The following is a 251507-nucleotide window of genomic DNA, read 5'->3' on the forward strand; positions in this document are numbered from 1 at the left end:
ACTGGCTGCCTGCGGGGGCGAGGACTGGACCCGAGGGAGGCTGGAGTGCTGACTCGGTGGGGGTGCAGCTGGGAGGGGGCCTGGGGGCAGTGTCCACGGTGCTCCCCACAGGGGGACTTGCTCACGGGCCCGTCCTCTCCTGGTGGCCTGGGTTCCTGGACTCTCCCCGGAAAGAGTGGCCCAGACAGAGCGGCCCAGCAGACGGACGCTCGGTCAGCGCTCGGGGAGGAAGCTGACACTTTCAAAGCGAAAGGAGGAGAATGAAGAAAGTGACACGCACGTCTTCCCCAAGGCCCGGCACATGGGGCTTCCCGGGAGGCTTGAGATTCGAGCCCCATGGGGTGCACGCAGCCTGGGCTGGGCTCACTACCCCACCCCCCCCAGGACGGCCTGGAAGCACGCGGAATGCGCAGGAACGACGTGTTCGAGGGTCCGGCTCTATGCAGCCAGGCCGGACCGGGCCTCTCTCGTGACTGCCCAAGACGTGCCTGCCAGGGAGTCCCGGCTCTGTCCTGCACCCGGTTCCTAGCGCCGCCCCCTTTCCATGCTCACAGGCATCCTGGTTGGGCCCCTGTGGCACCACTATCCTCGGAGGTCTACCTACTGGGTCTGTATGTCCGTACAGGGGTCTCTAAGGCCGCGTACTCGAGCCACGGTCGCCTAAAGGTGCGAGCAACAGAGCGGAGCGTGCGAGGTCCCGGCGTAGGAGGCTGTGCGGGCGCGTGGCTGAGCGGGGCCCCCCGGGGAGGCGCGCATCGGCCACGGGCGGCCGGGAGGAGCTCTGGGGGCGAGGGCCTTGGCGGCCCTTCCGTGTCTCCCGGGAGGCCCCTCTAGCTGTCCTGCCAGGATGGCCACACGCCTTGTGACGGAGTCTGGTGGCTTGGCGGCGCCTGCGGGGCCAGCACGTGCGGGGCAGACTGTGCTGCGTGGGGCGAGGCCACCGCGGGGGCGGCTCAGGCTCCCGTCCTGCTGGCTCGGCGCCCGCGGCCCCACAGGGGCTGAGGAATCCCGGGAACGCGCGGGGCCGCCGCCAGGGCCTCATGCTCTGCGTGTGACCGGCCGCGTGCCTCCCGCGGGAGCCGGGTGGGGGAGGCGCGCAGGGTGGGCCTCAGCACCCTCGCCTGACTCCCCGGCGCCCTCCGAGCCGGCTCTGAGAAACCCAGAGCACAGATTCGAAGCGGGGAGCGGTCGCCAGGGGCCGCCCCCTCTGTCTTGGGGACGCAGGACAAAGCCGCCAGGGTGGTGAGGACCGTGGTGGCAGCGAGCCGGGGAGCGGGTGCTGCGTGCAGGCACCCTCCCTCTTGGTCTCCGGGGCAGCCCCACCCGTGGGCGCTGTGGTCACACCCGATTCAGGGGCTGGAGTCACTCGCACGGCTGGTGGTTGGTGCAGCCGGGATTCGAGCCGAGGGCGTCCCGCAGGCCTCCACAGCCCGGGGGCTGTCCTAAGTACTCGCCTACTGGTTTCTACCCCCAGTGGCCCAGACCCACGGTTCACCGCGGCCACAGGACAAAACCCCCCCACACCTTGCCACGGCGCTTCTCACCTTGATTTCTCCTCCTCCTCCTCCTCCTTCTTGTTATTATTTAGTAGCATCATTTTAGATGTTATGAGCCGCAACCAAATGAAGCTTCTGGAAGCCGAAGCCTGACGCCAAGGGACTGCCCGGAGTCCCCCTGTCGGTAAGGACACCGGTTACACTGGGTTTCAGGACCCACCCTAAGGACCTCACTCATCCTTGTTATCTCTCCAAGACCCTATCTCCAAACAAGGTAATCCCAAGTACCGGGGTTTGGGACTCCAGCAGGACCGTGGCAAGGGCGTGGGGCAAGTCAGTTTCCAGCCTCAGTTTCCTCGTCTATGAAACGAGGTTGGGAGCAATCCGTCCCTCCCACCACGAGGAAGAGACACGCTGCTGCTCCGACCAGCTCGTCGCCGGCGCCCAGGGACACAGCGGCCGTCACCCCCCACGGCCGTCCTGGACGAGCTCAGCCAAGGTCAGGAAGTTCCTCTGGGAGATTCTGGCGTCGTCTGGCCTTTCCAGGGGCTTCTGGTGCGGGGGGGTGGCAGGCCCTGGGCTCCCAGACAGAGCCGGACTCGGCGTTTGCATCTCTGGGCGAGGGATCAGACGCCTCGCCCGTCCAATGATTTTGGGCTGAACATTCTTTGTTGGGGGGGGGTGTCTTGTGCATCTTGTGCAGCTTCCCTGGCTGCCACCCACCGAGGCGGGTAGCGCCCCCTCCCCGGTTACGACCCCCAGTGAGGTCTTGGACGTTACCCCGTGCCGTCCAGGGGTTGGGACCCTGCTGGGTTACCGGGTGCCTTAGGAGGGGCCCTGGTGCTGTTGCATTTGGAATCCCACACCCGCCTCTCTCTAACCACCGCCCCCTGCCCGGCAACCAAGGAAGATTCTGGAAACCAGGCCTGGGCCTGCACTTGGGGCAGAAAACATCTGGCACCGTCGCCCCCTCCGTGTCCTCAATGAGCTGTCCTTCCCGATCCTGCTACTGCAAGCCTGGCCGCCTGGGGTCACCTCAAGGTGACCGTGGCCTGGCCTAGGCACGGTGGCCAGGGCTTGGCTGTACACAGGCCACAGGAAGTGAGAGCAGGCCAGGCCCAGGCGGGCAGGGCCAGGAGCAGGTGTGGACAAGGCCGCTGACAGGCCGGACTTATCAGGCCCAGAGGCCCAGGCTGCAGACGAGCAGGTTGTGGGGCTTTATCAGCCGTGACAGTGATGGAGCCTGCAGCCGTCCCGCGGGCCCATGGCGCTGACAGCGGGAGCTGGCGGGGGTGGAGGTGGGGGGTGGGGGGCTCCCGGTCCCAGCCCAGGGCGCAGGCGGAGGGCACAGGATGGCGGTGCCCAGAGAGGGGCTCAGCCTTGCTTTTTTCCCCACTTGCTTCAAAGATTGAAGCCTGTGTTTATAGTTTCAAAGCTGATGCTGCTTTGCTGCAACAAGTTATGTTTATTAAAAAGGGGCGGGGGCGCTGGGGTGCACTGGGGAGAAAGGAGGAGGTGTGGGGGGAGCAGAGCTGAGTCAGGGGCCGACTCCCGGCTCCCTCCCGCTGCCCCGTCACCGTCTCCATTCAGCTGCTGGAACCAACGACCAAGGTCCCGCAGGCTCGGAGCAGGGCAAGCCTCACAGCTCCGGAGGCCAGAGTCCCTATGAGGCCAACATCAGGTGTGGGAGGCCCACGGTCCCCTCTGTGTGGGGAGAGCCCGGCTCCCGGCTTGTGGCCCCAACCCGCCCACCTCTGCCCCCGTCTCCTCCCATCGCCTGGGCCAAGCCTCCCTCCGCCTCCTCTTCTAAGGGCGCCCGGGACCCTTATAAGGTCACCCGATGATCCAAGCTGATGTCCCCACCTCAAGACCCGTCTTTGGGTCATAGCCACAAAGTCCTCCAGTGGCCGTGGACCGCGACGCTCTCTGGGTGCAGGGAGGAGGCCGCGGACATCTTCCGGAGGCTTCCGTTAGCCCCTCTCACCCTCGCTGCTGCCCCAGCTCGTGGCCCTTCTGCTGGTCCTCAAACGCGTCACCTCCTCCCTCCTCAAGCCCTGGGCTCCCCCTGGACTCCTGGGTCCTCCTGCTTCGGGGCTCGGGCCACTGTCACCTCTGGGGAGAGAGCCGTTCTCGTCCCTGCCTGGCATGCAGTGGGCGCTCACGGCACAATAGTGAACGGAAGGGCCCAGAGAAACCCCATTCTGAGCACCCAAGAGTCCTGGGGGGGGCCTGGCTCCCTGAGCCTCCCCTGCCTTTGTCGTCCCACATCCGGGCACAGGCTCAGCCCCAGCCCCAGCCTCCCCACCGGTGACCAGGCCCGTGTAGCTCCGAGCCTCATCTCCGGGGCCAGGGCCTTGGCCTTCCCTGGCCAGTGCCTCCAGGCAGGGTAGGTGGGTGGGTGGGGAGGGGCCACACCCGGGTCCCCTTAGGCACCCCCAGCACCGCTTCCCCACGGCAGTGTCTCCGGCTCAGCCCAGCACACCTGTCGTCCACCCACCGTGTTGCTCAGGCCTGTGTTCCCTGCTTGTCCCACAGGCCCCCGAGCACTGGGCGGGGTGACGCAGGCACGTTGCCACCACCCACCCACCGGGGCCTCTGGGCAAGGCATCCGCCTTTTCCATAGTAAAACTCAGAGCCAGCGACGATGGATGGAGCTGGATGGAGCCTGCCAGGACGCCAGGCCCTGCCGGCTTCTTCCTCCCCGGGGACCTGGGATTCCCTCCAGGGTGTGGAACTGCTCGTGCACTCGGTGTGCTCAGTAACACAGCGTGGCTCCCAGGGTCTGTTCGGGGCTCCTGGTGTGCATCGCTGAGCACAAAGAGGTGGCGGGGGGAGGGAGGGAAGGATGGAGGGAGGGGAGGGGAGGGGATGGAGGCAGGGAGGCAGGGAGGCCAGAAGCTGGCGTCAGAACCTGGAGTGGTGGCTTTCCGCGTCTGGGCCTCAGGTTCTCTTTCTCCTTAGATGTGGGGCTGGGAGCGCATGGCTTTCCAGGTCCTCTTCATCGGTGCTTCTCCTTGAGGCCGAGGGCTGAGCCGTCCTGGTAGCCGAGGCCCAGGGCACATGCTTCCGCCCGCAGAGGGGTGTGGGCCCCCGAGCTGTGCTCTCGGCGCACAAGCAGGCACCTGCGTGCCCCTGGGACCCCCGGGGACCAAGGCCCATGCGATTCTCGAAGCACAGACCTGTCTACGGCCCTCGCCTTGGAGCTGGGAATAGCCGAGCCCCCCGGTGGGTCCCCGAGAGCACGAGTCACCTGTCACTGACCACGAACAAACAGTGTTCGAGAGGGTCCTTAACCGGTTTGCCGTTCTGTCTGCAGCTACTTGGCGTCACACAACGGAAGCCGTCCTGAGGAGACGAGCGCAGGGGCCGCTGTTGGTCGGCTCTGCTCCGCAAGTGCTCCCACCCCGGGGATGTTCTTGTCGCTCTCCTCCCTCACTAGAGTTTCCTCTTGGGTGGCAAGTGCCTGACCCCCTCACCCCCACCAGGTCCCCCAGCAGAGCAACGGGGGTGCAGCCCTGTTCACAGGTTGCTCCCCTGGATGGATCCGCACTTCCACGGGGAGCTGTCCCTCGGGCCTCCACTTCGGGGGTGGGCGGTGGGAGGTGAGCACAGTGGCCTCCAGGGAATGACGTGGGTGGGGAGCTCTGGGTATCGGGGGGTCACAGACTCAGAGACGGAAGGATAAAAGTCGGACCTTGGTTGTGCCTCTTTGCTGTGAGTCGAGACCCCGTGACTCAGCGTGTTGGTGTCTCGTGCTCTGGGAGGACGGGAGCCCTGTAGCCCTGGTTCCTGTTTGGTCCTGGTGCTGAGCAGGTGCTGCATGTCATAGACACTCAGCAAACAGCTGCAGAAGGGGTGGATGAGTTCCTCACTGTCCTCAGCTCCAGAATGGAGATTAAAATGCCCACTTGTATTATGCTGTGCTGGGTTAGTTGTCCGTTGCTATGTGATGAAGCAGCCCAAACTTAATGACCTAAAAAAAGTAGGTATCGGACCCACAGGTTATCTGCGGGTGAGGAATCTGGGGTGGCTGAGCCTGGCTGGGGGTTGTGGCACGGGGCCCCTCACGTGATTACTGTCAGGCTGTCCACAGAGGCTGCAATCTGAAGGCCCGACTGGGGCTGGAGGATCCGGTTTCCTGTTCACCAACATGGGCTCGACAGATTTCTCGGTGGAAATTACATATAACAACCACGTGTTATATAGTCATATACAGTAATTCTAAAAATAACGGGCCTGATTGCTCTTGAATTGCGTGTCTATTTTGCGCAGGTCCTGAGACAAACGTCTCACACATCTTATTCCATTTAATCTTTCAACCATCTCGAGAGGTAGGTGCTGTTACTACAGACGAGGCAAGGGGAGGCTAAAGTTGCTTGCCCCAGGTATTCAGCTAGCATTCGGTCATCAGTCGCTGCGTGACAAATCGCCCCAACATTTAGCAGCTTGAAGGGACAATAGTCATTTTGTTCTCTCATGGTTTTGTGGGTCAAGAGTTTGGGAAGGGCTCATGGGGTTTCGGTTCAGGGTCTTTTTTTTTTTTTTTAAGATTGATTTTATTTATTTATTCATGACAGAGAGAGAGAGAGAGAGGCAGAGACACAGGTAGAGGGAGAAGCAGGCTCCATGCAGGGAGCCCGATGTGGGATTCGATCCCAGGACCCGGGGTCACACCCTGGGCCGAAGGCAGACGCTCAACCGCTGAGCCACCCAGGCGTCCCTCAGTTCAGGGTCTTTGATGCCACTGCAGACAGACGGTGGCTGGGGCTAGAGCGGGTGGGGCTGGGCAGGCATTTCTGTCTCTTCATGTGGCTTCGGGCTCCTCCAGGTGGGGCCACGTTGGGCCTCCACGGCTCAGGCCTCCAGCCCCAGGATTCTGGACAGCAAAGCGGAAGCTTCTTCACCGCCACGGCCCCGCCTGAGAGCGCGGTGTCGCTCCTGCATAATCACAAGCCTGCCCAGATTCCAGAGGGGGAAGCGTGGGCTCCGGTTCGACGGGAGGGAGAGTTCAAGTCCCTTTGTAGGAAGAGCGTGCCGCGGGGGAGACCTCGTGCCCCACTAAAGGTTAAGTCCTCCAGGGACCTGAGCATAAACCGAAGGACACGGGGGCCCAGACCAAAGAGCCCTCGCAAATGCAAGGGGCCTGTGGCTGCCCCAACACAGCACCGCAAACTGCAAACTGCGCGGCTTAACGCAGCAGAAACGGATTCTCTCCCGGCTCCGGAAGCGGAAGCCCGAGAGCGAGGTGGTGGCAGGGCCCTGAGGGCCCTGCTCTCTCTGCAGGCTCCGGCGACCTCTCCTTGCCTCTTGGGGCTGCTGGTGGCCGCTGGAACTCCTTGGCTTGAGGACGCACTGCTCCCAGCTCTGTGCCCCTGGGTGTCCCTACCTGTGACTCTTCTCGTCTTCTAAGGAGACCAGTCATGTTGGATTTAGGGCTCACGCTACTCCAGTGTGATCTCGTCTGAACTAATTACATCGGCAAAGATCCTATTTCCTAATAAAGTCATATTCTGAGGTGCTGGGTGGACATGAATTCTGGGGGGACACTGTCCCAGTACGATGTCCCTGTCTGATTCTCCTGTCCCTCTTATCATTCTCTCTTTTTTTAAAATGTGTTTATTTATTTTTTTATTCATGATAGAGAGAGAGAGAAAGAGAGAGAGAGAGAGAGAGAGGCAGAGACATAGGCAGAGGGAGAAGCAGAGGGAGAAGCAGGCTCCATGCACCGGGAGCCCGACGTGGGATTCGATCCCGGGTCTCCAGGATCACGCTCTGGGCCAAAGGCAGGCACCAAACCGCTGCGCCACCCAGGGATCCCCTTATCATTCTCTTTTTAATGAGGGAACACGGCTCCAACCATGGGGACAGGTCCCCAGATGTGTGCCGGAGGATGCGACTGGCTTCGGAGGGCCCAGGGCTCTGAGCCTGCCAGGGACAGGCCCCTTCACCGGGGAGTAATGTCAGGGGACAAAAGCCAGCCCGAGGCCGAGGCCGTTGGCTTGGCGCCTCGCCAGCGCCTCCCCCACTTCCCACGGGGGGTGGCAGTGTCCCAGAGCCACCTCCCGCACACCGGCCGGCCCTGCTCCCTCCCGCCTGACCGTCCCCAAGCACAGAGTGTCCTCTCCTCCGACAGCTCTATTAATATCCCCCACGAGGATGTTCCGGGACGGCCATTCATGATCTCGGCCTCCGGGTACCCCCCCTCCGTACCCCCCACTCCAAGCCATTCATGAGCGTGACCTCGGGCCTGGCCGGCTCCCTGCGTCTCTCCTGTGCCCTCCCTCTGTTTTCTGCTCGCTCACTCTCTCCCCTCTCCACTTCCAGAGCCTGCAGGGTCTAAGCCACTGTGTGCTGGTCCCCCAGGTGACCCCCCGAGCTAGAGGGAGATGCGCACTGTCCAGCCCTTTCCAGGGGCTGCGGTGTGAGCAGCGCCCCCTGCGGGTGTGCGAGCGGCAGCAGGAAGCCATGCTGTCCCTGTGTGTCAGGTCCCTGCTTCCACGATGGTCCCTGACTCATTCTCCTGACGCTCGTGACAAAGACTGTCAGCTGCTGTAGTCCTCTGGGGGGGGGCCAGTCACTCAGCATCGAGACCCCTGAACATGCTCATGCCTTCAATTCAGCCAGTCTTTCTTGGGCACGTATCCTGAGCAAACTATCTCGAGAAGTGGTTCTCAACCAAGGGCGATTTCGCCCCCATCCGAGGACACTTGACAACGTCTGGAGACGCCTTTGGGCTTCGCAGTTTGGGTGAGAAGGACGCTACTGCATGTCGGGAGACCGGAGGCTGCTAAGGATCCTGTATGCAGGACAGCTCCCCTCACCCCAACGAGGAGTGATCTGGCCCCGACACTGATGGGGTGGACATTGAGGAACCCACACCTAAAAGGACAAAAAGCCTACACATATAAAGATTTTTACAGCAGCGTTATTTTTTGAAGTTTATTTATGCTTTTAGTAATCTCTATACCCAACGTGGGGCTCAAACTCACGACTCTGAGATCACTCCTGTTCTTCCGACTGAGCCAGCCACGTGTCCCTATAGCAGTATTACTTAAACTAACAGCAACAGGGCAGCCCGGGTGGCGCAGCGGTTTAGCGCCGCCTTCAGCCCAGGGCCTGATCCTGGAGACCCGGGATCAAGTCCCACGTCGGGCTCCCTGCATGGAGCCTGCTTCTCCCTCTGCCTGTGTCTCTGCCTCTCTCTCTGTGTGTGTCTCTCAGGAATAAATAAATAAAATCTTTAAAAATAATTGGCAACAACAAAAACTTCTAGGTGTTATCTATCAAATTAAAAAGTAATTATATTAAGAATATCAAATTCAGTGGATTATAAAATGACCACTTAAAAAGATAAATGATAGCTCTTTAGCAACACTGAGAACTATATTAAAACTTATATATAAATATTGTATATAATTATACATATACAAATTCCTCAAATGATTGAACGTACAGTTGCTATATGACCCGTCCATTCCACTCCGAGGTGTACACGCCCAAGAGAGATGAAAGCGCGTGTCCTCGCAGAGACCGCCTGAGTGTTCATTCTGGTGTTATTCGTAACAACCTAAAGGTGGGAGTAACTTAAAAGGTGGATGAATGGATAAACACAATGTGGTTTGTCCACGCAGTGGGATAGTATTTGGCTGTAGAAGGAATGTAGTTCTCACCCATGCTGCAACGTGGATGGACCTTGCAAACATTATGCTAAGTGAAAGAAGCCAAACACAGAAGGTTACAAATCTATGACCCCGATTTATATGAAATATCCAGAATAGGCAAATCTATGGAGATGGAAAGAAGAGTGGTTGCTTAGGGCTGGTGATGAGGGTGAGGGATTATAGCAAAAGGGCCTTGGGTTTCTTTGAGGTGATGCAAATGTTCTAAAATTGTCTATGAGGATGGGTGCATGTATCTGTGACTATAATAAAAGCCACTGAATTGTACACTTTATTTTTTATAAAGATTTTATTTATTTATTTGAGAAAGAGAGAGAATGAGCAGAGGGAGAGGGGGAAGCAGACGTCCCGTTGAGCAGGGACCTGACGTGGGGCTCGATCCCATGACCTGGGGTCATGACCTCAGTGGAAAGCAGATGCTTAACCAGCTGAGCTGTCCAGGCGCCCCAAATCATACACTTTAAATGGATGAATTGTATCTCAATAGAAATGTTTCAAAAAATACATGTGTATATGCATTAAGTGATGTAAATGCAAAAAGGAAGGTAAACACATTCACCTATTACTCAGTCAACACGTGTCTAAGGAGGCCGCTTCCGTGCGTCTGGCCCTGCGACAGCCATTCCAGGTACAAAATGGGCCAGCCTGACTCGTGCCCTGCACAGCTTCCACCCCAGCAGGGAAAACTGACAGCCGCTGGATAGTTATGCTAGTTATACAGGTTCGGGAGACTGTCAGTGCAAGTCCATATACCTGATGCACTGGGGAAGGGTCTTCTGGGATGGCCATTGATGACCTGGGCCTATGTGCATCCTCCACTTCAAGCCATTCACGATGGCGGAGCCGGGTGGTGTGTGGTTGGCAAGGTCGATGCCGGCGTCCCAGCATCAAGCAAACGTGACACCAAGCTGAGCAGAGCTTCCCAGATGGAGGCAGCAGACACACTGTGAAGGGCCTAGGGTCTCAAGGACTGTTGGTCCGTTGGCTCGGGGGAGCTCAGGTGTAAAGCTTGTGCCCAGAGAAGTGGAAACGAGGTGCAGCGCCCTGTGAGGGCACTTGTGAGGGAGGCTAGGAGGTTTGGGTGAAGGTGAGCAGAGAGCTTGGTACAGTGAGACCAGCATTTGGCAGTGGGGTGGGGGTTGCATTATGGTGAGTGATGGCCTCCAAAAAGGTAGTCCATGTCCTCACCCCTGGCACCTGTGAATGTAACCCTCCTTGGAAAGAAGGTCTTTGGAGATGTAATGAAATTAAAGATTTTTTTTTAGGGGGGGGCGGGCTGAGTGGCTCAGCTGGTTAAGCATCTGCCTTTGGCTCAGGTCATGATCCCAGGGTCCTGGGATTGAGCCCAGCATTGGGCTTCTTTCTCAGTGAGGAGCCTGCTTCTCCCTCTCCACCCATCACCCCAGCTTGTGCTCTCTCTTTCTCCCTTGCTGTCTCTCTCTCAGTCTGTCAAATAAATAAAATCTTAAAAAACGAGAGGGAAATTAAAGGTCTTGAGATGAAGTCATCCTGGATAAGAAGCAGGCCCTATGTCCAATGACAGGTGTCCTTATGAAAGAAAAGGAGAAGGGGATTTGAGACACAGACGCAGAGGAGCCTCGATGACCTGAAGACAGAGGCAGAGTTTGGAATGGTGCACCCGGAGCCACCAGGAGCTGGAAGAGGCCTGGAAGGATCCTCCCCTGGAGTCTTCCGAGGGATGGAGGCCTAGCCAACAACTTTGGTCCTGGACTTCCAGCCGCCGGAAGAGTGAGAGAATTTCTGCCGTTTTAAGCCGCTGAGCGTTTGGTAATTTGTTATAGTGTATGCGACATCCCAGGACCCCGACGGATGGGACTTCCCTTCCTACCACCGTACAGCTTGTCCTTGAGCCTGGAGACCAGGCCTCGTTCCCAGGAAGACTCACTGCCGGGTGTACCGCTGAGGGTCCGTTAGAGACAGGAACCACACCAGTTATTTCAACAGAGGGAATTTAATATGTAAATCTGTTAATTAAGCAACGAAAATCTGAAAAAGCAGAAAAGAGAACGCTAGGTATCAGGGTGGGGGGAGAAGCAAAGCACGAAGTAGCTATTCACCCCCTTCCCTATTGGGGTAACACAGGGGAAAGGTGGGAATTATTCAAGTTTGGCAGCTTGAAGGAGGAGCCCCCGGGGGACCCAGCCCCGGGAGGTCAGTGCAGAGGCAGCAGAGGTACCTGGTGTCAGCGGAGCACGAGCCTCTTTGACCTTAGACACGCCGGTGGCCTCCGCTGTGCACGAGGTAACGTTAGCCAAAGTCCTAAGAAGAAGGCTGTGCTCTGTGGAGCCCTCACTGCGTGTCCGAGCCCATTTCCCACCGCTGCCCCCACTCCCAGGGCTGGCCTCTTTGCCGCGCTCCGACACGCCGGATTCACCGTGGGGCCTTGGCGCCGCCTGGTCCCTTCGTCGGGCCCATGTTTGCTGGAGACCGTCAACACTTTGCCGTGCTGGCCCTGTAGGTCTCCACGAGGATACTGTCGTCGACTCTAGCGACAGGGTCACTCACACGGTGCCCGTCAGTGAGGGCTACCCCCGGCCACACCAGCCGGCATCCAGACCCGGCTGGCTGACCCTAAAGGACCGCCGCGAGATGTTCAGGGAGCCTGGCTGCAGCTCCAGCACCACGGGGGAGCGGAAATCCTGTGTGACATCATCAGGGAGAAGCTGGGCTAGGGTGCCTTGGACTGGGAGCAGGAGATGACCGCCACGGCGCTGTCCCCCTCCCTGGAGAAGAGCTACGAGCAGCTCGTCAGGGGGTGATCACCACTGGCCATGAGCAGCTCCATGCCCCCAAGCATTCTTGCACTCCTGGCGCCTGGGTATGGAGTCTGTGGGATCCTCGAGGCCACCTTCAACTCCACCATGAAGTGTGACGCTGACATCCAGAAGGACCTCTACACTGTCACGGTGCGGTCTGCGGGGACCATCACGTACCCCCTTGTCATTTCTGTCTTGCTCATCTGACAGGGTTGGGAAAGTCTGAGCCTCAAGGACTCCCTCCCTCCCTTCCTTCCTTCCTTCCTTCCTTCCTTCCTTCCTTCCTTCCTTCCTTCTTTTTACTTATTTTTAAAAAAATTATTTATTCATGAGAGACACAGAGAGAGGCAGAGACACAGGCAGAGGGAGGAGCAGGCTCTCCGTGGGGAGCCCGATGTGGGACTCGATCCCAGGACCCCGGGGTCACACCCTGAGCTGAAGGCAGACGCTCTACCCCTGAGCCCCCCAGGCGTCCCTCTTTCTTTCTTTTTTAAAATAAGATTTTATTTTTTAAGTAATCTCTACACTCAATGTGGGGCTCGAACTTACAACTCTGAGATCAAGAGTCACATGCTCTACCGACCAAACCAGCCAGGATCGCCTTTCTCTGTTTTCCTTTCTTAACTGATGTTTTCCTGTCAGAATACAGTGGGTTGTTACTTGCCTTGAGTTGAGAAATGGTTTGCATTAACACCTGTAAATTTATTCCTCCTTTTAATTTATGTGAGGTTTTCGCATGCGACTCTCAATTCTTGAAGAGATGACAAATTTTGGTTTTTTACTGTCATGCGAGAACATTAGGCCCTGGCAATGCATCACTGTGGGAGGGAAATAAAGTGCTGCAGTAAACCGGAAAAAAAAAAATTAGGCAGCTGTCTGCACAGGCTCCAGACCTTGGGCTTTTACTAATGGCTGCAATGTCTTGTCCTCAAGAAACATCTCTAAAAAGTTTTAAAAATATTTTTTAATTTATTCATTTGAGAGATGCAGAGAGCACAATCAGTGGGAAAGGCAGAGGGGGTGCAGCCCGGGGGGCTCAGCCTTCAACCCAGGGCGTGATCCTGGGGTCCCAGGATTGAGTCCCACGTCGGGCTCCCTGCATGGAGCCTGCTTCTCCTTCTGCCTGTGTCTCTCCCTCTCTCTCTCTCTGTGTCTCTCATGAACAAATAGATAAAATCTTTAAAAAAAAAAAAAAAAGAAAAGAAAGAAAGGCAGAGGAAGAAGCAGACTTCCCGCTGAGCTGGGAGCCCGATGACGTAGGACTCGATCTCGGGACCTGGAGATCATGACCCGAGCCAAAGGCAGACGCTCAACCATCTGAGCCACCCAGGTGCCCCTCAAGAAATATTTCTAAGAAAAAAGCGTGCAGTTTCTTTTGGGGACTGGGTCAGTTAAATAGCTTCGGGATGGAAGTGACAGAAATCTAACTTAAATTGGTCTGGGCGGAAAAGGGAGGGAGATTTATCAGCAGCCATGACAGCAAAGGCCAAAGTAGATTAACTTCAGGCGTTTATGGGTCCGGGAGCTCTGATGATGCCACTGATGCTGGCTATAGAGGCAATATGAGCACAGGCCTTTGTGGAGGTGGTGGGAACACGCACACAGGCGCACTCACACACACACACACACACACACACACACACACACACGACTCTGCAGCCTCGGAATCTTCGCAGGACTGGCGTGGCACCTCTACAGAGCCCTTACCCCTCCTCCATCCTCATCTGCAAAATGGTCATCTTGGCCACGCTTTACATCCTTCTCCTTGCACACACAGCCACCAATTTACGCATCCCTCACGCCACAGCTTTCTGTACCTTCAGAGACGACAGTGGATTAATCTAATTCTGTCTTGCCGTCACCCTGGCAGTGATTAAGAGCATGAGGTCTGGAGTCAGACTGCCTGGGTTGCAACCCAAGCTTTACCACTTGTCAACTGAGAAAGCAGATCAATTCCTCTGAGAATCAGTTTCCCTCATTTGAAAAATGAAAACCGGTAACAGTATTTTTTCTCACATGTTTGGCAGATGCTATTTTTCTAAGGAAAGATTTGCTTTGAGGCCATAGCTTCTGCCTCTTGCTGCCTTTTCTCCGTCACCCATATCTCACTCTCTCATCCTGCTGCTTGTCAACACAAGGCATCTGGAAGGGGTGGTGACATCAGTCATGCATGCTTTAGGGGAGATTTAATCTGCTGTGTCTCTTCCCAGGGCCATTTTTCTTTGCAGCCTCATTTGTGATCACAGACAGGAGGCCGGGACCATCTGCTAACAGGAATTAGGTCATGGATGGTCAGATGAAGGAGGCACCGGGGAGGGGTGCTCCCCACACTTCTAGTGTCCTGCCAAATAGATAACCATCTTCCGGTCATCTTTGCCCTTTTTCCTGTCCTATGTTGGCTTGGTGGGGGTGGGGGGGTGAGAGGAGGTGTTGGCACCTGGAGGAGGTTTGATAGACGGCATTCCTGGGTGACTTCATCTCTGGGCTTTGCCTCTCAAAATTCCAGCCAAATCAAGCCCTACCGTGTAAGGGATGGAAGCAGGGTCAGCATTCCAGAAGTTCCTTGTCATGCTCAGGCTTTTAATCAGATGACATTGGAAAATGAGCATCCTTGTGCAGGCGGCGGGTGCGGGGGGGGGGGGTGGCGGTGTCTCAGGGTCTCGTCCCTACTCCATGCTTGTCTTCCTGGCTGGACCTGAGTGGGGAACTAGGCCTGAGGGGAGAAGAGCCAAGACCTTTTGGGTTGAGTTTGCTCAGATGGCTCAGCACCACGGACAGCGGCCGGGCCCGGGGAGCGGGGAGCGCAGCGCAGAGGAGGCGAGGGGGGGACGCGGAGGGGGGCGCGCCGCGGGTGGGCTGCGGGCTGGGGCTCCTCAGCTCTGAGTCACCCCGGCGCCCCGCACTGGTGGAGCTGTCTCTCCGCACTCCAGGGATGCTTGGGGGCGGAGGAAAGGCAGGGAAGGAGGGAGCGGAGGAGGCCGAGGACCTGTTGGTGTCCCCCTCCTGCCCCCCCCCCCGGGGGCCAGGCCCACTTCTATACAAGGCCTGCTCTCCAGCCTCCACCCCGGCGGGTATGGTCGCAGGCGCGGAGGGGCGCATTCCCCCGCCCTGAGCTCAGCCGGCCGGAATGCGGCCGATAAATCAGAGATAACCCCAGGCGCGGGATAAGGGATAAAAAGCCCCCGTTGCCGCGGGATCCAGGAGAGCACCCGCCGCCCCAAGCGGTGACACTCGACCCCGGTCGCAGCGCAGCAGCTCAGCAGCCGGACGTCTCTTTCCCCACTTCTCTCCAGCGACATGGAGCCCTGCACAGCGCTGCCCCGGGCCCTCCTGCTCCTCCTGTTCTTGCACCTGTCGCCACTCGGAGGCCGCCCCCACCCGCTGGGCGGCCGCAGCCCCACCTCGGAAGCCTCGGAAGCCTCGGAAGCCTCGGGGTTGTGGGCCATGCAGGTGAGCGCTCAGCCTGCCTGAAGGCCGCGGCGGGTGGCAGCAGGTCACGGGGGCTTAGCCACTGTCCCAAGTCCTCAGTCTCCCTTGGGAATTAGTGATAAGGGAATCAGAAAGTGACGAGATTGGGTGCCAGGACTCCATACCCAAGGCGGCGGCTTCACTTGGGTGCAAGGGTGGTTCCGCCCCGGCGTGGGTTCCTGAGGCTCAGGCCGTCCATTGCAGGAGCTGCTGGGCCGTCTGAAGGACGCAGTTTCAGAGCTGCAGGCAGAGCAGTTGGCCCTGGAACCCCTGCACCGGAGCCACAGCCCCGCAGAAGCCCCGGAGGCCGGGGAGGAACGCCCCGTGGGGGTCCTTGCACCCCATGACAATGTCCTCCAGGCCCTGAGAAGACTACGCAGCCCCAAGATGATGCACAAGTCAGGGTGCTTTGGCCGGAGGCTGGACCGGATCGGCTCCCTCAGTGGCCTGGGCTGCAATGGTAAGCCGCCTCCCTGCCGCCTTGGCTCCCCCTCCCCAGCCCCCTGGGTTCGACCCTTGGAACCCCTTCTGGGTTTGTTGTCTCGGGGGATCACACTCTGAGGAAAGGACATCTGGACATCGCTCCTTCTTGCTGACAGTCCTAAGGGCCAAGGAGTACGTTTCTGGAAATACTACGTGTGGACATCGTTGTCCAGGGTCCCTACCCACCTCCTAGCCCCCTCCTGCCTCTCGCACCCAAAGGGGCAGAATCATCTTAGGATGGAATCCAGTCGTTGTCTGGAAGCATCTCCTTGGAGCAGAAAGAGTCCTAAACATCGTCCTCGTAGCTCTCTCTGTCTGTCTGTAGCCACAAAGGCAGAGGTCAGGGTCACCAGGGCAGTGATGATTCCCAGTTAACAGAGGAGGAGACTGAGGTCTAGAGAGATGGATTATTCCAAAGCCTCAAACATCCAGATCGGCTGAGGGTGGGGGTTGGTGGCAGGGATGGCTCCTGGGCTTGGGAAGCTCGGATCCTGCCTCAGTCTCCCACCTGACGCCATCATCCCTCTCTCTCTCCTCCCACAGTGCTGAGAAAGTATTAAGAGGAAGTCCCGGCTGCAGACATCTGCATCGGATTCTTCAGCAGCCCCCTGAGCCCCTTGGAAGCAGATCTTATTTATTCGTATTTATTTATTTATTTATTTCGATTGTTTTATATAAGATGATTCTGATCCCCGAGCACGGATTTTCCACGGTGAAATAAAGTCAACCTTAGAGCTTCTTTTGAAACCGATTTGTCCCTGTGCATTAAAAGTAACACATCATTTAAAAAAACAAAACCCCCAAACCACAAACCCTTTTGTTTTCTTGAAGCTTCCAAGGATGTCTTAATGGCGGGGTGGGGACACGGCGGCGTCAGGGCTGGTCAAGCAGGAGCGGGGGCGCCTTCCTTCTCCTGAAGAGTTTTTCATGCTCTGGAACGTCTATAAATACCCCAAGCACTCAAGACACTTTGCAGGAACTGCTCTTCAAAGTGGTGGTTTCTGCCTGGGAGTGGAAATGGGCCCTGATACGTTCGTTGGTGCAAGCGAGGGTGTGTGTCGGCCTTTGCTTTACTAGTTTCCCCTCTGCCCGGAATTGTGCGATCGATCAATTGATCGGACGCGCTCTCCTCGGTCGGTGGTTTTGTTTCCAGGAAGGCTAAGCGGAAATCTCAGAGATTAGGGGCCGTGTGTGTGGGTGCGAGGCACGCTGGCTTGCTCGCACCTCTAAATGGGGGTGAGCTCTCCACTCTGCCCCAAACCTCAGCCTCCAGTCTTCGATCCCTGATGTCATCCTGGGATAAAACCCTGAGATTAATTGTATTTCCATGTCTCAAGCCCAGAGGTGTAGACATGTCCGACAAAGGCCCAGCGTTCCAGGGCGCCCCTCTCTGCGGGCTCCGCATCTTTATTTCTCTGCCTTGGAGAGAGAAACCTCTCCTTCTAGGGCAGGAAAGGAGCAGCCACCAGAATCCTACTGTGTCGCCTTATTCAGCAGGGAGTCCGCGGGGGTCACTGTCCTGTCCTCTGTAGCCCCCCCCACCCCCGTTCCCATGCAACCTGCCTCCCAGGCATCCGGGGCCACGCTCCCCTGCTTTCGGGCTTCCAGGACTCGGCTCACGCAGCCCGTCTGCGCAGAATGCCTTTTGTGACCCTAGCTCTGCAGAGGGCACAGGACCATTCTTATCTCCATTTGGCGGGTGAGAAAACGGGGACCCAGAAAACCGAAGCCTCCCACCCGGCAGCGGGTGGCCACGAACACCAGCCCCGAGATGTGCGTGGAGAGGCAGAGACTCTGGAGCCTGTGTTCTTTGCTGCGCTCCTGGCCTTGACCTTCACCTCCTGACCTCTCTGCTGCTCTCAGCAGATGTTTCTCCGAGAGCGAGTGAGGGGAACCCCGAGTGGCGTGGGCTCTGTTAGTTCTCATTTCAACGCAGCGCGTGCCAGAGGGTATGGATAGCCAACGACATCAGCTAAGATTTTTCAAATGAGGTTTAGGAGTGAGTTACTTTCTAATAAGACCGTGAGCCACCGTTGCCTGGCGTCTCTGACCCGGGGAAGGCGACGAGTGCTCGGTGTAGTTGACTTTCACAGGGGCCTCGGTATGCCACAGGTACAGTTCTGCTAACTCGTATAGTCCCTTTTTAAAAAATTTTAATTTATTTATTTATTCATGAGAGGCAGAGACACAGGCAGAGGGAGAAGCAGGCTCCCTGTGGGGAACCTGATCCCGGGACCCCAGGATCATGACCTGAGCCAAAGGCCGACAGATGCTCAACCGCTGAGCCTCCCAGGCCTCCCTAGGCTTTTTGCAACAAATCTCTGAAGAACTCTCCCTCTCCCTCATTTTAACAGAAGGGGAAACTGAGGTACAGGGAGGTGATGCAACTTGCTCAAGACCATGCAGTGAGCAAGTGGCAGAGCCAGGGTTCAAGGCCACACAGCCCGGCTCAGCACCCAGGCCCCTAATCCCTGCACCCCCGGCCCCTCCCAGGTCAGTGAATCAGGCTTGCGGGTGGGAGGGCAAACTGCCCTCCTAAGGGCCTCATTCAGGGCAGCGTTTGGCGCCCCTGCCTGCGGGCAGCCTCTCCCCTTGCTCAGGGGATGAGGGCGACCTTGCCCAGAACACCCGCGCCCCCGATCCACCCAGCACGTCACAATCCTTGCCGTCGAGTTTGGCTCATCCAGGTGGGAGCGTCTGTTGTTTGTACCTTTTCCCCAAGCAAAGGTCTAGGGAAGAGGACCCCAGAGAGAACTGCGAGGGAGCCAAATGTGTGTGCCTGAGATGCTGGGAGCCTGCGGTGCCCGTGGCGTCACAGCTCACCGAGCTCCCCAGGTGTCTGGTGTTTGTGGGAAGCCTGGCACACGTGCACCGTCTACAGATGCCCTTAAACCCCGCCCTCCCTCACCGTGATCCTGGCCCTTCAATGTTCCCCAGCACAGCCACAGCCATGGCCTCGACCTCCCTGGCTTCCCTATTACCAGTGTCGCCCAACGAAGCTGCCAGAGTTCGTCTCTCCGCAGATGCTCGTCGCTATAAGCGTCCCAGAAAGATGGGCCGGTGAAAATAGAGCCCAGGGGGCCCAACCCCAGGCCTCAGAGCCGGAGGGACTCTCCGCGGAGGGTGGACGAGCTTTCCCGGGGGCCAACTGTTGAGGCTACAGGAGTCAGGACAGCGCTGGGACTGAATGTCTTCTTGTGCCACCGAATCTGCACCTGTGACATCCTCAAAGGATGCTGAGCCTGCTCCATCCCTCTTGTGGCAGCTTCGACCCTCGGAGAAACTCTGACTCTCCCCCCACAGAGCCAGACGTGACCAAGACCACAGACTCGGCCTCCTGGCTTGGTTCCCGTGGCAGGTCTCAGGCTTCCACCTCGGCCTCGGGAGGACTTCTCACGCGCTCCCTTAGCTTGCACAACCAGGCCTGTGTCACTAGGTGACCCATTTCTCCCATCGGGGCAGGGACCAGCCCCCTGGACCTGCCTGGATGTTCCGGAACGTTTCCCGGGTGCTGGCTCCCACCCTCACCGAGAGACCCTGGTGGCCTGCGTCTTCCACCTCTCCTGGGGGTTCTCTGTGGGACGAGGGCTCGAGCCCGCTTGGCCATGGTGGTCATTTCCTCCTCCTCCTGCCCATGTCTCCTGGGGTTGTGTCCAAAGTAAACTACTTGTGCTTGGATCCTTGTCTCTGGTTCAGGAGAACCCAAACCCAGACACTCCCCAGTGATTAAAGCTCCTCCGGGAGCTCCACCCTGGGTGATTAGAGCCCCTGGACTCTTCCTCGACGTCCTTCCTGCCGGACCACCCAGGCAGGCGCCGGGTCCACTCCGCCTCGTTCCTAGCATCTCCTACACACAGCCCTTCACTTCCATTCCTGGCTTGTGTCCTCATCACTCACGTTGACGTCCACTCACCAGCCTTCTAACTGGCCTCTCCACTCCAGGCTCCCTCATCTGGTTCTTCCTGCATCAGGGGAGAAGCGGAACCTTCATGTTTTGGCCAGAGAGTGACGACTCCTCTCCGTGAAGGCCCCGGGGTGGGCGAGGTTCAGTCGTGGGCACTCAGGCATGTACCGCGGAGGGCTGGGTGCGTAGGAGAGGCGCTGAAGGCACACGCGTGGATTCCACCATTCGGAAAATATTTTCTTAAGAATCCGGATGCGGGGATCCCTGGGTGGCGCAGCGGTTTGGCGCCTGCCTTTGGCCCAGGGCGCGATCCTGGAGACCTGGGATCGAATCCCACGTCGGGCTCCCAGTGCATGGAGCCTGCTTCTCCCTCTGCCTCTCTCTCTCTCTCTCTCTCTCTCTCTCTCTCTCTCTGTGTGTGACTATCATAAATAAATAAAAATTAAAAAAAAAAAAAAAGAATCCGGATGCGTCAGCTCCGCGCTCGGCGCTGGAACAGCACGGCAGGGGCGTCCTGCGGTGACAAGTGCACTGCCGCGTACTCGGCCTGTGTCTCTGGCCTCCCAGAAATGCAGCCTAGGCATAGGCGGCCCGGTTCCCCGAGCTGCGGTCTGACCACCTCTCCGCCTCCGTGTGCCACCAATCCCCGTCCCCCAGCAGGCAGGATCACCCGGAGAGATTGCCAAACCAGTTCCCGAATGGATGGAATCTCGGGTCCCCCCACCCGCTACCACCTGAAGGAGCTGGGTAGTGCAGCCCAGAGGGAAGGGGAGTTCCTGGCCTTGGGGCAGCGGTGGGGTGCGGGTACGGAGTTAGAAAGGAGCCCATGGATACAGTGTTTGCAATGGGCTGAATCCCATCTCCCTAAAAGACATGTTGAAGTCCTGAACCCCCAGAACCTCAGAATGTGACCTCATTGCAAAGTAGGCTCATCGTAGACGGGATGAGTTAACGCGACGTCAGACCGGAGCCGTGTGGGCTCCTAATCCAGTAGGACTGGTGTCCTTATACGAAGAGGACAGAAAAACACAGAGAGAGGATGGCCTCTGAGGGCGGAGGCCGAGCCTGGGGGCTGCATCCACAAGGCGAGGACGCCGAGGGCCGGCAGGTGCCGGAGGTGGGAGGAGGCAAGGAAGTCTCCCCGTCACAGGGTTCGGGGGGAGTGTGGCCTCCCCGACACCTCGATTCTGGACTTCTGGCCTCCAGCACCGGGAGACAACCAACAGGCTTCGGGCGCCGGAAGGCCTCCAGTCTGCGGCACTTCGTTAGAGCCGCCCTGGGGACCTAACGCACTGCCCTCACCCTGCTCTCCCCTCAGGCTCCCCCGGGCGCCGGGCTTCAGGAAGCTCCGTGGGGATGTCCGGCCGGACCCTCCGAACACTAAGGTGGCCAGCTTGGGAGCGTATCACCTTCTGTTTGCTCTCCCTCTTCTTCCGTGATGGGCAGCCTCTGAGGGGGCCCCGCAGCCCCCCACCTCCTGGACCCCAAGCCCTTGTGTAATCCCCGCGCAGCACGACAAAGATGTTGGGATGCCGCTTCCAAGGCGAGGTTACCGAGACTTTCCATAACCTCTGTCTCTACCAGAGGAAGTCAGCTGCACGGCTCCAGAGGGGCCCCGACTGCTGAGTAACGGGCGTCTCTGGCCAGTGGTCACCCCGGAGCTGAGGTCCGTCAGTGGACGGAGGGGTGACCCCGAGAGAGATCGTCCAGCCGAGCCTCGCGCTCACTGCAGCCCCAGCCAACATCTTCCCGCAGCCCGTGAGAGCCCCGAGCCGGGGGCCGGCAGCTGGGCGGGCCTGATTCCTCACCCACAGAACTGTCAGGTAAAGGGCGTGTGTCCTTTCAGGTTGCCAAGGTTCGGGGTAACTTGTTACACAGCAGTAGTTAAATAATACCCTGCCTTGTTTCTCTTTTCTCCTCGCTCTCGCTTTCCTTGAACTTTAGCAACTGAACTTTGGCCTTGAGCCTTGCTTTCTAGGGAACCTGCCGCCAACTTCCAGTCCCGGTGACCTCCACGCTGTGCCAAAGAAACAGAACATCGTTTTCAAAGTCAGAGACAACTATCCCTAAGTATGCACCGGGGCCTTACCGACTTCTCCCAACTGGGGCTTCTGCTTTAGACCACTTGTGTCCGACGGCATCACGCCGTGCCCGTGCCGGGTTTCTCACACCAGCCTTGTGCAAGTGTTACACTGCTGGGGTCTCACGGCTCCGGAAGCAGCCTGCGGCATCCCCACGGAGGATCCTAAAACAGAAACCCTGAGATGGAAACTAGAGACGCCCCAATTCTGGGCTCCCCCACCCATTTGCAGGGCTCATCCCATCCTATGACTAAGACAACTTCTTTCCAGTGATCGGGAAATAAAGGCTCTTGACTTTTTGGCTAATGAGGGACGTGGGGGTGGGAGGTGGATCTGGTTTTCTCTGCTTTTTGCTTTTCTTCTGTCTCACTCCTCCAGGCTGGCTTCCCAACGCTCTGTTATAGATCGACCCCTCCCAGCTGAGGAGGGGCGTGGGAAAGAAGGGAAACTTGACGTCAGGCCATTTTCGGTTACAGGCACAAAGCAAAGCTTTGCGAGGGTCGGGGTAATAAGGGTATTTGAGGATTGTCTTCCTACTAAGCCTTGTCAGGGTAGGAGCTGCTGTTGGTTCTGCGTGAAGTCCTCGGGGCAGCAAAACCAAATATTCTTTTTCTCGCCACCCCCCTTCCACACACACACAAAACCCCAAAACCAAAGCAAACAAAAACCCTAGCTAATAGAAGAAAGTCAACCACTGGGGCACCTGGGTGGTACAGTCGGTTGAGTGTCTGCCTTGGGCTCAGGTCACGATCCCTGGTCCTGGGATCGAGCCCCGTGTTGGGGAGTCCGCTTCTTCCTTCGCCCCTCCTCACCCCCCACCCCGTGCTCCCTCGCTCTCTTACACAAAAGTAAATCAATAAAATCTTTAAAAAAGAAAGAAGAAAGAAAGAAAGAGAAAAAAGAAAGAAAGAAAGAAAGAAAGAAAGAAAGAAAGAAAGAAAGAAAGAAAGAAAGAAAGAAAGAAAGAAAGAAAGAAAGAAAGAAAGAAGAAAAGAAAGAAAGAAAGAAAGAAAGAAAGAAAAAAAGAAAGAAAGAAAGAAAGAAAGAAAGAAAGAAAGAAAGAAAGAAAGAAAGAAAGAAAGAAACTCAACAACTGGTACTAATGCCCTGCTCAGGATTCCGTCTGGAAGAGGATCATAAAAGGAGCTGGGAAAATTCTGATTTCTCCTCCTGGAGCCCTGAACAGCATTTCCGCTTCCCTCGGGCCGCCGCCAGCCTTCAGAAGAGGCTCGGGGCAGAGGAGCCACAGCGGCCCCCGGGGCCCAGCCTCCCCGGAGCCCACCTGCCCCGCCGCCCTTCCGGAAGCCGCCGCCCGCAGCCAGGCCTGTCGGAAAGGGCATCTCCAGGAGCCGGGCCGCGTGACGCACCCAGCAAGGAGCGTCAGTCCCCCCAGGAGGCTGCTCATGAATCCTCTTTGCTAATAATAACCCTGCCAACCGCGCCATTAAGCTGTGAGCACATTCCAGGGACTCCTCTGCATCCAGGGGTTTGGCCCCCAGAGCTCCTCTTCGGCCTTGCACCCACTTTGGATTTCAAGCTGAGGTCAGCTGACCCGGATAAGGTTACCGGACAGGGCTCCTTTCTCCTTCTGCGTTAGAGTAACGTCACCCTGGGTGCCTCTCGTGACCCCTGGCTGCGTGCTGCCCCGACATCCTGCCCCCCCCTGCCCTCACTGCCCTGGGGAACAGCCTGTGCACCTGATCGGCCAGCGGGGGTCTGGCTGGGGCAGAGCAGGTCATTCCACACACTTTCCTGAGTTCCGTGGGGTACGCCGAGGCACGGCAAGTGCCGTCAACAGGTTGTGGGGCTTGGACGACCCCCTCCTTGGGGTGGTCCACACACACTCACACACACGCTTGCCAAGCACCCGAAGCTACAGCCCCTAGGAAGGGGGCAGGTGAAGGAGCTTCTTCGAGGCCACCCGGGACAGGGGGTTCAGGGGTGTGTTGAATCAGGAACCGCCCTGAAAGGGCTGGTAAGGAACCATCATGCTAAGAGGCAGCAGCAGCAGCAGCATCTGCGAAATGGGTAGGAGTGTGGGCATTGGCGTCAGACCTGGGGTTTGAGCCCTGGCTCTGCCACTTGGGAGCTGAGTGACCTTGGGCAGGGGACATAACCTCTGCCTCAGTCTGCGCCCCCCTGAACGGGCGGTGATGGCAGTTAGGTCATCCACACGGAGCTCTCGGTACAGCGTCTGGCACATACAGCTGCTCAATAAAGGCAACCGTCAGTACCATCTTGCAAACAGATGGCCCTTCATGGTGCGTTCACGCCTTAGTTCACCTGACAACCTTGGTGGGGGGAGCAGGTTTTTACAAATGGGGAAAATGAGGCGGTGATGATGTGTGTAACCCGGTTTGTCTGGGGCTACGATGCAGGCCTCTCCACCCTTCACACTTAGCATTTGCCCCCCGGTACCTGGTGCATCGAGTAGGAAGCAATCAATCCATCAATGTGGAGTTCGGTGCTCAGTGAATGGAAGCCACTCGTTACACGTGGACAGGACAGTCTTGCTGCCTGTAAATTCTCTTTGGGGCCAGGAAAGCAGAGGCCTTGGTGGCTCATCACTCGTGTGGCCTCGCAGCAGGACGCAGGAGGCATTAAGGGAAACCGTGTGCCACTTCCCCACCCGCCGACTCGCCAAGGGAGGTTTCCCGGGAGGGTTGGGGGCGTCGGAAGCCTCACATTCAGAGCCTGGGGTTCTATGGGCAGCGAGGTGATGGGATGAAAATGTTGGCATCTCTACAAACCCACCTCCCTCCACACTGCAGAGGGGAAGGAGGAGGGGCTTGGCGGAGGGATGGCTGTGTTTCCAAAACTTTGCTTGGTGTTTATGTCTGGGAGCTGAATTCTTGGGACACTCATCACATTTGGTTCCAGGCTGACTATTTAATACTCTAAAAAATAACTCCCTCTTCACCTGACCGCTGAGAGCGAGTGCCAGGAGCGAGGGCGGCCCAGCTGGAGGGGAGGTCTGCCCCCACGGCCGATGAGTCAGGTGTGAGGCCAGCGTGAGCATCTGGACTAATTTGTCCCGAGCTGCAGGCTTCCTGCCACTTCCTCCCCTCCCGCCCTTATTTGGAGCCCCTGACAGCTGAGCAGAAAACCAACCGGGGGAGCTGGGCGCCGGCCAACCGTCACCCTCTGCCTCCCTGCGTGGGTCCCGTTGCTGAGGAGAAAGAAGCCCCAGGCATCGCTGTAAGATAACCAAGGACTCTTTTTTGCTCTTCTCACACCTTTGAAGTGGGAACCTCTTGAGGCAAATCAACAAGAATGTGGCTCTTGCCGCTGAGGGTCCGGGGCTGTTGGGCTGCTCAAGGTGGAGGGGTAGTGACAGGCTCTGCGGGCCTGATAGCTTTAAAAGGCCATCTTCTGCTGCTCCTCATTCAGCTGCTTTATCGCTGCAAGTGACAGAATGGGGAGGGTTCCGTCCCTCTTGTGCTCTTGGAGAGCCGGGGGGCTATAAAAAGAGGAGGCGCAGGGCAGCTGGGAGACAGAGGCAGACGGAGGCTGAGAGAGGGAGGCGAGAGGACAGGGGAGCAGCAAGCACCGGGCCACTCCTCGAGCGACGCCAGCATGGGCTCCCCCATCGCCGCAAGCTTCCTCCTCTTCCTGGCAGTTCAGCTCCTGGGGCAGACGGGCGCTAACCCCGTGTATGGCTCTGTGTCCAACGCAGACCTGCTGGATTTCAAGGTAGGGCCAGAACAGGGGCCACAGTGTGGGGCCAGGGGGCCTTGTGACGCTGTGCCGGTCAGTGAGACCTCTCCCTTTCCCTGTGTGTTCCTTTTGTAAAGAACTTGCTGGACCGCTTGGAGGACAAGATGCCTTTAGAAGATGAAGCCGAGTCTCCCCAAGCCCTGAGTGAGCAGAATGCGGAAGCTGGGGCAGCTCTCAGCCCCCTGCCTGAGGTGCCTCCCTGGACGGGGGAGGTCAGCCCAGCCCAGAGAGATGGGGGTGCCCTTGGGCGCAGCCCCTGGGACTCCTCCGATAGATCTGCCCTCCTGAAGAGCAAGCTGAGAGCCCTGCTTGCTGCCCCTCGGAGCCTGCGGAGGTCCAGCTGCTTCGGAGGCAGGATGGATAGGATTGGAGCCCAGAGCGGACTGGGCTGCAACAGCTTCCGGGTAAGAGATGCTGGGGATGGATACAGGATGGGGAGGAAGTTAGTTGTGGTTTCACCCTGTCAAAAAGTCCGGCCAGGGCATGCCTCCTGCAGTAGAGACCAGGGTGGAAGCTTACTTCCTTTGAAATGCTTGCCCCAACTTGGGGCAATGACCTCATCCTCAGCTACAGGCTGCCAAGGATACTCTAAGGGAAAAAAAAGGTACTGCCATGAACACTGGGAACTTAAAATGTTCATGGGGCCAAATCACCTTCATCCTGCTGATCGGTAGTTCATGTTTCTCCCCAGAATTGCCAGATCCCAAAGGATGAAATGATCATGACCAGGTTGGGGTGCTTGGGTGGCTCAGTAGGTTGAGCGCCCGACTCTTGATTTCCGCTTGGGTCATGCTCTCATGGGTTGTGGGATCGAGCTCCAGGTGGGGCTCCAGCCCCATGTCCATCTCCATGCTTGGCGGGGAGTCTGTTTGAGATTTCTCCCCCTGCCCCTCCCCTCACGCACACATGGATGTGCTGGTGCTCTTCTCTTTCTCTCAAATAAATAAATCTTAAAAAGAAAAAAAGCAAGCAAGCAAGCAAGCAAGCCATCGGGGTTGACTTCTAACTTTTACCGAGCAACTTGTGCACCCATTCGTGAAACTCCTGGCGTTGTCAGGCTGGGGTGGGGGGTGCTGGTGGGAAGTGAACACAGTCCTGTGAGATTGACCTTTCCAAAAGAGCCAGGTCACCAAGTCAAACTTGTGTCTGTTCTCTTTGTAGTACTGAAGATAATGGCCAGGGAGGAAAAGGAGGCCCTGGCCCGGGGGCAGACTCTGAGAGACCCTCGTCCCTTGGGGTCTCTCACTCAACTTTGTCCCAGCTCATTGCCATCAAGTTGAGCCGTGACGAGCACCGAGACCGTATTCAAGCTGCAGCCTCTTGGCGATGTTTCTCACGTTCTATGCTAAACGTAGATAACTTGGCTGAATTGTGGCTTTCCCACCCCTCCCACCCCACGCGTTAACAGTTTAGCATAGACACTCACCTGTTACTGAAAGGGGTTTGAAAACCAATAAACTTCAGCACCACGGACAGCAGCCAAGTCTGGGTTGGCGTGGTTGGCGTGCGGGTGGCGTGGTTGGCGTGGTCTTTCTTCTCCCAGTCTGAGGACCCGGTTACCTTTTGCCAGAGAGGAGAGCGCTCAGTTTCTTTCTTCTTCCTTTTAAACACAGTACGCTCTATTTCGGGGAGCAGTTTCAGGTTCGCTGCCAAATTAAGCAGAAAGTACAGAGGTCTCCCACAACCGCCTGCTGCACACACGCAGGGCCTCCCTCCCGCACGGCCAGAGCCGTGCCCTTGCTACACACCATGACTCTACACCAGCACATTCTTACCACCCGGAGCCCACACTTGACATTAGGGTCAAGCCTTGGTGTTGAGCATTCTGTGGGTTTGGACAACTTTTTTTCTCCTTTCATTCCCTCCCCAGCCCTCACCCCCAGCTTTTTCCTTGGTTGGAGGTGTGGGTGGGGCTCAAATTGCAGTTCACAATCTTGTTTCTTCACTCTGGCCTCATCACAGATCCCGAAAATGCCCCAGGAGATGGACGGAGAGGGCACTTATTTTTCAGATTTTGCTCACACTCGGGGCACTTATTTATTGAAGAGGAAACTTAACAAACATCTGGACTTTTTTCATGGTGGCGTCAAATGTCGCTTGTACTCCATGGACAATTTTTTGTACGACCAAGTTCTTTTTTTTTTTTTTCCAGAGACATATTTATAAAGTGAGGACACTAATGAAATGTTTTTCTTTCTTTTTTTTTTTTTAAGATTTTATTTATTCATGAGAGACATAGAGAGACAGGTAGAGGGAGAAGCAGGCTCCATGCCTGACGTGGGGCTCGATCCCGGGTCTCCAGGATCATGCCCCGGGCTGAAGGCGGCGCTAAACCGCTGAGCCACCCGGGCTGCCCACAAAATGTTTTCTGATGCATTTTGAGAGAGTTCATGGCTGCGGCTGAGTGAGTTGCACTTGAAGGTTTAGGAAGAGTAGTCACCGTGTTTGGGTTTGAGAGCTGAGCAAGGTGTAAAGAAACGTTTGCTTTGTTGACCAATGGCATGTTTGCGTGCCTTTTGCGTAGTAACACATAATTAAAAAGTAGCCACCAGCTTGCTCTAATTCAGGTCCCAGGTGCCTCGGCTGAGGGGGAGGCACTGGGGAAGACACCATTTCTTTGTATCTGCTTCTGAAAAGCAGAGAATACCGGCCACCAAGTTAATCTGTTTTCCCTCCCTGCACGTCCCCCTCTCCACAGCAGAATCTAGGACATTCCTCCAACCGCCCTCCCCCACCCGACGCATTCACTTCTCCAGCCCTCATTCATCCTGTCCCTTCCTCTTGTAATGCCATTTATCCAGGGTTCCCGGGAACATTCTACACATTCAAGGCCCGTGGAGAATGCCACGTTGTCCCTGAAGCCTTCCCTGATACCACGTGCCTGGCACGAATTGAGCTCTGCCCCAGCAGCATTTTCCATATAACAGTTATAATACAACACAACTTGCCTGGGTTTGCCATCGCGTCTGTGCCTCTGGATTGCAAACTCCCTGAAGGCAAATGCCTGTTCAGAGCCACTGCGGCGCACGGCGTAGCCCGAGCTCTGTAAACGTCGCTGGAGATGTCTTGGTCTTGAGCAGAAATTAGGAAAAGGGGGAATAAAGTATTAATTCACTCTTTGCAGGAGGGAGGCCGCAAGTGAATTGACGGATAGGGAGTGGAGGTGGGGAAAGACCTCTGATCTACTTCCTTTTTTTAAAAAAATATTTTATTTATTCATGAGATAGAAGAGAGAGGCAGAGACACAGGCAGAAGGAGAAGCAGGCTCCATGCAGGGAGCCTGATGCAGGACTTGATCCTGGGTCTGCAGGATCACACCCTGGGCCAAAAGCAGGCGCTAAACTGCTGAGCCACCCGAGCTGCCCTAATCTAACTACTTTCAATAAAAATATTCTTCACGTGGACTTTGAACACAGGTGGGCAGAAAACCAGGAGGCAGAGAGGAACCAAGAAGGACCAGGGCAGGGACAGGATAAAGTGTCCAAACTGGGCTCCTGAGGCCCGGGGACTGGGAGCTGAAAGGAGGCAAGTGTGGTGGCCTGGGCACACTCCCAGGGTGTCAGTGGGACACGGGGGCACAGAACCTACTGAGAGCACTTCTAGTGCTGGTGGGATGGTGGCAACTTGAAGCAGATCGACCAGAGACAAAGAAAATCCTATTTCCGGCAAAAACAGGGAGCAATGGCAGACGGCACCACGGAAGCTAGTCCCGAGGCCTAAAGGCCTGTGGACTCGGCACGGACTTTCCGGGAACCCGTGAGCGGGGCAGATTCCTACGCACAGTGCTGTCGGGACAGTCGGGCCACCCGAGCCCCACTGCGGCAGCAGCCCCTGAAGGAGCAGGTGGGTTCTTACAAGCAGGAGCACAGGAAACGGGGTCGCACAGCGTCTGGAGGAGACCGAGGCCTGGGAACCTCGTGAGGTTTGCGAAGGACTAAGCTGGTAGCAGGTGGACCCCTGGGAATGAAGTCTTGCTGGCAGAGCTCTGAGACCATGAATCTACTCTCCCGCTTTCCGATTGTTACACATTAGAGAGAAAGAGAAGCGAGTCTCTCTAAAGCAAGCACCGTGGAGACATTGAGACGGAGGTTAAAGGAGACAGATGAAGACATTTTATTCCGACAGGTTACGGTTACAGTGAGAACTTCCAAGTTCCAAAAGTTCAAATAAAAATAGAACTTTACAAATTAAAAAAAATACAATGTATGTACACCATAGAATTAGCTAGTGTTACTATATAAACCAACAGTGCAAACAGAACGAGGGAAGCCTGCGACTGTCGGGGTGGCCGTGTCCACGGAGCCGTGGGTAATACTGCACGTCAACGCCACAGGGCCCGGGACGGGGCTTCTGGCCTTTCCAGAGGCTTTCTAGTCTCCAGCGGCTGCGTCAGTACAACTCTGCGTCAGCAATGTCATATAGTTGGTTGGGTCAAGCAAGCGAGCGTCCGTCCCAGCCAGGAACCGTTAGTTGAACAAGGTCATGAGCAAATCACTCCCGAGTGCCGAGGCCCCACGGTGGGGAGGGACCTCCCAGTCACCCCAGCTGGGAGCCCGACACCGCAGGCAGGAGACCAGCACGCGGAGAACTGTCCCCAGCCAGCCCCAGGGCCCCTGTGCCTTGTGTGTGTGGACGTACCCTATTGCCAGGGGGCGACGGGGCTGGAAATAGGTGGGACGTGGACACCGTGGGTTTCTAACTATCAAGGGGGTGAGGCTTCCAGTTATTTTGTTACAAGTGGGGCAGTGGTTGTCTTTGGGCTTATCTGGTAAGGGCAGACACCCACGGAGGACAAGAAGCCACGTGCCTTTCCAGAGGGGCCTGAGTTTGGGTCCTCGGTGGCTGTGCGGCCGGTTCATGCGGAGGGAGGCGCCTGCCAAGCCAGCTACCTGTGGGCCGCACCAGAGGGAACGAGCATCTGGGGACTGCATGTGCACGAGGGGAAAGTCCGACCACACTCACCCGGGGCCGCCTGGAGGCAGGCCGCTGCTGACCCAGACCCCGGAGGACTTTCCTTCTGCCAGTTTCAGGGAGGGGTGGGAAGAGGGCTTCAGTTTGTGGGACGGGCAATCCCGGTGTTCCCTGACCTGGGCGACTGGAAGGAGCAGCGCGGCCAGGCTCCGAGTGCCGCCGCAAGTGGCAGCTGGCGGAACACGAGCACGCCGAGCAGGGCTTGCCTTTTTGGTCCTTGTGATCTCCCCAACTACTTGCCGGGGGGTCCCATCCACATTTCACAGGCCAAACGCATTCAAGGAAGCTGAGACATTTAGAAGTCGAAGTATTTTTGGTCAGAGAGATGAGAAAATGGGAAGAATAGAGGCGGCCAGTCAGGAGGCAAAGAGCCTGAAGCAGCCCCTCACTGAGCTAAGCACACCGAGCATGAGACCTGGGCGGCCGCGCCGGGACGGGCGCCCACCCCCAGGCTGCGTGCCAGACTCTGCGACGAAGTCAGCCCGAGGCAGAGGGCGAGGGGACGGAGAGGCCGGGTGCCCAGGCTCTCAGGCGACTGCCAACAGTTTACACAAAAAAGCCCAACAGGAACTTAAATGCAGACGGATGCCGTCTTGGTGCCCCGGGCGCATCTGCCACGGGCTGTGCCGGGCCCAAGGTGCGGCTGCAGGTGGGGGGAGAGCACAGAGCTTGAGAGAGTGAGTGCAAAACACCCGACACCGCATGTTCACTTTGGGGGTCTAGTCAGAGGGCCTCCCGCCTGGAGACACAGGTCACGGACACACAGGGGCTTCCTTCCTGGGGTCAGTGCCAGGGCTTGGGCACGTGCGGCCAGCTCTCCCCCAGCCCAGGGCCCCGGCGGCACAGTTTCCAGGTCTGGGCCCCTCGGCGGGCTGGGGACAGCCAGGACGGGCACACCCCCTCCCCTCCTGGAATAAGCCATCTGCTCCATCCTGACCCGGGCTTCTCAGGCCGCGTCACGTTCCTACAGTGGCCACTGGCTCAGGACTCGCTTCTGCCCACCTTAGAGGTAATGGTACCGTTTCCCAGAGTTGGGTGGAGCAGTTTTATCATGGGATGCTTAGCTTGTAGCTAACTTGGTCGGGGGGTGGGGGGGACATACGAATACCCTCTGGGCCGTGGCTGCTTCGCCAGGAAGACACGTGTAAGAACTCAAGGGAAGTTACTAACTCGGCGCAGAGGGTGGGAGGAAGGACGGACCTCGGGAAACTGGAATCACCAGGAGAGAAGCTGAGATGCTCAAGACTAGGGCGGCTGTGAACCGGACGTCTCGTCAGACTTATCCTTCAGGGCCGGTCAGGGGGACGTGTGCTTCTGGAGGGTGGCGCTTCCGAGGAGGCTGTGCCCACGGCGGCAAGCCTGAGCAGCAGCGCCCCCCAGAAGCAGTGTTTCCCTTCAGATGAACCGCTGAGCATGGCAACAGCCCAGCGAGGGAAGGCCTCCCCGACACACGGGCAACCGTCTCAGTGCTCGGTCCCTAAATTTGGTGATTCACTTCAGTTCACAACTGGCCTTCGCCCCAGCGCTTGCCTTGGCAAAGCCTCCCCCGTCGCGGTTTAAGGCAACAGCTGGGTTCCCTAGGAAAGCAGCAGGAGGGGCATGAAAAGTGCTCCAGGTGTCCCCCCCGCCCCCTGCCCCCCCCCGGTGGCTGAGGCCTGGTGCCCCCTCTGATCCTGGCACGTGTGGGGTGGAGGGGCCTGGGGCCTGAGCCCATGCTGGACGGCAGGAAAGCAGGGAGCAGGAAACAGGAAGATACTTGCTGAGAAAGTCAGACAAGTCCAAGCTCTTGCGGTTCAACACCATCCCCGGGATCTCTGACCGGCGGAGTGTTGGATGATTGTAGGCTTTCCGAGCGAGTGGGTGAGTGGGAATCTTCCGTGTCCTGGAACAGCCCCAGCCAGCCGTGGCGGCGGAGCACGAGCGAGCTGCCTCCCCGGGCAGCTCCGGGACAGGGCGGTCCGGCGTGTGGCAGTGAGGCCACGCCGGGCCGTCAGATGGTCTGGTAGTGCTGCCGCAGCCGGGCCTGCAGAAATTCGTAGGTCAGGTTGTGCCGAGTGATGATCCCCACGATCTAGGACAAGAAGAAAGAGATCCACGTCACCTGCAGGGTAAACCCGCTGGGGCAAGAAGGGGAGTGGGCTCAGCTTGCCTCATCCACCACAGTAAACGCTGGGGACGGACGCCCGGCCCACAGAGCGCCGTGACAGACGCCGACAAGCTGGTCACGCTATGCATGTCCAGGCCACCCCGGTTTCCAGAGGAGGAGGAGATCCACAGGGAACTAGGGCTCCTAGAGGCCAATGGGACAAATCCAGCTCCAAGAGAAAGTTCAGGAAGGCCAGCTAACTCCGCATCGGAGTGTCTTTTTCAGCAGGCACATGCTCTCTAGGCTTCTCCGTTCCCACCACCTGCCCCCTGCTTCACACATGTGTGCAAGAGACAGACAGCCCAGTGCAGGCTCCGAGCCGCTGAGACCCCAGAACCTTGCTGTGGTTCACAAACACCGTCTCTCCGCACTACCTGGGTCCTTGTGTCACGGTGACTTTTAACAGGAAATATATATGTGATCTTCACCCTCGTTCTGGCACAAGGTCCTAAGAACTCTTGGGATTAAGTGATAAAGAGCGAGAAGGGTGTCCTTTGCCGTTCATGACAAGCCCCTTTCAGCTACATGAATGACAAACTTCTACAAAGCCCCTAAAGATGGAGGCTAGTTACCAGGGCAACCAACCATGTGAGCAGAGGCCTGGCTGTTCCAGCCCCGAGCCCCATCTGGGGGTGGGGAGCGGCCGGAGGTTGAATCAATCACCAATGGCCGCGATGTCCTCAATCACGTGTTCGTACGTAATGAAGCTACCAACACTGGAGAACGTCTGTGCTGGCGAGCACGTAAGGTGCCAGGAGCAGAGTGTGCGGGAGACGGTGTGGAAGCTTGGCATCCCTTCCCCATACCTGCCCCAGGCCTCTTCCACCTGGCCGTTCCTGGGCACACTGGGAACCTGCTAAGGAAACTGCTCTCCTGAGTTCCAGGAGCAGAAGAGCACGGGAACCTCCAATTTACTGCCACCTGCCCAGAAACACAGGCGACAACCTGGACTTTTGATTGACGTCTGAAGTGACGGCAGCGGAGGTGGGGGTGGGGGGTGGCCCAGTCCTGTCAGGCCGAGCCCCGAACGTGTGGGGTCTGGTGCCGTCTGCAGGTGGATGGTGTCAGCGTGGGGTCCTGTTGCCGGGCGCCCACCGACGTGCAGTCAGAACCGCTGGCGCAGGGAGCAGCCCGGCCCCTCTGGTGACAGTGCCGGTGTGCGCAGAAGCTGAGCTGCTCACGGCGGCCACTGACTTGGCGCTTCATGCCACAGCCTGTTGGAACCGTCAGCGGGCTCGTGTTTCGAGGAACCAAGTTTGATCAGTGCAACCACACACCCCGGAGAGCAGGGCAGGCTGCGCTGTGCCCGCGTCCTGCTGGGCGGCGCTCCTTTACCGAGGTTTCACTGCCCGGAGGGGAGACTGGCAACGTAAGGGCATCAAAAGCCTCACGAGGGGGATGGCGACCCTTAAATACCGCCCACCAGAGGGCTGTGGCCAGCGGGACGCCGGCGAGCCCACTAAGACACCATCAGGGACCGCTTCCTGCCGCGGAGAGGCATCTCCCGCAGCTCGCCCAGACCAGGACGGTCTCCGTGCACACAGCGGTGACGCTCTCGTTAGGTCCTGATCCGTAAAATCTCTCCTCGACGCAGAGGGAAAAACACCAAAGGATCTACCTTAGGAGGACTGTGGCTACCTCTGTGCGGTGGGCGCTTGGTACTGCTCTTTTGTTCATATTATCCTGCCCTGTATTTTCTTTTTCTTCTTTTTTAACAACTAAACAGCCGTGTGATGAGGAAAAAAAGAAGTTCTAAGAAAAAAAACCGGGATCCCTGGGTGGCGCAGCGGTTTAGCGCCTGCCTTTGGCCCAGGGTGCAATCCTGGAGACCCGGGATCAAATCCCATGTCGGGCTCCCGGTGCATGGAGCCTGTTTCTCCCTCTGCCTGTGTCTCTGCCTCTCTCTCTCTCTCTCTCTGTGACTATCATAAATAAATAAAAAAAAAATAAAAATGTATTTAAAAAAAAAAAAAAAAACCAGGAAAGTCTGTAGCACTGATTACTAGTCGTATCTAATTGGATCTTCTACAATTCTGAGCGCCCTGCTGGAAATGCCCTCATTTACTGTCCTAAGTGCCCAGGACGGGCGGGGAGCAGCCCCTTCCTCCTCCAGGAGGTGCAGGCTGGGCGAGGCCGGCGAGGCCTGGGGGGAAGAGCAGGAGCTGGCGGAGGACAGGAGGACAGGAGGACGGAGGACGGAGGACGCCCCGGACGCCCCGCACTCGCGACACTGGCGACACCTGCTGGCCGAGCTGAGGGCGTGCAGGGGGCAGCGGCGGACCGGGCCTCCGGGGTTCTCCGGGGTCCTCCTGGGTGGGAAGCCCTGACTCACACAGTGGGGACGGGGTCCTTCCAGAAGCAGGCACAGCCGCGGGCACGACTGGAAACCAGACTCACCTCTCCCACGGCATTCACCACGGGCAGGTGCCGCAGGCCCATCGTTCTGAACAGGTTGAAGACTTGGGAGACGTGGGTGTTGGGTGAAACGGTGAAGGGCGAAGGGTTCATGTATGGGGTGACATCCTGCAGAGAAGACAACACAAGTCACCTGTGGCCACTCACGCCCTGCCCTGGACGAGGCGCGAACACGCGGACGAGCAGCGGTCGGCTCCGTGCAGGACAGGCTGCTGGCCACCTCCAGGGGCCCGGCCCCACGGGGACAGCCCTGCTCACCACAATCATGCGCGGGTTTAGGAGCGTCAGGTCCAGGTCGTGGATGTCGGGGTACCGCGGGTAATCCTCAGCCATCTCGGCGTAGGACAGGCGCGGCTGGCTGGCGCTCTGCAATCCCAACCAAGACACATCCTTGTACCCAGTACAGCCACCGTCGGGGACATTCACAGCCCCTCCCTCTCCACGTCCACAGCCCCACCTGGTGCGAGGTGGTACAGAACGGGGGCTCTGCCGTGAGAGGCCCGGGGCCCGAGGCCAGCTCCCAGCCTCGCTGTGCCCCTCGGCGAACCTCCTACTCTCTCTGAACCTGCTTCTCTCCGTCTGTGAGGTGCACACGGCTTGCCCTGGAGTCTACGTGAGAGCAGAGCTACCTACCAGCTCCCGTGGGTTGACGTGTCTCTCAAAAGACACGCCTGACTAGCGCTAACTCCTGCTACCCTGTGGGTGTGGCCATGTCAGAAGCAGGGTCTCTGCAGACAGAAGCCAGTTCAGAAGAGGGCAGGCAGGATTGGGGTGAGCCCCAGTCCACTGACAATATCAAGAGGAGAGGCGCACAGGGAGCACACCACGTGACACGGGAGCAGAGGCTGCAGTGGCAGATCCACGGTCAAGGAGAGCCAGGCATGGCTGGCAGCCTCCACGCACGAGGAAGCCAAGGCCCCGCTGACGTGCGGGCTTTGTACTCCGGCCTTGACAACTACGGAAGAACGCGTTCCTCCTGCTTGCAGCCACCTGGTCTGTGGCAGTTGGACACAGCGGCTCTGTTCCCACCCCTGCATCCCGCGTCTCCCGCATTTGCCCTCAGCCCTCCAAGGGCACCTGGGCCACACCAACAGGGTCTCAGGCTGGGCGCAGTGGCCACAAGTGCTGGTCACTGCTCTGCCCTGGTCACTCTCCCCGCGGCTCCACTCTGCACGCTGCATTCTCCGCCCACCGCCCGCCCAGCGGCACGCAGCTCCCGCTGCTCCATCAGGCCAGCACTGGCTGGTTTCTGCCTTTAGACAAGGCCTCTAACGCAGCCCACCTCGGCCCTCCTGTGCTCCTGTGGGCAAGAGCTCAAGCAGGACAGTCAGTCTGGAAAGCAGGCCTCTGGGCAACCTCTGCAGGCTTTGTCTACAGGGGGTGACGTGTGTGGGGATGGCCAGGCCTTCAGGGCACGAGAGGGACCACTTTGAACAACACACCCCACCCACCCCCACTTGTCTCTACAAAACCCAAATGAAAGAAAAAAAAAATTAGTGGGAAGAACAGCATTTTAAAAAAACTCAAAGTCTATTAAAAGTCTACAGGCTACAAGGGCAGCAGTTGTCAGGGGGCCTGGGGGAGCCCCCCACCGCGTGTCACCTGACAGGCGCCGGCCACGGCCGAGGGGACCACGGGGCTGGCTGCACAAGCACGGGACAGCAGCCCGCCGGCACACAGACTCCCAAAGGTCCACTTCTGTTCCCCGTGCTCCTACCACCCTGTGCCTTCCAGAATCCCAGCGCAGACCAGAGAGACTCACTGATTGATTTTCAGAGTAACAAACTCCTCGGACGAGCAGGGTGACAAGCTGTGACCGCAGGATCAGGCCGTGGAAGGTCAGAGGGCGGAAGCGCTCCTCCATGGTCCAGTCTTCGCTCGGGGACTGGTCAGGGTATAGGTTGGGGTAGGGGGTGTATCTGTTATATAAAAACCAGACGCTGCCTAGCACACCCTCAGCAGGATTGCTTCTTGCTTTGCCCCCACGTCCCTGACCAGCTCCCCGAATCCCCAAGGAGCTCGGGAGCTGCCTCAGAGCAAAGCGCCGGCCCTTCCTGAGCCCCGCGAGCAGGTGCCCACGCAGCGGGGGGCCGTGCTCTCACCTTCGCTCCAGCATCTGCTGCAGGAGGTCCTCCTTCTCGGCGGGCTCCTCGGAGGCGAGGTGCTCATCACACACGTTTCGTAGCTCACTCGACGGGTATGACTTCATGGACTGGCTCCGTCTGCGCTGCTCGCCAGCCCGGGTGAGGATGCTGGATTTCTGTGCGTGGGAACGGGTGATGGGAACAGAGGTTTCTACCAGGGAGGCCACGGATTGCTGGGCCCGGCACGCCACCATGACACCTCCGTAGCTTAAGGATGCGGGTCCAGTGGGGCCAAGCTTATGCCGACACAGCAATGGCAAGATGTCTTCTCCATGGCTCACGGGCCGGGGCTGCAGGGAGCCTCTCCGCTCTCAGGGCGTGCAGACCAGCCCAACGTCCCCCCTCCTTTGATTTGAGAACAGCACCTCGACTCTCCAGGGGGAGCCCTTTCCCATGTGATGTCATGGTGGGACCGTCCGTGTGCCTGGCCCCCAGAGCCAACGGTGGGCACACGGGACTCTTCCTCTGCCTAGATTTCAAATCAGGAGCAAAGGCTGGTGGCCACGCCTCCCAACACCCTCCGGGGTCTGCCAGCCGCCTGCACACCCAGCGCACCGCTTCTGGTCCCCCAGCTCCCCGGTCAGCCCTGCAGCTTCCAGCTGATTTGTCTTTGTCTTAAGAAGGCCAAAGTCCATTTCTGCCTAGGCAACTCTAGAAAGCTCCTGAAACCACTCACACACCACAAACAATGCCGACTAGGACAAAAAATTCCATCCATGCATTTACTTGGGTGAGAATGGACACGTGTCCTGATGGCCAGCAAAGTCCACACTTGCGGTCACGTCTACACTCACTGCCACAAGAACAAGGAGGCTGATGCTCCCTGAGAGCCCACCGGCGCCCCCATCTACGGGGTGTGGCAAGCACTAGCAGGTGCGTGCGTCAGGGAGCACCTTATTTCTCGTCCACCGTTCCCTCCGGCTGCCGTACCTTGAACCTGATGTTGTTACTGATGAGCTGGTTGCCCTTCATGAACTCCTTCTCGTTGCCCCGGTTCTCCGTGACCACCGGGAAGGCGTGGTGGACCGTGGTGCGCAGGATGCTCACTAGAGACTGGATGCGGGTGTGTGGGTAGACGTAGGTGAGGTTGGGCTCCATGATGTCACTGGCTCTCAGTCTGGGGGAGGGAGAAAAGCCGTCCAGCCTCACAAGAGCCCACAGTGCCCCAGGAGCGAGTCCTGGCTCCCCCGCACACCTTCTGAGCCACCTCCAGCAGTTACTTGCACACGCGCATTCCTTGGTACTTCTATCCTTCGGCAAGTGCCCTTCCCCGTGCCTGGAATGCACTTCCCTGCTCTGCCAAGCCGGTGGGCCTTTCCTCACCCCTCAGCTCAACACAAAATATCCTCTCAGCACAAACCTCACCTACTTGCCCGGGTGACTGGCCATCCCTTCCTCAGCCCTCTGTGGCAATTCCTCATGTTATCACGGATTGCTAATGGTACTACCAGAATTTATCAAAAAAAAAAAAAAAAAAAAAAGGCGGGGGGGCTATCCCTTTAGACCAGGGGGCAACCGCAGGTCCCAGGTCAAATCTGGCCTCTCCCACTCATTTACCAATCATCCACGGCTCTGTCCGCACTGCGGTGACAGAGCTGAGGAGTTGTGACAGAGACCACGTGGCCTGCAAAGCTGAAAGGATTTACCAGCGGCCCCTTTACAGAAGTTTGCTGATCCCTCTGTTGGACTATAAGGGCCTTGTGGGATCCCCAGACACAGGAGGCCCAAACCATTTGCAGGCTGATGGATAAATCGGCGACTGTGCCCAGAATAATCACTGCTGATGGCATGACACTTCCTTGGGCACGCGTGGGGCAGGCTGGTTCTCACTCACAGGGCTCAGCAGACCCTTAGCGGAAACATCCGGTCCTAACGCAGACCTGATCAGAGACCTGCCTTCATGTTGAACCAGGAGGCCATGGGAGCCACACCAAACCATGCAGCAGCCGCCCGCCTCCGGCCCTCAGCTCCCACCACACCCCGCTGCTTCCGTAGTTACCTACCAGTTCACTGGACTCCCACCCCACTCCCCACCCTGATGACACCACTCCCCACCCTCGGGCCCGAGGTCATACATTCTGCAACCAGGACAGAAGAGAAGGGCGAGCCTCACTTGTCCATTTCCGCCTCTGTCTCCCATTCCAGGAGCGGCACGCCCCGCAAGCCCACGTGGATATCATAAATGCCTTTGTTGAAAAAGTCCCCTGTCCATTTGGCCACCTGAAACACAGAGGAAAGATCGAAAAGAGGCTGCTGGGGGGCTGAGCTCGGCCCTGCGCCTGAGAGAGGCCCAGAGGGGGAGTACTCACCATCAGAGTGATCATAATGGGGAGCCCGTATGTAATCTCGTTGGTAGATTCGATCAGGATGACCGTGAGACTGATGGTCATGCGGACCACCCCGCCCAGGAAAGCTGCGGCACCAATCAGGGCGAAGGTCCCCGAATAGATGTGGCCCAAGCCGATGTAGCTGGGCAAGAGAGAAACCAAGACCACGGCTTAGAGTGACAAGGTTTGCACACGTGTGCACATGCACACATGGCCATGCTCGCACACACACATGCACACACTTACCTTTTGAGGACATTGGCCACTAAACGTCCAAAAGCAGCTCCGCACAGCAGGGAAGGCACAAAAAGGCCACTTGGAACAGAAATGCCATAGGTCCAACATGCGAGCAGGAAGTAGAGCACGAAAAACAAGGCCAGAGTGACTGGGCTAAAAGTACCTGCGAGGCAAGAACCAACCTTAGTTCCACCACCAGGTGCCACCAGGTCCACCGGGCTGCCCTGGCCCATCCCAGGTCCTTCCACACCCCAACCAGTTCACTTCCAACACTGGAGGCAGAGACTCTAGCCTTGTCTGGGTTGCTAGTACAAAAGAAAAGTCCTATTTTGATCAGAATTGAGGGCAAGCCTGGCCGTGTCTATGGGCCAACAGAAGGTGTAGAGGAACCATCATCTGTTCCCTGCAGAAAGAAAACAATCACCCAAGAACGGGCAGGCTCCCAGATACTCACCATCCTGGTGGAAAAGCTGAAGGATGGCAGACTCCTGGGGATTGAAGAAGAGTGTGGCCATGTCATTGTAAGTCTCATTGGGACAGAAAAAGGTCTTGATACTTGAATTGACATCTTCTGACGAGACCTAAGACACAGGGATCAAAAAGTCAGTACAAGGGCAGTACAAAGTCCGCATACGTGACCAGGGCGCTCAAAGTCTTGGAGTGGCAGGTCTCTGCTGAGGTGGAGAAAGTCTGGCTTGCAAGCTTTACTGGGAGATGAGACAGGTGGCAAAAAAAACACATCTCTAGCCAAGAGCAGTCAACCATGAGACTATATTCCTTACACTTTGAGAAAGAAAGACCTGGGATGAGGGCCCTTGAGTTACGACAATGAAACACCATGGATCTGGCTCTGCTTCCCCTCCCAATGCTAATTCTGTAAGTGATACCACTGGAAGTCTGGCCCAACAGCCCTGTGCACTGTGGGGGAGACGAGGCAGGTGACAGGTGAGTAGCTGGGAGTTGACAGGTGATGGTGGAGGACAGGCCCGGGTACCGCCTGACCCCACACCCCAACTTTGGCTCCAAATGGAAAAGATCTCTGCCCTGAATTTTCTGCAGAAGAAAACACACTCCCACATGGGGCCTGGATGCTCCTGCCTCTCCCTCCAAGGCCCAGCTGGCTGAACAAAACCCAACCTGGGAAAAGAGGTTATTTCTCCATATCTCAGACCTCTTGCTCTCTCCACCATTTTGTGCAGGACAATGGAATCCTGATACTTGCCTGACTCATCAGGGGCAAAGGCGCTGGAGTAGGACAGTCCTTATTTTTATTTTTTGCAAACACACGAGGGTTTATTTACAAGCTCGAGCTTGGGTCCAAGTGTACCCGACACAGCAGAGCAGGACAGTCCTTATTTTGTAGCTGATAGTGTCCAACGGTGCAGCTGGTATACTTCACATTTACCCCAGCGCGTACACACACAGAGTGTTAGTACACGGTTCACTGAAAGGAATGGACTTTCCTGGATTCAAGTCTGTCGGCGATGCTGTAGAGATACCCTTATGTGGACACTATCACCACACTAGGTGATGGGGGTGCAGTCCTGCCAGGTGGGCCTGCCTGGGCAGGATGGCTGAAGACCGCCAAGAGAAGCAGGTCAGTACCCGCTCCTGGTGGAACCTGGCAGAGACGAGCAGCCAAAGGAGAAACGTGTGTGGCTCACAATGAGGCGACCACGGGATGATCCACACGTGCAGGGTTTCCCAAACCATGTCGGGGGGTACACCAGGCCCAGGGGCTCCCTGGAAAGAGTCCTGCGTCAAATGGGCGGAGATGCATCACAGCACTTGCTGGAGCTCAGAGGACCTGCTGAAGGCAGAGCAGAGGCTCCAGCATCAGACGGCCACTCTACAGCGACCGTGGGAGCAGCACTTCATTCTGTAACGCTCTGGCTGCCTCACCTGTGAAATACGTTAATGCTGACCTCATGGCATATACTATCCCCTGTGAGAGCAGGTCAAGACCTCACTTTGTGGGGCGCCTGGATGGCTCAGTCGGTTAAGCGTCTGCTTTTGGCTCAGGTCATGATCCTTGGGTCCTAGGATCGAGTCCCACATCGGGCTCCCTGCTCAGTGGGGAGCCTGCTTCACCTCTGCTGCTCTCTCACGGACTCTCAAATAAAGAAAATTTCAAGAAAAATAAAAAAAATAAAAAATAAAATAAAAAAATAAATAAATAAAAAGAGAGGCCTCAGGTTGTTTTCTCCTCTGTAAACGTGGATAATAACAGCAGCCAGCATGGCGGTGGTAAAGACCACACGAAGTCATGTATGTGAGTGCTTGGTGGGACAGCTGGCGCACAAGAAATACTCCAAACACTTGTAACACTTACAGAATTTTAAACGCCCTAGAATGTCCTGTATTAAAGCAATTCATTTAATTTTGGCTAACCCCTTAGACCACAGGATTTTTTTCCATTTGTTTTTGAATCATATGCATCAGGGTTCCACAGAATGCGTCTAGGAAATACTGCTCTGTAATGAGGTAGCCTCAGTATTAGCAAGTAACAGGGGTTGGTGAATTTTTTCCATAAATAGCCACATAGTAAGAATTTTAGATTTCATAGGCCACAGAGTCTCTGCTGTATATTCTTTTTTTCCTAAACACTCTTTAAAAATGTGAATACCATTCTTTAGCTAGAGGGCTACAGAAAAACAAGCAGTTGCCAAAGCCACATTTGGCCAATGGGCCACAGTTTGGCAACCTCCGATCTAACACTTGTTGCTCTTCATGGACATTCCTGGGGACACCAAAGGGGCAGCCATCCAAGACAAAGTCCCCACGATGCTCCGCAGGGGCAACAAGATGACAAGGAACTTAGGGACCGTTCCTGAGCCTCACCTCTAGGGGCCAGAACCACGCATCTGGCTGACCAAAGGCAGCTCTCAGAGCCACTAGCTTGGACCAGAGATTATCAGGGCAGAGTAAGCTGGAATGCCTCCCTCACTGCCTTTGCTCTTTCAAGAAAAGGTTCTAGAAAGTACTACATATTCCTAGAAGAGAGGAGAAATGGAAAAAGAGCATAGGCCAGAACCTAAGCCCAGTAAGAACAAGATGCCCAGAGAGCCAGAGCACCGATCACCCTGAGGCAGACATTCCTTTCTCCCTGTCTCAAGGGTGATGCTCACAACCATGGGGGTGAGGCTGGTGGGCACCTTTCAGGGGTGAAGTGGTAAGAGTAAACTGGGGTTTGGTGAAGAAGCGGTCGTCTGCTTCCTGAGCTTGTCTCCAGTTACTTTTGTTCAACAAAGAGAGAGAGAACGAGAGAGAGAGAAAGAGAGAGAGAGGAGCTTCCTTCTACGATGACCATGACTCTTCATAGAAGTGAAAAAGACAGAGAAAGACAAGAGGAAGACAGTCTTTTCTCTTCAGTGAAAAGGCTCCTGCGGACCGGATACAGGCATGGAGCAAGGAAACACCTCTCCCGGCTGCAAGCAGAGGCCAATCACACGTTTGTGGAATCATCGTCTTTGTGGGAATAGGGCAAAGGCGGGGTGCGCAGCGCTTACCTGGAGCTGGAAGGAGTCATTACCGATTTGACCCGAAGCAGACATTTGTCGGCACTCTCCTAACACCATCGAGGCCGTAAACACCACCACGGTGGTTACCACAGACACCAAGAGGCTCTCGAGGACTCTAGGAAGCAAAGCACAGCTGTTACTAAGGAATAGAAAGACCCCCCAGGCTCGGGAACTAAACAACACAGCCCTGTCTACCCCCAACCCTCATTTCCCCCAAAGAGCATGCACAGCAGCCCGAGTAAGAGAGCACACGTGCAGAATTTGCCAGCGACTTGCTCCATCCTGGCAATTTGTACATCAGCTGGGGGTACCAGTAACATGGGCTGCCACACCCACTTCCTCTCCCTCTGAGGAACACAACAGCCTTCCATTTTAGGTCCCGGGGCAAGAGTCTCATCAACCCTTCTGACTCTGCCGTGTGTCCTTGTGGCTGGGAGGCAACCAGCACCTCTGATATAAATTAAGCTCAGATTCAGACTTTTGGCCTGTCTGACAAATAGAGTAGATCTAGGACCCGGTCTACATTTTTAGGCTTAGACATGAAATCAAGCCGGTGTGGGAAGCAGAGTCAGCTCGCACGAGTGCCTTCCTGGGAGAGATGGCCTGGTCCACAGGAAGCTCAGGGAGCCACAGCAGGCTGGGGGAAGCGACCAGGTACCTGACGAGCTTAGGTTTCGGGTGCACGTTTCGCATACGGTACTTTGCAAGCCTCTTGTTCAGACAGTTGAATGTGGCTCCCAGGAGGCCCCCAATGACCCCCATCACGACGAAGAAACCCAAATCCATAGCTGTCCAGAGATGACATTTTTTATCAGAGTCAGAGCACTGAGAGAAGGGGCAAGGGAGGGAGAGAGAAAAACCAGAGTGCCCATGAGAACAGGAAGGGACAGAAGCAGAGAAGACAGAAATAAGAGGCGAGCTTTCCACCTACGAGAGCCAATGCAGTGCTGGAAGCCTGCCCGCACCGAGCACTGAGCATGCACAGGCGTCTAACGAGGCAGACAGGCCCCACTAGAAGCTCTACCTACCCTTCTGACAACTGCTCTCAGGTACTTTGCTTATTAATAAGAGCATTTTTCATGGGTCAAGTAAAACCAAAAAACCCCCCATGACCCCAAAAACTATGGAAGAAAGGATGAAACATACCTTAAACTCGCCAAAGTTCAGCAATCCGGGGAGCTGGAAGGAACCCCAACTTCCAAACTGAATCCCAGAACGAAAGAAGTTGAGGGTGAAGGTGGCAGACATGGAACAAAAGAGCTAGGAGACAGGTGACAAACACAGGAACACTCAGTAGAGACAAGTCCTACTTCCTCCTGGGCGCTCGGGGCCTCAGGAAACCTCCTGCTCCCCTGCAGAAACCCCGAAGAAACTCCAGGTCTGTGTGGAGACCTGGGACCCCCCCCGCCCAGCGGGCACACCGGAGGTGCGGAAAACTGCGAATCAGGCTGTGAGGGGTGTGCACTCAGCAGCCTACCAGGAGAGCCTATTTATCTAGAGCCTGTTACGGACTAGATCTTGTGGCCGAAAAGGAAGAGTAGCTACAAGAGGAGGAACAGGGTAGCCTCAGGTCAGGGACTGGGCAGGGCTCAAGTCCACCCCCTGCCACTGCCTGTCTGCCTCTGCCCCCAGCTGGTCTCCTGTTCTCATGCCACGTGGTTTCTCAAGAGACAACGGACAGGAGGCCTTAACATGAAAAGTACAGAAAAAGTACTATAGTTTGGACTTACTGGTCTAGAGCAAAAGAATTTCTTTTTTTTTTAATTTTTAAAATTCAAATTCAATTAATTAACATATAACGTATTAGTAGTGTCAGAGGTAGGCGAGACTCATCCGTCTTACAGAACACCCAGTGCTCCTTACATCTCGTGCCCTCCTTCATGCCCATCCCCCACTTACCCCAGCCCGCCCCCCCTGCAGTGACCCTGTTTCCGACGATTAAGAGTCTCCTGTGGTTTGTCTCTCGCTCTCTCATTTTTCCCTCCCTTCCTCTCTGATCCTGTTTTGTTTCTTAAATTCCACATATGAGTGAGATTGTATGGTAGTTGTCTTTCTCTGATGGACTTAATTTCACTTAGCATAATACCCCCTAGTTCCATCCACATCTTTGCAAGTTGCAAGATTTATTTTTTTTGATGGCTAAGTAGTATTCCACTGAACAAAGATATTTCTAACAAAGTCAACTCTCCTGGTTTCATCAAAACGACAGGTAACTGTACCACGTAAGAGATGTCCAGTTTCGTTTTGGAGGCAGTGGCTAATTTAGGAGAGGCTTCACTGCAAGTGCTCCTTACCACTTTCCACGTGAGCCCCTGGTTCCAGAAGGACGAGCCCTCTTCCAGACTGAACAGGGTACCCCCGATGGGAGCCCCGAAAGCTGCAGCAACTCCAGCAGCCGCCCCTGCTGATACAAAGTCTCGCTTGTCTCTGAGGGGAGAAGACGGAGAGGTGATTTACCCAGAAGAGCAAGAGTCCTCAGGAGGCAAAAGGCAGTTGTTCACTTCCTTGTCCACCAACACTGGGACCCGTGACCCACAGTCAGGGCTTACGAGGGGCAGGTGTCTGGCAGGCAGACTCACCAGCAAATATGGTTTACTCAAACCCTCCCCTTAGTCGGAGGGGCTCCCTGACGTCAGTCCGCTCTGAACGTGGGATCTCGTCACCAGAGCACAGACTTCTGGCCGTGTGAGCTGTGCTCTTACCAGATCTTTCTCCCGGAAAGCCACAGCATCAGTGACAACGTCAGAGTGCTGGTTACACGCAGAGGAGTGGGTAAGTGATCTACGGGAATCCCAGTATGAGTAGGAGGACAACTCTGAACTCGGGGCCGATTCCAAAGGCCGGGCAGGGTGCGCACGTCAGTACACATGCAAATCCCACCGGGCGAAAAAGTACCCAGACAAGCACTTTCTAACCCAGAAAGGCAGCTGACCAAGAACATCACTTTGGAATATAAAACACATTATTGATAATACGCCTGTGGACTTTCTTGGTCGTGTTTTCAATATTGGACCATCTTCACTGAGATGGTTCTAGGCCTTATGTCCTGACAAAATAGAAGCTACGATGTCAGCCTGGCCCTCGTGCTTATTTTCAGAAGCATCAAAGCCCCCCCTCCATTCTGACAGGTGGGTCTTGCACGCAGCCTGCCCAGCAGGGCAGCCGGTGAGCCAGCTACTGTGACTGTAGTCGGATCCGAGGAGCAGGAAATGAACTGGATTGAGTTTCCATACCTGTCACTTCGGAAGTAGGGGAAGTTAAACTGGATCTTCCGTAAGGAGATGCTCTGAAACTAGAGAAAGAGAAAACAAAGTGTGTGTGGGGAATGCCCACAGGGACCAGAGCTGCAGGAAGCCAAGGCACCAGAAGGTCCCCTTTGCTTCAGCACACCCAGGCAGATGTGTTGCAAGAAGGAAGAGGCCAGAACAGCAACGTGGAAAAAAAATCGTTACTTCTGGGAGGAACTTCTTTTCTTGCCCCTCAGATTTCTAGGATCTTTGGAAATTGCATGTGGTACACAGTCAACACATCAGACAGAAAAAGGGGAAACTGCTGGGTGGAAGGAGGAAATGAAAGCTGCTGCTGAAGATGAAGTGGGCTCTGATCAGGGGATGTGGGTGTGGAAGGGGCTCAAGGAGCCAGCGTCCAATGAGCCCAGCAAGTTCTCACGCTGCCACCCGTCCTCCCCTAGCCTCCCCTAGCCTCCTTCGGCCTCTCAGCCCACTTCTGGTAGGCCAGGTGCTTGACATAAAGGAGAGGATGCAGTCACAAAAGAGAGACAAACAGATGGACTCTGGACGAAAGAGTCTTCTCTCCTTTCCGTCAACGGCCCACAGCCACAGCGACTCCCTCCCATGACGGCCCGAGAACTAACCATCTACAAGGGGCGGTTCAAAGGAACAGAGACGTCTCAAACTTGCAGCCAGGGATCTGGAATAAGCCTTAAGAAGAGGCGCTCTGCAGGCCCGAGCCAGTGCTAAGCCCTGGTTTCCTCAACTGAGAATGGGGAGGATGAGGACAAGCAAACCCCTGCAGTGACTCCAAGAAAGAAAGAAGCTGCTACACAGAGACTCTGGCCCAGAAAGCACTTTAGCAAACAGCAGCAGCTAATATTCCTGTGCTCCTTCCAATGGCCTCACCACAGACCCGGGTCTGGAACCGGCCCGGTCCGCGTGTCCAACCCCTTGGGGTTCGGCAGCACGTTTTGGCAGCTGAGGTGATCTATCAACTGCCTGATGGGCCGGTGCTCAGTACTGGCCTGTGGTACCAGGTGACTTTCACTTGAACACTTTCTCAGTGTCCTGTCGCCGCTCCAAGTACTCAGCAGGGCCTTGTTAAAACCCAGGGGTACCGGTTACCCACTCTCCTGGGGGACCAGAGCAGTTTCACATCAACCCAAACCGACATCAGCTCCCGAGGCCATGTTAGGTGCTCCCGATGGATCTGTTACAAACTTAACTGTGGACCTGGCCCTGCCCAGGGGCCCTTGCCAAGGGACCTGTCCTCCCAGCCCACCAGCTCTTACCTGAGGGAGGCCAGCTCCCACCACTGCTCCACTGTGGATCATGGGGCCTTCCTTCCCCACAAAGAGCCCTGGGGACAGGTGGAAAACGGGGAGACCATCAAGTCAGCACAAAAAGCTCTCTTGGTTAGGAGACCTTTGCTAGGTAGACCTTTCTCTTGATCACTATACAACAGAGGTGATGACGTGACTTTGTAAGATAAAGAGTCAAATTCTCATCAAATCAGAAAAACTACTCTTTAAAATGAGGAGTCTGAAAACTCTAGTCCATGGGCCAAGACAGGCTCGATGCCTGTTTCTACAGCCTGGGAACTAAGAACGGCTTTTACGTCCTCACATGGATCTATTTCAAATGGTTATATACGTTTGAGTGCCTGCATCGTACCTCCCATTTTGCCTCTTGGCTCAAAAAGCCTAAGATATTTACTATCTGGTTGTTAACACAAAAATCTTGCTGACTTTGCTAAAAGCTAACTCCACCAACCAAACGGTCATTCCACTTCAAAGCTAAGTGTGTGTTGGTCAGATATCTCTGACCGGCAACTTACTAACATTGCCCACGTTTAAAAAATAACCCATCAATACGCAGGGCAGAGATCTGTTAGAAGGCAGGCCTTTCAAATCCAAATCTACTTAATTTATATACGCAGTACCTCTTGTCATCTTCACCTCTTGAATACTTGGAAGACTAAAGGTCAGAAAGACCCTCCTCACCTCCAGCCACACTGAACAGCACTCCAAAGACTTTGCAGAGCAGGGTCCGGAGACGGACGATCCCGGGCACCTTCACACCATTCAGATAGCACTTGATTTCGGGTATCCCGGAGCCTGCTGCCACCGGCTGATGGGGGAGAGAAGGATGCCCGTGAAGTCGAAATAGAAGTCCACCGGTTCTGTGGCTTGCCCACAACAACCCTGCTAACAAGGGGGAACTGCCCGTCTTCCTTAAGCATCAGCATCCCCCGGTGGGTCTGTTAGACGGATGCTGGGCCCCACCCTGGGTTTCTGACTCGGCAGGTCTGAGGGGCAACAGGAACAGCTGCACCCCTAACAAGTTCTGGTGATTCGGCATCACCTGGGGGCCGTGCATCTACTAATGCAGACACTCCTGCTTCCGGAGATTCTGATCTCACTCACTAGAGCTGTGCAGGAGCCATTTTTAAAAGTATTTTAAAGTTATTTAAAGTCACTTTTAAAGTTGCCCAGGTGATTCTAATGTGCTCCTGAGGTTGAGAACCACCCTCCTAATCCACTTTTCCTTTGTCATTTCACCAGAGGCCGAACTTCTACTTTCAGAAATAACTCTAAGTGTAGGAGGGGCCGCTTTCTGCAGAAATCTATATCCCAAGGCTAATTGAGTTTCCTGACATTCCAGAAGCGAAGATGGAGGAATCCCAAACCTCATCAGCCAAAAGGCAAAACCCACACCACCTCACCTCAATCAGGACAAGAAGGCTTGCCAAGAAGACAAAGGTCAAGTTGAAACCCAAGAGCTCAAGGAGGGACAGCGCAAGGCAGCCTTTCTGGCTGCATTCCTCCACCGCTACAGACCCGGGGTTAAGGAAAACACGCTTGCCAGTCAGGGGCATCCCTCCATCACTGGTAGGAAATAGTGCAGTGTCTCTTCTTCTAAAACATGTTGGCTGCTTACTGCACATCTTCCTGTTCTCCAATGTAAACTTGAATAAGAAAACCTGAGGGTGCCTGGGTGGCTCAGCTGAGTGTCAGGCATGACACTTGATTTCAGCTCAGGCCATGATCTCAGGGTGGGGAGACTGAGCCCCACAATGGCTCCATGCTCAGCGGGGAGTCTGCTTAAGATTCTCTCTCTCCCCCTTTCCCACCCCAGCTCTCAGTCAAATAAATAAATAAATGTTAAAAAAAAAAAAAAAAACTTATCTGAGAGTTCTTCTACATCAGGAACCATTTATGTTTATTTTTAAAAAGATTTGATTTGATGTTTTTTAAAGATTTTATTTTAAAATAATCTTTACACACCCAACACGGGGGTTGAACTCACAACCCCAAGATCAAGAGTTAACATGTTCTACTGGCTGAGTGTCTGCCTTTGGCTCGGGTCATGACCCCGGGTCCTGGGATCGAGTCCCACATCGGGCTCCCTGCAGGAAACCTGCTTCTCCCTCAGCCTGTGTCTCTGCCTCTCTGTCTCTCATGAATACGTCAAAATCTTAAAAAAAAAAAAAAATTATGAAATACTGATGTGGAGAATGAAGGCAAAAGAAATGTAGAAAAAAATTAAACTTCCTTACAACTTGCAGCCCACTGACAAATACTTAAGGCAGGCAGAGTGACCTTTCTTGAGGAGCTCGGTGGCCTCCATGCTAATGCTTTGCTAGAGGGGGAAAAGCAGCCTTAGCTTGAAGTTAGTGGATCCCCAGGATCCCATAAGTTGTCTTTAACATATGAAAATCCCTTGGAAACTTCCTTTATCTCTATCCACTGTGCCCCTCCCCCCCTCCCCACCTCATCAAGATACAGGTTAGCAATCATCCTCCAAGCACATGGCCCAAGTGATATCCATCTGACGAGGATTTTACTAGACAGTACTAAATAATCTTATCTTACCAGCTAGCCCCGCAAGGTCCTGCAGACCTTGCTTCTAAATTCCTTAAAGACTTAACGCTATCCCTAACCTCTCCCAAATTAAAAGAATATAATCAATCACTCTTCACAATCCTGGTACAGCTCTTTTTACCCACGGGTCCTGTCCCTGTGCTTTAATAAAACCACCATTTTTGCACCAAAAATGTCTCAAGAATCCTTTGACCATTTGCTCCTGGACCCCAACATTTCAAATCAATACTTCAAATGGTATAAAAAGCAACAAACACCCTTCCCCCTACATCCCTCTCTTTAACAAATCTTGACGTTATGCCATATTTGCCCCAGATTTTTTTAAAAAATTAAAATGTTAGATACCACAAAACAAATCCTGTTTCCCTCCCTCTCTTCCCTGGGAGAAACCACTAACCTAAAACTATTGTAGATCTTCCCTATATGTACTTAAAGTTTTAAGTAATTACTACACCCAACATGGGGCTCAAGCCCACAACCCCAAGATCAAGAGCTCCATGCTCTACCGACTAAGTCTCATTCCCTATGCATTTTTATACATAGCCGTATTGTTGTGTCTCTAAAACTAAAATGGGATTGCACTTTACACACATTCTACAATTTCCTTTTTTCTCCTTCAACATCAAGTTTCTGAGAATTAGCCATATTGAACTACACAGTTCTGGTCCATTCATTTTAACTTCTGCATAGGGGATCCCTGGATGGCTCAGTGGTTTAGCGCCTGCCTTTGGCCCAGGGCGTGAACCTGGAGACCCGGGATCGAGTCCCACGTCGGGTTCCCTGCGTGGAGCCTGCTACTCCCTCTGCCTGTGTCTCTGTGTCTCTCATGAATAAATAAATAAAATCGTTGAGAAAAAAAAATTATACTGTATGTGCACACTACAATTTTTCTGTTGTCCCATTTGGTGTGATTTCACCTTTCTGCAATCACAAAGCTGTAATGAACATCTTTGTATACGTCCAAGGTCCACATGGGAAAGAGGGTTGGGGAGTCAGAAGGGGTGTATCTTGCTATTTAATTTCCATCTCCTTGGTTAGTGGTAAGAGGGCTCCCCTTACCTCTTCTATAGGTTGATTTACTGACCATTCCATTTCCCTCCTCTGAGAATTGCCTGTTCACATCCTCCGCTTATTTTTCTATTGGGCTGTTTGGGCTTTTTTCTTACTGATCTGTAGTTCTTTTGGTGTTCTAGATACTAATTACTTGTCTCTTAAATATACAGTGAGTAACCTCTCCTAGGCCGTGGACTTGTATTTCACCTTCTTTATGGTGTTTTACTGCTGTGGTTTGGGTTTTTTGCTTGTATGAAAAACAAACTTAATTTGACATGGTCAAGTTTATTGATCTTTTCCCTTTCACTTTGTGCCTCCTGGAGTTTCTCTGAAAGTTTTATTTTGCCTATTTACATCTTCAATCCATCTGGAATTAATTTATAGTACAAAGTAGGAATCTATATTTTTCCAGATGGATCACCGAAACATCCCAGCATCTTTTATCACGCCCATCTCTTCCTCACCGACTTAATTCTGTCATTCACCCTACTTCTTCATATGCACAAGCCAATTTCTGCTCCTCTGTTATCTTCCATTGACCTAATTGACAATTCCTGCACCAATAGTGCAGTTTCAGTGACCATATCTTAAAGTACGCAGGCCTTGACATTGAGTAGGGCAAGCGCCCGTGCTTGTTCCAAACTGTCTCAACTACTTTTGGCCCTTTTACTCTTCCCGACAAATTTAGGAAGAGAATTTTCTGGTTCTACGAAAAACTCGATTGGGAGTTTTGATTGGAACCACACTGAGTTTATAGGTAATTGGCACAAACAGGCATTATTGTGGTATAATGTGAGTCTCTTTCTATTAAAGTCTTCCTCTTGTGTCTTTTTTTTTTTTTTTAAAGATTTTATTCATTTATTCATGAGAGACAGAGAGAGAGAGGGGCACAAACACAGGCAGATGGAGAAGCAGGCTCCATGCAAGGAGCCCAATGTGGGACTCAATCTCGGGACCCCAGGATCACGCCCTGGGCTGAAGGTGACGCTAAACTGCTGGGCCACCAGGGCTGCCCTTCTTGTGTCCTTCAATGGTAACTAAAAAATGAAACCAAATGATTAATAAATAGCTCTTCACTAGATCATGTCTACTAGTCTCTGGACAAGAAAGCAGAGGCAAAAACTGCTGACTTCTGGGAACACCAAGAGCCATTAAAAGGATACATGTCTGTACCACTCCAAACTTGAGCTGGGTGAAGAGGCGCACGAAAAAGTCCACAAAGAGACCCACCTGTGAAGAGCAAGTGAACCGTCACACAGCTTTTCCTCACCGTGGTGCAGACACTTCACTCAAAGGCTGTGATGTCCCCCTGGCCTTTCCTGGCTGGTACATGCACCCGTGTTACCAAGAGACAATGAGTGAACAGGTTTCTTGCTCATCACTCTGACTCACCAGGAGACTTCCTGCCAGCCTGGCCCCATCGCCCTCCAGAGGACAAAGGAAGAGGGCATAGCTAAGCTGAGAGAAGGAGAGTAAAACAAAAGGAAAGGATGCAGGAAAAGCTGTGAAAGCAAGGAAGACCATCCGGTGCCTAGGAAAATAATCTAGAATCAAGGGAGGAGCCGCTCAGCATTTTCCAAAGGCAGTTTCAGAAAAAGAACTCCAGTAATACCTTCAGTGATGCTTAGCTGATTAAGCATATAGCTTAGGATGTTACTTTGAAAGACAACATTTACTCAGGTGTATATGGCTTTTGCGTGTTTGTTATTACTATTTTATACTTTGTAGGGCACTATTCTGATTTGCAGCCAATGGTTACCCTGGTAACCACCCTGGTAAGTAGAGAAAACCACTCAGCCCACCTGCCCACTTTAAGACCCAAGTCTTTGCTCTGGGCTTAAGGGAGAACTGGACAAGCCCATGATTTGGTGGATTCAGGATCAAAGGCTTCAGGTCTTTAGCTCCAACCTTCCCTCAAGCCAATGCCCGGAGGCTTTTAAATACTGAATGAAGCAATAGGTTGTGACAGATGGAAGGATAAACGAGCCAGTAGCAAGAGGAGCTAGTTGCTAAGTAATAAAGGGAAGTCGGCCTTCCAGCAACGTGAGGGGATGATGTGAGAGGACTAGTGAAGTTGCTAGTATCGATAAATGGCAGTTCCAAGGAGTTTGGTATGAAAGTAGCAGAAAGACTAACAAGTAGACGGCTCGTGATTATGATTACAGGGAAATTTGCAACCAGAAACCTATATATAGCAAAACAGACACTGAAATTTCAATAAAACAATTAAACCAACCCAAGTTTTAACCCACAACAGAATGTTACCAAAGAGGCCTTCTGAATGCCATTTGTCTTAACTAGTAGAACGTTCCTTGACCTCTGAATTTACTACAGTAAAAATCTGACAAATGCCAGGAAAATAAAAACTGGTCAGCCTTTGTGGCTGTATTATACTAAATACGTGCTTACAGTTTATGGGTATTATCACACAGAATCAAGAATGAGACTTGTAGTCAGTTCCGGTGAGATAAACAGGCTGCTGCTTAGAAATACATATAACCTGTTACAGGCTGAACACTGTGTCTCCCTCAAATTCATCTGTTGAAATTCTAGCCCCCACTGTGATGGCATTAGGAGGTGGTACCTTTGGGGAGGTAATTAAGTCCTGAGCATGGAGCCCTCATGAATAAGATCAGTGGCCTTATGAAAGACCCCAGAGAGCTCTTGCCCCCTTCTGCCCTGTGAGCATATAGCCAGGAGCCAAGAAGCAGGCCCTCACCAGAAACAAATCTGTTGGCACCTTGATCTTGAACTTCTGGCTTCCAGGACTGGGAGACATAAACATCTGTTAAGTAAGCCATCTGCAAGTCTATGGTATTTTATTACAGTAGCTCGAATGGACGAAGACCGCAGAGTTGAACACTGTAATCATGGAAAATCAGATCTGACGTGGATCATTCTGACTGCTGACTTTTCCAGTTTCTCTTCCCCAGCTTTAAGTTTGGTTAGGTCAGCAGTGAGGACTCTGGGCCATGTGCTACTACAGAATTTGGCAGTATTTCATAATCTTTTCTTGTCTGTGATTCATCTGTGACCAAGCTGACCCCAGAACCCTGTGCATTCAGGCTATCCACAGCCACCAGCTCTACCTTCTAGATAAAACAAGCAATGTGCAGGAAGGCAGCCGAGGACATTACAGTAAATTGACATCTACGGTATCCTGTTTACTGGCATGCCATACTAAAGGAAAGGGTGTAATGGCTGGTTTTATCCCACAATTTTGTTTTTTCCCTACAGAATGACCTCATTTTCCATGAAGTGCTCCCCCCACTTTATTGTCCACCTGACAGGACCATACTATGTCATAAGAGCTAGGTCCTGACCAAGCCTTTGAGAGCTTAAGGAGTACCGGTGTTGTATGATTCACTTTCATAAAGCAAAAGTAAGGTAAATACAAAACAGTATCAGGATTATTACTTAAAAAAAAAAAAAAAAAAAAAAGGGAAAAAAGAAAAGGTGGTCCTGTTATTCAGGACAAATGACTTGCCCTCTGACTCACCAGGCCCCCACCCACCCATCATGCCTCCCGTGTGCCCTCTGCTCACCAGCCCAGTGCAGACTCCAATGGCAAACACCATCATCCACTTCACCGCCTCATACTTGCGACCTTTCTGTTCACATAGGGAAAGACAGACTCAGCTTGTTACACGGTTTTGTTGGCAGCAGGGAAGGAACACATCTCGGCCAAACAGTTTTAGACTAAATTCCACAGGGACAGCAAACACAGCAATGGTGTCTGGGATGGCAGGTGCTTTATAATGCCAAATGGATGAGCTCTAAGAGCCTGGGCTAGGTGCAGTGACAGTGGGTACTTTGGTTGGCAGGATGAAGATCTAAGGAATAAATGCTGATTATCTCATGAAACGGGTTAAAAGCCATGGGGTATGGCTATTTACAGGAGAATGTGGATGGGAAAAAGAAGCTGCTGGTAAGATCTATTCAGTCCCAAGAGATCAGTAAGGGACTCACCTTATTGTCCATCGTCTCCAAAACTTCCAGGTAAGGGTCATTGATACAACGATCATAATCCAAACTCTGAAAGAGAAATGGAAGAAAGTCACAACCAGATAGGAAGAATTATGGAAACCTAGAAAGCATTGAAACTTTAGGTTGCTGTTACTTGAAGTATGGATGGGCAGGGCAGTGGACCTGCAGCACCTGGGACGAGTTGGTTAGAAATGCACAATCCCAGACCTTCTGACCTGCCACATTGGCCTGCACTTGACACACATGAACATCCAGGCAGCAGTTCATGCTTTGGGAGAAGCTTTCAATTACCTAAGCCCTAAAGCTTCTGCAAAACATGAAAAGACTGGTGACCCCTGGGTGGCTCAGTGGTTGAGCACCTGCCCCTGGCTCAGGGCGTGATCCGCGATCTCAGGATCGAGTTCCACATCAGGCTCCCTGCCTGGAGCCTGCCTCTCCCTCTGCCTGTGTCTTGCCTTTCTCTCTCTGTGTCTTTCATGAATAAACAAATAAAATCTTGAAAAAAAATAAAACATGAAAAGACCTTCGGCTACCACCAGTGTTACCCAACCAACCCCATTACGGGAATAAAAGTTTCAATTATCCAGAACCAAATTAATTCAGAATATCAGTTAATCCTAAGTATCTTCTGTAGTCAGCTTCTATGAATAAGTGGTTAGTCACAAGACTAACCAACATGGACACTATCTTAAAAAGCAACTTTCAGTTTATGTTAGGAAGAGGCACGATGCAGCATAGCTCCGAAAACTACGTCTACAGCAGGGTTCCTTCAACTAGAACATAGAACATAGAACACAGCTACTCTGCAAAAAAATCTGCCTGTGTGCCAGAGACATCTTGAGAAATAATTCAAAGGAACTAATTTTATTTCTTCTATGTTTTGTAAGAGAAGCAGCAGTCTGGCAACAGAGGAAAATGGTCTGCTGTGTGCTCTCTCCTTCCTGAACCTGTTGCTACCTACATATCAGCTGGCAAACAAGCTAGACACTGGCCTGGTGGCCGCACTCCCATGCAGGAGCTAGCCGTCAGCCAAACACGGGTGGGATGCATGACAACTTATTCCATCTATATCTATACTCAAAGTCCAAATCCCTTTTGTAAAAGGGTCCAAGGAACATCAACAGGCAATTTATTAAATCAATGATCAGACATCTGAATATGGAAGACTATGTAATAATAAAATAATTACGACAAGTCCACATAGATAGATGTGGAACACATATAACTATTAAGTAAAAACAAAAAACAAAAAACAAAAAAAACGGGGTGCCTGGGTGGCTCAGTTGGTTAAGCATCTTACTCTTGGTTTTAGCTCAGGTCATAGTCTCAGAGTCATGGGACGGAGCCCTGTGTCAGGCTCTGTGCTCAGCAGGGGATCTGCTGCAGATTCTTTCTCCCTCTGCTCCCCTTCCCCCAGACTCTGTCTCTCTCCCTAAAATAAATCTTTAAAAAAAATAAGTAAAAAAAGATACAAAATAAAGCCAGATGCAAAATAAAATGTGTAATAGGATCCTATTTTGATTAAACAAAATTAAGATGATTTGGATGTCAGCATATAACGTAAAACATCTGGGAAAACTGTTAACAGTGCTTATCTCTGAAGTGATACTTAGGAGTTATTTGCGTCTGGGTGTTGTTTGAAATTCTTACAGCAAACATGGTGTACTTTTTATATTTTAAAAGAATGGGGTTTTTCTGATTATGAAACAAAATACCACAGTCAGTAATAAATACTTCTGCTGGAAAACTGGACTCATCCATGAATGATTAAAAATATATATGTATTTAGTGACTGCATACATATAACATACTGTCCATATGTTGAGCTTTTAATAACAGATTTGAACTGAGCAAGTTCACTTATAAATTTTTTTTAAATGAATACAGTACAGTACTGTATGTATTTTCTCTTACGATTTTCTTTTCTCTAAACTCACTTCATTGTAAGAATACAGACTACTACACATAATACAAAATATGGAATAATTGACTGTTCATGTTGTCAATAAGGCTTCTGGTCAACAGTTGGCCATTAATTCAGCTTTTGGAGGGGTCAAAGTCATATGCAGACTTTTGACTGTGCAGGGGTGCGGTATACAGTATATACACATAACACACATATATTTTACCTCTGTGCTTATAAAAATATACACATATTTTTATTTTTATTATTGGCATTGTATATACATTTTTTAATGTAAGCTCTACATCTAACGTGGAACTTGAACTCATAACTCTGAGATCAAGAGTCACTTGCTCTATGGACTGAGCCACATACACTTGTTAAATTATTAAAATGACATCACATTCTAGGAACGGGAAAAAAAATAAAAAGGTTGAAAAATATGAATCCTTCTTATCAAATACATAAAGAAATTACTGGTCAATTATTTGCTTGCTGGCTTTGTCCAATAATGCTACGGCTTCATAAACATTGAAGAGATGTTTAAGATGTCCAGAACAGGCAAACTCTAGAGACAGAAAGTAGATTAGTGGTTGCTTAGGGTAAATATACTAAAAAACCCCCACTGCACTGTATTCTTTAGATGGATATATTGTAGAGAATATGAACTACAGCTAAAAAAACTGTTAAAAGGGACATTTTGAAAACAATCCTAACACCAGAACATCAATCTATTCTTTTTTTAAAACTGAATTTGAGGGCAGCCCCGGTGGCTCAGCGGTTTAGTGCCACCTTCAGCCCGGGGCCTGATCCTGGAGACCCGGGATCGAGTCCCATGTTGAGCTCCCTGCGTGGAGCCTGCTTCTCCCTCTGCCTGCGTCTCTGCCTCTCTCTGTGTGCCTCTTGTGAATAAACAAATAAAATCTTAAAAAACAAAAAAAAACAAAAACTGAATTTGACACTTTGAAAATACGTACCAATCATATAATGTTCTTAAAACTGAATTTGACACTTTGTAACTATGTGCCAATGGAGTACATAACCTGTTTTTTTAAATTTATTTATTTATTTATTCATTCATTCATTCATTCATGATACTCACACACACACAGAGAGAGAGAGAGAGAGATAGAGACATAGGCAGAGGGAGAAGCAGGCTCCATGCACCGGGAGCCCGACATGGGATTCGATCCCGGGTCTCCAGGATCGCGCCCTGGGTCAAAGGCAGCCACCAAACCGCTGCGCCACCCAGGGATCCCCATAACCTGTTTTCAAATCCAGATATTGCTTACTTCTCCTATGTGAGGACTAACTTCCTTTTGTTTCTGCTGTATTCTGCTCTTTGGCTGGAGGGTGGCTAATAACGTTTTTTGTAAAATACAATTTGTGTAAGTGTCCCGCAGGCCTGCTGCCCAAGGTTATGAGCCAAACGGCATGTGGCCATAGGGGTAGGTGGGGCTGAAAGGCCACCCAAGTTCAACCAAGAAGGGGACCTCAGTGCTCTCATAAGCAGCACCTTCAATGGGCCCTGAACTAGCAGGATTGCAGATGCCCAGAGAGGCCTTTTATTCTGAGGGGTGCTGAGCAACACAGGCCTGAAAACATCACCGTTAACAGCCCCATCCCACAGATAGAGGGTTATTGTTATTCAAACCATTTAGAATGAGAATGGGAATCAAACCAGGAATTCTAACATCTTGTAAGAACCCAGACTTATCAAAGAAACAGTCAAGTAGGTGCAGTGAACTCTTAGTAAGGCAGGAAGGAGAAAGAGCACATTTCAGAAAGATTTTAACAGAACGGTTTTCTAGTTGACCCCTAGTAAAATCTGAGCAGACTTTTCTGAATAAGCGTCTAGCTAAATTTGCTCTTACATAAAGCAAATGTCCTGAAGCTCATACTTGAAGAATTGAGAAATATTAATGACTCACATGAAACATTAACACATAAAATTGACATAGATATGCATATCAGGTACAAGTAAATGCATTACAAATATAAGTACAATTTAGTAAAAGGAGTGAAGGATCCTTGGAACAGCAGGGTCAATGGAGCAGAGAAGCCATGGTGAGCTCCAGGGAGTAGATGAAGGCTGCCAGAAAGTTCCAGTCAAGGTGACATCACTGGGCTCAACAAGGGAGTATAAGGTGACAGCCCAGTATGGGGCTTCTTATACTAATTCTTGTAAACCCCTCAACTATGTGTAAGGAGACAGATATTTTAGAAATATGGGAAAATACATCAGTAGATAGCGTGCTTTTTAACTCTGATTCTTTAAAAGTATTCCCATTAGTGTAGTATATTAAACTATACCATGCTGGTACAATTGGCAAATCCCAGAATTCTGTTCTGTTAAGTAAATTGCAAGGGGAAAAAAATGATGAAGGCGGAATCTAAAGATTAAAAATGTTTTAAAGGGGGCACCTGGTGGGCTCAGTTGGTAGGACCTGCAACTTTGGCCTTGGAGTTGTGAGTCTGAGCCCCAGGCTGGGGGTAGAAATGACTTTAAAGGTAAAGGAATGCAATGTGGATTCAAACTGGATTCAAACTATTAAAAAATTATAGGACACTAAAAAATTGTATGACATAAGACAACTGGAAAATCTGAACATCAGATATTTAATATCAAGGCATTATTGTTAATTTCTTAGGTATGAAAATGGTATTGTGCTAAAAAAATCCTCATCCTCTGGAGATGCACGTTTAATTACTTATGGGTGAAATGATGTCATGTATAGAACTTTCTTCAAAATAACATGGGAAGGGGGAGGGGATGAGAGACAGATGAAAGCTGGGCATGAGTTGAATGACTGCTGAAACTGATGAATACAGGGGGTTTCCATATACTATTCTGTCCATTCATCTTTGAAATTCGCTATAATGAAAGTTTTAAAACAATTCCACGCTATACTAATAAATCCTAATAGCTCCACTAAATCTTACAGTGAAAAATAAAATAGTAAAAAGAAAATCAGCCTGAGTATGTTATTGCCCTAAAATACTGAATTTTTTAAGTCTACGTGACATTTTAAGAAAAGCATTAAACATACAAGATTAATCACACTTCTTGAGATTGCTTAAAGAAGCAATTAAGGATGAAGAAGGGAATGCCTGGGTGGCTCAGTGGCTGAGCATCTGCCTTTGGCTCAGGGTGTGTTCCCGGGGTCCTGGGATCAAGTCCTGCATCGGGCTCCCTGCAAGAGGCCTGCTTCTCCCTCTGCCTGTGTCTCTGCCTCTCTCTGTGTCTCTCATGAATAAACAAAAATCTTAAAAAAAAAAAAAAAAAAGGGATAAAGAATAAAGGATGGTCAAAACTAGTTCATCATATAGTAAAATCAAATAAAATAAATTGTAGCATAATAAAAGAGTATTCCTCTATTTAAAAAGATACCGTAGAAATATATTTAGCAATACAAAAATTGTTTTCAAGTTGAGAAGAAAACATGTTAAAATGGTTAATGTAGCTGAATCTCGCTTCTGTTATTTCAAAAAAGCAGGAATGTAAGCATGGAAAAGGATATTCAGTAAGGTTTATAGTTATCTTTTAATGAGTGAGGTTATAGATTTTTCTCTAGCTTCTTTTCATAAACGGTCTAAGAATTCTCCATCATAATCATGGCTTGTTTTTGTTATCTCAAAAGTCACAGAAACAGGGGCAGCCCGGGTGGCTCAGTGGTTGAGCGCTTGCCTTCGGCCCAGGGCCTGATCCTGGAGACCCGGGATCGAGTCCCACATCGATCCCTGCATGGAACCTGCTTCTCCCTCTGCCTGTGTCTCTGTCTCTCTCTCTCTGTGTCTCTCATTAATAAATAATAATAAAAAAAATCACAGAAACATTATCAGGAACTGATTAAATGATTAAAAAGGCATACTTGTTTGGTTTTAGTCCAGCATCACTGGCCTTACTGAACACACACTCCCTAGAATCCCATACTTGAACCAGAACTTGCAATCAAGAGCCCTTCAGAGAGAAGCTGCTTCAGCAGGAAACAATCATCTGAAAACTAAGTTCTCAAACAGGAGAAGGAGAGTCTCCTGTCCCACATCTGTTATGAGCACAGACTGTCAGCGGCTTTGACTCTGGGTCTCCAGCTGCAAAAGCAAATAGTTCAACGGTGAACATACCCTATCCAGGTTGCGGTGCCACAGATGTACGATCGCACATAGAGACACCAGACCCTGTTTGGGTGTCAGGATGAGAAAAGGGCTTGTTAAACAGCCCCTTTCGAGGGAAAGTACCTCTTACCCATTCATTCCCTGGGAGAGACATCACAGAGCATCTCCCGTTGGAACCCTAATGCTTTGGCCTGCAGTGACCGGGTCCCTTACTGCTCTTGTGAACCAAAGCAGCAAGTAAGAATCTCACCTCATAGTCTTTCCTAGGAAGGATCTCATCATCCTCCTCCTGGGTTTCTCCAAGGATGGTCTAGAAAAACAGATCCACAGAATGGTTAAATACTTACAAGGTTCAAAGCGGAAAGAGAAAGACATTTTTTTCTGAAATCTGTTGCTAATTTCCAAATCATCAGGAACGATGATCAAATGCGAACGAGATCTCGAAAATAAAAAACCGGGGGGATGGGGGTGATGGCGGCGGCTGTCTATGGTCATGCAGTTGAGCTCTTTGGTTCTACGGACACGTTCTCCAAACAATCAACTCTTGTCTTCAGGACACCTCAAGCATGTCCCACGCCAGATAAAGGAGGAGGAAAAAAAAAAAAAAAAAGGAAAAAAAAAAAAGCAGGCTCCACCTGACAATGTGCTGGATCTGAGAACAGAAGGGACCTATCAACTCTGGGTCACAGCAACTCAAGTTTTCCCAGGGTGCTTTGCAGGGAGAACCGGATTATCAATGACCCAGAAAAGGTGAGAAAGGGCTGCGGGAGCTGGACCAGCGGCTGGAGGAGCACGAAGTGCAGGGAAGAGGCTCATTCTGAAAACGCTCGTTTCGTGCAAAACTCCTTTCATATGGAAATAAAACACGGACGGGGTTCACTGCAGCGGGCCTGGCTTCTCCCTCGCATCCCACGGAGGGGTGATGAGGAAGGACCCCAGACTCGGGCCCGAGAGGCGGCGCGGATGCAGCGCGAGCCGAGGACGCGGTGCCCCGGCCCCACCCGCGGCCACCTGGGGCCCGAGCGCGGCCGGGCCCCACCCCCCGGCAACGCCTCTCGCCGCCCGGGCAACCGCCCCCCGCCCAGCTCCCAGCTCGGCTCCGCCCGCTGCTCACCAGCTCCTCGGGGGTGCGGGTCTCACGCTCGCCGCAGCAGCAGCACCACCTGCAGCAGCAGCACAGGGCCCCCCTGCACCCCGCCATCTCCCTCCTTTACTGCCGCCCCGGAGCCCTCCGCCGCCCCCTCCCACCAGACGCGCGCCTCACGTGACTGGCCCCGGCCGCGTCACGTGGTGCCCCGAGCTGGGGACGGAGACAGGGAGTGGCTGCGGGCGGGTGGGGCGAGGGCCCGCGTCACATGACGGTGGAGGGGCCGCTTCCAACGAGGCCTCTGGGCGCCGCCATGTTGGGGCGGGAGCTTCCGGTCGCCCGCCGTCTGGCCCCGCCCCCGCCGCGGCAACCCGACACCTGCGCCGCGCCCCGCCCCCCGCAGGTCTGGCCGCCGCTCGGGCGCGCGCGCTGAGCCCCCCGCGTCCGGAGGGTGAGTGCAGGCGAGGCGTGGGGTCGCCAGGAGGGAGGGACGTCCGGGAAGTGGGGGCCGCCCACCTGCAGCGCGGTTCGCCCCTGCAGGGGATGGGCTCATCAGCTCTCGGGGTGGGGGCACGGGGGGGCAGGTGCGACCCCCGGGGCTTCAGCCCTGAAGGGCCCCTCGGGGTCAGCCCCCGGCCTGGAAGCGGGGCGCCCCGGGGAAGAGGCGGCCCTGGGCCCCGTCTGCACCCCCACCTCGACCCCGTGACCCGGTGACTCGATTCGTGGCCCCGCCGCGCAGGTGTGCGCCGGGCTGCGCGCAGGTGTCCGCGGGGCTGCGCGCAGGTGTGCGCCGAGCTGCCGGGCCGAAGCCGCGGTCGGGATGGCGAGGGCTGCCTGCAGAGCGCAGTGCGGCCGGGGCCCGGGGACCTCGGGGCACCGGAGGACGCGAGACCTGCAGCCCCACGGCGACGCAGGTGGCGGGACGCGAAGGAGCAGGTGCACCGCGGGCGGTCGCGCTCCCTCCCGGCTGCGGCTGCGGGCTCTGTTCCAGCGGACGGTGGGCCAGCCCCGCTCCCAGGGAGGACCCGGCCGGCCGCCCCGAGTGCCCTCCCCGTCCTCACCGACAGCCCTGCGGAGAAGCTGCACTTTGAGGCCGGGATCGAAGCGGGCATCCCTGGGGAGGAAGACCACTGGTTCGGGTGTCATCGCTCTGGTCTTGGCTCCTCGACTCTGGATGTGCAAGTCTGTGTTGTGTGCACTTGTGTCTTGCGTGGGTTTCGGGCCAGCGGAGCAGCGGGAAGGTCATCAAGGTCATCAAGGTCTCGGCAGCGGAGGACCCCAGACGCGGTGGGGACACCGGCTCAGCCGCGGCGGTTGGAGTGAACTGGGCCTGGTTGCCCCTCTGATGCCCCATGTCCCCACGGGATGGATTTTTCACTACGAAAGAAGTGTGTTTGCACACTTGTAAAAGTGTGTTTTTAACTTATTTTTTGTCTTATTTTCCCCCACTGGACTGGCCGGCGGTGCCGTGGGCCTGCCCTCTGCCACGCGGGGGGGCTTCGGGCGTGGGGGCCCTGCGGTCTCGGGGGTTACTGTGAGCGACCTGCGTGGCCTGAGGGAAACAGCCTGCAAGGCAGGCGCGGACAGGACGGCTCTTGTTCCGAGGAGGACGTGAATTCGTGCCCTTACCGAATTTGAATCTGGTTACTCGCGGAAGCCAGCCAATGTCGCGTTCTAACCCACAACAGGGTCTATCTTGGAGTCGCGTGAACTCGGGAGAGACGTGGCTGCTTTGTCATGCCCACGCTCCTTCCATCCTGCGTGCAAGCTGTTCCGAGTAACAGATGTGCGGGCTGGGCCAAGGCCCAGCTCTGCCTTCTTTGGAAGGAATCCGGTGACCCCGAGCGTCTGCTGGCCTCCTACCCAGCGAGTCCTGCCGTCCCCTGTCAACGCCCCCCTCCTTCCATCCGGCTCCTGCAACTGGAGCCTCAGCCCTCCCTCTGGCCGGGCAGCCTTGCCCCCGCCCCCTTGCGCAGGGCCCCAGCCCTAGCTCTGGGCTCTTCCCGAGTCACTGCTCCCTCCGCCCAGATGAACACACCCGCTGGGGAAGTTTCCTCTCGTTTCTAACCCACCCACTCGGGGACCTAGCTGGCAGAGATGGACCAGCCACCACCTGGGGTTCTCCCAGCCACAGTCCGCTGCTCCCGCCTAGGACTGTGGACTCTGGAGGCCGGCAGGGTCGGGTTCTCAGTGCCACCCTCCATCAGGTAGCTGTCGCTGAGATGCCAGGGCCCCAAGGAGCGTGTTTCTGCGCCGGGTGGGGGCTGGTTGGTTTGGAGCCAGGAAGCGGTGGAGGGCAAAGCCTCGAGTGAGGCGGCGTAGACGGGCACAGCTGTGGTAGGTGGAGCCCCTGGCCGGGGGCACTGCCACCCAACCCCCGCCGGCCCTCGCCCTCTTCCTGCGTGGAAATGCCGCATCTCTCACTTGACCCTGCCCCCCGGGACTTGGCTGCCGGTCCTCTGACGCTCCTGCCCCCACTCTCTGCAGCAGGAGCCCGGCCATGGTGAAGGAGCCCAGAGGGGACGGGGACGGCGGTCCCACTCCCCGCTCGGAGGGCAGCAGCAGCGGCAGCGAGAGCTCCAAGGATAGTTCGAGATGTTCCACGCCGGGGCTGGACCCTGAGCGCCACGAGAGACTCAGGGAGAAGATGAGGCGGAGGATGGAATCCGGTGACAGGTGGTTCTCCTTGGAGTTCTTTCCTCCTCGGACTGCTGAGGGAGCGGTCAACCTCATCTCGAGGTGAGTCGGTGTAGTGAGGGAGCAGGCTCGGAATGAGGGGGCCCGGGGGAGGCAAATTGGCCGCTCTCCTGCAGAGCCACCCTTTGACCTGGGAGGAAAAGGCAGCCAGAGAGGGTGGAAAAGAGCAGGGTAGATCATTAGAGCTGCAGCTTCTCCGCTGTCGGTTAAAGTCCCTGCGAGCATCTGGAGTTTTTAGACACACTCTTCAACGGGTTAAAAGTGTTGATTCTCTCAGACTGCATTCTGTGGCGGAACTTGGGGCTGGACAGGAACACGGTTTAGGAAGTCATAAAGCAGCAGCTTGGAGAACATTTTCACATTTTCAGCGAGTTTAAGAATTTGACTTACGCCTCTCAGAATCTAAAAATGTCGAATGAATTTTGTTAGCACATTATGTGTTGTGGCCCCCCCCCCCCGGCTTTTTTTTTTTTTTTTAAAGATTTATTTGAGAGAATGAATGACAGAGAGAGAACACGTGGGGGTGGAGAAGGAGAAGCAGACTCTCTACTGAGCAGGGAGCCTGATGTGGGGCTCGATCCCAGGACCTGAACCGAAAGTCGACGCTTCACTGACTGAGCCACCCAGGCGCCCCCTTGGTTCCTTTTTTTATCTTTCCTAAGTTTATGCATTTTATCATTTGCATTTTTCGTGTGTCACCCTGAAGGTTTTGAAGTTGAAAGGCAGGAGGATGTTTAAATGCCCTGTTATAGCTGGTCAGACAGGCACGTGTGCGCACCTGTGGCTCTTGCGTCTCGTTCCGGAGCTGTGGCCATGTTCTGTGAGATTGCTGGCTGCTGCACCACAACCCCGGGGTGGGGGGGAGGGTGGCTGGAAAGTACCCTGTCTGCTGACCCTCCTTTTTCCTCTTCCTAGGGCGAGCCTCTGCTTGCCACTCTGAGAATTCCCTGTACCTTTGATCATCAAAATATCTTATCACCCAAGATAACAAACTGCAAGCACTTTGGAAAGGCTGCAGTGCTGCTCTCTCACAAAAGGGTTGCATTGTTGACATCAGGTATCTCTGCAATGATCATCGTCGTCATTGTCATCGTCAGCGTTCGGGGGGGGGGAGGCAGGGGGCTCAGTCGGTTAAGCATCTGACTTCAGCTGAGGTCATGATCCTGGGGTCCTGGGATCGAGCCCCACATCAGGCTCCCTGCTCAGTGGCGAGTCTGCTTCTCCTCCCTCCGCCCCCCCACCTCGATCTCTCGCTCACTCTCTCAAAATCTTTAAAAAAATCATCATCGTAATAGCAGCTCACACTGTGTACCGAGCGCTGCTCTAAGAGATGTGGAGCCGTCTATCATAGTATTTTTGGAGTCATTACTATAAAGTAAGTACTGTTCTCTGGCACATGTTTGAAATGAGGAAACTGAGGCTCAGACGCATTAAGTTACTTTCCCGAGAGCGGGCAGCTAATAAGTAGCAAAGCCAGGACGTGAACGTAGGTCGTCTGACTACAACCTGCGCGTGAGGTTTCCCTAACTCCCCAGGCCCATGGGAAGGTGGTGAAGGGCCGTGTGCTCTCAGGAGCCCCTCTTCAGAAAGAAATTACCTGCAGGTTTGATCGGATGGGGGCAGGTGGCCCCCTCTTCATAGATGTGACCTGGCACCCGGCAGGGGACCCTGGCTCAGACAAGGAGACGTCCTCCATGATGATTGCCAGCACCGCCGTGAACTACTGTGGCCTGGAGACCATCCTGCACATGACCTGCTGCTGTCAGAGCCGGGAGCAGATCACAGGCTATCTGCACAAGGCCAAGCGGCTGGGCCTGAAGAACATCTTGGCGCTGAGGGGAGGTGTGGAGCAAGCACTCTACTCCCTGGGACCTCGCTCCCTCGAAGGCCTCTTCTGCCCCTGGAAGGGTCCCACACTGAGCACGCTCAGGGTCCCCTCGCTGCCAGTAGTGTCAGTGGGCATTGTGGGTGGTGGGTGCCGCGGGGACCCCACAGGAGCCACTGCTCGACCTCCAGACCTCGAGGAGGAGTTCCATCAGGAGTGCGGCCGGTGCCTGGTGGCTCCACACGGCCTCATCGATTGCTGGCTGTACCCAGCTCTGGGTCCAGTCAAAGAGCATGGTTCTGGCGCTGATCCCAGGGCTGAGGCAGCTTCTGCGGCCTCTGGCACCTGCCGTCATCAGGCACCCGAGTGTGGGAAGAGGACCTGGATGGGTGGGATTCTGTGGCCTCGTGCTCCCTGCAAGGACTCCCGGGAGGGTGGGAGGGTGCGGGTGTGCGACACACCCAGATCTGGGTAGGGCAGGGATCTCAGATGCTCCGGCTAACTGAAGAGCAGCAGCTGTCCCCTGGTTAGACTGGCAGCTCGTTGCCCGTGGGGTCGGGGCTCAGTAAGTGTGTGACAGGACGGCCACCGCTGCCTGGCCACCCCTTGCCAAGTGCCCTGCGGAGGAGGAGGCACACGCTTGGAGAAGCTCAGGGCCCCGTCTCTGAGGAGCCCAGGGCACCGGGTATGGGGTAAGGACAAGGAGGAAGAAGGGCATCTGGAACGCGGGTGAGACCCAGGGACCGTGACCTCTACCACCCCCGCAGACCCCGTGGGCGACCAGTGGGAAGAGGAGGAAGGAGGCTTCAGCTATGCCGCGGACTTGGTGAGGCACATCCGAAGCGAGTTTGGGGACTACTTTGACATCTGTGTGGCAGGTGAGTGGCCGGGCCTTCCCCACGCGTGGGGACAGGGAAGAGAAGGCGGGACACACCTGGAGAGGCACAGGAGGCCCCCACCAGCGTTCAGTTCAGGCCCCGGTAACCCAGGCCACCTGCCAGGGAGGGAGCCTCAGAGGTGCGTCGTACAGCGCCCTTGTTCCCGTGGGTCATCTGCTCCCGGCTCGGCTGCCGTCACCCCATACGTTTCTGTCCCTCTGCCTTCTCGGGCTCCCAGCCTGCTTCCCAGTCCGATTCTTCTTTTTTAAACACAAAAGGGGTATTTGTTACGATGGCAGATGTGGGACCAGGGGATTTCCGGGCCCCTATCAGGAAATGGCACTGGGCCGGGCAGCAGTCCGAAAGGCCGGCCTCCCTCTCCTGTCTGGAGCCATGTAGGCCCTCAGCTCTGCGTCCACTGCACACGTGCTCCAGGCTTCCAGCACACCCGATCTGCTTTTCCCTCCACCTGACCGGCCGCCGGCCCCTGGTCCAGATGGTTGGCAGGTCTCAGTGTCAGTTGCAGCTTCTCCGGAGGGAGCGTTGGGCCGGCTCAGCTCCAGTGCCACGGGCCACCACCGAGAGGCCAGGTTCACCCGCTAGAAGGCGTGGGTGGCCTTCCCTCTTACCTCCACTCGCTGGGATCGGCCTCAGCTTCTCAAACCAAGCTTGGGCCTCAGACCAGCACATGCCAGGGACGCAGGAAGTCTGGGGATTAATTTGACACATCATCTTGGTGTGACAGTTTTTCTCAAGATTTTTTAGGGAAAGTCACATCATTTTTATATTAAGACAAACACGGCTGCGCTCTGGAGTAGCATGTCAAGGTGACCTGAATGCACCGCGGCCTCCTGGAAGGGAGTTGGTGGTGGTGGCGTTGAACTTAGTCCCAGCCCCCATGTACCTGTCCACTCTTCACAGTCAACGGGGGTGTTCAGGGGAGTCTGGGAGGCCCCGATGAGGCATTAGGAACAGAGCCAGCATTTCCACCTGTTCAGGTGTTCGCTGCTTGCTCGGGCCATTTGGTCAGTTAACCGGGGAACGTGCACAGGTGCAGTAGGCACTAGGTGGTTGTGCGTGGAGACTGGCCAAGCTGTGAGCTTGCAGCTGCTGGGGGACCTGGGGCTTGGCCTGTCATAAAACAGACAAGCAGGGCGATTGGGGTGGAGAGACAGCACGTTGGCTGAGACAGAAAATACAGTAATGGAGCGAACTCTATAAGCAAATGCTACGTTTGTTTGGTGATGTTGAGGACTCCTAGCCACGGGTTCAGCTGTTAAAGCCTCCTTGTGTTTGAAACTCCTGCTGGAAAAATAGCCTCGTTATTGAAAGTGAAATTGTGGTGCTCGGTCCTTCCTCCCCTCTGCCCCTTGGGACGAGAGTTTTTATATTCATTTTTGATGACTTGGGGTTTCTTCAGAACAGAAGTGCCTTATCACAGCCAAGCAGCTTGGCCTCCCAGCAGCCCCGCTCAGGGTCCTGCCCAGGGCGCAGGCCCAGGCAGCCGGCGCACCCCCATAGCTTCACGAAGGCCCACTGTCGTCCTTTGCAAGCACGGCTGCCCGGGAGTTCAGGCTCGGGGAAGCAGGCGGCCCCGGGGTTCACGGCACTGGTTAGGAGCCGAGGCGACACGTAGGCAGATCTGGAGCCCCGTCCTCAGCCTCCCCGGCACGTGCTCACCCCGCAGCCAGTGCCGCACGCTCCGGGAGCTTGGTACTTGGTGGGGCCGCTGCTTCCAGTGTTAGGCAGCTCCCCGGGACCGATCCTGCCTCTGTCATCAGAAGCAACACAGACTGTGACTAAGAAGGAACCTGATGAAGGTCAATCCCTTTCCCCTCCGCGACGCACCTCTGAGCTTTTGGAAGTAGTTCCGGTGTTCGCTCCACTCTCCCCTCGGGTGAAACATCCCCACTTTCTTCAGGTCTCCCCTGGGTAATGAGGTTTCTAACTGAGTCTCTTGGCTCCCTGAGTAATTTCCGTGTTAAATTAAGAGCCCGGTTTTGAATCCGGGGCCCAGACTCCAGCCCGGGACCCCAGATGCCGCCCGACCCACGCTGAGGGCAGCATTTTCTCTTTTCTGTGGCCACAGAGTGACCAGGCCTGATCTGCCCAGCTGCTTGCCAGGGACCTGAGGCAGGACAGCGTGGGGAGTTTGGTGCCACCCCCCGCCCCCAGCTCTTGGGCGGGTGGCCCTAAGCCACCTCTCACCAAAGGTCGTGTCCAGAGTGAGAAGCACATCATTGTGAGCTCAGCCACTCACTGCCTCGGCCTGCCCGTGCTGCGGTATTACAAGGGCCAAGTCCAGAACCCCCGAGGCAGAGAACTCTTGGCCCCCAGCTTTCTGGTCTCTTCGTCACTCACTTGAGCACGTGGGAGCCAGCCTCTCCCTACTGTCATCCCTGCCGGCAGGTTACCCCAAAGGCCACCCCGACGCAGGGAGCTTTGAGGCCGACCTGAAGTACTTGAAGGAGAAGGTATCCGCAGGAGCCGACTTCATCATCACCCAGCTTTTCTTTGAGGCTGACACATTCTTCCACTTTGTTAAGGCTTGCAGCGAGATAGGCATAACCTGCCCCATCCTCCCCGGAATCTTTCCTATTCAGGTGAGGGTCCCAGGAGGGCCGTGGACCCCCTCGCCCCCGTCCCAGTGCAGGCCAGGGCCCTGGGGCGAAATGCCAATCTCTGATGCTCAGTAGGTTTCCCTTCAGACAGATGCTCTAGTCCTTGCAAACGTGCCACCCCATTTTGGTCACCTTTAGTCCAACCCCCCCCCCCCAAACAGCAGCAGTGTGTGTTGGGCTTGCTGACAACTGTCACTAAAAGGGATTATGGCTCTCATTTTAAATCTTGGTTAAATCCATGTTTCCTAAACTTGACTGTTATCAAAATTGTTTGAAAAAGCTTTTTGAAAGTTAGATTTCCAGATCCCCTGTCTAGAGGTTCTGATTTAATAGGTCTGAGGTGAGGCCTGGGAGCTTACACATCACTTCTTAGGTTTTACAGTTGGTGCTGACGATCAGTGCACCTTGGGAACCACTGGCCTTGATGCTCACCAGGTTATCAGTAAACACACCGAGGGGCGGAAGGGCAGGAATGCTGTGGCAGCTGCTGTACTCTGTGGAGGGGAAGCAGCAGGACAAGGCGAGGGTCCTCCTACAATCTAGACTGACTTTCCCAAGTCACTCTGTGAGACTGCAGTTGGCCTGGAGGCGTGGTGGGGATGGAAAGGGCGGTAAGTATTTCAGGGGAGAGATGGGCTGGGAGGTGGCACCCCACAGCCCCCCGTGTCTCGTACAGGGCTACCACTCCCTTCGGCAGCTCGTGAAACTGTCCAAGCTGGAGGTACCGCAGCAGATCAAAGATGTGATTGAGCCAATCAAAGACAATGATGCTGCGATCCGTAACTATGGCATCGAGCAGGCTGTGAGCCTGTGCCAGGAGCTTCTGACCAGTGGCTTGGTGCCAGGCCTCCACTTCTACACCCTCAACCGCGAGATGGCCACCACAGAGGTGCTGAAGCGCCTGGGCATGTGGATCGAGGACCCCAGGTAAGGCCAGTGGTCCTGGATTTGGGCCCAGGAGGCACAGAGGAAAGTGAGATGGGCGGAGAAGTCAAAAAGAGGTCATAGAACAAGCACGCCGTAGCAGTGCTGGCCACCACGGTGGTACAGACAGATGTCTGCCGTGGCTAGCAGTACACTTGCGTTCTGTCTCAGTGGGAACTCCATGCAGAGAGTCTAATCAGAGAACTCAGGCTGAGTGGTGTCCCCACTCCTCCTGCTTCCTCTAGCTAATCCCTTACTCATCCTGTCTCCATTCTCACCCAGGCGTCCCCTACCCTGGGCTGTCAGTGCCCACCCCAAGCGCCGGGAGGAAGATGTACGCCCCATTTTCTGGGCCTCCAGACCAAAGAGTTACATCTACCGTACACAAGAGTGGGATGAGTTCCCCAATGGCCGCTGGTGAGCACCTGCTGGTGGCAGCCCGTTGCAAGGGTATTCTGTTGCTTGGGGTGGAGACGGAGGGAGTTTGCCTGCTTATTTATGTGCTTTTTGGGGAGCAGCCTGGGATAGGATTCACAGGAATGTCCCCTAAGTGGGTGGGTGCAACCGTCCCTCTGTCAGGAGCCCCAGGTCAGGAGTGTGCCTTGCCCTCTGGGCACCTCCTCTGCCAGGGGCAACTCCTCCTCTCCAGCCTTCGGGGAGCTGAAGGACTACTACCTCTTCTACCTGAAGAGCAAGTCCCCGAGGGAGGAGCTACTGAAGATGTGGGGGGAGGAGCTGACCAGTGAAGAAAGCGTCTTTGAAGTCTTTGCCCGCTACCTCTCGGGAGAGCCCAACCAGCACGGCTACAAGGTGAGTGATGCTGGGGTGGGCTCCTCGGTTATACTCCCCTGCCCTTTCTCCCTGTGGGCCCGACCTCAGGGCCGTGGCTCTCAGTGCTCCTGCTCACTCAGGCCTCCCCTCCTTCTGCTTGAATGTGACACCTCGACAGAGGGAAGGGTGAGCTGGGAAGATCCCACCTAGGGTGCCTAGAAGGGCTGACGTAGTTGTAGGCAGAGCCCTCGAGAGGGAGGAGCCTAGGATGCCCTGTGTGATCGCAGCTTCAGCCTGTCCTCTCTCCCAGGTGACTTGCCTGCCCTGGAATGACGAGCCCTTGGCGGCCGAGACCAGCCTGATGAAGGAGGAGCTGCTGCGAGTGAACCGGCAGGGCATCCTCACCATCAACTCCCAGCCCAACATCAACGGGAAACCATCCTCTGACCCCATCGTGGGCTGGGGCCCCAGCGGGGGCTATGTCTTCCAGAAGGTGCGGCAGGGACACACAGGGCTGCCCCACCTCCACCGGCACCCAGGGGTTCCCTAGAGATGGGGACAGAGAAGCCTTCCTCCCTGGGGTCTCTTCATTCTAAGGGGCAGAAGATCAGAGCGGCCAGGAGCCCACGCTTTGAGTCCCGCAGCCCTGGGGATGCAGGTCGCTTGCCCGCTCTGAGCTTCAGCTGGCTCTTCTGTAAAATGAGTTTAGGTCACATCCTGTCCTGGGGCCAAAACATGACAAAGCACATGCTTAGCAGGTGGGAGGAACGCAGGAAGCATTCACCTACTGGAGCCGTTACTGGTGTCCTGAGTTGGCACCTTTCTCCTGGGGCTGCTAGAGTTAAGATTACATTCTAGAATCGCAGCCTGTGGGCTTGAGTTTGAAAGGCCTGGCTTTGAGGACCAGCTCTGCTGCTTACCTTCAGCACAGCCAAGTTGCTCAGCCTCTCTGAACTTAGTTTCCACATCTGTGAAACGGGGATCAGTGCGCTCCCCCTGCAGTTTAACGCAGCCTACTCCCTGACAGGCAGTGGGTGCCCCGAGAAGCCCTTGGTGTCCGTGTTGGCCTCCAGCGAGTGGGGAGGATGGGATGTGTCAGGCCTCTCTCCCGGGTCTCCACTTACCAAACGGGGCCTCCCGTCCGGCTTCCAAAGGGGCTTCTCCCAGGAGCCTTCCCTGGTTGGAAGGGTGGCACAGGTGTCCCTCAGGCCTGTCCAGACAGAAACCTCACATAGCTGCTCCCTCCCCTCTGCTTGTATTCGCCCGCTCTGAGCTCCTGATCTATCCACGTGGCCACACCAGTCCCAGTGTGTCAAGTCCTGCCATGCTTGTCTGCGGGGCACCTCCCCGGGACGGTCGGAGGGCAAGGGTCTAGGGTCCGGGCGTGCAGGGACTGGGGTTGATGGGGCGGTGCCTGTCCTTGTCCCACAGGCCTACTTGGAGTTCTTCACTTCCCGCGAGACGGTGGGGGCGCTTCTGCAGGTGCTGAAGAAGTATGAGCTCCGGGTTAATTACCACATCGTGGACGTGAAGGTAGGCCGGCTCCCGGGGCTTAGACGGCGCTCCGTGGCCCAGGGTCCCAGGCCGCAGGCACCGCGTGTCCTGCTCTCCTCAGTGAGTGCTGAGCACCTGGCCCTGGCCAGCGTGGTGGAAATGGGTACACGTACCCAGAGCCAGGCCCCTGCCCCGGCTCAGAGCCCCCAGTGTAGTGAGGGGGCCCAGTCAGCGGGTAATTACCAATCCAGTTGCACTCTCAACAGTAAGGTTCATTAGAGGATGCTGGGGACCCAGGGACGGGACGTCTAACCTGGGAGGCCAGGGAAGGCTTGATGGGTCCCCTGTGGCTGGAATCTTTGAGGACAGAGGGCGTCACAGGGAAAGAGCAGGGGTGTGTGAATGCATTGTCTGCACGGCCTGTGGGGACATGCCGAGTGGGTTCAGAGGAAGGCTAACTTGGGATTGACTGTCCTGCTGGGCGTCTGGGTTTTCCCCTGAAGGCGAGAGGGAGCCTTTCCCAGCAGTGGTGACTAGGCGGTGGATGGCGGTGGGGAAAGAGCGCCAGGGAGGACTGGAATCAGAGGCCCTGCCGCAGGCCGAGTGGCAGAGAGAGGCCTGGCTGGGCAGACCCGAGGGCAGCCAGCAGGAGCCAGCAGGTGTGGGGGGTGTGGAGCTTGGGACACATGGGGGAGGAAGGAAATGGGCAGCCCCCGGGCTTTCACGGAGCTGCAGAGCGAGGAGGGCAACTGAAGCGGGTGAGCGGGTCCAGGCAGTGAGGGGGCTGCAGTGGCAGCACCCAGGTGTGCTCTGACCCCCTCCTGCCCTCAGGGTGAAAACATCACCAATGCGCCTGAGCTGCAGCCCAATGCCGTCACTTGGGGCATCTTCCCGGGGCGGGAGATCATCCAGCCTACAGTGGTAGACCCTGTCAGCTTCATGTTCTGGAAGGTAAGGGGGCGGGAAGGTGTCGTCGGGGCCACCCCGGGGCCGGTGGCTCCGCCTTCCTGGCTGGGCCCTGACTGGACTCTGGGTGGATTCCTGCGGTGGAGGATGGGAGGCGGCTTTGGCAGCTCGCCTTGTTCTATTCCTGGAAATGGCCTGCTGAGCAGCGGGGAGGCCCTGGGGCGCTGAGCATGGAGCCCTGCCCCAAGGGCAGCCCCGTTCACCTTGCCTGCGTGTCTGCTTGGGGGCAGGATGAAGCCTTCGCCCTGTGGATCGAGCAGTGGGGCAAGCTGTATGAGGAGGAGTCCCCGTCCCGCATGATCATCCAGTACATCCACGACAACTACTTCCTGGTCAACCTGGTGGACAATGAGTTTCCGCTGGACAACTGCCTGTGGCAAGTGGTGGAAGACACGTTTGAACTTCTCAAGGGGCCCTCACCAGAGCGAGAGGCAGAGGCCGTATGAGCCCGCACCCCGGTGTCCTTGGCTCGAGGCCACCCGTGTCCTGCCTTCCTTCTCCCCAGTCCTGGTTTTCTGGGGGACCCCTCCCCTCCATTTCTCCCGAGCCCTGGCCTCCACTCCTCATGTGACAGCAGCTAGACCGTGTGAGGCTTCCGGGCTCGGGCCGGACCGGAGTCGGCCCCACACGGGAGCCTGGTGTCCTTGCTCCGCCGAGACCTGTGCTCTTCGGTGAGGAGCCTCTCCCTGCTGGCGAGGACCACGCGGGTAGAACAGCGTCCTCCGCGAGGGGGAGAGGCGGGGTGTTGCCCACTGGGCCCTGGAACCAGAGCAGCCCCGGGGAGATGCTGGCCTGGGGCTGCCGGTGGCCTTGCGCTCCCGGTGCACACGCCGTCACGAAGGGCCGCCCGCTGGCCTCCGAGGCGGGGGCCGCCGGCCCTTCTACCTGTGACTGGAGGGGCAGAGCGCTGTCCTGCCCACCTGCTTGCACAGGCCGCGGGCCGGGCCTCCGGACAGGCCTTGGCTGAAGCCCGTCAGCGCGAGAAATCCCCGCCCCATCTGCCCGAGAGCCAGCTGGGCTTTCACCTTCCTACCGTGCTGCTCTTCGCAGGAACAGTTTCTGTGTTCCGGTGGCTCAGGAGGGAAGGTGCCCCAGAGAGGATGAAGGCCTCTGAGCCTTTATACCTTCCCTCCCCCACCCCCCCAAGCCCCCAGCCACAGACGGATTCCCTGCCTGTTCCTGTCAGGGCCAAGATAAGACTCTGAGCAGAACTTCTTTCTTCAGGCTTATTTTTTCTTATTAGGTGGGACCTCTTAGTACCAGCCACGTCCTCCCCTGTGCTCACCCTGTTCCTGACGCTCTGCCCGGCGCTGCTCCCTGGGAGTCAGCCCTCGAGCCTCCCTGCCTGCTGCTCTTCGCTAGCTCAGCAGGTGGGGGGGTGGGGGGTAGCTGTCCAAGGAGCAGCCTGATGGCAGAAGAGGCAGGCGCAGGCGCGGGTGTACCCTCTTCACTTCTCCCCAGGGTGACCAAGGGGGGCGCGGGGGGCAGTATTTAGAAGAGACGGAGCAAGGGAAGCAGCTAGGAGTAAGGAGGGTGTTTTATTGTCCTTCAGAGCTCAGAGAGCAGTCCCCTGTCACCAGGCTGTGCGATGAGTGCCTGGTGGCCTGAGCCTGCACTCCCCAGACGGGTGGGGCATGGTTTCCTCCTTCGGGAGGCTGGGCTCAGTGTTGTTTTTCTTTCCATGGGAACAAGTCACAGCTGCAGCTGGGTCCCCTGCTCCGCCCCAAGTCCACCGCACACATGGGCTCGGGCATCTTGCAGCTGCTCCCAGGGCTCCTGAGGCCTGCGGTTATCAGGCTGCTGGTGGCCCCTCTCTTCTGGCCCCTGGCTGCCAGGTGCTGGCACCACTTCTCAAAGGCCTGGAATCAGGGAGGAGGAAGGAAAGGCTATTTGGCTCCCTCCTGGGCCCACTGTATTTGCCAGGCCAACACCTGTGCCCAGCTCCTCCTGTGCCCAGAGGGAAGAGGAGACCCCTCCGTCCACCCCAGCCAGCCAGCCGGCTCTGCCCCAGGCCAGATGCACAGGCTCAGAACAGATCCGGACCTGGGAAGCTATGCCCAGAGTGGGGCAGATAAGGGAGGGGGCACTCAGGGACTTGCACCCATGGGCTAGTGTGAGTGGTAGCCGTGCTGTAGCCAAGCCTCATTCCCACACCAAGTGGCCAGGTAGGACTGGGCTGAGCACGTGATCACCAGCTAAATCAGGATCCAAGCGGTGTTTTCTGTAATGGGCCTGCCCCCTTCCCCTGAAAATGGAGGGGCCCTGGGGGTGGTGACAGGGAGGGCCCCCAGCTCAGATATGACCAGGTCTGGTGCTGGTTTGGGAAGAGCTGCTGCGGGGGTGGGGGTAGGAGAGGGGGACACCCTCCGTACCTGGGAAAGGACCCAGCCACCTTCTTGTTGCTGTAATCGCTGAGCCACCCGCAGCTGCAGGACCCGCCGCCGCCACACACGCCAGGCCCACTTCAGGTGCCACCGCCTCAGCTGTGGGGGCGGGTGGTGAGCGGGCCCACTGCTGCCCCCCGCCCCTCTGCAGCCTCAGGACGGAGGGGCTGTGAAGGGGCCCGGGCGGGGGTGGGGGTGGGGGTGGCGTCCCCTGAGGTGTGTTCATGCAGATGCCTGGGCCCGACCCCAAGTTTTCAGACTTGGTCCATACAGAGACCAAGGTGCTTTGAGAGACCTCATTCCTTGGGGTTAGGGCTGAGGACGAGAGGAGCTGCCCCCACTCACCAGCGTCCGTGCCAGCCGCTCCCCGCCCTGAGCATCTACCCAGCGCTGCCATGTCGCTGCCAGGCGCCTGGCCCGCTCCGAGCCCTGGAGCCGGCGAAGCAACGCCTCGTGGCGCCAGCGCTGCCCGTATTTCCTCCTGGCGGGGGGAGGCCCCGGCGTGCACCCCGATAGCCGAGAGCGTCAGGACCCCCAGGCCCCGGAGGAGGGCCGGAGCCAGGGATCCCCGGATCCTCCGGGAAGGAGCGCGGGCCGGAGACGGCCCCGCCCCCGCCTCGACCTGGCCCGGTTAGGGCCCCGCCCCCGGCCCGGTTAGAGCTCCGCCCCCAGCAGGCCCCGCCCCCAGCAGGCCCCGCCCCCGCCTCGACCTGGCCCGGTTAGAGCTCCGCCCTGGCTCAGGCCCCGCCCCCAGCAGGCCCCGCCCCCGCCGGCCCGCGCACGCGCACGCGCAGCCGCGCTTACCCCAGCCGCCTCCCCGCGGCGTCGCCCAGGACCTGGGAGCCCGAGGCCGCTGGGGGTCCTGCGGGCCGCCCTCCGCGGAGGGCCCGGCGGGCCGGGGGCTGGTCGCCGCCGCCTGGAGAGAGGGTGACAGAGCCCAGTGCAGAGGACGGCGGGCCGGGGCCGGGGCCGGGGTCGGTCTCCTTACTCCGCGCGCGGGTCGCCGGTGTCCGCTCCCGTCCGCCGATGCTCCGGGCGGGGCCGCGCCGCGTGCCGAGGCGGGGGGTCTGGGGAGCAGCGGGCGGTTGCCTGAGCCCGGGCCCGCCTCCCCGCCTCCCCGCCCCGCCGCCCCGCCTCGGCCCCGCCCCCACGGCCGCGGCCCCGCTGCCCCCGCTGCCCCCGCTGCCCCCGCTGCCCCCGCTGCCCCGACGAGGCCGCCGCCGCCGGCCGGTGCGGGTGCGGGTGCGGGTGCGCGTGCACCTGCCGCGCGTGGGGCCTGCAGCGGGTCAGCGGGCCTCGACCCCCCCAGCGCCCGGGAGCCCGCCTGCCTCGGCTGATGATGCGACGCTAACATCCTTAAACAGACCCCAAAAGTGAACTTGTCTCACGACACAGACCTGGGAGTAAAATGCCGAGCCCCCGGAATCGGCCGTTGCCGGGCCCCGTGTGCGAGTATGTGGGTTCTGCAAACGGCCCGAGCTCGTCCCTTGCACTTCCATTAAAAACAACAACAACAACGCAGGGCGCCGGGGTGGCTCAGCCTGTGAAGCGTCCGACTCTCCGTTTGGGCTCAGGTCGCGGTGTCGGGGTTGTGGGATCGCGCCCCGCGCTGGGCTCTGTGCTCAGGCCCGAGGCGGCTTGGGATTCCTGCCTCGCTCTCTGCGCCTCCCGCCCGGGCGCACGCGTGTGCATGCGTGCACCCCGACTCTCAATAAATGAGACCAAAACACCAAAACACAATGTCCTCTTTTTTCTTAGAGCCGTTCTAGAATCTACTACTCTATGCCTCCTCACATTCGGAAACAGGATTCTGAGTGATTCCAGCTCATCCTCAGGAACGCCGCGTGGCCTGCCAGTAACTCCGGGGCTGCGTGTCCCCCAAGGACGGTCGCTACACTGCTCTGCGGTGTCCCTTCTTGTGCCTGGCTTTCGTTGTGGCCTCAGCCCTGTTTGCCACCAAGCTCTTGTCACCATTTGCGGGTGTCAAAACTAACTGCTGCTGCTTTTTTTTTTCTTCTTCTTCTTCTTCTTTTAAAAAGATTTTTACTTTTAAGTACTCTCCACACCCAGTGTGGGGCTCGAGCTCACAACCCCGAGAGCAAGAGTTAACATGCTCCACCGACTGGGTCAGCCAGGCAGGCGCCCCAGAACTAACTGCTCGTGGTCCAGAGAGCGGCGGCGGGTGGTTGTCTTTGGGGAGAGGGGGTTACGAAAGAAACCTTCCATTATATTTCCCAATGTTCCTGTGGTGAGCATATTTAATTTTTCCAATAAGGAATAAAAAGGACTTGGCAAGCAGCTGCTGCTGCCCCCTGGGCCTGCCCCTAGGCTGCACCAGGACTCCTATATGAGTTCAGGTTGTCTGTGGCCCTAGTAGCCTATGACCCCAGCACTCATCTCCGTGGCAGACCTGTGCTGTGCTGGCACTCAGTAGTGCTCAGTACGTGTTTGCTGATGGGCCCAGGGATGGCAGTCCTCCAGAGCCAGCAGGCTGTCCTAGGCTGCCCTCGAGGCCACTGGGCCCCACGGATGAGTGTCCAGCCACTTGCCACCATCAGCCTAGGCAAGCTGATTCTGAGGCCACCCACCCTCGGGTCATTTGGGGACCTGGCACCCGACCTAGGCTGCCTCACCTGCTTCCGCGGGGCTGGAGTGTCCGGCAGCGCTGGGAGGCACCCCTTGTTGGCTACCCCTGGGTCCCCCGCAAGGGCCTCCTGGGTCTCTGCCTGCGGCTCCAAGTGCAGGGCCCTGTGGGTCCACAGGAGGCCTCTGGACCCAGCCTGGGGGAACTGGGTGACGGCGGCTCGCTGGATACGGCCCTTCACTGCCGCCTGGGCCCAGGCCCCCAGGCCCCTGGGAGGAGGGAGGGAGGGAGGAGCCCACATCTGTGCTGGGCTCTCGGGAGCCCTGCCCGGCTGCCCCTGCGCTCCTGCCCCCCTGCCCCCATCCCTCCTCTGGGGAATCTGGTGAGAACAGGCCCGGGAGCAGCAGCACATCACGCCAGGGGGACAAGCATCCTGTTGAGGGGACAGACGGTGTGCGGTCCTGCTGCCATACTTGGCCTCGCCCTCCCTCGCCAGGACAGTTTACGGCGCATCTGCCGTGTGTCTGACCCCCAAGCTGAGTGCTCGCAGGCCTCATCTCTGTAAGGCAGGCCTCTCATTGTCCTCTGGCCTCTAGAGACTTGCTCAGAGAGGAGTCACACTGCTGGAAAGTGCAGGTCTGGAATGTGGCCCTGGGACCAGCTGCAGGGCCTGGGATCGCGCCCCTTTGACCCCAGCCTCCTGAGCCCTGGCACCAGCCAGAGAGAGCTCAAGGCCTCAGAAGCAGCCTCAGCTGGGGGCACAGTGGGGCTGCCCTCGGGCCACGGGCACCCACCTGGCGCTCAGCTTCCGGGCAGCCTGGGCTCGGCTGCCCCGGTGCAGGCGGGACTCCCGTGCGTGCGGTGCCTGGCACAGGGTGGCTCTCTCTTCTGCCAGCTGGCGGACCCTGCAGCGCTGGCCCAGAGCCGTGCGCCACGCCGCAAAGGCCTGCTGGGCCTGGGCCCTCCAGAGCTGTCTGTCTGCCCAGCGCTCCTGCACGCGCTTCCTCCAGCGGCCCACGGAGGCCCGGGCCACACGCCGCTCCCGTGCCCAGGCTTCGGCTGCTCGGGCACCCTGCCACACGGCCCACGCCGCCCCGCGGGCCTCTCCCGGGCCACCCCGAAAGGCTCCTGTGGTTGGGAGTGCCCCTGTGTCTCTCATGACTGCACACCAGGCCGGGGAGTGGCTGCAAAACAGGGACAGAGGAGGGGCCTCAGATGCAAAAGTCACATTTCTTCAAAATCGCACCCGCAAATCCCCTGCAGAGTACCATAGGTTCTACGTGGCTTGGCACACACGCCCCCCTGAAGAATGCATGACCCGCATGGAGAACGCCCGAGCCGGTGTGTATCGGGTCCAGGCGCTGGCTCTGCGGGCCTCGGCAGGGGCGGCCGGCCTGGTCTCCCCTCGCAAGCCCAGTCTGGGGCCGGAGGTCCGCCCAGGAGTCGGAGGCGCAGGGCTCCCCGGGGCACCAGGTGGGGTTGAAGGATTGCCACCCCCACCACTCCAACGAAGCAGGTCATGGAAGGTCGGCGGTCATGGCCCTGGGGCTCCGTCCTGAGGTCCCCTGGGCTCTCTCTCTGCTTTTTTCAGATTGGGGATGACCCTCACCCCCCTACCCCCAGGCCCACCCACCTGTGCAGAAGCTGCTCCGGCGGGGCCCCTGGGCGTCTCCGACGAGCTGCTGCCCGCCGCCAGCGCTGGAACACCGACCTCCTCAAGCTCTGGCGGTGGACCTGCACCCACCTCTGGTACTTTCCATGCAGGAACTGCTGCCCTGTGGCCAGAGAGATGCTGAGATGCCCCCCAGGCATCCATCCCAGCCTCGCCGCTCGGCCCGGGGTAACTGGGGGCCCCTCCTCAGCCACAAGTAGGGGACAAAGGAAGCCCCCCAACCATCTGGGTTTAATCGCTTCGGTTACAAGTGTCCTGTGATGACCGGGCCAACCCCGCTCATTGTTTTTAATTTCTTGGAAATGTTTACGAATTAGGAGAATTTGCACAAAAATCTAGATTTCCAGCTTTTTTTTTTTTAAAACTAGGTCTGACAACACTGGGTCAGCTTCACTGGGCAGTGATGGGCTGGAGAAGCAGCTGTCCCCAGAGGACGAGGATAGGAACTTTCCAGAACAACGAGGTCCTCGCCTGCCAGCTCACTGATCCGATGTGTTGGTGTAGTGGGAAGCCTCTAACACGGCCCCCAGCGATTCCCCACCTCCCACGCGGGGCTTTGAGGGCACCATAACTCAGAGCTCGGGCTCGGGCCCAGGGCTCCTGAAGGCCAGGTGAGGGTGAGGAGGATGAGGATGAAGATGATGCTGGTGACAGGCACACGCGCTAGGAGCTGGGCTGTGAGCCAAGATGGGTGGCATGGATGGTGGCATGGACGCCCTACAATCACCCTATGAGGCGCGTGCAGCACGATCCCCATCTTACAGACGAGTAAGCTGAGCCTCAGGGAGGTTCTGTAGGCTGCGTAAGGTCCTCACGGCCGGGACCGCACGGGCAGTGTCCCGCCCCGCTTCTGCTCCGTCCCGCCCCGTCCTGGCGCGCCCTGCCCCTGCGGAGGTCCCCGCCCCCCGCCGCCCGGCTCACCCTGCCAGCGCCCAGGCCCAGGCTCACTCTGCCAGCAGGTGCGCCAGCGCTGCAGGGCGCCTCGAGCCAGTGCGCGACCCCGAGCCCGGACCCGCTGCTCCACCTCCAGCCGCTGCGCCAGCCGCCGCCGCCACCAGCGCAGCGCAGCCCGGCCGCACCGGCCCCGGGCCCAGCCGACGGCCAGCTCTCTCTGGGCCCCTTGGGCTGAGGCCCAGCGGCTCCAGCCGAGCAGGACGCTAGGAAGGGGAGCACCCACCTGAGGAGGCTCGGCCACCCTGGGCCCACACCCCCCTGCCCCCCCGGGAGCTCTAGCCCGCGAGGGGCAAAGCTGGGGGTAAGCGTGGCGCGAGGGGTGACTCAGCGGGCCCCCGGGAGGAGCTCTCACCCCGGAGCCCCTCGCCCCCACAGGGCAGGCCGGGGGGCAAGAGGTGTCGGAGACCTGAGTCTGGGTACCAACGGCCTGGGGGGTGACGTGGGGGCCCTGCGGGGTGCAGACCCGAACAGAGGCTGCTGTGAAGGTCAGGGTGGGCGGGAAGGGGGCTGGGAGGCAGGGTGACCACGGCGGCTCGCCCACGCGGGGAGGGTCCCTACCGCCTCTGGAGAGCGCGCAGGCACCACCTGGCCGCACCCCGGGACTGCCGGGCCCGCACCTGCCAGAGCCGAAGGCACCGCCCCTTCCGCCGCTGCCCAGATGCCCACCGAAAGCTCAGCCCGAGCGTCTCCAAGGGGGCGGGCGCCCTGAAGGCCTGGGAAGAGGGATGGAGTCCTGCACCCCCGGCCCTGCGCTGCCCCACCACGGCCCCCCGCCTGCCCCTACCGCCCCCGCCCGTCCCCTGCCTGCCCCTCACCTGCTGCGGCGAGCTTCGAAGTGGGCGGCTGCCCAGCCAGGGCTCCCCTCCCGGGAGGCTGCCCAGGAGCTCCGGGGCCGAGGCGCTCAGACCCCGCGCCGTCAGGTGCCCCCCGCTCAGGATGTGTTGAAGCTGCCGCAAGGCCCGGTCGGAGATGCTGGGGAAGGAGCAGGGGTGTCCTGCGACCCAGCCTCGCCCCGGCGGACGGGCTGCCACGCGGGGCCCCCAGCCGGGCCTCTGCCAGCGCCCTGCTCTGGAAGGGCCACCTCACCCACACCGTGTTGGCCGCACACGGGACGACTGGTGGCCGAGATGCACCCGTGCCCCTTGGGGTCCCCCCCACTCAAGCTTAACCTGGGCTTCCTCACTTTTCCAGAGCTCCCGCAGGGACTCCCACCAGTGCCTGCCTCACCTGGCCGATCGGAGCCAGGCTCCCGAGGGGAGGTGGAGCTGGGCCCCAGGCCCGAGGACCCCAGACTCAGGGGGAAGCCACGTCGGTGCTCTGCCTCTGCTCGGGTGTAAAGATGGGGAAACAGGCCTGCGGGAGGTCAGTTCCCCAAACGGCAAACAGCGGAAGACGTGGGACCCAAGTACGTCGTTGAGGTCGCAGGGCAGCCCCAGCTGTGTCCTGGGTGGACAGGGACAGTTCCCCGAGGCCGGGGCGGGAGCACACTGAGGAGGGAGAGCTACATTCCCAGGGATCACGTGAGCTCACCGACCCTCCCGGGAGTTCTGGGGCTTTCATCAAAACAGACGAGGGTCCAAGTGGACCAAGGGGGTGTGGCATGATGGATGCTAGGTATGTGGCTTCCTTTTTAAATTTCTTTAAAAAGATTTTATTTTGGGCAGCCCGGGTGGCTCAGCGGTTTAGCGCCGACTTCGGCTCAGGGCGTGACCCTGGGGTCCCGGGATCGAACCCCACATCGAGCTCCGTGCATGGAGCCTGCTTCTCCCTCTGCCTGTGTCTCTGCCTCTCTCTCTCTGTCTGTCTCTCTCATGCATAAGTAAATAAAATATTTTAAAAATAAAAGATTTTATTTTATTTATTTTATTTTATTATTTTATTGTTTTGAGAGTGAGAGAGCACAAAGGTGGGAGGGGCAGGGGGAGAGGGAGAAGCAGGCTCCTCCCTGAGCAGGGAGCCCGATGTGGGGCCCCAGGGGCTGTGGGCAGGTGACCTGAGCTGAGAGGGGACACTTAAACCTCTGAGCCCCCAGGTGCCCTGGTGGTGACTTTCCCCGAGGGAATTATTGGCCTTTACCTGCTGGCAAACGTTCCACTTGTGTCCCATCAGCGCAGCGGCCCCCTGCCCCCCTGCCCCTTGCCCCCCTCACCCACAGCCACCTGGATTCAATCCCAGCACGACTGTGGAAAAGCACCGGGACCTTCTTGCCCCAATTCGCAGTGTGATTTGGAGCGAGCTGCTCCACGCTGAGCCTCAGTCGGCCTGGCTGCGCGGTGAGGCCGCTGGGGCGTCTACACTCGCCTGCAGGGTCTACGCTGAGCCACTAACTTGCGGACACTTGCCGGGCGCTGGGTGGCGGCGGGAGGCACACAGGCTTCCCGCGCGGCCAGGTTCCCGCACCCGGTAGAGGCCCGTGCGTGTGGCCCCGGCGGCCCTCTGCTCCATCGCGTCCCAGGCCCCAGGCCACCTCCCCCAGCCCCGCACCTGCCGGGCACCACAGCCCACGCAGGAGCCACCGGGGAGGGTGGGACCTGGCCTGTTCCCGGAGGGACGCTCTTCCCAGCGCTGAGCTCTGCCCACGGCCCGCCCCGTCCGCACCCCGGGTCCCAGGCTCGTGGACACCTACTCAGGCCTCCGGCGCTGGGACAGCCGCATCCTCCAGAGCAGCAGCGCCCGCTGGAGGGCCAGTCTCCGGCAGGCTTCCTGCAGGGAGCCCCGGCCCTGCTCCTGGGCCGGCGCCTGGACCCGAGCCACCACTCCCAGGCCACGGGCTGGGGCCACCCCAGGGGCTGCACCACAGAGAGTCGCGCTCCCTGAGAAGCAGTCAGAGGGTGAACCAGCCAGGTCCCCAGTGACCCCGCCTCACCCCCCTTAGGATCCCGCTCCCAGGCACTACCCCCCCCCACTGCCTCCGAACCCTCCCCTCCAAGACACCTCAAAGATCCCACCTTCCCCTGTGGGATCTGGGGGACAAGGGATGCGCATTATCCCTCCACCCCAACCAAGAGCTTCCCGAGAGCAGAGGCCACCCCCCTCCTGCCGGGAGACGGAAGGAAGTCTCTGGCCTAGAGAAGCCCATGACTGGGAGTGAGGAGGCGGCCCTGCAAGCCTGCCACTCCCAGGGCACCTCCTGGACCCTCGGGGCCGACACACCGCACCCCCGAGTGCTCCGGGTTCCATCTCATCACAAGAATTCAAACCATCCCAGAGGGAGCTTTGGGGACACTGCTGGCAGGGGTGGGAGGGGAAGGGAGCTCCTCGGCGTGCCACTGGCTCGCTCACCTGCCTTCTGCCGGCAGAGGGACAGCTGGGTCACCTTGGCTCCATCGGAGGCCCGGAGCCGCCTCATCCGTAGCCACTGCTGCAGACACAGCCTGAGGGTGTGTGCCCGGCGGTGGGCCAGCCGCTCCCGGAACCCGGCCCCTCGTTGCGTGAACCGCTGCCAGGCCCCAAAGCACCTGGAGAGCCAGGGAGGTGCTGGTACGTGATGACGGCAGCGACAGCCACCTGCCCCGTGCCGCCGTGGAGGCCTTGGACAAGCCACTTGGCCCTCTGAACCTGTTTGTCATACGTAAATGGGGCAGCTGTCGGGACAGCGTGGGTGCCCCCGGGCCTGGACGCCCGCGTCCACCCTGGCCTCACACTGATGTTTCTCAAATCCCAGGTGCGGGCGCTCACGGCCCTGCTGAGAACCCCCAGCGGCCGCCTCCTTGCTGGGGACAGAATGTCGCCTCCTCTGCACCCGGACTGCCGGGCGGCATCCTCCGGGCTCCCTGAGCTCCCGCGTCACAGGCGTCGCGGGCCCAAGCAGTCACCCTCGGGTCCCGGCGGAGCCCTCAGCGGCTCGGAGTCCTCCGCCCGGAGTTCTCCCCGGAAACCTCCGGGGTGCCGTCAGCAGGACGCAGGCCCCGGGGGATCCTATGGGACCAGCAACCCGGTTTCCTCCCCTGACAGGCGGCAAAGACCAGAACCGGAGGGGACCCCGCAGCTCAGACAGACCGTGGCGACTCGTCCGCCGCCGTTAGTGGGGGAACCCGTCCCGATCCGGGTTCACACGAACTACAGCGGGATGTGCACGCCGGGAGCAGCTGCACCCGGGCGGGCCACAGATTTCTCGGTGTTCGGGCACGAACGTTCACTCTGAGGCGTGACCACGGCTCCGTGTGCCTTGTGGGGAGTCCCTACTACACAGACACTCTAGAAGTATCTACAGGCGCAGCGGTACGAAGGGGGCCCTGCTTCAGACAACGTAGGCGGAAGCAGGTGGGGCACATGAAACAAGCTTTTCAGGAGGTGATTGTCTTTACTTTTTTTTTCTCTTTTTAAGATTTTTTTAAAGTTTTTTTTTTTTTTTAAAGATTTCATTTATTTATTCATTAGACAGAGAGAGAGACTGGCAGAGACACAGGCAGAGGGAGAAGCAGGCTCCATGCAGGGAGCCCGACGTGGGACTCGATCCCGGGTCTCCAGGGTCACACCCTGGGCCAAAGGCAGGCGCTCAACCCCTGAGCCACCCGGGCTGCCCTCTTTTTAAGATTTTTTAAATTCATTTTAGGAGAGAGAGAGAGAGAGAAAGAGAGAGAGAGAGAGCATGAGAGGGAGGGGCTGAGGGCAAAGGAGAGACTCTCAAGCAGACAGAGCAAGGAGCCTGAGTCAGGGCTCGATCTCGCAGGCCCTGGGGTCACTCCACAAGGATACTGAGGTCACTCCCCATGGACCCTGGGGTCACTCCCCACGGGCCCTGAGGTCACTACCTGAGTTGGAACCAAGAGTCAGATGCTTAACCGACTGTGCCACCCAGGTGTTCCCAGGAGGTGACTTTACTGCAGCTCGGTAATGGGGACACGGGGTCAGCATCTATTCTCTCTGCTTTTGTGTAAGTTATAAATGTCTCATCATAAAACAACACAGGAAAAGCCGTCTTACAGATCTGCGCTCTCTCCCTTCCCAACACGTGACTCGGGCGGGACTGGCCCGCACCCTGTGTGACCGCCACGCTTCCAGGAGGGGGGCGGGGGCACCCAGCTTTGCTTGGGACCAAACCCCAGGCTCTGGGTGGCATCTTGGGCTCTCAGTAAACAGCAGGTGTTTTCATTTCTTATTCTTATCATCGTTTCTTTCTAAAAAATATATTTTTTATTTAAATTCAATTTGCCAGGGGATCCCTGGGTGGCGCAGCGATTTGGCGCCTGCCTTTGGCCCAGGGTGCGATCCTGGGGACCCGGGATCGAATCCCACATCGGGCTCCCGGTGCATGGAGCCTGCTTCTCCCTCTGCCTGTGTCTCTGCGCCTCTCTCTCTGTGACTATCATAAATAAATAAAATAAAAATAAAAAAAAAAATAAAAAAAATAAATTCAATTTGCCAGCCTATGTATGACACCAGTGCTCAGCCCGTCACGTGCCCTCCTCGTGCCTGTCACCCAGTCACCCCACCCCACCCCCGTCCTCCTCCCCTTCTGTAACCCTGTTTCTCAGACTCAGGAGCCTCTCGTGGTTGGTCTTTATCATCCTTTCTTGACACCAGGAGTCCAGAGCTGCCTCAAAGGGTTGCTCCAGCTGCACCTCGCCCCCTGCCTCAAGGAAGGGTCCCCAGTCTCACGTTCTCCACATCTCCCTACCTGCCGAGCCAGGCTCTCCGCGGCTGAGTGTCCGGCGAGGCCGCCCTGGGTGCATCTACAGCATGAGAGCGCCAGGCTTCGGGGGGTCTCCCCATCCCCTGCGTCCTCGGTGGGACCCGGGGGTTCTCTCTCTGGGCCCCCCTGTCCTTCCTGGCCCATTTCTTCTGGTGGCACCACAAGAGGAAGACTGTAGAGCGAGGAGAGAGAGCGAGAAGAGAGAGTAGGGAGGCCCAGGACAGGAGGAGGCTATGTCATTCCCTGTCTCTGGGCCTCAGTTTCTCCGTGAGTGAGTGATGTCTGAGAGATCTTCCGGTTCACTCAAGCTTCCGCTGGGGCTGTACTACCCTCAGGTAGTACTGAGGCAGGACGTGCGCCCATCCCGTGTGTCCTCAAGCCGGTCACTTCTCTGTGCCTCCCCTCCCCGTCCGTGAACGGGCACAAAGCCCTGCCCAGGTCCCACGAGGCTCAAATGAGATCGTGTCTGGGAAGCGGACCGAGTAGATGCTCAGGGAACACTCGCTCGGGAGCCCGTGCCCTGCCCGGTATGGGTGCTCGGGTCCCCACCCCGCACCCCCCGCTTCCGGGGGCCCACGGCTCACCGGCCAGGTGTCCTAAGGCCTGCAGCATCTGCGCTCCCCCATCGCCTCCATCTGGTCCCGGCCAGGCTGCCGCCTCCTCCCTCTGACTCCCTGGACCGCGAGGGAAGTTGCCCGGAGAGAAACCGATGCCGCCGCGGGCCGGGCTGAGGGACAGCGCACAGTCCCAACCTGGCCACCCGGCGCCGGACAGGTGCAGAGGTGCCCTGAGCCGCCGCTCCCCACCCCGTTCTCCCCCAGACGCTCCATCTCCTCCCCGATTATCTGAGTGACGGAGGGAGGGCCGCGGGCCTGCTCTTGCTTCATTCTCTTCCAACGCCGTTTGGACTCTTACAGCAAACACGTACAAACCATTGGTATTTGAATGATCGTCTTAGCTACGTGGGTTTCGATTTACAAATAAGAACAAACACCACACTTTGCCGTAGTGGAAGACCCAGCAAATGGAGGGGGGAAGAGTCACCTTGAATTTCACTGCCCCAGAGATGTGCACTATCTGCTTATTTCAGCATGGGTTTTTTGTTTTTTTTTTTTTTGGATGAAATACTTATTTTCCTTTTGAACACTGGTAAAAATGCACAAAACATAAAACTTACTGTCTGAACCACCTCTAAGTGAGCGGGTCAGTAGTGCTAAGTAATGGTGCCACATTGCACCATTTTTCCTTCTGTACCATTTCATGTGCGTAAAAAATATCTTAGACACCATTTTTTTAGTTCCTCTCCCCCCATTTGACATGTCATATAACCAATTTCTTCTTGTCACTAAAAATTCCATGCAAATACCCATGAAACTCTTCTAGGAAGGGGGATACCTGGGGAGGGGGTGAACCTTCCAGCTATTTGGAGTGTTTTTATCAAGTCAAGCACACAGTACTGTTATAATTAGAAATAGCGCCCAAAAGTTACTGAAATAAAAAAATTAAAAAAAAAAGAATGGGGAGGAATGTTAAAATCTTGATGAACATCGTATCTAACGGTTGCCAAATGCTCGTCATGCTGTTAAACCATAATTTTCTCACTCGCCCCATGGGCAGAAAGCGGGGTGGGGGGCGGCCCACCAGCACTGCCCAGGCCACACTGACCAACGGACCGCTGGGGGGACCCAGACTACCTGCTGCTCCTGGCGGGGTCCACCTCGGGCCCCCTTCCTGAGGGGTCTTGGCCTCCTCCTGGCCCAGGGCGTGGGGGTCCCGGCCCAGCCCGGACTGGGGGCTGCCCCTGCTTCTGCTGCAGAGTCCGGTTTCTCCACTGAGGAGGAGGGGGAAAGAAGGCTGTCAGCTGAAGCTCCAAATGTGCCCCAAGAGGGGACGGGACAGGGACGTCCTACTCTGAAGCCTTGGGTCTTACCCGGACGCTTTGGGAATAAATGAATGAATGGCGAGAGGGAGCCCGCGGTGCGGTGCCTTCCTCGGGAGGCAAAACCTGGGGCTGCGCCCCCCCCGGAACCCCCCTTTCCTCAGGACAGAAGAACACAGATGTGTCCTGCCAGTCCCGGGGGGGCCGACCGCTCGTAGGAGGTCGAGAGCACTCACGCTAGAGCGCTTGCTGTGTGCTGAGCACGGCTCCAGGTCCTTTGTGCTTATTAATCGGACCGCACAGCAACCCAGAGGTATGTACTCTTAGGATTATCCCATTTTGGAGCCAAGGAAACCAAGGCGCAGAGAGGTTAAGTAACCTGCCCAAAGCCACACAGTGAGAAGTTGTGGAAAAAAGAAAGTAGTGGAGGCAGGATTTGAACTCAGGCAGAGCTGGTTCAGGTGTGCGGGTGGCCATGGACCACTCGGGAGGTAGACGACAGGTGCCCCGGGAACCTCCTCCCCACACGTACCAGCCTTTCATCGCCTCCCCACACCACAACCTGGAGGCCGCTGACCTTTCGGAAGCTCTGGGCCAGCAGGGCCCAAGTGTGTCGCCCCCACGCCGCCTCCAGCTGGGCTTCCCGGAGCCGCAGGGCCCCCCGAAGCGCCCACAGGCCTCTGTGCAACAGCTGCCGCCGGCCCCTGGCCACCAAGGCAGCCGCTGCCCGCCGCCTCTGCACCCAGCGCCACCAGGCTCTGAAACATGGGGACAGCCACGGCCGGCTGGGGCCAGACCGGGGCTGATCAGGGCTGGCCTGGCCCACGGCCCCAGGAAGCAGCTGGGGGCTGGACACCCCCTGCGGCACCGTCCACGCCGGTGGGTGGGTGAGGCCTCCTGCTACAGCAGGCCCAGGAAGCCCCACGGGGAAGCTCCCGCTGCGCGCAGTGCCCCAACGGCCAAGAGCCTCAGAAGCTTCGGATCCCAGCAGCGACAGCAGCCCCCACCCCCACTGCCCCCCCCACCCCGTCCCTGTCCTTGGGCCCTGGGGCCCCCGCATGCCCCAGCAGGGACAGTGTGACCCCCCACCCTGAGTCCTGCATGGGTCTGCCTCCAGGGCCTGACCTCAGGTGGGACCATCACTGGCCCAGGAGTGTGGCCACCCCCTGCGCCCCCACAGCCCACGGCCTCACCCGGCTGTCTCGGACTCCAGGCCCGCGATGTTTCGGGCTTTTTCCTTGGAAAGCAAAAGGGCAGGACAGAGTTCTCAGGCTGAGAGCAAGCAGGACAGGACACCCTCTGCCAAGCCTGCCTGCCCAAGGTCTCCCTTTCTGGGGGGAGGAGCCAGCTAGCAATGAGAATCCCGGGGTCCCCCGGCCCCCACGCCCAGCCTCCTCTGGCACCTACCTGTAGGCTGCTCCCTGCTGGGGCTGCATCTGGGGGCCAGGAAGCCGTCCTCTCCTCCTCCCTGCTGCTCTGCTCTTGAGGGGCCACCTCCCCGCCTCCCCGCCCAGGTGGGACGCCCCGGGCAGCACTGGACCGGGCCCACGAGCAGCGTCTGGCCTCCCTGCTGCCCGCCCCTGGAGGGAGCTGGGGGTCTCCCCTCTGCCAGCTGCCACGTGGAGGCCCCGGGGAGCTCTCTTCTTGCCTCTGGGGGGTGGCCGGAGGGACGCTGTCCTTAGGGGCAAGGCAATCCCCAGCCAGGGTCCCCAGCGTGGCCTCCAGCGACGACGCAGGCCGCCTGCTTGCCTGAGAGCCTGCGGGGCCAGCCTGGCTCCCTCGAGTCTCTGGGCAATCTGCGCTTCCCCCGAGGCGGCCCGGGTGCTCCTTCCTCCCACCGCAGGGAGCAAGACCAGGTCGGCCGGGCTGTGGGGGGGCGGCGAGAGCCTGGCCCGAGCTGCTCCAGGGGGCCCGCTGAGCAGGGCCCGGGGCTTCCTGGGATGGTCGGCACCCGAGACGAGCTACCGCTCGCTCCAGGTGTCGCACGGAGGCCAGCAGCTGGTGCACGGCGGTGTGGGACGGGGCCTGAGCCCGGCCGTGGACAGGGACGGTCAGGTCCTCCAGGGTGAGCGGCTCCCCCATGAGCCGAGAGGGCCCACTCCGCAGGCCACCCCAGGGCCCGGAGTCCGGCTGTGCGCACCCATTGAAAGGGGCCGAGCCTGCCGCAGGCGGGACATCTGGGCAGGGGGTGTCCGTGGCCAGCAGCCGGGGTGACCTCAGGGTGGAGGACGGGCAGGCCAGCGAGCCTGGAGGCCGAGGGCTCCCCTGAGCTGCCCCCCGGGGCCCGACGCTCTCCTGAAGCTCTGGCGGGGGGCGGGGGCTGCAGCGCCTTCCCCCAGCCAGGCCGGCGCCCCTGGCGCTCAGGTTGCTCTGCTGGACGGCAGGGTCTCGGGCTCTCCCCTGGGGCCTGGCGGGGGGCGGCAGGTTGCTCTGCTGCTGCAGGCTCGAGTTCATGAGCCGGTCCGCGTCTGTCAGGACGAGGCTGGGCGCAGCCAGGTTGCTCTGCACCCGGCCGGGCTCCCGGCGCAGCACCGCCCCCGGGGAGGGCGAGGGGAACCTCTGCGCCCCGCACGTGGGCGCCCCCCGGCCGGGTCCCCTGCCCGGGCCGGCGTCTAGGCTCTTCGGCCATCGCCGCTGTTCTGAAGGGAGGAGAGACCATCAGGTCCCGGGGGAGGACGGGTGGCCAGGGCTCGGGCGGCTTGGGGGCCCCAGGTGGGAGCGGGCCAGGGCTCCCCCCGTGGACGGAGGGGTGGTGTGAGTCGGGGCCTGGCCGCGGGGCGCGGGCATGGGGAGGGCACAAGGAAGTGGGGTGACAGTAACGAGGCCATTAGGGCATCCCCTCCCGGGTGAGAGGCGACAGGGCTGGGATCGGGGGTGGCGGTGACGGGGGAGAGAAGGACTCAGATTGGGATATGCCCCGAGACTCAGAAGGGGCGGTGGGTGGGGGGGAGTCAAGGGGGCCCGATTTCTGGCCCGGGCAGAGGTGACAGGGACAGCGCCCGGGGTGAGACCCCCGCAACCAACAGCCGCAAGGGAGTGGTCTGGGGCCTCGGGGTGGGGGTCAGGCTCCCTGCCCCCCAAGGCCGTCCCACAGCGGAGACGAGGCTCCCCGGGGCCGGGCAAGTGCTTGGGAGGACCCCGCACCCAGAGCGGGCCACACTTGCACCTTCGCGGACACCAACCAACGCCCAGAGAGGTCTGGCCACTCGCCCCACGGTCACACAGCTAGAACCTGGAGAACTCGCCCCGAGGATCAGGATCTGCCCTGATTTTGTGTGGGGGCCGCTTCCCCCACGGCTGTGCCAGCTCTGGGCCTGGCACAGACCGCCCCGGGGCTCCCTTCTCGGCCGGGGCCCCCGCCAGGCCCCGTGCTGCTGCCCTCCGCGGGAAGGCCCTGTCCAGTCAGTCCCCGGGACTCGGGAGGCCGGGCTGCGCTGACGGGCAAGGAGCCCCGGGCCCACGGCCGCCCAGCTGCCCCGCCCCCACCCGGACCCACCTGACCACCCGGGGGGCGTCGTGGGACCGAGCAGCACACGGTCCTTGCGGCTGCCATAGCGTCTCAGCTCCGCGGGCTCCAGGGCGAGGCCAAGGCCATGGCGTCCGTGGTCCACGTGGCCCGCGGTCCGGCCGGTTTGATGGGATGGGTCCTGGAGGGCGAGGATGGCAGGTGCGCTCCCACCCGCCTCGCCCCTGCCCTGGGCCCCCCCCCCACACTCTCCCCCCGCACCTGGCGGCCCTGGGGCCTGACCCCCCACGGTCCTGCTCAGGCCCCACACCACCCCCTTTCCCTTGAACGTGACTCGTGTCCTCCGGCCCCGCTCCTTCCAACGCCGACCACAGCCCCCCAGTGGGCCCTGCTCTCGGGGCAGCCCTCTCAGGTCGGGGCCTCCCAGACTGCTGGGGCCCTCTGCTGCCTGCCGCCGCTTCCCGCCTTCTCCCCGCTCCAGGGGGGAGCACTCCGCCGAAGCTCCAGGCAGGCCCTGAAACCAGCCCAGGGCCTGTCCCCTCGTTCCTTGAAGGCTTCAGCCCTGGCTCACTGTTGCAGTCTCCGACACACACCTCCGTCTGGCGCTCTCACCGTCCACATGGCCACGCCTCTCACTCCTGGCCTGCGGAGTCCTCCATGTCCTCCCCTCCCACCATCCTGCCCTTCGTCCTGCCTCAACCACCTGCTGCCATGGTGCCCCAGGCCCTGCCGTCTTAAATAACTGCACCCACCCCATAATTTCAGTTTCGGGGCCTACTCCCATCCTCTGGCGCTCAATGTGGTGCTCTTTGCCCCATCAGACCCCCGCTCGGGTCCTGCCACCCTCTGACTGCCCCTCACCGCTGCTGGCTCACCCTCCTCCCACAGTTTAACCGTCGGGCGGGTGTGTAAGCGCCCTTTGGCACACCCCGGCCCTGGCCCCGCACCCCTGCTCTCTCTGCACACAGCTGATGAGTGGTTTTCACCCTCCTGCTGCACTGACCGACAACCTCGCTCCAAGTGACCACCTTCGATCCCAAGTGGGCGCACAGGCTGCTGGAGAATCAGACTCTACTCCCTTTCCCCTCCCTCGTAAAGGCCAGGTCACACTTCCTGGCCTGTCCTCAAACCCGGGCCACCCTTTCTCCCCTCCCCGCCCCCCTCCAGCAGACTCACAAAATAGGGCAAAATCAGAAGAGAAAGGCATTCTCTACCGGCCAGCTTCCAGGCGGAGCCTCCTGGCCCTTCCCCCGTCCTGTGGTCCCATTCCCAGCCTGACCACCCCCCTGCACTCCGGGCGCCATCTCAGGGCCACCACAGTCTCCGAGGGGTCCTTCTGTGAGTCAGGAAAGGCACCTCTGACCCCATAGCCCCACCGCAGACTTAGGCCTGAACCGGGGTGCAGAGCCCGGGGGTGGGACACACGCTCCGACGTCCCTGCTCCAGAAACCACCCCTCCCCCCATCAAAACTTCCCTCTTCTTTACTGAATCATTCCCATGAGCACTTAAGCAGGTGGTTGTTTCTTCCAGCTTTAAAAGACGGAAAGCAAGACCCGCCACCCAGAAAACCCAGCACCAGCCTTCCTGAGCCTCTAGGTCCCTGGCTGCCTCTCCCACTGTCCCCACACTCAAATCCCAGTTCCTCTCCCATCCCCACCTCCGCTGACCTCACTGCAATTGGCTCCCCCCGCCCCCACCTGCCCAGAGCTGCCTTCCTCCCTCCCGGTGATCCCCGAGATGCTACCCCCACCCCGGCCACCCCTGGGGCAGCGGCAGCACTGGGACGGTGGTCACTCGCTGGTCCCCTGGGGAACCCCGCCTCCCTGGCTCCAGGATGCCCCCTTCTTGGATGTCGAACCAAACTAAAATGGAGTCCCTTCTGTCAAGGGCAGAACGGAGATGCTCAGTGCAGGTGCATAAAGGACGTTTAGCCTAAACTTAGGGGAATTTACAGGGAATTTTTTCAGAAATCAGCACAGGGCCCCGGGCAAACCCCAAGCACCAAGCCGGTCCGCTCTCTCTGCGCTTCCTCCCTCCCCTCAAGTCCCTTGAATCAGCTCCCTCGATCCAAGTAAGAAAGACCATTAGGTGACCAACTGGCAACAAAAGCCAGATAACTTCCATATTTATCCCATAAAAACCCCTTCCTTACCTGCGAGCAGTGGGAAGGCATCGCCTGCAGCCCTGAGCGGAGAGCCTGGCAATGAGCCCGACTCTCTGCTTTGTTTTATTCAGTTTGGGTTTTGACTGGGTCTTCCTGCCCTCCCCTCCTGCCCACCGGCTTCGTCCCTGCTCTTCTGAGCTCGCCTGAAGGCCCAATAGCGGGGCCTGTTATGTAAGGGAAGTTATGTTGGAACACAGCCCCAGCTAGGGATTATGGCCTTGTTGCTTGCTTGCTTGCTTTTTTAAAGATTATTTATTTGAGAAAGACAGAGACGGAGCATGAGTAGGGGAGAGAGGGAGAAGCAGAGTCCCCGCTGCTGAGCAGGGAGCCCGACGTGGGGCTCGATCCCAGGATCCTGAGACCCCAGGACCCTGAGATCACGCCCCGCGCTCCACCTATCGAGCCCCCGGGCGCCCCCCATGGCTTGGCCTGGCTACTCTCTAGGTACCAGGGGCCAGAGAAGTTGGAACAGAAACCTCCTGGACCTCGAGGCCTAGACATGTGCTCCTTGGCCTTTAGGGATGTTTGCTGACCCCTGTCCTGTGCTACCTGGCCCCCAGTTAGCTCGTGACCTCACCCCGAGTCCCTCCCTTGCGCCGTTCCCTGTGCCCGGGGCCTCTCGCTCTCGCTCTCTCCTTCCAGGCCTGCCTCGACCCTGGCACCGAGCCCTTCCCCGACCGTTGTCCCCGACGTGGCAGCTCCCTGAGGAGTACAACAGAAGCCAGAGAAACGTAGCTTCATCCGAGTCTCCATCCTGCAGCCCCCGAGGAATACCTGAGCCGGGCAATAGGACGTTCCTGTAGGAAGGCCCGGCTGCCCTCATGGTGATGCTGCATCACAGACGTCCAACAGCCAGACCTCCAAGGTCCTGCAGACGTCGGAGGACCAACATCTCAGCGACAATTCCCGACACACTGACACCGTCTCTACCCCTGTCCCTCCGCAAACGTAAAAGTCCGTCATCAGCCACTCCTCACAATCCCGGTGCAGCTCTTCCTGCCCATGAGTCCTGTCCCTGTGCTTTAATAAAACCACCTTTTTGCACCAAAAATATCCCAAGAATTCTCTCTTGACTGTTTGCTCCCAAACCATATATCCAATCACGTCATTCTGGTGCCCAGCGTGGGGCCTGAGTCATCTCATCTCCACCCTGAGTCTCGGTGCCAACTTGGTATTTTCTCTTTTTTTACTTTCATTTCAGGGGCTTTTCAAGGAGGACGGTCTTCCTGGAACACTTTCCTGTTGATTGCTCAGGAGGCAATCCTCCAGCCCAGGGCCGTCCTCCGCCGAGGAGAGAGCCTGCCTTCCGGCTGGAAGCTACACCCCTGGCCAGAGTGGTAACAAGACCCAGAAACTTGATGCCTTCTCTTTATTCCTATTTTTATTTTTAGATTATATTTATTTACTCATGATAGACACAGACAGAGAGAGAGAGGCAGAGACCCAGGCAGAGGGAGAAGCAGGCTCCATGCCGGGAGCCCGACGTGGGACTCGATCCCGGGACCCCAGGGTCATGCCCTGGGCCAAAGGCAGGCGCTCAACCCCCGAGCCACCCGGGCTGCCCTCTTTTTAAGATTTTTAAAATTCATTTTAGGAGAGAGAGAGAGAGAGAGAGAGAGAGCATGAGAGGGAGGGGCTGAGGGCAAAGGAGAGACTCTCAAGCAGACAGAGCAAGGAGCCTGAGTCAGGGCTCGATCTCGCGGGTGCTCAAAGAGAGGCATCCTGGCGTCCCTCTTTATTCCTATTCTTCAAAGATTTATTTATTTATTTGAAAGAGGGAGAGAACACACACAAAGGGAGAAGGAGAAGCAGGCTCCCCACCAAGCAGAGAGCCCGACATGGGGCTCGATCCCAGGACCAAGAGATCGTGACCAGAGCGAAGGCAAATGCCCAACCGACTGAGCCCCCCAGTGCTCCTCCTTTATTCCTACTCTTATACACAGTTGTCTGTCTTGGGCACAGGACAGCCACCTCAGGGACCAGCACAGCAGCCAATCTTAAGACTCCCATGTGAGGTTTCCTCCTCACCGGGGCTCAGTGATCCCCTCCACATCCCAGGCCCAGCCACTTCTGGCTGTGAGAACTCCCCCGGGAGCCAGCTGAAAGCAGCACCTGATTGAATTAACCCCCGGCCGGGACCATTTCCTAGGGAAGTTGGCTATAGGGACTAGATGTGTTGGGATGTCACTTAAACCACATGGATTCCTATCTTTACCGTTTTCTCTCAACATCCTCTAGCACTTCAGTTACATTGGCTAATTTCCTCTTGTAAAACTTTTCTAGCATGTTCCACGGGTTAAAAATGGCGGGTTCTTTGTGGCACAGCATGGCAAGGTGAAGACCCATTTGTAGCCTCAGATGCAATGGGGAAGCAGGGTGGGGGGCGCCAGCATCCCTCCTACAGGGCAGGGATCATAGCAATTTTGTTAGAGGGACACTTTGGGGTCGCTTTGACACCAGGCGCCTCGGATACATCCTATGTGGGATGCCACCAGGGAGTGGCGGGGGGTGGAGGGTTCTTGGTAACAGGCCTTCTAGGCTTCTTTTTCAGTTCCCAAGGACCCTCCCTTGGGAAGCCCTTTTACCCGCTGGAAACAATTGGGATTGCAAGATTTAAGAAAGGAGCGGTGTTCCGGAACACTGCGTGGCCTCTCCTTAGGAGACAAGGGAAAACGGTCCGTTAATGGGACCCTGAGCTTCGACACAATCAATCTGGCAGGTCTCTTCTGCAGGACACAGGGTGAGCGGATGGAGGAACCTGGTGGCCAGGCCTTCCTGGCCCTCAGTCAGGGCTCCGAGCTGCGGGCCTCGTAGAATGTGTTTGGTTTCCTAGACTGGCCAGTCTCCTGACACACGGGATGATGTCGTCTAAACAGGCTTCCTCCGACCAAACCCAGTTTGCTGGAGGAAACACGGGCGGTCGCTGACGAAGGGGACGCTGCCTCACCGTTGCTCCTGATGGTCCCAGATCCCTCCAGCGGTGTGTGGGGGCCTCTCCCCCCTTCATTTCCTGGGTCAGTGGCTCTGATCATTGGAGCCAATCGTCTTGGGACGGGGCCTTCACCAATATTCCCAAGCAGCTGCCAAAATCCCTTTTGTTTTGGGGAAGTTCTCTGTCTTCTCCTGCCCGACATGGACCGCCTGTTTCCACTTGTTGGTGGAAAGAAAATCTGTCATTTCGTCCGTCCAGGCTGAGGGGCTTCAGGCCCGGGAATCCTCTTTCCCTGCCCCCTGGGCTTTCGTCCACCGCCAACCCTCCTGGAGGCGCCTTGGGGGCTCCTCTCCTGCCCTCTCCCGTTCCCCCTGGTTCTGCACCACCTCGGGGACCACCTGGCTCCCGTGCCCTCCTGGCGCCTCCACCTCCCTGGCTCCTGCCCCTTCTCTCGCTGTCCGGGAGCGAGGAGCACCCCAGCCCTTGGACTTACACCGCCCCCTTCAGATTTCCCGCCACGGCCCCACGTAGACCCTGACAATGGAGAACAAACTGACTTTGAAGTGGACCCAGGAGGAACATATTTGATATTTAAACTCAATTTAAGTTTGCTGAGTGGATGAAGACGTGCCTTTACAGGTGTCAGCACTAAACCTAAGACTTCTATCCTGCTAAGGTTTACCAAAAGTCAAATAAGCTCGTGACCTCTGTTCCAATCTGTCAGCAAAAAGAGGACTTAAAATGATGGTTGATTTTGTCTGTCTCAAGGGTTTCATGGGTAATCGTTAGGATCGCTTTCAAAGTCTCTGGCAACCTAGGGAACCCTGGGTGGCGAAGCAGGTTTAGCGCCTGCCTTTGGCCCAGGGCGCGATCCTGGAGATCCAGGATCGAATCCCACGTTGGGCTCCCGGTGCATGGAGCCTGCTTCTCCCGCCTATGTCTCTGCCTCTCTCTCTCTCTCTCTCTCTGTGACTATCATAAATAAAAAAATAAAGTTTAAAAAAAAAGTCTCTGGCAACCTGAAGCTTTAAAGGTTCATTTGGATGAGAAATGGGATTGAATGCCCTGGACATCGAGGTCTTTTCCAAATGAGAGAAAATACTAAAGCAATGATTACTGGACGCTGGTTTGTGCTTTTGGCTTCATATTGCAGAGAAGCTGAGGATACTTGGGTCTGTTGGTAAACATGCTTTGTGCTTTACTGAAAGATTGTACTTCGGCAAAACATGTTTTTAAAATTCTGAAAAGTATGCACAAATTTGCCATCTAGAGAATTCTGGTGTAGTTCACAATTGGTGAAGACTAAAGTTCCTGAGGGTTAAAGTCTTGCTAAATGTAATTGAGACTGATGGAAATAAAGGAAACAACTCTGACTAGAAAAGGTTACAGGGGGATCCCTGGGTGGCTCAGCGGTTTAGTGCCTGCCTTTGGGCCGGGGCTGGTCCTGGAGTCCCGGGATCGAGTCCCGCATCGGGCTCCCTGGATGGGGCCTGCTTCTCCCTCTGCCTGGGTCTCTGCCTCTCTCTCTGTGTGTCTCTCATGAATAAATAAATAAAATCTTTAAAAATAAATAAAATAAATAAATCTCTTTACTGCTTGCAGCCTGCCGCTGAGTATGTGAGACAGAGGGTGACGTTCCTCAAGCAACTCATGGTGATGTTGCATCACAGACGTACAACAGCCAGACCTCCAAGGTCCTGCAGACGTTTCTCTCAGCCACAATTCCCGACAAACAGTCGCCTCTACCCCCTCTCCCCCGGCCCGGCCCTCCACAGAGGTAAAAGTCCATCATCAGCCACTCCTCACAATCCTGGTGCAGCTCTTTCTGCCCATGAGTCCCGTCCCTGTGCTTTAATAAAACCACCCCCCGTTTTTGTTTTGTTTTGTTTTTTTGCACTGATAACATCTCAAGAATTCTTTCTCCAGGGACACCTGGGTGTTGAGCATTTGCCTTTGGCTCAGGTGTGACCCTGGGGTCAGGGGATCAAGTCCCACGTCGGGCTCCCTGCATGGCGCCTGCTTCTCCCTCTGCCCCTGTCTCGGCCTCTCTCTGTTTCTCATGAATAAATAAATAAATAAATAAATAAAATAAAATCTTAAAAAAAAAAAAAGAATTCTTTCTCCAGTGTTCGACGGTCGGCTCCTGAACCGCACAGGGATCACATCATCCCCACTCTGTCCTCTCTTATCCTGCAGGACTTTTCTCCCCCAACAGGCCAATGCAGCGGGGCTGCTCCACCGCGGGGCTGCGACCCAGTCCCCCGACCCCCTCCGCCGGGCCCAGCCTCTTTGCTTCCACCCTGCGCGCAAAGAGCCGTCGGACGCGCCCGTCAAATCCGCACCGCAGCCCCAAGCCCTGGGTCCCTTGTTTTAGAGACGAGGCCCTGGGACTCCACGGGGCCACCTGCCCAGCACGGGCTGCCGAGGCGCCCAGGCCCCAGGCCCAGCTCCAGGCGCATGCTCAGAACCAGGACCGCCCTGCCCCCACCTCTTTCCGAGGGAGCCGGGAGGACCCCTGACCCCTGCCCCCGCGGGATCCCTTCCTGCCCTGTGCCTCCCGGCTCAGTGCTCCTCTCCCCGCCCTGTCTGCCCCCTCCCCCCCGCTCCCCCAGCTAAGGACCTCAGAGCCTGCCCTTCCCCCCCACGCACCTGCCAGCTGAGTGCTCCTCCCCCCCCCCCCCCCCGCCGTCTGCCTCCCCCCCAGCTAAGGACCTCAGAGCCTGCCCTCCCCCCCGCTGAGTGCTCCTCTCCCCGCCCTGTCTGCCCCCCCCGCCCCCCCAGCTAAGGACCTCAGAGCCTGCCCTCCCCCACCAGGCAGAGTGCTCCTCTCCCCGCCCTGTCTGCCCCCCCCGCCCCCCCCAGCTAAGGACCTCAGAGCCTGCCCTCCCCCCCCACGCACCTGCCAGCTGAGTGCTCCTCCCCCCCCCCCGTCTGCCCCCCCGCCCAGCTAAGGACCTCAGAGCCTCCCCGTCTTCCCACCCAAGAACGGGGGCGGTGTTCCTGGCCTTCTGGACCGGCTCCTGCGTCCATTGGCCTCCCTCGGGGCCTCCTTCACCCCCTGGGGCTTGAGCGTCCGCGGAGGCTAACGACCCGGCGGGGGAGGGGCGCCAGGGAACCACGGAGCCTGCAGGTGCACGCGGGGGCTCGCGGCGGGGGCTCGAGGCGGGGGCCCCGGGGCGCGATGGGGCGACCAGCCGAGCGCCAGGGCCTCCCCGAGGGTCCCGGCCCCGCTGCGCATCCGGTGGCGAAGCGCGGCCTGGGGCAAGGGCTGCCCTTGCGAGACGGGAGACGCTGCCGGCCGCCGGGTCCCCCTGAAACGGCCCGGAGTCCCCCGCGCCCGCTCCTCCCGTGTCCCAGAGCCCGGGGGTGGGCCAGGCGTGCCCACCTGCCAGGCCTTTGCCATGCTGCTCCCATGGAGCCTGCCTTTCTACCCTCTGTCCAGATCCGTCGCTTTCCCGGTTCCAACTGAGACAGGAAAGGGCACTTGGCCCCGGGTCAGAGGACCCGTAAGGCCATCGTTCTGCTGCTTGTGCCCTAAGGCCGGTCCCTAACTCCTAGGACCCTCACTCAGCTTCTCATCTGCAGCCGCGGGGGTGGTATCGCCTCCTCTGCCGTCTCACCGGTTTGAGGCGAGCCTTTACCAAGTAACTGCCGAAGAGCATCCTAAAAGAGAAGCAGTTCTGGAAGGAGGAGCAACTGTTACCTCCTGCCCGAGTCTGTGGGTCTAACGTCTCCCAGATCTCGTCTACCGCCTGCCCCTTCTGTTCCTCGGATCTTGGTGCTCTTTTATCTCAAGTAATACTTGATGCCTTGAAGGCGAGTTGGCCTGATTCTTACTAATGCGGCTACACCAGCTCTCTTGGGTCATCATTTGCCTGTTCGGACTTCTTTTTTTTAAAAAAGATTTATTTTTAGGTAAACGCCACACCCAACGCGGGGCTCGAACTCAGGTCACGGAGATCAAGCGCGGCGTGATCCACTAACTGAGCCGGTCTGGCACCCCCGCCTGCCTGACGTTCTTTCATTCTTGCACGGGCAGCCCTCCTGTGTCTGTGTATCTTAGGTGTGTCTTTTATAAACACAAGCAGAGCTGGGAGTTTCTAGGAAGTCATTTGCAAAGGTATGATCGTGACGTGTATATACAAAAACCATCTTATTTTTGTGTTTGCTAATGGTCCAACTTCATGTTTCTTTTTTTCTCCTTTCTCGACTTTTTAAGAATTGATCAAACAACCGCCACCACAACAGGGGAGTTGATCAAGGCTCTCTCTCCCCCACAGGCCCAACACTGTCCTGGAAGTTGCACATTCCACTTCTATTCTTTCAGTGGTTCTCTGAGACACTAATTTGGCAGAATCTGAAGTTAATCCAGTGTTTACCCTCCTTGCAGACAGAAAAGGACTTTATCACACTTTGTGCCTGGCCAGCTCCTCCCGCCGTGTACCAGGACTGTTTTGATCATTAAATCGTGTTTACTGTTTCCTTTGTGTATGTCAGCCCTTCCTTGTGGAAAAATGCCTTCGGAAGATTCTTCAGATGTTTCTGTATCAAAGATCTGTTGGTGACAAACTCTGTTGTCATTTCTCTGAATAGGCCTTTATTTTCCTCATTCCTGAAAGATAACTCCTAGCACACAGCTGCTTTCGCACCACTCTGAAGATACCAGTCCCCTGTCTTCTGACTCCTTTTGTTGCTGTTGAGACATCGGTTGCCCATGTAATTGTCATTTCTTTTAGGACAACATCTTTTCTACCCGGTTGCTTTTGGGATTTTTTAAATTTAATTTTTAAATTAAAAAAAAATTTTTTTTTAAGTAATCTCTAGAGTCCGACACGAGGCTTAAACTCATGACCTTGAGATCAAAAGTAGCCAGTCAGCCGCCTCCGCTCTCGGGATCTTAATGTTCATGTTTGGTGTCCTGAACCACTCATTCTATGTTTGTTATAAAGCAGTGCCAGATTGCTTCCAGGTGTCCAAGATTAAGCAACTCTGAACAAAGGGCCACCAGGATGACTACCGATGTGGATTTCTTACGTGCGGGGATTGTTTGGCTTCCCAAATCTTCATTTGGTGTCTTGTCTGTTCCGGAAAATTCTCTGCCATTATTCCTTTGACTATTGCCTCTCTCCCAGGGGCTCCTTCCGAACTCCAAGAGAGTTATGTTGGATCTTGTCCTGCTATCCTTTGTTTCTTTACTAACCTCTCTTATTTGTGCTTTTTGGTATATTCTGAGCAATTTCTTTGAATATATCTTCAAGGCTACTATTCTTCTGGTGTTTCTATTCTTTGAATTAACCCATCCATTGAGTCTCTAACTGTTCTATTATTTCTGGAAATAATAGAGTCAACGGGTTATTATAGAACATTACCATGTCAACAATCCTTTTTTTTTTTTTTCCTATTTATTTGTGGAAGTTCTATTTATTTCCTTTTAAATTCTACTTGGCTTCCTAATCTCCACATTGGCACATTCCGGCCCTAAAATCAAGAAGTCTCCATGTACCCCTCGGCCAAGTCTCCTGTTTGTGGGCCTGTGTCCTGAGCTATGAAACAAGGTGGATGTAGAACAGTTGTGCCCTACCTCAGAGTGGCGGCAGCGGTGGTGGTGCTGGTGTGCTCTGCCAGACCTGCTCTGTCTTATTCCTTGGCCAAGATTTCTTTTTTAATCAAGGTTTTGAAATTAAAACTTTCAAACTTCTGGGCTGTGGGAGCTTGAAGCTCCCCTTGAGTTCAAGTTTGTGAATCTGAGTGTAGATTTTTGATATGGGGGCACCTGGGTGGAGCATCTGCCTTGGGCTCAGGGCATGACCCCAGGGTCCTGGGATCGAGTCCCACGTCGGGCTCCCCGCATGGAGCCTGCTTCTCCCTCTGCCTGTGTCTCTGCCTCTCTCTGTGTGTCTCATGAATAAGTAAAATCTTAAAAAAAAAAAGATCATTGACATGGTAATGTTTTATAATAACCTGTTGACTCTGTCAACAGTCTCTACATTAATAGGTATGAACGTGAGCCCTCAACTACCCGGAGAACTGGACCCTCAGGGCTCTGCTGTTGCCAGTGAGGAAAACCTCTGTTTTATAATTTTTTCAAAACTTGTAGAAAGCACTCGATAAATTATTACGGAATTGATCATGAATGAATAAATGAGTGGATGGTCAGACAGACTGATGGGCTCAGGACATGCTACCCCCAAGGCCTGGCACTGTGGCGTGTTGAACATCTTACCCTAAGCTTTTGGGGAAAAAAAATGCCTGAAGCAAGAAAGTCACTCTGCCCCCGTCCCCTGAACCTCCCTAAAACAAGCCCTAAATCCCTACGTGAAAGGTATTCTCCGTGTGCCGGGGAGAGAGGACATCCTTATCACCAGAGACGGGGCTTCCTCTCCGAGAGATCTGCCTAAACCAACCTCGCTAGACTAACCCTGGTCTTCCTGCTGCGTCACCTTCACTACCCCAGCCCGGGCCCCACCTCTCAATTCTTCGCGTGTTCATCGTCTCGTTGTGTGAAAGGCATGAAAACGTCCTTCTGTTGTGAAGGTTCTCATGTACGTGGGAAAGTTCGAGAAAACGCACATGCTTTTCTCCTGTTCGTGTTTGTCAGTTTAACTTTCAGACCCAGCCAGGGACCCTCGGAGGACGGAGGAAAGCTCTCTCCTCCCCTACGCTCGTCACCCCCTCCCTCTCTCAATGATTAACGGTCACAGCACAACGAGAAACGCTGATGTCACACATTTTCAGATCTCACTCGTCCCGGGGCCAGGCACTGGGACAATCCCCACTTCTCAGATGAGGAAACCGAGTCACGGTGAGGGAAGGGGCTGTCCTGTGTCTCGTACAGCCGGTCACAGGGGGCAGTGGGGATTCGACCAAAGCTTTCTGGCTCTAGGGCCGTTTTGGAGGGGGAGGCGGGGAGAGCTGGAATTTCCAGGCTGTTCTGGAGACTTGAGGCAGGATGAGCCTAAGGCGGGGGCCCCTGCGGGGACGGCTGGCTCTGGTCCAGTTCCGGCCAACAGGACAGGACAGTGACCTCCCGGGACCAGGGCTTATCTCCAGCTCCTTCATCTGGAAAGCTCAGCTTTGTGAAAACAAGAAACACAAGAGTTGGGAACCGGACAGGTGGCTTCAGCCCTCACCAGCAGGAGACCCGAGGCAAGAGGAGTTGGCAGCCTGCGGTCGAGAGTCCAGAGCGGCAGACGCTACAGACTAAAATGCGGAGTGCTGGCAAGAGTCTACAGGGACGCCGGGGTGCTCAGTGGTTGAGTCCTGCGTCGGGCTCCCCGCAGGGAGCCTGCTTCTCCCTCTGCCCGTGTCTCTCATGAATAAAGAAATATTTTAAAAAAAGAGTCTACAAGAGCTGGCCTTTTTGGAAGAGCTCGCTGTTGAGACGGTCGGTTGGAAGCTCCATTCCCGTCTGGCCCTTCCCTGGACCCGGCCTTCCTGCCGCCCGCCCCCAGCCGGGGGCAGCTGGAGCTCTGAGGTGCTCGGGCCCCAGGCCTTCTCCTTCTTACACCCCGGCCACGAGTGAATCCTGCCGCTCTGCCTCCAAAACACACCCAAGGGCTGCCCTGTTGGGAAAGGCCGCCTCTTGCAAGCTGGCTGCATCCCACTCGCCGGGTGACAATGGGGCCTTGAGGCTGGAACACTTCCTTACCCAGAGATGCAGAGCCCACGCAGGCGGAGCTGACCTTGTCACCCGTGTGGGAATATCTTACTGTTTCAAGTCCAAGGTTTGCTCTTTTGTTCTGCTCAAGCATGCGTGTCATGTGGCCCCCGGCCCACGCCACTGCTGCGCCTGTCCTCGGGGAGGGGAGCGTCCTCCCACCGGGGCCGGGGAGGGGTGAGAGTAAGGGCGCGGGGGTTGCTGCTGGCCAGGGGGGACTGACACCCCCCCCACCCTGTCCCACCGAGGCTGGTCTTCTCCTTTCGAGTAGAGCGTGGTCCGTCCAGGGCGCGCCTGCCCTGCTGCCCTCGGTGTCCCGACCTCCAGGATGCAGTGGGCAGGACTCGGATGTCCCTCCCTGGGACCGAGAACGGGTGCGTGGTGTTCTGTTCAATGTGGCCAGCAGCACCCCACTCTCCCCGCCCGCCCGAGCCAACAGGGTCCTTTCAGAGTGTAGGTCAGACCGCCAAGCCCTCCAGCGGCCCCAGCGCACTCAGAACAGGCCAAAGTCCCCACATGCCCTCCTAACCCTTTGCTACCGGGTCCCTGCTGCCCTTCTGACCTCATTCTTTCCTCCCTCCCTTGGTTCCAGCCACGCCGGCCTCCTGACTGTGCCCGGAAACAGGCTGGGCAGGCACACACATGCTCAAGTCTTCCCGCGAGCTGTTCCCCTGCCTGGAAGCTCTCACATCAAAGGGAATCGCCTGGTACTTGGGGCTTTTTTCCCCCTGATGTTGGCAGCCCCAGCAGCTAGAGGACTCCCAGCTCCCACAGGCTCTTGGTTGCTTGTTGAACGAATGCTAGAATGTCAGTTAGGAGATCTGCTGTTTGGAGAGGGGGCACCCCACTGGGGGCCCTCGCTGTCCCTGGGCCTCGGATCAGGGCCCTGCTCTTGCAGGGCAGCCGTCCGGTTCCCGGGGCCACTTGGCCTGCGGGTTCGGGGAGCCAGTGTAGCTGGGAGGTTCAGTCGCCGTCCCCCGAAGCCAGAGCAGCCCCCGGCCAATGACCAGAAAGCCCAGCTCCCCTGCTTCGCCTCAAGCCAGACACTGCATTCAGGGTCTGCTTTTGGGGACCCCGACCTAAGACAGGGGCCCTCTCTGCACGACCCAAGACAGGGGCCCTCTCTGCACCCCTCGTAAAGATCTGGTCTGATTTGAAGATCTGGGACTATGAGGACCCAGAGTCTCTGAATATACTCTTCCCGCTGCTTGACGCAGGCAGTTAGCGGCCCCCCCACTGTGTCCCCCTCACCTTGTCATTCCCCTTGAAAACCTGATACATTCACAACATACGCACAGGGGCATGTGCGGCGCAAGCCTGCCATGTGCCAGGGGCTGGTGTAAGCAAAGGACCCAGGACTTGGGGTCAGTCCCTTGCCCGGAGGCCCCACCTCCGCCCCCCAAGGCTGCCCCGACCACGAGCTTGCAGGGTCCTCCCTTCTAGCCCACACTTCTCTAGTTCACCACCCACTCGCTCACGGAACGACACACGGGCTCGCTTGGCGGGTTTCAAGTTCATGCTAACACGTCGCAGGGGCCACTCTGCAATCTGCTCACACGGGGGGACCGACGTCAACAGAAACAGGTGTGGTTTATTCACACGCGCGGCCTGCTGAGCCACATCCACAGAGTGCACGTACCGCGGATTATCTATTCACCCGCCTGACGGTGAAGCTGCCCCCGCTCGGTGTCCCTGGGTGCCGAGTGCGGGTCCCTCCCCACAGGTCCCTTGTGGGGCTCCTGCCTCCTGACAGAGACTCCTGAGGTCTGTCCCCTGAGAGCAGGCTCCAGATTCAGCCCCGCAGCCCTGGCTCAGCAGCAGCAGGTCCTGAGCGCCCTCGGATGGATGGACACGGGGCGTGGGGGACGTGCCGGGGACAGGCAGGCCGGCCTGGGAGAGCACAGGCACTCGGTCCGGTCGACACAGGGTAGGAGCCTGGCTGTGGGACGCTCTGGGCGAGTGCTAGTCCCGTCCCCGCGACGGCCAGACACAGGGTCTGCCCAGAAGAGGTCACCCCCCACCTACGGACCCCACAGCACCCCAGGATCAAGGAGCAGCCCACCAACTGTGCCGCCATTTCGGGAGCTTTCCAAGGGCCGGGCACTGCACGCTTCCCCAGCATCACCACCCCGGCAGCATTATTAGCTCCTTTCCAGAAGACACTGAGGTCGGAGGCGTGAAGTCGCTCGAGGCACACGGCCAGAAGCGGCAGAGAGGGATTCAAGCCGGTACCCGAGCCCTCTGACTCAGACACACGGAGGCCGCTGACACCACGCAGCGCCCTCCACTGCTGGGCCTTCGCTGGGCCAACGCGGGGCGCAGCGTGGGCCGGGCTGCCCGTGAGGCCACGTCCTCCCACAGCAGACAGGCCAGCTGAGCCCCGGTTCCCTGCGGACTCAAAGGGGAAATCGCAGGCAGGTCCAGGCACGGCCCAGCTGGGGGTTATAGGCTCAAAGTGCACGTAGCCACGTGCCCCGACGCCAACGCCGGGCTTCAGGAAGGGCCGCCCGAGGCTGTGGTGGGTCCCAGGTGCTGCCCCCAAGCCCAAGGACCCCACGTGGCAAGCCACCAGGCAGTGAGCAGCACAGGACCCCCACCGCATGCCGGGCTGCTCCGGGGCTGAGTGCGACCCACAGGCAGTCGGAGGCCAGGAGCCACAGGTGGGGCCTGGCTCGGGCGAGGCTGGGACGGGGCTGCACGGGGCAGCTGCGGGAGGCAACGAGACCCCAGGTTCCCGGCCCCGGACCAGCGAAGGGAGAGGCGGCCGCAGGGAGCCTGGGACGGGTGAGCACTCAGGGCACCTGACGGGGGTTGGGGACAGGGGAACATAGTCCAAGACAGGGGCGTGGGGTCAGGAGCGTCTCTGGGATGCCACCCGCGGCGCAAGGGGGGTGATGCCGCTGGGCCATCTCCGGGCTCCACCACCCTCGCCCCTGCGCTGCGGCCAAAGCCGGCTGGCCTCAGTATCCTTGCGGGGAGTGGCCCCTGCCCTCTGAGCCTACAAAGGGGTCCGCGGGCACCTCTGGTGACTCAATCGTCTGGTAGTCACTGCGCTCCTGTGACGGCCCAAGGAAACCTGGGGGGTCACAGGGGAAAGAGAAAGACGAAGGGTGAGGACTCGGGACATTCCACTGAGCCCCAACCAAGATCCACCCCCGACCAGGAGGGCACTGAGACGCCAAGGGGGTGACAGTCCCCAGCTTTTGGCCGGTGCGCAGCTAGTCCTCCTGTAACCCTACAGAGCAGGTGTTCTTTTTATCTATCATCTATCTATTTATCTATCATCTATCTATCTATCTGTTTTATTTTATTTATTTTTTGAGCGGGTGCTCTTAACAGATGGGGAACCTGAGGCTCCAAGAGAGGGCCTGACTGCCCCTGAGCGCGGAGCCTGAAGCCGAGGGCATTACGCCAGGGCGGCGCGAGCCCGCAGCCAGTGCCCTGGCCACCCCGCGATGGCCTTCCCGGAGCAGCCCGCGCTCGGCGCTCTCTACTCTGGGCCCGCAGGGTCCTCCCCGCACAGTGGACACCACGTGACTCTGCAGAAGGCCCAGAGCTGGCACTCGCAGAGCCCAGGGTGCCAGGGGCGCGGACTCCGTGTGCCCATACTCTTCGCTCCCCTCCTGCCCTGCACACCGTCCTGTGACCCAGCACAAGTCCCAGGGGCTCTGGTCGCCCACTCCCTCATCTGTCCCACGGCAAGAACGTTCCTGACCGTCCCCAGCTGGGGGCCAGGCCAGGGCAATGCTGAGGCCACAGGCCGCTGCTGCCCAGATCCAGCTGCTCCCGCGGGCGGGTCGCGGGCCCATCGGGCCTCTCTCCTTGGGAGGGGACAGTGGAAGGCCACCGCCTACCCTCTCCCTGCCTCTGAGAGAAGGGACGGGAGAAGCATGGGAAGGAGAAGAGGAAAATGGGCCAGGCACCACGAGGAGGAGCGTGGGGGCACAGGCGGGCCAGGGACGTGGCCGGGACGCCCCCAGACAAAGCGCCCGCGGTTCCGTGCCCGCTGGCCGAGGCTCCGTGGCCCAGGCCAGCAGCTCCCGTCCCTTGGCCGCGGAGCCCGCATGTTGCTGGGGGGGGCTCTAGGCCCGGCGCCCCGCAGGAGCCTACCCCGCGGCATCCGAGCTCCGGCTGACACGGGGTCTGGGCCCGCCCCCAGCTCTGCCCGCAGCCTGTGCGCTGCGACACGGGAGCCTGCATTCCTGCTCCCCGGCATTCCGGGCCCCGCTCCCCGGCCCCACCCTCGGACCCCTCACCCCGGGGCCAGGCCCGCTCGCTGGGGCAGGGGCTGCGGGTCAGGCGGGACAGAGGGGCCGGGGGCGGCGGCCTCACCCGTATACAGCAGGTGCTCACCGCCGCGCTCCCGGTACATGTGGTAGACGAAGCAGCAGGACAGGGGCTTGAGCAGCAGGCTGAGGATGGCCATGCCCGCGCCGAAGCGCTGCGTGTCCGAGAAGCCCGTCCGCTGGTAGAAGACGCTGAGGTGGACGATGTCCAGGAAGACGGTGGCCGCCAAGCCGCCCAGAAACTGCAAGACAGAGGCACGCGGGCCTGTGCCGTCCGCTGCCACATGCGCCAGCCTGGGCGCTCCGTCCGCGCTCCCGTGGCCCCGGGCTGTGCTGGACGGCAGGTCGGGCCGCGGGCAGGAGCCGCGGGTGAGACGCCCGAACGAGGACGACAGGGTCGAGCGCAGGGTGGACCCGGGTCTGGGCCTAGCCCGTCACCACTCCCGCTCTTCCCTGTCCCTGAGGCCAGGATGGGGCACAAGACTCGGTTCCAGAACCTTTGGGATAGAAGGTCCCTCGGGTTCCCCAGTCCGTCTCTGCCAGGGGGAGCTCCTTCCTCCGCAGTCACCCTGACGGGCCCTCGGGGTGCAGTGGGGCTGGGGGAGCGCCTCCGGGACAGAGTTCAGCACGGCTGCATCTGCTCTGACCTCACGACGGAGACGAGCTCCCCGTTGGTGGGGCTCCCGGCCGCACCCCTTCCTGGGGAGGCGGGTTACTGGGCACGTGCTCCAGCGCCCCCGAGGAGCGGGACGCTGGGGCCCCTGGGGGACCCCACCCGTGCTTCTGTCGGGGCAGCCACAAGGGACTCCGGGCTCTCGGAGCCAGGCAGGCCGGGTGAGACACCTGGGAATCGGGGGCAGGTGGGGGCGTCAGGAAGAGACAGGATTGGGATAGGATGGGTGGGATGGGATGGGATGGGGGGCCACGGCCCCTCAGGCCGGTCACCTCCCACTTCCCCCGTCTCACCAGACTTATGGCATCGATGGAGTCCCGCTGAGCCACGGCCCACACGCCCACGGCCAGGACGGTGAAGTTGGCCCAGGGATAGGGCCCCGAGAACGTGATGCAGCCCCTGTGGGAAGAGGTCCCGTCAGGTGCCCACCCTGCAGGTGCCCCCCCTTCCCGAGGCCACTGCTCCGGGGTCCCGGGCCCCTGTGAAGAGGCCGGGGCGCTCGCTCTCCTCCCGCCCAGCTGGGCGCTGGAACCGGCAGCAAACCCCGTCGCCCTCGCTTCCCAAAGGGACCCCGCTCTGGCCCCCTCCAGCCACACGGCCCCCCACCCGCCAGGACCCGCCACCGGGGCCTCTCCCCGCGGGCCCCGGACGCCCACTCCTGCCCACCGGCCCTTCCCTCAACAGCAGCGACTAACGTCACCGGGTGCCGCCCCTCGTCTGCTGAGTCTCCCACAGCTTCCTGCCCACGTGCCATGAAACACAGACCCGCCCCGTGGCCCGAGGAGCCCCGTGACCCGAGGGGCCCCGTGACTCGCCGCCGGCCGCCTGCGTGCGCCGCCCTGAACGCGGGGCCTGCTGTGCCGCTTGAGGTTCGGCCCCGCGTGGACGCCGCGCCCTCGCCCTGACCGCCGGGTGTGACGCGCCCCCTCGGCTCTTCCTCACTCGGTGCCGCCCCGTGTGGTTCCCGGGGTGTCGTCACCGACTGCCGACCGACGCGTTTACCTCGGTGGTCGTCAACCCAGCGAAAATAGTAGTTAACCCAGAGCCCCCGGGGGCGCCTGGCCCCGTTTAGGCGCTTTACGTGAACTCAGGGATGCGCGTTTATGGTAACGACCCTAGAAAGCAGGGCGCGCAGTACCCTCGCTCTGAACAGGAGGAAGCCAGGGGCCTGGGCGGCTCGGCTGGGGAAGCATCTGCTTTGGGCTCAGGTCACGATCCCGGGGTCCTGGGAACGAGCCCCAGGTCAGGCTCCCTGCGGGGCACAGAGCCTGCTTCTCCCTCTCCCGCTCCCCCTGCTTGTGCTCACTCTGGGTCAAATAAATAAAATGTTTAAAAAAAAAAAATGAAGACGAGGAAGCTGGGCCACGGGGAGATGACGTGCCTCGGCCCAGGCCGCACAGCCCCCAGGTGCTGCGGCCGGGACGGGGGCTCAGGGGCCGCTGCAGAGGCCGCTCCAGCCACACTCGCCCCGGCCCGGGCCGCCCCTTCACAGCCTCGCGGGCCCTGGAGCGGCCCTAGGGAGCCGCGCAGCAGTTCAGAGCAGAAGGCGAGCGGCGCCGCAGCCTTAGAAGTCACCGGACTTCCTGGTCCTCAGGAGCGAGTGCGGCCCGACCACAACCCAAACCCCGGGAGTGTGACTGGGAAGTCCGCGTCCTGACCCTGCTTCCCGAGGTCATCCGCCGTGACCGTGTGCGACACTCGCAGCGTACTTGGGGGGCTGCCAGAGGCGCGGGAGCTCAACGGTTCCCAGCGCTGGCTGGACAGCGAGGTCGCCCCGGCAGCCCCACGGCGATCGTGGAGTCGCCCGCCACCCTCGGGCCCTCCTTGGCGGCAGGCCTCGGTGGCTGGATGGCACAACACGCCCCCCACCCCCAGCCCCATAGGGAGGGGTGTGCCGTCCTTACAGATGGAAACCGAGGCCCCAGGGGGCTGGACACTCGGTAAGGCCCTGCTCAGGCCCTGCTCAGATGCGTGTGAATCCTGAGTCGGCCGTCTCTGGGCAGGACTGCGATATGGGAAAAGGGGTCCAGCCCTGCGCCTCGGGTCGTGAGCATCTCCTTGACTCACCCACAGGTGCTCGGCCCGGTGGCTGCTCCCAGACACCCTCCATAAGCCATCGTGCCTATTAGTGTCTGGAGCTGTGCGTTCACCGCCCGGTGACCTTACACGGGTCAGTTATGCCCTCATCTTATGGGTGAGAGAACGACGCAGGGAGTCCCAATGACTGACCCGAGGTCACAGACACGAGGAGCTCTAGGCCCAGGGAGTCCAGCTGCCCACGAGACCAGCCCCCTGGCTTTAGCACCTCACGCCCTCCAGACACGAAGGCCTGGGGAGGAACCAGAGTCAGCCGAGCCCCAAAGGGCAGTGCCTGGAGGAGGGTCTGAGCCGTGCGGACTGCCCTGGGCCGGCCACCTCCCTGACGATGACGGCTTGAAGCCTCGACGGGGGGCAGGGATGGCAAAGGCCTTTGGAAGCCGCCTGCCCCTCAGACAGTCTTGGAACACGGGGGTGCTTGCTGATGACGTTCTAGACAGAGGGGCTGTTTAGTCTTAGACCTGGCCAGGAGACACGCGGGTAAGACCAGGGGACGCGTGGACAGGATCCCGGGAGATACGTGACCCAGGACCGGGCACCTGCGGAGTCACTCACCAGACGGTCAGCAGCCAGTGAACCAGCAGGATCATCTGTGGGAAGGAAGGAGAGAACTGAGTGAGACGCCCCCCGGGGCGGGGAGGCGGGGAGGCGGGGAGGCGGGGAGGGAGGCTTGTGGAGCCAGGAAACACAGGAAGCCCCTGCATAGGGCCTAACAAGCTTTGCAAACACCTGTTGAAATACAAAAACCCACCAGCCACACTGAGCGAACCAGGCTCAGGTGAAGGACGAGGAGCGAGGCCAGGCCCGGGCTGCCGCGTGCACTGGAGCAGCAGACGCCCACAGCCCCTCCTGCTCCCAGAGGCGGGGTGGGGGGGGCTCCTCGGGGGCACCTGGCAATCGGCTCTGGCGTCAGCGGACGCCTGGACCGGGAATGGCTGGGGTGGGGGGGTGCATGGGACTCCATCCACCGAGGCTGCTTTCTTGGCACAGCAGAGCTGGGGTACGGTGGGGGGCCACCTGCGTGCAAGGAGCGGGAGAGCACTGGGGGGCCGGGGGAAGAGCCAGGGGAGGGCGGCGGGGGGCCCGGGAGGAGCAGGCCTTGGGGCCTCAGCGGAGCATGGATTTTATCTGAAGTGCATGGAGGGAAGCCACCGAGGGCTTTGTGCAAGGAAGTAACTTGCTGCGGTTTAAGGAAACAAAACACAACCCCCGACTTTTTTCTAGATTTCTGCGCTATCCCGTCCCTTTCACCGTCCCGGATGTGTTTAAAATAACAGCCCTCTTCGTGGAACTTGTCTCCACTGCTGGTGAGGGCAAGGGCCCCGCTTGGAAGTGGAGGAGGAGGTGCAGATGCCATGGGGAGGGCAGGGTGCTGCCGGCGGCGGGCGGAGCTTCAGGAGGAGGGCGCTGGGTGCCAAGGGACAAGCAGGGCCCAGCCTGGCAAAGGGGAGGGGCAAGGTGTGCGAGAGCCACAGGTGGGAGCACAGACGGGGAGGCAGGAGCCAGAGCCCGGGCAAGGGGGCAGAGAGCAGACCTGGACCAGCAGGGGGCCAGGGCCCCCGGACCCCCACGGGGGCTTCCTCGGGGTCCCCGTGGTAGAGGGGGGCCTTGGAGGAGTCACTCAGGGGATTGGGGGGTCGGGCTGGGGGGGATGCCGAGAGCCCAGGAGGGGGCACACAGGGCGAGGCCATGCAGGGAACAGCCCAGGCTTCTGGACCCCGCAAAGGGCAGAAGGGCACGTGCTGGAAGGAGCCGTGGCCGTGGAGGGAAGAGCCCTGCGAGAAGAGCCCCGCTTGCTGCGCACCCAGCGGCGCCCAGCCCTCACGCGAGCCTTTGGAACAGATGCCACGATCGCTCCCCTTCTATGGACGGGAAAACCAGACTCAGGAAGCTGAGGCTGCCCCGGGCTCCCCGGACGGCGGGTGGTGGGCCTAGGGGTCAGCGGCGAGTGTGGCCCAGGCTCCCAGGGTCCAGGGGAGCTGCCTGAGCCGGTGGCGACCGCGCACACTCTCCGCAGGCGGGGGAGGTGGAATCGGGTCAGACGGCCGGGACGTCCCGCTGCACCCCGGGGCCCAGCGCCCGCCTCTGGGGAAGCCGCTCTGTCCAACCGGGGGGCCGGGGTGGCGCTCCGGGCATGTCCTGAGGGCCGCACACCCTCCATCCTGTGCGGGGAGCGGAGGAGCCATGTGCAGGGGAGGAGGCCGCGGCCCCTGACCGCCAGGCCTCTGGGGGCCCAGTGTGCTCCTTGCATTACAAAATGGGGACACCGAGGCAGAGGAGGCTGAGGTGCCAGGGTGTCCTCCCGAGAGGCTTACGAGACGTGACCAAATGGGGCTACGTGTCTCAGACATCTGGACTGTCGGCCGGCGCCCCTGGCATCTGCTTGGCACCTGCCTGGGGACCCAGCGGCGAGCGGGGCACACGTGGGGCTGGGCGGCCCTCCCAGAACCTCATGTGGCGGGAGACACCTGCTGAGTAGATCATCACCGCAGAGCGAGGGGTCCAACGAGACCGTCTTTTTTTTTTCTTTTTTGTTTTTTTTTAAAGATTTTATTTATTTATCCATGACAGATACAGAGAGATGCAGAGAGAGAGAGGCAGAGACACAGGCAGAGGGAGAAGCAGGCTCCGTGCAGGAGCCCGACGTGGGACTCGATCCCGGGACCCCAGGATCACACCCTGGGCTGAAGGCGGTGCTAAGCCACCAGCGGCTGCCCCAATGAGACCGTCTTTCCGAGGGAGATTCTAGTAAAGGAAGAGGAGCCTCCTGTACAAGGGGGGGTGCGGGGAGGTTACGAGGCCGGTGAGCGAGGCGGGCGTCAAGAAGAGACTTCGCGGGGCACCTGGGGGCTCAGCTGATTAAGGGGTCGGGTCACGATCCCAGGGTCCGGCCGGAGCCCGTGTCAGCTCCCAGGTCACTGGGGCGTCTGTGCCTCCCTCTCCCTCTGCCTGTGCTCTCTCCCTCTCCATCAAATAAACAAAATCTTAAAAAAAAAAAAAAAAAAAAAAAAAAGAGAGAGCATTTTAGGCAGAAGGGGCAGCACCTGCAAGGGCTCTGTGGCAGAAGGCAGCACGGAACACTCTGGAAACTGGAAAGACACCAAGGTGGCCGGACAGGAGACCGTGGAGGGCACACAGGAAGCGGGGGTGGGGGAGCTGGGGCTTGTGGGGAAGACTTCTGATCTTTATCTCAAGAGCCAACCACTGCCCCCCCAGTCTTGACAGGAAACCCTGCCCACAGGGGAGCCTGCCTCAAGGCCACAGCACGTGACCGGCCGCAGTGGTTCTGGCGTCCGCCTTTCCCACTAAGAGCGGACCCCGGGGAAGGAAGCACAGGGCAGGGGCTCCTATCACCACCTTCCGCCTAAGACTCAACACCTGAGCCTCCCCCCTCGTTGGCCTTTATTCCAGAACCGTCTCCATCTCCAGGCGCTCTGGTTCCCACCTCCAGACCGCGCACACGGCGGGGCTCCAGCACGGGGCGCTTCTGGGCCCCGCGGCGCCTGCGTGACGAAGGGAGGGTGAAGGGCTGAGACCCACAAGCCGGCGGGGACGCGAGCTGCCGGGGGCAATCGCGGTGTCACCTGCGAGACAAAGACTTTGCCAAGAGCTAGAAAGACCTGGAATACGCAGTGGGCCCCTGCCCGAAGCCCAAACCTCTGCCGTCTGTCTTGGGAAGAGAGCGACCCGGAACTGGGCCGCGGGGTGCCCTCCACGTGACATCACTTTCATTTTATAGTTAAGAAACTTGGCAGCTTTGGATCGTGTCTCAGCCCTCGGGAGGAGAAAGCCCCAGAACGCTACGTCTCCTCTCCCCAGGTGTCCCCATCTTTGTAAGAGGAGGGAGGGCACAGCCACGCAGGCCTGCAGAGGCCCGACGTCTGGGAGAGCTCCCAGCAGAAACCGAGCCACGTGGGTCAGCCCCTCCCGACCCACGAGGGCCCCCCGACTTGTCTCAGCACAAAGAGCCGTGTGCCGGCTGCTCTAGAGGTTTCTGGTAACCGGGGGGGACACCAGGGATCCCCAGGTACCGCCTGAGACCGGGGGAGGGAGGCACTGGGCTCTGACAACGCGCCTGGGCAAGAGCAGAGCCGGGGGCTCAGGACTCTTCACACAGTGCTCGGCCTGGGGGCTGCCCGGCTGTTCCCCAGGAGACTGGGGGCGGGGGGAGCCAGGGCAGCCGGGGTCGTGGGGTGCTGCCCTGGACGCCTGGGGTCCGGTCCGGGGGCCGCAGCCCTGGGTGTCTGTGCACTGGGTTCGTTCTCTGTGCAACAGAGGCCACCCTGTCCTCCCCATGTCCCAGTGCGGTGTCTCCTGTGCACAGACACGGTCCCGCAGGCACCGCGTGTCCACGCACTGACCATGGGTCCCCACGTGGCTCAGGCTTCCTGCACCACCCTAACGACACAGCTCCCGCCCCCGACCAGGACCGCTGCGTCTGCACTGCCCCGACCGAACATGCATGTGTGTGCGTGCATGTGCGTGCGTGTGTGTGTGTGTGCGCGTGCGCACCAACGCTCTTAACCCCGAGGCGGCGGGACATCCCGCGGCCCACACGGCGATGCTCAGATACACGGCGCTCGGTGCAGGCGTCTGAACGGCTCTCGGGTCTAATAAAAACGCAACGCCACCCCCCTCGTGGACCGCGGGATCGTCCTCTTGTCACCCCAGGACGGAGCGTTTATTCTGACCCTCTTCTTACGGGGAGGAAATGGACACTCCGGAGGGTAAGAGGCCCCGCGAGTCACACAGCTCGGGAGCCGCAGGTGTGCGCTGCGCCGCAGGGCCTGGAAGAGCAAGGGAAGGGCGGCGCAAGCAGGAGGCTGAGCCAGAAGGGCAGGCCAAGGGCAGGCCAAGGGCAGGCCAAGGGCAGGCCGGGGCCCGAGGGCAGGACCCAGCCCCGCGCTTGCCACACAGGGCCCAGGGCTGAACGGCGCGGGACGGGCCCACCTCCTAGGCAATCCGTTTGCATTAGTCCTGCGTAAAGGTCCAGCGGCCCGCGGACGGGGTGGCAGCCCCCAGGGTGGCCGGGCTGAGAGGCCCACGGCAGCACCCTCCCGCGGCGGCAGAGTCAGGCGGGGCTTCCCAGCCTGGCTCCGGGGGGCAGGAGCCGGCACCCCGGGCAACTCGCCGGGCCCTCGAACTGCTGTTTGCTCTTCCATAAAGTAGGGCCCATCATGCCCGTGTCGTGGGGTTGTTCTGTGGAGCCTGGGGCCCAGGGCGGTGGAGGGGGGCGTCAAACACAGGACACAGAGGGCACCTGGGGGGCTCAGCGGTGCAGCGTCTGTCTTTGGCCCAGGGCGTGACCCCGGAGTCCCGGGATTGAGTCCCACATCGGGCTCCCTGCAGGTGGCCTGCTTCTCCCTCTGCCTGTGTCTCTGCCTCTCTCTCTCTGTGTCTCTCATAAACAAATAGATAAAATCTTTAAAAAAACAAAAAACAAAAAACCACACAATAATAGCCTGCCAGGTGGTCAGCCCCGTGCATGGCCCTGCTCGCTACTACCATCAGGAAGTCGGCTCCCGAAGTCCTTAAGCGCGCACACTACCCTCCTGGACCCTCCTCCCACCCGCCTTTTCTGGAAAGATCTCCCAGACCGAAGCCTATTCCTTTCTAAGCCTGTTACAATGTCACGTCTCCGGCTCAGGACCTGCCTCACGGATGGGACTCGGTTAGGGACGGCCCTTTGTGTGAAGGGCCTGGGGCAGCTGTTGCTTTCGCCGGCACCACACTGGCCACTCTGGCTGGGCTGGGCACGACAGGCATTCAACCAGTTGCCGGAGAACGTAAGAAAGGAGGGGGTGCAGGCCCACAGGGGCGCATTTCCCCAGCCCCCTAGGGGACCTGACTTCAGAACATCCCACTGAAGTGCCTACAGAAAGGAGTCATCAGCCACCCCCACCCCCCCAGGATGCCCAGATTTAACGACACAAATACAGGACACTCAGTTTCGAATGTTGGTTAATAAACCCTCTGTCAGGGTGTCCCAGACCCTGCCTCGGATACACTTATGGCCAGGAAAGGACATGGCCTTGAAGTCTGACCCCAGTGGGCTCGAAGCCTGACTCTGCCACTTAATCCCTGTGAGACCCTGGCAGGTTACTCATTTGACCCGAGCTGAAGTTTGCTCACCTGTCAGGAAGGTGACAGTGTCAGCTTTCTCGGGAGGCGGCTGTGACCAAGTGAACAACCTGGCAAGCCACGGACGCTCCAGGAACGAGTTTCTGCAACTCTGTGCCTCAGCGGGTGCTCCCCTGGCAACGGCTTTAGGCGAATCTCACATCGGAGAAAAGGTAGCAGCGGGCGCGGACTCCTCACTGCCTGACGCCCCGCTGCCCCCACGGAGGTGAATATTGATTCCCCCGCCCCTCGGTTGCCCTCGGGGAACCTCACCGGCTGGAGGCTTCTGATTAGAGAAAAATCTGCCCCTGGGGAGTCGTAACACAGATGCCCCCCCAGTAACCCAAGCACGGATCTCGTGTCCTTTCCTGGTCCCCCATATCTCCCTTTCCATGCTGGACACCACGGGGGCTAAATGCTTTGTCACTGGTGAGTAAGAGGGCGTCCCTGGGTACAGCGTCAGAGGGGGCGACCCGGCACCCCGAATGGCAGGTCTGGGCCAAGCTCCCCACCTTCCTGGGTGGCCAATGCTGCCCGGGAGCTGCCCGGGAGCGGAGCCCATGGGGCCAGGGGCGGCGACAGAAAGAAGAAGCCGCTGGCATCTGGAGGGGCGGAGGACAGGCCACAGGAAATGAAGACACCCCAGGAAGCCTCGCAGCGTCTTCCTAGTGGCCCAGAGTTGAGGTTTTCTGCTTTTAAGTAACTTCTATCCGTTGTTCCGGTTCTTAGGAAATAAGGGCGCTGGAGCTACAGGCTTGGAAACGACGTGTCGGGGAACTGCGGGTTTTGTTAACCCGCTGACGCCCACAGGGACGAGGCGGGGCGGCTCCGGGCCTGCGGGCCGCGGGCGGGGTCGGGCGGGGTCGGGCGGGGTCAGCCGGGGTCCCCGAGCGCAGGTGTCCGCCCGGCCCGCGGGGGCTCTCGGCGCCCCTCCCGGCCTCCTGCAGGCCCAGGCGGGGTCGGCGGGGTCACCGGGGAAGGGCAACGCGCCGCCCGCCCGCCCCCCGCGGGCCCCTCCCCGGAGCCCTCGGCCGCGGCGGCCGCCTCCCCCTCGCAGCCGGGCCCTGCCCCGCTCGCCGTCCCCCGCCCAGCAGCCCTCGTGCCACCGCTCTGGGCCCGCAGCCTCACCCGCCGGGGACAGCGGCGCCCGCCCCGACCCCGCGCCACGCGGCCCCGCCCGCCGCCACCTTGAGGTTCACCGAGGGCAGCTCCATCCCGACGCGGCCCAGGGCACCTGCGCGGCCGCCGCGGCCGCTCCCGGGCTCCGACTCCCGCGACTAACTTGGCGGCCCCGCCCCTACGCCCGGCTCACCCCTCCCGCCCGCCCCTCCTGCCCCGCTCGCCCCGCCCCTACGCCCCGCTCGCCCGGCCCCTCCGCCGTCCGCCCCGCCCCTCCTGCCCCCGCTCGCCCCGCCCCTCCCGCCCCGCTCGCCCCGCCCCTCCGCCCCGCTCGCCCCGCCCCTCCGCCGTCCGCCCCGCCCCTCCAGCCCGCGCCGCTCACCCCTCCCGTCCCTCCTGCCCCGCTCGCCCCGCCCTCCTGCCCCGCTCGCTACGCCCCTCCGCCCCGCTCGCCCGGCCCCTCCTGCCCCGCTCACCCCTCCCGCCCCTCCTACCCCGCTCACCCCGCCCCTCCGCCCTCCGCCCCGCCCCTCCTGCCTCGCTCGCCCCTCCCGCCCTCCTGCCCTGCTCGCCCCGCCCCTCCGCCCTCCGCCCCGCCCCTCCTGCCCCGCTCACCCCTCCCGCCCCTCCTACCCCGCTCACCCCGCCCCTCCTGCCCCGCTCGCCCCTCCCGCCCTCCTGCCCCGCTCGCCCCGCCCCTCCTGCCCTGCTCGCCCCGCCCCGCCCCGCCCCCACCACGTGAGGCGCGTCACGTGGCCCAGCCCCCGGTCGCTAGGCGACGGCGTCGCGCCCTCCGGGTTCCCGCTCCGCCGCCTCCCGCGCAGGCCCGCAGAGGGCGCGTCGTCTTGCCCGGGGCGCGCCCCAGCAGGTGCACGGACGGCCGCCCTGCAGCCCAGACCGGGGGACCGTCCAGGGGCGGCGCTGATGCCTCCTCCCGAGGGCGCCCCCGCCTCCCCGCCCTCTCACCCCTCCCCGTCCCAGCCTCACCCGTAACCTGCCCCTCCGAGCCGTGCGGGGTTAGACGGACTCCTCCGTTGGTGACGACGGAAGCCTCTGGCCCTGGCTGGACCTGGTTCAAGACGGTTGGCGCAGGGGCATCGCCGTTAGGGGGACAGGGAGGGAGCCCGCCCCCGGGGCTCCAGGCCGCCTTGGGAACTACCAAGAGCAGCGGTCAAGGGCGGGGAGAGTCTCCCTACACCGAGCAACAGGATTCCAGCACCGAGACACCAAAGATCGGGGGTGGGGACGGTGCCCCGGGGGCAAAGCCGGGGATCCCCACTCAACTGAGTGCGATTCTTGCTAAAGCTGGATCCTGCGGCGCCCGCAAGGACAGGGGGACACAGGCCAGGCCTGGTCGGGAGGAGGGCTCGGAGGAGCCTAGCTAGAATAAGGTCGAGGAGAGCGTCTTTGCCGCGCACAAGGTCATTACCATACACTGGGGGGAGTCCCCTCAAGTCTCCTACCAAAAGCTGCAGGAAAACGTAGCTGGAAAACAGCAGAACATCTGTAGGACGCACCTGTCTCCAGAAGGGGGAGAGAACAGAAAGATTTTACCTAAACGCTGTCTGCCCCCTTGTAAGTGGGAAGAATTGCGGAAAGGAAGGGCGGGAACCGGCACCTCTCTTAGCGATTACCCTCTCCCCACCCCAAATAGGAGCATTGATTCCCACTCCCTCCCCTCACCCCTCCCCAGCCCACCCTTCACCGTAACCGGAGAACATTTTCATTTGGAGAACACCCGCTTTCCTGAGCGTCACTTGGGGTAGGGGTCCCCCCTCAGGGTGGGTCTGAGTGCTTGCTCCTGTTTCTAGGAGGGAGAAACCAGGTGGGAGGCTGCGAAACAGCCTGGGACTGGCCGTGGGGAGTGGGAGGGTCCGGAGAGCCTATCAAGACACACAGACTCTCTCCGGACACAAAGAAAGGGGGACTTTTTGCAGGGCCTCAGGGCTCACGGGCCTGCTTCGATGCTCCAGCCCAGGGGACAGAGCACCGCAGCACCTGCCACTGTGATCGAGAGCTGGGAAATGGCCACACACCGAGCTTGGTTTTTCCAGAGTCAGCACACAGGGGAACAGGTGTCTGTGTCCTGGCTTTGCCACTTACTGCTTGAACTTGGGCAAGTTGCTTTGCCTCCCTGTGCTTTCGTTTTTTCACAGTAAGATGAGGATAATAATGGTCACCTCCCTCACAGGGCTGTTAGGATTTGCTGATACAGAAAAAGCATTTAGAACAGCGCCTCGCAGGTAGTAAGCACTAAATGGTGGTGGTGTTTTTTTTTTTTTTATGAATTTACTTATTCATCAGAAACAGAGAGAGAGAGAGGCAGAGACACAGGCAGAGGGAGAAGCAGGCTCCATGCAGGGAGCCCGACGTGGGACTCGATCCTGAGTCTCCAGGATCACACCCTGGGCTGCAGGCGGTGCTAAACCGCTGAGCCATGGGGCCGCCTGCAGAAGGCGTTGTTAATGATTGGTTATGTGATATCTTAGAAGAGAGTAATTCCCAGGATCCCTGGGTGGCGCAGCGGTTTAGCACCTGCCTTTGGCCCAGGGCGTGATCCTGGAGACCTGGGATCGAATCCCACATCGGGCTCCCGGTGCATGGAGCCTGCTTCTGTGTGGCTATCATAAATAAATAAAAATTAAAAAAAAAAGAGTAATTCCCAAATAAATGGTGGATATTATAACATTATATTATTTATTAATTCTCTTTGTTAAAAAAGTTTTAATTTTATTATTTTAGAAGGATTTTATTTATTTGACAGAACAAGTACAAGCAGGGGGGGCAGCAGAAGGAGAGGGAGAAGCAGGCTCCCCACTGAGCCGAGACCCCCTCCGCCCCCGACGTGGGGCTCCATCCCGGGACCCTGGCATCATGATCTGAGCCGAAGGCAGATGCTTCGCCCACTGAGCCACCCAGGTGTCCCTATCAGTCCTCTTCTAGGAGCTAGTCCCCTTGCACCGCAGGTCCTCGCCGCGTTTCCTCCAAGCCTCTGGATGTGTAACGAGACCGCTGTCGCCTCAGAAGGAGCACAGTGCACCCCGAACAAGTCCCGGGAGTACGGGCGACATTAAGTACTTCATCGGTGGGAGGCAGTGTGAGACCCGCTCAGTCACAGTGACCCCGCGGTGTAGGTGTCATCCCCGCCCTTCGGTCCAGCAGGGCCACTGAGGTGAGGACGCGACAGGGTTTCCTGAGGCCCCGGTTGGTGGGCACCTGGCCTGGGCCCCGGAGCGCTGGCTCCCGCCCTACGTTCGGCCCCTCAGGCTAGAGCCTCTGTGTCCCGGAGACAGCGCCCAGGCTGGGCTGCGAAGGCTGGGGCGAGCGGGCAGCGGAGGGCACCAGGCGGGGCCATGCAGTGTCCCCGCGGCTCCCGCGGTCACCCTGCGTCTATCCTGGGCTGGCGGCCTGGGCGAGGGCCCGGCCTGGTGGCTGGACTTGGCGGGTCGCTCTGGGGCAACAGAGGAACGTGCCGGCTCTCCCAGGAGCCCGAGTTTCCACCCCAAGCCGCTCCTGATCCCCCGCAGAGTGGATCCCTGAGGCTTTGGGGTCGTGGCCTTGGCGAGCAGGCCGGGGGAACCGGGGCTCGTTTCCGCGCCCGCACCGGTCCTGTGTGCCGCGGCCAGGCCTTGCCTCTGCGCCTTCGACCCAGAAAGACGTGCAGGATGGATGCTTTCATCCGCTCACCCGCCCGGGCCGGTCACCCAACACCTATTTGGGAAAATATCCAGGAGCAGAAGGACCGGGTCACGTGGCCGGTGTCGAGTCACCTTTTTAAGAAATTGCCAGACCGCTGTCCCAGACGCCGGGGCACCCTATCCTATTTTCTTTGTAGCGCTTATCGACGTCTGAAGGTGTGGGCCTCTCGGGCTACCTGCGGGCTATTTCTTATCTGCCGCCCCCCCCCCCCCGTGTGCCACAGGGGGTCTCGCTCGGGGTGCTCGGCCGCCCACCTGGCGCGCAGCAGGCCCTGGGGGTGAACCGACCCACACACCAGCCGACACGTGCATGTGCACCGCTTCCTCCCATCACAGGACCTGGGCGACCTGCCACCCACCCCTCGGCCTGTGCTCAGGGTCCCGCTGGGAGTCAGGCTCTGCTGGGGGCGGCGGAGGGGCGGGCCTGGGGCGGTGGCCCTGCCTTTAGAAAGGCTCTTGGCTCTCTTTTCACATCTCACGTGGCGGGGCGGCCACTCCTGCTGTGTCACCGGAGAGGCTGTTGCCACTCGGATGACTTGGCCAAGGTCCCAGAGAGCAAAGCCTGCCTGGGGGCCAGGTAAGGAAAACGTGCCTTTGCCCTGTCTGCCCACGGACGCCGGGCACTTGGTGTCAGGCCCAAGCCCTTCCGCGGTCCCGGAGGTGAAGGGGGCTTGTGGAGCCGAGAACTCCCGCCGCAGCGACAAGTGCGTCCCGGAGAGCCACGGCGGCCGGTGGTAACGACTGGCTCTTAGCTTCCCTGCAGTTCCCTTGCGACGCGGGTACCCCAGGAGGTCACTCCCCGTGATGCAGGAAACAAAGACCGGAAAAATTAAATTTCCTTTCTACCTACAGCCCACGGACAAGTCCCGGACACGGGCAGACGGACCTTCCTCCGGGGACTCAGCTGCCTCACTGTCAACACTTTGCTGAGGGCACCGGGTGAGCTTAGCCCGACCCCCAGGAGCCTGAGAGTCTAACATATAGAGACTCCTTTGGAGGGGCCGCCGGGGGGCTCAGCGGGTGAGCATCTGCCTTCAGCTCGGGGCGTGGGACCCCGGGGTCCCGGGATCGAGTCCCGCATGGGGCTCCCTGCATGGAGCCTGCTTCTCCCTCTGCCTGTGTCTCTGCCTCTGTCTTTTTCATGAATAAATAAAATCCTTAAAAAAATTCCTTTGGTAATTTTTTAATTAAATCCTGCTGAATTTAATCCTGCTGATTAATAAATCAGCTGATTTATTAATAAATCCTGCTGAATGGAGGCACAGGGGCGACCCCTCTGATGGACAGAAGACCCCATCCTCCTTTTCCTATTAGAGACCTCTGCATTCTGGCCCACCCCCACCCCCCGCTGCCACTTTGCATCTGTCACTTAATCTCTCACCTAATCCCTCCAAATTTTTCTCTGCATCCTGACAATGAGGACAGTGATAATCAGTCCGGGGCACCGAATATGAAAAGGTTTCTGAAGCTCCTTCCCACTAAGGTCCTTTGGTTCTCAAGGCGCGGGAGGCCCACAGCTGTGATGCCGCCCAGCCACTCCCTTTCCGGAGCCGGCAAATCAAACTGGGAAGGAAAAGAGCCAAGAGCGTCACCGAAACACCGTCGTCGGAGTCACACGTGCCTGTCAGAAAGCAGGACCCTCCGCAAGATCCGAGAAAGGCCTGAACGCAGAGCTGTGGGCCCTGGTGGCACAGGGGCTGTTTCTGGGGTCTGACCTGAGACCTGTCCTCCAGGGTCTGTGTCAGCTAGTGTCCATCATGCAGGCTCTGTGTTTCTCGGCCTAAGGTCCGGGGTTAGGGAAGGCCTGGGGTCTGTGGGTCAGTGTTGGCCTTGGGATCTGCGCCTATGCTCTTCCTTTTTTTTCTAACATTTTATTTATTTATTCCTGAGAGACACAAAGAGGGGCAGAGACACAGGCAGAGGGAGAAGCAGGCTCCCTGCAGGGAGCCAGACGCAGGACTCGATCCCAGGACCCCCGGGGTCACGCCCTGGGTGGAAGGCAGATGCTCCACCCCTAAGCCCCCCAGACACCCCCGTGGCTGTGCTCTTCTTTCTCCTCCCGAGGGCCAGCTGCCGTGAGCAGACGGCCGGGCACGGGCAGGGGCTAAGGGCCCCGAGTGGAGCCCGGTAGGACTGGGGTCGGGTGGCTCTCTTGGGCTCCCAGCTTTCACTCGCTGTCCTTCAGCCCAGAGCCTGGTTGATGCCAAGACACCGGAAGCATCAAACACCACTGTGACTCGTCAGGACAGTCACCACGTCGCAGCACCGCTCACTCGGAGCCAGGAAGGGGACACGATCCTGGGGCAGCACGGGCCCAGAGGGAGTCGGGTTCTGCTACTTCTCCTTTCCCGGGTTTTCCAGAGGCGCCCGGACAAGGCTGGGAGGTGCGAGAGGCCTCCTCTCTAGAGGACGCTTTTGTTTTTATGATTGGTCAAAGCCAGGGGGGCCACTTCCAAAATATGTGTCCGAGTGACTCAGAATCCGGGCGTGTGGCAGCATCACGGCCGTCGTCCATGGGTCCCAGTCAGGTTCCTCGAAACCAGCCTTGAGCTTATTTTATTTTATTTTATTTTATTTTATTTTTATTTTATTTTATTTTATTTATTTAATTTTATTTATTTTATTTATTTTATTATTTATTTATTTTTCAGCCTTGAGCTTTAAAATGCAGCCCGTGATTCCCGGTGTCCCTGAGGCTTTGCCGCCTCGTCGGGGTGCCGTGATCCTCGCTGGCGGGAGCCCCATCCTGGCAAGGCCTCACCAGACCTGCCCCGTCCCTCCAGAGCCTGCGCTCACGTCAGGACCAGAGAACGCGTCAGAATGGCCCACGGGGCTCTCGGGTCCAGGTCTGCGGGCTCCGTGAGGTCTCACCTTCCTCTGCTGGGGGCGGGCAGCAGGGAGCCTGCGCCCGTGTGGGGGAGACAGAAGAATGGGGACGTGGGCGCTGGGGTCAGGCAGCCGGGCCCCTGAGAGGGACCTTGACCTGAGGGGCCTTTTGGGAGGCGGCCCAGGGGAGCCATGCCCTTCGGTTCTGGCCGCCCAGGGCTGGGGCCTGCCCAGCAGACCTCCTGTCCCCTACTGGCCCTGAGCAGCCTCGGTGGCCCTGGATGCACCGGGCAGCCCCCGTGACCTGGGGTGTGGGCGGGGTGGAGGGGGCGAGCGGGACAGGTGCCAGACTCCTAGTAGGTGCTCAGCAAACTCGTGGCACTTGAGAGGCAACGTGAGACGGGGGCACGTAATCGGGTCCCGGAGTCAGAGAGGCCCGGCTGGGGCCCCTGGTACCTGCTACTAACCAGCTGCACCGCTTTGGACAAGTGGCCTTTATCTCTCGGTGTGGTGTGTGCCCCGCTCTGGGAGGGCGGCTCCACCCATTTGCAGCTGCACAAGGGGAGGGTGCCCCCCACCCCCCGTGGGTGCAGCCCGGCAGATGAGCTCGCGTCCCGCTCTGCACACGCCCTGAGGCGAGGTCAAGGCCCAGCGTGGACAGACACCAGGACCGCGGTGCGCGGGGCTGGCCAGCCTGGCCCTCTGGACGGTCACCTGCGGGAGGGGCCCGGACGTCCTGCGTGGTCCCCTGGGCACAAAGACAGGTGTCAGGGTCCGCCATCACCGAGGAGCAGGAGGAGGGGCAAGGTCCATGATCCCACCTTCCCGCACCCCCCGCCCTGCAGGGTTTCCCGTCCCGACGTGAGGTGAGGACGTGTGTGTCCCCTCACATGACAGATGGTGGTCACTGCTGCCACCTGACGTGCAAGCTGACGAAGGACCGAGATAGCCCAGAACTTCAGGACGCACCAAACACAACTCTGCTGCGTGCCCGGGCGCTGTGATCCAGAGCTGGGCGCCGAGCTCCAGGAGCCCCCCCGTGACGAGTGGTGTTCGGTCTCGTGGCGGCCCAGCTGTAGCAGGTGAGGATTTAATCACAGGCTGACCTAGGCGCAGCCGAGACGGCGTCATCATCTACAAGCAATCGGCTTCAGGTGAAGGAGAACCCTGTGGGTGGGCCTCATCTCATCAGGTGAAGGCCCGAAATGCCAAAAACTGAGATCTCCGAGAAGAGAGGTGGTCGGTCTCGAGACTCGAATCAACGCCTGCGGGAGGTTCAGGCCCGCCCTGCGGATTGCCGGCCCTGCGCGAGTGTGAGCCGGTGCCGCAGAGTAGAGCGGCATAAATACAGTATAAATACACAGACGTGTAAAGATACGTAAATACAAATTCTAAAAAAAAAAAAAAAAACAAATTCTATTGGTTCTGCTTCTCTGGAGAACCCTGGCTGACACCCCAGGGCAGCTACCTGAGCCCCAAGGGCAGCACCCAGGCTGCCAGCAGGGAGCCGAGACCCCCGTGGCCGTGGGTTCACTTCAGTAACGCTCAGACCCTTATGAGCACAAACGGATCTGAGGGGTGTCTGGGGGGCTCAGCGGTGGAGCGTCTGCCTCCGGCTCAGGGCGTGACCCCGGGGTCCCAGGATCGAGTCCGGCATCGGGCTCCCGGCATGGAGCCTGCGTCTCCCTCTGCCTGTGTCTCTGCCTCTCTCTCTCTCTGTGTCTCTCGTGAATAAATAAATAAAATCTTGAAAAAATAAGGAAATGGATTTGAGTTGACGTCCCGGGACAGAGGGGTTTTTAAAAGCCTAGCGGAGTGTTCTGCGAGCACGCGCCCCGGAGTCAGCCGTACAGGCCTGGGGCTCAGCAAACTGCAGACCCCGGGCAGAGCCAGCGCGCTGCCCCTCCGTGTGAACGAGGATCACGGCTCACTCGTTGGCGCGTATCCGCCTTCAGCCTTGTCTGCGATGCTGAGCAGCAGGGCCACGGTGACGAGGACCCTGGAGCTCATATGAAGGGGGAGCTTCGGGCTCGACGCCCCAGCACCATCCCCAGCGCGAGGCTCACCAGGCGCCTGGGGCCTGCGGGGGAGGAGACTGAGCTCTCAGGACGGTCTCAAACCCAGGCAGGGGGCTCGTCAAACACGCAGATGGCCAAGCCCCCTCCCTAGAGACGCTGAGCCACAGGCTCCAGTGGGGCTCACAAACTGGTTTTCTCCCCTTAGAGGACCTTTTTTTTTAAGATTTTATTGGGATGCCTGGGTGGCTCAGCAGTTTACTGCCTGCCTTCAGCCCAGGGCATGATCCTGGAGACTTGGAATCGAGTCCTGCATCGGGCTCCCTGCATGGAGACTTTTTCTCCCTCTGCCTGTGTCTCTGCCTCTCTCTCTCTCTCTCTCTGTGTGACTATCATAAATAAATAAAAATTAAAAAAAAAAACTTAAAAAAAAAGATTTTATTTACTGGAATGCCTGGGTGGCTCAGCAGTTTACCACCTGCCTTCAACCCAGGCTGTGATCCTGGAGAACCGGGATTGAGTCCCACGTCGGGCTCCCTGCATGGAGCCTGCTTCTCCCTCTGCCTGGGTCTCTGACTCTCATTCTCCCTGTGTCTCTCATGAATAAATAAATTTTAAAAAATATGTTATTTACTTATTTGGTAGAGAGTGAGCTCGCATCCCAAGCAGGTAGGGTGGGGAGGGTGGCAGGCAGAGGAGAGGGAGAAGCAGGCTCAGGGAGCCTGACGTGGGGCTCAATCCAAGTCCTGGGATCCCGACCTGAGCCGAAGGCAGATGCTTCACCGCTTCACCACCACCTGGGCGCCCCCCCTCCCCGCCCAGCCCGGAGGGTCCTGATGCTGGGAGTCCCAGGCCCACGTTTTGGGAAACCCGGGATTAGGGGGTTCCCCGTCCCGCCTCCATCCAGGCTACAGTCCCTCGGTGGTGCTTGGGCAGGGAGAGTCCCAGAGGGACAAGCAGGCCTTTGGGGGCCTCCCTCCTCTGTGGTACCCCAGCCCTCAGGAGAGCCTGGACCCCCCTGGCTTCAGGACGCGGAGGCACCGAGAGCGGCGATGCAGCCTCGCTTTGTGTTGCCCTCAGCCAGGCCTGGCAGGGAGCTCAGCGGAGCCGGGTGGCGCTGGCTGGAGCTGCCACCGAGATAAGCGACGGCCCTCCTGGTGCCAAGCCAGGCCACCCCCTGGCCAGTTCATGCCCTCTCCCAGGATGCCATCTGAGCCTGCCCAGGCCCCGCGTCAGGTGGCGGCGCTTTATCCTTCCCATTCCGGGGGGAGTCGGCGTCTGCTTTTCACTGCACGTGGCCACCCAGGCCCCGACTGAGGCCGGCCTGCTGCGACCTCGGCTGCCCCAGCCCTAAAATGGAGAGGGAGGTGCAGATACCAAATTCCCACCCAGAGGTCTGACGGAAGGAGCACGAAGAGGTCCAGCTGAGGACAGAGACGGTCTTGTTTCCCGCTGAGCTCAGCGCAAATGCTCGAAGACGTGGTGGAGGAAATACTCGGGGCCCCGCAGGGAACGTGCTCCCCGCCTGCCCCGGATGGTCTCGGGGAGAGGCAGAGAGAGACACTGAGGCAGCTCGACAACCATCGCTCTTTATTTACAGCTCAAGAGAACACATGCAACACGTCATCACAGGACTACGGGGCACGGCACCCCGCCGCCCCACACGTTCAGGAGGAGGCACAGGACCCCAGGGAAGCTCGGAGAGTCGGAAAACCCAAAGCCTGAGGCCCCCGCCCGGGAGGCAGGGCCCCGGGCCCGGAAGTTGGTCCCCGCTGGTCGCTAAGTCGGCAAACCAGACCTCGGACTTGCGGCTCCCGGCTGAACGCAGACGCCCTGAATCGCCAGCCGTCCCCGACCATCCACCTCTTCTGTGTCCCTTTATGTGTCCGAGACCTGGGTCTCTCACGCTTCATTGTGCCCAAGAGCGGCCCGGGAACTTGTTAAAACCCTGATGTCCGTCCCCCCTGCCCCGGCCAGCACCGCCAGCAGCTCGGGGTCAGCGGGGCTGGGCTGGGGCCCGGGACCCCGCACTCCCGCCGAGCCCCGGCCCGATGCCGCGCTGCCGGCCCACCCCGAGCCTCCTGCGCCCAGAGGAGGCTGAGGATCCGACTTCAGACCCGCCCGGACTCGGTTCAGAACACACTCCCTGCAGCGGAGGTCTCCGGTTCTCACTCTGCCGCCCCCTCCCTGAGACACACACACACACACACAGATGCACACACAGATGCACACACAGATGCACACGCGCATGCTCGCTGCCGCCCACGGGAGGCCAGGTCATCAAGGCGGTGACGGGCCGCCCCGCGAAATCCTAACGGCTTTGCTTCCCTGGCTCCCCTTGGGTCCCCCCAAGCACCCACTCTCCTTGCTGTTCTGCTGTCCTATAAACTCGTTCCGGGCAGGGTTCTGGGTGCTCCCTGCCCCCCCAACCCTGCAAAGCGGATCCCGTTGCGGGGGCCGCGCACCCGACACCCCGGCACTAGCTTGTCGCCAGCGGCAGGCACTCGCGGGGTCGAGGGGCCTGGAGCTCAGGCCCCGCCTGGGGGGCCTCGCACACACGAAGCCCAGACACAACCCAGACCAGTGGAACCGGCATCTGTGCAGGGGCCTGGCACCCGCTCCTTCGAGGGCTCCCCAAAGTATTCTAACGTGAGCCGCGCTGGACACAGCCAACCAGAGCAGGGACCTGCAAACGACGGCCCCGTGGGCCACATCCAACCCACCGCCGGCTTTGCGGCTGCAAGTCAGGAGGGGCTTTCTACATTTCTAAGTGGGCTTTGGAAAATCAAACGAAGGGTAGTATCCGGAACATGTGACAAGCATATGAAATTCCAATCTCAGCGTCCGTGAACCGTTTTATTGGACCACACCTAAAATATTTACCTGCCCTTTATGGTCAAAACTTGCTGAAACCCCGGATTAAGGGGAAGTGACCTCTGCACTTGCCAAACAAATTTAAGAGAGACCTAAGGAAGAACTGGGGGGCTCTGGGGTCTCTAACCCTGGTGTTAGGAGGTTTGCACCCACCCTCTTCGCGGAGAGCTAGACGCCGGCCGTCCGGCCGTGGAGCTGCCCTGGTGCATGAGCACAGCTCCCCGGGGCCCTCGCTGTCCTGCCCTTCGTGCTTTCCGCTGTTGATGTCCCGGGGCCACCCTGTTATCCCACCCCCCACCCCTGACACATGCAAGGCCACGCGTAAACCCTGCCGCGTGTCCTGCCTGTGGCCTGCCCCCTCGGGGCTGCGTCACAGTCTCCAGTCAGCCGCCCCCCAAGACACGCAGAGCACGGGCGCTGCCTGGGTGCCCTCTGGCAAAGCCGCCGCGGGTTCGGTTTCCCGGTAGCCGGCTTTCATCTCGCCTCGTTCGCCCCCACCCCGAGGACTCCTTGCCCGTGGAACGTGGACAGGGAGCAATGAGCAAGGATATTTGGTTTCTCCTAGATGTCTCTGCTCTGCTGGTGCCAGGCCCCTGACCCTGGCTGGTTTTCCCAGGGGAGCAAACAGCCCAGGCCCGCGGGTGTGGGCCCTCGGCAGGCGTCCAGGCCGGCCGGGAATGTGGACGAGGAAGGCTTTTGTCCTTTGCAACCTGGTTGGCCCGGGACCAGAGGGCCGACCAGGAGTAGGGGGCACTTAAGCGGCCCTCCCGAAGTGACCCCCGGGGCCAGATGTGCTGGGGCAGCGGGGGTCCAGCTTGTGGGGGGCAGACACTTGCAGGCAGCACCCGGACTCCCAGGGGCCCCAGCTCCTCAGTAGGCTCTGCTGCAGAAGCGTGGGTGGGGGGTCTAGAGAGGGTCCGCGGGAGGCCGGGAGCCATGGAGGCTGTGTGCAAAGTGGCTGCACGTGCACAACGTGTGCATTTTTGCTTTTTTTTTTTTTTTTTTTTTGCGTCCATATCGGCACTGGATTCCCAAAGGGCATGGACTACAGAAGCCAAAGAGGCTGTCAGAGCAACGTCAGGGCGCCTGGCCTGGGACGGGCGAGCGAGCCGCAGGACGGGGAACGGCACTGCGGTCCTTCCCCCAAACACGTCGGATCCCAGGACAGCGCGTCCAGGGGCAGCGGCCAATCTGCCCGCGGCGTGCCTTACCGGGAGGGGGCCCAGCGGTGCTGAAGACGCCGCACGCTCTGTCCAGGAAGGAAGAGCACCTCCGGGCCCCGCGGACCTCGCGGCGGTGACGGGGCCGCCGGGGAACGCTCGCGTCTCACTGAAGGCCGCGGGGGGGCCGGCTTGAGCCTCCGGTTGTGGGGAGGCAGGGATGCGGGCGGGGAGCCCCACACGCTTGGCCCGGGAGCAGATTCCAGCTCGGCACGGCTTTGCTCCCTAGGATCCGGGTGCTCTCAGCGGGGTCCTCCCCGCGGCCGCCCCCCCACCCCGGGAGCCTGTTAACGCAGACTCGACCCAACCGGAATCTGCGTGGTAGTCAGACCCCGGGGGCCCTTACAGGGTGAGGTGTGAGGAGCATCCATCTGGGACCCTGGACAAGTCCCAGCGGGCTCTGCCTCGGTCTCCCCGCCTGGAAGACGGCGGTCATGCCTCCTCTGGACGGTCGTTGTGGGAGCTCAGTGGGGAGACAACGCAGGGCCGTGCTGGGCCGCGCCTGCGACACGGAGCCTCTGGCCCCGGCTGCGGCTTCCGCGAGTCTCGGGCAGTTCCTCCCGTCGAGGGAAGTCTCTCCGTGGACTCGAGGCCGCTGCAGTGCCGAGGCCGGGCCGCGGGGGGCGCTCCCCACACCGCCGTGGCGGGAACTGGGGCGGACGGGGGGCAGGAGTGGGGGGCGGCTGGCGTGGGGCTCCCCTCCCGGCCGAGGGTCCCGGGCTCCAGCCCGCAGCCCCGGTCTCTGGGCCCCATCGGGTCGCCCACTAGCTGTCAACAAAACGTCCGGCTTCTCCAAACCTGCGGGGTCCCCAGGCCGGTGGGGGGCGCCCCCCGCGGGGCTGCTACACGTTGATGAAGGACCCCTGGTCGCCGTCGGCCGTCTCGGGCTCCACGCAGCGGCCCTTCCTCCGGGTGACCCTGCGGTTCCGGTGGAACCTGGCGTAGCAGCGCAGCCCTGAGCGAGGGAGGCAGGGGTCAGGGGCGCCCCCAGCCCGCGCCCTCCTCTTCTGCCGCACAACCCGCCCGCCCCGTCCCCACTGGCAGCCCAGCCCAGCCGGCTTAAAAAAGCCTTTAAAAAGGCGAAAGGAAGGAGAGACAGATGGAGCTCGAGGCTATTTAGAGCCCGACGCTGTTCCAGCGGCGATGCCTCGAGGATGCAGGGTCTGTTAAAAAAAGTGACAAAGGAAGGCGGACTCCAACCTCCCCTATAAAACCCCCCACGACCCCCGCCCCCATACTCAAAAGGAAATCCAAACTTCCCTCTCTGGCTTGCAAGACCCCCGGGACCTGGACCTGCCTCCTGTCTGCCCCTTCCCGTCCGCTCTCCTCTTCACGAGCTCCAGCCACACAATCTTCTTGCTTTTCCTCAACACCCAGCCATGTGCTGCCTCAGGCCCTTTGCACTTGCTGTTCTCGCAGCCAAACTCCCTGGCCCAAGCTTTGCATCACTGGCCTCTTTGGGGCCTTGAGGTCTCGGAGACCCTCCCCGACCACTCAAGCTGGCGTGGGCGTGGCCCTCCTGGCCACCGCGGGGAGGGGTCGGAGCCGAAGCTCTGTCTGTCGTGGCCACAGGCGTCCCCTGGGAGACACGGCTAAGCATATTTTTCATTCGAGGCTTCAGAAGGCCACCCCTGCTGGGTGGTGTGAGTGTGGCCCGAGCAATCCCTGCACTTCAGGTCAGGCGTGGCCCCGGGGGCAGAGGACGTGGCTACTCTAGGATCCACTCGTGTCGCTCCCGAGAGGATAAAGGAACCGCTGTGAAGCTTGTGCTTTCAGGGGCCTGGAGTTTACACCTGGGTCATGGGGCCACACGAGTGACACTTGGGAAGCGGCCAGGGACTCACGAGCAGGAGTGCTTGGCTCCCATGGAAGTCCTTCCAGAACCGTCCACGACCCAGGCTGGCCGAGGACCCTGGGCTGAGGAAGCCGGGAGTCCCTCCCGCGTGGCACCTTGGTGACAGCCTCCTCCTGGACCGGCTCTCATGAGCCGCCTGGGCGGTCACTTCCAGCTTCTTTTTTCTTTTCTGGAACCTAAGTCTCCAGGGAGGAAGCAAGAGCTTCCTTTCTGACCCAGAGGGATCAGAGGAAATGAGCTGCAGGGGCTTCGGGGGTGGCCTGGAGAGGGTCCAGGGCAGGAAAGAAGGAAGGAAGGCTCCCTGGCCAGAGGGGCCGCCCAGCCCGGACCAACCTGGCACGTGCAGCTCAGTAGGGCCGCATCCCCTCACCTGGGCGCCGGGGTGGACCTAGGGGCCCAGGAGCTGTGAGGGGACCTCAGTGCTGTCGGGACTCCCCGGGCTGCACTGCCCTCTTGCCCCCTGCACCCCTCAGTCTCCTGCTCTGTGAAATGGGGCCTCAGCCCTGCACACAGGTAACTGGAGGTCGTTTCCACATCTCCCGCCCCTCGCCACCCCTGCCTGCCTCCATCCCCTCACCTCCATGGGCCCTCCCGGCCTCCGCTCCTGCCCCCAGAGGCCCGCAGGCAGGCCAGGTCACTGCCCAGTGTACAGCCGGCCGACGCCCTACGTTATAAATCAAGCCAGGTCCTGCGTGATGGTCTCCGCCAGCATCCCCCGCGCCCTGCCCCTCCAGCCACCTTCTCTGTGGGCCACCGTGGGCCGGGGCGCTCCAACACGCCAGCCTCACTCTGGCCTTTGCCCTGCTTCTTGCATGGGTGGGGCCCTCCCTTGCTCCCCGCACCCTCCATCCTCAGGTGGCCGGGTCCACACCTCCCTCCCGCCCGCTGTCCTTTCTAAAACAACTCTGACTCCTCATCGGACCACCCTGATTTTCTTTGGAGTCTTTATTTCTTTCTAAAGACATCTTGTCGCCTTATTTGCTTAATATCTGCGCATCTCGCTAGAATGGAATCCGTGGGAGCCGCTTGCCAGTTCTCTCTGCCCCGGCATCTCAAAGGTCCAGAACCTTCGAGAGCACTCGGTAGATATCTCTTCACTGACTAGACCCAAGTAGCTTTATTGCTGTCACAGCAGATAATTTTTGAGGCTAATCTGAGCAAAAACGGGGCTTGTGTCTCAGGATGGTTAATAGAAGGGCGGAGACCAAATTCTCCCACTCAGGGCATGTGAGCAACCGTTTAGCTACTGAACAATATTGAGTAATTATTGTTCACTTTTTTTTTTAAGAGAGAGAGAGAAAGCACGTGTGCCTGGGAGAGCAAGAGGGGGGGCAGAGAGACGGGGAGAGAGAGGATCCTAAGCAGGCTGCACTCGGCGTGGAGCCGACTCAGGGCTCAGTCCCACGACCCGGAGATCGTGACCTGAGACAAGAGCAACAGTCGGACACTCAACCGGCTGAGCCGCTCGGGCGCCCCGGTATTTTATTTTTTAAAGGAATCCTTATCTTTTTAGAGATATATCCTGAAATATTCGCAGGTGGAAGATGCACTCCCCAGAGTCGCTTTGAAATCAGACTGGAATCGGGGAGCTGAGTGGGGGGAAGACGGCCGGGACTGGTGGGAGCTGGTAAGTCCTAAGCCGAGTGACGGCAAGCGGGGGCTCCTTATTTCAAACACATATACTGGAAATGCTTCGGAGGACGAAATTAGAAGTATTCCCCGACTTTTCCAGCTGCGTGAATTTGGGCAGGTGGCTTAGCCTCTCCGTGCCTCAGTTGGCTCAGGCGTGAAATGGGCCAGTAACAGGTCCTAACTTGGGACGGTTGCGAGGATGATGAGAGATAACTGGAGTGACGTGCTGGGCACAGAGCCGGGCACACCTGGGCGGGAGCTCGGGAGCGTGAAGGACGCCGCCGGGCTGGTGGAAAGCCACCGCCACCGCCGCCCAGCCCTCGTTCTCACCCCGGGAATGCCGGCCCCGGGGTAGAATTCGGGGGTAAAGTGCCAGGCTTCTCAGATTCTGTCTTATTTGGAGACACGCGCTCCCTTCCTCCCTCTCCCACCTCCGATCTCGCCGGCGATCACGCCAGCTTGTGTTTCAAGAGGCGAGGAAAGCAAATCTGAGAAACGATGCCAGGAGTCGAGACTCCATGAGTTCACAGACTGGGGAGGCACCGAGTGGCGCTGCTCCCAAGGGATCCTGCCACCCTCTCCTTCCCCACGGCCCCGGCCTGCCCTCTGCCAGGACGTCTCCGCCCCTATTCCGTGCAGAACCGGGGGACCCCCGCCCCACAGGCGCAGGCTCACCTTCCACACACATGCAGTCATCAAAGCATTTGTTGTTGAGGCCTCGGTTGTGCGGCGTGCAGAAGTGCTCCCGCAGGTCACAGCAGGTCCCTGCCCACACAGCAAGCTCGGTCGGCCCAGCCGCCTAGACCCTCCCCCGACACGCACGCAGTCCCGCCGGACAGGAGATCCGTGATCTCCGAGGCAGGGCCGCCTGCTGCACAAGGCCCCCTACCAGGACCACCGAGGATGTTCAGGGCCAGGGCCCCGCGGGGCCGGTGGCAGGGACCCCAGCTGGCCCACGCAGGCGGGGCAGGAGGGGCCAGAGCAGCTGGGGGGGCCCTGGGGACACCTGCTGCAACACCTTCTTCGACAATGGGGACACCGAGGCCCCCGGGGAGCCACCGGACGGCCCAGAAGGAGGTCCCGGGGAGGCCCGAGGCAGGGGCACCGCGGAAGCGGGCTTGGTCTCCCCTCTTGCTGTCGGGAGGTGAGGGGCAGTCAGCCGGCGGCCTGCAGCACCTTCAGGCACCCCCGGGCCGATGTCACCCGGGTTCCCCCGCAGCCCAGCCAGGGTCGGGCACAGCAGGGCGACCAGGCCTGGCCACTCCCGCCCACGTGGGCTCTGTGGGCTGCAGCCCTGCCTTGGCGCTCCCCGTGGGCTGGCAGAGACCGCCTCCCCGGTTTCTGGGTCCAGTCCGGCTCCCTCCCCCATAGGCCATTCACAGGCCTGCCCTCTTCCCCCAGAGTAAACCTGCTGCACTTGGAACCCCCCACCCCAGTGTCTGCTTCCCGGGGGGGTCCCCACGGACCCAACAAGGGCCAGGAGTTGAGGACGCCAGCCAAAACGGGATGATGGGCGCAGCTGCTGCACAGGTGAGGCCGTCGGGACGGCACCTGCCCCTCAGGCCTGGCAGCGTCCTAAGGGGACGAGGGCAGAATCAAGCCCGAGCAGGTGTTAGGAGGAGGAAGTCGAGGGACAGCGTGGGGCAGTGGTTAAGGACCAGACAGGCCCCGGCCGGAGCCACCTCCTGGCTGTGTGACCTCAGCAGAGACACTCAGCCTCTCCGGGGTTCCACTTCCAGGCCGGGGAAAGTGGCCATGGGAGGGGCCCTCTCCGCGGGTTGCTATGGGGATTTCCCACATGGCTGTTAGCATCGGTCATCTGGGGGGGCACCCCCCCCCCGGGACGTCCGACCCGCCCCTCCCACCCCCCCACCCCCCCACCCCCCGGCTCCCAGCCTCCTGCCCTGCGTGTGGACGCTGCTCAGGTACCTGGCAGGCAGTCCTGGTGGTGGTTGCACGGCGCCCCTGTAGCTGCGGATGTTTCGTTACCGTCGCTGGAGAGTCTCCCCCGGTGTTTCTCTGGGGACAAGAAGATGCGCCTTCAGAAGCGACGCCCGCAGGCCAGAGCGACCAAGCGCCGGCCCGTGCTGCCCCACTGCGCTGGGCCGCGTGGACAGGACTGTCCACCTCTCTGGCTCAGTTGTCTCCTCTTTAAAATGGGATCGATGGTAGGATAGACCCAGCAGGTTGTGGGTTTTTTGCAGGTAAAAGGAGTTGCCGGAGGAAAGCACGAGCACGCCATCGGGCCCGATAGCAACATGTGCACCCCGTTGTCAGCTCCCGTTTCCGCTCCTCGCCCCCCCCGGGACATCTGTAGGTCAGGCTGGGCTCCCCGGGGCCCCCGCCCCGACACGGGGCTGGCAGGGTAGGCGGACATACCTTTCTTCTTCGCAGAGGGCCAGACTTCGGGTCTTAAGTCTTCGTAGTCGGTCCAGTCGAACAAAGCCATGTCCAGCGTGGGCATTACCTCCCCGTCAGGCCTGGGCGGAGCCTGCAGACAGCGCACGAGGGGGGGCCTGGAGCTCCCACAGCGGGAGCGGAAATGGGGGCCCCCAGAGCCCGAGGGCAAAGGAGGGATCCTCAGAGGCCAGCCTGGAAGCCCAGCCCGGGGTGGGGGGACACGGGGACAGCTGCCCAGGCCCCGCTCCAGCCGCACTCAGGCAGCTCCCAGGCCGCGCAGCCGCCACCCCGCGGGAGGGCCCGATGGTGCAGGGGTGGTGCAGCCGGTGATATCCCTCCGGGCCTGTGGGGGAGCGGCTGGGGCGGCAGGTGCACCTGCTGGCGGGTCTCTACACCTGTGCTGCGGGGGGCGGGGCTTGGATGAGGCCTTTGCTCACCCACTCACTTCCCCGCCCCTTCTCTCCCCCCAAAAAGCTCTTCTGTGGCGCCTGAGGCCACAGCTCCTTTGGGCTCACAGCCCTGGCCGGCGGTCCTGGGGGTCAGACATGGGCCCTAATGGCATCTTCGAGGGCTGGGCTCTCAACCGACGGGCCTCAGGAGGCCTTGGACAGCGTGGATCGCCGCCAGGTGGTCCTTGGAGAGGGTCCCTAGCTTTTGTCAGAATCTCAAGGGGAGGCGGTGCGCCTGCAGGCTCAGTCGGTGCAGAGTGCGACTGTGACCTCGGGGCTGTGAGTTGGAGCCCCGTGGTGCGCGTGGAGATGACTTAAAGAATAAATTTTTAAAAAATATCCTATTTATCTATTTGGGAGAGAGAGTGAGCGTGAGAGGGGGAAAGGAGCAGAGGGAGGAGAAGCAGAGTCCCCCCCCCCGCCCAGCAGCAGGACCCCGGGGTCGTGACCTGGGCCCAAGGCAGACGCTTCACCGACAGAGCCACCCAGGCGCCCCTTAAAAATGAAACTTAAAAAAAAATCTCAAGGGCTGGGAGGAACAAGACCCAAAAGGGAGTAAGAATGACCTACTGCTTAAAAAGTCTTATTTCTTCTATGCATATACTTTATTGATCACCTTAAATAATCATATTTGGGAAAAAATTCAAAGCCACAGAAGGGGTCCAAGAAGGGTGCGCCTCTTGTTAGTTCCGAGAATGATGCTAGTAGCTCCTCCGTGCCCGTCCGTCTACAATCACCGACGGCGCGCCCGTCTGCCACCTGGGCTTGCGTGCGCCATGTGGATTTTTGGAAGATCTGAAGCAGATAGCTCAAAGTGCTGACTTACGTTTATTAATTCTGTGTCATGGGGACATGGTTGTTTTTTTTAAAAGATTTTTTATGTATTCCATTGAGAGAGAGAGAGTGTATGTGTGGGTGTGAGCAGGAACGGGGGGGTCAGAGGGAGAGAGAGAAGCAGACCCCCCCGCCCCCCACGCTGAGCAGGGCACCAGATGCAGGACTCGACCCCAGGGTCCTGGGATCATGACCTGAGCTGAAGGCAGATGCTTGACCGACTGAGCCACCCAGGCGCCCTGGGGACATGGCTTTTTAAATTATTACTATTATTATTCTCTGGACTTTTGGGCAAACGTAGGATTGCTCCTCCCCGAGGCCCCTGCTCTTTCCCACGCAGAGCCAGCGTGCTGAGCTGGCACCCGCTTCCTTGCCTGTCCCTGGAATGAGCCCCTGGGACCCCTTCCTCCCGGACGGTAGCAGCCCTCCCAGGACAGAGCGTGCACTGGGGTGCAGCTGGGCTGCACAGGCGCCCGCCCCCCTGGCTCGGAGGCCTCGGCCAGCTGCCTCCCACCCCCGGGCCTCCGTCTCCGGCTGGTCTGGGGCCCCTTACCTGGGGCCACAGGGACGTGACAGGCAGGATCAGGGACTCCTCCGTGGCAGGTGCCGCCTCAAAGGTGGTTAGGTAGAGAATGGTGGGGGCCAGGCTGGTGGAGGAGTCCTCCATGGTGGCCTCCAGGGCCTGGTCCTCGGAGGGCTCTGCTTTCTTCATCAGGGAGCTAGGGCCTCGGAGCACGGCGCGGCCTGAGACACGGGGCGGGCAACAGGGCCTTTATCCGCGTCAGCCCACGGCAAGGCCCGTCTTCAGCCCCAAGCAGGGCGGCGGCAGGGCCGGGGGACAGGCGTGGGCTCAGCCAGCGCTCCTGCTGCCCACCTTCCTGGAGGTGATGAGGGGCCGGCGGGGTGGGGAGAGAAGAGGGAGGGGACGTGGCGAATGAACTTGTGGTGTTGCTGGGGAGACGGTCGGCCCAAGGATGCTTTCTCTGAAGGAACGTTCCAGCACGTTCAAGGCCGGGTTGGGTGCAAGTGCGACAAATGGGAACTAAGTGGGATTGACCACGGGAGGCTTCCTGGAAGAGGTGCGGTTTGAGTGGGGGGATAACGTGATGAGCGGCATCGCGGGGGAGAGGACCTGGACAAGTAGGAGCCGCAGCTTATCCTCTATGAACAGGTGCTTCCTACGCGGTGACGATCGTCACCCTGCTGTGTGCCGGGCCCCGTCGTGGGCCGGATCCTTCCTTAGGGGTGTTACTCTATCTAACCCCTCTCCTGGGGTTCGCCTAGGACCTGGGTGCTCCTTCAGGTTCACATATGGGGGGACTGACGCGCAGAGAGGTCAGCCAGCAGCCAGCAGCAGCAGAGCCTGGATTCAAACCCAGATCCCTCTGAGCACGAAGCCAATGCCTTTTAACCACTGATGCCACCTCCCAAGACTCAGGGCCGTAGCGGGAGGTTGAGTGCGGAGGGGACAGCGTGCAGGGTGCGGCAGGGTGGGGGGTCAAGAACAAAGGGACTTTGAGAGAAGCCGGGGCGCCTGGACTCATCCTCGCCTCCTTCTCAGGCAAGCTCCGAGTGTACGTTTGGTTGGGCCAGTTGAGGCCACCCCAAGCCCCAAAAACAAGTCCCAAAGAGTCAAAAGGGGACTCGGGGACCAGTAAATCCACCCCATTCATTTTATAGACGGGGCAATGGGGACCCAGTCACCGGAGCTGTATGGCACGTGAGCAGGGCTGGACCTGGCCTGGAGACCTCCACGGCCTCCTCCCCCACTTAGGGGTCCCCTTGGCCCCATGCAGCTGGGGCCCGGCGCTGAGCCGGGATGAGCTGACGGCCCCAGCGTCCTCGAGGATGCCGGCGTCCCCTCCGCAGCCTGACCCGCGGCTCCGGCGGTGGGGGCCGAGTCAGCTGGGCCCTCCTGAGTGTGCCGCCCACGGGGGTGGGCAGGCCTGGCGGGGAAGCAAGCCCGGCTGTTGCAGGCCGGGGGCGGGGGGCGAGCCTCTGTCTCTCCTCCTGCGCAACAACACCCATCTCACATCTGTGGGACCTGGTCCGCCAAGGGACTCGGGAGCCCAGGTTGCCAGGTGGCCTCGGGGCCAGCTGCCCCCGGAGGAGCCGCCCGGGGCAGGGCGTGGGGGGGGGGCACCTGCCGGGACGTGTTTGTTTGGGAGCTGAGCGGGCACAGGGCGGGGGCGGCCGGCCAGGGGGCAGCTAGGCCCTCACGGGCATTCGGGGATGTGGGGGAGAGTCGGAGCCGGGGAGCACCCCAGGGGACACACGGGGCGGGGGTGGGTACGACAGCACATCTCTCCCCAGCTCATCTGGGTCCGGCCTGGAGAACGGGGATCCCAGCCTGAGAACAAGTCCAGGGTTGGCCTGTGACGCCCGACCTGCCGGCTGCCCTCCCAAGCGTCTGAGTCATCTAGGACTCCACACTAGGGTCCGCGGGGCCATCGTCCTCATGCAGACGGGGAAACTGAGGCACGGGAGGCTGACCTGCCCCGGGGCACAGCTGGTAAGGGGCAGGGCCACAACCCCGGCCTGGGCACACCTGGCTTCAGCGTCTGGGCGCCCGGTCTGAGCCCTGGACGCGGGTCAGTGATGCGCACGGGGGCCCCCGAGCTAGTGCATCTCTGTCCGGGGCTCACAGTGCGGTGGATTTAGGTCAGACACAAGGGGGAACTTCCTGACTGAGGAGGATCCTTCACTGTTCGGGCTGAGCTTCAACGGCTATGCCTCCCTCCTCCCCCAAGCTCCACCACCCGGCCTCGCCCGGCGCCCCCATCGCATCACTCTGACCTCAGAGAGACCCCCCCCGGGGGCTCAGTGCCTGCCCTCTCCGGGGCTCCCGACGTCCTCCCAGGGTCCTCACTTCCCTCACGGCCCCCTCCTCCGTGCCCCCCCTTCCAGGGCAGACCTCCGGCTACCTCTGTGCAGTTTCAACCTCTCCCTGCGCCTCTTGTGCTCCCTGCCGCGTTTCTTGACCCTCTCTGACCCACGAGGCCGGTTGTCCTTCTCAGGGTAGGGCAGCGCCAGCCCCAGGAGCGGGTCCTCGTCCTGCAGCAGGCCCGCAGGCCTCTGCCCGGGCAGCCTGGAGGCCTGCCTGGTGGTGGAGGCCACAGTCCCGTCCTGGGCCCGCTCCTTCTTGGCCGGGCCCCGGCGGCGGTGGTGGCTGGCCTGCGGCACCCACAGCGCCGGGCTCTGGAGGTCGATGTGGTTCTCGGGGAGGTTCCGCGCGGGGGCGCCGGGGCCCAGGGAGCCTGCCGGGCGCAGCTCCAGGAGCAGCAGGAGGGCGGCGAACAGCACGGGGACAGCGTGGGTGCCGGGCCCGGCCATGGGCTCTGGTCTGGAAGAGGAGCAGCCCGTGAGGCCCGGTGCAGCCAGCCCCTGTCGCCTGCTTCCCCGCCTCCGTGCCCGTTAGGGCCCGCGGCTCAGCAGGGGCGGAGGGGGCTCTGTCCGGGGGACATTCGGCAGCTTGTGGAGACGCCCCCGGGGCCGCAGGGCTGCAGAATCCGGCGGCCGGGGTCGGGGCGCCCTGGAGGCCGGCGGGGAGACCAGGGTGCCCCGGCTGGAAGGCCTGGTTTAGAGTCCAAGCTCCAGGCAGGTTCCAGATTAGTCTAGAACGTTCCCTTCTCCGCGCATACCTGGCCCCTTCGCCAAGCCCCCGGAAGGGCCGAGTCCTTCTGAGCCCAGAGGCGGGCCTGTCCCCGGGGCTGGACTCAGCGTCAGGCTCAGCGCTCACGGGAGTTTCTATCACTCGCTCCTTCCCCGCGGCTCTCGAGGGGCTCCCAGCGTTTTCCGGAGCCGAGACTAAGCGCCGCACGTGTCGTTGCCGTGTCTGGGCCCGGGCGCTCGCCCGTGGCTGCCCCGAGACAGCCCAGTCCTGTCTCTCCCCTTCGCTTTCCTCCCGGGGCCGGCGGCTGCGACCCCCGCCGACCCTGCTGGGGCCGAGCACCTTGGAGCTGGGCTCCGACGGCGGCCGTGGGGGGTGAGCCCACCCGACCACCACCCCACCACCGTCGGGGTAAGCCTCCGTTCTCCGCCACACGCGGGGCCCCGGGGGGAGCACCCCTGACGTCCCCTGGCTGGGGGAGGGTGGGGTGTCTGCCGAAGCCCGGGGCCCATCCCCCGTGGCCCTGGCCGCGGCCCCCACCCCCGTACCAGGCTCTCGCGCCCCGACAGGTCCGGCAACAGGCTGGCCAGGCTGACTGAAGCTCCACGGCCTCCCGGGCCTCCCGCGTACCCCATTAGGCCGGCCAAGGCGCTTAGCGACCGTTCCCTTGGATTTGTGGCCATGTGATGGCCCAGGGCCGAGGAGAGGCTGGTGGGGCTGTGGTCACTCCCGGGTCTCTCCCCGGCCTCCTCGGTTCTGGAGCTGCCCCGTCACCACCTCCCCCGCACCCCCTGCTCCCCCACCAGCCTCATGGTCAGCCAGCTCCCAGTGAGGCCCTTGGAGCGGGCGGGGAGGCTGGAGCCCCCCGGGCCAGGCCGACCAGGCTGGTGGGGGGGGCAGGGGGCAGCAGGTCTTCGCACCTTGCCTGGCCCCCACCGTCCTTTATCCTGCTCTCCCTTCGTCCCCCTGGGGTGGCCTGGTCCCCCGTGAGTCCCAGTCCCCAGCACCACCCTCTGCTCTGCTCCCCTGGGACCACAGACACGGAGACAGAGGCCGTCCGGTCACCTCCCAGCTCCGAGCTGCCTGCACACCCTTGGGAGCCATGTGGGACCCTGGGGTGCCCTGGCATGACCCCTCCGCCGCGGAGAAGGTAAAGCACGCAGCCCGCCGGCTGTCCCGGGCGCCCCTGCCTCACCCCCAGGAGGGTGCCCCCGCCAGCCTCCCCTGCAGCCCTTCCGGAAGGGGCTGCGGAGGCCCAGGGGGGCAGCCGGGCGGCTCTAGAGCTCCCGAAGCGGCTGGGCGGGAGGAGGGCCCTCCCACGGCCTGCCAGTGCAGGACTGCTCTGCGCGGGGACCCCTGGAACCCCTTTCCGGGTGAGGCAGGTGCAGGCCGCTCTCCAGGGGGGCCTGGCCAGCCTCCGCACTCCCGCGACGAGAAAGGCTCTGGGGCCGAGTGGGATGCTGTCCCCGCCAGGCCCGGCCTGTGTCTCGGGGGACAATGGCCTGGGAGAAGGCCGGGGGCGCCCCCGTGATGTCACGGGATGGCAGTTTGGGAACCCCCCCTCCCTTGGGGGTAGAGGGCGGGAGGCAGGTCACGGCAGAAGGGCCGGAGCAGAGAGGCTCGCGGGAGGAGGGGTGGGCAGAGCCAGGCCCGCACCCCGAGGGGCCTCTGGGAGACAGGGCCGGGCAGCCCGGGGGACGGGGGGCAGGCAGAGTCCTGGAGGTGGCGCCAGGAAGGAGGCCCCCCACACCCCGGGGCATCACGTCCACGGCCGTCAGTCTGGCCCCCTGAAGTCCTCCTGCCACGACTCTTCCAACGGCTGCAGATCTCAACGCACCCCAGCGACTCCAGGGCCGCCTGTCCCCTCCCGCCCACTGCCCCCCACAAATCAGGCACACGCCAGCCTGGGGCAAGCCCGGGGGGTTTCAGCGTGCGGGAGCCATGCCTCTGCCCAGACCCTATCAGCCCCGTCCTGCCCCAGCCTGGCCCCACTGCTGACCGTTCCTCTGACCGGGACCCTCATGCGCTTAAAACGGTCCTTGGCTCCCTAAGGCCTTCCCCTTTAACCGTGGACTCCTTACCTTGGCGCTCAAGACCTTGGAGGATGTGATCCTGACCTGGCTTTGCAGCCTTGACTTCTACTGTCCCCCCAACCTCACAGCCAACAGGGGCTCTTCCCTGGGCCCCAAACACACCCCACCTTCCCTGTGTCTTTCCCACTTGGGCCGTTCCCTCTGCCTGAAACCACCTCTTCCCTCCACCCCCATCTCTCTGTCCAAATCCTGCCCGTCCTCTGCGGTCCGTCCCAAATGTCCTCTCCTCCAGGAAGGAAGCTTGTCAGTGTCCCAGCGACAAGGGCTCCCTGTCGTGCTCCCACACGGCTCTGTCCAGCTCTTGAAGGACCCCGCGTGCCGTCTTGTGCTGCAGCAACCTGCCTTTTCACAAGACTCTGATCCTAGGGGGCTCCGTCCCACTCTTCCCTCTGTTCCTATCACATCTATAAAACCCTGCAAATAGGGACACCCGGGTGGCTCAGTGGGTGAGCACCTGCCTCTGGCTCAGGGCGTGACTCCGGGGTCCTGGGATCGAGTCCCACGTCGGGCTCCCTGCATGGATCCTGCTTCTCCCTCTGCCTGGGTCTCTGCCTCTCTCTCTCTCTCTCTCTCTCTCTCTGTGTCTCTCATGAATAAATAAAATATTTTTTAAAAAATCTTTAAAAAAAGACCCTGCAAATAATGGGCGCTAATAGATCAGAATGGAAGTGGACTAAGAACAAACTGACCACCGAGCAGAGGATCATAAATACATTCTCAGGGTGTGGTCGTGCGTGTGCTTGCGAGCGAGTGATCGAGGGCTGGAGTGAGGGCGGGGGATCCTGGCAGCGCTCTGCCCGCGTGGCTGATGGGGCCCTCTCCCCCAGCCCACAGGATTTGTACGCGGATCTTGGCACAGCCCCGCGGCCACGATGCCAGCCTGGCAAAGCGCCGCCCAGGACACGTGGGATGTGCTACAGAAGTGGTGCCAGGGATCCGCGGCGACGAGGGGCGCCAACGGTTTCTGCCACTCTGAGCCAGTTGGAGGCCGCATCACGAGGCGCCGAGCATCCAGGCAGAAAGGGGCGGCAGGTGCTCGGCAGGTGCTCGGCTCACCAAGTCTGCTCTCCCGGGCCTGGTCTGAGCCCCTCCCCAGCAGCCTGGATGAGGCCGTCCAGGGACCCCGGGGCCATCCACAGCCCAGGGACAGCCCCCCCGTAAGTGAGATCTCAGTGACTCATTAAAAGCAAAACAGAACAAAAGCAAACGCGATCATAGGAGCCGCGGCTCCTGGGGCCTGCGGGGCCCGGGCCCTTAGATTTCGCCCACTTCTCCCCGCGTCCTCCCAACTGCCCTAGGCAGCGGGTCATTTTCCACGTTTATACAAGGAGGAAGCTGAGAGCCTGCGGGGGGTGGGGGGGGGTAAGCCGTACACGACGCTCGCCCAGCACACACGGGACAGTCCTTCACGCCACTGTCGGTGCACTGAGCTTCACCAGGGTCCCCCCTGCCTCCCCCACATGGTCTGTGATTGCTGTGAGTGCAGTCAGGGCCCAAGAGGGGGACTGGGCACCGGCAGCTGGGGACGGAGGGGAAAGATCGCCGTGTCCTTCCACTGTCCCTACTCGGTGGGGATGGTTGGCCTGTGACCTGTCTCCATCCAGAGGCTGCATGTGCAAGCGAAGCCAACGACTTGAGCCTGGAGCCTGCTTCGGTTCCGGAGCCCCGCCGCCCCCCCCCCCCCCGGCACCGACAGCCTGGCATTTGGGGCCCGGGAGACTAGGGGGGCTCGAGGCCCACCCGCCCAATGGACATCTGTGGAGCTGGGCTGCCCTGGGCACCCCGGGGCCGCTGCAGGGCTCGCATTCCTGCCTGGCGAGTGGCTCGCCCGCTGCGTGCTGCGCCGGGGGCCCGGGGCCGGGGAGCGGGTGGCGGTGGGAGCAGAGCCGGCCGAGGGGCGTCCGGCGGGGATCGGGGCCCCGAATACGAGCGGCGCTCCGACGGAGCCGAGGATCGTGGAGCTCGGCCGCAGCCCGTAGCCGGCGCCGGAGACCCTGGCCGCGCAGCCCCTCCTCCCCCCAGCCCCCGCCGGGCCCTGGCTCTCCTCCTCCCGTGGGAAAGCGGCCCATCGCCGCCAGGGGTGCTTGGATCACCTGGTTCTGACGTCATTTCTTAAAAATATATTTTAAACGACCCTGAAAGCTGTAGCGGGAACGGCAGCCGCTCTCAGATGCGTCCTCTGCCCCACTCCCGACACGAGCACAGCTCGGGCTTCCCCGCGGCCCCGCAGGGCACCCAGGGACGCAAGGTGAGCCGTTTCGAAGAACGACTGTGCCCATTTGCGGCTACTTGTGTGCCCACTCCAGGGTCTCCCGGGTGTGACCGCCGCCGCCAGGTGGACGCCTGCCTCCCCGGGACAGGTGCCGCCCACGGCCACGGGTGCCTTCGCACCACTGGGGAGCAGCTCTCTTTCCGCGCGGACCCGCTTCAAGGCCGCACCGTAGACCGGGCGCCTAGCGGTGGTCACCCGCATGTCCGCGCACCAGGCTGACGCCGGCCTGGCCGCCAGGGCCCTGACGCTGTGTCCGTATAAGACGGGGCGCACGGGGCTTCCGGGGAGAGGCTGCGGGTGGGGGCCGTGGGGGGCTCCGGTTGCACAACACGGCCTGTAGGCTTCCCGTGCTCGGGTTATGAAGACTCCACGGGGAGGATTTGCTCTGCTCAAAACGTCGGGGTGAGGGGACTCGGGGAGGAAGAGCCCCGGGGTCAGCAGGTTGGGAGGCCTCGGGGCCTGGTCTGCCCAGGAGCCCGGGGATTCCCCACCCGGGGCGACAAGCCTCCATGTCTGTCTAAGCGACGGGTCCCCGTGGGGAGGGGCGACAGGTACCAGCCTCCAGGATCCAGAGTTAGCCGGCAGGGGCGAGGGGCCCGTGGTGAGGTGGCGAGGGCTCAGAGGACACACTGTCCCCAGAGGGGCTGGGCCGTGCGCCCCGACGCCAGCACGGGCCTCCCTGGGACACTGGCGCATTTCCATCTCTCAAGACCTCTTCAGGGAAGGCGGCGCGGGGCTGGCCGCGGAGGGCTCCCAATTCCTGCCTCTCCGGGGGCCACACCCCATGCCTCGAAATGGCCCTCTCCATGGGTCACCCGAAACGCCTCCCTTGGAATACCTCCCAGCTCGTGAGGAACTGGACGGCACTACCCAGCCCTAAACCTGCGCAGGAAGGGCCTTCTGACCCCCGAGAGGCCACGAAACATCCCCGGGATCTTGCTCCCTTGAGAGCCCAGCTGGGAAGGCCACGCTGACCCACCCCGAGCAGGCTGCCCGGCCCCCGCGTGGCTCTCTCGGCCAGGTGAGCCCATGGGCTCAGGGGCGGACGGCCCCCGTGTGGCCAGGCAGCGCAGCCCACAGCCCCCACCCGGGATCCTGAGCACCGAGGGCCCAATTCTGTTCTTGTTTGTTTTTTTTTTAAGACTTTGTTTATCCATGAGAGACAGAGAGAGACGGAGGCAGAGGGAGAGGCTCCCACAAAGCAGGGAGCCCGATGCGGGACTTGATCCCAGGACCCTGGCATCACGATCGGGGCCAAAGGCAGACAGACGCTCACCCCCCCGAGCCCCCCAGGCGCCCCTGAATTGTTTTTTAGAGCAGCAGCCGCAGGCGGGCCCGGCCTCCATGCAGGTGTCCCCCCGCCATAAAACCCTGGCCTCCTTCCCTGCCGTGTTTCCCGTGTGACCAGAACAGCCCCCTCACTCCCCGCCGCTCTCCCGCTTTTCACCAAAACATTCCTCCCACATTGCTGCCACCGGCTCCGCAGACAAGAGATGATTCCTGAACATATAAAGAGCTCTGGGCCCCCAGCCCCGACCCCCAGCCTGGGAGCCCGGGAGCAGGAGCGCTTGGGATGGACTCTGCTGCAGGGATCGTATGGGCTTTACGTTCCCATACGTCCATGAAGACTAGGAACGTCCCAGCTTGGAAGCCATCTGCCGGACCCCTCCCTCGGGCGCCCCCTTCTCAGCAGGTTGGCCGCCTCCTAGAAGGGCTAGTGGAGAATGGGGGTGGCCATCCCAGGCCCTCCTGCTCTGAGAACAGTGGGGCTGCCCCGGCCGCAGCTCAGGTTGGGGCGCGTGGGTGCCACAGAGCCGGGGCTCCTGGGAGCAGATCCCGGACTCCTTTGGAGGGAGGGAAAATGGGTAATTTTGCTTGTTCAATCAAAACTGTTATATCCTAGGAGCCCCTGGGTGGTTCAGGCATTGAGTGTCCGCCTTCAGCCCAGGGCGTGACCCCGGGGTCCTGGGATCGAGTCCCGCATCGAGCTCCCTGCAGGGAGCCTGCTTCTCCCTCTGCCTGTGTCTCTGTCTCTTTCTCTGTGTCTCTCATGAATAAAGAAAAAGAAAACTAAGCCTCCCCCTACCGCAAAAAGACCCTGTTACATATCCTAGATGAGGGTGGAAGAGGGGCAGGTGGCTCCTAAATTCAAGGGCTGGGCTCTTCCCAAGGCATTTTGAGACTAGACTTTGTCCCTCTAGCTCCTCCCACCATGAGACCTCCTCATGAGTCATAGCATCCCTGTCTGTGAAATGGGATCAGCAGACTGCCAGGAGGTGGGATTATTTGGGAGATCAGTACTCCTGCCTGTGTGTATGGGGGCGGGGGGAGTGGGTATGCATGGGGCCCAGGTAGGTCTAGGAGGTGCTCCAGCAAGGAGATGAGTGGCGGGGCGCTGCCCCGGGGGCTGGCAGTCCCGACTAGTCCCTACCGCTCTCCCTCCGTGGCCAGTAGGAAGGGGCCTCAGAGCAGCCGGAGCTCGGAGCTCGGCCTACCCTCCCCTAGGCCTTGAGCCAACCTGGCCTCGGGCAGAGGCCTGTGCATCTTGACCCCTGGAGAATGGGGGTGGCCATCCCAGGGGTCAAGGGGAGGGGAGAGTGACCACAGACTGCAGGGGAGAGTGACACCAGGCGGTCACCCCTTGTGAGCCCCTCCGGGGGCAGGACCTGGAGGTCATGTAAAGAGCCTGCTCCAGTCTGAGGCGGAGACCTGGTCTCTGCTCTGGAAATTGCCAGTCCCAGCGCAGGGACACTAGCCCTGGCCCGAGGGAGCCCCGAGGGCGGTAGGGGAGGTGCAGGTCTTGCCTTGGCCTGGGATCTGCGTAGGACTCCCCGAGGCCAAGAGAGACACGGCTCCTGCCCACGGAGCTCTCGGCCCGTCCCCCAAGGAGGCCTGCGGTCCACAGCCGTCCATCCAGTTGCTGCCCCCAGCCTGCTAGAACAGACGCAGGCCCAGCCTTGGAAGTTCCCAGAACATGGAGAAACACATCCTTTACTGGAGAGGTTCTAATCTGTGGGCAAAGACGAAGTCCCCTGCCCTCCCTCCAGATTCAAATGCAGATGTCGGGGGGGGGGGGGGGCACCTGCGGCTCAGGCTCCACGCATCTGTGTTATTGGGTCAAGACCTCAGGGTCCTGGGACCAAGCCCTGCATCCGGCTCCCTGCTCAGACGTGGCCCAAATCCCTTAAGCTGAGCCCCACGGAGTGGAGCGCGAAGGGCTGTGTGACCCGGGGCGAGTCATTGAACCCGTCTGAGCCTCAGTTTCTGCTCCTATAAAATGCCAGGAGGAGAGGCAACGGCATAAGAAATGAGCAGTCCCCAGAAGGGGCCAATAAGCAGTAGCCCCAGTTATGGGGAGGAGAGGGAGAGCGCGGGCTGCGAGTGGGGGGCCGGGGGGGCCTGGAAGTGTGTGTGCATCTGTGCCTGGGGGGCAAGCGCAGGTGGCCCTGTCCTCGGCCCTCGTGGGGTGATGGATGGCTTCCGAGGGGGTGGGGCCCCACAGGCCCAGGCCTGCCTGGAGAGGACCATTGTCTCGGCAAATGAGGTTTGGCTTCCCCACCGGGGCGGGGCGGCCCCATCTGCTTACATTGTTTCCAACAGTAGCTTTGGGAATTTGCAACCCCCCAAGGCCTCACACCTCAAAAAACCTACACAGCGCTGCGGAGTTGGGGGGCGGCCAGAGCCCTGCCGCCCACCCAGGGGTCCCACCAGGTCCCGCCAGAGTCCTGCCTTCTGCCACCCCTCCTCCCCGCCAACCAATCCTCCGGCTCCCTCTTCCCCAAACTTCATTATCTTGGTATCCAGACAATGAAACACCACTTGCTGTTTGGTGGGACCCCGTCCCTTAATCATCAAGTGACAAAATGCTTGCTGCTGGCTCGGGGCAGAGGCCAGCGTGGAGCGGAGACACCTGGTGCCGGGCAAGCCTGGGGAGGAATCCCGGCTCCAGCAGCTAACAGCCGCGCGACCCTGGGCAAGTCGATTAACCTCCCTGGGCTCCAGGCCCACGTCTGCAAGAGGAATGTGGTGACAGTATCGCTTATCGGCCATTTCGCAAGCTGGGCCCAGAGCTCCACGTTGCATCCTCTGATCCAGCCCTTTGAAGTGGACAAAAGTGACTCAACCGTGGGACAAAGCTTTGAGGGACTTGCCCAGGGTTCCACGGTAGAGGACGTGGCGAGCTGGGACTTGAACTCACAGTTTTCTGACTCCAAAGGCAGCGTCGTGACCACGCTTCATGCTACACGTGGTGACCCACACCAGGGCGCGTGCTGTGACTCGAGGATGGCACACGCTGGGGGCTTTAACCGGGGCCCGGCGCAGAGAGCGTCAACTCGTAGTCTCGAGAGGTGAGACTTCATCTCACCCGCTCTGGATTCTAGCAGGGACTCAGGCCTTGCGCCCCCACGCCCAGCCACTGCCGGGTACCAGATGGCCAATGCCACTCCCTGGTGCTGTGCTACGGACAGTTGCCCACGCTGGGACCCGGTGGTGGCGAGGGGCGGGCCCTCTAGCCCCAAGGGTTCAGCCGTCCTCCCACAGCCTTCCTGGGGGGCCTGTGTCCTTCCTGGGGGGGGCCTGTGCCCTTCCTGGGGAGGCCTGTATCCTTCCTGGGGGGGGCCTGTGTCCTTCCTGGGGGGCCAGTGTCCTTCCTGGGGGGCCGGTGTCCTTCCTGGGGGAGCCTGTGTCCTTCCTGGGGGGCCTGTGTCCTTCCTGGGGAGGCCTGTGCCCTTCCTGGGGGGTCCCGTGTCCTTCCGGGGGGGGCCTGTGCCCTTCCTGGAGGCCCTGTGCCCTTTCTGGGGGGCCTGTGTCCTTCCTGGGGGGGCTGTGTCCTTCCTGGGGGAGGGCCTGTGCTCTGTGGGCCAAACAGCCCCCCAAGAGGAGGGGCTGGTGGGAGACAGGTAGAGGGGCTGCGGCAGCAAGAGAGGCAGGTGTCACCTGAAAGGGCCAGAACAGGGCTGCTCGTATGACACCTCCCCTCGGGAACACCTCCCCGCAGGACCCTTCTCTGGAGGGAGCACCTGCTCTCCCCAGGCTGCAGAATCAGGGAGGCCCGGGTGCAAGTCCCCACTCCATCACACTCCTGGCTGAGACCAGTGAGTCACAGAGCCGGTAAACCATCAGTGGGATTTGCTCACGCCCACCCTGCAGGACTTGGGCAGCGGCTTCCCCGTCTCTAGTCAGGCACAGAAATCATCCTCATCCTCCAGAAGGATGAAGAGCCCCGAGGACCTCGGCAACTTTCCAGGTGCCTTGTTCCTGCTTCAACCTTCCCAGCCACGGCCCTCTGCTCCAAGGCCACCCCTGCCCCTGTCTGGCCAGCAGGGCCCAGCGAGGATCCAGGGACAACCCGTGGCTTGCAATTTTCAGGTCACACCTAACCCGTGACCAAGGGTTCCGTTCCTTAGACCACGTGTGCACGGAGCACCCCCTGTGCGTTCTGGGACCACAAGGGGAACGAGGCTCAGCCCCGCCCAGCGAAGCACAGACCACGAGGAGGAAGGGGGCTCCGGGGGCTCCCCGCAAGAGGGGACAGCTGGCCTTGGGCTGCCGGGGGCGGCTCTGCAGAGCTCAGGGCAGGGCAACGTGTGAGGTGGAGGGAAGAGCCCGCCGTGGAGGCGCTCAGCCCCCCTCCCGCTGCCAGCGGAGATGCAGAGCAGAGTATTGTGGGAGGCAAGTAGAGTTGTTAACTGAGTGGCAACAGGGAGCCGTTTGAAGGATTTAGGGCTGGGGGAGGGGGTGGACTGAATGGTGAGGAGGAAGGAGGCTCTGAGCACATTTGTGAGGGGCTGCAGGGCTGCAGGGCTGCTGGGCTCTGGGCGCTCCGGAGGAAGTTTGTGGCCGGAGGGGGGCAGAGAGGGCAGGAGGGCCCTGGCTGCCGACGCTGGGCCTGTCTGCCAGGATGGCGAGCAGGAGGCTGGACGGGTGTGCCTGTGTCCCTAGTCCTGTTCTCGCCCCTCTAAGAGAAAGGCTCGGGTGGCCAGCCCTGGCTGGGGCTGAAAACAAGAACTTAGCCAGGGGAGCCTAGAACTTGCCGCTGGGAGAAGGCTTCCCTCTGGGGAAGTGGCCCTCATCGAGCCACTTGGCCCCTATCCCTGCTGGCTCCAGGGGTGGCGTGTCACCTGTTATGAGGACAGAGGCAACATGATGGTCGGCGGCTCTGGGCCATCACACAGCGGGTCCGGGATCCAGCAAGACGAGGCCCCCCGAGGAAAGGGAACGGCTTGTGAGCTAGCGGCATTAAAAAAGGCATCAGGGCGCGACAGAGGTTCGGAGTCGGGAATGAGCCACGTGGATGCCTCATGACGAACAGCCAGCGGTGGCAACGTTGACATAGTGACACTCATCCCATTTTGGAAGCGGAGACCCCTTTTCGCCCTGATTTTTAAGCTGCTCTTAGGACAGGCGGAGAGGAGAGCGGGAAGAGAGGACGGCGCCTGTGAGAGCCGATCCCTGCTGTGGGCGGGGGCTGTGGGGGAGGGAGGGGGGCATCGGCCTGTTTCTCCGCAGCGTCTCTAAGCCTTGGATTGGTGATGCGTCCCCCCACGCTGGGGCGCCCCGATCCCACCGCAGCCGGGGCCTGGAGCCCCCCATGGCCAGCAGGTGTGTACTGTGCTGGCATCCACCGCGCTCTTGGCACCGTCGGGACACACATCCCCGTGGGCAGGTGCTACCATCCCCGCCTTATGAGGGGGACACTGAGGCTCAGAGAGATGCGTTCCTTTGTCCGAGCCGGCTCCGGGGCCCCTGTCCGCCTGAGCCCGGGGCAGGGTGCTGAACCCGCGGGGCCCCGGGAGCCCGGGCGGGGCGGGGGGCAGCGGCGGGCGGGCCCAGAGGGAGGCGCAGGCGGGCCGGGGCGCAGGGGCAGGGGGACTTGGCGGGAAGCCCGCGGCCAGCCTCCGGCCGCAGCACAGGCCCGGGCGCGGGTGGAGGGAAGCGGGCGGAGGGGCCTGCGCGGCCGTCGGGGCGCACCCGGCCTCCTCCCCGACGCGCGGCAGCCCCGGGAGCCGGGAGGGGCGGGGGCCGCCGGCCGGGGCCCGGGGCTCGGGGGTCTCCCGAGCGTCTCGGAGCGGCGCCCCCCCCACCCCGGCCGGGGCGACAGAGACTCAGAGACAGAGAGACAAAGAGAGACGCGGTCCCGGGGGGCGCGCAGGGGAGCGGCAGGTGCGCGGGCGGGGCCGGGAGCCCTCGGACACGCGGGCGGCGGACGCTCCCACCGACGGCGCCCGGGCCGCGGCCCCCCGCCCCCCGCCCCGAGCGCGCCGCGGAGCCCACCTTTGTCCGGGCCCGCGGCCAGGTGAGGCGGGGGGCGGGGCCGGGGGCGGGCCGAGGCCGAGGCTTACCTGTGGGCCGGGGGCCGAGCGCCTGCGGGAGCCGAGCGCCGCGGGACGGCGTGGAGAGGTGCGCGGGCGGCGGGAGGATGCGCCGGAGCCGAGCGGGGCTGGAGCGCGGGGCGGGGCGGGCGGGCGGGCGGGGAGGGGAGGGGAGGGGAGGGGAGGGGCGCGCGGGCGGGCGGGGCGCGGCGGACCGGCGAGGGGCAGCCCCGGGCCAGGAGGACCCCGCGCGCTCCCGGCCTGCGCGCCCCCGCAGCTGCGCCCCGCGGTGGGGGCCGCTCCCCAGAGGCCCGGGCGCCGGCGCGGCGAGGGCGCGGGGCAGACAAAGGAGCCAGACAAAGGCGGGCGCAGCCGGGCGGCCCGCTCCTCCCGGTGCGTACGGGCCGGCCCGGAGCTGCCCCGAGCGCGGGGGCGGGGGCCGGGGCGCCTGTGCAGACGGACGGAAGGAAGGCGCGGGCCCGGGCCCGGGGCGAGGGGCGAGGGGCGAGGGGCGCCCGGGCCTCTGCGGGCTCCAGCAGTGCGCGGGCGGGGCGGCTCCCGCGGGGGTCGCCCTGCGGGGGGGACACGGGGCCTTCAGACCGTTACCGGGTGCGGGTCCCGGGCCCCCGAGGGAGGCAGCGCTGCCGGCCCCCGCCCGCGCGCACAGGCAGGCGCCCCCCGCCCCGCCCCGCCCCGCCACGGTGCGCCCGAGGCTCCCCAGCGCGGCCCCGGGGCGGCTCATCCATCACCGCGCGGGGCGCGCGTCCCGACGACCCCGGGAGCCCGGGGATGCGCTGTGCTGAGCCCCGCGGCCCCCGTAACTCACGGCGGGGTCAGCGGCCGACCCCAAAGGAGCCGCGGCCTCGCCCGGAGCCCCCCAGCACCTTCCGAGTCTTCCTCCAGAGTGTGGCCCGGGTTTAGGAGCTTCCTCCAGCGCCCAGGGCTCCTTGGGCAGGGCGCCTGACCTGGCCCTCAGCTCAGGGCTGCGCTCACCACCGCCCCGAGCTCGCCAGGGCTCAGCATTAGCGCCCGGCCTTTGTGAGGAGATGATGTTCCCAAGATCCTGGCCTCATGGGAAATGCTCTAGAGAAACGAAGTGCTATTGTTATCGTGCTGTTAGCCTGGTGGGCACCGGGCCGGCCTGGGTTCCAAGCAGAGCAGAGGCATGACCGGACTTTGGCTCTAATTCACTCCAATTCCTACAGTTGGGAATAGGCTGTAGCAGGGCAAGGACAAAAGTGGGGAGACAGAAACTGGCTGGGAAGAGGTGACGGTCGCTTGGATGCCAGGGGGTGTGGGGCACGATTCACTGCAGACTCAGGTTCAAATGCTGCTGCTCTGGCCTCTCTGTGACCTCTGGGTTGTCCCAGAGTGAGGCAGCGGGGAAAGAACAGATGTTAGGAGAGGCCTGGACGCCTGTCCTGCCCTGGTTTTGGTGACTTTGGGCCTCAGTTTCTCCAGAGTTCTATGGCCAACGTGGAAACCACTGAAATATCCATCGACTGATGGGAGGATAAAGAAAACATGCTGGATTCATAGCGTGGAATAGTGTTTGGCCATAAGGAGGATTGGAGTACCTATACATGCTACAGTGTGGATGAATCTAGAAAACACTATACTGGGGGCACCTGGGGGTGTCAGTGGTTGAGCATCTGCCTTTGGGGTCCCGGGATGGAGTCCCACATCAGGCTCCTCGCATGGACCCTGTTTCTCCCTCTGCCTGTGTCTCTGCCTCTCTGTGTCTCTCATGAATTAATAATAATTAATAATAATAATAATAATAGAAAACATTATGCTGAGTGAAATAGGCCAGACATAAAAGGCCACATGTATGATTTATATGAAGTGTTCAAGATAGACAAGCCCGTAGAGACAGTAAGTAGCCCAGTGGTTGCCTGGGGCTGGGGGAAGGGGAGATGGGGGAGTGACCACGACTGCATGTGGGGTTTTTCTTTTTGAACTGATGAAAATGTTCTGGAATTACTGCTGACTGCTGCACAGCTCACTAAAACCCACCAAATTGCATACTTTAAAGGGTGAACTTAATGCTTTGTGAAATATATCTCAATAAAGCAGTTATTTTAAAAAAAAAAGTGGCAGTCGAGCTGGATCAAGGGTTCTTACCCTGTGGTCTGGCATGACTTCGGAGGATCCAGGAACCCCTGAAATTGGGGAAGACCTTTCGTGTCTCTGGGTGGAGGCTTTGAGTTTAAGAAGAGAGGATTTATAGGGTCCTCCTGACCGACAAGGGGTCGATGATGCTGGGGAGTCAGCAAAATACTGAGGAGGGAATGGGATGTGTGGGCTCTGCCTAAGGTCAGGGCCCTGGCTTGGGTCTGAGGTCAGCAGAGGATCTGGGGAGCTGTGTAGGTCAGGCCCCATCTCAGGAGCCCAGATGAAGGAGGGGAGGAGACGAGTGTGGCCCGCAGTCCCTTGTCTTTAGGCAACTTGGGCCATGGGGATGCATGTCCTCCCTTAGGGCACCTCGGGCGGGGGCTGCCTTGGGAAATGGAAATGGGGAACGGGGTGCAGCCCAGGATGTCTTAGATGGGGTTTTGAAAAGCATGGTGGCTGGTTATAGTGTCTGCTCTAGGGGCTTAGAGAGTGCGTGTAGATCTCAATCTCATTAAGTGCTGTCATTGTCATAACAGCACCAACAGAGGGCCAGGCATTGTGGATTTTATATATATATTTTAAAGATTTTATTTATTTATTCATGAGAGACACACAGAGAGAGAGGCAGAGACATAGGCAGAGGGAGAAAAAAAAAGAAGCAGAGGGAGAAGCAGGCTCCATGCAGGGAGCCTGATGTGGGACTGGATCCTGGGTCTCCAGGATCACGCCCTGAGCTGAAGGTGGCGCTAAACCACTGAGCCACCCGGGCTGCCCTGATTTTATATTTTTATGAGCATCTCACTTGTCCCCCCTCACCCCACAGCCCTGTGGCATCAGTGCTACCATTACCCCTTTTCACGGCTGAGGACCCCGAGATTAGAGAGGGAAGGGCCTCACAGCTGGCCGAGGAGCAGTGGTGGGAGAGGAGCAGGGTGTTAGGCACAGGAGCAGCCCGGTGGGTGCAGAGCGGGCAGTGGGGGGCATGTAGTGAGCATTCCCCAGCTCCCGCTTCATTTTTTGAAAGCCGTTCTCTGCACATCGCCACCTGTAGCTCAGGCACTGGGATCCGAGGTCTTTGTTCTCATGCAGGATAAGTTAGGATTCGAACGGGGTGAGTGGCAAAGTGTCACTGCGCACCATTACTTCCTCTCTCTGTTCTTTCATTAACTCATTCGCATGAATGAGAACCTGGGCCTGGCCAGGCACTGGGGGAGGGGCTGGACCAGAAGAATGAACAAGGCCCTGGGTCTCTGCTCAGGGGGTATTCTAACTGGCCGGTCCCCGAGCAGCGGGGCACCAGTGGGATTGTCACCAGGCTATGTGGCTGGCTCTCTGTAGCTCTCCCACTCCAGCCCCCTCCTGCGTGTGGTGTCTTAGGAATTTTACACAGGGGTGGGACGAATGTTGTGTCTTGTGATCACCCTGGTGGGTATAGGAGGACTTTGGAAGTATCTTAGGACTCTGGATACTTCATTGCCTGTTTTTTTTTTTTTTCTTTAAAAAAAATGTTTATTTATTTGACAGAGAGAGAAAGAGAGCGTGCAAGCAGGGGGACCAGCAGAGGGAGAGGGAGGAGCAGGCTCCCGCCGAGCAGGGAGCCCAATGTGGAGCTCCATCCCAGGACCCCGGGTGTATGACCTGCGCTGAAGGCTTAACACCCAGGCGCCCCCATAGCGTGTTGTTTTACCCAGCTCACTCACTGCATGTTTGTTCAGTGAACCCCAGGAATCCCCCTTGGTCCATGCAGGCCTTGGTCTTTGTAAGACTTTCTTACATCTTGCCTTCTCTTAGTTTCAATTTAAATGTCTCTTGGGAGTGATTTTCTTTCTGTCCTCATTGCAGACCCTCGGGGACCTGCTTCAGTTGGCAAATAAGCTCTCTCTCCTCCTAAACATCCATCCTTTCCTCCCAGATGCCCTCCTACATATTGTCATTATGGTGAAAAATATGCAAATAACTTTGAAAAACAGTCTCCCAGCAAATGGGTATTCAAAAATGTAATAAATTAACCCCATAATGTAATCTGGGTCCCAAGACTATCCGTCATGCTGATGTGCTTAAGATCTAGAAACCCAGATGCCGCAGAGCCCGGTGCATAGAAATGACAGATGAGTGTTCACAGAGCTCCCTCATGGCCCCCTGCCCCCAGCTTCTTGGCCCCGTGGAACCCAAGGCTGTCAGAGGTTTAGGGAACATCTGTCCAGCCTGTTCATTCACAAACGAGGAGACAGAGGCCTTTCTGGGACTACGGGGGCAGACCGGTTTGAACCTGTCCTCCTGTCTCCCAGCCCACCTTGGCTTTGGATCCAAAGCTGCAGACGTAGGCATTTCATCCATGGGTTTCTAGTTGACAAGGCAGGTGCCCCAGCGTCAAACAAAGGTTGTTGGGACCCACTTTCTGCATCTGAACAATGTTGAGCATTGGGTTGTGTGTCCACCAAGGTTTCTTTGAAGTGCTTTAGCTCTGGGGTCAGGAAACCTACAGGTGGCTTGCGCTGTGTCTTCTTGGGGCAGCGGGCTAGGGCTGGGGGCCTGGCATGAGTCCCGATGTTGCTCACACCGTACCCTAGGGGCCACCAGCCGGACTCTGAGCTTCCCACCCCAGGATCCAATCCTAAGAAACCCTTTACAAGGAATTATTATCCCCCCTGCCCCCATGACTGCTACTTCCTGTTGACAGTGAAAAAAGTTGCTTGAACCGCCTCCAGAAGAGGGGCAGAGAGGACCCTTGCTTTCTCCAGTGCCCAAGTATCCACAGTGATTAAATCTCAGGGAGCCAGGGGCACTGTTCACAAGCCAGTGAGCTGCTCAACTGGCTCTGTGTGGAAATGGTCTTCTCCTACATGGCATGGCATGGGCAGGGTCCCCAAGTCCTGAGAAGGGTTGTTGTGTCCAAAATGTGTTGCCAGGTGCATCAGTTCTTGAAATAAATCATCTATCCCTCTGGGGTAAGCATGGAACGGCCCGAACTGCTGGGGCAGTCCCCATATGTTTTTGGGCATCGGGGCCCCTCAGGAACTTGTTAGAGGACCAACACCCCACTTTGCACCCAGAGTGATCCAGTAAGTCAGAGAGGCCTGGGTTCCAGGTGTTTAATGAGTTCCCCGGGGATTCTCATGCAGATTTCTGAGGACTGCTCTTGAGAAGTGGTTTGCTGGTATTCCTGGCTTAACGGGCAGAGTCACTTACCCTCTCCCCTGCCTTTGCCCCATCAGAAGTTGGCAAATGCAAGTTTGAAGACGTCCCGGTGTAAAGGGGGTACAGTTCTCTAATCCTGAGCTATAACTAAGCAACATCCTGATGAGATCTGTGTGCCCACAGGTGGACGTGACTCCTAACAAGTTCTTTTTTTTTAGATTTATTTATTTATGAGAGAGAGAGAGAGAGAGAGGCAGAGACACAGGCAGAAGGAGAAGCAGGCCCCTTACTGGGAGCCCGATGCGGGACTCGACCCCGGATCCCAGGGTCACGACCTGAGCCGAAGGCAGGCGCTGAACCGCAGAGCTACCCCGGGGGCCCCTTAACAAGCTCTTATGTCCCTGGAGGTCAGGGTCAAGGTCCCCAGGCTTCTGGTCGTGATTTGTTGCCTGTAGCTCCACGGCAACCTCTCTGACTTCAGTTTTCCCACCTGTAGTATAACGGGGGCGGCTGAAAATGAGTTGAAGCCCTGGCGTCAGATTAGAAGTCAGGACTGGGTTGATATTCCAACCGTGTGGTTTTGGCGAATGAGCGGGATGTCTCCGAGCCTGTTTGCCATCTATAAAGTGGGTGTGGAAAATGGGTTAAGGAGGGAATTAAAGAAATCACTGCTGGGTAAATGTCCGATCTATGCCAGTGATGATGATTTTAATGCTATAGGGTTATTAAGTCCCAGGGGCCTCCCGGCCCTTGCAGAGCCCGTGTCCCCGGGGGCTGCACTGGAAAGTGGCGGCCGAGGCCGACCCCGCGCACCGCCTCGGGCAGCCTGCTTGCCCCTTCGGGACGTCGTTCGCTCGCCTGTAAAGTGGGGACAAGCCTAGCAGTCGCCCCGCGGGACTGTGCTGAGGATGTGCTGGGGATCCGCCGGCCACCCAGCCCCGGCCTGGCGCACGCCTGGCGCCCTCGGAAGGGCGGTAACCCCCGGCGGCACCTAGTTCCCGGGCGGGGGCGGGGCGGGGCGGGGCGGGGCCGGCGGATTCGCTGTCGGTTGGGCAGCTGAGGCCGGGAGGGGGACCCCAGTGGAGGTCGCTGCGCTCACCCGGGGGCGCCCGCCCCGGGGCCCCGCCAGCAGCGCCCGCCCGCCCGCCCCTCGCAGCGCGGAGACCGCCCCGGGGCACATGCGCAGCGCGGCCCGCGCAGGTGTCCTGCCTCGCGCGCCCGGGGCGGGGCCTGGGCGGGCGGCCGCGGCCTTCTCCCGCGCGGGGACCCTGCGCCCCGCCCCCCGCCCAGGCCCCGCCCCCGCCGGGCCCCGCCCGGGCCCCGCCCCCGCCGCCCGGCCGCCCCCGCGGTTGGCTGGCGGCGGAGTGGGCGTGGCCGAGGCCGAGGCGGGCTCTAGGACCCGCCGGAGCCCCGCGGACGTCACCGAGCGGCGTCCGGGCCGCGGGTTGAGCGGGAGGCGCGAGTGTCCGGCCGGGGGCTCCCCGCGGGGGCCGGGCCAGGCGTCCCCGGGGCCGCAGCCGGTACGCGGGCGGGGGGGCGGGCGGGCCGCCGCGCGGGGCCTTCCGGTCGGCGGGTCCGCCTCGCGCTCGTGGGCCTGCGCAGCCCGCCGGGCCCTCGGGGCCGAGCCCTCCCGCGAGCGCAGCTCCGGCCTTGCCCACCGGCGGGGGGCGCAGCCGCTGGCCTCGACCGGGACGCCGAGTGCCCGAGTGCCCCGGCGGAGGCGGCGGCCCCGCGACTGCCCGGACCGTGGCACTAGCCCCGCTCCCGCCCACCCTAGGTGACGGCCAGGATGACCACGCTCACGCGCCAGGACCTCAACTTCGGTCAAGGTGGGGAGGCGGGGCCTGCGGGCGGGGGCGGGGGCTGCAGCGATGGGGGCGGGGCCTGGGGGCGGGGCCCGCAGTGATTGGGCGGGGCCTGCCGTGATGGGGCGGGGCCTGCAGCGATGGGGGCGGGGCCTGCGGGAGGGCCCGGGCCGGGCCGGGGGCCCCCGAGCTCTCCCGCTTCTGTGCCCCCCAGTGGTGGCCGACGTGCTCTGCGAGTTCCTGGAGGTGGCCGTGCACCTCATCCTCTACGTGCGCGAGGTGTACCCCGTGGGCATCTTCCAGAAGCGTAAGAAGTACAACGTGCCGGTGCAGGTGAGTCTCCACGCCGCGGCCTGGGCCACCGGGTCATCCCCGAACCCCAAAGTGGGTAGAGGGTGGATGGTGAACCCTCCTCCCACTCCCCAGCGGCCTGGCCTTGCCTTCCGGTCCCCAGCCCACCCGACGGCCTCCTGCCCCTCCTGCCTGGACTTTTCTTTCCATCCCCTCGGACCTGGGAGTTCCCCTTGCCCCAGTTAGGGACCAGGCCCTGGGGGTCAGACTTGCCCCTGGGGCATGGTCGAAGTTTGAAAGGGCTCCTGAGGTTGGTGAATGGTTCCTCTATAAACCGCAGGGACCTTCTCTCTACCATCGATGCTATGGGTGGTTTTAGGTTAAAAGGCAGACAAAGCAGTAACATGTGCTCCCCCCCCCCCCCCCCCCCCCCGCACCCGCCCACTCACTAGAAGTGCAGGCCCTTTAGGCTCTAAGTAAACATTAGAATAATTCAGTGGCCCCGATGCTGGGAGGTGGTGGGAGCTTGAAGGGTATTCAGGGAAAAGGAAAAAAGAATAGCATTTACCAAGCACCTTGTGTCCTGGGACCTTATCTCACTTTGTCTCAACAAGATCTTCCACAGATGAAATAAAGCTCAGAGAGGTTAAGAGATTTGCCTGAGAACACATAGCTCTTAGTTTCAGCACGCAGTTTTTAAAAATTGATTTAATTTCTGGATCCCTTCCCTGGGAGAAACGCCTGCATGCCCAAATACACACAACTTAGGGACTTTGGCCCCTGGAGGAGCCCACGGAGCCCACATTAGAAACGCCCACCACTATATTAAGTGCTAATGTTGAACTAAATCCTCGTCTTCTAACTTCTCCCTCTCCCTGGATCATTTGCAGTTCTTAGCTCCATGATGGGAAGTCAGGGTCTTGGGCAGGGAGCCCCAGGGAGCTGCTGGCCTCTCCCCCTGGGCTCCCGGAGGGGTGGCAGGGGGCTTCCCCGTTGGTGCCTTGGGCCTCACCAGCCGTCTTGGGGTTGTGTGCAGATGTCCTGCCACCCGGAGCTGAACCAGTATATCCAGGACACCCTGCACTGTGTCAAGCCCCTCCTGGAGAAGGTGAGGGCACCAAGTCCCCCAGCCTCCCTGCCCCCAGTCTGCTCCTCCTGCACTGCAGGACACGGTGATGCTGGGACCGTGCGGGGTCCCCATGCTCCGCACCCAAAAGCCTGTTTCCTGTACCCTGGAGACCAGCCTTGCCCAGGGACAGACCCCAGGGCAGGGGGGCCCTGGTTCCTGGAGTTGGCCAAGTGGCACTTGCCCCGGAGGGTTCTGGATTTTTCCCACATCTCTTTCTCTCCCTGCCCTCCAGTTCTGCTAGGCTTGTTCCCTCAGGGTTTCCTCCTTGTTTTGTCCTGCCCCTAAGAGGTACCCCCATGGGGCCCAGGCATCCCCTTCCCTCTTGGTCTGTACCCAGCAGGGGTGCCTACCTGAACTTCTCAGGGGCCCTCAGCCTGGAAGCCGAGCGGCGCTGTGAGTGTGCCCTCCCATCCTTCCTGGGCAGGGCGGTGGTGGCGGTGGGTGGGCTACCCCGTTCTGGAGTAGGGGGTTCCTGCCCTTGCAGAATGATGTGGAGAAAGTGGTGGTGGTAATTTTGGACAAAGAGCACCGCCCGGTGGAGAAATTCGTCTTTGAAATCACCCAGCCTCCACTGCTGTCCATCAGGTAAGCGGCCTCTCCCTGGGGTCCTGGCTGGCTGCTGGGAGGCCCTGAAACAGCCCTGGCGCTCACCCCGTTAGGGCGCTCACCCCGTGAGGGCGGCGTCCTCAGGTTCCTACTGGGCTGCCCCACGCCTCTTTTCCTTCCTGCCTCTTAGGGCCCCTGTGAAAGCCCACCTCCTCCGGGAAGCGGGTAAAGAGGAGAGTGACGAGGCAGGCCATCCTCACAGGGCCTGTTAGGGCCGAGCCACGGCCGGCCGCCAGGGGGTCTCCATGTAACCCGAGGTGTCCACACTGGAAATCCGTAGTATCGCTGACTGGCTGGTTCTGGCCAGGGTCCCCCAGCAGGTGGCACAGCCAGGACACAGACCCAGTTTCCTGACTTCCCAGTCACACATCCAGCCCACAGTCAACCAGAAGCTGACCCTGGGCCCTGTGTCGGCGGGTCAGCGGCCGGCTTCCCGGGGTGAGGTCAGGGCACCGGAATCGCCTGCTTGCTGTGTGGCCTCGGGCAAGCCCTTCCTCTCCTTGGCCCTTTCCAGGCTTCCTGGGGTGTGCGGAGGCTTGGGCTGCGGCCTGGTTGTCAGGCTGGGCTCCCTGTGGCCTGGTCTCCAGGTGATTTTACGTGTTGCAGACAAGGGAGGTAGCCGGGCCCCCAGGAGCGCACGCACTCAGACACAGAGGAGGCTCTGCCCCCAGGGCCGATTGCCTGCTGGTGAGGGGTGCCGCTGTGATGGGAGACCCTCCTTTTCCCCTCCAGCTCAGATTCCCTGCTGTCTCACGTGGAGCAGCTGCTCCGAGCCTTCATCCTGAAGATCAGCGTCTGTGATGCGGTCCTGGACCACAACCCCCCAGGTGTGCTCACCCCCCGCCCTCGTCCCGGGCGTTTCCATGGCTTCTGTGGCTTGGTCTGCATTCAGGTCCCTGCTCAGCTGCAGCAAGCCGCCTCTCTTCCTTCCTGCCTTTTAGAACCTCTGGAAGCCCACCTCCTCCAGGAAGCTACCCTGACTCCTCCCTGGGTTGTCTCCCAGCTGACTGTGCTGCCTGGCCCTCGGCTCACAGTCTTCCCCTCTGGGCACTGCCAAGCCAGCTCGGGAGGGGGGAGCCCTGACCGGCAGCAGGCAGGAAGTGGCCCAGCCTTGACCAAACTCTTGCCTCTTCAGGCTGTACCTTCACAGTCTTAGTGCACACGAGAGAGGCTGCCACTCGCAACATGGAGAAGATTCAGGTCATCAAGGTGAGATGAGAGAGGTCTGGGAAGGTGGGCAGGAGACAGCTGGCGGGCTCTGGAAACCAGGGGCCCGAGCTCGGAGTGGGCGGGGATGTTGCCGCCGTTAGTGGCAACATTAGTGGCAACGGCCATTAGTTAGTGGCTCGTTAGTGGGCGGGGATGTTGCGCCTGGCATCCAGCGGGTTTAGCTGTGTGTTAACCGGGTGGCCACAGGCTCGCCGTGCCCCGCCTGGGCCCTCAGCAGGGGGTGGCGCCGTGCCTGCGGCAGCCGGCCCAGCACAGCTCCCAAGAGGCGGGGGGCTCTGCCCACCAGTTTCGCAGCTGGTGCTGGGGGCTTGTTAAACCACTTGGGTTCCCAGCCCAGCTCGGACCCGAGACCCGGCCTCGCCGGTGGAGGACCCAGCAGTCTGCAGAGCTGGGACCTCCCCAGTGATTCTGCGGCTCCCTGCAGCCTGAGGACCCCAGCTCTGGGCGGGGGGCAGCAGCGTGAGCGCAGGCCGCTCCCGGCCTAGCCCCGTCCACCTCCCGACCTCTGTCCCCTCTCTAGGACTTTCCCTGGATCCTGGCAGATGAGCAGGACGTCCACATGCACGACCCCCGGCTGATACCACTGAAAACCATGACGTCCGACATTTTAAAGGTGAGCCGTACCGCAGGTGTGCTGAGGCCTTGCTGGAGGCCTGTGGCTCGAGGCTTGGAGATGACCAGGGAATGCCCGGGCTAAGGCCCAAACCCCGTTCTCTTACCGGGTGGCTGCGCCATACAGCCCCAGCCGCGGGCGGAGCTGCGTGCCAGGGGCCAGGGGGTGCCGTCCTCCACTGGCTGTCCTCCTGACCCCGGCTCTTTACTCCTGTCCCCTAGATGCAGCTCTACGTGGAAGAGCGAGCTCATAAAAGCAGCTGAGGGTGTGAGTGGCCCCGGCAGGGATGCTGCAACGGCTGGACGTCGGCCGGAGCCCCAGCCTAGGGCAGTGCTGCGGGGCCACCCTGGTTTCAAGTGCTCTTACTGCCTCGGGGTATGGACCGGCCCCCCTCCAGCGCGGCGGGCTCAGGTCTGGCTGCCTTCGTGGACGGATTCGCCCCAGGAGGGCAGGGACGATGCTCGGACCTGGATTCCTTATCTTAGCTCCTGCGGTCTGGCCGGTCAACACGGTCTGTCTCAAATACTGTGCTGTGAGTGGTTTCAATAAAGGGCGCCAAGGGCCGAGCTGGGCTGTCCCCAACCGGAGCGGGGAGCGCAGGAGCAGCCGCTGGCCGGGGGGAGGGGCTGCTTCGCCGCCTCAGTGCCAGGGCCTCCCGCCACCAGACCCAACCCCACGCTGGTCTTACTGAAAACGTTTATTGTCACAAAATGTCAGAGTACGTGACGGAGTTACCGCCAACTGGTGGGTTTGCTCCAGGCTGGAAGTGGGGCAGCAGCTCCCCAGCAGGGCCTTGCGCCCAGCGCAGCCTCAGTGGAGGGCACTGCTGCGGGTGGTTTGGTCCAGACACAGGACGGAGGAGTGGCTAGCAGACACTGTCAGTGGAGTTGAAGCGAGGAGGGCAAGCGGGCGGCCCTCTCCCGGCCCTGTGTGTGCTCGGGCTGAGCGGGGAACCGGGCCGGGTCCCCGGTCACCTTAGGGCCAATGACGATGCTGCTGTTGGTGACGCGGGGCCCGTACCAGCCCGCCCAGAACTGCGTGTCCTGGCCTCCGTGCTGGAAGAGGATGTGGCGGACGCCGGGGGGGTAATCGGAGAAAGTGTGCGAGACCTGGCAGGAGGGCAGGGGAAGAAGTGATCGTCAGGGCTGGGGAGGGCACAGGTGGGGCGGCAGCTCCACTGGGGAGGAGCAGGGAGGCCGGGAGGCGGGGGCTCCAGGCCTCGGTTTCCTGCCGTCCTGGCCCCGGAGAAGTGGGTGGTGAGGGGCAAGCAGGTGAGGCCTCACCTCCGTCCACTTGGCGCTGTTCCACTGATCGACGGTCACAGGCGGGGGCTCGAAGGAGGCCAGGACGATGTAGTCGGCGGAGGCCAGCTGCACTCGGATGTGGTAGGTACAGCCACAGTCGGCTCTGGCCGCGAACCTGAGGGAAGGGGGGGCTCAGGACTGCGCGCCCCAGACGGAAGGCGGCCCTGGAGGCAGGCCGCTCACCCACAAACTGGAGCCCTGAGGCGGACCGTCCTGCCCTGCCCGAGGCCCAGCTGACTTCCCAGCTCTCCGGGCCCTCCTGTGTCCCTGGGGTAAGCAGTGTGCGGGGCCGCGTCGGGGCCGAGTGGCAACTCCTTTGGGTGTCCAGTGAAGACGTCCCCTTAACAAAGCAAAAGGCTCTCCACAGAGATAAAGGCCTGGGCAGTGGGAGCTGTGTCCCTGGACCTTGTACTGGATCAGACTGGGGATTCCGTGGGAGATTCTAGGGGTGGCCTGTGTGATGGGGCTGGTACAGGGCCCACCTTGTGCTCAGCCCTGCTGTCCACACCCCTGTAGCTCTGCGCACTCCTCAAACCCCACCCCCTGCCTTAGAATGGTGGCCCTGGGGCCCCACGGGGATTGGGGTCCTGCTTCTGCTGTGGGCCACGCCAGAACCTTGTACAGCTCTGGCACAGAGCAGGAGCCTGGGAAGGAGCAGAGGGCTGCACAGAGAAGGGGCAGGGGAGGCAGGCACAGAAGGCCTGTGAGCAAGGTCCAGGGCGGCTGGGTCCGGGTGTCTCTGGTGCTCTAGCATCAATTTGTGACAATTTATCTGTAGGCCTCAGTCTCCCCATCTATAAACTGGAATTAACACATGCTGATGCAGGAAGGCCAGGAGGTGTGAGCGGGCCGAGGGCTGGCTGGCGGCAGGGGCATGTGGGTGCGGGGCCAGGTGGGCCGGCCGCCGGGGCAGCCCCACCCTAGGACTTGGCTGGGCAGAGTGGGCGCAGCCTGTCGGTGCTCCCGGGAAGATGAGGGGACAATGCAGAGCGTGGCCGGCCCCACTCACCAGTCCTTAACCACGATTTCAGGCCGGACCGTGTCTAGCAGCTCCTCCCAGTAGCCCTCGGCCTTGAGGTCCACCAGCTGGGACTTGAGGCACATCCTGTGGAGCAAAAGGAAAGGCTTACGCTCCCAGATGTGCTTGGCATGGCTGGCCCAGCACTGTCCCCTGACTGCAGGACTGCTGCCCCTGCTGGTGCTGGCCTATGGGAAACACGCACTTGTGTGGCGGCCTGTGGTCTAGTTCCATGAACTCGTGTTCCTAGAGGAGGAACCTGCAGACCCCCCGACTTGCCCTAATCACCCAGGGGCTCTCGGCCCTTATTCTTCACCCCCCACTGCTATGAATCTCGGCCACCGAGTTCTCCTGCTCTAAGAAGTGAGAGACTCTGAGCCTGTCCGGGAACCACCTTCCACCTTCCTCGAGCTGCACAGACAGGCCCTCGCTCTGGCCTGAGATTTGGCAAGAGTTGTCCCAACCCTCTTCCCCTCCACACTGCAGCCCGGTGGTTTATCTTACTCATAAGATGTGACAAAGTACTTCTTGACTTTGGAGTCAGGAAAATCTGTCCCGTGGTCTCCAGGGAGGCTCTCCACCTTCCATTCGTCTCCCCCATTGCAGTCAATTTGCCAGGACTTCATATCCTCTAGGGAGAAGCAGAAGCCGAGGTCAGAGCCCCGTGTAAAGATGCGGCCGGGTCCTTCCCGCCTGGGCTGGGCTTGCTCACGCTCACATCTCAAGGCGTGTACCCCAGCTGGGCCTCGGGGCGCCCGACAGAGTGCCCTTCCTCCCAACACGTTTCCACCTGTGCCGCCGTCACGTGTGGTCTGGGGCTTCCTCCCTCCCACCCTGTCCCTGACTGGCCTGACTCCTAGCATGAGGCTGGTGGGGGGGGCGGCGGGGGAGCATTACCAAAAGGCTAAACTAGCATTTCCTTCCTTTTACGTTGCTGAGGGGCTCCGGGAAACACCGAAGTTTCAGTTCTCAAAACGCAGTTATGAGGGGCCGGTGATGACGCTTCTGTCCTTAATGACAAGTCTGTTTGTCCCAGTGCAAACCACTCACTTGACTGCCATCTCCCCTGACACCCTAACTCTAGCTGAGATCTGAAGGGCCCCAAAGACTGATTCACCGGCTTGCCGCTGGGTCACGGGGACCCCCTCTGCCCAGGGCGGGAGGGCTAACCGACAGTGGGCATCCTGGGCTGGCGGCACACAGTAACCCTGTATTCTCACTGGGCTGGCCTGGCAGGTCCCGTCTCCCCCTTCAGGCTGAGACAGGAGGACCTTAAAAAAGCCCAGCGGTGTTTCTCTACCCCGGCTTTCCAGAACAATCGCCGAGGGAGCTTTTCCCAATTGGTCCTGTGCTCTACTAGGAGCCGGCACCCACTCCCCAGGCCCCGCGGCCTGCTGCCAGTAGAGAACGAGAGGAGTGACCCAGAAATCCAGGAGTGGGGCTGTGCCGAGCAGAGGCGAAGGAGAGACCTAAGCTAGACAGCTGCCAGCCCAAGCCCAGCATGATGAGGGCTGCAGGTGGGCTCTGGGGAGCTGTGAGCTGAGCTGGCAGCCCAGCGGGGCAGCTTCTGAGTGGGATCTGGGGCAGGCAGAGAGATGGAGCGTGTGAGCCACTATCTCTGGGGCCTCGGAGGGGCCCGAGCGCCTGCATCAGGACCAGGCCCTGGCAACTGGCCGGTTCTGGATCTTTGGGTGGGACGCTCATCCTGGGTCCCCATCTATAAAATGGAGCCAACCCTACTTATTTGGCCAACTCCTGGGGTCCTCGTGAGGATCAGGAGAGAAAATCGACAGGAGAGGGATTCTCAGTGTACACACTGTGCTTGCACTGATTGTTGCTGAAGCCCCAACGTGAAGTTTGGTGCCTGGTGTATAGTAGGTGCTCAATGAAAGGAGAAAAAAAAAAAAACCCTGGCAAGTACAAGAGAACATTAAAAGCTAAACAGAGACTTCAAATGATGTGCATGCAGTCACATCTGGAATTCCTCATTTCCTTCCTCTGGGTCACGGGGACAGTGGGAGGGAATGACCTTTGTGAACCCCGCAGCCAGTGAAGTCCAGGTCCTGGCACGGGGGAAGCCCTCCATGCACGTCAGGAAGCTTGGACCATGCTGGAGCAGGGGGGGGAGGTGAACGAGCAGTTGGTTCGTTCATTCCACAAACATTTTTCGAGCACGGGCTATGTGAAGGCGTCACTGGGGACATTGGGCAGAGTGGCGAGCAAGACCCATTAGGCCCCTGGACCTTGGAGCTTGTGGCAAAGAAACAGCCCTGCCGCCCCGAGCGAGAGCAGAGGCTCGCAGGTTCTGACAGTGCCGTAGAGGTACTGAGCAGGGCGGACGGGACAGAGGTGCGGGCGCGACAGAGGTGCGGGCGCATGGTGCTGAGGCGGGGGACTGGGGCGGGCGTCCGGTAGGTGCTAGGGGTGTGCGAGAACACCCCAGATAGTGTGGGAACCCCAGGGGCGGAGGCCCTGAGCTTCAGGAAAGGGAGGGAGGCAGCCCTGGGCGGCCCCCAGCCCACCTTCAGCACACGGGTTGCGCAGGAGGTTCCGGCGGAGACTGCACAGAAAGAAGAAGATCTTCCAGTCGGCCACAGGCTGGTCCCAGTCCTCGGTGATGAAGCCCTCCTGCAGGCACTTGCGCTTCCAGAGGGTCACCAGGTCGATGAGGTCCCGCCAGAGGCTGCAGACCGGGCGGCAGCGCAGCAGCAGCTGGCGGGCGGGGATGTGCGTGAACACCTCCAGCAGGATGCTCTCGGGCAGCTCGTTGATGCTGACCAGGGCCATGGCGGGGGCGGGCGGGGCGCACACAGGCCTGTGGGGGCAACTGGTTATGACCCCGACCCGGGACCTGGGACACAGGACCCAGGGGCTCCTCATCCTCTTTTGCTTTGTGAAACAAGAGGGGTTTGAGCACCTTTCCAGGACTTAGTAGGCTGCAAAAATGTGGAGTGGTCACCGTTACGTGCATTTGAAAACATGTGATAAACATTAAGAAGGACTTTAGGAGCTAATATCTAAAGAGGCCCTCTCCCAGTAAGAAAATGATTGCTAAATTTTAAGTTGTTGGGCCCAGTGAGCTGGCCCCTGTCTGCGGCCCCTGCAGGAGGTCGTGGTGACGTTCTTTTAGTGCTGGCAACTCAGCGTTAGTCTGGGGATGTACTAACGGCTTTAGGGTGTTGGTCACGGCTTCCCTAAGGGGTGGGGCTAGTGCTGGCGACCGCATTCCTCTCCCAGGTCGCGCACTTTGGCCTGGAAGCCCGATGTGATGAAACTCCCTCCTGGGGAGCACCTCCGCCTCCGTCCCGGCTCGGGCATCAGGCCAGGACCCACTCCCAACTGCTCAGACACCGCACAACAGATTGAGGGACCCTGAGCAAGGCTGCCCGGGCTTGGACCCCCGGCCTGCGTGGCTAGCGGGCGAGAGAGGCCAGGCCTCCCAGCCTCCGCAGGGCCCGGAGGACCGAGCCGGTGCAGGTAAAGCTCTCCGCCCGGGGCCGGCGGGGAGGTGCTGCGGAGCGTCCAGGGCTTGGGCTTCCCTCCCAGCAGCTGTGGCCGCCGCCGCCAAGAACACCGGGTTTTGGAGATTCCCGCAGGGCCAGCGGCGGAGCCCTGCCCCGGGGAGCCCTGCCCCGCTAGCCGGGTCACTGAGGGCCCCGGTGGGGGTGGGGGGGCAGCCCCGTCCCTCACGGGCCTCGTCGGCCCCGCACCGGCTCCAGGACACGTCTCGTGTCGCACGGAGCCTCGGCCAAGGCTCGCGGGGCTCGCGGGGCTCTGGAGGCCTCGGGCCGGGCGCGCCTCCCCGACACGGCCCCGGCGGCAGTGCTGATGCGAAGGGTCCGAGCGGCCCGGGCCCCCGCGCTCTCAGGAGGAACCGCAGCCGCCTCCAGGGTCCGGGCCGCCGGGTGTGCGGCGCGGCGCCTCCCGACACCCCCGGGGCCCCGTCGCTGGGCGGGGCAGAGGCGACCGGGAGGACCGGCCCCGCCCGCCCGGTCCCGCGCGCACCTGGTCACCCACATCCGCCCCCTGCTTTCCGCCGCTCGGGGGGCCGGGGCGAGGCGGGCGGGGCTGCCGTGTGCGGCCCGAGGCCCCGCGGGCACCGTCCCCGCGCCCACGTCTCAGTTCCGGGCTGAGCGCGCCCATTTCTCAAACGCGGAAGCTGAGGCCCGGGGAAGCGCGGTGCCGCCCAGGGCCCGCGGGCGTCGCTGCCCGGAGGTCCCGACCCGCCCGGCCGGCGCCCCCCCGCGAGGTGCGGCCCGCGTCGCTCCCCGGCCGCGCTCCCCCGAGTCGGGGCCAGAGCCCGGCCCCGCCCCGCCCCGCCCCGGCCGCCGCCGCCGCCCCGGAGGCCCCGCCCCGCCCCGCCGCCCCGGGGCCGCGCCGCGCCCGTCCCCCGGCTGGGCCGCCACCTGGACGCGGGCTCCGCGCCCCACGGGACCGGAGCTCGGGGTCCGCCTGGGGCCTGCGGCCTCCGCTGCGCTGCCGGCTGTCGGGCCCCGCCCCGCGTCACGCGCCGCGCTCCGGGCCCGCCCCCGGCCCCGCCTCCCCGGCCCCGCCCCCGGGTCCGCTCGCCCCGCCCCCGCCTCCCGGCACCGCCCCCGCCCCCGGGCCCTCTCGCCCCGCCCCCGCCTCCCCGGCCCCGCCCCCCGGGCCCGCTCGCCCCGCCCCCGCCAACCCGGCCCCGCCCCCGCCTCCCCGGCCCCGCCCCCGGGCCCGCTCGCCCCGCCCCCGCCAACCCGGCCCCGCCCCCGCCTCCCCGGCCCCGCCCCCGGGCACGCTCGCCCCGCCCCCGCCCCCCGGCCCCTCCCCCCGGGCCCGCTCGCCCCGCCCCGGAAGTCAGCGTCTCCCGCCGCCGCCGCGGGGACCCCGTAGCCTGAACCTGTCTCCCCTGCGGGGGCCCCGCCTCCCTCGGGGGATTCCCAGCCTTCTCCTCGCCGAGCCTCCACCTCTGCGCAGCCCACGCGGGACTCTTCACCAGTTCCTTCGCTGTGCGGAGGCGTGCGGGCCTCCCGTCCTACCCCCCCTCCCCTCCCGTGCTAAACCCCCGCAGCTCCCCTCCCCTCCCACCCCCTACCCCTCCCCTCCCACCCCTCCCCTCCCCTCCCACCCCCTACCCCTCCCCTGCCCTCCCACCTACCTCTCCCCTCCCACCTCTCCCCTCCCACCTCTCCCCTCCCCTCCCACCTCTCCCCTCCCCTCCCACCCCCTACCCCTCCCCTCCCTTCCCAGCCCCCCACCTCTCCAGGCCCTTCCTAACCCCCCATTACTCGCCACTTCCCCCCACCCCACCCCCACCCCACGGAGATTACTGAAACTCTGGGCTGGATCCTGGCTTTTACCTTCATGAGGGCATGACCTCAGGTAGGGCTCAGTTTACTCAAAGGTGAAAACTTCTCTGCGTTTTTTAATTTAATTTTTTAAAATTTTTATTTATCTACAATAGTCACACAGAGAGAGAGAGAGAGAGAGAGAGGGGCAGAGACATAGGCAGAGGGAGAAGCAGGCTCCATGCACCGGGAGCCCGACGTGGGATTCGATCCCGCGTCTCCAGGATCGCGCCCTGGGCCAAAGGCAGGCGCCAAACCCCTGCGCCACCCAGGGATCCCTTCTCTGCGTTTTTGTCATTAATTCCTTTCTTCCCTCGACAAGTCATCAAGCACCTATGTGAGGCCACCACAAAGGGTCGTGCAGGCTGTGCACTGCGCAAGGGTGCCTGGCCCAGGCCACCTCGTTGACCCATCAGGGCTGCCCGTCCCCCAAGGGGGCCTTTTGCTAACTCGCCCTTAGGGCTAGGGAGTGGTGTCCCTGCCATGGCCGAGGCCCCCATCCAGGTACCATTGAGGTCATTGAGCACCTACTGTGTGCTACGAACCGTTCTCAATGCTTTGGCCTCAGCTAATGTCAGGGAAGCTCTTGGCAGAGTCAGACACCAGCGAGCAGTGCTGCGATGCACCGCACGTCAGCGTATTCGGGGGCCGCCTAGATACGCAGGCGCACCACCACCCCAGCCTTGCGGCCGGGCCTCCCGAGGGCTGCTGGGCGAGACGCTGGCCGCGGATTAAGGGGTCTGTACTAGGCCCTGGCCCTGCCGTAGTCTGGCTCCTGCGTGTCAGCCATTCCCCGTACCTTGGACAGAAGCCGCCCGGCTGTGCCTCCTGCAGGTGCAGGGCACGACTTCCCACGAACCTCGCCTTTCCTCCCAGAAACCACAGGGCACAGGTTGGGCTGGGAACACCTTTTATTTAGCTGCATGCAGCAGGGGCAGAATCAGAGCACTGCTTCCTTCCAGCAGCAGGGAGAGGCAGGGGTGCCCTCAGGCAGGGAGGGGGGGCTCTGGGGGTGGCGGTTCCAGGGCTGGGGGAGAGCATCCCAAGCCGCAGGGGAGCTGGCCGAGGCGTGGGGCCGACAGGTGGTCCTTGAAGGCCAGCCACTCACCTCACCCAGGGCTTCCGTGCCCCACTCCTAGAATCAGGGTCGAACCCTACCCCCCACACACCCTGGGTTACCATGCACAGGATTCCAGGGGTCTTTGGAGACCCAGCCCCCCCACGTGATGCCCATCTGACTTCTGGGACTTCCTGGACAGTGGGGTCAGTCCAGGCCTGAGCCTCATCCCCTGAGTCCCCTCTCTGAGCAGGCAGGCCGAGCAAGGAGCTTGGCGGTGACAGAATGGGACAGAAGACAGGCCGGCACAGCCCCCGTCTGCTCCCAGGTCCGTCGAGCCACACGGTCACCTCCCAGCGTCGGCGCCAGCCAGGGTGTCCTGACTGTCCCTGCTCTGAGGGTCCCCAGTGGAGACAGGGAGCGAGGGCCCCGGAGGGGAAGGCAGAGACACACGTCTGGGTCATCTAGGTGGGCACCTGAGCCTGAGGAGCACTCTGGGAGGAGCCCGCGAGAATACCTCGCACCTCCCCAACAACAGGGGCCCCGTTTCGTAGAGGGGCCCCCTGCCCTCATCCAGGTTGAGACCTTGGGCCTGGAGCACTGGCCCCCCGTGGCCTGTGAGGGCCACACAAACTGAGAGTCTCCATAAAATAGGCAACGGGGGGTCTAAGGTGAACTAGGAGGTCTGGGGGAGCCTGGTCCCCCTCCCCGTCCCTAACCCAGCCCTTCCCTGACAGCAGTCAGGGTGTGGGGGATCAGAGCTTGGGGGGCGTCAAGGCAGCGGGGGCCCGATGGTGATGCTGCTGTTGGTGACCCTCGGGCCGTACCAGCCGGCCCAGTAGTGAGTGTCCACGCCGCCGTGCTGAAACCAGATGTAGCGGACGCCGGGCGGGTAGTTGGAGAACGTGTGAGAGACCTGGGTGGGGACAGGGGGAGGGCGTGAGAGAGGTCAGGGGGCAAGGAAGGGGCCAAGGTCTCACTGCCAGACCAGGAATCGGCAGATCTGAGTTCTCGTCCGAACCCTGTGGTTTTGGGCAAGCTACTTCCCCTCTCTGCCTCAGTTTCCTCATCTGTAAAATGGAGCACAATCTTCCCAGGGGCACTCCACAGGATGGCCCAAGTGCAGCTCAAAGTGCAAAGGCACTGAAGGGAACTCTGCAAGCTGCCAAAAGATGTCCGATTACGGTCATCGCTGGGCACGCGTGGCTATTTAAGTTGCAATTCATTAAAATCGGATAAAATTAAAAATTTAGTTCCTCAGTCACAGCAAACACTGGCTCGTATTCCAGTGTTCCATGGTCGCATGGGGCCGTCGACTACCGTACTGCACAGATGCAGACACAGACCGTTTCTAGCACTGGTCAGATCCGCAAACTATGGCCTAGGGGCCCACTGCCTGTTTTTGTAAATAAAGTTTTATTGGAACACAGCCAGGTCCATAAAACTGCGTTCGCTGCACAACAGCAGCGTCGAAGAGGAGTCACGGTGACAGAGACAGCTCGGCCGGCAAGGCCTAAAATACTTGCTTCCGGCCCGTTAAGAAAACGTTTGCCGCCCCCCGGTCTAGAGAGTAGTCAGAGCCGACGTTCGTGACCAGGAACGGTCAACCGTCTCGGACGTGGCTTTACCAGCGTCTTTTCCCGGGTGAGAAGCAGCAGAGCTGGGATGTGAACCCAGGCCTGTGACTGCAGTCTCGGCCATGGGCGATATGCCACCTGCCCTCTCCCTGGCCCACACACCTCCCTCCACTTGGCATCGCTCTTCTGCTGGATGGTTGCCGGGTCTGGCTGGAAGGTCCCCAGGGGTGCGTGTGCTGACGACAGGAGCTGAACGCACAGCTGGTACTTGGACCCGCAGTCCGGCCTGGCTGCGAACCTGCGGGCAGAGGGAGGGCCCATCAGGGCCTGGGAGATGGGGGGCGGGGTGGGGCGCCTGAGTGGCAGGCCCCCCTCCCCCAGACCCTCGCCCCAGGCACTCACCAGTCCTTGATCTCGATGTCCGGCCGTGTGGTGTCCATCAGCTCCTCCCAATACCCTTCGGCCTTGAGGTCCACCACCTGGGACTTGAGGCAGGTGCTAGGGGCGGGCAGAAGAGTGGGAGGGGCTGGGGCTCAGCATTAGGGCACTGGGGCGGGGGTGGGGGGTGGGGGAGAGGGCTAGGACTGCCCTTCCCAGAGAGGAGACCCTGGGGTGAAGTGACTTGGGTTTCCCCCCCACCCCAAGACTTCCCCAGCCTTGGATCTTACTAATAAGAAGTCACGAAGTATTTCTTGACCTGGTCATTGGGGAATTCCTTCCTCTGGTCTCCAGAGAGATCCTCCACCTTCCACTCATCACCTCCATTCACGTCCAGGCTCCAGAATTCAAAGCCCTCTGGGCAGAAAGCAGAATTCACATCACAGGGACGCCCCCCCAGGGGTCTCTTTCTAGCCGGTGCCCCTTTCCCCCCTGGATCCTCTCCCTGTATCTCAGCAGCTGGCCTCAAGCCTCAAGCTGTGGGACACTGCAGGTCAGCGGGGGCTGCCTCCTATCAGGTGCTTCCTGTGTGCCCAGCACCACGCTAAGTGGTTTGCACTGGGAATCCCAAGACACGAGCCATGGGAACGACCAGACCCCTCTGTCAGAGAACGCTGTGACGCCAGCGAGCCAGATCTGGGGCTGGTGGCTCTACCAACACTGGGCCGCGTGACCTTAGATAAGGTGCTTTCCCTCTCTGAGCCTGGGTCGTGTCCTCTGTGACCTGGAGTTAAGAACAACAAGAGCTGGCAAGCTTTTTCTGTAAAGGACCAACATATTTTAGGTTTTGTGGGCTACCTACTATCTCTTTTGCAGTCTTTTTTTTTATTTTTTATTTTTTTTTTATTTTATTTTTTTATTTTTTTAATTTTTTATTTATTTATGATAGTCACAGAGAGAGAAAGAGAGGCAGAGACACAGGCAGAGAGAGAAGCAGGCTCCATGCACCGGGAGCCCGATGTGGGAATCAATCCCGGGTCTCCAGGATCGCGCCCTGGGCCAAAGGCAGGCGCCAAACCGCTGCGCCACCCAGGGATCCCTTTTTATTTTTTTTTAAATAACCATTTAAAACTCCCAAAACTACTTTTAGTTCCTGGGCCAGATTTGGCTCATGGACCATCGTGTGCCAACTGCTGGTCAAGAACATGGCTGTTGGGGAGTCAAGTGAGGCAGGCATCTGAAAGCTCTGGACAGCTTGGAGTCATTTCATTACCACTGGCTCCAGGATTGGGCACACAATGGGGAATGAGGCTCCCAAACCATCCCAATGTTGAGCCGAGGAGTTACAACACGGTAAGGGAAAAAGGGGGGTCTAGACGATGTAGAGGATTTACCTGTTGTTGTAATATGCTGGAAAGAAGACTGGATCCCTCATTCTTCCATAAGTAAAATCCCCTTTCCACTCTGGGGGAGTCCTAGTGAGCTTAGCCCTGGAGTCTGGGAAGCAGGCCAACAAAATATGGCTCTGACTTCCTGGTCTTGTGTCTTGGGCACACGTAGTCCCAACTGGACAACAGTCCCTCTCCCACAAAAGGTCACTGGGGAAATAATCTTAAGGATGGATTACAAAAATGCCACTCTTGGCTTCAGTTTGCCCATCTGAAAAACGGGAACGCTAGCAGCACCTACCTCTTAGGATTACTGTGAGAGGATTAAAGGCGTTAAACCATCCCAAGTGCCTGGCTCATAGTGAATGCATAGTGAAAGTCAGCTCCTATGGTGACAGTGTATGCGCCGGGGGCATACGCCAGACCCACTGCGCACCCCACCTTCAGCACACGGGTTGTGCAGCAGGTTCCTGTGGAGGCTGCGTAGGAAGTAGAAGATCTTCCAGTCGGCCACAGGCTGGTCCCAGTCCTCGGTGATGAAGCCCTCCCGCAGGCACTTGCGCTTCCAGAGGGTCACCAGGTCGATGAGGTCCCGCCAGAGGCTGCAGACCGGGCGGCAGCGCAGCAGCAGCTGGCGGGCGGGGATGTGTGTGAACAGCTCCAGCAGGATGCTCTCGGGCAGCTCGTTGATGTTCCCCACGGCCATGGCGCGTGGCTTCTGGACGCCCCCCTGTGGTTATTGGAAAGCTCCACTAGACACGGGCCGCCTCCCCAGAGCTGAGCGTGTGCAGCCGCCCAGGGTGGAGGGTGGAGGCCGTCCCCATCCCCATCCCGGCGCTGCCTTTACTACCTCGGGGAAATTCACAGCGCCTCTGCGAGGTTTCCTCCTCTGTAAAATGGGACCAAGAGGGGGTACTGAAACGGTTCAAGTGATGTGACACAGCAGATGCTCGATAAAAGGTGATTGATTTGGGGGCATCTGCCTTGGGCTCAGATCATGATCCCAGGGACTTGGGATGGAGCCTCAAGCCGTGCTCCCTGCTCAGCGGGGAGTCTGCTTCTCCCTCTGCCTCTGCTCCTGCTCTCTCTCTCTCTTGCTCACTCTCGCACAAATAAATAAAACTTTTTTTTTTAAGGTGATTGATTTTACTGTCACCTCACAACAGCCCCTAAAGGATGCTAAGGAGGCCCAGAGGGGTGCGAATACCTGCCCAAGGTCACCCAGACGGGGGCAGAGGACGGAAAGACTCTTCTGTGACTCTAGGGCGAGCCGCTTCAGATAGGCCAGGCTTTAGAGCGTCAGTGACAATGCGCAGTCCCCGGAACCGTCCTGCAAGTCCTCAAACGGAGGAGGGAGAGGGGCTGAGGCTGGAGGCAGGGGGGCCACCGCCACCGGCTCTGACGCAGGTCCTAAGAGCTCAGCGACCTTCTCAAGGCCGCAGAGTAAACGACCCGCACAGCCGGGATGGGAGAGGGGTGGGCGATGGGGAAAGGCCCTTCCTGCGCTCCGACCTCCGTGCCGGGACCCCCGCGCCCCTGCGGCCTCGCACCTCGCGTTGTGGCTTTAAATGCCCTCCCGCCCCCCCCCCCCCCCGCCCCAGCCGGGGATCGGACCCCTGAGCATGCAGTAGCGACCCCAGCCCGGGCTCTCGGCCGCGCCGCGCTGCCCTCCGAGGCCTGGGCCTTGTCCGCGCCGGGCCTCCCTCCCGCAGCGCCCGGAAACCCCCGCGCCCCCCGCGCCCCCCGCGCCCCCCGCGCCCCCCGCGCCCACTCCCCACCGTCACCTGCGCTCGGCCGCGGCTGCGCGGTCCGGCTCCGGCGTGGGGCTCAGCGGGCCTCGGCCTGCTGAGCTGGAGCGTGCGCCCAGCCCCCGCCCCCAGGCCCCGCCTCGCCCCCGGCCCCGCCCCGGCCCCGCCCCCGCCCGCCCGGCCCCGCCCCGGCCCCGCCCCCGCGCCGCGTCCCCCACCGGGACGTAGGAAAATTACCTGGGGGGGGCGCGTGGAGGAGCCTCGGTCCCGTCCCTCCCTCCTCCGGGCTGCGCGCCCCGCACCCCCCGCCCGACCCAGACTCGCGGCCCCTCGCCTCCCCCCGCGGCGCCCCTGGAGCGAGCTCCCAGATCGGACCCCCCGTCCCGTTAAAAGACCCGAGTCTCGACCTCTCCCGGCCTCCCGGGTCCGCCGAGGAGCCCGCGGGCTCGGCTGGGGCCGCCGCTCCCGACTGCGGGGCGGCCCGGCGCGGGGCCAGAGGCGGGGCGGGGCGGGGGCGCGGGCGCGGGCCTTTAAGAGGCGCGGCCCGCGGGGCCCGACCGAGACGCGGGCAGCGCCTGGACTCGCCGCCGCCGCGGGACTCGGGCGGCCCCGCAGCCCGCAGCGCTCGGCCCCTCCTCTCCAGGCCGCCCTCCGCAGCGATGGACGGGGACGGTGAACCAGGTAGCGGCCGCCAGCCCGACGCGCTCGCCCCGCCCGGGAGGGGCCGCCCGCTGCGGAGACGGGGCACGGGGAGCCGGGGGGGCCCGACGCGGGCGCCGCACACTGTCCCCCGCGCAGAGCACGGTCCCCCGTGCGGCCGGGCCTGCAGAGTGCCAGGCTCCCGGGTCCTGCTGGGGGGGGGCAGAGGAGTATCCGCGGTCTGGTGCCCGCCTCTCCGCTTCCTGGGGGGCCGCTGGGTCGCGGCTGGGGTGACCTGCGATGACCTGGGATGCAGAAGGCTCTAAGCCTCTTTCTTCCATCAACTTCTCTCATTTGCCAGCTGGGGCCCTTGAGTTGTCTGTATCCCCACGATTTCTTGGGGCTCCTGGCCTCTCCCCACCCCACCCCAGTCGTCCTCCTGGGCTCCCCTGTCTGCTAGGGCTGCTCTCCAGCTGGGTGGCCGTCTCGGAGAGTTGGGGCACGGCGGTCGCCTATGCTCAGGGCCCTCTGAGACTGCCCAGTCATCTCGTCTGGCACCCAAGACCCCCTCGCCCCAGCTCTTGAACTCCCTGCTGAGTCTGTAGGGTTGCCTGCTGAGTCAGGGTGGGAACAAGACCTGCCTGCACATTCCCTCACCCCTGCCCCAGCGGGCCCGGCCGAGACTGGGTGGTGAGAGTGGGCCCTGCTTGGAGGAGGCCTCAGGAAACCCTGAGGTACGCTCAGGTGGCCAAGCCTCTCACCTCCAGCCCTGAAACTCCCTGCTCCCAATCTGTGACCCCCTTGCCACACCCTCTACAGGGCCCCAGCGTGGGCTCCTGCGTTTTCCCAGGGCTCAGCTATTCCCTGGACTCCAGGGCCCAACGCAGGTGAGTGAGTCAGCCTGGGAGGCAGCTTCCAGGGCCCAGATAACTTTCCGACAGCAACAATGTGGGGAGTTGTGTGTGCTGGAAAGGGGTGGGGGGGCCTGTAATCAGATCTGGGGCCTGGAGTGCCAGGCCTGAGGCCAGGAGAGGGGACTGGGCAAGGTGCACCTTTCGGGGGAGCATCAGGTGTCCACCAGGGCCAGGGCAGGGCAGGGCAGGGGGAGGGGTGGCGAGGTGAGGATACTGGGCCCAGCTCCCCAGAGAGCTGCGGGCAGCAGGACAAGCAGGTGATGTGGCTTCGGGGCCTGGCGTTTCCCTCTGTGCACACCCATTGTGCTCCGGTGTGACTTGGGGGAAGCTAGTAGGCCTCTCTGGGCCTCAGTTTACTCTTTGCAAAAGAGAAAGGAAGGAAGAAAGCTAATAATGAAGGAAAGTGCGATGCTCGGTTAGATTCACTGAAAGTTTATGAGGACGGACTGCGCGCTCTGGGCTCCGAAGAAGAGGTAAACCCTGCTTCAGCTTGAGGGTCTCACCGTGGGAGGGGGAGAAAATGCTGCCTGTGGGGAGGGAGGTGAAGCGCTGCAGGCCCGGGGTCCTGGCAGCACCCAGACTTGGGTCTGGCCCTGGTCCGTTCCATCCCTTACTGCTCAGCCTGTTTTTACCGCCGCCTGGGCTTTCCAGGCTGCAGCCCGGACCCCTGCCCCCCATCCTAGGTCTGAGAGCCCTGGCCTTCCCCCTCACCCGGAGTGGCCCCATCTCCCCGCCACCGTGTCCTCCTCCTCCAGAGACCTGTGCACTCAGGATCCGCTTACTCAAGCTTCTGAGGGCCCGGCTGAGGCCGGCCAGGTTTCAGGACACAGTCCAGCCCACGGCTCCTGACATCCGTCCACCTCCTTGCAATTTAGCGTGCCCTGGCCCCTCCTCGGGGATCGGAGCCTCAGCGCTGTGGGAATGGCCTGGCACCCTGATCACTCCCCTTTCATCGAGAGGGCGAGGAAACCGAGGAAACGGAGGGCTGGGATGGGAAAAGAAGGGAGTGAGAGGATCTTCCTTCCTGCAGGACACTCACTACGTCTCCCCGTTCCGTCTCCCAGTTCTTTCTACGAGCCCCCTCGTCACACGGCTGTGCTCCCTTCCTTTCAGGCCTCAGATCCCCACGGCCCTGCCCTCGTACTAGCAGTGTAACCTCGTCAAAATCAAAATCCTAGCGGAGCCGCCAAAGTCAGCACATTATTTCATTGAGGGCATGGTGGTTAATGGCGGCCCTGGAGCCGGACTGCCTGGGTTCAAGTCCAGGCCCCGACCACGCATTCGCTGTGTGATCCTGGGTTGGTATCACCTCCCTGTGCCTCGGCTGCCCCACCAACAGCCGCGCCTGGAACAACCTCGGGGAGATGCCATAAGGATTTGGAGTAAAGAAGCCGCTTAGAACAATGCCTAGCTCTTGCTTAATGCCCAGTAAACATTAGCTGCTGACAGCGTGCCAGGGAGGGTTCCAGATGCCAGGCACCGGGATGCAGCAGTGAGTGTCCCGGACCCAGTTCCGGTGCTCTTGCCCTCAGTCTAGTCCCCAGAGAGGTGTCTACAAGCCAACCCGCGCCCTAGGACAAGAGCTAGGAAGGACGGGAGCTCCACAGTGAGAAGCTGTGGTGGTAGGAAGCCCAGGAGCACTCCCCAGAGGAGGCAGGGGAGCGGGGGTGTCGGGCCCTGCAGGGATGTGTGATACAGGGATGGACGCGCTCACAGTCACACTGTCGGTTGCCGCTGTCCGCTCGGGTTTTGCGGGCCGCAGGGACCACCGAGGCCTCTGGGGCCACTGCGGGCCTGGCCTCCCCGGGCCTCTCCCACTGGGCCCCAGTCCCCCCTGGGCACCAGTCTCTGGACGCAGGAGCTGCGCGAGGGTGCGTGGGGGGCAGATACCCGACACATGGGGGTTCTCAGGCTTGGGGGGGACAGTCTGAGCCGAGCCACCCCCACCCCCGCCTGCAGAGAGCGTGAGCCAGCCGGAGGAGGAGGTGAGCCCGGAGGGGCAGCCGGAGGAGGCGGAGGCGGCGAGCGGCGGGGAGGAGCGGCCCGAGGCGGAGGCGGGGGCGGAGGCGGGGGCGGCCGCGCACCTGGACGAGCTGCCCGAGCCGCTGCTGCTGCGCGTCCTGGCGGAGCTGCCGGCCGCCCAGCTGGTGCAGGCCTGCCGCCTGGTGTGCCTGCGCTGGAAGGAGCTGGTGGACGGCGGCCCTCTCTGGCTGCTCAAGTGCCAGCAGGAGGGGCTGGTGCCCGAGGGCGGCGCGGAGGGCGAGCGCGACCACTGGCAGCAGTTCTACTTCCTGAGCAAGCGGCGGCGCAACCTGCTGCGCAATCCGTGCGGGGAAGGTGAGGGGCCGCCCGCTCCCGGGACCCTTGTGCACCGCGGCCCAGCAAGCCTGCCCCCCCCCCCACGGCTAAACCAGGGGAGAGCGCGGCCCCACGCCCCGCGGAGCGCCCCCAGCAAACGCGTCCCCGCTGTTGCGCTCTGGCCGCCTGCGCCCTGGGGGCCCCCTTCCTGGGTCCTTCCACCCTGGGCGAGCTGGGGCGACAAAGGCCCTGTGGCCGACGCCCCCAGGAGGGAGAGAGACTCTGGGGGAAGGACAGGAGTGCCCCCAGCCTGCGCGCACCTGCGCGCACCGTGACCTGCGCGCCCCCACCTTGCGAGTACCGCCTCCCCCTGCCCCCCAGGTGTAGGAGCAAGAGCAGCCCCTCCGCAGCCGCCGCAGGGCGTGGGTGACCAGGGTGGGGCTGTCGTGTTCCCACAGAGGACCTGGAGGGCTGGTGCGACGTGGAGCACGGCGGGGACGGCTGGAGGGTGGAGGAGCTGCCCGGAGACTGTGGGGTGGAGTTCATCCACGATGAGAGCGTCAAGAAGTACTTCGCCTCCTCCTTTGAGTAAGCAGAGGGGGGATGGAGGGCCGAGGGGGGAGAAGGGCCTGCTCTCCCTCCTAACTCCAGTTCCCCAGGTGGTGTCGCAAAGCGCAGGTCATCGACCTGCAGGCCGAGGGCTACTGGGAGGAGCTGCTGGACACCACTCAGCCTGCGATCGTGGCGAAGGACTGGTGAGCGGCCGGGGATGGGGATGGGCCAGGGCCGTGGGGAAAGGGGGGACGGGGAGGAGGGGGCAACATGGAGCCGCCCCCTGCCCCAGGGGCCACGGCCTCCTGCCTGGAGCGGCTGTGGTCCCGGGATGCCCGGGATTGCAAGAGAAGGTGGAAACGCACCTCCCCTCCGGACTCTTAGGTGCTGGCAATTAAAAAAAGCAGAACGTGTCACCGCGAACTGCCTTTTAGCCTCCAAAGTTGGGTCTGGCCCACCCGGGGTGTCGTCCTTGGGTTTGGGCCTGGGCGAGTCCTTGCTCTCTCTGGCCTCAGTTTCCTTATCTGTCAGCCGGGGATGTGGGCGGAACCCACGGGGCGGGGTGGGGCAGAGAGGAGAGCCGGGGCAGGCCGGGCCGCAGTGGCGGCCACTCGCTCCCTCCCTGGGGCAGGTACTCGGGCCGCAGCGACGCGGGCTGCCTGTACGAGCTCACGGTGAGGCTGCTGTCGGAGCACGAGGACGTGCTGGCCGAGTTCAGCAGCGGCCAGGTGGCTGTGCCCCCCGACGGCGACGACGGGGGCTGGGTGCAGGTGAGCCCGCGGTTGGGGGCGGGGCCTGGGGCGAGGGGCGGCACCCACCCAGGCTGAGATCCCGGCGGGCTAGTGCACCGGGGTGGGTGGCCCGGGGAGGCCCCAGGGCCCTAAGCTGACCCTCCTGCCTCGGCCTCAGATCTCCCACACCTTCACCGACTACGGGCCCGGCGTCCGCTTCGTCCGCTTCGAGCACGGGGGCCAGGACTCGGTCTACTGGAAGGGCTGGTTCGGGGCTCGGGTGACCAACAGCAGCGTGTGGGTGGAGCCCTGAGCCACCCTGTCTCCGACCTCGGCCGCCCCGGAGGGCCAGAGGCTGGGGTTACTTAGGCCTTAGCTGGTAGCATCCTCATCTGCCCCACCTGCACCCCCACCTGCACCCCCACCTACTCCTCTCCCGCCCTATCGTCCAGCCCCACACCCGGAAGGAGCGGTTGTGTTGGCATCTATCTGCATCTGGAAAATAAGATGGGGGAGGGTATGGGCCTGGGCTGGGCCCACCGCTGGATCCCCTGCACCTAGCACAGTGCCTGCCACAAAGTGGGCGCCTAATAAATATTATTTGTCCAAGGAAGGAACGAATGAACAAACGGATGAGCGAACCCCGCTCCCTTTGCATCCTTCTCTGTCTCCCGAGGGCCCCGGGCCCAGCCTGGAAAAATACTTGGTGGGGCTCCAACTGCTCTGGTTTCCAGGGGCCCTTGGGCCGGTGCAGAGCCAGCCAGGCCCGGGCGGGCCGGACAAAGGCTGGGATTGTGAGGGCGAGGAGTGGGGAGCTGGGCCTGGCGCCTGACTGACACCCAAGCTGCCCAGAGGCCAGAACAGGGTGTGTGTGTGGGGGTTGCCCTCCAGACCTCTCTTGATCCCCTCCAGTTCCTTTCTGAGGGCAGGATGGGCGGGGCAGCACCTCACCGGGAATACAAATTCCCCCGGGCCCAGGGATGGATGCCAGCGCCGGGGTGGGGATGGGGAGATGGGCAGGGCGGCTGGGGGAGCAACCTGGTGCCCTCTCAGTTCACGCGCACCTCATGCTGTCCTTGCGGGCCCGGTGTTGGACTGAACGGGAGTCATCAGCATCAGGTGTCTGATGGTTTCCAAGCCCTGCCCAGAGGCTGGCCCCTAGCACCGCTTGAGCAGAAGGGGCAAGGGTGGGGTGCCAGGGAGTTTTTTTGCCCCCCCCCCCCCAGCAGCTCTCAAACCCAGTCCTTCCCCAGGACCCTCAGCTGCTGGTCCCCGGACGGTGGGAGTGAGGGGGGCCTCCACACACTGTTGCTCTCCTCTCAGAAATGGTGAGGAATGACATTGCCGAGGCCCCCTCCAGCTCTCCTTTGGTTTGACCCTGCTGTCACCTGCTGGCCAGGGGGGATTGCAGGTGAAGCTGGGCCACCTGCGCGTGTTCCCGGTTCACTCATTCACTTCCCGAGTCCGGAAGCCCCAGCCCTGGGGCCAGGCTCTGTGCAGGGTCTTGAGGTTCCAAGGGTGAGGGAGACCCTTCTTGTCCCAGAAGGACGAGGCACCTGGGAAGAGATATCCAGTGTCCCGGGGTGGGGGGCTCTGGTTCCGGAAGGCATCCTCAGCCTGACAACCCTGATCTCAGAGAACTCCCAGTCTGAGGGTGGAGGCACAGCCCCTGCCCCATGGGCACCCCTCATCCCTCCTAGGGGACCTCACAGCCAGATGAGGGAAGGCGCCGTTCACACCTATCCGAGTTGCCAATCAGAGGAATCGATGCCTTGATGAGTTTGATGAGTGCCGTGAAGGGAGAGGTCACCTCTATGAGCTTCAGGTTCACATGAAAGAGTAATAGGCAAGGTAGTGCTCTGGGCAAGGGACTAGGGGGGGCGGGTGGGGAGGCCCCTGGTGGGGAGAAAACTGGGACCCGCCTGGAGGCTACAGGAGGAGGCTGGCTGGAGACTCCGCATGAAAGACAGGGCTTGCGTCCAGGTGCCTGTGGGGACCAGGTGTCCGGGCTGTGATGTGGGGGCTTGGAAGGTGCTGCGTGTGGAGGAGCTCCCCCCGGCGTGGGGCATTCAGAAGAGGGGGCACAGGGACGCCCCGGGGGGCTCAGCGGTGGAGCGTCTGCCTTCGGCCCAGGGCGTGACCCTGGGGTCCTGGGATCGAGTTCCGCGTCGGGCTCCCTGCATGGAGCCTGCTTCTCTCTCTGCCTGTGTCTCTGCCTCTCTCTCTCTCTGGGTCTCTCATGAATAAATAAATAAAATCTTTAAAAAGAAGACAACGGTGAAGGAGAAGAGGGGCCCACGAGGGGGCTGGGGGTCTGGACTGGAGATACAGGATGTGCAGTGCATGTGGCCCAGGCCGCCGGTGAGGGCTGGGGACCAGTGTGCAGGGAGGTGAGCGGGGGCACAGAGAAGCCTCAGGCTCTGGGGCCACCACGGGGCAGACACAGCAGCCAGGGAGGCAGGGGTGGGGGGGAGGAGGACACCAGTCCAGCGAGGCCACTGAAGCCAGTCGTCTGCTCTCAGAGGAGGGAGCCGGAAACCCAGAGACCAGATCCTCTGCCCGAGGGCCCCAGGGCACGGGACCCCCAGAGGAGACCTGAGGGGCTCCAGACCCACTGTCCCTGGGTACCTGGCACTAGAGGGCTGGTTGGACACACGGCTGGTATGTAGCTTGGGAGGACAAGACAGCCACCTACTCCGTCCATGGGCTGATGCTGCAGGGTTTGGGGTCAGAAGAGCTCACTGTGCACAGGACACCGCCCTGGCCCAGAAGGAGGCGGGGGGCACAGCACCGCTACCCCTACTGCACACGTGAGGGCACTGGGGAGCCGAGACTGGGCAGCCGACACGCAGGTCAACTGACTCCTGCCCCCCCCACCAGCTGCTTAGAAGACTGCAGGGGGCAGCTTCCTGAAAGCACCGCTGTCCATCAGGAGGCGGACGCTGCGCAGTGTGGGTAGCAGACCGTGAGCCCCAGGGACGAGGGCCCCTGCGCATCAGCTACGGAGGGGTGCGCGCTCCCGAGGGGCCGGGTGATCAACCAGGGTATCGCCGGGGACGGTAGAAGCAGACGAGGGCTGTGCCCCCGGAATACACGGGCTGGACGGAGACACTTAAATCCAGGCAGCTAAACACAGTGAGCACTGGGTGTTATACTGTACGTCGGCAAATTGAATTTAAATACAATTTAAAAAAATAAAAATATTAAATTTAAAGACGGTAAAAAAAAAATGCATAAGATGATTAGCATCAACACGGTGCAGCACTTACTGTACATACCAGGCAATACTCTGGGGGCTTTGCACATATTGATTCATTAAAATAACCTTATGGGGGGGGGCACTGCTATTGCTTCCATTTTTACAGGTGGGAAAACGGAAGCACAGAGAGGCTAAGCAAGTCGCCCGAGGCCACACAGCCTGTCCGGGGTGGAACAGGAACTGCGCTCGGCCGCTCAGGCGCTTGACCTCCACAGCCTCCAAGTAAACAGAAGGTGCTTGACCTCCACAGCCAAGTAAACAGACGTGAGGGTGAGGGCGAGGCTGGTGGCTTGGGTCAGAGTGACCAGGGACGACACGTGGGCAGGGTCCTTGGAGGCGCAGTACGTGCAAGGGCCCCGAGGTGGGAGTAAATCCACTGAGAGCGAGAGCAGGACGTGGTAGGAGATACAGGCGGGTCACCCCGGGGGGTTCCTGCGCGCCCACTGTGTGCTCGGCCTCCCGGGGCATAAGCGCGTCAAGGAAGAACCTTTGCTCTACGCCCAGCAGGACCCGAGAAGGGCCAGTTAGACCCGCAGCTCACCGTCGAGGAGACCGACTTTGCCACGAGTACCGATGAGCGTGACGCTGGCAAGACGGTGACGGGGGTGAGCATCCGTGGGGGCCCGGTGGGCACCGCGGCTCCTTCCGTCCACTCGGGGCCTCTCCGCGCAGACATCCCGTCTTACAGGGGAAGGAGCCCGGGCTCCGGGGGCGGGGGGCAGGGGGGTCACTCGCCCAGGGACACACACACGCGGACACAGTTTCAAATCCAGGTGAGCTGCGTCTCCAGCTCAAGTCCTGCAGCCCCTGGACGGCGGTGCAAGGTCAGAGCTGGGCGCGGGCCGGGCAGGGGGCGGAGGGGGGACCCCCCGGGGCTCTGAGGCAGCAAGCAGGGGACGCGGGGCTCCGGGCCTTCCAGGCTACCGCTGATTGACGGACGGGGCAGGACTGGGAGGCTGCGTGTTTCTGGGCCGCGTGGGGAAGGGGCTGGGAGGTAACGGGAAGTCCCTTTGAGCTTTCTGGTAGGTCCGTCCATTTAGCAACTTTGCAATACGGGGGTGGGAGGGGGGGGGTATTTCTGTCTCCGATTTATTTTCTTTGTCCGCCCGGCTGTAGGAGGAGGGAAGGCCCAGGTCCCCGCGTCACCACTAGGTGTCGGCCTCGTCGCGGGAGTCCCCGGGCTGGGCTCCTGCCCCCTTCTCTGCGGAGGACGGAGGGAGGACGGCGCCTGCAGGGCCGAGGCTGAGGCCAGGTCTGAGGGCTGCGCCTCCGTGTCCGCTCTGGGTCGGCTCCGAGGCCACAGCTCCCGGGAGACTCTGGGGACGCTGGGTGCTGTGAGGCTGGCGTCCTCGAAGCCCAGGAAGGGCTGTGGTCTCTGGGAATCCAGCCCCACGTAGGTGTGGGGGCCTAGAACCGTCCCCCGATCCCCCCAGTTCATCCCCCACTTGGCCGAGCCCCGGGCCCTCTCCTGGCCCCTCGCCAGCAGCGAGCACAGGGCACCCGGGCACGTCCCCCCCGATCTCCCCGTGAGGAATCACTTTGCTACTCTTTCCCCCGTAAATTAAACCTAATCTTGTGTTGACTCCGCTGAACAAGGAGAATAATGAAGAAGATTAAGATGAGATGGTGTTCATTCTCCTCCGAGGAAAGCCAATGAATTGTCACTGGGTCGCCACCCTGAGCCAGGAGCCACCAGGACCCGACAGGGCGGGCAGGGCGGGGGGTGCCTCCCGGGGCTCCAGCTGGGGTCGCAGCCGGGGTCGCAGCCAGAGAGATTCCCGCTGCACGTGCGGAGGAGCTGCCTGGGTGAGAGAAGGGGCTGACGCCGAGGAGGAGGAGGACGTGAAGCGTACGGATGGCCAGGTGAGGTCTGTGCGACCAGGAGGGAGGTCCCTGGGAGCATGGGGCGCTCGCTGTACACACAAGGGGCTGGCTCCCCAAAGCCCCAACCCTCACCCAGCTCCACCCCAGGCCACCGGACGCCCTTCCCTGCCTTCCTGCCTCAGAGACTCGCTTCGTGACCTGTGTCAGCCTCGGGGGCTCCATCGGGGGTCGCCTTGGAGAAAGGACTGCGTGCAGGGGTGTCCAGCCTCCTCCTCTCCTGTCCCAGGAATGGGGGCAAGAGCCTGGATCTGGAGACGGAAGCACCTGGGTTTCACCTGGCTTTGCCCCTCGTCCTCGGTTGCAAAACCCCACCTGCCTCCCTGCTCTGAGGCTCCGGGGAGCTGAAGCTTCCAGGCCCGGTTCCTGGCACCTGCTGGGCCCGTTGTATGGGGGCCCGACTAGCCTGGCCCATCTCCTGCCCCGTGCACAGGATCCCACGGACTCCCCGTAGCCGCCCCTGGGGGAGGCTTCCGTGATCTCCCCAGCTTATGACAGGGAAGCGTGAGGTGCCGAGGGGTGGGTGCTGCGGTCCAGGTCACAGACGGGAGCCTGCAGAGCTCGCCGGGGTGCATGTGGGAGGCCCCGGGCTTGCGCCCCTTCCCGACTCCACGGTGCTCCAGTGCCTTCCTGGCGCGGCAGGTCCCCGTTTCAGACTCTCTCGTCTCGCGTCTTGGTCGTGCCCAGAAGTAAACGGATCGTGTGTGATTGCGAAATTCTTGGTAACTCTCGGCAACCCACCCATCTTACTCCCACTGTAAAATTCACCCTTCCGTCCCCATCTCAGGCCTTGCCTCCTGTACTGGGATCCATAAGGTCTCTGGGGTTGTCTGAGCTCCGCAAGAGCATCCCCGAAGTCTGCACTTCCTGGCTCAGGGTGTTGCACACCTGCTGCGTGCGCGCCGTGGGCTCGGCGTGGTGCACGGCTTCTGAGCCCTTCCAGCTCTGGCTCCGGGGGAGCACCGGGCAGGCGCAGTCTTGCTGGAACCCACGTCGCGGGGGGAGCCCCGGCCACACCACGGATTGCCAGTTCTGACCCGCCCTGCGGGGTGACCTTGGCCAATCATTTAACCCGTCAGCGCCTCAGTTTCCTGGTCCATAAACAGGGCCTCAGGTGGTTGGCACGAGGACCAAATGAATTAGTATTTGAAAGCCCAAAGCACTATTCGTGAAGATCAGGGCCGCACGTAGGGGGTGTTATGGGTGGGTTTGTTGGAAAGGTAAGATGGGCGAGTCTGGCAGCTTACGGTCCAGAAGTGAAAGGGCCAGGAGGACACGGCCCACTGCGCTTGGGAACCCCGAGGAGGGGCATCTAGTCAGCGAGGGCTTCCTGGAGGAAGCAGGGGGTCGAGTTTTGATCTGAGGAGCAGCAGGGAGGTAAATCCCTTCCCTAAGCAGCTCTTAGCTTCCCATCCCCTCGGTTGGGGCCGTGATACTAACTGGTCGTTTCCTGAGGCTTATTGTTATAATTCATCAGCGTGCCAGGTGCCCTCACCTTAGCTGGATTTGAGCCGAAATCTGAGCCCTGGGGGACCCAGGACTGAGGGCACTGGGCCAAGAGGGTCCTGAACCTTCCCGGACGATCGAGACCCTGGACGGGGTGGGCAGGTGCACAGAAATCCCTGCTGGTGAAGCGAGGCCCTCATGGCCTGCATGGAGACAAAGATATCTCTGGAAAAAATAAAAAGGCAGGGGGAAAAAAAAGGAAAAGAGAAGCAGGCAGGGAAATGATTTTCTCAGCTGGCGTTTCTCAGGGAATTAAATCTTGTTTTTCGTCACCACTGAGTGGAATAATCCGATATATTAAAGCAGAAGCCCCCCTCCTATTTATTGCTGTGACTTTGACCTAACAGGCTCGGGCTGCATTTGGAATCAGATGGTCCCGGGGACGAGGGAGAGGGGAGGAGGCGTCGGCCCCCTGGATCAATTACTCTGCTCTCCGACACCGGAAAAATGAATTATTCCCCCCAAAGCAGGCTCCTCATCCGATGAATTCTGCACTGCGGAGCTGGTGGTGATACCAAATTGAATTTGGGCTTCGAGCGACATTTAGAAGCAGGTGCAGTGTGCGTGCTGGTGGGGAGTGGGAGGCGGCCGCGGGGCCTCTGCTGCCTGGCCGGGGCTGGTCGGGTGGGAGGCAGCCGTCCCCCGGACACCCTGCCGGAGGGGCCACCGGCATTCCCAGCAGGGAGACGTTTCCTTCGGGGTCTGAGGCTCAGAGAGGTGAGGTTGCTGGTCCAGGGCGCACAGGAGCTGGTAACCGCAGCAGCTTGTTACCCTTTGGTCCCTCCCTGGGCCTAGCCCAGGCCTCAGATCTGTCCCAGGGGGGCCCTCCCCGCCCCCGACCTCAGGCAGGACAGGTTAGAATTTCGAGGTTTTTCCTCGGGGGCCACTGGCGCTGCCCGTTCACAGCGGTGGGACCAGGCCCGGCTGCTGGTCTCCCCGGGGAACTGTCTCCTGATCCAAATGACGGGGTCCTCGCCCTGCTTGCCCCGGGTCAGCGGCAAGCGACTGCCACGCGGTTCAGGCGGTTCAGGTGGTTTAACGAAAAGACGAATTCGGGGCTCGCGGAGCAGAAAAGCCCAGCGTCGATTCCCCTCGGGCCCGGGCGGATCCAGAGGCTCCGACGGCGCGTTCGGGATTGGGGTTTTCTCTCTGGCTCTCAGCTCCGCGAGCCACTCGGTCCACCGCCACCCTGCGCCCAGCGACGGCCTCCACGGCACCGAGGGGGCTGCAGTGGGCGCCTGGGCAGGACCCGAGGGGCGCTGCCCGCACCCCGTCTGCCCCGCCCGCGGCCTCCCGCCCCGTCGGCTCCCCCGGCCCACCCCCCAGGCCGGATCCCAGCCGTGGCCCTCTGCCTGGCCAGGGGTCCCCAGGGAGGGGGTGTCCCTCGACCCACACAGCCCTGGAGCTGCCGAGACTGCACTTTCACTAATGATGTGGGGAAGACAGAAAAACCAGCCCGACACGGAGCAATTTTAACTGAAAAACCCTCCCCCTGGATTTGAGCAGGTTTTTCAGGGCTAATGAGCTGGGGCCGAGGGAGTCTCTGGGGCTGGAGGCCTGGCCAGGGAGAGAGGCGCGGGGGCCGCGGGGGCTCCGTGCCCGAGCCGAGGGCTGCTCACCCCACAGCCCTGTCCTCGGCCACTCCCCCCGCTCTGGTCCCCCTCATGCGGGAACAACCCCCAACGGCTTGAGTACGTCGATAGCCTGAATTGTGAAAACACTGAGGGTCTCTTTTATTTTCCCCAAATAGGAAGTCACGTTGTAATATCGCAGTTGCCTTTTTATGTTGCAAGCCCTGCCTCCCAGCCCGCACAGGGAGACTGATGAACTCTGCTGTGTCGATTAGACGCCTGCCCCAGGGATCAGGGGAGGAGGAGGGGGAGGAGGGAGAGGAGGAGGGGGGAGCGGATGGAGACGAAGAGCATCTTGTTTCCTACTCACCACGGAGCGGAGCGCCACACGTTCTGTCTCAGGGGTTCTCACTGAAGGTGCCCCCCGGCGTGTACCTTTCTGGGTGCAGATGAGGAAACGGAGGCCGAGTGGCAGGAGGGAATGAGCACGCCTGTCTTGAGAGTCAGCCCCCGGGGCTCCGGGATCCGGTGTGTGTGCAGAGGGAGGTTGCATCCCTCCTTTTCCTCTGGGTGGAGGAGGACCCAGGCTGGGGAGGGGCGTGAAGGCATCGGCGGGGATCCCCGGAGCCAGAAGGGAAATGATGCAGGAAGTGGGAACGGCTGGCAGAGACCCGGCTCCCGGGGGTGGGGGGTGCAGGTCTTCAGGTGCCCGATCTGAACCCCTGGCCCCTGCCCACTGGGGACGTGGGACCTCAGGAACCGGAGGAAGAGGTGGTGATGACAGAGCAGTGAACCCGGAGCTGGGTTCTGGGAGGCCACAGAGCGCCTCGGTCCCTGGCTCGGGCCTGGGTGCGGAGTGACCGGCTCCATCCCTTTGCTGACCGTGTGACTCTGAGCGACGCTCTGGACCTCTCTGAGCTAGTTTTCTACGTCGAATAGACAGAAAGATTGGGCCGACCTAGTGTGAAATGGTCGTGAGCATGGAGTTGGATGCTGTGGGTCAAGCACAGCGCAGCCCCCGGCACGGTCAGGGCTCAAAACAAATAGTAGACGTCACTTGTATCATCTTTACCTCTAAGACATGAAGACTACTGTGGGCCTGTGGAAGAGGGGCCGGGGCAGGGGCCCGACGGAGGCGGTGGGGGGGTGCATCCAGGGCTGTTCCTGCGTCCTCAGGGGTTTGTGCAAGGGGCAATGGGGGGGTGGGCGAGATGGAAGCCTATGGAGCTGAGGAGGGCGCGGGGGCCGTGTCTGCGGGACTCCAGGAAGGCCTCCCAGGATCCCTCCAGTCTCCCCAGCCATCAGCCTAGAATCCGGGAGCACGGTTGGGAAGAGTATGGGCAGCAGTTGGGTTTAAACGTGTCTCTACTCCCAGTGAGCAGGTGGGTGGCCTTGGGCAAGTTATTTAAGTCTCAGAATCTCAATAACATTTTTAAAAAAGATTTATTTATTCATGAGACAGAGAGAGAGAGAGGCAGAGACACAGGCAGAGGGAGAAGTAGGCTCCATGCGGGGAGCCCAATGTGGGACTCGATCCCGGGATCCCGGGGTCACGCCCTGGGCCAAAGGCGGTGCCAAACCGCTGAGCCACCAGGGGTCCCATCAATCACATTTTTTTTTTTAACGGACATCGCAATGTCTACTGCACAGAGTCACGTGTGTTCTGTGTCAAGCGCGGGGCACACTCCAGGTGCTCACCAGGGGCTGGTACTGATCTGGTTTTGACGTGCACAGGGAGGGGGCTCAGGTCCCCCACGAGGTCCAGCACGTAGTGAAGAGCCAGGGCCTCTGCACGGGGCCCCGTCGGTCACAACTGCCTCTCAACCGAGGCTGATGCTCGGAGGACAGAGCCCAGAGGCTTGGATGGGAAATTCTGGAAAGGACAGTGAGAGGCTGAAAGCAGAGGCGGTGCCCGGGAGGTGGTGCTCTAGCCGAGCTGAGCCAAGCCGAGTACGATCCAGGTGTGTGGGGTGTGGGGCGGGGGCGCGGCACGCATGCCCAGGGGCCTCGTGTCTGGACGCAGTTCCTGTGGCTTCAGTTCTGGCCCCATGTTTTGCCCCGAGGGCACCAGGCCTGCTCATCTCTGGCCATGACTCTCCTTCCCTATAAAATAGGATAATAGCACTTAGCCTGGAACCGCTGCCGGAACCGACGAGCTGGGTGGTTGAGGAGGCGCCTCACGGACTGTTGACGCAGGCGAGGTTCGGCGGGAGGCACTGTCTCTCTTATAAAACCCTCCCTTGGAGACACGGTTCTAGCGAGATCCTGGGCTGTGGCCCCCGGGACCCCCGCTCCCTAATTTCTAGTGTCTTCAGGAGGATGTTCAGTCCGTGTCTTGGCCTCGGGGTAAACGGGACGCTGGTTCCAGAATCTCCGGGAAAGCGTGGCCAGTTAGGGACATTTCCACGGACAGCCTGTCCCCCTCGCTCCCACATCAACTTCCGATCGAGTGGAACCGGGGCCGGGGGAGGAGAGGGCCAAGGTTACTGCCCCCGCGCTAAAGTCCGCTAACGGGAGTCGGGAGGAAGCAGACCCGAGAGGAGAGCAGGACCAACCCGAACAACGCGGACCCGGGGTGCAGGTGCGGGTCCAGCAGCTGGACTGTCGCGGGGCCGAGGCTGCGGATCTGCGTGGGGTCCGGGTGGTCTCGGCCCCGTAGGAGGACACGTGGGCCCCGTCGGCCAGCTCACCCGCAGCGCTGCCTTGGGTGCGGAGATGTTCAGAGCAAAGCCGCCGGGCTGGGCCGGGGCGGGGCGGGGGGCGGGCGGGGGGCTAATCATCTGGAAGGAAGAGCCCAGCGCCGCACACAGTGGGCGCACCCGGGAGCCCCGCTGCTCAGGCGGGGTGGCGGCCTGAGGCCCGGGCGGACGTGGGGCGTAGGTGAACCAGCAGCACCCCCAGGCTCCGGGCCTTCCCGCCACGCTCCGGCAAGGCAGAGCCAGCTGTCACGCAGCTGGGGAGTCGCAGAGCTCGGGGCTCCGTCTGGGTTTGTCTGGCTCCAGAAGTCTCGCTGTCGCTCTGATCGGGCGGGGGAGGCGCCGCCTCGGCACGCGTGTGGCAAGAATGACCCCAGGGCCGTTGGGCTTACGGGGGACGGGCCGGGGCCGCGTTGGCGCGTGTGGCTCTGCGCGGGAGGGCAGGCGCGGTGGCGGTGCGACTGTTCCAAGGCCCATGTCAGCCCCGGGGGAGCCGGGGGAGAGTGGGTGTCGCATCCCGGGGACCCTCCCTCCTCCTGGAAGGAGACCTAGGATTCACCGCTGGCCCTTTTTTTTCTTTTTCCCTTAAAGCAGTTAAAGAACAGACCAGAACTGATAGCTAAATTAAACCTGCTGAGAGCGCCTGTTTAATTGAAAATGCCATCTGTAATTTAAATGTCAGAATCGGGATGGTTATTGCAGCCGCCTCAAGACTGGAGCTCATTTCACAGTTTCAAAACAGACCAAGGAAAGCAGCAAATGGACCATGGCCCGCGGCGTCGTGGAGCGATTAATAACTCCCCCGGGCCTGCTGAGCTCCGGCTCCCACCTCGGCCCCACGGAGGGAGCCTGGCTGGGGGCCGGGGGCTGGGGCTGGGAGGCTGGGGCCGGGGTGCCAGGGCCCGGCCTCCTGCCTCCCCAGCTCCGGGCTCTGCTGCAGACTCGGCGCCCGCGGGGCACCCTTGCCCATGTGTAGGTCTCATCGTCGCTCCTCAGGGTTTCCCGGCACGTCTAGGACGAAATCCCGGCGTTTTGGCCTGGCATTCAAGTCTCGCCGGAGGGCAGGCCCGGCCCACCTGTCCTGGGCTCCTGCCGTGGCGGCCAGAGGCCTCCCGGGGCCGAGGCCTGTGCGGGGCTGGCTCGTCTGCCGCAAAGCCATCGCCTCGCTTGTCTACGGGGTGAGCACCGTTGATCGCGCACGACTCAGCCCTAGCGTTGCCACCACTGGGAAGCCTTCCCCGACTGCCGCAGGGCTCCCGGGGCCCTGAACCCGGCAAGGTGAAGGGCCTCCGTCGCGGCCTCCCACGGCCCCTTCCCACCCCCTTCACTGACCCCTCACGGCGCTGTCTTTCCCCCATTCCCCTCACACCACGAGCCCCTCAAGGACACAGCGCCTTGTTCGTCTTGAGGCTGGGGCCACACCCTGCCAGGCGCGACGGCTGACGTTGATGCAGGCCTCCTGCTGGATGCCGAGCACTGCCGTCAGTCCCGTTTTCCAGATGGGAAGACTGAGGCCCGGAGGGTAGCTTGTTATAAGCCAGGCGGCCGCTCGTGGAGAGCTGGGATTGGACACGGTGCGCGTCCAGAGGCCGGGCTCTCGGCCACCAGGCTGCAGCCACCAGATGGGGGGCTGGCCTGCCGCGCTCCCGCCGCTGCCCGGGGAGGAGCAGAGCACCCGGGCGTGACCTCCAAAGGGACTTAAGGCAGCCGCTTCCTGCGATGACCTTCCTGCTTGTGGAGTCAGGCCTTGGGACTTCTTCCTTCGCCGTGGGGGGTGGCGGGAGGGGGTCCTGGTGCCCACAGGCCCCACAGCTTTAAGGGGGAGTCCGAGTGTCCTGTTGCAGCCCTGCAGAGGCAGCCCCCGGCCTGTCCGCCCTCGGCCTATGCCCCCGAGTGAGGCAGCGGGGACCTGGGCTGCTGTCCCCAGCCTTCTGCTTACAGCCACGACCAGGGCAGGAGGACCTCACCACCGTCAGCTTTAAAGTGGGGTCACGGCAAGAGGGTGACATGGACGCTTGGGGGCGCCGAGTGTAGCAGAGGACCAGGCGGGGGGCCGGAGGGCGATGGCTCCTTCCCTCATTCCTTCCCTCCCAGCCCACATCTGGGTGCCCGGCCGCGCCTGCTGTGTCCCCGGCCCCCGACCGGCCCCCGACCGTTCCCATTGAGACACTTCAAGCCGCTGAGTGGAGGGAGGGTCCCCGGGATCGCACGTGCGTCCCGTGTCAGCAGGGCGCCCATCTCGCTTCCCTCCTCCGACCCCTTCCACCCGCACCCCCGCGGCAGGTCCCGTCCCCCCTCTGCCCTGCTCCGTGCCCCAGCGCTCTCCCCCGTGGGGTCGTCACGCAGCCGACTGCTCCCTCGGCCAAGGGAACACGGAGAAGCCCACTCCTAATTAGATGGGTTTCCGTCTCTCCAGGTCTTCACTTCTTGCATGTTCTTGACTTGTTAGAGGAAATCGTGTATCGACATTGGTATTGATTTGCATAATTCAGATATAATTAGGAGAAAGATTTGCCGCGTGGCAGGCAGCGGGGCCGGTGCTGCCGGATCCTGCTGACCTTGGGGAAATCTCAGAGCTGGGCCTTTCACCCTCACCAGGGGCAAGCCTCCCATTCTCTGCAAAGCCCCGAAATTCCCTCTTCTGTGAGGCGTCAGGGCAGCAGGAGGGCCCTTGTGCCCCCAAACTCTTTCCCTGCCCGGCCCCGGGATCTGGAATTCTGACCCCAGGGCCGTCCCACGGGGACATGCGGGGAGTGACCAGGAGGACAGGCGCCCGTGTGGAGGGAGGGAGAGGCCCTCGGGGTGGGGCCGTCCTGACGGTGGGAGGACACGGAAGCAGATCCCAGCAGTGCTGGAAGCAAGAGACTAGAAATTAATGTGACCCAGTGAATGATGTCGCGGCCGTGATGATAAGTGGCAGCGCGTCCTTGCAAAGATTAGCAAGATAACGAGGCAGAGAAGCAAGCGAAAGTGCCCGGCCGTGCCCGTTCCGACCTGTCATCATTCCTTCGCGCCTTCGTTCATCCCTCCGTCCGTTCACAGGTGTTTATCGCGGGGCCATTACGTGCCAGGCAGATAGTCAAGAACCAGGTGTCGCTACTGGGAAACTTGGCTCCTACCCACCCCACCCAGGAGGAGGGATCGGGCTCTGGGACTCGGGGCCTGGGGGAGCTAGCGCCCGGGGGACCCTAGGATACCTCCCTTGAATTGTGCCTCCATTTCCCCGTGAGCTGGTTGTGTTCCGGGAAGGCGGGCAGGAAGGCAGGCGACAGCAGGGAGGCGGGGTGAGGGAGGACGGGGAGGCTGCACCAGAAGCAGGGAGTCCCTCCCCACACCCGACCTCCTGTCCCCGTGTGACCCCTCCTCCTCCCACACAGGCCTGCACGGGTGTCACCGGGAGCCACAGCCAATTTCCCGAGGGAGCGATCTCCAGGCCACTGATTTACTCGTCAGCTGTCGCCTGTCGCCTCGGGCCCTGCGTAGTAAGGCCTCTCCCCGAGGAGAGGAGACGAGAGCGGGGCTGGGACGGGAAGGCTGGGCCGCGAGCTATTTGTTTCCCTGGCATTTGCTGCTGTGAATCACTGGGCGGTCTCTAACCTGCTCTCACGGCACCGCACGCCCGTCCTTGGGTCCCAAGGTGCCGTCCCAGCGTCCCCGGGGTGGGGGCGCGGGGGTGCGCGTGCGAGGGCTGAGGGGGGAGGTACCTTCCTCTGCTGGAAGGGGTCTCTGTGATGCACTTGGCCAACGTCATTGAACACGGGCCGCCGCCTGCACCCCCCGCGGGGCCGCACCGGCCAAGCCCGGCCCGGGTCCCGGCCCATCTCGCTGCCCCCGCCCGGGAGGCGGGTGTGCGCCGCGTGCCCATGGGGCCGGGAGCCGATGACTCATGCATGGCCTGTCCTGCCTGCGCCCCTCAACCCCGCCCCACGCCCTCGCCGCCCCGATGGCCGAATGAGATCTCAGATCCCCAGACCCCCTGCTGACACTTCCCAGCTTCGTGCCAGGGCTCCCAAGCTTTTCTGGAGCGAGAAAAGGGCGACTTGACCGGCACTGACCTTTGTCAGGCTCTTCCTGGGGATGGATCGGCACTTTGGGGCGAGGGGCCTTGCAGGTGTGTGTGGGCCGCAGCCTCCCACCTGGTCTCGTCCCCACCTGGTCTTCCGTGGGGTCGGGCTGGTTGTTCGGCGTTAGCCCCAGCGGGAGTATTTACACCACGGACGTTGGCAGGTGCTGCTCGTGGGGCTTCCCCGCCCTCTGGCCGTGACGCACTGACGGACACCGACGGTCCCTGTGGAAACGGCGACATGGCCCTCGGCCCGCAGGGGGCTGCTACGCCCCAGAACCGAGGAAGAGCAGAAGGGATTCCCACGGGGGAGTCAGGACTTTTCAGCTTCCGTTTGGCCACGTTTCGACCTCACGGGCCACTTGGGGACCCGCCGCCGTTCCCGCTGCCCCCCCTTCTCGGGCCCAGGCTGGTGATGCAGTGAGGACCTTGCGGCCTGATTCCTCTCGCCAAGGTTAACTGGCGCCTTCATTGGCGTGAGAGCTCCTGCTGTGCTCGGAGAGCACGCTGGGGGCTGGCCTGCGCCCTCCTTTGATCTCGGCTCAGCTGACCCTCCCAGCTGCGTGTGCTTCCCTGTTCCCACCAACTTCGCTTTCTACTTTATTTTCTGCTTACATATTTCTAGTTTCTTTTACTGGGATGCAAGCTCTGCGAAGATGGCAGAGGGGCGTAGCAGCGTGGGGCACAGGTTCAGACGCATCTTCTTCGTCACCTCCTCGCTGTGGCCCCTGCTTCCTGGCTGGGGACGACCCCCCTCCCGGCTGCTTGCTCCGTGCTGGGTCCTGGGCTCCCAGTCAGAGCCCAGATTTTGCACCCTTGGTCGTGGTGCTCACCGGCTGTGGGGTCGTGGGGAGGGAACGGAAGGGGTAGCTTGGGACAGAAGCCGTGGGAGCAAAGCGAGCGCCCCCTCCAGCCCCTGGCCCAGCACCCTGTGGCTCCACACGCTCCGGGACAAGCTTCCTAGACACTCTGAGGCCTTTCCTGCCTTGCATTTTCTTAAATTTGATATTAGATATATATCCATATATAATTTTTTTCCCGAAAATCTATTTAAATCTGAATTAGTTAAGAAGCGTTGGAGTAGCTCAGTTCATTAAATGGTTTGCCTTCTGCTCGGGTCACGGTCCCAGGGTCCTGGGATGGAGCCCTGCATGGAGGGAGGTCCCTGCTCCTCCCTCCCCCTCTCTCTCCTTCTCCCTCTGCCCCTCCCCTCGGTTCGTGTGTACAGGCACATTCTCTCTCAAATAAATAAAATCTTAAAAAAAAATTCTAATTAACATACAGCGCAAAATTGGTTTCAGGAGTAGAGGTCAGTGGTTCATCACTGACTGCAGCCCCCGGTGCTCGTCCTTCGTGCCCACCCACCTCCCTCCAGCCGCCCTCGGTTGGTTCTCTATCATTCAGAGTCTCTTCTGGTCTGTTTCCCTCTCTCTTTTTCTGCCCCTTTCCCATATATTCATCTGTTTTCTTTCTTGGATTCCACATAGGAGTGAGGTCACCTGGTATTTGTCTTGGACTCACTTACTTGGCGTGATCCACTCTAGCTCCATCCACATCATTGCAAATGGTAAGATTTCATTCTATGTGACGGCTGAGTAATATTACACACACACACACACACACACACACGCGCCCGCCACACCACGTCTTCCTTACGTGTTTATCAAAGGACATTTGGGCTCTTTCCCTAGTTTGGCTATTGTCGATGCTGCTGCTATAAACCTAGGGGTGCATGTATCCCTCTGAATTAGTATTTTTGCCTCTTTTGGGTAAATACCCAGTAGTGCAGTCCCTGGATCGTGGGGTAGCTCTATTTGTAACTTCTTGAGGAACCTCCGTACTCTTTCCAGAGCGGCTGCACCAGCTTGCATTCCCAACAATGCAGGCGGGGGCCCCTCTCCCCACATCCTCACCAACACCTGTTGTTTCCTGTGCTGTTGATTTTAGCCATCCTGACAGGTGTGAGGTGATAGCTCATTGTGGTGCTGATTTGCATTTCCCTGATGATGAGGGATGTTGAGCATCTTTTCGTGTGTCTGTTGGCCACCTGGATGTCTTCTCTGGAGACATGTCTGTTCATGTCTTCTGCCCATTTCTTTTTTTCCTTTTTTAAGAGAGAGAGCAAGTGAGTGGTGTGGAAGGGCAGAAGGAGGGGGAGAGAAAGGATCTTTTTTTTTTTTTAAAGATTTTATTTATTCATTCATGAGAGACACACAGAGAGAGGCAGAGACCCAGGCAGAGGGAGACGCAGGCCCCATGCACGGGGCCCGATGTGGGATTCGATCCCGGGACCCCAGGATCACACCCTGAGCCAAAGGCAGGTGCTAAACCGCTGAGCCCCCCAGGGATCCCCGGAGAGAGAGGATCTTAAGCAGACTCTACACACAGCATGGAGCCCGACATGGGATTTGATCTCATGACCCTGAGATCACAACCTGAGCCAAAATCAAGTCAGATGCTTAACGGACTGACCTTCCCCCAGGTGCCCCTCTTCTGCCCATTTCTTAACCAGATTATTTATTTTTTGAGTGTTGAGTTTGATGAGTTCTTTATAGATTTTGGGTACTAGCCCTTCATCAGATGTGTCCTCTGCAAATACCTGCTCCCACTCCGTAGCCTGCCTTTTAGTGTTGTTGACGGTTTCCTCCGCTGTGCAGAAGCTTCTGCCTTGATGAAGGCCCAACACTTCACTCTTGCTTTTGTTTCCCTTGCCTCCGGGGATGTGTCTAGTGAAGTCGCTACGGCCGAGGTCGCAGACGGGGCTGCCTGGGTTCTGCTCTAGGATTTTGATGGTTTCCTGTCTCACATTTAGGTTTTTTCTTGGCTATTTTGAATTTATTTTCGTGTATGGTGTAAGAACGTGGTCCAGTTTCATTCTTTTGCCGTTGCTGTCCGACACCATCTGTTGAAGAAACCGTCTTTTTCCCATTGGATAGTCTTTCCCGCTTTGTCAATGATTAGTTGACCATGGAGTTGTGGATCCATTCCTGGGTTCTCTGTTCTGTTCATTGATCTCTGTGCCTGTTCTTGTGCGAGGACCACACTGTGTTGGGGATCACAGCCTGACGTCCAGAGTGGCGATGGCCCCAGCTTTGCCTTTCTTCTTCATGGTTGCTTTGGCGATTTGGGGTCTTTTGCGGTTCCATCCACGAACTTTAGGATCATTTGTTCTCACTCTGTGAAAAATGCTGGTGGTATTTTGATGGGGTTGCATTAAATATGTAGACAGCTGTAGGTAGTGTAGACATTTTAACGATGTTTGTTCTTCCAATCCATGAGCATGGAATTTTTTCCCATTTCTCTGTGTCCTCTTCAATTTCTCTCATCAGTGTTCTACAGTTTTCAGAGTACAGATCCTTCACCTCTTTGGTCAGGTTTACTCCTAGACATCTTATGGGTTTCGGTGCAATTGTAAATAGGATCGATTCTTTGATTCCTTTTTCTGTGGCTTCATTACTGGTGTATAGAAATGCAACAGATTTCTGTACGTTGATTTTATATCCTGTGACTTTGCTGAATTCATGTATTAGTTCTAGCACATTTTTGATTTTTTTAAATTTTTTTTTAATTTTTATTTATTTATGATAGTCACACACAGAGAGAGAGAGAGGCAGAGACACAGGCAGAGGGAGAAGCAGGCTCCATGCACCGGGAGCCCGACGTGGGACTCGATCCTGGGTCTCCAGGATCGCGCCCTGGGCCAAAGGCAGGCGCCAAACCACGGCGCCACCCAGGGATCCCCATTTTTGATATTTATAAAGATAATGCTTTCCATCGGAGAAAATTCGGAAAACACAGGATACCATTAAGATAAACATAAAAGTCATCTTTTCGATACGATCGCGCCGCCTTTACTTCCTTTCCTGAATTAGCCCCACCCACCTGAGCCCAAGGACCCACCTCCTCCAGCAATTATAAGTAACATTAAAACTGCCTCCTGGACCAAGTTATTACTTCCAAGAATAATAGTCTCTGTTACTACAAGAAACTAATTAACAGCATGCAATGAGGGGGAAAAATTCAATTAATTAGTAGCTTAATAAGCACTAGCAAAGACTCTGGGCTTGGCTTGGGAGTTGGGGTGGGGGGCAAGGGAGGCCCCCAGAGGGCGAGGGGCGGGGGCTCGAGAGGTGGGGGTAAGCACTGGCCTTGGGATCGTGGGGTGCTGAGGGAGCCTGAGCAGCTGCAAGAGCGTCGTCCCCAAGAAGAGAACCCATTTCTGTTTCTGGAGGTTTTCTGTGCCTCCGGGCTGAGGCGCTTGGTGCGCCTGCATGGCGGGACCCCCTAGGCTGATCCCAACGCCACGGCTCGCTCGGCGGCTGCAGGGGAATCGAGGGAAAACCTTCCTTTGTCTGTCCTCTGGGTGGAAGGGGAGGTGGGCACCCAGGGTCTCCTCTTCTCCCTCTCGGCCCCTGCTCCTGGAGCCCTGCCCCCCCCAGCCCTCCCACCTCTCAGGCAGAACCTCACAGTCACCCCTGACATCGCGCCTTCCTCAATCCCACCTCCAATCTGTCCCACGTCTTGTGGTTCTCCTGCCTGGCGCTCGCGCTTCCTCTCAGCTCTCCAGCCTCCATCAGCTCTTCCCGGGAGCCCCGCAAAAACCTTCCCACATCCAGCCCTTCCTCTACTGTCGGCCGCCCGGCACCTGCTGGGACCTCACCTTGTCACCGTCCCATTCACCACTGGTGAGTCGATGGGTCCCAGGCACAGCCGTCCAGCCCGCCGCCGGCCCCATCACCCTTCCAGGCCCACTGTGCCCAGGCACTGCACCTGCTTTGAGTTACTTGAACGGGGCAAGTGTGGATTTGCCCCAGCTCGGCGCTCAAGGCTCAGGGCGCTTCTGTTACAGGGGCCCTTCCCTTAATATCGTGTCCACGAGGTCAGGTGTGTTTGCAAACTTGGCTCATGGAAACGTGCCTGTTACGACGGTCGTCTCTGTCCACTCAGATGCTCTGCCTCCTGCGGCCTGCGGGCCGGGGGCTAGGCCATGGCGGCGTTAGAATCCATCTAAGGCAAAGTTAAAATCTTAAAAAAATCTTTAAAAAAAAAAAAGGGATCCCTGGGTGGCTCAGCGGTTTGGTGCCTGCCTTTGGCCCAAGGGGTGATCCTGGATTCCCAGGATTGATTCCCGCATCGGGCTCCCTGCATGGAGCCTGCTTCTCCCTCTGCCTGTGTCTCTGCCTCTCTGTGTCTCTCATGAAAGAATAAATAAAATCTTTAAAAAAAAATAAGGCAAAGTTGAGGGGACACTTGTTTAGTGTGGGTTCAGCGGGATCTACGTATCCCAGAGTCTCTGAGTCCAGTTAGGAAGCCCTGTTCTCACCCATTCATGACTCACCCAAGGTCGTGCCATGAAGACACGGGCCGGGTTGGCCTGACTTGGGAGGTGTGTGTGTCCTGAGGTCTCTTCTCAGCAGGCTTGGCGTGTGCTTTGGCATGTGTGGAGTGGGAAGCCAGTCGTTGGATGTGGGTGTGGAAATGGTTTTCTTTAAGTAGCCTCCACACTCAGCACGGAGCCCGGTGGGGGGCTTGAACTCACGACCCCGAGATCAAGACCTGAGCTGAGATCACGAGCCAGACGCTTAACTGACTGAGCCACGCAGGTGCCCCAGATGTGGACATTCTTAAGTGGGGGGTTTGGTTCTCACAGAGGCCTCGTCCAAACCAGTTCTCTCCAGTCAGGACCATCTTGAGAACATGAGATACCAGTTAAACACTCTGCGTGCGTGTGCGTGTGTGTGTGTGTGTGGTTCCTTACTCAATGTGATCATGTGAACTGGAATTCATTAGAATTCCTGTGTTTGTGGGTGCATTCCTCTTTTTTTTTTTTTTAATGATTTTATTTATTCATGAGGCAGAGAGAGAGAGGCAGAGACACAGGCAGAGGGTGAAGCAGGCTCCATGCAGGGAGCCCCATGTGGGACTCGATCCCGGGACCCTGGGGTCACGCCTGAGCTGAAGGCAGATGCTCCACCGCTGAGCCCCCCAGGGATCCCTTACATTCTTTTTTTTTTTTTTAAAGCCTCATCTCCTACCCAGTTTGTATAAACTTCAGATCCCACAAAACTAGGATCTCTCACCCCAGGGCCTTTGCACACACACTGTTTCCGATGCTGAGAGATCTTTAGGCTCCTCCCAGCCTCTTGTCCTGTTTTTTTCCTTGTACCTCAGCTGGCGCTTTAGTTCTTTACGAAAATCTTTCCGACTGGGTTGGGTCTTCTGGGCTTCCCCTTTGTGGCCCCTCCGCCATGTAACCAATTCTTTTTGGTGACATTGCCAGCTGTGTCTGCTTCAACCCCACCATCTTAGGTGTCTTGCTCGCTGCCAGTCCCCCCCCGTGGTTGGCAGGGTCTGGCACTCAGTCCAAACCCCATAACTATGTGCCCAGTGTGGGAATGAATGAAGGACGGGTGGACGGTGCTTTTAGGGTGGGAGGGAAGGTGGATGTTCCCGAAGGCAGACACGTGGCTATGGCCAGGCAGCTCACGTGGGCTGAGGCTGGGGTTCAAACCCAGAACTCTGCGTTGTCAAAATGCCCATCCCTGTCCTGCGGCGGAGGCCGCTTGAGGAGGCCCAGGGCGTGGGAGGCCGAGTCCTGTGTCCACCGTCCACTGCTCCTAAGGCAGGAAGCTGATGAGCAGAGAGACGGGACTAAACCCTGGGGCCAAGGGAGCCTCTGGTTCTGGAGCCTCATCCTTGAGGGAGGGGCTCCCTCCTGCCCCGGCCCCTCAGCTGGGCCGGCAGCCGAGCCCGAGTCCCCCCCACCGCTCCCGGAGCCCACCGGGGTCCCACAGCCCCTCCTATGCTGTCAGGGCCAGTGCGGGGCCAGCCGCCTCCACGGGGAGGCCGATAAGGCGTCTATTGAACGTATGATTTTAATTTATGACAATTCTAATCCCATTATGGGCTCCCTTTTGTCTGCCGCCGTGCAGTGGCGGAGTTAATTACAGCCAAGCAAGACTTCCCTGCTTGGGGGACCTTCCCTGTCAGGCCTGGAGGTCCTTCCCAGCTCCTTGAGGGAGTTTAATTGCTGGATGGGGAGGGAGGGGGACGGCGGAGGGCAGGGGAGGCTCCCCCAGCACTTCCTGCAGTGGCAGCCGCCGCATTGCATCCTGTAGGACGCATTGCGATGCCTAGCGAGTGACAATTAGGACTGCAGCATGTGGCGGTGCTGGGGGAGCAGTGCACAACCTGCACAGCTGTACGGACAGTCCTGGGGTATCCACCAGGGATCCAGAGTCCTGGGGAAGACCGGGGAGTGGGAGCTTGGGGATCTGCTGGGGCCTCTATGTCAAAGGCTCTGAGAAAATTACTTTTTTTTTTTTGAGGGGGGGCAGAGTCCAAGTCCCCACTGTCCACTCCAGAAAACAGGGTGTCTTCCAAACGGTCGGGGTCCCTAGGGGGAGTCCAAGACGGGTCACAGTGACGTCGCAGGGCCCCTTCCTGGCTTCCACGGGGTGCAGTAGGGGTGGGGGGAGTAGAGTCAAACAGGAGTCAGGGGTCCGGGGCCGGCGGGGCTTTGGGGGAGGCAGCTGTGACCTCGGCCCCGTTCAGCTTCTCTGAGATACTCCTTCGTCCGCTGGGAAATTTGGGGCAGAGTCCAGCCTTGCTTCTGCCCAAGAGGAGAGCGTCACTGGGGGGGTGAACGAAGGGCCCCAATGTCGTGGGGCCAGGGGAGTCCGTGGGAGCCCTAGGCCCGGCCCCCCACCCCGAGGCTGTGACGGGGCCAGGGCAGGGGGCGGGGTGGGGCGGGCCCAGGCCTGGTCCCGGGGCTCTGAGTGTAACGAGGGTCAGGAGGGCAGAGAGGACAAGCAGCCTGGGCTCGGGGTCGGTAAAACCCCAGAAGTGAGGGCAGCCCGAGTGTGGCGGGGAGACCCGGCCTGTTGCCCAGTGGAGCGTGGACGGGTGCCCTGGGCTCCCCGCGGCCTAGGAAGGGGAGCAGGGACCTTGTGGGCGGGGAAGGGCTTCATGGGGGGGCAGCAGCAGCGTTGGTGGCTCCTGGGGCCCCAGGCTGTCGTCTGTGACCCTGTGACCCAAGGGTGAGGCCGGGATGGCTCCGACCTGGAGACGGGGAGGGTTACTCAGGGAAGCCTTCCTGGGGGAGCTGGAGGGAAAGAAGGGAAAGAAGGGGAGGGCGTCGCCTCCTTTCGGACCTGTAGGCCCCGATGTGTGGGGGGCAGGGGCGGAGGCAGCCCAGGAGGAGGCAATGTGCCCCAAGGGCTAAAGACTCAGACACTTGCAGGGGTGAAGCAAGAGGCCTGCGTGGGCCCCGCGGCCCTGGGGTAGAAGTATCGGGGCCCCGGGCAGGCTGAAGCGGCCCTGTGCTGCCCAAAGCCGCAGCCGTTCTCTGCCGCGGGCCCTCGCCACGCGAGACGCTCACCTCGGTCCGAGGGTCCAAGCATCGGGCTCCGTGGCCGCCCGCGGCCTCGCCTTGGCCTGAGTGGCCGCGGACAGGACATGAGCAAGGGGCGGGGGCGGGGCCGGGGGCGCAGATGCTGGGGACGGGGCTGCGCCGATCCCGACTTCCCTGGATCCCCTCATCGGGGTTGAACTTTCCCTGGGGGGCTGCCGAGCCCGAGACACGTGGGCAGGACGGATCTGTGCGGCTGAAGCCCTGGGGAGGGGCGTCACGTGGTGAGGCTCGGAAACAATGCCAGCTGGAGAGAGGGGCTAATTGTGAACCTAAAAGAGACTCAATTGTGTCCAAGGACGGAGCGAGAGCTGGGAGGGGAGCAGGAGCGGGAGCGGAGCGGCCGGGTAATTGTCTGGCCGGCTCTACACCGGCTCTCTACACCGCCTGCATCCCTAATCCTGCCGGGGCTGGCGGCGGAAGGAGGGTGTGAACGCGTGTGAGCGCACGTGCACGCGTGTCTGGCAACCGGCTGCTCCCCCCCCGCCCCGCCTCCCCCGCCGCTCTCCTTGGTTAACCCCAGCCCGCCTGGATCCCTCCTTCGCCGCCTCTTGATTTCCCGTCCCGGATCTTTGGACATCGCGTGTGTCCTCGGGCAAGTCATTACCCCTCGTGCCTCATCTTACCCGTGTGGAAGGACAGAGGGCCTCGACGGCGGGGTCCTTGGAGGAGCGCCGGGGCCCCGGTGGCTTCAAGGCTTTTTACCCCGCGGCAGGTGGGGCGGGTGCAGCCCCGGCCCGAGACGGGAAGCGAGGTGCAGAAGGTATTGTGGGGTCTTAGCTGTGCTGAGAGCAGCGGGTCAGGGAGCAACCGCTGTTGAGGACACAGTTTGTGACTCGCAGGTCCCAAGAGGCACGGGCACAGCGGTCAGCGGGTAGGAGCTCGGGGCAGCCCGGTCCCGTCACCGCCGTCCCCCGCAGGTGTGTGGGAGACAGGGAGGGACGGGCAGGGAGGCCCCACAAAGCACCGTGGCCGAGCTCGTTCAGGGCCCCGTGGGACGGGGCGCGCTGGGAGCCGGCCCCGGGGCCCCCAGGTCAGCGCTCTTCATTCCCATCCGACAGCCTCTGCGCCGAGCGGGGCCTGGGGGCCCGGGTTAGACGCTGCCCCGAGGCAGCTCCACGCAGGGGCCAGCGCCCAGGCAGGGAACGCGGGCTCTGCGGAACAGCACCATCACTGAACCAGGCCAAGTCCCCCGAGCCTCAGTTTCCCCATCTGTGCCAGGGTGGACCGGGCTACAGGGTCCTTAGATGGCACCAAGTGTGACCCTCTGCGAGTGACGGGCTCTGAGCAGGGTCCCCAAGCCTGCAGGCCAGACACAGGTTCCTGCGCCCCCAGACCTGCACGGTCACACTGTCTTGGGGGGAGGCCCAGGAGGGTGTATTTGGGAGGACGCTTTGGACGCAGTGGGCGAACCTGGGAGGCCTGGCTCCGTAACTGGGGCGCTGAGCACACTGCTGTTGGGGGCACGGCCGCCTCCTGTGCCGGGGCACGTCCAGGGTGCGGCCTGCACCGGGGGAGGCAGTGGCTGCTGAGCCTCCGGGCGGCGACGTGGCCACGGGGACCCAGGCGGGCCGGCTGGTGGAGCACCTGGGAGCCGAGGCTCTTCCTGGAGCCGCCCGGGGACGGGACGGGACGCGGGCAGGAGCCTGTGACCTTGGCCACATCAGGGCATCTCCCTGCGGCCTCGGTGTCCCCGCCCGCAGGATGAGCAGGGCAGTGGAAGAGGCGACTCGCCGGGTGCTCAGAGCTCCGACGTCCGGAGTCTGGGTGCGACCTCCGCGGGCTCGGCGGGACTCTGGGTTTTGGCTCAACCATCGGCTTTCCTGACGTGCGTGTCGTGGTGTGAGACACACACGCGCTGGGCTTGGAGTCCAGGGCCTGGGTTCGAGTCCCAGCCCTGCCAGGACTTGCCCTCCGCCAGCCGGGGCCTCCGTGGTGACGACGACAGCGGCAGGACGCTGGGAGGTTTAACGGAAAGGGTCGCGCTGGGGTGCGGGGGCGGCTCTGTCGGTTAAGCATCCGACTCTTGGTTTTGGCTCAGGTCGTGATCTCAGGGTCGGGAGATCGAGCCCTGTGTGGGGCTCTGCGCTGAGGAGCGGCCTGCTTGGGATTCTCTCTCTCCCTCTCCGTCTGCCCCCCTTCTCTCTCTCTCTCTCTCTCCCCCCCCCGCTCAAATAAATAAATAAATAAATAAATAAATAAATAAATCTTTAAAAAAATAAAAGAGCAGAGCTGGCTGGTGGCTTTGGATGCCGGGCCAGGCGGGCCTGCAATTGAAGACTTGAGCTCTGCCCCCCAGCAGCGGGGTGACCCCGGGCAGGTCCCCCCCTCTCCGAGCATCATACAGAGATGCAGGCTGTCCTGTGAGGCCGGCAGGTGCCCGCGGGGCTGCCTCTGTGGTGCGTGGGAACGCGCGGTGGGGGCGAGGGCCTTGGGCCGGCCCTCGGTCAGGGGAGGCAGGACAGCTCGGGGGCCCTCTCGTCCCCCCGCTGCAACCCCCCCTCCCGCCAGCTCTCCTCCCGTCTGAGCGGCTCCGCTTGCTGGCTCTCCTCTCCCCTTTCTGCGTCCCCTGGAGTTTAAGATGAGACTTCAGGGCTCGCGTCTTGACTACGTGACACGACGCGGGCGTCTGCAGGTCCCTCCCCGCCGGCCTCAGCCCCCCACGCACCGCACAGGCCCGGGCCGGGTCCTGCTCCTCCGGCAGCGGCAGCGGCGCAGACCTGCAGCTACACGGGGTCCTTCCTCCGTCTGACGTGTGCCTCTGGCCTCCCCCGTGCCCTGTGCTACATGGGCCCCCCTTCCCCTGTGATGCTCCAGATTCTAATTAAGTGGAAAAGGCTTTTACTCCTTACAATTCCCTGCTTATGAATAATGATACTGCCTCATAAATGAAAATTGCTTTTCTATTTAAATTCTGGTGTTATTATTATTATTATTTTTTGTTGTTTAAAAAAAGAAGGTAGGAAACCAGGGCTCTTGGGTCATTTGCAAGTTATTAATTTCAAGCGGCGCTCTCCGCTGGCTTATTAACGGTGAGGGGATTACAGCCGAGTTAATGGCGAGGATATTAATTACCTTGCAGGCTTTTCTGTGCGGGGTAACGGCTTAGTTCCGCGCTGGCGGGTGGTCTTGGTGGGAACCCGCGCCTGCCCTTCCGGGAGGCATGAGGGAAGTGGGTCCTGGGGGGATGCTTTGGTAGATAGTGCGCCCGAGCACCGGTGCGGGACTCTTCCCTGGGGTCTGCGGGGGGTCTGGGGCGAGGTGGCTACGAATGCCGAGGCCACGTGTGCCAAAGCCGGGCGCGGGTGGGAGAGTGAGCGCCTCTTCCCGACACGCGGGACTGTGTCCCCTTGGCCCTCGCCTCGCCTGGGGACGGGCCAAGTGGATGTGGGTTGACGTGGTCGCAGGAGATATTTCGGTCAGCCCCGCGTTCCTAAAATCTGGCTTATTTCACGTCTGTTCTGGCCGTATCGACAGACTGCCTGTCCCATTATTTACGGACTATTTTTATTTCCATCGACTCACTTTTTAAAAACTTAAATTTGGTTTGAAGGGAAACTTTCTATCACCTCCGTAAATGGGAAGCCAGCGTCCCTCGTCATAAATTCAAAGCAACATAAAAATGAAGACGTGACCATGAAAATAAAAAGCGTCTATTTTGGTGCCACCTGAGGGAACTCCCACGTGGGCCGCGGTGCATTCGCCTCGTGGGACAAAAGGCCTCCGTCAGTGGAATCTGACCGCGTGGCCGCTGCAGCGGGGGGTGGGGAGGTGGGGTCAGGGGACGGGAACCAAGCCGCGAGGACCAGCGCCTTCTGGGCCCTTCCCGAGGAACGCAGCTGAGGCTGGAGGCTCAGGGTAAGGGTTGACCCCAGGGATGTCGTTGTATTTTGAGCTTTGGGGAACAGCAGGTGAACGACACGCCGATTCCGGGCCGGCCGGCACTTCTGGAAGGGCTGCGGCTCTGGGGTGCGGGCTGGCAGCAAGGCGAGCCTCTCTGGCCGCTGCTCCCCGCTGGTCCCCGGGCTCCCAGGGGCCACGACGGGAGCGAGGGGGCCGTGCAGGGAGACCGGCCCGCGAGTCAGGACGCAGGCAGCCGGGCTCCGCGGTTACTGTGCTGTGACCGTGGGCGGGCCCGCGGGCCTCTCCGGACCTCGTCTCGGGTCCTGGAGCCGCCGAGTGCCGGTTCTTCAAGAGCCGGCTTGGGTGGAGCGTGGGGCGTGGGGCGTGGGGTGTGGGGAGTGGGCCGTGGGGTGAGCACATTCACCTTCGGCCGGGGCCCACCTCATCAGCACCTACTCAGCTCTTGCCTGGGCCGGGTGCGGCCACAGGTGCTTCTTGTCACCATCCCCACTTCACAGGTGAGGGACGGAAGCCCAGGGGTCGCAGCAACCTCCCCAGGGCCGTTCACCCGGCACCGGCAGAGCGGGGACCTCCGTCCTGGGCTCGCCGGGGCTGCTCCGCGCGCGCCTTTGCACCCGGAGCCCAGGTCACCGAAGCAGCCGCCAGCTGGCGTGCAGTGAGCCCCCGGGCACCGGGTTCGGAGCACTTCGCTGCAGCGGGCACCTCGTTGGCCCAAAACGGCTGCACGGCCCCGTCCTACACCTGAGGGCTCAGGAGACGAGCTGGGACGATGCGGGCAGTGCTAAGGATCACCCAGCACCTACGGAACATGCAGCAGGAGCCTGCTCCTCGCGGGACCCCGCGCTTCCTCATCTCTGTGGGTCGGGGTGTCCCCACCCGCCCCCGCCCCTTGTGTCCCCCCCACCCCCAGCCTCCGAGCCGGGGCTGCTCCAGCCCCAGGACTGTTCTTCCCGCCTCCCGCCTCCCTTCCTGTTGCTCACCCTCCAGAGCAGCCAAAAGGATCTTGTCTTTTATGGGTCTTCAGAAAACATCTAATTCATATAACATAAAAAGCACCATTTTAAAGTCGTATCATTCAGTGGTTTTCATGTAGTCATTATGCGGTGCAGCCGTCACAACTGGTTCTAGAACGTTCCAGCCCCCGGAAGGAAATCCTGGAACCCACAGGCAGGCGGGGGCTCCTGCTCGGGGTCACAGGGCAGCCCGTCCTCCGCCGGCCTCAGGGCGCCGCATGGTCACCCTCCTCCCTCCCCTTGCCCTGGCCGCAGGCGCCCCGGCCCCAGGGCTGTCGTGATAACCTCTGCCTGCAAAGGTCTCACCTCACATCCCATTTTGTTTGCTTTTACTCCCCCCCCCCTTTCAAACAGATACAATAGGAGAGAAAATAATGACGCTCCCCTCCATCCATCACCCAGATCCAGTGATTATTAATTCATGACCAATCAGCCTGGTTTTATTTATAGCCCTACCCGCTTCCCCCACTGGGTTTCTCTGAGGCCAAACGCAGGCACGTTGTCATTTAATCTGCGGATATTTTAGCTTTATCTCCAAAGGATAAAAAGGCTCTTTACCAGAACCTAACCCCAGCACTATCATCACACCCAAGAAAGAAACTTTCTCCTTAACATCATCTGACATCTAGGGCGCGTGTAAATCTCCCCTACAGGCCCACACATTCTTTTTCCCTTTTGGTGACGTTTTAATTTATTTTTGTTGCGTTTTGACTTGGGACACCATGGGTTCCTGCCTATATCCAGACTCAGCTGGTTTTTTTTTTTTTTTTTTTTTTTAAGATTTTTAAATTTATTTGAAGGAGAGAGAGCGTGGGAGGCAGGGGCAGTGGGAGGACGTCAAGCGGACTCCCGGCTGAGCGTGGAGCCCGATGCAGGACTGGATCGCACGACCCTGAGATGGTGACCTGAGCTGAAATCAAGAGTCGGACGCTTAGGGGCTGCTGTGAAGGCGAGGGGGCTGCGGGGCCGACTGAGGGAGAAATGAGAGAGGAAAGGGGGTCTCTGCAGCGTGGATAGGGGCTTGCCCGCCCAAGCCCACCCCTTGGCGGCCCTGCAGACTCATCCCCGGTCTGCTGCCCCGGCACCTCGTGCCCAGTGTGGGCAGGGCTGCCCCGTGTTGGGCAACAGTGGGGTGGGCGGCCGAGACGCCCCGCAGAGGTCGGGGCCTCCAGTTGCTCCTGGGAAAGTGGCCCGGGGCGCGGTGCCGGGCTGGGGGCAGGAGAGGGAGCCCGTGCGCATACGTGTGTGTGGACTCAGAGCCTCTGGTGCCACCGGCCACGACGTGCTCAGGAGCCGATGGCCGCGTGCCGCGTGGCTGCACGAGCCTGCACTTGCTCTCCTCTTGCCCGGGCCACAGCCTAGTCTCTTACCTTTGGCCCCAAACCTACTTAACCAGGGAAGAGGGCGCTGGCCACCCGGCACCCCCAGCGGAAAAGACGCCTGGAGGTGGGGTTGGGGGCTCCCCTCCAGCTAGCGCCCCATGCCGAGGTCTAACCCAGGTGCACGATGAAGCCTCCCCCCGTGAACCCGCCCTTCGCCAGGCTGCGCCCCGACCTGCTGCTGTCAGCGGCCCTGCTGTCTGGGCAAGTGTTCGGGCTTTCCCCCTTTTTTCTTTTTTCCCCCTTTCTCTCCATTGAATTGAAAAAGAGTGGTCATAAACGTGGCAGGTTCATTAACTAGAAAATACACTCCAAACCACACAAATGAAATTCAACCGACTGGCAAAATAACATTTTTTATTGCTTTGCTCTTCATGGGTGAGAGGGAGGTCGCTGTGTCTGTCTTCGCGTGGTTCTGGGCGTCTTCATCGTGGGACCGACGGGCTGGCGCTTGGCCTGAGCAGCTGTGATTCTCAAATGTTGCCCCTGGGGTGGCTCAGCCCTGCGGGGCCCCGGGGAGCAAGACAGGGGTGGGGGTGAGTGGGGGAGCGGGCCGCTGAGGCCTCCGAGGCTCCTTTCCGTTTTCAAGGTCACACTAGCTCTTTGGGCCTATGAACTTTGAAGGATCTTGCAAAAGTAGCTGAGAACTTAAAATATTCATTGGCTACAAAAACGGGAAAAGAAAACCGTGAGATCGAAATGAATAAATGTTAAATGTCTACGAAATGTGATGTTAGGTCAACGGCATTAATTACCACATTAGGTATTCATAAAAGTGTCATTTCCCGCGAAGGCAGTTTGTCAGCCGCGTGTTCTCACTTGCAGCTGAGAAATCCCGGGTAAGCAGAGCCCGGAGGAGAGGGAAGGCGAATCCGACTGCCAGTCCCGTCAGCGCCTGGTAGGCAAACCATTCTGAGAACAGGATGATAAAAATCCCACAGAAAATCGTTGGCAAAAGTGTTATATTTAATATGAGCTGTTGGTGCACTTTGCTCTGATCGAGGCGAGGACCTCGAAAGTCCTCCCGTCTGGGGCCTGGCCGAGGCCCGAGGTCCCCCGGCATTCGTGGGGCTCCGGCCTGCGCCTTCCTCACGTCTTTGCTGCCGGGGATCCGTCGCCAGGGCTGGGGGAGGGCTGTTGGCAGAGACGGGAAGAGCCCCGCCTGCCCCAAATTCTTTTATATTTTGTTTTTAAGATTTTATTTATTTATTCACGAGAGACACCGAGAGAGGCAGAGACCCAGGCAGAGGGAGAAGCAGGCTCCATGCGGGGAGCCCGACGTGGGACTCGATCCCAGGACCCCGGGGTCACGCCCTGGGCCGGAGGCAGACGCTGCACCTGCTGAGCCCCCGGGGTTCCCAGGAAATCCGGGCTCCGGCCTCGGAGGAGGCGCTCAACCCGATTCTGAGTTTTTCATCTATAAGAAGAAGCAGAGACAGGCTCTGCTCACCCCGTGGGAACCAGCGGCCGTTCCCGGGTCCAGGCCTCCCCTGCAGGAGGCACCCCCTGCCCACCCGGGGGAGAGGTCCTCAAATCTATGATCCCAGTGCATCTGGAGAGGCAGCGAGAGCCGTGCCTGCGGAGCCCCTGGTGCCAGCAGCTACAGTCGCCACCCTGGGGACCCGGGAGACGGGCAGCGGCCCCGCTCTGACTCCCGCCTGCCCCACCCCCACCCCAGCGCCCCTCACCCCCATCAGAGAACCCGAGGGCCCAGAGTCTCTGGATGTGGCCAGGAACCCCCTGATTGGGTCTTTGCGGGACCGTGGTCCTGGCTCCCCGGGGTGGGGTGGCTGGGAGGTGGGCTCCTTGCCTGGGCATTACCGTTCCGGGGGGCGGGGGCCACGCAGTAAGTAAGAACGTGTTTCCAGCCTTTGGCCAGCTGACCCTGGAGAATGTTCCGGATAACACTGAACGAAGGCTCCCGTGAGCCGAACAATCTGGGAGGAAAGAAAGTGGGGGATGGCATCCTGGGGAAGCCGTGGTCCTCTTTCCTCCATCTCTACTTTGTTCTAAAAAGGATGCAAAGATGGAATCATAACAAATGTTGCTATTTCTCAAGCACTTTTGTGCCATTTTGCACGGATTCTCTGACTTGATCCTGGCCACAGCCCTGTGGAGTGGGTGCCATGGGTTGTCCCCATCTTCTGGGTGGAGAGGCTGAGGCTCGGGTGACCGTCCCACGGCCGCGTGGCCAGGAAGTAGCAGGGCAGGGGTTTGGGGGTGGATTGGGACGCGAGAGCCCGGCACCCACCTCTAGGTCCCGCTGCCCTTGCCGGCACTTTGTCGTCAGCTCCTGGGGCCCGAGGCCCCTCCGGGGACCCTTGGGATGGCGCCTCGCCTGTGAGCCTCCCGCCCCTGGATTGGGCCTGACTGGTACGGGGGCGCCAGCCGCCCTCCCGTCGGCTCTCTTCGGCGAGAGGGTCAGCGGCTGGGGCCGTGGGGCCGCGCTCGCCGGCAGTGAGCCAGGGACCAGGAGCCGTCAGGAGTGGGTGGGGTGCTCAGGAGGGGGTGTCGGGTTTAGGGAGGACCTGGCCCCGCGAACGCCCCCACTGGGACGGTGTCTCCGCCTGGGGCCCTCTGGCGCGGGCTGCTGACCCCATTCAGCCCCAGGGATTGGCCGGGGTCCCACAGAAGCCGAGGGGCAGGAGGATTGATGTCCGAGGGCAGGGGTGGGGGGGTGGGGGCTGTCCCTGTGGAGCAGAGCGAGGGGAGAGGCTTGAATTGGGGCCCCGGCTGTGGTCCCGATGACGCCTCAGAGCCCTGTCCGCAGAGGGGAAGGGGGTGCCTTCCTAGGAGATCACGTGGTGGGGTCCCACCTTCATGGGTCCCCTCTGGCCCCTGGGCCACGACCCCGCCTGACCGTCTGGCCAGCGCTTGTCCCCAGGTTTCTCCGCCACCTGCTCGGAACCCGCTGTGGCTTCCAACAGCCCCCGGTTCTGACTGAGCCGCTTCCCGCTCTTCACGCCCTCTCGGGGGGCTCCTTCGGCCCCGTGTCTCTGGCTCCCAAGGCTCTCCTGAGGTCCCAGCCCGCGGGTCCCCCGCCCGAGCAGCGCTGGCCGTGCCCCGTAACCTCCCCGCCTCCTTCCTCTGGGCCCCACGTCTCTCCTTTGCAGCCAGTGCCAGAGACACCCACTCGAGCAGCACGGGGACCCACGCGTGCCTCAGATGTCCCCCGGGTGCAGGGAGCCAGAGGGGCCGAGCCGTGGGAGGGACGGGGGCCCCCGGAGGAAACACATCTGGTCGAGGGCCGAGTGGGGGGACCGAGTTTCCGAGCAGGGGATTGGAGCGCAGAGGCCCTGGGGAGCAGCGGGTGGAGTTTGGGAAGCGGCAGGACGGTGGCGCAGGCGAGGCTGGCGGGTCCCCGGATGCGGGAGGGGGTCCGGGGGGTCAGCAGCAGCTCGGGTTCTCTGGGTGCGGAGCCGCGGGACGCCTGGAAGCAGGGGGCGGGGAGGGTGGGGGGGCGGTCTCTGATTCATATTTTTAAAAGCTCCCTGCGCGGCTGAGTGGGCCGGGCTGCTGGAAGCGTTCAGGGAGTTGACTTGGGAAAGGAATTCAGGGACAGGGGCGTCTGAGGCGGCGTATTTTGGGACATGTTTTGGAGACAGAGGGACACTAAGCAAGGTAAGGAGATGAAGAGCCCTGGGGATGTTCCGTAGGGGGACTTGGGGACGTGTCTGAGGAGCCCATCTCTGAACAGGGGCCAGAGGGAAGGAGAGGCCGGCTGTGTGGTTATCCTGGGAGAAGGGCACGGACGCAGGAGCAACAGTGAGTGCAAAGGCCCTGGGGTCGTAACACAGATGTCCCTGTGCCGGAGGCTAATGGCACGTCAGGTCAGGACGGACACACTGTGGGGCCAACCAACGTGGGGGAGCATCTTCCTGTTTCTTATGCTCATGAAGATTCACCAGCAAGGGGGACCCTTGGGGGGCTCAGCGGTCGAGCATCTGCCTTCGGCTCAGGTCATGATCCCGGGGTCCTGGGATGGACCCAGCTCCCAGCTCCCAGCTCCCAGCCGCCACCGGACGGGGATCCCAGAGCAAGCGCTCGGGGCCTGCAGCCCTGCCCCGGCCGTGCTGGACCCTGCTCTTTTCTTCCCCCAAAAGAGGCTTTGACCTTCTTCTACTCAGTGGCTCTTTCTTAAACCTAGAAATGACGGGAAAGAAGAAAAACTGTTCAGCTCACGAATTTTCTTTCTTTTTTTTTTTTTTTTTAAGATTTTATTTATTTATTCATGAGACACAGAGAAAGACAGAGAGAGGCAGAGACCCAGGCAGTGGGAGAAGCAGGCTCCTTGCAGGGAGCCCGATGCGGGACTCGATCCCGGGACCCCAGGGTCACAGCCTGAGCCAAAGGCAGACGCTCACCCGCAGAGCCCCCCGGGCGCCCCTAAATCTTACTATTGATAAGAGTCAGGGAGCGGTGATTCTTGGCGCACTCCGGAGTTCGAGTTAACCCCACCTTCGTTGACTCGCCAACATCCCAGGGTGCAGCTGGGGTGGCTGGTGGAGCAGACGGCCTCCGTGCTTCCAGGGGCTTGAGGAATGGGCTGCGGGTGACTGTGGCAGGCAGCACCTTGAGGGGAGTGCCAGGTGCCAGGGGGCGTGGGTGGGACCACAGCATGTCACGTGGGGGGGTCGTGTTAAAGAGTAGGGGGACAATCAAGAGGGTCTCGGGGGCGCAAACGCTTCCAACAGGTGGGAGTCATCCTCTAAAAGGAAGGGATCACAGTTAATACTGAGTGTGAAGCCCCCCGACGCCTACAGCACAGGGTGACCAAGGTCCAGCGCACCTGCCTGGTGTCACTCTGGGCAAAATGACAAGGGAGGCTTCGCTTGGTTTCCAGGTGAGAGATTGGCTTCCTGGGTCAGGAAGCCGCTCCTGATGTCTGGCCGCTGGGTGCTGCCAGAGGCCCCGAAGGAGCCCCCGCCCTAGGGCAGGACGCCTGCTCTCCCAACGCCCCCAGAGCTCTGCCCACCTCGGCCCGTCTCCCGTCTTCCGTGTCCCCAAAGCACGACAGAGCGGGGCAGCCTGGTGCGGTGGCCTGGGGAGAACCTGGAGGAGGAAGATCTGGGGACGTTAGGTTTCAGGCGTTGGGAACGCATCCCGTCGTAGACAGACTACCAGGTGGGCAACAAGAGGACGCTCAGTAGAGTCTCCATTAATTTGGGGGTAAAAGGAAGAGCTTTGTAAAACGTCTCCACCTTTTTTTTCCTAAATTAATTTATTTATTTATGATAGAGAGAGAGAGAGGGGGGCAGAGACAGGCAGAGGGAGAAGCAGGCGAGCCCGAGGTGGGACTCGATCCCGGGTCTCCAGGATCACGCCCTGGGCCAAAGGCAGGCGCCAAACCGCTGAGCCACCCGGGGATCACCACCTTCATTAGTGATGAATAATGAATAATAGGTAATAATGAAAACCTGGGGCCCCCGAGTGGCTCGGTCAGTGAAGCATCTGACTGTTGATTCTGGCTCAGGTCGTGATCTCGGGGTCATGAGGTCAATCCCAGCCCGGCTCTGAGCTGGAGATGGAGCCTGCTTAGATTCTCTCTCCCTCGCCCTCTGCCCCTCCCCCACTCACGCACCTGCTCTCTCTCCAAAAAAAAAAAAAAAAAAAAAGGGAAAAAAGAAAAAAAGGAAGAAAAGAAAAGCACAGGTCCCGTCCTCAAGCCCGAGGCACCACCCGCTTATCGTGGGTGATTTATGACCGTCCTTCTTACTTGATCCCCTCACTCCAGAGAGGCCCCTGGTAAGCCCCTTGGGGGCCTCCCCGGGGGGCTCGTCCTGCGTCGTCCCCTTTGCGGCCAGGAGGCCGTGGTGGGGATTGGGCAGCGACACAGGCCCCCAGAACCTGGTTCCTCCGGCCAGAGCACTTGTCTCCGTGACTCGGCCTCGGGGTTACCGGGGTGGCCGGTGTCTGTAAGCCCCAGGACGAAGCCTGCTTTTCTCCCAGGCGTCTCTTTACTGTTCTCATCGTAGGATTTCATTCCTATTTGCCGAATAAATGAACAAAGAAGCCACAGGGTCTGTTTCTCCGGGACCTGTGACAGGCTCCCTCCAGGCCGGGGAGCGGCGGTTCTCCTGGGACATCTCAGTCCAAGTGGGACCACATGAAGCACAGAGGGAGCGGCCGCGGGCCCTGGCCTCCCGCTACAGCTTTCTGATAACACCTTCTCTTTCTTTTGAAAGTCCGTGATGTGCTGATTATAAACTGCTGTGTAACAAACTGCCCCCAAACTTAGTAGCTGTTTCAGTCAGTGTTCTCCGGGAAGCCAGGACCAATAGGAGATATATATACACACGCACACATATATGTATGATTTTTTTTATAGGACTTGGCTCACGTGACTATGGAGACTGAGACATCCCACCATCTGCTGTCTGCAAGCCGGAGGAACGGGAAAGGTGTGTGGGGGGGGTATTCCGCGGAGTCCAAAGGCCCGAGGACCAGGGGAGCTGGTGGTGTAAGTCTGAGTCCAAAAGCCCCGTAATTGGGGCAGGGGATGGTGTAAGTCCCAATCTGACCCGAAAGCCCAAGAACCGGGAGCTCCAATGTCTGAGGCAGGAGACAATGGACGTCCTAGCTCAAGCACAGAGAGGAAATTTGCCCTTCCTCTGCCTTTTTGTTCGATTCCTGCCCTGGGTGGATTGGACGATGCCCACTCGCGTCTGCGGGGCCGTCTTTTTACTCAGTCTACTGATTCAAATGCTAATCTCTTGCGGAAACGGCCTCCCCGGACTAACGTTCACTGGCTATCCCGTCATCCCTTAGCCTTGTCAAGCTGACACACGAGATTGGCCATCGCAAGTCCACCCCTTGTCAGCTTGTCACCCACACCTAACCCCGTAAACCACATTTAGTCTCCAAATAAAGACAGTCTCAAGCTCATAATTGCGCCTAACATGATACAGCTATGCTGCCTCCGAGCAAAGTCAGGCTGACGCCTTCCGCCTCCTCCCCAGAGGGGGGGCACGTCCTTGGGTGATGCTCACTCTTCCCCTGGATGCCCCATCATGTAAACACTGTGATGTAAAATCAACAAGACGTGAATCCTGACACCAAGTCGGTACATCTTATGTTACGGGATGAGGGAACAGGAGAGGAAAGAAAACAAAGGTGTTTGCTAACACACGTCCCCGGACACACAGGCATATTCACGGTGGCGACCGCAGTCCTTCCTGTAAGTGGACGTGGTCCTTGCTCGTATTTACGACCTCCTTCCTCTACTGCGCGGTCTGTGGCCCCTGCCCCTTCAGCAAGCCTCTCAGCTCGTCACAGCCTTTCACCTGGTGGGACGACCCAAAGCTTCACTCCTGAAGGGCCGGGCCGTTCATAGTCCCGCCTGAATTAGGTTGATAGAGTTTTCCATTGGCTTTAACCACAGGGCAACATTGAGAGATGCTCTAAGGGACCTCCCGTGTGCTGGGCAAGCTCTCCCACCCTTCATCCCGTGTGCAGCAATAGTCCAGTTTCCCCCTGGAGGCCAGGATCCATCACCCCAGCCAGCACCGTGATCCCCTTCTCTGCCCATCGACCTAGAGGCTCGGAGATCGCAGAGTCACTGGGCAGCAGTCTTAGCTTCCAGTTGGCCGGGATCGTTGTTGTGGCTTCTGGTGGATGCCTTTTCCCCTCTAGGCCAACAGAGCATGAAATCTCTGCAACAGGAAGCAAAACTCCTGCTGGTGAGTTGAATGGGGAGTGCTACCACTCTCGCTTCTGCCCCTCGATTTTTGGACTGGGCACCCTGCCTGCTGGAGAAACAGCTCCGTATTCTGGATGCTGACTCAGGGCACACCCAGCCTGCTGGACACCCTCGACCCAGGCCTGCAGAGTTTTGCCACCTAGCTGACACAGGACTGGGTCTTCGGAGGACCATTCCGCTGTTCCATTGAGACGGCTGCTTCAGGATAGTGGGGAACGTGCTAAGACCAGCGAATCATCGCGGGCTCGTTGCTACACCTCCTTCGCCGTAAGCTGGTTCCTTGCTCAGGCACAGTGTTGCAAGGAATCCGGCGACAGCGAATGAGGCATTCTCTAAATCCACGGGTGGCAGTTTTGGCCGAAGTATTACCCGCGGGAGAGGGAAGTCTAGATCCAGAAGAAGCGTCTGTTCCGCTAAGGACAAAAAGCTACGCCTTCCATGATGGAAGAGATCCGGGGTAACCAACCTGCTGCCGGTAGCTGGCTGAGCCTTGGGGAATGGTGCTCCCCGGGGGGCTCCGTGTTGGCCTCTGCTGCTGGTAAACGGGGCACTCGGCCGTGGCCAGAGCCAAGTTGGCCTTGGCAAGTGGAAGTCACGTGGCTGAGCCCATGAACGTCTTTCATCCCTGCGTCCATGGCCGTCTGGTTTGTGGGCCCACCGGGCAACGGCAGGGCTGGCCGAGGAGAGAGGCTGCCCGGGGTCGTGGAAGGAGTCACCCTCTCCCTTCGGTCATTAAAATCCTCCTCTGCTGACATTGCCTTTTGGTGGGCGTTCACGTGGAACACAAGCGCCGTCACGGTTTTGCCATCCAGAGAGGACCATCGCCTACCCCTTCCTCAAATTTCTTGGTCACCAGTTTTCAAATCGCATTTCTTCCAACCATCCAGCTGAGCCACCGGCCACAGTCATGGATCGGTATAGAGCCACACGTCTGGCCATTTTCCCTTCCGAGGAAAGCAGGCAAGAAAGTGCACAGCCCAACGTTTTGCCCACTTTGCCCTCTTTGGGAGCTTTTGCTTCACCGTGTCTCAGGGATGTCCCGCGGCGGGGCTGCCAGGCGTGGCCGTCACCTGCACCTGTGCAGAGCCTTGTGCAAACCAGGTCTGAGTCTTCTCTTCCTCTGTCAACCGCTCGTGGGGAACGCCCATGAGGCCACAGGAGTGGGCGGGGAGAGAAAGAAGTGTAGCAAGGACGGGGACCGTGGGCGTTTGGGCCGTTTCTTCGTGTAACTTGTGCCTTCAGGGCTCCGATCTCATATATACCACTTCCTTTTTTTTTTTTTTAATTTTTTTTTAAAAATTTTTATTTATTTATGATAGTCACAGAGAGAGAGAGAGAGGCAGAGACACAGGCAGAGGGAGAAGCAGGCTCCATGCACCGGGAACCCGACGTGGGATTCGATCCCGGGTCTCCAGGATCGCGCCCCGGGCCAAAGGCAGGCGCCAAACCGCTGCGCCACCCAGGGATCCCTATATACCACTTCCATTTGATGATGGAGTGTCGTGTGCACGCCCAACTTTATGGCTTACCAGTCACATGACACCCAGAAATAATGTTTCATCAGCCATCTGGGCATCCCTTACACATAAAATGAACCATCACAGTAACTGAAAACAATTTATTATTAACTCTCACATTTCTGTGGGTTGACTAGACTCCGCTCCCTTGGGGTCTCTCATGTGGTTAGAGCCAGATGGTGGCTGGTGTTGGAGTCATCCAAAAGCTGGCTGGGGCTGGCTTCCAAGACGGCTTCTTCATGCACATGTCTGGTGCCTCATTTGAGATGCCCCAGAATATCTGGAGGCTGCTCAGCAATCTCTCCCTCTTTATTTTCCCCAATTTTTAATTGTTTTATTTTTATTTATTCATTTATTCATTTTTAATTTTTTTAAATTTTTCCCAATTTTTTAAAGATTTATTTATTTATTTGAGAGAGCGAGCCAATGAGTGGGGGGAGCGGCAGAGGGAGAGGATCTTCCAGCTGATTCCCACATGGGGCTCGATCTCACGACTCATGAGATCATGATGAGCTGAAACCAGGAGTCAGATGCTTAACCCACTGAGCCGCCCCGGCGTCCCAATCTCTCCTCTTTATGCAGCTTCTCCGTGTGGCTAGCTTGGGCCTCCTCAGCGTGGAGGATACTTGGACTTCTTCCACGGTGGCGGCTTTCCCCGGAGTGTTCCAAGAGTCTTAGGTAGAAGTTATAGGGTTTCTGGTGACCCAGCCTGGAAAGTCCCGCGGCATCACTTCCATCATGTTCTGCTGGTTACGAGCAAATCATAAGGCAGCTCCGATTCAAGGGGAGGTGCCGGTAAGGGTGTGCACGTCAGGAGGTGTGGTTCCTGGGGGGTCATCTCTGGGGACCGACTAATATTGGGGGAGGAGATGTGGTGAAGTAGGCAGGTCAGAGACTTTGATCCTGGCTCTACGGGCCGCCCTTGGCATATACCATGGCAGATGTGGCCTAGACGGGTGGAAGGTGCCCCTCTGCTGACAGAGCTGCGCTCGGCTCTCCGTGCCCTCCAGGCTGGGTCTCTGTAGGGTAGGTGGCCAGTTGCCCCCTCCGACTCCCGGAGCCCACGAGCCCCAGCTAGGCTCCCAGCCGTGAGAACTGCAAGCAGCTGGGGCTTTAAGTCCTCGGCTTCGGGAAAAACCTCGGCCTCCCCAGCCGTCTCGGGGCACATTATTCACAAGTTCATTACTATTTAATTCAATCACCAAATGTCATCCGAATGCCATTTATCCTGCCTTCTCACCAGAGGTTTACCTATTTATTTTACATTTCAAATGAATTGCTCATTGCTCATCGTTTGGGGCTTTACGTTGTAATTCATTTGGCAAGTTCTGACAAGTTGAGAATGATGCTGTACTGCACACAGAAGCTTCTGGGCCCGTCCCAGCGGTCCCTTCCCTGGAAGCCACCCCCTCGGGTGTCCAGGCTGGACACTCTCCACCTTTGTGACGGGTAATGGCGAGAGAGACAACATTCTGCTCTTCCCGCAGGTCTAAGCCCTGTGTCCCTGGTGCCCAGGGCTGAGCGAGGTAAGGATGCCCAGCACGAGCGCTCACCCATCCACACCACGGGGTTGGGGGGGTCACCCATGTGGCCACTGCCCAGGCTGCGGTCCCCACTTACGCCCAAATAGGTTACTGTGATCCTTGAAGCTACAACTCCCAGTATCTTGGGCTCAAGAAGGTAGAAGACGAGTTCCCCAGATGCCTGGACATCGCGGCGAAGGGGCTCCACGTGCCACCGGCTTCGTTGAAGTGATGGTAGTGGCGGGGGTTTGGTTCACTTCAAGAAGAGAAGTGATGGGGCAGCCAGCCCGGGTGGCTCAGCTGTTTAGTGCCGCGTTTGGCCCCAGGTGTGACCCCGGGGTCCCAGGATCGAGTCTCACGTCGGGCTCCCTACATGGAGCCTGCTTCTCCCTCTGCCGGTGTCTCTGCCTCTTTCCCTCTCTCTGTGTCTCTCACGAATGAATAAGTAAAATCTTAAAAAAAAAAAAAAAAAACAGAAGAGAAGTGATGGCTACGTGGACACACAGAGCAAGTTTCCAAAGCAGGCGGCGGCCATCAGAGCCACCTAGGCTCGGGGTTAATGGGCCTTAGAGTCCGACGACCTTGGCCCAGCCCCAGGAAGGATTGGAATGTCTTGTGGATGCCTGGTCTTTCCTTGATGTCCCGTGGCCACCGGGAGGGGGCAGAGACTGACACCCCGGGGTCCTTGCGTGTGTGTGTGTGTGTGTGTGTGTGTGTGTGTGTGTGTCCGTGGGGGGGTGGTGTCTCTGTGTGTACGTCCCTGGGAGTGTAGCTCTGTACCCTGCCCTGCAACTTCCTCTCCCTGCTCTTCCCCAGCTTCCCGCATCCCCCCTTCTCCCTGGCACTTGGGGGTGGTCCTGCTCTGGGCGTCCTCGTCCGGAGGCAACCGAGAGAGGGATCTGGGTGAATGAGTTGCGGGTTTCAGCAGTGTTGGCAGCAGCTCGCTATTCAATGACATTGGATGAGTTAAAAAAGAAAAAGCAAAAAATAAATAAATAAATAAATAAATAAATAAATAAATAAATAAAAAGAAAAAGAAAACAAGCTGGGGATGGGATGCACAGCGCAGAGACCTTGGTTGGGGCTCCGCCTTCGCCACCTGGTTATGACCTTCAGGCCCTCCTTCCCTTGGGCGGACGGCTTAGCCCTCTGGGCCAGCTTCCTCATCCGTGTAATGGGGCAGCAGCCGACCCCGGCACCTGCAGGGCTGTTGTGAAGGTTCAGGAGATGCGGCGGTCGGGTGCTCCCCTGCCCCCGGGCGCATAGCCAGTGCTTCCAGAGTGCGCGAGCTCATTTTATCCGAATCTCACCAGGATGACCCAAATCAGCGCTTGCCAAGACGCGGGACATTAAAGATCCGAGGGCTTGAGAAACCTAATGCAGCCGTCGGTTCCAGGGCCCGGAGGTGTGCAGGGCCCTGCTGGGGGCGGGGGGGGGGGCTGGCCCTGTCCTGCAGCCTCAGGTCTGTCTGGGAGGCTCCCGGTTGCGGATCTGTGCCTTCCCAGGCACCCTTGCCGCCGCCCGAGGGTGGGTGCTGAGCCGGCCACCCGGAGGGGCCCTCAAGCCAAGACGCGGAGGCCTCGCAGCCTGCACCTGGCGCCCGCACCTGTACGGCCAAGCCTCCCGCGTCTCCAGGCGGCTTTACGAGCTGTGCACAAGGCCAGGAGGGCCCTCAGCGGGGCTCCCTCCAGAACCGTTGGGAACCTCCCCCCCACGCTCGAGATTCTGATTCTTAAGGCTGTGGGGTGGGGCTGGGGTGACCCTCAGGGGACTCAGAATGACTAACTGCCTGCGTGTGTCCTTCTCCAACCCAGAAGCTCCCCAGGCCTCCTGGAGCCTTGAAAAAAAATGTTGCTGTATTTGCTTTTCTAATTACAAGATCGATACCCATATGTGGAAGGAGACTCCGGGAAAGCGCAGGAAAACCCACAGGAGGGGAGGGCCCTGCTAGACCCCGAGAGCGTGAACGTTCCTGGTGGTCACTCCCGGGCTCTGTCTGGGTGCAGGTGACACAGAGCGCACCGTCTCCAACGTGAACTGGAGCGTTTAGCTTGTCCTTTCCGTCACGGCCGCGCTGCCTGCGAACGCCCCTCCGCCCCCCCGGCTGGCTCAGTGCGCTCTTCCCTCCCTGGCAGATGTGCCTTCTCTTGGACGTCCGGCAGCCTCCCAGGTCCCCCGTCCTCTCCTCCTTTCCTCTCCCCGAGCCACGCTCCTTGTTCTCTTTCCCGCAGGCTTCCTGAAACAGCTGCCCCCCACCCCCGCCCCGGCCCCCGCCCGCAGGTGCCTCCTTGGCCGCCTCACTTCCCGGACCCCAGATGGAGGCTCACGCTTCTCGCCGTCCCTGAGACCCCCTAGGGCAGGGCCGTCCCCGGGACAGAGCTGGGATGCCAGCTACATGTGGACTCGAACAGTTCCTAGCAGCGGCCTTCAAACAGCAAAAAGAGACAAGTAAGATCAATTTTGATAATATATTTCATTTAACTCAATATGTCCAAACTAGTATCATTTCAACCCATAACGTGGAGTCAATAAAAGCATTATTAGGGGGATGTTTCCATTCTTTTTTTTTTTTTTTTTTTTTTTTTTGGTACCAGCTCCTGGAGCCCCGAGCGTATTCCTGCTTCTAGCACATCCCCGAACCACGCGTGCTCGGTAGCCATGTGCAGGCAGTGACGGTGGCATCGGATGACACACATGCAGCGTGAGTGCTCCAGCAGTCACTGATGACACATTTCGAGAATCCAAGGGAAGGCTCAGGGGAGCTGGGTTTGGAGTTTCTGCGATAAAAGTAGGCAGGGCCCCGGGGAAGGGACAGCCAGCTGCTCTGCCCGGCGTAGGAGACAAGGGCGCTCAGACTAGTTTCAGAGCAAAGAGGGGACGTCTCTCAAGGTGGTCGATGGCCTGTAGACTCCTCGGGGGCTGAGGCTCCAGACTCCAGGGTGAGGCTTCAGGGCTAGGTTCTACGATCACACAGCAGAGGATTTAGAAAAGGGGAGAAGTTTCTCTTTACAACACGGAAGGGGGTGAGACTTTGGAAGTCTGGCTTTGCCACGTGAAAGGTGGAAACAGTGTCCGTATTAGTCCAGGCCGCCGTCAAGGTCCCGGCCACCATCATGGTCCTGGTCACCGTCAAGATCCAGGCCGCCATCATGGTGCAGGCTGCTGTCAAGGTCCTGGCCACCGTCATGGTGCAGGCCGTTGTCAAGGTCCAGGCTGCTGTCATGGTCCAGGCCACCATCAAGGTCCAGGCCGCCGTCAAGGTCCAGGCTGCCGTCATGGTGCAGGCCGCCGTCATGGGCCCGGCCGCCTTCATGGTCCAGGCCACCATCATGGGCCCGGCTGCTGTCAAGGTCCAGGCCACCATCATGGTGCAGGCCGTCATCAAGATTCAGGCCACCGTCAAGGTCCAGGCCGTCGTCATGGTCCAGGCCGCTGTCGTGGTGCAGGCCGCCGTCATGGTCCAGGCCGCTGTCATGGTCCCGGCCACCATCACGGTCCAGGCTGCCATCAAGGTCCAGGCTGCTCTCATGGTCCTGGTCACCGTCATGGGCCCGGCCACTGTCACAAAGTTCCTCCGATGGGGAGGCTCAAACAACAGACCCGTGTTGCTAATAGTTCTGGAGGCTGAGAAGTCTGAGAGCGAGGTGCGGGCTGACCCGGTTCCTGGTGAGGACCCTGCTGGCTGCGACGGCTGCCTTCCCGCAGTGTCCCCGCGTGGTGGGAGAGCGAGGGGGCAGGAGCAAGCTGTCTGGCGTCTCCCCTCTAAGGGTGCTAACCCCTCTGTGGAGGCCCCACCCTCATAACCTCATCTACTCACCTCCCAAAGTCCTACCCTCAAATCCCATTGCACTGGGGGCCAGGGCCTCCATGTATGAGTTTTGGAAGGACACGATGCAGCCCGTTGGTGCCTTTCAATCTGTAAGATCACCAGGGTTGCTGAGATGCAGGGGAGCCTGTGGAATATAGCGGGTTTGGGGGAGGGGGCATTCCAACGCCGCCAGAAGGGGAGGCACGTTGGAAGGGGGTTGAATGGTGCTGGCGTCGTCTAAACGGGCATCACCCGAGGGTCTGAGTGGACCACGTGGAGCTGATGCCCCACCACAGACACCCTCAGCATCCCTCACTAACACGAACCCCTACTGCTACTGTTAGTTCTCGTCTATGTGTGTGCGTGTGTGTATACGCGTGTGCATGTATGTGTGTGTATGTGTAGCACACGCAGGGGGAAGGGCAGGGGGAGGGGGTAGAGAGAATCGCAAGCAGCCTCCACCCAGCATGGAGCCTGATCCAAGACTTGATATCATGACCCTGGGACCATGGGATCCCTGGGTGGCGCAGCGGTTTGGCACCTGCCTTTGGCCCAGGGCGCGGTCCTGGAGACCCGGGATCGAATCCCACGTCGGGCTCCCGGTGCATGGAGCCTGCTTCTCCCTCTGCCTGTGTCTCTGCCTCTCTCTCCCTCTCTCTGTGTGTGACTATCATAAATAAATTTTAAAAAAATGACCCTGAGACCATGACCTGGGCCAAAATCAGGAGTTGGATGGTTAACGGACTGGGCGCCCCTATTTATTTTTCACAGATCTTATTTTTATTTATTTCATTTTTTTAAAAATTTAAGAAACATTTTCTTTATTTGAGGTAGAGAGAGAATGAGGGACAGAGAGAGGATGAGCAGCAGGGAGGGGAGAGGGAGAGGGAGAGGCAGACGCCCCACTGAGCAGGGAGCCCGACGCAGGACTCGATCCCAGAACCTTGAGATCATGACCTGAGCTGAAGGCAGATGCTCAACCGCTGAGCCCCCCAGGGGCCCCTCCAGGTCTTGTATATTTTAATCAATATCTATTAACACCCAGAAAAAATATCGAGATCCTTCTTGACACGTAGCTCCATGACTTGTTCTCCCACTTGCCATATTGTTGAACCTTCTCTCATGTCAATAAACGTTCACACCATCAATTTAAAACCACTCCCCATATTTCAGTCTGGATAAAACCATAATTTATTGAACCAAATGCCTATTGTGAGGATTTTTTTTTAAAGAGTAAATGTAGGGGATCCCTGGGTGGCGCAGCGGTTTAGCGCCTGCCTTTGGCCCAGGGCGTGATCCTGGAGACCCGGGATCGAGTCCCGCGTCGGGCTCCCTGCATGGAGCCTGCTTCTCCCTCTGCCTGTGTCTCTGCCTCTCTCTGTGTCTCTCATGAATAAATAAATAAAATCTTAAAACAAAACAAAAAAGAAATAACCCTTTTAGTGAGAACTTGCAATCAGAAGCGGAGGCGCCGTCCTTAGGCCTTGTTGAGATCCTAGTGGCCTTAAGGCGAAAGTGTTCATGCTCACCACAGTCAAGGCTACATCACTGAGAACAAAGCAGAAAGTCATATTTTAGAGAATCAGCTTTCAAGGGCCTTCCTGCAGCTTCCCGGGAGCACAAGACAGATTTGCAACAGAACCAGGTGGTAGTTCCTAGGAAACACACCCCCCCGAAGAGGGGGAAGCTCACTGCACGTCTTGTTAGAGAGAGCTCCTGCAATACGGCGTTTCCAGGGACGTGCTTCGGTTCAATGTAAAACAGGTCTCGTTTCCACCTCCAACCAGACTCGGCCCAACCTATTTCTGTTTCTGTAAATCTTTGGAAAATAAAAACCAAACAATAACAAAATCCCCATCTCTTCTCTGTGGGCGATCCCCAGCGGTCTTCTCCGGTCGTTTCTCTTGAGCCTTAGATGGGACGCTAGCTGGATGCTCTGCTGGGACCCCAGGTTCAAGATGCTGTCATGTCATCAGATCCTCCTCTTCTGACGATTGTTTTGAGACTTTATTTATTTATCTTAAAGATTTTATTTATTTATCCATGAGAGACACAGGCAGAGGGAGAGGCAGGCTCCTCGTAGGGAGCCCGATGTGGTTCTCGATCCCAGGACTCCAGGATCACGATCTGAGCCGAAGCAGACGCTCAACCACGGGCCCCCCAGGCGTCCCTAAGACTTTATTAAGTCATCCCTACACGCAGTGTGAGGCTCAAGCTTGCAACCCCGAGATTAAGAGCCACATGCTCCACCAACTGAGCCAGCCAGGGGCCCCCTTCTTCCTATCTGAATAGCTGACTTCACTGAGCCTGCCCGGGCTCAGTTTCCCCAGAGGCAGGCCCAGGGAACACGGGCCGGGAGGAGCGACTTGGAAAAGGAAGGGGAAGGAAGGCTCCGAAAGGGGTGTTGAGGAGGAGGTGAGCACTGTGGGCAGCCAGACTCGCTTCTGGGGACCTCTGGAGCCTTCTCAGAGCAGAGTTGCCCGGCGAGGGGTGAAGAAGCCCCGGATTTCTCTGCCAATTTTTTTTTTAAAGATTTATTTATGTATTTGAGAGAGAGAGAACGAGCGCAGGAGCAGGGAGAGGGGCAGAGAGAGAATCTTCCAGTGGACTCCGCACTGAGAGCACAGCCCTTGCTCCATGAGCCGAGCTGGAATCGAGTCGGATGCGTAACCGACTGATGCTGTCGGCAGCTCTTGACCTTCATCCCCGTGAGCGTTGCAAGGGTCTAGGCAGAGGGCGCAGGGTCTGGGGAAGGACCCACAGAGGGTCGGTTGTGGGGAGCTTTGGCTTCGGCACGAAGGGCGCGTGCCAGGGACCCCGAGGGGCGCCCGCAGCATCCGGCACCCCAGGCCTCATGCTATTGGAGGGCTCACACCATCCCCCAGGAAGCAGAGACTCAGGAACCGCATCGACGGGATGGAGAAACTGAGGCTTGGAAATAAATGCCAAAGGACCGGCTCGGGCTCTCACCTGCCGACACGGCGGCAGGCTTTGCGGAGCCCGTGCGGCCCGGGGCACACCTCCTGCGCCCGGCACGCGGCGCCTGGTGGGGAAGCAGGAAGCAGACGGAACTCGGGAGCCGGTTTACCCCCCGCGCCGTGTGTTTCCTGACATCACGGGGCTCTTGCAATTTTCCGAGCTGTCAGCTTCCCACTTGGCGAGGTCCTAGCCCCCGAGGTGGGAGTCACGCTTGCGAAGGCCGGTGGAGGGGACGTGGCCCGGGCGGCACTCTGGGACGTGGTAATTGCCTCAGCTTGATTTTGATGAAAGAAGATACGTGTGCGCGTGATACGTCTTCATGCCGCTGCTTTTCTTTCCCCCTTGGCTGAAACACAGTCGTTCTCCTGTGCCCGAGTGGTCTGCTGTAAGGGAGGCTCCTCCTTCATCTCACGGGTTCAAAACCTTGGTGAGGCGCAGGAGGAGGGGGCATTTTTATTCTGATTTCTTCGGCTTCGCTCCGCTCTTCCCCTTGGTAGCAGAGCAGGGGCAGTGGCAGCAGCTGGCGCTGCCGGAGGCCCTCCTGCGCCTGCGGGCGGTGTGTGGCCGCTGAGCCCCGGCCCCGGATTGCGTGGCGACGCGTCCGCTGACTCCGATCTCTCGCTACATGAGTGTCCTACGACTGCACCTCCTCAAAGCCTTGGGAGACACACATCCCGGTTTCCGGAAGCTGAAACCGAGGCTCAGAGAAGTGAATTTGTCCAAGATCGCGGAGCTTGGGGCGCGGAGCCCGGAGCCGGGAGCCTGGAGCTGAGATCGAGGCCCGACGGTCCGGCGCCAAAGCCCGGGGCTCGCACCCCTGCCCTCCTGGCCTCCCTCTTGCCCACCCCAGCACCCCTCTCGTCCTGAATGTGCGGCCCCTGCGTCCCTCGGGCTCTGATTGCTCTGCCCCATTTCCCAGACGGGACCTCGGTGGAAGCCTGGCTTCTGCTGCAGCTCACCTGGCACACTGGCAGCGAGGCCGGGCACTCCAGGAGCCGCCCCGGAACCCGGCCCCCTGCTCTGTGTCCTCGGCCTCTGCCCAGAGCCCCTCATCACACATAAATATGTCACGGTGTGATTTGTGAAGGGTGTCAGGACCGTGGGTATTTTCTTTCCCCTTTTCCTCTGACTTCCATTATTCTTTTTTTTTTTATTTTTTATTTTTTTTTTAGAGAGAGAGAGCAAGTGAGAGCACGGTGGGGAGAGGCAGAGGGCGAGGGAGGGGCGGGGTGGATCATGACCCGAGGCCTAGGCAGCCCTTCGCCCATGGACCCCCGCCCCGGGGCCTCTCGATTCCCCTTGTTGCTGTCCCGCAGGTGCGCTGAGAAACACGTAACGAAGCGTTCATCTCCCCTTCCCGTTGTCTCTCCTGCTGCCTCCCTTCCGCCTGTGGCTCGTGCTGGCCGCGGACCCGCAGCGCTGGCCCAGAGCAGCCCCCGACCCTCTAACCGCTGCCCGGCTTGGGGACCGCGGTTCCCGCTCTACAGGCGACAGTTGCTCTGTGGAAACCTAGATGTGAATGGCTCTAGGAGATGTTCGAAACCCCTAACCCGCCGCGAAATCGGAGGCAGGGAGCCCCGCGCCCTGTGCGCCTCGCTGAGCTCCCGCGTGGGCCTGGAGGGAGCCGTCCGAGCGCGGCTCCTCTCCCTCCGAGCTCTGTTGGGTCACCCACTGGCCCAGCGAACGTTCTCTGAGCACCTGCTCTATTCCAGGCACAGTTCCGAGCACCGGGCGCGGCAGGCCAGCCCTCCGGCCTCTGCAGAGCCTGGGTCCCAGCGGAGAGAAAAAAAAGGAAAGAGAGGAAAGATGAACGAGGAAATGGGAAATGGAAACGGTTTGTGAGACGGTGACAAAGAAAGTAGGCGGTGGGGGATCCCTGGGTGGCGCAGCGGTTTAGCGCCTGCCTTTGGCCCAGGGCGCGATCCTGGAGACCCGGGATCGAATCCCACATCGGGCTCCCGGTGCATGGAGCCTGCTTCTCCCTCTGCCTGTGTCTCTGCCTCTTTCTCTCTCTCTCTGTGTATGACTATCATAAATAAATTAAAAAAATTAAAAAAAAAAAAAAAGTAGGCGGTGGGGCTGGTTGGCGGGTGGGGGGGGGCACGGTTTAAAGCAAGAGTGGCCAGTGAGGGTCTCCGTGAGGAGAGGCCTGCAGCTAGGGTGGGCCTGAGCCCCGTGGGCCTGTGGGGGAGAGCGTCCCCAGTGGGAGGGGCCTGGGCCCAGGGCCATGGGCCTGCAGGGGGGCTGGCACGGGCGAGTGCAGGCGGACAAGAGGGGTGACGGGACCAGAGCCCGCAGGAGCTCGGGGACCCCAGGACTCTGGCGCCGGCTGAGCAATGTGAGCCTGAGCGACGTGAGCGACCAGAGGGTTGAAGCGGGGCAGGGGCGTGATCTGACTTAGATCAACTGATCCCTCAGGGCCTGGTGCTGGAGAGGAGTTGTGGGGGCCACAGGGGGACCCCGAGATGGTGCGGGAAGCAGACTGTCGGTGCCTCTGAAGGCGGCGCCCTCGGGGCTCTGCCGCCAGGTTGGCTGAGGCCGGGAGGGCACGAAGCGAGGTGGCACTCGGGGTTTGGGCCTGGGCGCCCAGAAGGATGGGGTTGCCTGAGATGGGACAGGCTAGGGGAGCTGTGAGTTTGGGATGGGGAGGGGGCCGCCTGGTGACACGGGAAGAGCTTCCGGGGGGTCCTGGAGGGCTGGGCCCTGTTCCCCATGGAACCCGCTCCCCACGGGCCTTGCTCCCCACAGGCCCCGACCCCCATGGTCCTCAAACCCACGGGGCCCAACCTCCATGGGCCCCTTCCCCATGGCCCCACTCCCCACGGGCCCTGCTCCCCATGGGCCCCGACCCCACAGGCCCCGACCCCACGACCACTCCCACTGCAGGGGATCTCGCTGAGCCTGGCTCCTCCCAGGAACCTTGGCGGCTCTTCCACGGGAGCTGTCACGAGGGTCACAGGGGTCCTGCATGGCCCCCCTGTGTGCCCGACACGCTGAGCACGCCGTGAGCGTCAGCGCCCCTACTCTTCGTGGCAATCCTTGGGGAGGTGTGATTATCATCCTGTCCCGACAGCAGGAACCGCAGGACGGAGACACAGGCTCAGCAGCTTGCCCGAGGCCGGAGCCGGGGAGTGCCAGAGGCGGGGGGAGTGTCGTGGATGGACGCACCCTGGGGGGCAGTGGGAGCCCCTCCTCTCTGCTCCTGCCCCTCTGACATCTCAGATGAGCCATGAGGCTCCTCAGGCGGAGGGGGCGGCGGGCAGGGGCAGGAGCGGAGGGGCGCTGGGGCCGAGGAGGGGTTGTCAGCGGGTGCGTGGGCTCCACAGCTGGGGGACGGCCGCCGCGCGCAGGCCCCCCCGCAGGTGCGTGTCGGTGTGTCCGTAGGTGTCCGTCCGCATGTCTGCACACGTGCACAGCGGAGGCGGGGGTCGGGGGGCTCTGGGTGTGGGGTCGTCCCCTCTATTCCCCCAGGCATTGCTGTTCTCTAGAGAAAGATCACCGGGTCATTCCATTGTTTTGCTATTTTCCTTCTTTTCCTCTCCAGCTGAGGCTCGAGAATTAGAAGAATAAAGGGCTGCGGCTCCCGGGGTGCCTCCGAGCCGTGTCCCCTCATGGTGCCTCCCGACCGTGCTGCCCTGACGGCTGCTCTGCTGGCTGGGAGGGTAGAGAAGTGAAGCCACTTGCCCCAGGGCGCCCCCGAGTCACGGAGAGGCCGGGGTCTGGCTGAGGGAAGGGCCCGCTGGGTGGCTGTGGGGTCTCCGTGGGGCCCCGGACGGCCAGCGGCGCAGGGCCCTAGGGTGGGGGACGCCTGCACGCCTCCCCCCGCCGTGGCGAGAGCCCCCGTTCCTGAGCAGATTCCTGAGCAGCCCCAAGCGTGATGGGTGGGGGCCCCGGGAAACGTCCGGTCCTCGCTGAGAGCCGCGGGCGGGGGAGAGACCTGTGACATGTTTGTCCCAGCAGGCGCCCCCGTGGACCCCCGGCGAGGAGGCCCCCCGGACCGGCGGCGAAGGGCCCCCCTCAGTTGACTGTGGAGGGGGAGCTCCGGGAACTGCAACAGGATCCCGCTTCTCGCCGGCACAGATGAACAGGTCAAGGCACCGGGGCTGGCGGGGACGCGGAGCCACAGGGCCCTGGCACGCCGCTGGTGGGGCGCGACTCGAGGGCCCCCCGGGGAAGTGGGTGGGATCTCCTGCAGCGGAGCCCGACGGCCGTGCTGTGCGAGGCTCGGGGCAGGTTCTGGTTTTGTCTTTTTGGCAGGACCCCCGTCTCGATAGACCATTTCACTAAAATATTCTGCGGCGCGGGCCCGGGGGGGGCTGGTGGCTTCCTGATGGAGACTCAGGTGAAGGCCGGCGAGCTCCTCGTGTGCTGGCTTCCTGCACGGTCACTTTCCTCGCGGCTCTGGCGAAGCTTCTTTCTGGTGACCAGACCCCAGGTCTTCTGTCGGCGTCCAGAAGCCTGCGCTCCGGGCTCTTCTCCGTCAGACGGGCCGTTCCTGGCTCATTTTATTTCTGCACCAGGAGGAGAGGGTAGGGACGCTGCTGGGTCTCAGGACTGTGGCTACGGAGATGCGTGGGCCTTCTGGGCCCCGCGGGTCCCTCGTGCACTTACCAGGATGCCTCCGGGCTCCCCGAGGGCTGACTTCTGACGGCTCTTGGACGCTGCCTCCCACCCTGGTGACAACGAGCACGGATGCGGGGCTCACCCAGCTCGTGGGTGGGAACGCGTGTTCGGGAGCATGAGGCCTACCGCTGGGGTGTTTACAGCACACACGGGGAGCGGCTCATCTTGGGGGCCGCAGGCACGGCATTCCCAGAACGCGGGGTCTCTCGGGGCCGGCTGTACTCCTGCCTTCCACGCCAGCTCCCACGGGCGGAAAGTGGGGGCGTGGACTCGAGCAAGGGGTGTTTGTCCTTCATCCCAAACGACTCGAGGCCAATAGAGCACAGCAGCCTCCTGGACTGCGTGACAGGTGGAGCCTGGTGGAGGAGGCCAGGTCACTGGCCTGGGTGGCAGGGGCTGGAGGACACAGGGTCGGGGACACCTGCCTCCAGCCCTGCTGTCCTTGGTGCTGTAGACCAGAGGTGTCACTGCAGCCAGAAGGCAGATGGGCCCACGGCCCAAGGGGACCTGGAGCCCCGAGCTTGCCCCGTACCCAGGGTCAGTGAGGTTGTGAGTCAGCATGTGAGCACCATCCTCGTGGCCTGACCTTGCACAGTCTCCCGGAGGAAGCATGCCGGCCAGCAGGACTGTTCTGGAAGCCAGGCCGCCCCCCAGAGCCCGGGGCTCGCTGTCGGGCCCCAGGACCATCCACGGACGTGAGTCCAGAGCCCTGTGGGGGGGACCTGCTTGGTCCTCTGTGCAGGGCAGGGGGCCAGAAAGCACACCAGCGGGGACAGGGGGACCCAGGCCCCCGCAGATCCCGGTCTGGGTGTGGGGTGCTTTGTCCAGAAAGCGCTGGCTGCCTCAGCCACCAGGCGAGGAGTGAGGAATTTCAAGAGAAGTTTTCCAACGTGGGAGGCCTCCGACGGCGCAGGCCCTAGCCTGGGTGTGAGGGGCCACCTGCCGGGGTCTCCCTCCGGGGCTGTGACTAGATGGCGCATGAGAGGCCCTGGGAACCGCTGGTCTGTATTTCGATCGGGGATCTATTTGTCTGGGCCTGGGCTTGAGGAAATCCACTGAGCTGAACGCTTGGAATGCGCGATGGTCCACGTGCATGCTGAATTTCCATAAAGAGTTTGTCGAAAGGAAGAAAGAAAGAAAGAAAGAAAGAAAGAAAGAAAGAAAGAAGAAAGGAAAGAAGAAAAAGAAAGAAAGAAGAAAGAAAGAAAGAAAGAAAGAAAGAAAGAAAGAAAGAAAGAAAGAAAGAAAGAAAGAAAGAGGGTGGGAGGGAAGGAAGGACGGAAGGAATTGGAGCCAGTTCTGCCCACCCCGTCCTGCGCTCTGATTCCTGGGACCCGGCCCCCCCCCCAGGGCCCGCGGACACAGCGGAGGCCCCGACCCCGCTGGCGGTGGCCAGGCTGCCAGGGTCAGAGCCCACCGCATGGCGACCCGGACGCCCCAGGGGGGAGGACTCCCGATGTGGCCGGGCCTGCAAAGTCGGCTCTTCTCTCTAAGAGAAGGTGTAGGGACCGTCTGTGTGTCTATTAATGCCTCGCTTGGGGACGCCTTTTCCTTTTTCTTTTTTTTAGGGCTCTACCTCCAGGGGCTGAGGGAGAGGACCCCCTTCCCACGGGAGGGCTGTGGGGACGGCGACGGGGGAACTCCCAGGGGTCTGGTACTGGTGTTGACTCTGACCCCGAACCCACCTTCGGGGCCGTAAGGCAGGAAGGATGCGTCTGGGGCTGTGGCCGGGCGTCATCCCAGCGCTGCCCTCACAGAGGACACAGGCTGGGCTGCCCAGACGACAGAAGGTTATTGTCTCAGGGCAGCTTGGGGGGCTCGGCGGTGGAGCGTCTGCCTCCGGCCCAGGGCGTGACCCCGGGGTCCCGGGTTCAAGTTCTGCATCGGGCTCCCTGCATGGAGCCTGCATCTCCCTCTGCCTGTGTCTGCCCCCCCACCCCGTGTCTCTCATGAATAAATAAATAAAATCTTAAAAAAAAAAAGAAGAAATGTATCGTGTCACAGCTTGGAGGCTGGGAGTCCGGAATTGAGGTATCGGCGGACCTTGTTCCTCCCGAGGCCTCGGTACCTTCTTCCCCGCGTCCTCGGGTGGGGGCAGTGGGCAGGCGGCCCACCGCCAGTCTCGGCCACTTCCCAGCCGTGTGGCCTCGAGCAAGTTGTTCGACGTCTGAGCCTCAGCTCCCTTCCCTGTCCTGCTCCCGCAGAGACGGGCCGTGGGGTGAGCCTGTGATTTCACGGCTGTGCTGTGGGACACCAGAGCGGCTGGGCGCGGCGGCTTCAGTCCTGATACCCGGCACCCGGCGGCCCCGACGGAGGAGGCGGGGCGGGTGCTCCCCGGGGACCCGGCTGCCCTGAGCACCTCGAATCTCCTCCAGCCCGGGAATTCCTCTCCTCCCCATTAACCTGCGTCGCGCATGGGCTCTACTAAAGGATCTTTTCGGTTCCGTAGGTGCAGACTTCAGCTCCCGGGCAAACATGAGCCCTGCTGTGCCCCCTGCACCGGTTACAAGGGGCCCGGGGCTCCCAGCGCCCGGAGGCCCCACAGTCGCGGCTCAAGGTGCACCTGCCCCCCCCCACCCCGCTGCAGCCGGTTCTCCACTGAGTCTGAGAGTGTGTGGGGGACGAGGGAGAGAGCGCGTGTGCACATGGGAGGGAAAGTAGGCTTTTATTTATTTACTTATTTAAAAGATTTTATTGATTTATTCATGAGATTTATTCATGCACAGGCAGAGACACAGGAAGAGGGAGAAGCAGGCTGCATGCAGGGAGCCCGACGTGGGACTCGATCCCAGGACCCCAGGGTCACGCCCTGAGCCGGAGGCGGACGCTCACCCACTGAGCCCCCCGGGCGCCCCAACGTAGGCTTTTATATCCTGAAATACCCAACTCACACTGACCCATGAATCTTACTGCAAACACCCTGTGGAGTCCTCCCTAAAACCCGAAGGCTGGTGCTTCTCTTCCAGCCCATCCTGTATCTGGGTAAACTGAGGCATGGCGAGAGGCAGTGAGCTCCCTGGGGTTTCACAGCTGCTGACCAGCAGCCTCAGGGCCCTAAGTCCCGGAGGCGGCCCCCAGCGCCACGACCTCAGGCTCTGCCTACGGCCCAGGGTGACCCGCGTGCTCCCCTCGCTCCCAGGGACGTGTGTGGTCCCGTCTGGACAGTCCTCACCCGCCCGATGCCACGCTCAGGACGGGGACAAAACCCAGCTCTGGCGGCTTCCAGCAGCTTCCAGCAGCTTCCAGCAGCAAGGAGCCAGTGGGTCCCGGGCCCCAGAGAGACCCTCCCACCCGCCGCCGGCCAACAGGCTCCCATCGGCGGTGGCATCGTGGCTGCCGCAGCCCCTCCCAGGCCCAGGCCAAGGCCCGTGGTGGCCGAGGCGGTGTCACCGGTGGCAGGGCCCCCCGGGGTCATGCGTTTACGGGGCTTCAGTGCCGCTCCTGTGGCTCAGGGCGCCTGCTCGGGCGTTCAGGGGGAGGGCGCAGTCCAGGCTGCCTGGCCCCTGGGGGGGTCATACCCCCTCCTCTCTCCTTGGGCCCCAAGCCTGGGCATCGTCTCACCGAGGCCCGACGCTCTCCCCAAGGCATGAGCGCTTCGGTTTTCTCGTCGGCAAGCCCAGCGCCCGTCCAGACGAGGGGAAGCTCAGTCCACCTACTGGGGGGTGTCACATGCCTCTGCACCCCGCACACGACCCTGCCACCCCGATGGCAGCCGGAAATCGCCTGCACCGCCGGCGGGACTGACAGCTGCCAGCCCTCCCCGCGGACGCTCTGGTTCTCGGCCCCAAATGAGGGCTTGTGTCCCAGGTTTCCTGCTGACGTGCGGAGGACAGCTCGGGGTCGGGGGGCCCACTGTCCTGCACGCAGGGAGGCGTGGGGGGACGGCGGTGCCCCGTGAGGTCCTCTGCTTGTGCCTGACAGATGAGGAAACAGAGGCTCAGAGAGGGTCCGCAACTTGCTCGAGGCCACACTGATCAGAGCCGACGCAGGTGGGAAGGTGCCGTGCGGGGAGGTGGCCGGCCTCGGCCTCCTGCCCGTCCCCTGTCCTGCCGGCAGTGTCCCCTCTTGGGGATGGTCAGCCACAGGCCCTGGGGGCTCCTCCGAGGTCGCAGAATCCCGCTGCACTGGGCCCAGACCGTGAGTCCCTGGGGCCCTCCCTTCACAGGGACATCCTGCTGCCTCAGGCCTTCCACGCAGCCAAGGCCTGGGCCGGGCGCCCCCTCCTCCCAGCCCACCCCCGCTCGCCCTGCCCCCTGCAGCCCCCCCAGCACACCCCAAGTCCGTATCCCTCTCACCATCGCCCTCGACGTCTGATTCTCCTCCTAGACCGTGAGCTCCACCAGGACTGAGACGGCGCTTGAACCGCTTGCTCAGAACACGGCCCAGGGCGCCTCCTGCAAATTCACAAGCGTGCCCCTTCCTGAAGACGGCTGACCGACGTTTTATTTATTTATTTATTTTTTTAAATTAATTTCTTTTTTTCCCAACGTTTTAGACCATAATCCTCACCCACACACAAATCCAAGACGCCAGTGTGAGCAGTGGCTCCCAGATTTGCACAGTGCACAGCCTGCGCAGCGGGACGTGCCCACCTCAGCGGGCCTTGTATTTGTTAACTGACCCGCGGTTGTAAATAAAGCATAATTCAGATGCTTAAATATGTAAACTGAATAATTTAAATAACAAACAGAGTGTCTGCTTAGGGCTGAAGAGAATTCAACCCTTGGAACACAGGGAAGGAAACTGGGTTGGGGATGAATAGGCGCCGCCACGGAGAGTCTGTGTTCCGAAAGGCAAGCCCCAGAAGTGGGTCAGAGCCGGACCCTGTGCAAATTAGCGACTGTTTACTTAGCGACGTTTCTCCAACTGAGTGCGGCTGCAGGGCTGGAGATTTATTGGGGGATTTAGTGTCAACAGAGTAACGAAAATCCTTTTAAAAAACACGTTTCATTCTAAAGTGAAACATTTTCCAGGAGCGGGGGCTTGGGGCTCAGCGCAACGGGTGCCCTGGGTTGTGTGGGCGACAGCGGGGCAGGGAGGGAATTGGCCTCGATTTGCTAAGGACTCGAGTCTCTCGGGGGGAAGGGGCGGAGCTCTGGTGCCGGGGGTGGGGGGTGCGTGAGGGGGAGCGGCCGTGACCTGTGTTCGGGCCCCAGAGCGCCCTCGCGGCCACCGCCACCCAAGAGGCCACAAAACCGAGGCTCAGGGCTGCAAACCTGTCCCGCTAAAAGCCCATACGGTGCATAGTTTAGGCTTTGGGGGCACCGAGGCTGCTCGCAACCTGCCCTCGGCCGGAGAGCCTCCCAGGGGTGGGCAACCTGCGTGACCGCGAACGGTAGAGGTCTCCCTGCAAAGATAGAGGGGCCCCTGCCCCCCAGGAGACTTAGGGAGGTGAGAACACGGGGGCGGCGCTTGGCTCTCAATCCCGGCCCCTCCGTTTATCTGCTGAGCCTGGCAAATCTCGCCACCGCACCCGCCCCCCCCGCCCCGCGCCTCGGGTTTCCTCATCTGCAGGATGGGAATGGTATGGGGGGGGGCGGGAGTGGGCCAGGCGAGCAAGGTGCCGGCGGGCAGCCGATGCTCGAGGGTGACGGGTGCCCGGGGTCAGACCACAGAGCTGAGCATCTCCTGGGGGGCAGCGGCCTGAGCTCCTGGCTGGCCCTGGGGCCGCCGTTCACTGGCTCCCGGTGACGAGGGAGGAGGGGACGCGGTGGGAGGCTCGCCCCGGCCTGCAGAGCGCACAGCCTCCTGCCTCCTGCCCGGGACCTGCCCTCAGCCACTCTCTGCCCCGACCCCCTACAGTTCGTCCAAACTGTCCCGTCCGCCTGCTGCGGGAGCCTGGCTCAGGTGAGGGACCTGCTCCACGGGCCAGTGGCACCTGGGACTGGAGGCCCGTGGGTGCTAAGAAGTACCTGCAGTCCTCTTTTTTTTTTTTTTTTTAAGATTTAATTTATTTATTTGACAGAGAGTGGGAGAGCGAGAGAGCGAGCGAGAGCACAGCAGGGAGAGCGGCAGCCGAGGGAGAAGCAGGCTCCCCGCTGAGCAGGGAGCCCGACGTGGGGCTCAACCCCGGGACCCCGAGGTCGTGACCTGAGCCCAAGGCAGATGCCCGAGCCCCCGGCCGCTGGGGTCTCGCTCCCGTGCCAGCCTTGTCCCCCCACAGACCCGGTGACCCGCTCGGGGAGGCAGCACCCCAGCCGTGTGGCAGTGCCGTCCGGGTGCCATGGGCAGGTGGATGCGCCCGGGGACAACTGTAAGCCGAGGATTACGGGGTGACGTGAGAGGGCGCTGCGTTGGCGCCTCAGCTTCACAGAGTGGGGAGCGGAGGGAGACGTCGTGAGTGGGGGCCGTCCTGCAGAGTCCGCATATTTCTGCTAAAAGAGGTTTTATCCGGCCCGGCCCCGGCTGGGGGGCTGTGAAAGGAGCGTCTACTCCTGGCCTGTAAAGTCACAGCTGGCCAGACCCTAATGTCCGAGCATGATTTGCGTGGCCGTGAGCTGGCGCTGCCGGGCTGCTGGGGGCCGTGAGCGTGGCCGCGTGCTGGCGGGGGCCCGGGCCTGGGAGACCGTGCGGGGTCCCCGGGAGCACACGGGGTGAGGGGTGTCCCCGACACGGAGAGGCTATCAGCGCACACTCGCTTCACACTCGTCTTCAAACCCTCAGGACAGCCCTGCTGACGGCTCTCGCGGGGTCCCTGGTTTGCTGGGGGAGCTGAGCTCGGAGGCGCCAGGCGCCCTGTGCAGGTGGCACAGCCGGTTAGGGACAGAGCTCGAGGCTGAGCCCAGAGCAGCAGGCCTCGGGTAGGGCCCAGGCCCAGACCCTCGGGAGGCTCCCAGCCCGCCCCAGCCCTTCCCCTCTCCGCCATGCGACCTCGGGACAGGCGTGTAGCCGGCTGGACCTCAGTTTCCCTGTCAGATGCGGGGGACAGAGGAGCCCATCTCAGCAGACAAATGGCGGGTACCAGGGGCTCCCCGGGTCTCACAGCTCCGGAGGCCGAAGCCTGGCTCCTTCGGGAGGCTCAGCTCCTGGTGGCCGCCCGCCGTCCCCTGCGCCCCGTCGCCTGGACCTCCGCCCTGCCCTGCACGGCACCGTCACCTCTGTGTGTCCCCGTGTCTCTCTTCTGTCTGTAGGAAACGCGTCACTGGGCGGACCCGGGATGACCTCCTCTCCAGATTCTCGGTTTCATCACATCCACAAAGACGCCGTGTCCCAATCAGTCCACCTGCATCCACTCTCGGGGGCCGTTTCTTCCACCTGTGAACCCACAGAAAGGGCTCGGGCTGTCGCGTGTACCCTCACGCCCGGGCGCTTGCTGAGTCCCCACAGCAGCCTCTGCAGGCAGCCCCACCCACCGCCCCGCCTCCCTTCCTGAAAACTCACACCCCGGTTCCGGTTCCGTTTGTCTTTCCACCTCTGGGTCTCACGGGCTAACGACGCCCAGATGCTCTGCGACCTTCAGTTACCCGCTGGCGAGCAGGGGGTAGGGGCGCGGGGGGCGGGCTGGGAGGGGCTGCCCAACTGCCAGGGAGCCTCCCCACCTTGACCCCAAAACGTGGATGGAGCACTGGCCGTGGGAACCGTTACCGGGGCGTCGGCCTTGAGCTTCCGGGGAGAGTAATGGGCTCAGGGACGCAGCTCACGGCAGGAGACGCGGGTCTGGGCCTCAGGCGGGTTGGGCCTCGGCCTGTCCTCACCCCGTGACGGCAGGAAGGAGCAAGCTCACGTGCTGAAGAGACTTAAAGTCTTTTTATTTTCAAAGTAAAGTTTGGGGGCCCCTGGGGGGCTCGGTCAGTGAAGCGTCTGCCTTCAGCTCAGGTCGTGACCCCGGGGTCCTGGGATCGAGCCCCAGGTCGGGCGCCCCGCTCAGCGAGGAGCCTGCTTCTTCTCCCTCTACCCTCCCCCACTCATTCTCTCTCTGTCTCTGAAATAAATAAAATCTTTCAAAAAAAAAAAAAAAAAAAGAGTAACGTTTGTTGCCGCCAGTCCCGGAGCAGTCACGCTCTGCGCGGGAAATGCGGGGAACGCGGAACAGAGGGGGTGCAGGTCGCGGTCGCTCAGCCCCGGGGCCGCCGCCGTCCCTTTGCAGAGTGTCTCCTTCCAGGTTGCCGTCTTCTCCCGCGCGTAGCTTGCCTCCCACAGGCGGATGCTGTTCACGCGACTCCACGTCTTGCTTTTCCCGCACCTGCCGTCACGGCAGCTGAGGGGTTTCCCGTGTGTGGCGAGTTCCGTGCACATGGGATGCCCGGTGGCCGGCCGGTCGCGCGAGGGCCGTGCAGCATCGGCCAGACGTCCCGGGCTGTGAGAGGCCGGGGTCGCCCCGCGCCTGGCCCGGGCTGCGCAGCTGCCGTCGGGCCTCCTCACCGCGAGCGGCTTCTTCTCCGTTTCTGTCGCGGGACGCCCGCCGGGCCTGGCGCTGCCTCTCGGTGTCTCCCGCCCCCGGGGCCTCCCTGCCCAGAGCCAGTGAACCCTAAGTGGACTCGCAGGCTCCGGGCCTCCAGGGAGCTCTGGGCGCCGGCGCAGGCGCAGGGGTGCGGGGCAGCGGGGGTCGGGCGTGCCCTCCCTGCGGGCGGACAGCGGAGGGTGTCCCTGCCCCACCTGCTCTCTCCCTCCCTCCAGCTCACCCCTCCCGGTCTCCTTGGGGTGCCTTCTGGAAGACGCCAACTGCCAGGCTCTCCACCCTAAAGATGGGGACTCCGTGGGTGCCGTGGGGCCTCCGCTCAGCTAGACCAGGAAGTCCCTGTGGGACCCCCCGGGGTGGGCCGAGGACACCCCCGCAGCTCTGCTCAGAAGCGCCCCTCGGTCTGAGCTTGGCGCCACGTGCCAGCCGCGCGAGTCCCCACATCCCCGCCCTCTGGGACGCTCCTGCTGGAAAATCGCTGACTTGACTCAATTTCCTCATTTTATAACTGAGCGAACTAATTCCAGGGCGAGGAAGGGCTCATCCAGCGTCTCGATAGCACCCACCTCCCATCCCCTAAATCATGGCCCTGTGGCCCCGGAGGCTCAGGGTCGCCTCCACCCCCCGATCCCGGTTCTCCAGACCTCCCTTGGCCGCGCACGGACGAGGACCGACCGAGTGGCCCCGCGCCTGCTGCCCCCGTACTGTCCAGCTGGCTCCTCGGCCAAGCTACTAAGATCCCGCAGTTTCCACTGGTTGTTGGGTTCTGCCAAGCCCTCTGCTGCTGTAGTTTCTAGTCGGTTCTGCAAGGAGGGAGAAAGAAGGCAAATGCCCATCACTCTGCTGGTGGAGGGAGAAAATGAAGAGCCGTTCCCGAATCTCCGAGGTTGTTTTCATGCTTGAAAATCCCCGATCTTGTCCTAGATCGGCCTGCGGGGACTCAAGACGGGCCCCCCACCCCCCATCCCCCGGGCTGATTTGCCGACACCATTAGGTTTGTGGCCAGCACCAGGTCCCCTGGGGGAGGGGGGACACCCGGTGGGGGGCGCAGGTCTGGGCTCCAGTCCCCCGAAGCGCGTGCGTGTCGCAGGGGGTGGGGGCAGCCTTCGGGCAGATGGCTGTGGGCTCCCGGCCGGCGTGTCCCCCTCGGTCTGGGGCCGTCTCTGAGGCAGGGAGGCGTGGAACGGGCCCGCTGAAGGAAGGGACAGCAGCTGAGGATGCCGAGTGCCTGAGATGAAATATGGATGAGCCTTTTTCATCCCAGTAAATTGGTAGCTGGGGCTGTGGGCGGTGCTGGCTGGAGGCCGCGGGGTTGTCTAATCTGATAATGGCCATTTTCGGCAGCGCTCCCTCCCTCACCTCTGGTCTCTCATTCTGTGGGTTTCCTGGGGGACGGCGGGCGGGGAGGGACGGGGGCTGGAGGGAGCTGATCTTCTGGGGGGGCGGCGGGGGGCTAAGCTCTGCTCTGAGCCGGGGCAGAGGCGTCCTCACGTCCACCAGGGCAGCTCCTTCCATCCCACGGGGACTGGGACGGTTCCTGCCCTGATCCCCCGCATTTCAGCGCCTAGCACAGAGCCCACGTGTGACTCGCCAGGCTCAACTGGCATTTGACACGCGTGTGAATGAAGGACCTCTGTACGCAGCCCTTTAAGAACTTGCTCTCTTGGGGCGCCCGGGGCGGGGGGCTCAGCGGGTGAGCATCTGCCTTCGGCCCAGGGTGTGGTCCTGGAGTCCCGGGATCGAGTCCCCCATCGGGCTCCCTGCATGGAGCCTGCTTCTCCCTCTGCCTGTGTCTCTGCCTCTCTCTCTGTGTCTCTCATGAAGAAATAAATAAAATCTTAAAAAAAAAAAAAAAAAGAACTTGCTCTCTGCCGGGTGTCAGAGTAACATGATCTACTTTAATCCAGGCGCTTCCATCAGCGGGTACCCATTTAGTCATTCAGTCCATATTCATGAGCACCTACTATGTGCCAGACAAAGAGCCTGTGTTCAAGACGCTCACATCCCAGTGCCAGGGGTCCCTGCTCTCAGGGAATGTTTAGGAGGCAATTTCCCAAACCAAAGAATTAAGCTGAATGGTGGGGTGTTGGAAGCTGCGGTCGGTGGGTGGCGGGAGATCTCCTGTTGAGGACAGGGGAAGGCGGACTTCCAAGGTGCTGCCTTGTTTGAGTGTCACGTCGGTCTGGGCTAGGCTGGGCAGGCGGGTGAGACCTCATGGGCTCATTCCAATTTGCACTGGGATTTGGCAGCGGGGCCAGCATCCTGGCTCTGGAGTGAGACTAAGAGCATCACCAGGCTGTTTCCCAATGTTCTAGGCTGGTTGCTATGAACAGCTGGGGCCGAGAGAAGGAAAACTTTCTCCCCGTGGCAGCGCCCCAGCTCTGTGATGTGCCGCGGTCCCCCGTGAATCAGGGTTGGAGCGATGCCTCATAAATGTCAAGCCGAGAACGTTGATGTCCTGGGAAGCAGAGAGACACTAGCCACGGAGGGTCCTTGTCACGCTCACGGGGGTTAACAGGACAGAAAGGGTTAAGCTGGGGTGTCCCCATGTGTCCCTGCCCACTCGATAAAGGGGGTTCTCTTCTCCTGGGTTCCTTCCACCCCTATTTGTCCCTCTCCCCAGTCCACGTCATCAGTCCAGCTCTTTGGCTTTTGAGATATAGAATCAGGGAAAATAGGCTGGAAAATCTGTAGCTCAGGAGTTGGAGTGAGGACTCGGGGATTTGGCAGGAAGGAGGCAGGGGAACTGAATACTGTACGGATATGGGTGAGAAAGACAAGGAGACTGGGATGTTCCTCTGCCTATGTGTCCCCTTCCAAAGGCCTGAAATATGCAGTTGCAGAATGGAAATAATTTTAAGTGACTTTTTTGGTTCCTGGATTCCTTCATCATGGTGCCACTGACCGTTTAGATGGAGGTTTTAGTAGGGTTACGTGTCATAAGCCCAAAGACCAAGATAACTCCTACCATGTAGTAAAGGTTATTATGTGCAATATATGAATAAAAATGATCAAATACCCCACATTTCATTTAACAACACTGTTCTGCTTTTTTCCTCTTTTATATTGTAAGTTTTGACCTCCTCAAGACTGCTTTTTTTCCCCTTCTGTGCTGACTAATAGAATTCCAATATTGGGTCTTGAAACTGTAGGTCCTTATAACTGCTGGTGAAAGAAATCTCAGCAAGATAAGAGGCAAAAAAAAAAAAGAAAGTCCCCACTTTCCCTGCAGCTATAGGAAAGCAGATTCTAGTCTGCATGAAAAATCCATCCTTGCAAATGTTATTTTGAACAAAAGAGTTTTATATGGCAGCCTGACTTCGGAGATGGTTGCAATACTCCTTAGTAAACAGTTTTCACTCTTAAAGAAACCCCCTCATAATTTTGATTGATTGTCTTACTTAATAATTTATTACCCTGGTGATAATATGTAAGTGGATATGTCTGTTTTCTGGAAGGCGTAAATATCTGTGAGTTGTTTTTGTGAAACCAGAGGAGGGTGATGGGCACTGCCTCTCTTCTCCTGCATGAATGAGCACGAACAAACCCAGCATTGTTGGAATTCATATTTAAACAGGGAGTTTGAGAGCCCCTGCCTCATTTCAATTAAGGGGAGCAAGGTGCAGAGTCCTTTACCTGGGTTATCTCGCTTTAAGCCTCATAGCAACGGCACAAGGTGGGAGCCGTTGTCATTTCTCTTTCACAGACAGGACAATGAGACACAGTGAGACTAAGGGGCCAGGGAACACACAGCTGGCAGGGGACAGAGCCAGGAGTTAGAGCCAGGCTGGCTTACAGACCACACTCTTAGCCTTAGTGCTGTGTACCTGGGGGAAGGCAGTTCGATTTTGTCTTGTGGATTGATGATTCTGGGAGGTAGAGGATGAAGAACTGGGGACCTCGTGAGCATCTGAGCATTCAGGAAAACAGAGAGAAACCTCAGAGACAGGCCAGTTTTGCAAAGCCTGAAAGGAAGGAATAAGCACAGAAATGAAAAAAAACAACAACAACAAACCAAAAAACAGAGGAGCTGCATTTAAAGAGTGTTCCTGAGTCTGAATCCAGGAGGCTGTAGGGGGAGCAGGGGAGTGAGGGGAGCCCAGGAAGGGGCTGGATGGGTTGTGAGAAGGACTGGCCTGGGTTTGGTGGGTTAAAAGGACATGGACCTCAAGGTCAATGCCACTGACATAGTATAACGGGGGGGGGGGGCACCATTTATAAGGAAAAAATAGGTGAGTGGTAAACCCTGGACTTGGGCAGCTTGGGGACCCTGTCTGGGGACATGGTTTAGAGAAGCAGCCAGTTCACTGGATAGAAGAAGAGGGAAATACAGAAGAGCTTACTAAGTGCCCTAACGCTCTGCCAGGATAATAGGGCAATATGAGGCCTAACACCTGCAACGGATCACATCATCTTTTTCACATAATCACTCCTGCCAGTGGTGAAAGTTGGTACCTTTGGAAATGGTGGGTCCCATGGGCAGTTCTTCAGGTGTTAGATGTAGTGCTTGTTTGTTTGATGTGCTTATCCATCCACGTCCTAAGTCCCGTGGGAAACAATCTCTCTAACACCCTCCCCACACACATGCACACGCACACGCACACGCACACGTGTACACAAACAGTTCTAGTTATCTTTTGCTGCATAACCCATTATACCTAGACTTAGTCGCTTAAAACAACCATTTTATTATGATCCTGGATTCTGTGGGTCAGGAATTGGGGAAGGACGCAGCAGGGGTGGCTTGTCGTTGTTCACATGACGTGTGGGAGCTTTCCAAAGAGGACTCACTCCAGGGGCAGGAATCATCTTGAGGCAATGTCGCACATGTCTGGTACTGGTGTTGGTTGTCTAACCTCCTCTGGGGCCATCAGTCTGAACACCTGCCCTTGGCCTCTCTACGTGCCCTGGGCTTCCTCAAAAACATGGTAGCCTTGAATTTCTTAAGTGGGGGCCCAGAGCTTTAGAGGTGAGAGTCTCAAGAGGCAAAAACAATGGAAGCAGCCAGTTTCTAAGGGCTGGACCTGGAAATAGGGAAAGCATTACTTTTGCCATATTATGGCGGTCGAAGGAGCTGTGAAATCTGTCCGGATTCAAGGAGAAGGCCCATAAACTCAACCACGAGATGGAAGGAGTGTCAATGTTACATTGTAAAGGAGCACGTGGGATGGGACCTATTGTGGGGGCCACGAATGGAAAAATACAACACACATATACTTGATCTTGGCGTGGTTGTCAACAATGGTGTTCTTCTTGTCTGGGAGCATGAAATTTTGGGCCTATGGTGACCCTCTGGGCTACTGGCTGGGGCAGCTCCACCTGCAGAAGAATTCCAAGCAGACAGATGCAGAGCTGAGACAGAGACAGAGTTCTAACGACATTGCTGAGCCTCTGGATAGAGTCATGGCCCCATCCGGGTCTCGTCTAGGATTTTCATGTTTCTGGCACAACTGAAAGAATTCTTAACAATAAAGCAAGGGAGAAAGGGATGGTTGTACCACAAAACTAGTGAAAGGGCCAAGATTTGGAGCCCAAGTCTCATTCTGTGGGGGAGAAACTTCCCCCAGAGGGAGGAAGAACATCTTCCAGGGGAGAAATAGTGGGAGACTGCTTTGGGGGGTTTCCACCTCCCGTGGAGTATCTCACCCCCATTCCTTCCTCTCCTCTCACTGTGATTTTATCCCCGAAAGGATCCGGGAACCGTGGAGATAACCTAGAAGTTGGGCAATTACAAGCAGCTGCTTTCCATTCCTGTGATATTGAGCAAGACACTTAAATCTCCCCTAGGCTCGCTGTTCTCATCTAAAATGTGGAGTTCGTAGGGTTATGGGAAGTTCTTTTTTTTTTTTTTAAGTTTTATTTATTTATGATAGTCACAGAGAGAGAAAGAGAGGCAGAGACACAGGCAGAGGGAGAAGCAGGCTCCATGCACCGGGAGCCCGAT

General features: G+C 60.1%; 11 protein-coding genes across 41 annotated transcripts; 5 read left to right on the plus strand and 6 right to left on the minus strand.

The window, feature by feature from the left end:
• The first annotated feature begins 14692 nt into the window (after nucleotides 1–14692).
• Nucleotides 14693–16650, plus strand: NPPB (natriuretic peptide B). Its single transcript, XM_072828357.1, has 3 exons — nucleotides 14693–15402; nucleotides 15625–15880; nucleotides 16447–16650. Exons 1-3 carry the CDS (start codon nucleotides 15250–15252, stop codon nucleotides 16461–16463), a joined length of 426 nt encoding a protein of 141 aa, XP_072684458.1. The 5' UTR covers nucleotides 14693–15249; the 3' UTR covers nucleotides 16464–16650.
• An 8627-nt stretch (nucleotides 16651–25277) lies between these two features.
• Nucleotides 25278–27083, plus strand: NPPA (natriuretic peptide A). Its single transcript, XM_072828390.1, has 3 exons — nucleotides 25278–25581; nucleotides 25683–26009; nucleotides 26767–27083. The coding sequence occupies exons 1-3, from the start codon at nucleotides 25465–25467 to the stop codon at nucleotides 26770–26772; spliced, it is 450 nt and encodes a 149-aa protein (XP_072684491.1). The 5' UTR covers nucleotides 25278–25464; the 3' UTR covers nucleotides 26773–27083.
• A 2611-nt stretch (nucleotides 27084–29694) lies between these two features.
• CLCN6 (chloride voltage-gated channel 6) lies at nucleotides 29695–64465 on the minus strand. Of its 3 annotated transcripts, XM_072828375.1 has the most exons (24): nucleotides 64259–64465; nucleotides 63691–64006; nucleotides 61793–61852; nucleotides 55506–55571; nucleotides 55082–55147; nucleotides 52700–52766; nucleotides 49325–49431; nucleotides 48603–48729; nucleotides 47892–47959; nucleotides 46600–46658; nucleotides 45661–45793; nucleotides 44513–44626; nucleotides 44025–44191; nucleotides 43355–43481; nucleotides 40300–40426; nucleotides 39855–40008; nucleotides 39591–39750; nucleotides 39395–39501; nucleotides 38212–38398; nucleotides 37240–37397; nucleotides 36900–37056; nucleotides 35396–35503; nucleotides 35120–35245; nucleotides 29695–32647 (listed from the first exon to the last, which is right to left on the minus strand). In XM_072828375.1, the coding sequence occupies exons 2-24, from the start codon at nucleotides 63739–63741 to the stop codon at nucleotides 32567–32569; spliced, it is 2577 nt and encodes an 858-aa protein (XP_072684476.1). In that variant the 5' UTR covers nucleotides 63742–64006; nucleotides 64259–64465; the 3' UTR covers nucleotides 29695–32566. The 3 variants fall into 3 exon arrangements, 2 of the variants coding, with proteins under 2 accessions (XP_072684476.1, XP_072684475.1); XM_072828374.1 differs by lacking the exons at nucleotides 63691–64006; nucleotides 64259–64465 and adding an exon at nucleotides 62657–62812; XR_012031940.1 differs by lacking the exons at nucleotides 29695–32647; nucleotides 35120–35245; nucleotides 63691–64006; nucleotides 64259–64465 and adding an exon at nucleotides 62657–62812 and having other exon boundaries at nucleotides 36900–37022.
• MTHFR (methylenetetrahydrofolate reductase) lies at nucleotides 62979–76016 on the plus strand. Of its 6 annotated transcripts, XM_072828381.1 has the most exons (14): nucleotides 63031–63080; nucleotides 65117–65368; nucleotides 66033–66146; nucleotides 66242–66383; nucleotides 66989–67168; nucleotides 67919–68029; nucleotides 70439–70632; nucleotides 71327–71577; nucleotides 71857–71991; nucleotides 72204–72384; nucleotides 72656–72838; nucleotides 73777–73878; nucleotides 74671–74790; nucleotides 75036–76016. In XM_072828381.1, the coding sequence occupies exons 3-14, from the start codon at nucleotides 66057–66059 to the stop codon at nucleotides 75249–75251; spliced, it is 1905 nt and encodes a 634-aa protein (XP_072684482.1). In that variant the 5' UTR covers nucleotides 63031–63080; nucleotides 65117–65368; nucleotides 66033–66056; the 3' UTR covers nucleotides 75252–76016. The 6 variants fall into 6 exon arrangements, with proteins under 6 accessions (XP_072684478.1, XP_072684483.1, XP_072684481.1 ...); XM_072828382.1 differs by lacking the exon at nucleotides 66033–66146 and having other exon boundaries at nucleotides 63018–63080; nucleotides 66930–67168; XM_072828377.1 differs by lacking the exons at nucleotides 66033–66146; nucleotides 66242–66383 and having other exon boundaries at nucleotides 62979–63080; nucleotides 66930–67168.
• Nucleotides 76017–76324: 308 nt separating this feature from the next.
• On the minus strand, nucleotides 76325–107548 carry C5H1orf167 (chromosome 5 C1orf167 homolog). Of its 14 annotated transcripts, none has more exons than XM_072828360.1 (20): nucleotides 102097–107548; nucleotides 93410–93560; nucleotides 91321–92552; nucleotides 91107–91150; nucleotides 90491–90698; nucleotides 89729–89865; nucleotides 88619–88761; nucleotides 88020–88206; nucleotides 85682–85857; nucleotides 85026–85212; nucleotides 83627–83842; nucleotides 83215–83371; nucleotides 82958–83112; nucleotides 82394–82602; nucleotides 81407–81548; nucleotides 80568–80957; nucleotides 79823–80042; nucleotides 77994–78256; nucleotides 77178–77288; nucleotides 76325–76664 (listed from the first exon to the last, which is right to left on the minus strand). In XM_072828360.1, the coding sequence occupies exons 1-19, from the start codon at nucleotides 102136–102138 to the stop codon at nucleotides 77285–77287; spliced, it is 4263 nt and encodes a 1420-aa protein (XP_072684461.1). In that variant the 5' UTR covers nucleotides 102139–107548; the 3' UTR covers nucleotides 76325–76664; nucleotides 77178–77284. The 14 variants fall into 14 exon arrangements, with proteins under 14 accessions (XP_072684461.1, XP_072684464.1, XP_072684467.1 ...); XM_072828363.1 differs by lacking the exon at nucleotides 102097–107548 and adding an exon at nucleotides 101862–102088; XM_072828366.1 differs by lacking the exon at nucleotides 102097–107548 and adding an exon at nucleotides 101456–101608 and having other exon boundaries at nucleotides 83627–83722.
• A 156-nt stretch (nucleotides 107549–107704) lies between these two features.
• AGTRAP (angiotensin II receptor associated protein) lies at nucleotides 107705–120620 on the minus strand. Of its 6 annotated transcripts, none has more exons than XM_072828384.1 (6): nucleotides 120497–120538; nucleotides 119822–119911; nucleotides 113745–113779; nucleotides 111386–111491; nucleotides 110487–110661; nucleotides 107705–109209 (listed from the first exon to the last, which is right to left on the minus strand). In XM_072828384.1, exons 1-6 carry the CDS (start codon nucleotides 120521–120523, stop codon nucleotides 109094–109096), a joined length of 549 nt encoding a protein of 182 aa, XP_072684485.1. In that variant the 5' UTR covers nucleotides 120524–120538; the 3' UTR covers nucleotides 107705–109093. The 6 variants fall into 6 exon arrangements, with proteins under 6 accessions (XP_072684485.1, XP_072684484.1, XP_072684488.1 ...); XM_072828383.1 differs by having other exon boundaries at nucleotides 110466–110661; XM_072828387.1 differs by lacking the exon at nucleotides 119822–119911 and having other exon boundaries at nucleotides 120497–120620.
• A 9922-nt stretch (nucleotides 120621–130542) lies between these two features.
• On the minus strand, nucleotides 130543–155658 carry DRAXIN (dorsal inhibitory axon guidance protein). The gene is made up of 7 exons (XM_072828391.1): nucleotides 155550–155658; nucleotides 143156–143574; nucleotides 140785–140975; nucleotides 138928–139039; nucleotides 138478–138567; nucleotides 137224–137313; nucleotides 130543–134016 (listed from the first exon to the last, which is right to left on the minus strand). The coding sequence occupies exons 2-7, from the start codon at nucleotides 143562–143564 to the stop codon at nucleotides 133904–133906; spliced, it is 1005 nt and encodes a 334-aa protein (XP_072684492.1). The 5' UTR covers nucleotides 143565–143574; nucleotides 155550–155658; the 3' UTR covers nucleotides 130543–133903.
• Nucleotides 155659–162171: 6513 nt separating this feature from the next.
• MAD2L2 (mitotic arrest deficient 2 like 2) lies at nucleotides 162172–166969 on the plus strand. Its single transcript, XM_072828393.1, has 9 exons — nucleotides 162172–162292; nucleotides 162550–162601; nucleotides 162792–162910; nucleotides 163905–163976; nucleotides 164482–164582; nucleotides 165336–165430; nucleotides 165739–165812; nucleotides 166354–166446; nucleotides 166668–166969. The coding sequence occupies exons 2-9, from the start codon at nucleotides 162562–162564 to the stop codon at nucleotides 166707–166709; spliced, it is 636 nt and encodes a 211-aa protein (XP_072684494.1). The 5' UTR covers nucleotides 162172–162292; nucleotides 162550–162561; the 3' UTR covers nucleotides 166710–166969.
• Nucleotides 166970–167125: 156 nt separating this feature from the next.
• FBXO6 (F-box protein 6) lies at nucleotides 167126–173302 on the minus strand. The gene is made up of 6 exons (XM_072828392.1): nucleotides 173175–173302; nucleotides 171291–171583; nucleotides 169273–169399; nucleotides 168760–168855; nucleotides 167730–167865; nucleotides 167126–167555 (listed from the first exon to the last, which is right to left on the minus strand). Exons 2-6 carry the CDS (start codon nucleotides 171553–171555, stop codon nucleotides 167325–167327), a joined length of 855 nt encoding a protein of 284 aa, XP_072684493.1. The 5' UTR covers nucleotides 171556–171583; nucleotides 173175–173302; the 3' UTR covers nucleotides 167126–167324.
• Nucleotides 173303–174985: 1683 nt separating this feature from the next.
• LOC140634445 (F-box only protein 44) lies at nucleotides 174986–180628 on the minus strand. Of its 5 annotated transcripts, none has more exons than XM_072828398.1 (7): nucleotides 180478–180628; nucleotides 179700–179822; nucleotides 178934–179222; nucleotides 177395–177521; nucleotides 177129–177224; nucleotides 176889–177024; nucleotides 174986–176065 (listed from the first exon to the last, which is right to left on the minus strand). In XM_072828398.1, exons 3-7 carry the CDS (start codon nucleotides 179196–179198, stop codon nucleotides 175922–175924), a joined length of 768 nt encoding a protein of 255 aa, XP_072684499.1. In that variant the 5' UTR covers nucleotides 179199–179222; nucleotides 179700–179822; nucleotides 180478–180628; the 3' UTR covers nucleotides 174986–175921. The 5 variants fall into 5 exon arrangements, with proteins under 5 accessions (XP_072684499.1, XP_072684501.1, XP_072684497.1 ...); XM_072828400.1 differs by lacking the exon at nucleotides 180478–180628 and adding an exon at nucleotides 180277–180394 and having other exon boundaries at nucleotides 177424–177521; XM_072828396.1 differs by lacking the exon at nucleotides 180478–180628 and adding an exon at nucleotides 180277–180394.
• A 133-nt stretch (nucleotides 180629–180761) lies between these two features.
• Nucleotides 180762–186003, plus strand: FBXO2 (F-box protein 2). 2 transcript variants are annotated; one of them, XM_072828395.1, is made up of 6 exons: nucleotides 180762–180921; nucleotides 183753–184130; nucleotides 184550–184679; nucleotides 184751–184846; nucleotides 185275–185413; nucleotides 185553–186003. In XM_072828395.1, the coding sequence occupies exons 1-6, from the start codon at nucleotides 180900–180902 to the stop codon at nucleotides 185685–185687; spliced, it is 900 nt and encodes a 299-aa protein (XP_072684496.1). In that variant the 5' UTR covers nucleotides 180762–180899; the 3' UTR covers nucleotides 185688–186003. The 2 variants fall into 2 exon arrangements, with proteins under 2 accessions (XP_072684496.1, XP_072684495.1); XM_072828394.1 differs by lacking the exon at nucleotides 180762–180921 and adding an exon at nucleotides 182024–183091.
• The last annotated feature ends 65504 nt before the right edge of the window (nucleotides 186004–251507 follow it).

This window comes from Canis lupus, chromosome 5 (genome assembly GCF_048164855.1).
Source record: "Canis lupus baileyi chromosome 5, mCanLup2.hap1, whole genome shotgun sequence".
Lineage (NCBI taxonomy): Eukaryota > Metazoa > Chordata > Mammalia > Carnivora > Canidae > Canis > Canis lupus.

Bases quoted from the DNA above. Each gene is read 5' to 3' on its own strand.
- NPPB (XM_072828357.1), top strand. From the start codon at position 15,250: ATGGAGCCCTGCACAGCGCTGCCCCGGGCCCTCCTGCTCCTCCTGTTC. The intron at 15,403-15,624 runs GTGAGCGCTCAG...CGTCCATTGCAG, and splicing joins CGGGGTTGTGGGCCATGCAG to GAGCTGCTGGGCCGTCTGAA.
- NPPA (XM_072828390.1), top strand. From the start codon at position 25,465: ATGGGCTCCCCCATCGCCGCAAGCTTCCTCCTCTTCCTGGCAGTTCAG. The intron at 25,582-25,682 runs GTAGGGCCAGAA...CCTTTTGTAAAG, and splicing joins CAGACCTGCTGGATTTCAAG to AACTTGCTGGACCGCTTGGA.
- CLCN6 (XM_072828374.1), bottom strand. From the start codon at position 62,743: ATGGCGGGGTGCAGGGGGGCCCTGTGCTGCTGCTGCAGGTGGTGCTGC. The intron at 44,192-44,512 runs GTATGTTTCATC...CCCTTCTCTCAG, and splicing joins TGAACTTTGGCGAGTTTAAG to TGCTCTGACTCTGATAAAAA. The intron at 39,751-39,854 runs GTAAGTGTGTGC...TCTCTTGCCCAG, and splicing joins GTGGCCAATGTCCTCAAAAG to CTACATCGGCTTGGGCCACA.
- MTHFR (XM_072828376.1), top strand. From the start codon at position 64,727: ATGGACCAGCCACCACCTGGGGTTCTCCCAGCCACAGTCCGCTGCTCC. The intron at 71,578-71,856 runs GTAAGGCCAGTG...ATTCTCACCCAG, and splicing joins ATGTGGATCGAGGACCCCAG to GCGTCCCCTACCCTGGGCTG. The intron at 73,879-74,670 runs GTAGGCCGGCTC...TCCTGCCCTCAG, and splicing joins ACCACATCGTGGACGTGAAG to GGTGAAAACATCACCAATGC.
- C5H1orf167 (XM_072828359.1), bottom strand. From the start codon at position 101,506: ATGGACGCAGGAGCCGGTCCAGAAGGCCAGGAACACCGCCCCCGTTCT. The intron at 91,151-91,320 runs GTAGGTGCCAGA...TTGCTTTCCAAG, and splicing joins CAGCAGGGAGCAGCCTACAG to GAAAAAGCCCGAAACATCGC. The intron at 85,858-88,019 runs GTAGGGAGATGT...CTGGCTCTCCAG, and splicing joins CGGAGAGCCTGGCTCGGCAG to GTGCTTTGGGGCCTGGCAGC.
- AGTRAP (XM_072828383.1), bottom strand. From the start codon at position 120,523: ATGGAGCTGCCCTCGGTGAACCTCAAG. The intron at 111,492-113,744 runs GTGAGTGACTCC...CTCTTCCCACAG, and splicing joins CACTGGCTGCTGACCGTCTG to GGGCTGCATCACGTTCTCGG. The intron at 110,662-111,385 runs GTGAGACGGGGG...TCTGTCTTGCAG, and splicing joins CCATCGATGCCATAAGTCTG to TTTCTGGGCGGCTTGGCGGC.
- DRAXIN (XM_072828391.1), bottom strand. From the start codon at position 143,564: ATGGCCGGGCCCGGCACCCACGCTGTCCCCGTGCTGTTCGCCGCCCTC. The intron at 139,040-140,784 runs GTAAGGGGCCCC...CGCTGTCTGCAG, and splicing joins TCACGTCCCTGTGGCCCCAG to GCTCCGCCCAGGCCTGACGG. The intron at 137,314-138,477 runs GTACCTGAGCAG...CTGTGTGGGCAG, and splicing joins CCACCAGGACTGCCTGCCAG to GGACCTGCTGTGACCTGCGG.
- MAD2L2 (XM_072828393.1), top strand. From the start codon at position 162,562: ATGACCACGCTCACGCGCCAGGACCTCAACTTCGGTCAAG. The intron at 163,977-164,481 runs GTGAGGGCACCA...CTGCCCTTGCAG, and splicing joins TCAAGCCCCTCCTGGAGAAG to AATGATGTGGAGAAAGTGGT. The intron at 165,431-165,738 runs GTGTGCTCACCC...TTGCCTCTTCAG, and splicing joins CCTGGACCACAACCCCCCAG to GCTGTACCTTCACAGTCTTA.
- FBXO6 (XM_072828392.1), bottom strand. From the start codon at position 171,555: ATGGCCCTGGTCAGCATCAACGAGCTGCCCGAGAGCATCCTGCTGGAG. The intron at 169,400-171,290 runs GTGGGCTGGGGG...GCTTCTCCCTAG, and splicing joins GCGCAACCCGTGTGCTGAAG to AGGATATGAAGTCCTGGCAA. The intron at 167,556-167,729 runs GTGAGGCCTCAC...CCCTCCTGCCAG, and splicing joins ACAGCGCCAAGTGGACGGAG to GTCTCGCACACTTTCTCCGA.
- LOC140634445 (XM_072828398.1), bottom strand. From the start codon at position 179,198: ATGGCCGTGGGGAACATCAACGAGCTGCCCGAGAGCATCCTGCTGGAG. The intron at 177,025-177,128 runs GTGAGTGCCTGG...CTCTGCCCGCAG, and splicing joins GACATCGAGATCAAGGACTG to GTTCGCAGCCAGGCCGGACT. The intron at 176,066-176,888 runs GTGTGTGGGCCA...GTCCCCACCCAG, and splicing joins GCGATGCCAAGTGGAGGGAG to GTCTCTCACACGTTCTCCAA.
- FBXO2 (XM_072828394.1), top strand. From the start codon at position 183,010: ATGGTGGTTAATGGCGGCCCTGGAGCCGGACTGCCTGGGTTCAAGTCC. The intron at 184,680-184,750 runs GTAAGCAGAGGG...CCAGTTCCCCAG, and splicing joins TACTTCGCCTCCTCCTTTGA to GTGGTGTCGCAAAGCGCAGG. The intron at 185,414-185,552 runs GTGAGCCCGCGG...CCTCGGCCTCAG, and splicing joins ACGACGGGGGCTGGGTGCAG to ATCTCCCACACCTTCACCGA.